Here is a 254,135-nt window from a genome sequence, read left to right as displayed (position 1 = left end):
CTTCCATATATATATACTAAATAATAAATAATAAAATGATAAAATGTCATTTAAAAATCAAATTAAAATATTAATAAACTAATATTTATTTATTTATTTAATCTAAAATATCTCGAACATCATCATTATTTTCTAGATTTCTCTTTCTTCTAATTGACCATTTTTCCCTTTAGATCTTTTAAAATTCCATCCTTGAGTCATCACTTAATTTGATAAAATTACGATTTAGCCCCTCATAATTCTTCTTCTATTCAATTTAGTCCCAATTCATCCATTTTCCTTAGTTTCTAGATTATTCTACCCTTAAAATATTTACACTATTGGTCCTTCAAATTTTTGATATTTACACTTTAACCCCTCAAATTTTGAATATTTACTCTTGGATAACAAAACTTTCTCACTTTGCAATTTAATCTTTTTAATTAATATGTCATAATATGCTTCCCAATGTTGTCATAACTCAAAATTCTTCTTTTGTCACTTTATTTCCTTACTATATCAAAGATAATATCTTACTGTAAAAATTTTCGGGGTATTACATATTAATTTAGACTTTTTAAATAAATTGAGTGCTCAAACATCGAAATTTTCGAACGAAATTTTCACAAAATCATTCGTGAAATTGTAGACCATAAAAATAAAATTTTCCTGGTCGAATTTGTGATCCCGAAACCACTGTTCCGATTAGACCCAAAAATCGAGTTGTTACAAAGCAAGTATAAAGGTTGTTTTCTCAGTCGAATTGTTTGTTAGCCAAAGTTTTTAAGAGTTGTTATTATCCTTTATTTGATTTTATGTTGGAAAAGTAAGCTCTTACCCTTCACTCACCTGGCAAAGTATATGCAGTGCCCTAAATCTGATTGAGGATGGGGTAATTTGTGCGCATCGGGGGCAGAGAAGCTGTGAACATCTGGAACGATCCTTGGGTATCGGGTCCTAGGAATACTAGAGTGTCAGTTAATTCTATTAATCCCTATTGGATAACTGTAAGTCAGTTGATTGATAAAGAAATAGTTACTTGGAAAAAGGCTAAGATTTTAGACATTTTCAGCAGCAATCAGGTTGAACGTATCTTCAAGATCCCTCTCTCTTGTATAAGATTAAATGACATACTGGTCTGGAGGCATGAGGTAATCGGGGAATACACAGTAAAAAGTTGGTACAAAGTCCTAGTTTCAGAACATCTACATTCTGCTAATAAGATATCTACTGCTACACCCCACATTTACAAAGAATTTTACAACTCCCTATGGAAATTACAACTACCAAAAACAATAAAGATACATGTGTGGAGACTGTTTAATGATTTCCTGCCTTATTTTAGCAACCTAGCCAAGTGTAGATTGACCAGAGATGTTTGTATCCACTGTGTAAAGACCCACTAGAGGATGCCAATCATCTGAGTCGAAATTGTCAGGTACTTTAACAATTGTGGAAACACCTGCAGATTTCGAGTACTCAAATGGCGAATTCCTCGAATTATAAAGATTGGTTAGCAGAAACATTTATTGTAATGAATGGAAGATAATAAATGCTATATCTTACTAGGCTATTTGGTTCAGAAGAAACAAGCTGGTTCATGAAGGACAAAAAGGTTCCGTCCAAGATATTATGGGATTTATATAGGGGTACATCCAGGAACTAAATCAGATCCAGAATCCTATTCATTTTACAATACCTATGATGAAGGAACTATGGTGACCTCCAAATAATGATGTTATTAAACTAAACTTTGATGCTTCTTTTAATGCAAATACATACACTTCAGTTGCAGTAGTTCTGGCTCAAAATAACAAAGGTCAGATTATGGGGTCGTGTACTTACCCTTATGATGGAATCCATGATGCTTTTGTGGCAGAAGCTAGGGCTTGTGAGAGAGCCTTACTCTTTGCAGCCAAAATGGGCTTTCTCAAGATTTCTGTTGAAGGAGACTCATTGACAACTTGGTCCTCCGACCGGTGATTCTAAGCATCTGTGACTTAGGAAGAAGGTTCGATGAGATATCTTACCATTTCATTCCAAGATAAGCAAATAAGGCTACCCATGTGTTGGCTAATAAGGGACGCTGGTATCGAGCACCATACTTTTGGGTTGAAGAAGCCCAGATCCAGTTGAGAAGATGACAATTGTGGACTGGAACAACTGGATTCGACAATATTAAGACATTTTCAAAAGCTTGAGGATAGAGAAGTTTTCAATCTAAATCTCCATGGGCTTGTTTCTTTTAAGCTTTCGCCTCTTCTACTATGGTTGATGGATTTTGAGCTTTGTGTGAAGAGGTTTTGGCTAGTATTTCTCTAGTTTCTTTATGGTTGTTTGGGGGAAGGCTTTTTTTTGTTTGTTTTTGGTTTCCTCTTACTTTGGGTTTTGTTTTAGGTGTTTTAATTTCTGGTTGCCTTTTAGTTGTGTGTGGCTGTTTGCTTTTTAGGTTTGAGTGGCTTTCGTGTGATGTTTGGTTTGTTTGATATGTCTTTTCATCTGTTTGTAATGTCTTTAAGGGTGCTAGTCTTTATTGAGCCCCTACAACATTTAATGAATTCCTACTTTACATTCAAAAAGAAAAAAAATAATAACATTGATGATATTAAATGATATGGAACTCAAGACCCCATCCTAGAATTGAACTACATAAAACGGATTTTGGTGTGAACTTGGATTAGATTCGAAAAATAAATTAAAGGGTTGGCCAAAATATTAATAATATAAGATGAAATGCATTAAGGAAAAAAGAAGAAAGAATTTAACTCAATTGAATAAAAATAAATTGGCTGAAATGGAGTTAAAATGATATTCAGCATTTCTGAATTTAATGCGAGTACTTTGACTTGAATATAGGATAGGCTTAATTAAAAAATTATCTTTAAATTATATCCGTGTTTTGAAAATGATATTTATAATTAGGAATCGCCACATAAACATTATTTAACTTTTTTTGTTTTGGAATTTGAAAAAAAACAATATTAATATTAATTAAAAATAATTATAATTATCAACATATTTAAAAAAAATCAATGTCGTAAATTTTAAAATGAAAATTTTTAGCAATTTGAAAAACAACCAATAAATTCTTCTAAGTTTGAAAAAGAGAGTACAACTTTTAGATCTAAATATTTTCAAAACTTAATTTAAAATAAAAAGATATGACAGCTGTGGGATTTGGGACCTTAGACCACTCGGCCGAACTGTCGAGATGTTGTGAAAGTTGAGATTAATAAAAAAGTATTTCTTCTGCCTTGGAGAATATAGTAAATTTGGTTATAAAATGGGCAACCGTTTAGAATTTTCAAGAAGTACTTTTGGGCTGTAGATGGGCTTTCTTATATAGACAAATAAGTATATATGTTTTTTGTTTTATGTTTAAAAGGTTAATAAGACAAATAAATATACTAATGTCATCTTGATCAAAAATAAATAAAGTTCTCGCATCTCCAATTCTACCACATTTCCTCTACAAAAATTAATTCATAAATTTAGTTTTTAAAATTTTCATAAATTTGATCGATAACAAGATTTAGAATTTTAGACAAAACATTTATTTAACAAACTGCGAATTGTTTACCCTCTTTCTGCATGTGATTTAATGTATTTATTATTTAATTAATTTTTTAAATGTTGTATTTTTAATTGTAATAATTAACGTAAAATAATATTTTTATTTAAATTATTGAATATAATTAAAATATATTAATTTAGCTATTCAAATATTATAATTGTAATACCCAATTTTAGCCCGGGCTCACATATGGAAACATAATTTTTGAGAATATGCAATCTTAGATATGATATGCAATCCTAGATATGATATATAATCTTAGATATGATATGCAATCTTAGAATATATGATTTCGTAATCTTAGAGATTTAATTTGTAGATACCCTTTAATCTCAACCGTTGATGTAATTGATCTGTACCGTTGGATTTGGAGAAGCTCAACTATAAATAGAAGCCTCTCCCTTCATTGTAAAAGGAGAAAAAGAGAAAAGGGGGAAGAGGAATAAAAAGAGAACAATTGGCAGTTTTTTAAAGGTTTACTATTTTTTTCTTCCGATTATTATTTTTTACTTATTTACGATTTAAAAATGGGGAGAAGGTGATACCACTGCGAATTTTATTTATTTATTTTATTTAGCCCTTTCGCCTTTTAATGTTTTTGTAATTAAGTTTTTTTATTTTTATTTTTCTTAATTTACCCTTTTATTTATTTTTATTTCAATTGGGTCTAAGTTGAACGGCGTCTTTAGAGGAGAAGGAAATTCCCTTCCAGCCCTCTATGTATTCGCGCATTCAATTAATCCTTTACTTTTATTTATTTGCGAATTTACCCTATTTTTTACTTCCGACCAATTTAGTCCTTTCATATTTTTCTTAAATCAGTATTTTAATTTTTTTATGAAATTTTATTATATGTGTTGACACCATTTTTTTTGATGAAAACGGGGTCGACTTGGATTTAAAAAAAGAATGAAAACGGGAGTCGCCACCAATCCTTTTTTGACGAGGTGTGATCGGGTCACCTCAAAAGTGGTTGTTTTTAATAAATGATTTAATTTTATTAAAACAACGATTTTGGTCTACGAAATTCAGAAAAATGAGTGCGGGAGCCGGTTACGCACGAGGAAGGACTAGCACCCTCGATACGCCCAAAATTGGTACCTAGTTGATTAATTAGTGTTTTAGTGTCGAAAATTGAAAATTTGAAGAGTTTTTAAAAAATGCGATCCTTAAAAGAAAATCTGATATCGTGAATTGAAACATAAGATTCTCTTGTTCCGAAGGAATATCACATCCAGCACGTTAGGACACGATACTCTAAACCATCGAAACCAAGATCACCTTATAGTTTAATGAAACCATACTTTGAAGCTTTAAGAGGATATTTGGCTATTTAGTCAAACGAGAAATCGAAACCCAGCACGTTAGGGCACGTTTTCTCGAGTTTCCAAACGCGAAATATTGCCTTATTTAGAAAAATTTTCCTTTTGGTGTTTAGTGTCAATGCTTGACAAAACAATAACGAATGCGACAAGGTGAGCAAAGTAAAATGAGTAACAACAATGCAATAGGCAAAATGAAATGACGAGGCGATTACATAAACAAAGCATACAAATAAATAAATAGAACTAACATTTTAGAAAAAGCACAAGTGTACATGGATAAATAAACAAACACCAAATAACAATGATGACAATAAATACAATTATGTAAAAAAATGTATATATATATGCATGTATAATTTAAAACCATAAAATAAGAAATATATATAAATTACAGAATATGAAAACATAGATAAGTATGTACATATATATAAAATCGGTAAATATTATAAAAAATGTAAATGTGTATTTATATATTTACAAATCGTGATAATATAAAATATATGTATGTGAATTATAAAATATGTGAAATATACAAAAAGCATTTTTAAGAGTATAAAATATATAAGTATGTATATGATGTAAAATATGCATAAATATATGTAAGTATATAAGAATTATGAAATGTGAAAAAATATATTTAAGTAGGTATAAGTACGTATATCTACATATATATGTAAAAAATATAATATTAAAAAAGGGGTATATATATATGCGTAATATATATAAATACATATATAATATAATATTAAAATATTCACATAATATACATAATAATAATGTTGAAAACATCTATTAATAATAAATATATACTTATATGTATTAAAGATATATTCATAAATACAAAAACATATACTAATAATCACAATAGTAAAGATAAAAATGTATACGTAACATAATGCGAAAATATATAAATGTTGTGATATCTAAAAACATATACATAAAAATGAAAGAAATATATGACGAATAATGCAAAGATATTTGTATGAGATAATGAGAAATATACGAATAGCACGATATTTACAAGTGTATACTTAATATAATTATTTAAAAAAATGATATAAATAAATGAATACATGAAAATAATACCCTATACACAAAAATACCTATACATATATACGTAATGAAATATGTGAACAAATATTAATATTAAAGAATATATAATATATGTATATAATAGTAGAAACGAAACAAAATATATATATAGTTAAATATAATACAATAATAATAAAACAACAATGATAATAATATTATATATATAACAATTAATATTTAAAATTGAATTAAACAGCAAAAATATTATGAAATTTAAGGAAAAAAAATAGATGAAAAAGGGATGAGATTGGATTAAAACCAAATCTTTGGGGCGAATTTTGAAAGAAATTAAAGGAGAATGGACTTATCAGAACGCGCGTTAAACTATGGGGGATCAAATAAGTAATTTATCCAAACACTTGAAACGACACCGTTGGAAGGGGGACTAAATCGCAAAGTGTAATGGATTTCAGGGTCAATTTATAAACAACGAATAACTTGATTGCGAAATATAAAAATGCGGAAGGGCCAATTGCGCAAATAGCCCTTCCGCTCAAAAACACGCGGATCCTGCCCTGGTGCGGGTCGGGTCGACCCGCCCCACTCCGAAACGACGTCGTTTTATCATTAAACAGGGGGGACCAAAACGGTGCGTTTTGGTCCCCTATAAAAGCTAAGTTTTTTTTGAAAAATTCATTTGAGACCAGGTGAGGGAAAAAAAAGAAAGAAAGAGGGAGAGGGAGGGCACGGAGCGATTTCCGGCCAAGGGGGGGTCACCGGACGGCCACCGGAGGCTCGCCGGCGCCGGCGCCGGCCACCGCACGCGGTGGCCGGAAAGGTAAAAATTTTATTTTTTTTGTTGACTCCTTTTTTATAAACTTATGCTATGTAAAGATATATGATAGATGAGTTTTGAATAATAAAAAAAATAAAAGAAACCTTAGATCTGACTGCCTTTTCTGTTTTCGGGTGTTTTTTCTTGCTTGAATCTGCTTTTACTATCGTATTTTTAAGTAATGTTACAATCGAAAATGAAAGGAAAAAATCCCAAAAAATCAAAAATCCCCCTGATACAATTTTTGATTCGGGTTTTTATAACCCCTTTTCATCCTATTTCCTATTGTTTCTGTTCTGTCCCTTTGCATGGGATGGGCACAATGGAGGTGACAGAGGCATGGTGGTACAGAGGAGCAGGTGGCCGACATGGTGGCATGGAGAGCTGGGCGTGGCAGACGAGGAGGCCACGCGAGGCATGCGGCGCTAGGGTTTGGGGCATCTTTCTGCCGAAAATGTTAATGTTGTATGGGCTGGGTTTTTAATTTTTGTTTCGGGCCATAGGCTACATTGGGCTTGTTATTTTCCTTTGTAATTGGACTGTTGTTTATCTTGTTTTAATATTCGGGCCTGGGCATAAAATTGGGCCTTACAGCTGCCCCTCTTTGCTTGTTATCGTGTAACGAGAACAGAGCAAAGACTAAGAAAGGCCAATTTTGCCCGGGCTCGCCGAGTTTTGACTTCTTTTGGTGCTTCCTTTCTTCAAGTAACCTCATTCTAGTCCACTGCGTCTTATGATTCTTCGATCTGCTCTACTGCAACTTCAGATACGCCTTGTAGCTTCAATCTACTCTGCTACGACTCCATGGGGATGAGATTTGTGTTTTTAGTCTGCTCCACTACTATTTAGGGAGATAAGACTGTGGTTTCGTCTGCTCCGCTACTGCTTAGGGAGATAAGATTGTAATCTCCGATCTATTCCACTGTCAAATACAGGGAGATAGAGTTATCAGCTTCAATGTACTCCACTGTAGTCACAGGGAGGTAAAATCTGCCATCTTTGATCTTCAATCTATTCCACTGTCAAATACAGGGAGATAGAGTTATCGGCTTCAATGTACTCCACTGTAGTCAGGGAGGTAAAATCTGCCATCTTCGATCTGCTTCGCTGCCAACTACAGGAAGGCAAGATCTACAATCTTCGATCTACTTCACGCCAATACATGAAGATAAGATCTGCTTTCTTCGATCTACTTCGCCACCAGTATGGGAAGACAAGATCTGCATCGTCGATCCACTTCCTACCAATATAGGAAGACAGGACCTGCTATCTTCGATCTACTTCACGCCAATACATGAAGACAAGATCTGCTTTCTGCGATCTACTTTGCCACCAATATAGGAAGACAAGATCTGCATCTTCGATCCACTTCCTACCAATATAGGAAGATAGGATCTGCTACCTTCGATCTACTTCACGCCAATACATGAAGACAAGATCTGCTTTCTGCGATCTACTTCGCCACCAATATGGGAAGACAAGATCTGCATCTTCATCCACTTCCTACCAATATAGGAAGATAGGATCTGCTACCTTCGATCTACTTCACGCCAATACATGAAGACAAGACTGCTTTCTGCGATCTACTTCGCCACCTATATGGGAAGACAAGATCTGCATCTTTGATCCACTTCCTACCAATATAGGAAGATAGGACCTATTTACGCCTAGTGTTTAGGATGACATGATCAGAATGAATCAAATGCTCCTAACTAGATGTGTATGTATTATATTTGTAGAATGTCATGAGAATGATCCATTTTTAATGCTTAGGTTGTCATTCCTCATTGTTCATCAAGGTTCTATCACTGATGCCTTCTTGTTCAGCCAGTACCTTTGACAGAAAACCTAAAGAAATAGATGCAATTTAGACTATTCTTCCTCCAATGCTTCTAACCCTTAAGTTTGGTCAGCTCTAAACAATAGTCCTGTTTCAGGTCCTCGTGTTATTTAGAAACTTTCAGAGTAATATGCAGAACTCCTTCTGCATGTGTATTGTCAATCCATTAATCGTTATTTCAAAGAAAAATGCTTGAAAGATTATCAAAATGGACAAAATAAAATTTTGCTGAGAGCAAAGCTCGAAATGAATAAATCAATCAAGATAGCAAACTTTGCTGAGATATGATGAAAAAGATTATCACAATGAATAAGATGGAATTTTATTGAGAGCAGAGCTCTAAATGAACAAATAGCAAATTTTGCTAAGATGTAAATAAGATAAAAAACAGGTGCCCCAGATATCGCAGCATGAGCTTCTCTGCACAAACTCTGTGTTTAGAAATCCTAAAAGACTTTGTTGATGCCCCAAGATGTAGCATCTCTCCTTCTTGTTAATTCGGAGAAGACAAAACTACTCTATGCCTCACTTTGATCGAAATTCGAATTGCCCATTCCTGGGTTTTCAATTCAAAGCCCCTTTGGTCTCAAGGTGCCCTTTGCGGGTTTTCGCCTTGGCCTCTCCCTTTTTTTTTTTTTTAGGCAAAGTACCTCTTCACTGAATCCGAATTCACAGGATTGGGCAAGCTTTTGCCATCCATCCCAGTTAAAATTAATGCCCCTCCTGAAAAGGCCTTTTTTACTACATAAGGTCCCTCCCAGTTTGGCATCCATTTCCTCTGAAGTCCTTTTGTATGGGAAGGATCTTCTTCAGTACCAAGTCCCCTTCATGGAAGTTTCTAGGACGAACTTTCTTATTGTAAGCTCGCATCATTCGTTTCTGGTACATTTGACCATGACGGATAGCTTTAACCTCCTTTCTTCAATCAAGTTCAGCTGATCATATCGGGCTTGGACCCATTCTGCTTCGTCTAACTTTAGTTCTGAAAAAACTCGGAGAGAGGGAATTTCAACCTCAATTGGTAGCACTGCCTCCATTCCATAAACCAAAGAGAATGGTGTTGCCCCGGTAGAAGTCCTGACGGACGTTCGATAAGCATAGAGGGCGAATGGCAACTTCTCGTGCCAATCTCTATAGGTCTCATCATTTTCCCCACAATCTTTTGATATTTTTATTGGCTACCTCCACCGCACCATTCATCTTCGGACGATATGGCGATGAGTTGTGGTGCTTGATCTTGAATTGATTACAAACCTCTGCTATCGTGCTATTATTCAAATTTAATGCGTTGTCTGATATGATCCTTTCAGGCATTCCATACCGACATATGATTTCCTTCTTTAAAAACTTGCTGACAGCTGTCTTTGTGACGTTGGCGTAAGAAGTAGCCTCTACCCACTTAGTAAAGTAGTCAATCACTACAAAAATGAAACGATGTCCGTTTGAAGCCTTTGGCGATATCGGCCCAATGACGTCCATGCCCCACATGGAGAAAGGCCATGGGGAAGTCATGACGTGAAGAGGTGATGGAGGCACATGAATTTTGTCTCCGTAAATCTGGCATTTATGGCACTTCTTAGCATACTTGATGCAGTCTCCTTCCATGGTAGACCAATAATATCCAAATCTCATGATCTGTCTGGCCATTGTGAAACCGTTAGCGTGTGTTCCACAAATACCATCATGGACTTCTTCCAAGATCTGCTTGGCCTCCACAGGTCTACACATCTTAACAGCACCTGATCTTTTCCTCTTTTGTACAGGATTTCCCATCTAAGACGTAACCACTGGCCAGCCTCCTCAACATTCTCTTGTCATTCTCAGTTGCTTGGTTGGGTATTCACAATTTTTCACGTATCGCAATATGTCCTGATACCAAGGGTTGTCGTCCTTTTCTTCTTCCTCATCAATATTACAACAGTGGGCTGGAGCATCATAAATGCTCATTTGGATAGGCTTCACATCCTCTGGTCTATTTACTTTGATCATGGAAGCCAATGTAGCTAAAGCATCGGCCATCTGATTCTCGTCTCGTGGGAGATAACAAAAAGTGATGTCGTCAAACTCCTCAATCAATTCTAGGACTATCCTTCGGTAACTAATCAATTTAGGGTCTCTTGTTTCCCATTCGCCTTTGAGCTGATAAATTACCAATGCCGAATCCCCATATACCTCAAGTACCTTGATTTTGCGTTCCATAGCCGCGCGGATTCCCATGATACATGCTTCATATTCCGCCATGTTATTTGTGCAATCAAAATCTAGTTTACTGGTGAAAGGATAATGATTACCGTTTGGAGATACCAAGACTGCCCCAATCCCGTTGCCCATGGCATTTGAGGCTCCGTCAAAATTTAATTTCCAAGTATTGCCTTCTTGTGTGCTCGCTTCAGTAGTTGCCACATACATCAGATCCTCATTTGGGAAGTCAAAGTTCAAAGGCTCATAATCGTCCAGGGCTCTACTTGCTAGAAAATCTGCTATCGCGCTCCCTTTTACAGCCTTTTGATTCACATAGGTTATGTCAAATTCAGATAGTAGAATTTGCCATCGGGCCATCCTTCCGTTTAGAGCAGTTGACTCCATCATGTATTTCAGAGGGTCTAACTTTGAGATTAACCAAGTCGTATGGTACAACATGTATTGTCTCAATCTCCGAGTAGTCCAAACCAATGCGCAACATAATTTTTCAATTGGCGAATATCTCGTTTCGCATTCAGTGAACTTCTTACTGAGATAATAGATCGCTCTTTCTTTTCGTCCTGACTCATCATGTTGGCCGAGCACGCACCCCATGGAATTCTCAAATACTGCCAAGTATAGTATCAGTGGTTTGTCAGGGCAAGGTGGCATCAGTACTGGGGCGTTGGACAAGTAATGTTTAACTCTTTCGAAAGTTTCCTGGCACTTCTCATCCCATACACCTGGATTGTGTTTCCTAAGAAGACGGAATATGGGGTCACATTTCTCAGTTAATTGTGAAATGAATCGAGCGATGTAATTTAGTCTTCCTAGGAAACCCCGAACTTCTTTTTGAGTACTTGGCGGAGGTAATTCTTGTATGGCCTTAACTTTGTCTGGGTCAATTTCAATTCCCTTTTCGCTGACTAAGAATCCTAGCAGTTTTCCTGATCTAGCCCCGAAAGTACACTTGGCTGGGTTAAGTTTTAGCTGGAACTTCCTTAACCTCAGAAACAGTTTTCTCAGAACTTGCACGTGTTCCCTTTCTGTTCTGGATTTTGCGATCATGTCATCAACATAAACTTCTATCTCTTTATGCATCATATCATGGAATAATGCTACCATGGCTCTCTGATACGTTGCTCCCGCATTTTTCAATCCAAAAGGCATCACTTTATAACAAAACGTCCCCCACATCGTTATGAATGTGGTCTTCTCCCTGTTTCAGAAAGCATCTTAATTTGGTTGTACCCGGAGAAACCATCCATGAAAGAGAACAGTGAGTATCCGGCCGTGTTGTCTACCAAGGTATCGATATGAGGCAGTGGGAAATTATCTTTTGGGCTGGCTTTGTTCAAGTCTCTGTAGTCCACACACATTCGCACCTTCCCATCTTTCTTAGGAACAGGGACTATATTGGCTACCCATTCTGAGTACTTGACCACCTGTAAGAAACCAGCATCAAATTGCTTCTTGACTTCTTCCTTTATTTTTAGCAAGACATCAGGCCTCATCCTTCGAAGCTTTTGTTGGACTGGTTTGCATTCTTCCTTTATAGGCAATCGGTGTACCACGATATCAGTACTTAAACCTGGCATATCTTGGTAGGACCATGCGAAGACATCTTTAAACTCTTGAAGCAACTCAACAAGGTCTCGCCTTGTTTCCTTGGCAATGCAAGCGCCAACTTTTACCTCTCTGCCCTCTTCTAAGATCACAACTTCTACTGATTCCTTATAGGGTAGAATTTGTTTTTCTTCTTCTTCCATCATTCTTAACAAATCCGGAGATAAAACGCTGTCTTGGTCACCTTCAAAATCTTGAGGATTATCTATACTCATGTCTTGCTCAAATAGAGACTCTGAATTAGTAACAGAGTCGCTCATCTCGTTGATATCTGAAGACCTGTTATTGGAACAAATGGAGGCCCAAATAAAAGAATCTAAGAATACTTGTATGCATACTATGATTATAAAGGGAATGAAAAGAATAAAGAATATTTGCTCAAGATGAAACTGAATGATAAGTTTTCACTGAAATTAGATTTTGGACATGTGCCTTTTACAAAAGATTCTTATCACCCCCAGGCTTAGGGCAACAAGTGTTCTGAATATTACTCTGAATTAGTTCTAAATGTTACAGGGATCTCTTCTGCAGTCCAGTTATTCAAAACACTTCCAGGTTCGTAAGGACGAATGCCCGATAAATTCCTTTCCACCCTTTTTCCGCGGATATGGCATTGATGTCCAACCTCTCAATCCTTCCTTCTGTAACCTCATCCTTCTCTTCAGGGTGGACAATTCCCCTTGAAACAAAAGTCTTAGATATATGGGGAAAGGTTATCGGTCCCCACTTGACTTCTATCCCGCCCAAATGTGCTCTTCTCTTTCTTGCTTTTTCTCCATCTCTTTCCTCTTTCCCTCGCATTAGGCTTATATCCCAAACCATAACGGTCCTGTTTGTTAACTAGGATCGGTACTCCAACCCTTCCCTGGAGGTATTTTCCCAATCCTCTTCCAGGCAATGCTCCCTTTCCCATCGTTAGCTGTAAGCTCATTGACGTAGCTTTGGATATCTTAGGCTCTGGGATTTTGCTCATCTCGATGACAAATGTGGCATTTACGAATTCCAATGATCGGAATGAACATTCTATCGCTTCACTATCAGCCTCTATGTATGGCATATCATCGGTGACTGATGCAATGATGTCTTCTTCTGCACCTATAGTCACCAATCGACCCTCTATCACCAATTTTAACTTTTGGTGAAGTGACGATGGTACAGCTCCTGCAGAATGGATCCAAGGCCTCCCCAATAGGCAATTGTAAGATGGTTTAATATCCATTACCAAAAAGTCCACCTCGTATGTATTTGGACCAATCAATAGAGGTATCTCGATTCTCCCCATCACTTTTCTCTCAGTGCCATCAAATGCTCTCACTATATTTTGGCATGATTTCATGTGAGAACTATCCACAGGTAGCCTGTTTAAGTGGACAGGGGTAAAACATTCAGGGCCGATCCATTGTCCACGAGTACCGCCGGTAGTATACACCCCTTGCAACGGGCAGTGATGTGCAAGGCCTTGGTAGATCCCATACCACCTGGCGGGATCTCATCATCGTTGAAGAAGATGAAGTTATCGGCATTTATATTGTTAACCAGGCGATCCAATTTGTTCACTGAGATATCTTTAGCGACATAAGTCTCATTTAGCACTTTTACCAACGCATTACGATGTATCTCTGAACTTAGAAGTAACTCGAGCACTGAGATGCGAGCGGGTTGCTTATGCAATTGTTCCACCACGCTATACTCGCTATGCTTCAAGAATTTTAGGAATTCTCTAGCCTCATTTTCAGTCACCGGTGTGTTAATATGCGGTTCAATTCCGGTCGTCTTCGTTTTATCTTGTTCAACCGCCAAGGCTTTTCCTTTTATAGGCTCCCTTTTTGTATTTCCCAGGTCGTAACGTTTTCCACTACGCGTATAGAAGCCTGCGTCATTACCCTCTTCTGAAGCATTTATCGGGTTCTCCTCTCCCGTGATCATCACATTGCAGTCGTAATTCCAAGGAACCTTTTTGCTATCCTTGTAAGGAAAGGCTACAGGTTTTTGGATTATGACCCTTGGCGCCAGTTGTATTCCAGATCCTGTACTCGTTGGCCTTGAAATAATCACCACTGGGTGATTTGGGGCCTTTCCCGTAGGCCCCTCCTCCGAGGCATAACTTCTCCATTTTCAAGTCCTTTGATCTCTTCATAAAATTCTAGCTCTTTGTTGTTCATCAGATTTTGCACCATGGCCTTGAATTCAGTGCAGTTTTGAATGTCATGGTCTTCTTCAGCATGAAACTCGCAGTACGTCTTCGTTCCTTCGGGCCTTTCTTTTGAATCTTGTTTGATGAGACCTCCTTCTATCATTTGTCTCCAGACCCAACTCAATGGGGTTTTTATCTCTGCAATGTCGGTTTTGATTCTCTTTTTCTCACCTTCGATTATTGCGTTTACCCCTTTATCAGCATGGTTGGGTAACGGATTCGCTGCTACGTTGGGTCCTAATGGTTGTCAAACTTCACAATCCCCATCTTAATGAACCTTTCCACCGCCTTTTTAAACCCAGTGCAGTTCTCAATTGAGTGTCCTGGTATCCCTGCATGGTATTCACATTGGGCATTCGTGTCATACCATTTGGGATATGGAGGTTGCATGGGCTCGAGATAAAATGGAGATACTATGTGTGCATCAAATAACTTCTGATACAGTTCCCCGTATGTTATTGGAATGGCGTGAATTGAAGTCTCTCTGGTTAGTCCTTGTGTTGGGCTTGTTGGTTCTGCCTTGAGGGGGCTTGGTGACTAGTGGTTATCATTTTTGGAGGGCCAACAGTAATCGGTTTTGAATGGCTCTTGCTATATGTGCTTACGTTGTTTACTTGCCCTCTTTTTTCCTTGGGACTGGTCTTTTGAAGTTTTCCCCCGTGTCAATCTTACCGCTCCTTACCGCGTTCTCAATCATTTCACCGGACATTACCATATCCGAGAAGCTCTTGGTAGCACTCCCCAACATGTGGTTGATGAACGGGGCTTTCAAAGTGTTGATAAACAACATGGTGACCTCTTTTTCCAAAAGGGGTGGCTGGACTTGTGTTGCCACTTCTCTCCATCGTTGGGCGTACTGCCTGAAATTCTCGCTAGGCTTTTTCTCCATGTTTTGTAACGTAATTCGATCGGGTGTTATATCCGTTACATGACTGTATTGCTTCATAAAAGCTTGCGCCAAGTCTCTCCATGAACTAACTTTAGCACGACTCAGTTGGTTGTACCATTTGGCTGCAGATCCGATCAAACTGTCCTGGAAGCAGTGGATTAACAGCTGATCGTTGTTGACGTATCCTGTCATTCTTCGACAGAACATAGTTATATGAGCTTCAGGACAACTAGTCCCATTATATTTTTCAATTCCGGCATTTTGAACTTAGGTGGGAGTACTAAATCAGGGACCAAACTCAGATCCTTGGCGTCAACCCCGCGATGATAGTCGATGTTCTCCATGACTCTAAATTTTTCCTCTAACCATCTACATCGGTCCTCTAGTTGTTTTGGCAGGTTCATTCTTGTTTTTTCTGTTTCTGCCACATCATCGAGGTCCGGGACCACAGGATTAGTGGGATTATCCCCGGGATTAGAACCCGAGCCCATTTGAAAATGCAATGGTACCGAGGCACCAGCCAGATATTGAGGTCTAATGGTAACCGGTACCCTCTGTGGGTACACCTCTGGTTGTGCTTGGATGTTAGTTGGGGTGAAACCTGGAGGATAAACAGGGTCATCGTGATCTTCCCCAGCATCGACTACGGGGTCTTTTCCTTTGTTATTTCCTCCAGCCAATAACTGCTTTAATTGGTTCATCACAGTGTTCTGGGATTCTAACATGTCCTGCTGGATTTTTTCCAGTCGTTCATGCATCTGATCTTGCATCTCTCGTTGCAACTGTTCCAATCTTTCCAACCTTTGATCCATTGCTTTTGTTTGGCACGAGTACCGTAGTGATATTTGATTAGATTTTTGTTGGTTTCCAGGGTAACTGTCATAATTTAATTTTATTAGGGTCATTTTATGAGATGTAATGCAAATGTATGAGATGAATGCAAAAAAAAAGAGGCATTGATTCGAATTCAATTTCATTAGAAAACTCAACTAGAAAGCAAATTTCTTTACATAAAATAAATTACATATACGGCTTCGCCTTTATACCCAAGCCTTAACCTTCCTAAGAAGCCAAGCTAAATCTCGACCTCGGCTTGATTCTGACTCATATTTTAAACTCAATACATCGGCCTGAACTGCTAATGTTTGCAGATGATCAGCCACTTCCCGCACTTGAGTCACAGCTTCGCCCATAACGTAATCTCTATCTCTAATCTGCCTTTGAGAATGATGGAATTGCTCTTGCCATTGATCATTACTCCTCTCAAGAAGCTCCATTCGTAGCTCAGAATTGTGTAATGCGTCCTCAAGCTCCTCTACCTTTCCTTTCAGTTCTTCGATCTTATTTAAGCTTGCTCTTAATTCGATCATGGAGTTACGACTACGGTACGAGTGAAGTGACTTTTCTAGCTCTGCCACCTTGGCCTTTAATCCTGCCTTCTCATTTCGGCACTCTAACAAACTCCTTTCCAAAGCGTTTTCTCGAGCTCGAGCATCTTGAAATTTCTTTTCCCACTGATCGGCCCTATTCTTTTCCTCATTGATCTCTTGTCGCCACTGCTCTGACGTTTTACCTAGACCGACAGTTCTCATCGACAATCGCAGCTTCTTGTAATCTGCTTTTAGACTATCCAAATCCTCTTCAGCTTTGTTCTTTCCCTTCCTTAATTTCTCGGCTTCTAGCTTGTGGATATCGATGTCTAATCCCAAATGCACTCTTTCTTCTTCTAACTGTTCTATCCTCTTTCCCAACTCAGAATTTCTTTTCTCAAAGTCTCGTTTGATGATCTCTAATTCTGACGGAACTACTTGTAGATGCTCCTCTATAGACTGAACGCAATCTTCCCTCGGCTTAGGGATGTTGTCATTGACTCTTTTACTCCACCACCCATAATATTCTGAAGTTGCCATCGCTCCTACGGTAAATCTTTTCATTCGGTGAACCTGTTTCCAAGCGTTAGATATTTCTCGAGTTTTTCTCTTGTAGTTTTCATCCTTATAAGAAAACTCACATTGAGCCAACCCTTGTGTTGCTGGTATGAACTGTCTCGATCTATATTGTCTTAATACGAGTAAAGGGGCATAACCGACAGCTCCCCAAATTCCGAGTAAAGGGACCCAGTCGAAATCCCTACATCGATACAGGATCTCATCGGGTACCATCCAAGGAGCTTTCCATTCAACGTCATCCTCCTGAAGATTTTGGAGAATCGTCATCCACTTTCTTCCGTGATGTCGTCTCGTCTTGGTGTAGCAACTTGTTCCTTCAATGGAGAATAGTCTTCTGAGAAGACTCGATAGGAGACATTTTCCACCTTCCAAAAGTGACTATGGAACCACACCAATAGTAGCTGCGCGCATCCGATGAACCTTCCCTCCCCTGCTCTTCGACATGCGCTTAGAGATCTGAAGGTTTCTGCTAAGATTGACGGGATGGGCGTGACTCCTTTACTAAGCCGATCGAACAAATCAGAGACGGCCTCATCTACGTGCCCTAAAGCTCTAGGGAAAATTACCAATCCATAGATACCTAGAGCGAAGACATCCACTCTTTTCTTCACATCAGGGTGTGCTAATACTAAATCTCGCAAGCTTTTCCAAGGAACGCATTTACTGTCTCCTTTCTGTTGGATCCGGGCAGTTACCCACTGTTCGCTCATCCCTGTAATGCTCATCAATTTTTTAATAATGTCGGGACACTAGCAGCTCTAGAATAGGCTTTGTCAATTTGAATCTTTGGACACCGAAGCAGGTCGTATATTCTTCCATGGTGGGAACCAAGTCCACTTTTCCAAAAGTGAAACAACTGTAAGCAAGATTCCAAAACTGGGCTAGGGCTCGGAATAAATGCTTGTCCACTTTGATACCAAGTAGGTAAGGCAAGTCCCCGTAATCACAGTAAAACATCTGCTTGGTCCCGTCGTCCCATTGATCCCATATTTCCTTCATTTCTCGAAGATCATTTTGGATTACGCTGATACGGGTGAAGTCCCATAACTCTGATACGTACCCTTCTGCAAGACTATCGCCTTTCTCTCTCCATATCGTCTCAGCCCATAATCGTACAGCTGCATTGTCTTCTACTTTATCAAGAAACCTCTTTTCCATGATAAGCTTTCTATCTATACTGAACGTGAATCGACACCTCTTTTGAAATGAAAATGCCATGCAATCACAAACAAAGCAAATTAGAGCTAGGATTTAAAGTAAACAGTAATAAATAAAGCATCTATTCGGTAAACACTAGGGTCTGGAATAGCTCTATCTCGGTGGGTTCTTATAGCTCGCTATGTGTGGTTTGGTTCTAAAGTAAGGGTACCTGAACCAGCAGATTCCTCGATCCTCACCCATTATAGGCTCATATGGACCGAGTTCAGTTCAGGGGAATACATTTCCCTATGACCATGCGGAGATGAAAATCTCACGAAGACATAGGTACGGATGTATCCCGGAAGCGATTCACTATCCCATGCGGAGGTGAAAACCTCACGAAGGCGTAGTTTCTCACTTCCCACTTAAAAGGTGTGACCAACGGTCATGCAATGGAATGTGCAGAAGTATACACCTAAACTCTAAACAAAGCAGTAATTATAAACAAATAATAAAAGCCAAAATAAAGGCAAAAAGCAATTTTTCAATTTTGACACAAAGACAAAAAGTAATCCACTCGTGGCTTGACTCTCTTATTTAAACATCCCCAGTGGAGTCGTCAAGCTGTTGACACCATTTTTTGATGAAAACGGGGTCGACTTGGATTTAAAAAAAGAATGAAAACGGGAGTCGCCACCAATCCTTTTTTGACGAGGTGTGATCGGGTCACCTCAAAAAGTGGTTGTTTTTAATAAATGATTTGATTTTATTAAAACAACGATTTTGGTCTACGAAATTCAGAAAAATGAGTTCGGGAGCCGGTTACGCACGAGGAAGGATTAGCACACTCGATACGCCCAAAATTGGTACCTAGTTGATTAACTAGTGTCTTAGTGTCGAAAATTGAAAATTTAAAGAGTTTTAAAAAATACGATCCTCAAAAGAAAATCTGATATCGTGAATTGAAACATAAGATTCTCTTGTTCCGAAGGAATATCACATCCAGCACGTTAGGACACGATACTCTAAAAATCGAAACCAAGATCACCTTATAGTTTAATGAAACCATACTTTGAAGCTTTAAGAGGATATTTGGCTATTTAGTCAAACGAGAAATCGAAACCCAGCACGTTAGGGCACGTTTTCTCGAGTTTCCAAACGCGAAATATTGCCTTATTTAGAAAAATTTTCCTTTTGGTGTTTAGTGTCAATGCTTGACAAAACAATAACGAATACGACAAGGTGAGCAAAGTAAAATGAGTAACAACAATGCAATAGGCAAAATGAAATGACGAGGCGATTACATAAACAAAGCATACAAATGAATAAATAGAACTAACATTTTAGAAAAAGCACAAGTGTACATGGATAAATAAACAAACACCAAATAACAATGATGACAATAAATACAATTATGTAAAAAATATATATATATGCATGTATAATTTAAAGCCATAAAATAAGAAATATATATAAATTACAGAATATGAAAACATAGATAAGTATGTACATATATATAAAATCGGTAAGTATTATAAAAAATGTAAATGTGTATTTATATATTTACAAATCGTGATAATATAAAATATATGTATATGAATTATGAAATATGTGAAATATACAAAAGGCATTTTTAAGAATATAAAGAATATATATAAGTATGTATATGATATAAAATATGCATAAATATATGTAAGTATATAAGAATTAAGAAATATGAAAAATATATTTAAGTATGTATAAGTACGTATATCTACATATATATGTAAAAAATATAATATTAAAAAAGGGGTATATATATATGCGTAATATATATAAATACATATATAATATAATGTTAAAATATTCGCATAATATACATAATAATAATGTTGAAAACATCTATTAATAATAAATATATACTTATATGTATTAAAGATATATTCATAAATACAAAAACATATACTAATAATCACAATAGTAAAGATAAAAAATGTATACGTGACATAATGCAAAATATATAAATGTTGTGATATCTAAAAACATATACATAAAAATGAAAGAAATATATGACGAATAATGCAAAGATATTTGTATGAGATAATGGGAAATATACGAATAGCACGATATTTACAAGTGTATACTTAATATAATTATTTAAAAAAATGATATAAATAAATGAATACATGAAAATAATACCATATACACAAAAATACCTATATATATATATGCGTAATGAAATATGTGAACAAATATTAATATTAAAGAATATATAATATATGTATATAATAGTAGAAACGAAACGAAAAATATATATATAGTTAAATATAATACAATAATAATAAAACAACAATGATAATAATATTATATATATAACAATTAATATTTAAAATTGAATTAAACAGCAAAAATATTATGAAATTTAAGGTAAAAAAAATAGATGAAAAAGGGATGAGATTGGATTAAAACCAAATCTTTGGGGCGAATTTTGAAAGAAATTAAAGGAGAATGGACTTATCAGAACGCGCGTTAAACTATGGGGGATCAAATAAGTAATTTATCCAAACACTTGAAACGACACCGTTGGAAGGGGGACTAAATCGCAAAGTGTAATGGATTTCGGGGTCAATTTATAAACAACGAATAACTTGATTGCGAAATATAAAAATGCGGAAGGGCCAATTGCGCAAATAGCCCTTCCGCTCAAAAACACGCGGATCCTGCCCTGGTGCGGGTCGGGTCGACCCGCCCCACGTCCGAAACGACGTCGTTTTATCATTAAACAGGGGGACCAAAACGGTGTGTTTTGGTCCCCTATAAAAGCTAAGTTTTTTTTGAAAAATTCATTTGAGACCAGGTGAGGGAAAAAAAAAGAAAGAAAGAGGGAGAGGGAGGGCACGGAGCGATTTCCGGCCAAGGGGGGGTCACCGGACGGCCACCGGATATGTATATAGATTTTAGGTTTATATTAATAAAAAAAGGTATAGATATGTATATAGAAATCGAAAGAAAATGTATAAAAAAAGGTAACCTTTTCCGTTTGCCTTTCCTTTTTTCCCGAATGCTTGCTATCTCAGTACTGAGATCTATGTATTTTTTTTAAATTCTAGCTTCTGTTTTTTTAAAATGCCAGAAAACAAACAAAAAAGAAAAAAAAAACCCCCCCGGATACAATTTTTGATTCGGGTTTTTATAACCCCTTTTCATCCTATTTCCTATTGTTTCTGTTCTGTCTCTTTGCATGGGATGGGCACAATGGAGGTGACAGAGGCATGGTGGTACAGAGGAGCAGGTGGCCGACATGGTGGCATGGAGAGCTGGGCGTGGCAGACGAGGAGGCCACGCGAGGCATGCGGCGCCAGGGTTTGGGGGCATCTTTCTGCCGAAAATGTTAATGTTGTCTGGGCTGGGTTTTTAATTTTTGTTTCGGGCCATGGGCTACATTGGGCTTGTTATTTTCCTTTGTAATTGGACTGTTGTTTATCTTGTTTTAATATTCGGGCCTGGGCATAAAATTGGGCCTTACAGCTGCCCCTCTTTGCTTGTTATCGTGTAACGAGAACAGAGCAAGACTAAGAAAGGCCAATTTTGCCCGGGCTCGCCGAGTTTTGACTTCTTTTGGTGCTTCCTTTCTTCAAGTAACCTCATTCTAGTCCACTGCGTCTTATGATTCTTCGATCTGCTCTACTGCAACTTCAGATACGCCTTGTAGCTTCAATCTACTCTGCTACGACTCCATGGGGATGAGATTTGTGTTTTTAGTCTGCTCCACTACTATTTAGGGAGATAAGACTGTGGTTTCGTCCGCTCCGCTACTGCTTAGGGAGATAAGACTGTAATCTCCGATCTATTCCACTGTCAAATACAGGGAGATAGAGTTATCAGCTTCAATGTACTCCACTGTAGTCACAGGGAGGTAAAATCTGCCATATTTGATCTTCAATCTATTCCACTGCCAAATACAGGGAGATAGAGTTATCGGCTTCAATGTACTCCACTGTAGTCAGGGAGGTAAAATCTGTGGTTTCGTCTGCTCCACTACTGCTTAGGGAGATAAGACTTGATGCGATCTGCTCCACTATTACTTAGGGAGATAAGATCTGTAATCTTCGATCTATTCCACTGTCAAATACAGGGAGATAGAATTATCGGCTTCAATGTACTCCACTGTAGACAGGGAGGTAAAATCTGCCATCTTTGATCTGCTTCGCTGCCAAATACAGGAAGGCAAGATCTGCAATCTTCAATCTATTCCACTGCCAAATACAATTTTTGATTCGGGTTTTTATAACCCCTTTTCATCCTATTTCCTATTGTTTCTGTTCTGTCTCTTTGCATGGGATGGGCACAATGGAGGTGACAGAGGCATGGTGGTACAGAGGAGCAGGTGGCCGACATGGTGGCATGGAGAGCTGGGCGTGGCAGACGAGGAGGCCACGCGAGGCATGCGGCACCAGGGTTTGGGGGCATCTTTCTGCCGAAAATGTTAATGTTGTCTGGGCTGGGTTTTTAATTTTTGTTTCGGGCCATGGGCTACATTGGGCTTGTTATTTTCCTTTGTAATTGGACTGTTGTTTATCTTGTTTTAATATTCGGGCCTGGGCATAAAATTGGGCCTTACAAGTTCATCCCAACCAATCTTTCTCTCTTAGTTTTCTCTCTTCTCCCATTTGAGAATTCTTAAGGAATTCTATTTGTTTGTAATATTTTGGAGATAGTAAAGTTATCATCTGGTGTTAGTGCCTGAGGACGTAGGTATAATTTACCGAACCTCGTTAAAACTCTTATGTTCTTTTTGTCCTATTTTTCTTTCAATATTTGAGGGTATAATAGTAGTATTTAATTGTGCTATTAAATTACTATAGAAGGGATATTCTGACTAAGGAAAGACTTGGTATTTAAGAGATCCATGTGATCCACCTCTCTTCCCTGGGAATTGAACTTTGTGTGATTTTTTAGTACAATAATTTACACGCTTCCGACCCTATTGGAACAACAGTTATATTGTTCATGTTCATAACAACTGTGGTAGCCACTAGCTGGTCGAAAGGGATTTCTGTCCCAATTGCATTCTTAGTATTAAACAATATAATTGCAGGTTCTTCAGCCACGGCGAAAAATATATTTTCGTCCGAGTATCGTAGGAGGCACTCGTCGTACCAAACCACCGCTGCTATTTCAACAGTACAACGTCGGGAAATGTCTGTAGAGGCGAAGGTGGCACACGCTTGACAAACACTGGTAGAAAGATCCCTACGGCAGAGGAAAAGACCGTAAACCGTGTCGGGGTTTCTGCCTGAAGTTGTGTTGTAGAAACCATTACCACGACTGCCATTAGACGATAGAGAAGTTAAGAGGGTATCACGGTTGGCTTGGTAAGTGCTATTTATGAGGAAAGTGGTGGTGTTAGGACAAACGTGGTAGCGATAAGTGGGTGGCTGAGCTTCAGTTACAGGGCTAAGCACGGAAAAGACTATTAATAACAGCCACAGGGTTATGAAAACTGTGGAGCTCTGCATTTCTTTTTTTTGGCTTTACCTCATTGTTTGGATCATAAGACGAGAGAGCTCAGCTATATTATGAAATTTATGATATGGGTGCTTTTAGTAAGGGATAAAGTTTTGGTCCATCGTAGAAGATTATCTGATCCTTAATAAAAAATATGAGTCAAGTCAATAGATTTTTGGATTGTTTGCGTATATGATTTAGGCTTAGTTTGGATGGGCGGTGTATTTAGCTCCGGTGAGGTTAAAAACAGCGATGGCAGTGAGATTAATTACTGTAGCGGTGAGATTGGATGCTGTAGCGATGAAATTAGAAACAATGGTAGAGTGTGTGTTTAGATTCAAACGCACTGTAGCGGTGAGTTGAGGATAAGAAATGGCTATTAAAGACATCATATTAGAATTGATATATAATAGAAGTTTTTAAAATTATTTTACTTTTTTTTAAATTATTAAAATATGTGAATTTATAAATTCATTTAATAAAATATTGAAATATATCTTCTAATATTTTAATAAATTATATAATTAATTTAAATTATTTATTAATATTTTTCGAAAAAGTTATTTTTACATACTCCTTGTATGTAATTACTGGCAAGGTGTTCTTTTCTCCCAAACATCTCATACTTCAAGTGTTCAAGCAGTGGTTTCAATTCCAATTTAGGTGTTTTAATAATAAAAAGGAACCATTTTAGTTATGGTTGGAATTACCTGTTTTGGATATTCTTTACTTTTACACCACCAGTCAAGTTGAAAGGCTAGCTCGTTATTCTCTTCTTCTGCATTATTCATACTTTCCTCCTCTGGTTCATCTTTATTAGGCTCAACAAAATCTAATGTTCCTAATTCCAGGTTATAAGATGTTTACTTTTGGAGTGTACATTCTGCTAGGTTAGCGTTTTATATCTCTTGGTTTATGCCCCATGTAAGCTCATTCTTGCTGACATTTTCCAATATATCGATTATTTATCTTCCTATTTTTAACCAAATACTCCCTCTAGCTATAAAATCAAATTGTCGCTTGTTCTGTCCATCCAACCCATCATAGAAATGTTGTAGTTGTATTGCAAAGTTAACACCTCTATCATCTTCATCTATCATCTTCTTCAGGTTTCTGTCTGTTAGGATCGTCCCGATTAAGCAACAAAAAAGTACAAATAGCAGAAGAAATTGAGAAGATGAACACACAAATTTAACGTGGAAAAACCCCTCCAAAGAGGATAAAAAACCACGGGCAAAGATAATTTTACTATAATGGAAAAAGAATGAAGAGTACAAAAGATGGAGATAAAAACTAAACCCGAAAATCCGAAAAACAAAGAACCCGAAAACGTAAACACAAAATTCTCTGAATGTGTTATGAGTTCTAATCTAATGGGTGTGTCTCATTTCTAAGATTGTAAAAGAGCCTATTTATAGGCTAAATTAGTAAGTCAAATAAACTATACTAATAAATGCTAAATATATTATACTAATAAATACTAAATCTTCTAGAAAGAAAATATATTTTTGTTTAACTTGACTTGCAAGCAATCTCTTAGAATTTGGGTCACACAATTCTAACACTGTCCATCTATCATCTTGTTCTGTCCATCTATTATATCGATTATATATCTCTTGTTCTATCCATCTATCATCTTCTTCAAGTTTCCGGTGCACCTTTGTTACAGAGAAATGGCATAAGTTGCAGAAGATCGGTAGTGGCAGAAGTTGAAAATGGTTGAAAAGTCCACAAAAGTCCACTACCACAACCACAACCAAACATGGTTGAAAATGGCAGAAGTTGCAGCAGCAGAAGTTGCAGCAGCAGATGAATGACTTACCTGTAGCTTTGTGAAGTGAACTGGTTGCACAAATTGAAGAAGGAGAAGCATGGTAGGAGGAGGGAAGATATGGAGAGTTAAAGTAAGGGTATTTTTGGAGAGTTAAAGTACCAATAGCTCACTGCACCTTCATTGCTGCTGAAATCACCAGCTGATTTTCAGCTGAGCAGTGTGGTGGAGATGCAATCTCACTGCATTGACTTGCTGAACCAAACAGCATAGCAGTGAGATTGGCACCATTTTTTCTCCCCAACTGCACCTCACTGGCTGTAAAAGCCAAACCAAAGGGAGCCTTAGGCTCCTTTTGGATACAAAAAATCTCCCGTTTCAGTGCGTTTAGACCATTTTCTTGAAATCAATCGCACTGATATTGGTGTTCGGATTTTACCCATTGCCGCACTGGAGTCTTCTCATCATGTTGTAGTATCAGTGGCGCCACTGGAGGTTCTACATGCAGTGAGAATTTGCAACTCCATTTGAAAGATGGAAAGTACCTTTTCATCCATGCTTTTTACTTTTTCTTTTATCCTTTTACATCTAATTTTCTATTTAAGAATTTCAAATAATATTATTAATTTAATATATACAATCTTCATATTAAATTTAATAAGTATTTTTTTATAATTAAAAATTAAAAATTATTTATTATTTTAAATTATTTATAATTAAAAATTTCTAGTAATAATGAAACTTGTTATGTCTTATGTTATTATATATTTTTAATTAAAAATCATCTATTTAGATACTTCAAAATTTGATCTAAGTATAATGTTACTATTTATGAAAATAATATTTATCATTGTTATAAAAAATATTTAACTTTAAAAAATTAAAAATAATTATCATTTTATCTAATAAAAATTTTAAATTAATTATATAATTCATTAAAATATTGGAAGATACATTTTAATATTTTATTAATTTAATTTATAAATTCACATATTTTAATAATTTTAAAAAAGTAAAATAATTTAAAAACTTCTATTATATATCAATTCTAATCTGATGTCCTTAATAGTCATTTTTTATTCTTATCTCACCGCTACAGCTGCGTTTGAATCCAAACACACACTCCACCATTGTTTCTAATCTCACCGCTACAATATCCAATCTCACCGCTACAGTAACTAATCTCACCGCCACCGCTGTTTTTAACCTCACCAGAGGTAAACACACCGCCCATCCAAACTAAGCCTTAGTCTACAAAGATGACGAGTTTGGGTCCAGATGAGGATGGAAGTGAAATACTATTCAATGTGGCAGTTGGCTACATCTACGTCCAAGACAGTGAAAGAACTCCATTGTCACAGATTACCTAAAACATCTGACATATATATATATAAGGACTGTAGTATGCAAGACTGCAAGTAATAATCTAATTTGTCTCACTTTGAAATGAGTTTTACTTTGAGGTAGATCTGTCAGGTTCTGTTGCTTCCAGTTAAAAATTTTAAATTATTTGTTTAGGATTAATTTTGGATTTCATTAATATGGGTTCGGATCATTTTAGGTTTATTCCTTGAGATTTTAGTATTTTTAAGTTACTCATTGGAGTCATATTGAGTTTAAGTTGTTTAAGGTTTGAGTAGGTTTGATTCACATAAATTCAACTTCGAGATAAATATATTCTAATCACTTCTATTGTTTTCTTTTTAAATATTTTTATCTGAAGAGTAACTTTTGTTTAGAATAATCACCACTCAAATCAACCGTTGCTCTAGAATAACTATTATGTTCACAACTGTTGATGCCTATAGTAGTAATTGTTTGAGAATAGCTCTTGTTAAGAATAATTAATATTTAAAACAACTCTTATTTAGAATAATTGAAATTTAAGAATAATTATATTCAAAACACCTATTGTTAGGAACAACCTGTCAATAATAATTAATTGAGAAAATTCATGATCAGAATATATTAGAACAATTCTTATTTGAAAACAACCTTATTTAAGAACAAATCTTTTACAAAAACAACTCATGTTCTAAGAGATGATATGCAAAAAATGTTTCACATTATACTACTTAATTAAAATAGTTATGAAAATAACATTAGAATTGTTATACATTGGTGATCATCAACTTGAGTCCTAGATAGGATCTGGGTCACCTACCTGTGACCCGGATAGGTCCCACCAAAAGATTGGGTGCGAAGCGAGCCACGAGAGGATAGCAAGGCGAGTTAGCTCACCCTGCTCGCAGAACGAGCTCGTGAACTCAACTCGCAAGGCAAAGCCAAGGACCCATCTTGTAACGCAAGGCCACAGATCCAACTCGCGAGGACTCAGGGAGCTCGCAGAAAGGGCCGTGTGCTCCGTAGGCCACCTAGGCACGAGTCCAGTAGGTGCGGAGCCCGCCTAGAATGTTAGTCCCAGGAACAGAAAGGATCGTGTGCTCCATAGACACGTGCCCAACAAACCTGGAGCTTACAAAGAATGTCAGTACTAGGGATAGAAAGTATCAGTACTAGAGGCAGTGGAGTCAAGTTAAAATAGTGGGGCCCTATCATGAGCTGTAATAGCTTTTGTAACAACATGTATAAATACTCGAACACTCTTATCAATAAGACATGATAAAATATTACTCGACAAGAATATGATAAGATTCTTCGATTATCTTTACCATTTTGAAATTTTGGAGAACTTAGGTTGGTGTAATAAGTCAATCCATCTATCTTCAACAAAGAAACTTAAAGCACAAGAACTTCTATCAATAGTTAAATGTTACATGTTAACCTTTTCTTGTAACATTAAATACATCTTCCATTTTTTTAAAAAAAATGGATTATTCACTATTATACAAGACTTAAATTCTTTATTAGTAAAAATGCCTCTTATTACTCCTATTTAATGTGCAACTTTATTACCCTTGTACCTACAGCCACACTTAGTAATTTTTCTCCACCTTATAAGCTATCATCTATGTTATGAAATATCTATTCTAATCTTCCTTTTCATCGTCTTTTGTTGCATTCCGTTTCACTTATAAAATTCCTTTTTTTCCATAAAAAATCCTCTACAGAAATTAGAATATGAGGATACAAAACATGCAAGTTGGAATTGTATTAGACAAACAAGGTTGTTTTTTCTGGTACAGCTAATAACGACAAGTTTATAAGACTTGGCCTTTGGGTTCCTTGATGTTTTTGTCTGTAATTGATGGATCTCTCATAAAATGGCGATGCAAGTTGTGGAAAAATATACTGGTAGAATTTAAACACATTTTGAAAGGACATGATAGGAACGTGTCTCATTTTTCTTGGTTATCTTTAGTGCATATATACCCAATTATCAGACTGCCTATTTATGGTGTAGGACTTGGCTTGATTTCTTCAAAGTCAAGTTAATTTGGTTTCTTTGATTAGAATAGATTTTAAAACTGAAATGCAATGTTCAATTCGGTGGTAGAGAAATTATTCATTATTGGATCCATTATCAAATAAATTTTTAGATTTTATAATTTAGATTAACCCTTTTTAGAGTATATTTATAATAAAAAAAAACATGTAACTTTTTGAATTTTTACTTAGTATAAAATTTGAACTCTTCCTTACTACTATATGTTTTCTAATTGCCACGTAAATAAGGAAGAAGGTTCAATCGAATGGAGTGAAAAAGTTCCGAGTTAATTAATCAGGTTGATAGGTCCTATTTTATCATCTTAATTTGATTTGAAATTTTTTCGAATCGAGTCGCGTGAAATGAAATTTAAGTCGAGTCAAATCGAGTGAAATTGTTCGAGCTGAATTAAAAAATTAATCATGTCAAATTAAAATATTATTACAATATAACTAATTTCATGTTTGAGCACGTAAATTTGAAACTGTATATATTTAAAAAAAATTAAAGAAAAAAAGAAAAAAGAAAAGATATTTTACTATGATAAACTTGAAAAATTAATTAAATTATTTAAGTCCCTAAAATTATTATTTTAGAAAATTTTAAAATTGTACCTTTCTTTATATATTATTTAGAATTTTTTTTACAAAATTTTTTACAATTCTTTAAAGAAATATAAAGTTTGAAATTTTTATAAATGTTTTTAATTTTAAAAATTATTTTTAATTATTTTATAATTTTTGTTAAGAGAGAGACTGATTTGCTCATTTTTAAACTTGACGGGGACTAAAGGAGCAGTTATACCAAAATGTTATTAAATTATTCTAGTTATTCGAATTATAAAATTCAACTCGACTTGAACTTGAAACTCAAACTACTTATTTAAGTTGACTCAAAAAAATTGAATAACTCGAATAACTCGATTCGATTAATTCGAAATTTGAAATTTTTTTATTTTTTCAAATTAAATCAAGTTTTGCTCATCCCTAATACAAGTCCAGCAGAGCGGATTGAAAGAAGAAAGGGTAGCTAAAATTTGTATATTTTTGGGAGTATAATTTGATGCAAGTTTGAACTTTGTTTACTAATTAAGGTGCTTCCACACATTAAAAATAATATTCATAAATTGATTAGTTATCGGCTTTATACTAATTTTTACATTCAAATATATAATCTTAAAATTAAAATAGTGATCAAATCAGCGAGGTGAAAAATTTTAATAATAATAAAAAAATTCATCATTTGAAATGTGTTTGATTGATTCCGCAATGATATGCCCAAAAAGGATGTTGGTTTAATTGCACGAGAAAGTTTTACGGTATCGGTTGCCAACATGACAATAAGAGATGATTTGATTAGACTGAGTAGCAGATTTTCTTGCATGTACAATAACCCAAAATGCATTTAAGCACCTCAAAAATTACACTCGACGGAGTAAGGAACTTATCTATTAGCTCTATTCAGATAAGAGCTTCCATACCTAAAATTGTAGCTTAGAAGGGAAAAAAAGAAGGAAAAAAGCACATGATTTCATTTTTGAACTCAACAAGCTTTTGATCGGAGGTTCTTGATAGCCTTTTAACTGCAGTTGTTTACCATCCGCTAGTGTTCCCCGAAAGAATTCATTTATTAATTATACCTAACGTTACAAACTTGATTCTCACATATCAATTCTTCCCTCTACCAAGTCAAGTAATTGAATTTCTCTGTACTCTGTATCTGAAATTAATAAAAGAAGAAAGTAAGAAAGTGATCAATATAACAATACAAAACAAATTTGTAATGTTTGCCATTGCATACCTTGATTGTTTCTCCTCTTCCAGATTAAGAAACCTGAGATAGAAACCACAGCTACCCCAAATATCACTGATAAACTTGCAACTAGTACTGGAGTCCTTTTTGATTTGTTTGGTTCCTCTTCTAATTAAATAAGGGCAGAATCAGATTTTCTCGATTCAACAAGAGTGATAGACTAATATAGTGCCTCCAAATTGAAACTGTGCTAACAGGTGGTTGGAAGAAGTGACAGTGGAAGGAAAATTGTCGTACCTTCTTTTTGCCGATCGCCCGAGGGTGACGGGGGTGGTGGAAACTCCACTCCGGCTTCAACAAAGGGATATGTTTCGAACCTCAAGTTACAGCTAGGACTAAGAACCCGGCATCCCCTCTGCTTAAGGCAACACCGCAGAATCCCGTTGGTTGCCGCCTTATCAAGACAATGATTGCAGTCTCCCTCAGACAAATCAGGAGTGCACTGCACTAGAGCGTATAACCTTTCCGAAGCCCTGAGCGACGAGTTACCTGCTGCATATTTAAGAAGAGCACCCCCTGATGCTGCTTTATTACGCAGGTCACTCAACAATTCTCCGAGTCTGAGCTGAAAGTACTCATCAGCCGTAGATCCTGTATTATATAGACAGGTTTGAGGATTAATTTCCAACTTCTCGGAGAGGTTTGTGTTCGAGTACCGTAACGTGCAATCCGCAGACCATCCGATGGCTTCTTTGTTGTTAGGACAATCCAGCTTGACCCTTGATATAGTTTCACTTAAACAACCAGTGCAAACATCTAGCTTAACATCTGCTCTGCAAAGTGCCATGGCGCTGACTTCGCCGACTTTGTTGCTGTAAAATCCATAATTCGATTTTGTAATAGAGGTGATTTGTTTGAAGATGGTATTGAGGTCACGCTCGTAAGCACTATTGGCGGTGTAGTTTCCGATGTTGTTTGCACAAGAATGCAGGAAATAAGGGTCAAAGGAAATGGCAAAAGTAGCGAGGAATGTAAATGTTAAACCTGAAAACAAGAAGTGAAACAGTACTGTTCTTGAAATTTCCGTTGCCATTTTCTCTAGGGAATTCACTTACAAATTAAACGTTTAATTGTTGAAGGTGGCTGTATTTTGTTGACTGGTTCTAACAATACGAAGATGATAAAGCAGTTTTGTTGTGTAAATTGGTCTACAAGGAGAGCTGGGTCCGCAATGAATCGATGGAACGGAAGTAAATGATAAATAATTATTCAATGTGGCAGTTAGTTACATGACCATGTTCGGGTCAATGAAAGCACTCCATTGACTTGGTTACCAATAAATGACATGTATTCAATGACTGTAATAAGCAAGCCTGCACGTAGTCTAATTTTAAAAATTTTAGATTATTTCAATTAGAATTAATTAGGATTTTGAATTATTTAGGGTTGAGGTATTAGCCTTTTAAATTTGTCATTATAAATTTGGATCGAGTTTTGATCTTTTTAGACTTTAGTAATTTTAAATGATTTGTTTGAGTCATTTTAAGTTTAAATCTATTCCATGTGTCAATTCAAGTTTAAAATAATTAGACTTGAATTGTTAACTTTTTTTTTAATAATAATTAGATATTTTCGTTTAAACAACTAGAGCAAACATCTAGCTTAACATCTGCTCTGCAAAGTGCCATGGCGTTGACTTCGCCGACCTTGTTGCTGTAAAACCCATAATTGGATTTTGTTATAGAGGTGATCTCCTCGAAGATGCTATTCAGGTCACGCTCGTAGGCACTATTGGCGGTGTAGTTGCCGATGATGTTCGCCCAATAACGCTGGAAATAAGGGTCGAAGGAAATGGAGAGAATAACGAGGTATGTAAATGCTCTTTTCCCTTGGTACATTGGTTCAAATCTTGTTGGTAATAATTTTGAATCTTTTTTTGTACTTGTTGCTATTGAACCAAGATACCAAGGGAAAAGAGCAAGCATATTAACCAACTAAGTTAAACTAATTAATTGAAATATTATAGAAATACTGTTATTATCTTAATTATATTACTTACGTTCTAATGATTTATCGGACCTATTCCATACACGTGTCAAATCAGAAAAAATAATACAACAATTCTGTAAAAAAATCCGGTGTTTACTTCAAATAAATAAGGAAAATAATGATTTGAATGTTTCAAAATTCAATTTTAAACCGAAAAAATCGAAATTTAGGGGCAAAAAAGGATCTTTTTCGACGAAAACATATCCAAGTCAGCAAATCGCGTCCTCGTAGGTGCGATTTGTGTCCACGTAAGCAAATCGCGCTGACGTGGATGCGATGTCCTGACACGTATTCTGAAATCGCGCTGACGTGGACGCGATTTCGCGGAAAATGGCCCATTCCGGTAAATAATCAAAAAATCGGTCCATTTCGGTAAATTTTGAAAAAAAATGGCTTTTATTGGTAATTTGCCCCAACTTGCCAATGCTTTGTTAATGAAAAATCCAGCTTGTTCTTTCATTCATATACTCTCCAATTTCTCCTTTTGCTTTAATTCTGTTTCTACCAAGGCAAATTCTACTTTTGTTTCTTCCCCAAGTCACGAGGCTTGCTGATCAAGCAAAGCAAAATCAGCTTGCTCACTGCCTTTGACACCAACACTTTGTCAATATGACTAAAAACATTCATTTACGCATGTTGACCTAATCTTGCTTTATTTTGTTTAGGGCTTCCCAATGAATGGATGGGGCAGAAGTGAACAAAAAATAATATTCAATGTGGCAGTTGGCTACATGACCATGTCCGGGACAGTGAAAGCATTCCATTGACTTGCTAACTGATATTACTAAATATAACCCTTTATTTCCTGATTCACGGGTTCGAGCAATGAAATATCATATTGTTGTCGGGGTAACATAAGCCATACAAATTTGGATTTTTGTCAAACAACAGTTATAATTTTCCATATAATTTGAATTAATCTAAACTGAGCATACGAGAAACTTGCACAAAGTAGCGACACTTTGCACAAGGTAACACGTACCCAAACTCTTAATTTCTAGATGCAAGACTAGTCTTTGGAAGTTAATTGGATTCTTTTTTTGGAAATGAATTCCAGATTAAGTGTAAACTAATGAAATAAATTATTGCAACTCCTTTATCATTACAAGAGTATAAAAATCACACTCTTCCCTGCTCTATGTCTGTTTCCTTATGCAAATCGCAAAGAGTAGCTAAATTATATATACTTTAGAAAGTATTAATCCATATAATTTTCAACTTTCTTAGGTGCTTCAATACATTAAAAAATTTGAGTAAAAAATTAATATTCTTAAATTGATTTATCACCAACTTCATACTCAATTTAAAATTCAAATATATGTATATATAGTTTCAGGTTCAAGTTCTTAAAAATCATGGCTTTAGTATTCATAGCGTTGTTAATTCAGACTGGGAAATAAAATGAAATTTTTTTGATAAACTAGTATTGTTAGTACAACAATCAAATTAGCGAGCTGAGAAATTTGAAATTGTGACTTCATTAACCGAAAAGACTCCATCATCTGAAATAGGTTCAGTTGGCTTTGCAATTGCACGCCCAACGGAAAATGCTGGTTCAGATGGACAAAGAAGTGTTATGGTACTATTACTTGCCAACATGAAAATCACAGATGACATGGTTGGTCTGTCTGCCGGGTCTTCTTCAACACATAATAGCCCAATATGAATGCATTTAAGCACCTCAGAAGCCACACATGAAGGAACAAGGACCTGATCTATTAGCTCCATTCCTTCGCCCTTGGACCATAATTTCCATGCCTACAATTGTAGCTTAAAATTATTCGTAGAATGGTTAGAACATTTAATCTATAGTTTGAGGACAAAAGGGAGGATAAAGAACATACAAAAGTCAACAAGCTTTCACCATGCTCTAAATGATGAAAACCATTGTTCTTTTTTCCACTAACAATCTCCAACAAAAGGACTCCAAAACTGAAAACATCAGATTGTTGATAAGTTAAAAATAATTTACACGCTTCCGACCCTATTGGAACAACACAGATTTGATAGAAAAGAGTCCTTCCATAGCATATTCTGGTGCCATATATCCACTATTTTAATTCATAAGAAACAAAGAGACAATTTATTAAAATAAAATTAGATGATACCATAGAAAATTTTATAAACAAAGAAAATAATTAAATAACAATATTCCCATAAGCCTCGCACTGTAAAGGAATGTGTTATGAAAATATGCATACTTACTATGTTCCGACGACTCTATTGGTATTTGCTTCGTTTTTATCTTCAAAAATTCTTGCCATACCAAAATCGGAAATTTTCGGATTCATCTCATTATCGAGTAGAACATTACTTACTTTAAGGTCCCTGTGTATAATTTTTAGACGAGAATCTTCATGTAGATATAAAATACCTCGAGCAATTCCTTTAATAATGTTGAATCGTTTCTGCCAATCCAGTTGAGCAGCTAATTTCGAATCTGATATAAATGTGGAAAAAAAGAACAAAACAAATGAGTACATTTTCATTAATTGTTTCATGTTTTTTTTCTTATTAGTTAAAGGTTCAAGAATCAAACCGAATAGGAAAACGTCCAGGCTTTTGTTGGGCATGAATTCATATACAAGCAACTTCTCATTTTTCTCTAAGCAACATCCTAAGAGCCTCACAAGATTTCTATGTTGTAGTTTAGCAATTAACATGATTTCATTCTTGAATTCAACAAGCCCTTGACTGGAAGTTTCTGACAGCCTTTTAACTGCAATTTCTTTACCGTCTGCTAATGTTCCCTGGAAGAATTCATTCATTTACATAGCATATCAAAATTCAAATGCAGGAGTATTCACATACTTAATTCGCATACATCAGTTCTAAAGCCAACTCAGATAAAAGTTTCAAGTTATATAATTACTTTGTATACAGGACCAAATCCACCCTGTCCCAGCTTATTTTCATCAGAAAAGTGATTTGTCGCTGCATGTAAAACATCCAACTGTATAGAAGGAAACTCCTGAGATCTCTCCCCATTTTCTCCGTTAAAAGTTTCCCTTGAGTGCTCATTTACCAAGTCAAGTAATTGAACTTCTTGGCTGTTTTCTTCGTCTGTAATAAAATCATAATATGCTCAGCATAAGAATACAAAAAGAAGTTATAATACTTGCCAGAAAGATCACTCCGATGTGTACCTCGACTGTTTCTCCTCCTCCAGATGAAGAAACCAGAGATAAAAACCACAGCCAGCCCAAAAATTGCTGATAAACTTGCAACAAGTACTGGAATCTGGTTTGATTTGTTTTGTTTCTCTTCTTCTGATTAAATAAGAGCATAATTAGATATTCTCAATTCAGTTTATTGTAATCCTCAAGAAAACAGGGGCTTGTTCTTTACCTATATATTAATTTACAAATTACCGACCAAAAAGAAAAAAGAAAAGAGAATGTAGTGAATCTTGTTTTCTTTTTTTCGTGAACTATAAAAAAGGAAAAAGGAAAGAATCAAATTTATCAATTAACGGTGAGGATAAAGCTGGTGCTAGAGGAGGTTGAGGTGAAACTGCCGTTAGATTATAGAAGGGGTAAATTTCATATCTGACGTTGCAGCTAGGACTCAACACTCTTCCGCCTTGCCATCCAGTTGGAAGACTTTCTAGTGCTCATTGCAGACATCTACTGCAAGCACTGCCTGATAAGTCCGGTATACACTGGGCGAGCATGTACAGTATTCGAAAACTTGAAATTTGGTCTCTCTTGTCGCAAATTTTTTAGAACCTGCGGGTTTATTTTCCGTTTGGGTTGTTATATCGTCCATGTTCATAACAACTGTGGCAGCCACTAGCTGGTCGAAAGGGATTTCTGTCCCAGTTGCATTCTGAGTGTTACGCAATCTAACTGCAGGTTCTTCTGCCACAACGGAAAAGATATTTCGATTCGAGTACCGTAGGGCTCCTGCCTGCGGTTGTGTTATAGAAACCATCACCATGGGTGCTATTAGACGACAGAGATGATAAGACGGTATTGCGGTTGGCTTGGTAAGTGTTGCTTATGGTGAAAGTGCTGTTGTTTGGACAATCGTGGTACCAATAAATCGGCTTCTTGTTGAAAGGTGGCAACACAGCAGCAGCATGCAAGTGACCAAGTAACACAACAGCATCATCCAAATGTCCATGGTGTAATTCGGTTGTAGAGCTTTTGTAATAGTTGACTTTTTCTAGATTGGTTGTAATCCTTTTTGTGTTTGTTCAGCTAAGGATTAATCATGTACTTGGCTGATTTAGTAGTCATTTAGGTTGTCTTTAAGCTGATTTAACAGCTTGGATACTTGCACAAGCAAGTTTTTTTTTTACCAATGTAATTGAACTACTTATGTATATGGCTTTTTTTCTTATTCAAGTAATGAAGTTGATCTTTTCTTCATCATCCAACATTCGGATTTTGCTTCTGTTTTCTTCTTTCAAACACAAATTTTTGTTTTTGATCTTTAGTTATTGATTTAAACTCAACAAATGGTATCAAGAGCCTGTCATCTTTGAGGGCCTTTGTTGTGTGTTGGTTTGTGTTGATTCTTTGAATGATTCGTGTTTGAAAGAAAAACAATAGAAGCTATCTTTGTTGTCTTGTTTAGTTGCTGCAAAAGGATGAGTTTTTCACCACCACCACCACCACTTGTCTTTGCTGGTGAAAACTACAACATTTGGGCTGTGAAAATGAAGACATATTTGTAGGCTCATGATCTGTGGAGTGTTGTTCTAACTGACATAGAGCCACCACCTCTAAGAGCTAATCCAATTATAGCTCAAATCAGGCAGCACAATGAGGACTATGGCAAAAATTATAAGGCTATGTCATGCCTTCAAAATGGAGTTTCAGATGTGATCTTCACTAGAATAATGACTAGTGACACTCCAAAGCAGGCCTGGGGCAGACTCAAGGAAGAGTTTCAGGGGTTAGACAAGACCAGGCAGCAGCAACTGATCAACTTGAGAAGTGACTTCGAGAATCTGAGGATGAAGGAGTCTGAAACCATCAAGCAGTATGATGACAGGATTATGGCCACAGTCAAATTATAAGACTACTTCGAGATGAGTTTAGTGACAAGAGGATAGTTGAAAAGGTCATTACTACTCTACCAAATAAGTATGAGTCAAAAATCTCTTTTTTGGAAGACTCGAGGGACCAATTAGCTATGCCCTTGACAGAGCTGATAAATGCTCTCTATGCATAAGAGCAGAGAAAAGCAAACAGAATGGAAATGTATTATGAAGGAGCTTTTCAGGCTAGGAGTAGAGAAAGCTCAAGTTAGAGCTTAAGCTATAAAGGCAAGAAGCCTTGGAAAGAAAAGAAAGAAAAAGGGAAGAAGGATGTTGCTAAAAAGAAGTTCCCACCATGCACTCATTGCAAAAAGACCAATCACTTGGAAAAATATTGCTGGTACAGGCCTGACATTCAATATAGAAGCTGCAAGCAACTAGGCCACATTGAAAAGGTTTGCAAGAACAAGGCAAAAACACAACCACAACAATAGAATCAAGCTCAAGCTGTTGAGGATGTGCAATCTCAGGAGGAACATGTCTTTACTGCCTATTGATTTGCAAGTTCGAGCAAAGTCAGGAAAAATTAGCTGATTGACAGTGGTTGCACTCATCACATGGCTTCAGATGAAAGTATGTTTAAAGAGCTAGACACCAGCTTTGTCTCCAAAGTCAGAATTGGGAATGGTGAGTTCATCGAGGCCAAAGACAAAGGCAAGGCTGTGATTTGTACTCAGTCAGGTAACAAAACCATCTCAGAAGTTCTTTTTGTACCTGACATTGATCAGAATTTGCTTAGTGTTGGTCAATTGTTGGAAAATGGTTACTCTCTTATTTTAGAAGGAAAGGCTTGTGTGATCAAGGGCTTTTTTGATCATGTGCTGGTGATAGTAGCTGTGCATGATAGATCCTTTATTTTGAATGTGAATCAGTTAGAAGCAAAGGCATATACAGCTTTAGCTGATGAATCATGTTTGTGGCACAAGAGGTTGGGGCATATGAACTATAAGTCACTTGGCTTACTGCATAAGATGAGTCTAGTTGAAGACATATCCAAGATCGAGCCTAGGAATGATGTTTGTGAAGTTTGTCAACTTGGCAAGCAGAAAAAACTGCATTTTCCTGTTAATAAAGCTTGGAGAGCTCAAGAAAGACTCCAACTGGTTCATACTGACATTTGTGGACCCAAGAAAACTTCTTCCTTGAATGATAGCATGTATTTTTCATTATTCATTGATGATTGCACCAGATTTTGTTAGGTGAGCTTTTTGAAACAAAAGTTAGATGTGGCTGACTTCTTCTGCAAGTTCAAGGCATTGGCTGAGAATCAAGCCAGTTACAAGTTAAAGGTTTTGAGGTCAGATAATGGGACTGAGTATGTGTCTCAAAAGTTCCAGAAGATTTGTGATGAAGCTGGAATTTAACACCAATTAACCACCATCTACACACCACATCAGAATGGTGTTTGTGAAAGAAGGAACATGACTGTTCTCGATATGGCCAGGTGTCTGTTGTTTGAAGGCAAAATGTTAAACATTTTTTAGGCTGAGGTGGTAAATACCTCTGTGCATTTGCTAAACAGGCTGCCAACTAATGTAGTCAAAGGCAAAACACCATTTGAAGCTTGATTTGGACACAAGCCAACTGTCTCACACTTGAAAGTGTTTGGCTGCATATGCACTGGTGCCAGTTGAGAAGAAAACTAAGCTAGAGAAGAAGTCCATGCCTGGAGTCTTTGTTGGCTACAGCAGTGTGAAAAAAGGGTATAGGGTCTTTGATCCATCTATTAAGAGGATCGTTGTGAGCAGAGATGTGAAATTCAATGAAGGGAGCTGTTAAAAATGGGATAGAAATGATGCAAGCTTGTCTGAGCAAGACCAGCATGATTTTGACTTACAACATGCTAAGATTGAAGCTGATGCAAAGGATGATTATAATGATGCACTTGTCAGAGGCACTAGAACCTTAATGAACATCTATGAAAGATGTGGTATGACCATTGTCGAGCCTTCCTGCTTTGATGAGGCTGCAAAGGAGGGCTGCTAGAAAGAAGCAACGGAAACTGAAATGAAGATGATCCACAAAAATGGCACATAAGAGCTAGTTGATAGCCCAACAAACAGGAAAGTTATTGGTGTAAAATGGGTGTTCAGGACCATGAACAACGTAGATGGGTCACTGAATAAGCACAAAGCTAGGCTGGTTGTAAAGGGGTACAGTCAGCAGCATGGCATCAATTACTCTGAATCCTTTGCACCAGTTGCAAGGTTAGATACCATAAGGCTGTTGTTTGCCTTAGCTACTCAGAAGCAGTGGAAAGTGCACCAGCTGGACGTTAAATCAGCTTTTCTAAATGGATTTCTCAAGGAAGAGATCTTTGTTGAGCAACTCAATGGATTCAAGGTTCCTGGTGAAGAACACAAGGTCTACAAGCTCAAGAAGGCCTTGTATGGTCTAAAACAGGCTCCAAGGGCCTAGTATGACAGGATTGATGCCTACTTGTCAAGGCTGGGGTTCGAGAAGAGCATCAGTAAGCCTACACTCTATGTGAAGAAGGCTGAGAAAGAAACCTTGCTGATTGTGTCTTCGTATGTAGATGATCTATTGGTTACTGGTTGTAGGGGTAAGTTGATTGAAGAATTCAAGAAAAGGATGCAAGATGCTTTCGAGATGACTGATTTAGGGTTGATGACCTACTTCCTTGGTATGGAAGCCAGCAAGCTTTTACATTGAAGGTTCTAAGCAAGTTTCGCATGACAAATTGCAAGCTTTCTAGCACTCCTACGGCACTAGGAGAAAAACTCTCAAGCAACAGAAGTCTGGTTGGTTGCCTACTTTACCTGCCAACAACAAGGCTAGACATCATGTATGCAGTTAGCCTTCTATCGAGGTTCATGCATTGCTGCAATGTAGCTCGTCTTAAAGCTGCTAAAAGAGTCTTGAGGTATGTCAAAGGGACCTTAAGCTATGGAGTGAAGTTTGAGAGAACTAAGGAGCTGAAGCTGGTTGGCTATTCAGACAGTGACTGGGCTGGCTCAGCTGATGATATAAAGAACACACCGAGCTACTTCTTCACTCTAGGTTCAGGATATTTTTGTTGGAGCTTTAAGAAACAACAAACAGTGGCTCAATCCATTGCAGATATAGAGTATATTGCAGCTGCTACTGCTGTTAATCAAGCCATTTTGTGTTGGGAAGCTTTTGTGTAACTTGAATGCTGATCAAGAGGAAGCAACAGAGACAAAGTGGATAATCAATCAACTATTGCTATTGCCAAGAATCCTGTTTTTCATGGCAAAACCAAGCATTTCAAGATTAAGTATCATTTTGTAAGGGAAGCAAAATTGTCAAAGGAAGTCGACTTAATTCATTGCTGCTCGGAGGTTCAGCTTGCAGACATTCTGACCAAGCCACTAGCTGCTACAAGATTCAAGTATTTGAAGAAGAAAATTGGAGTCTGCTGCTTGTAGCCAAGGAGGAGTGTTGAAAGGTGGCAACACAGTAGCGGCATGCAAGTGACCAAGCAACACAACAACAGCATCCAAATGTCCATGGTGTAATTCGGTTGTAGAGCTTTTGTAATAGTTGACTTTTGCTAGTTTGGTAGTAATCCTTTTTTTGTTTGTTCGGCTAAGGATTAATCATCTACTTAGCTGATTTAGTGGTCATTTAGGTTGTCTTTAAGCTGATTTAATAGCTTGGATACTTGCACAAGCAAGTTTTGTTTTTTACTAATGTAATTGAACTACTTATGTATATAGCTTTTTTGCTTATTCAAGTAATGAAGTTGATCTTTTCTTCATCATCCAACATCCGGATTTTGCTTCTGTTTTCATCTTTCAAACACAAATTTTTGTTTTTGATCTTTAGTTATTGATTTAAACTCAACACTTCTGAGTTTCAATTGCAGGGATAAGCAAGGAAAGAACTATTACTAACAACATGTTTATGGAAACTGTGGAGATTTGCATAATCTTTGTTCTAATTAAAGCTATCTCCTTTTGATCATAAGACAAGAGAGATCAACCATGTAAATCTGTGCAAACAGGTGGTTGGAAGAAGTGACAGTGAAAGGAAAATTGTCGTACCTTCTTTTTGCCGATCGACCGAGGGTAATGGGGGTGGTGGAAACTCAGCTCCGGCTTCAAAAAAGGGATCTGTTTCGAACCTCAAGTTACAGCTAGGACTAAGAACCCGGCATCCCCTCTGCTTAAGGCAACACTGCCGAATCCCGTCAGTTGCCGCCTTATCAAGACAATGATTGCAGTCTCCCTCAGACAAATCAGGAGTGCACTGCACTAGAGCGTATAATGTTTCCGAAGCGCTGAGCGACAAGTTACCTGCTGCGTATTTAAGAAGAGCACCCCCTGCTGCTGCTTTATTACGCAGGTCACTCAACAACTGTCCAAGTATGAGCTGAAAGTACTCATTAGCCGTAGATTGTATATTAAGTAGACATAATTGAGGATTAATTTCCAACTTCTCGGAGAGGTTTGTGTTCGAGTACCGTAACGTGCAATTCTCAGACCATCCGATGGCTTCTTTGTTGTTAGGACAATCCAGCTTGACCCTTGATATAGTTTCTTTTAAACAACCAGTGCAAACATCTAGCTTAACATCTGCTCTGCAAAGTGCCATGGCGTTGACTTCGCCAACTTTCTTGCTGTAAAATCCGTAATTCGATTTCGTAATAGAGGTGATCTGTTTGAAGATGGTATTGAGGTTACGCTCGTAATCACTATTGGCGGTGTAGTTGCCGATGTTGTTTGCACAAGAATGCAGGAAATAAGGGTCGAAGGAAATGGCAAGAGTAACGAGGAATGTAAATGTTAAACCTGAAAACAAGAAGTGAAACAGTACTGTTCTTGAAATTTTCTTTGCCATTTTCTCTAGGGAATTCACTTACAAATTAAACGTTTAATTGGTCTACTGTTGCCATTTTCTCTAGGGAATTCACTATTGCCATTTTCTTTTGTAACAGTACTGTTGTTGAAGGTGACTGTATTTTGTTGTCTGGTTCTAACAATACGAAGATGATAAAGGAGTTTTGTTGTGTAAATTGGTCTACAAGGAGAGTTGGGTCCGCAATGAATGGATGGGACGGACGAGACCATGTTAAGGTCAATGAAAGCAGGCCATTGACTTGGTTGCCTGGTTACCTAATACATGACATGTATCCAAGGACTGTAATATGCAAGTCTGCAAGTAATCTAGTTTTAAAGCTTTTACATGATTTCAATTGGGATTAAATTAGGATTTTGAATTATTTGGGTTTGAGGTACTGGCATTTTAGGTTAGGTTACTATGAGTTCGGATTATTTTGAGTTTTGATCTCTTTAGATTCTCGTAAATTTAAATTACTTGTTCGAATCATTTTAAGTTTGAATCGATTTGATATGTGTCGTTCAAAATAATTTAATCTAAATTGTTAACTTTTTTTTAAGTAATAAAACCGGATTAAGTTAGATTAGAAGATAGAATTATAATGGGTGGACACTAAATAATATTCAATGTGACAGTTGGCCACATGACATGTATATAGGGACTGTATGCAAGCCTGCAAAGTAATCTAATTCGCACTTGAATTGAGTTTTACTAGAGGATCTGTCAGGTTCAATTCCGTCGAGATGGTTTGAAGTCAGATAAATTTGCATCGTGTGAATTTGAGTTCTATAAATTGTAGATTATTTCGATTAGCATCAATTTACGAATGTTTAGGTCACTTTGTGATTGAGTTATTAGAGTTTAAAGTTTCCTTTTTAAATTTAGATAACTTCAAGTTTTGATGTTTTAGGTTATTGGAATATTTAGTTCAGCAAAATCTAATTCAATTGTGAAAGTATTTGAAATTTTGTCAGTTGATACAATATTTAGAATTATCCATAAGAGGATAAGTGTGTTTTAGCACGCTCAAATCCACGTCCTCCTGCACTGACAACAATGCCAATTGAGCTAAGACTTAATCATATTGTCATAATGTTATACCATGTCATTTTATTATTTCCACATATTACTCATTAAAAATCTTGTTATAATGTATTAACAACAAGGGGTGTAGCTAGGAATTCTTTTAGGGGCTGGAATTATATTTTAATTTTTAATAGTCTATATCTTTATATTTTTTAAGGATTAAATTAAAATTTTATCATTTTTAGGTGGACAAAGTGTAATTTTACCTTTACTAGTTTAAAATTTTAAAATTTTTTAAAATGCATAAATAGACAATTTTTCATTTTAAGGGAGGGTCGGGGTATGCCAGCCATCCTAGATACGCCACTGTTAACAACCATAATTTGGGTTAGGATTGAAATTTTAAAGTTTAAAAAGTATATGGCCAATTGGAAAATATGAATCAAATCTACAACTATACACATAGTACAAGATTATTAATTGAATTTAACAAAATGTATTTAACTGCTATAATTTGAGCTAGAAATAAAATTTTAAAATTCAAAAATATAGAAACTAAAATTAATTAATTTGAACCATATAAATCACATCTATAATTTTTACATTTTTAGTCTTCAAGGCTTAAATTATTTAGTAATAAAAATATGTTTTGCAAATGAAAAAATCCCTCTTATTACTCCTGTTTAATGTGCGACTTTTTTACTCTTATGCCTACATTTTTATTTATAATAGTAGTCTACAAGGAAGAAGTGTTGGGTACGCAATGAATGGATAGGATGAAAGTGAAAGATAAAATAATATTCGAGGTGGCAGTTGGCTACATGGCTGCGTCCGGGATGGTAAAAGCACTGCACTCTGCATTTTGACTTTGATTTTTGAACATGTATACAAGACTGTAGTATACACATGTAATCTAATCATTTAATATTTGAATTCCATCTGACTTTGATTTGAGTGGTTTAATATTTAAATCATTTAATATTTAATAATTATAGCTTCAGACCCTTAAAATCTAAAATTACTCCTTACAAATTTTAAATTAATAAAGGTAAATTTGTATTTTGACCTCCTTAAAATTATAAAAATTCAATTTAATCTTTTAAAAGTTATAAAGATATAGACTATAAAAAAATTAAAATTTCATCCGGCTTCCCTGACTTCAGATTAAGTAAATTTAAGTTAGATTTCAAAAGTAGTTTGAGTTTGAATTAATTTGAATTCATGTTGATATAAATTTAAATTATTCATTTTAATGATCAAATGCGATATTTATATTTTGAAATAAATTACTTAAAATTTTGAATTTGAGTAAAACACAAACAAGATATAAACGTGTGTTAGACGATTTTAAAAGTCTTGGTCTTAGGGGAGGGGGTGTTTTTATTTTAAGTAAATTGTCGAGTTTTGTCATTCAATTTTTACTATATTTTCATTTTGGTAGGTCAGTCACATTATATTTACACTTTTATTTTATTCACTCAACTTTTAAATAGTTTTTATTTTGGTTACCTAAAATAATATTTTTTTAAAGTAATTGATCGGAGTAAAAAATAAAATAAAAATTAAAGTGAAAAAAGAAGGTATAAATTAAAATAATATATATTTATACTGTACTGTCTAAATTTCTTCTCTTTTTTTAATATTAAAAATTCAAATTTCAAAACATCAAAATCAATTATATAAATTATTGCCTATAAAATTTAAAATTTTATTTTATATTTTCAAATTAAAATAAAATCAAATAACTCAGGTTTAATAATTGTCTATGAAACTTAAATTTCTTTTAATTATATGATATTGAATAATATTCTATGCTAAGCTAAAAGTAGAGAAAAATCCTTAAAATTAATTAAATTATTAAATATGAGTTAAGTATTTTTCTTTACTTTTAGTTTAGTAGGAAAGATTTTAAATTATACAATTAAAAAAATTAAGTTTCGTAGACAATTATTAAATATGAGTTATTTGAGTTGATTTCGTTAAGGATAATTTAAAAATATAAAATAAAATTTTAAAATTTAGAAGGATATTATATTAATTAATTTCAATATTATAGTAACAAATCAATTGATATTATTATATTTTAAAATTTAAAATTTAAAATTTCAAGATTGAAAAAGAATATATTTTTTGGAAATAGGATAAACATTTATTGTATTATTTTAGTTTTTACCACCTTTTTACTTTAATCCTTAATTTTTCTACCTATATCAAGAATTAAAATTTATTTTTAGTGACCAAAATGAAAGTGACTTAGAAATTATGTGACCAAGATAAAAGTGTAAACATAATATGAACATGATTTAGCATGTACAGTCAATTACCATTAAAAATTTAACGTGACTAAAATGAAAATGTAAACTAAAAATCGAGTAATCATCTAAGTAATAAACCATTTTACTTTTTGTTATTAATTGATGCAGATGCCAATCAAGTTTGTGGAAAATAAAAAGATGGGTAGAATGTTGGTTTTTGGCGTGTTTGTCCCACATGGAAAAGCGGACTCAACTCCCCTATATAAAAAGGCATTAAGCCTTTAATCATCTCAAGCTTTGTTCTTCAATCTCTTTTGTATACTTGGAAAAGATTTTAATTAATGTTTTCATTATCTTATAATTTATTTTTGCGATAATTAACTTCGTAAATTAACTCAATAGTTATCTGTTGGGTAAAATGGCTATAATTTTAATTTAGTAATGTTCATATATATTTTTTGGTTGAAAAATGGATTTAGTACATGAAACAACCTACTTGCATTGAACTGTCAATATCCTCCTTCAGAAGCTTTTGTACAGTGAGGGTGGATTAACGAGTACAATTGATTGATTCATTTTACCTCCTGTTATTTTTACCAAGTAATTAGCAACTTTATTACTTTTCCTCAAGATATGTTTGAAGCTTAACTTACCGGTTTCTATTAAATTAGTCAGACTTCTATCATATTAGTGTTTGTTGCAAAACCATTCTTAATAATATTAATAATAGAGTATTATTATTTTCCACCTCAACCTGTCTGAAACGCTCATAATTTGATATTTATGTTTAGCATTGAAGTTGTAGCTGTGCGGGAAATTAGTCGGTACAGCTAATTACAGGATACAAAACATTTTAGAATTGTAGCTTGTAGACAAAACGCTCTTGTTGTTCCTGGTACGGCTAATATCAAGTTTATAAGACTTGGTCTTTGGGTTCTTTTCTTTTCATTAATTGATGGAAAAATCTGAGGGTAGAATTTAAAGACATTTAAAAGGATGAGATATGAATGTGTGTCATTTTTCTTGGTTACCTTTATTGCATATCCAATTTATCAGACTGGCTTGATTTATGGTTCATGACAAATATTGTACTTGATTTGATTTTTAGGTGTTTATTATTCTTTGAAAGTCAAGTTGATTGGTTTCTTTTTATTGGAACCCACCATTGTTTGAAAAGTCAAATGGGGTGGGCACCGAAAGTAGAAAGTAATATTGGTTGGCAAGTTAGGTTAAAAGTTGGCATGGGATAATTGCAATTTTGGTCCCTAATTGTATAGGGACATTGCAAGTTGATCCTTGAACCTCAACTATAAATAGGCCTAACCATTGCTTACTTTCTTCATCCCATAATTGTCATTCTCTACTTAAGGCATTATTCTCTCTCTCTATTTGTAAATTTCACTTGTAATTTTTGGAGTGAAATATATTTGGTAGTGCCCGAGGACGTAGGCAAAATTTGCTGAACCTCGTTAAAATTCTGGTGTTCTTTATTATTTGTTTTGCATATTTTGTGAATGTGATTGTAGTGATTTATTGTGCTATTAAATTACGATAGAGGGATATTCTGGCTAGGAAAGACTTGGTATTTAAGTGATCTTCGTGATCTACCTCTCTTTCCTGAGAATTGAACTTAGTATGATTTTTCAGTACAATAATTTTACTCTTTCACACGCTTCCGCGCAACAATTGGTACCAGAGCCAGGTTCGTACTTGGGGAATACGACCGTTTACGGTACTATTCACGTATACGGCACTATTTATGTATACAGTACTATTTACGTATACGGCACTATTCACGTATACGGTACTGTTCACGTATACAGTAGTTGGGATTGAGGAGAAAAATGGCAGCAGCATCGTCATCAGCAAGGACTACTGTGACAAATGCAAAATTTGAAGTAGAGAAATTTGACGGTACTAATAATTTTGGTATGTGGCAATGTGAGATCCTGGATGTCTTATGTCAGCAAGAGCTAGATATAGCCCTTGAAGAAAAACCTGACAAGATGGATGACAAGGAGTGGGCCAAGATCAATAGACAGGCGTGTGGTACAATCCGCCTATGTTTGGCCAAAGAGCAGAAGTACTCTGTCATGAGGGAGACATCAGCGAAGAAGTTATGGGATACACTGGAAGAAAAGTTTCTAACGAAAAGTCTTGAAAATAGGCTTTATATGAAAAAGAAACTTTATCGATTCACGTATGCACCCGGTATGTCGATGAATGACCATGTGAACTCATTCAATAAAATTTTAGCAGACTTGCTAAATTTGGATGAGAAATTTGAAGATGAAGACAAGGCATTATTGTTGTTGAATTCCCTTCCTGATGAATATGATCATCTTACCACCACATTGCTTCATGGGAAGGACACGATCACATTTGATGCAATCTGTAGTGCGTTGTATAGATCTGAGACTCGAAAGAAAGATAAAAGAGATCACAGAGATACAACCGCAGAAGTCTTAACAGTAAGAGGTCATTCACACAGTAGCAAATCTGGTAGAAGGGGAAAGTCCAAAGGGAGACCCGCCAAAGATGAATATGCCTTTTGCCGTGAAAAAGGGTATTGGAAAAAGAATTGTCCTAAGCTACAAAAGGGCAAGGCTATTTCTAATGCATGTGTAGCGGAGCATGATGAGGAGTCAGACTTTAGCTTGGTTGGCATGGCAATGGCATGTCAAACGGATGAGTGGATTTTGGATTCAGGATGTACTTACCATATGTGTCCTAATAAGGACTGGTTTTCTAGTCTTAAAGAGCTAGAAGGTGGAATTGTTCTTATGGGCAATGATAGTGCTTGTAAGACAATGGGAGTGGGTACAGTCCAATTGAAGAATCACGACGGCTCAATCCAAGTCTTGACAGACGTTCGCTACGTACCTAGCCTGAAGAAAAATCTCATCTCATTAGGTGCCCTAGAATCTAAAGGGCTCACAATTACTTTGAGAGATGGATTACTAAAAGTAGTAGCTGGGCAACTGACGGTGATGAAAGGCACAAGAAGAAATAACTTGTATTTTTTAAATGGAAGTACAGTTATTGGATCAACATCAACAGTTTCTACAAAAGATGTAGATTCAGAGGCTACCAGATTATGGCATATGCGATTGGGACATGCTGGTGAAAAAGCTTTGCAGACATTGGTGAAGCAAGGCTTATTGAAAGGTGCAAATTCTTGCAAAATGGAATTCTGTGAACATTGTGTTCTGGGCAAGCAGAAGAGGGTAAAATTTGGTCCAGCAATTCACAATACGAAAGGAATTCTAGACTACGTTCACAGTGATGTGTGGGGACCTACCAAAGTAGCTTCTTTGGGAGGTATGCACTATTTTGTTACTTTTGTCGATGATTATTCAAGAAAAGTATGGGTGTATCTAATGAAAAGAAAAAGTGAAGTTTTGGATGCATTTCTGAAATGAAAGAAGATGGTGGAGACTCAGACTGGTCGAATGGTCAAACGGCTTCGATCAGATAATGGTACTGAGTACAAAAACGATCCATTTCTACAAGTATGCCAAGATGAGGGCATTGTGCGACACTTCACTGTTCGGGATACACCACAGCAAAATGGGGTGGCAGAACGAATGAATCGAACTATACTGGAGAAAGTTCGATGTATGTTGTCCAATGCTGGATTGGGCAAAGAATTTTGGGCTGAGGCAGTTACATATGCGTGCCATCTAATTAACCGTTTGCCATCAGCTGCAATAAATGGAAAAACTCCTATAGAGATGTGGACTGGTAAATCTGCTACTGATTATGATTCTTTGCATGTATTTGGTTCCACTGCATATTATCATGTAAAAGAATCTAAGTTAGACCCAAGAGCAAAGAAAGCATTATTCTTGGGTATAACTGATGGAGTAAAAGGATATCGTCTCTGGTGTCCTGATGCAAGGAAGATTGTTTTCAGTAGAGATGTGACTTTTGATGAATCAACCATGTTGAAGTACAAGGATTCACAAAAGGATGACAAAACCAGTAGTACTTTGCAGCAGGTGGAGCTTGAAAAGGTTAACGATGATCCAGCTAATATTGAAGGGACAAATGATGAAGAGGTTCCTACCCAAGAACCTCTACAGCAACAAGATTCAATTGCATATAGAAGGCCAAGAAGAGAGATTCGTAAGCCTGCTCGCTTTGATGATATAGTGGCCTATGCACTTCCAATTACAGATGATGATGTTCCTTCTACTTACACAGAAGTAATAAGTAACCCTGATGGTGTAAAGTGGAAGCAAGCAATGAATGAAGAAATGCAGTCTCTTCATAAAAATAAGACCTGGGAGTTGGTGACACTACCCAAGGGAAAGAAGGCAATTGGATGCAAATGGGTATATGCAAAGAAGGAAGGATTTCCTGATAAAAATGAAATTCGATACAAGGCTAGATTAGTAGCAAAGGGTTACGCTCAGAAAGAAGGAATAGACTACAATGAAGTGTTTTCTCCAGTTGTGAAGCATTCGTCTATTCGGATTTTGCTAGCCTTGGTTGCGCAATATGATCTTGAACTAGTTCAGCTTGATGTGAAGACCGCGTTTTTACACGGTGATTTGGAAGAGGAAATCTATATGACTCAGCCAGATGGATTCAAGGTTGCTGGAAAAGAAAATTGGGTTTGCAAACTGAAAAAGTCGCTTTATGGATTGAAGCAATCTCCGAGGCAGTGGTACAAGCGATTTGATCAGTTCATGAAAGGGCAAAGGTACACAAGAAGTAAATTTGATCATTGCGTGTATTTTCAGAAGCTACAAGAAGGAACTTTCATATACTTGCTCTTATATGTTGATGATATGCTAATAGCATCTAAGAGCAAAGTTGAGATTGAAAGATTGAAGACTCAACTCAATCTCGAGTTTGAGATGAAAGATCTAGGAGAAGCTAAAAGATTCTCGGCATGGAAATATGGAGAGATAGAGCTCATGATAGAGTTAGCTTGTCTCAGAAGCAGTATTTGAAAAAGGTACTACAGCAGTTTGGCATGAACGAGCAGACAAAACCTGTAAGTACCCCGTTGGCTTCTCATTTCAAGCTTTCTGCACAACTATCTCCTTCGACGAATACGGAACGAGAATACATGTTGCAAGTTCCGTATTCTAATGCAGTGGGTAGCTTGATGTATGCAATGGTGTGTACAAGACCCGACATTTCACAGGCAGTTAGTATAGTGAGCAGGTATATGCATAATCCTGGAAAAGGACATTGGCAAGCTGTGAAATGGATTCTACGGTATATTCAGAAGACCCTGGATGTTGGATTACTGTTCAAGCAGGATAATACACTTGGTAAAGGTGTTATTGGGTACGTTAATTCTGACTATGCCGGTGATTTGGACAAGCGAAGATCAACCACCGGTTATGTGTTTACACTTGCTGGAGGACCAATAAGTTGGAAGTCTACACTACAGTCTATAGTTGCATTGTCAACCACAGAAGCCGAGTACATGGCTGTAACAGAGGCTGTAAAGGAGGCTGTTTGGTTACAAGGTATGGCTAAAACCTTGGGGTTGGTTCAGGAGCATATTAATGTGTATTGTGATAGTCAAAGTGCTATTCATTTAGCAAAGAATCAAGTCTATCATGCACGTACAAAACATATCGACGTACGATTCCATTTTGTGCGGGAAATTATTGAAGAGGGGAAAATTTGTCTTCAGAAGATCAAGACTGCAGATAATCCCGCAGATATGATGACCAAGGTGGTAACAGCAACCAAGTTCGAACATTGTTTGAACTTGATTAATATCCTGCAAGTTTAACAGTTGAAGAAGGCACTATCAAGTATTGTTGTCAAAAACAGAAAGAATTGTGTGAAGATAAGATTATCGTAATCAAATCTTCAAGGTGGAGATTATTGGAACCCACCATTGTTTGAAAAGTCAAATGGGGTGGGCACCGAAAGTAGAAAGTAATATTGGTTGGCAAGTTGGGTTAAAAGTTGGCATGGGATAATTGCAATTTTGGTCCCTAATTGTATAGGGACATTGCAAGTTGATCCTTGAACCTCAACTATAAATAGGCCTAACCATTGCTTACTTTCTTCATCCCATAATTGCCATTCTCTACTTAAGGCATTATTCTCTCTCTCTATTTGTAAATTTCACTTGTAATTTTTGGAGTGAAATATATTTGGTAGTGCCCGAGGACGTAGGCAAAATTTGCTGAACCTCGTTAAAATTCTGGTGTTCTTTATTATTTGTTTTGCATATTTTGTGAATGTGATTGTAGTGATTTATTGTGCTATTAAATTACGATAGAGGGATATTCTGGCTAGGAAAGACTTGGTATTTAAGTGATCTTCGTGATCTACCTCTCTTTCCTGGGAATTGAACTTAGTGTGATTTTTCAGTACAATAATTTTACTCTTTCACACGCTTCCGCGCAACACTTTTAGTAGAATAAACTTTTCCAATTGTTAGAATATTTTCAAATATTGTGGAAATTACTAACAGCAACAAGTTTATGGAAACTGTGGAGATTTGCATAATCTTTGTTCTAATTAAAGTTATCTCCTTTCGATCATAAGACAAGAGAGATCAACCATGTAAATCTGGGTTCTTGTCTTGAAATTATGATATGGGTGATTTTTCTTCCATTGCAGAAGCTTCTTTGATCCTTACTATGAAAATTTTTGGTTAAATTTTACTATTAGTCCTTGACCATATTGTCATAATGTTATGCCATGTCATTTTTATTATTTCCACATATTACTCATTAAAAACCTTGTTATAATGTATTAACAACAAGGGGTGAAGCTAGGAATTTTTTTAGGGGGCTAGAATTATATTTTAATTTTTAATAGGCTATATCTTTATATTTTTTTAAAGCTTAAATTAAATTTTTATCATTTTTAAGGGGGTAAAGTACAATTTTACCTTTACTAATTTAAAATTTTAAAATTTTAAAATTTTTTAAAAGGCATATATAGACAATTTTTCTTTTTAAGGGAGGGTTGGGGCTTGCCAGTCATCCTAGATACGCCACTATTAACAACCATAATTTGGGTTCAGATTGAAATTTCAAAGTTTTAAAAGTATAGGACCAATTGGAGAAAATGAATCAAATCTACAACTGTACACATAGTACAAAATTAGTAATTGAATTTAACAAAATGTATTTAACTGCTATAATTTGGGATAGAAATAAAATTTCAAAATTCAAAAAATAGAAACTAAAATTAATTAATTTGAACCATATAAATACTAAAATTAATTAAATTAAAGTATAAGTATCACATCTATAATTTTTACATTTTTAGTCTTCAAGGCTTAAATTATTTAGTAATAAAAAAATCCCTCTTATTACTCCTGTTTAATGCGCAACTTTTTTACTGTTATACCTACACGTATTATCTATCATCTATTGTTACACTTATTAATCTAATCTTCCTTTTCATTGTCTTTTGTTACAGAAATGAGAAAATGAGGATACAAAACATGTTAGAATTGTAGTAAACAAACAATGTTGACGACGACAAGTTTATAAGGCTTGGTCTTCGGGTACTGTTTGTTATTTGTCAGTAATTGATGGCAATCAAGCTGTGGAAAAATACATTGGTGGAATTTAAATACATTTAGAAAGGACGTGATATGAACGTGTCTCATTTTTCTTGGTTACCTTTGCCTTGATTTTATTTCTAGGTGTTTACCATTCTTCCAAAGTCAAGTTAATTTGGTTTTCTTTTTTTTTTTTTTCCAATAAAACTTAAATGTCAACTATTCATTATTGTATCCATTATCAAATAATATTTTATATTTTATAATTTAGATTAGTCGATTTCAGTGTATGTTTCAAAAAATAAATAACACATGTAACTTTTTAAAATTTTATTTTTAGTACAATATGTTTGTGATTGCAATATAAGTAAGGGTGAGCATTCGATCGAATGGAGTGAACAAATTTCGAGTTAATTGAGCTAATGGATCCTATTTTATCATCTTAACTTGATTTGATTTTTTTTTAAATTGAGTCGGGTGAAATGAAATTCAAGTCGAGTCAAGTGAAATTGTTCGAGTTAAATTAAATAATTAATCATGTCAAATTAAAATATTATTACAGTATAATTAATTTGATCTTTGAGCACATAAATTTAAAACTATATATATATTTGAAAACTTTTTCAAAGCAAAATAAGGAAAAAGAAGAAGATATTTTACTATGATAAACTTGAATAATTAATTAACTTATTTAAGTCCCTGCAACTATTATTTTAGAAATTTGTATTTTAAAATTTTAACTTTCTTTATATATTATTTAATTTTTTCTTTACTAAATCTTTTATAATTCTTTAAAAAAATATAAATTTTGAAATTTTTATAAACATATTTTGAATTTTTATTTTTGTAATTTTTGTTAAGAGAGAGACCAATTTGCTCATTTTTAAAATTGACTGGGACTAAAGGGGTATTTATACCAAAATGTTATTCAAATTATAAAATTCAACTTGACTTGAACTCGAAAATAGAATTACTCGTCCGAGTTGACTCGAGAAAATTGAATAACTCGATTTGATTAACATGAAATTTGAAAATTTTCAATTTTTTCAAATCGAACCGAATTTTACTCATCCCTGATATAAGTTTGCAGGCAGATTGAAAGAAGAAAGGGTAGCTAAATTTTGTATATTTTTGGGAGTATAATTTGATGCTGAACTTTCTTTACTAATTAAGGTGCTTCGAACTCATTAAAAATAATATTCATAAATTGATTAGTTATCAGCTTTATTCAAATATATAATCTTAAAATTAAAATAGTGATCAAATCAGCGAGGTGAAAAATTTTAATAAAAAAAATCATCATTTGAAATGTGTTTGATTGATTCTGCAATGATATGCCCACAAAAGATGTTGGTATAATTGCACAAGAAAGCTTCACCGTATCGGTTGCCAACATGACAAATAGAGATGAGTTGATTAGTCTGAGTAGCAGAATTTCTTGCATGTAAATGCATTTAAGCACCTCAAAAATTACACTCGACGGAATAAGGAACTTATCTATTAGCTCTATTCAGATAAGAGTTTCCATACCTAAAATTGTAGCTTAGTATATAATATATAAATGTAGGGAAAAAAAAGGAAAAAAGCATATGATTTCATTTTTGAACTCAACAAGCTTTTGATCGGAAGTTCCTGATAGCCTTTTAACTGCAGTTGTTTACCATCCGCTAGTGTGCCCCGAAAGAATCCATTTATTTATACCTAACATTACAAACTTGATTCTCACATATCAATTCTTCCCTCTACCAAGTCAAGTAATTGAATTTCTCTGTACTCTGTATCTGAAATTAATAAAAGAAGAAAGAAAGTGACCAATATAACAATACAAAACAAATTTGTAATGCTTGCCATTGCATACCTTGATTGTTTCTCCTCTTCCAGATTAAGAAACCTGAGATAGAAACCACAGCTACCCCAAAAATCACTGATAAACTTGCAACAAGTACTGGAGTCCTTTTTGATTTGTTTGGTTCCTCTTCTAATTAAATAAGGGCAGAATCAGATTTTCTCGATTCAACAAGAGTGATAGACTAATATAGTGCCTCCAAATTGAAACTGTGCTAACAGGTGGTTGGAAGAAGTGACAGTGGAAGGAAAATTGTCGTACCTTCTTTTTGCCGATCGCCCGAGGGTGACGGGGGTGGTGGAAACTCAGCTCCGGCTTCAACAAAGGGATATGTTTCAAACCTCAAGTTACAGCTAGGACTAAGAACCCGGCATCCCCTCTGCTTAAGGCAACACCGCCGAATCCCGTCAGTTGCCGCCTTATCAAGACAATGATTGCAGTCTCCCTCAGACAAATCAGGAGTGCACTGCACTAGAGCGTATAACCTTTCCGAAGCCCTGAGCGACGAGTTACCTGCTGCGTATTTAAGAAGAGCACCCCCTGCTGCTGCTTTATTACGCAGGTCACTCAACAACTCTCCGAGTCTGAGCTGAAAGTACTCATCAGCCGTAGATCCTGTATTATATAGACAGGTTTGAGGATTAATTTCCAACTTCTCGGAGAGGTTTGTGTTCGAGTACCGTAACGTGCAATCCGCAGACCATCCGATGGCTTCTTTGTTGTTAGGACAATCCAGCTTGACCCTTGATATAGTTTCACTTAAACAACCAGTGCAAACATCTAGCTTAACATCTGCTCTGCAAAGTGCCATGGCGCTGACTTCGCCGACTTTCTTGCTGTAAAATCCATAATTCGATTTTGTAATAGAGGTGATCTGTTTGAAGATGGTATTGAGGTCACGCTCGTAAGCACTATTGGCGGTGTAGTTTCCGATGTTGTTTGCACAAGAATGCAGGAAATAAGGGTCAAAGGAAATGGCAAAAGTAGCGAGGAATGTAAATGTTAAACCTGAAAACAAGAAGTGAAACAGTACTGTTCTTGAAATTTCTGTTGCCATTTTCTCTAGGGAATTCACTTACAAATTAAACGTTTAATTGTTGAAGGTGGCTGTATTTTGTTGACTGGTTCTAACAATACGAAGATGATAAAGCAGTTTTGTTGTGTAAATTGGTCTACAAGGAGAGCTGGGTCCGCAATGAATCGATGGAACGGAAGTAAATGATAAATAATTATTCAATGTGGCAGTTAGTTACATGACCATGTTCGGGTCAATGAAAGCACTCCATTGACTTGGTTACCAATAAATGACATGTATTCAATGACTGTAATAAGCAAGCCTGCACGTAGTCTAATTTTAAAAATTTTAGATTATTTCAATTAGAATTAATTAGGATTTTGAATTATTTAGGGTTGAGGTATTAGCCTTTTAAATTTGTCATTATAAATTTGGATCGAGTTTTGATCTTTTTAGACTTTAGTAATTTTAAATGATTTGTTTGAGTCATTTTAAGTTTAAATCTATTCCATGTGTCAATTCAAGTTCAAAATAATTAGACTTGAATTGTTAACTTTTTTTTTTAATAATAATTAGATATTTTCGTATAAACAACTAGAGCAAACATCTAGCTTAACATCTGCTCTGCAAAGTGCCATGGCGTTGACTTCGCCGACCTTGTTGCTGTAAAACCCATAATTGGATTTTGTTATAGAGGTGATCTCCTTGAAGATGCTATCCAGGTCAAGCTCGTAGGCACTATTGGCGGTGTAGTTGCCGATGATGTTCGCCCAATAACGCTGGAAATAAGGGTCGAAGGAAATGGTGAGAATAACGAGGTATGTAAATGTTAAACCAGAAAAAACGAAGTGAAACAATATTGTTCTTGAAATTTCCGTTGCCTGTTTCTTTAAGGAATTCACTTACAAATTAAAAGTTCAATTGTCGAAGGTGGCTGTATTTTGTTGACCCGTTCTCACAAGATGAAGATGATAAAGCAGCTTATGTTCGAGGAAGCTACACAAGTCAGTCAATTCTTTGTCAATATGACTAAAAACATTAAATTACGCATGTTGAACTATTCTTGCTGTATTTTGTTTAGGGCCTCCCAATGAATGGATGGGGCAGAAGTGAACAAAAAATAATATTCAATGTGGCAGTTGGCTACATGACCATGTTAGGGACAGTGAAAGCATTCCATTGACTTGGTTACTGATATTACTAAATGTAATAATTTAAATTAATCTAAACTGAGCATATGAGAAACTTGCACAAAGTAGCGACACTTTGCACAAGGTAACACGTATCCAAACTCTTAATTTCTAGATGCAAGACTAGTCTTTGGAAGTTAATTGGATCCTTTTATTGGAGTTGAATTCCAGATCAAGTGTAAACTAATGAAATAAATTATTGCAACTCCTTCATCATTACAAGAGTATAAAAATTACACTCTTCCCTGCTATATGTTTGTTTCCTTGTGCAAATCGCAAAGAGTAGCTAAATTATATATGCTTTAGAAAGTATAAATCCATATAATTTTCAACTTTCTTAGGTGCTTCGATACATTAAAAAATTTGAGTAAAAAATTAATATTCTTAAATTGATTTATCACCAACTTCATACTCAATTTGAAATTCATATATATGTATATCTAGTTTCATCTTCAAGTTCTTAAAAATCATGGCTTTAGTATTCATAGTTGTTAATTCAGACTGGAAAATAAAAATGAAAGGTTTTTGATAAACTAGTATTGTTAGTACAACAATCAAATTAGCGAGGTGAGAAATTTGAAATTGTGACCTCATTAACCGAAAAGATTCCATCATCTGAAATAGGTTCAGTTGGCTTTGCAATTGCACGCCCAACGAAAAATGCTGGTTCAGATGGACAAAGAAGTGTTATGGTACTATCACTTGCCAACATGAAAATCACAGATGACATGGTTAGTCTGTCTGCCGGGTCTTCTTGCACACATAATAGCCCAATATGAATGCATTTAAGCACCTCAGAAGCCACACATGAAGGAACAAGGACCTGATCTATTAGCTCCATTCCTTCGCCCTTGGACCATAATTTCCATGCCTACAATTGTAGCTTAAAATTATTAGTAGAATAGTTAAAACATTTAATCTATAGTTTGAGAACAAAATGTTTAAAAGGTGGCAACGACAGCAGCAAAGTTTAAGAATCCATGCAAAACCTACGTTGCATGCATGAAACCAGAAACTCGGCTGAAGCATGTTAAAATCCATTGTGCAATTCGACAAGCCTTGTTTGTTTAGTTGACTTTTGTTAGTCTATGGTGTAATCATTATTTGCTTTGATCAGCTAAGGTTAAAATGTGTGCTTAGCTGATTTAGTAGTCAAATTAGGTTGTCATTTTGTTGATGTAAACCTTTAGTTACTTGCACAAGCAAGCTTTGTTTTCTTTCTATGTAGTTTTTGTTCTATTTATGTATGTAACCATGCACTTATTCGGGTAATGAGAAAAACACTTTGCTCATTCATCTTTTTGCTTGTTCTTGCTCCTGTTTTAATCTTTCAAACATCTAAAACATTCATCTAAGTTGTTTTTAAACTTTGTTTGCTAAGTTAGAAACCAACAAATGGTATCGAGAGCCGGTTGTCTTTGAGGGCCTCTTGTTGTGTGCTGTGTGTTTGAAAGAAAAGAAGCAGGAACTATCTTTGTTGCTCAGAGTTTTGGAAGCTGCGTGAAGATGAGCTTCTCACCACCACCTCCACCCGTGTTTGCTGGTGAAAGCTACAATATATGGGCTGTCAAAATGAAAACATATCTACAGGCACATGACCTGTGGAATGTTGTCCAAAATGACACAGAACCACCACCCTTAAGAGCTAATCCCACGATAGCTCAGATAAGGCAGTATAATGAAGACTGTGCAAAGAAGTACAAGGCCATGTCATACCTTCAAAGTGGAGTTTTAGATGCTATCTTCACAAGGATAATGGCCTGCGACACACCAAAGGAGGCCTGGGACAAACTCAAGGAAGAGTTTCAAGGCTCAGACAAAACCAGGCAGTAACAACTCATCAACTTGAGAAGGGACTTTGAGAATCTAAGAATGAAAGACTCAGAAACCATCAAGCAGTATGCTGACAGAATTATGTCTACTGTCAACAACATAAGACTGCTTGGAGATGACTTTAGTGATCAGAGGGTAGTGGAGAAAGTCATAACAACCTTGCCAGAGAAGTATGAATCCAAGATTTCTTCCCTGGAGGATTCGAGGGACTTATCTGCCATTCCCTTGACAGAACTGATAAATGCTCTCTATGCTCAAGAGCAAAGAAGAGCAAACAGAATGGAGGAGTATTCTGAGGGAGCTTTTTAAGCTAGGAGTAGAGAGAGCTCAAGCTTCAGCTCGAATCACAAAGGCAAGAAGCCTTGGTCAGAAAAGAAAGAAAGAGGAAAGAAGGAAGCTGCCAAGAAGAAGTTTCCACCCTGTGTTCATTGCAAAAGAACAACTCACCTTGAGAAATATTGCTGGTACAGGCCTGACATTCAGTGTAGAGGCTGCAAATAGCTTGGTCACATTGAGAAAGTGTGTAAGAACAAACCAAAAGCTCAGTCACAGAATCATAATCAAGCTCAAGTAGCTGAAGACATCGAGGCACAGGAAGAACATGTCTTCACAGCCTCCTGCTTTGCAAGCTCGAGCAAAGTCAGCAAAATTTGGCTGATCGAAAGTGGATGCACTCATCATATGGCCTCAGAGGAAAGCATTTCAAGGAGCTTGACACCTCATTTGAATCCAATGTCAGAATTGGAAATGGTGAGCTTCTCAAGGCTAAAGGCAAAGGCAAAGCAGTGATTTGCACCAAGTCAGGTATTAAAACCATTTCAGAAGTTCTTTATGTACCTGACATTGACCAAAATTTGTTAAGTGTTGGTCAGCTACTGGAGAAAGGGTACTCTCTCCTGTTTGAAGGCAAAATCTGTACAATCAAAGATGCTACTGACCAGGTGTTGGCAAAAGTAGCTATGCAAGATAGAACCTTCAATGTGGATGTAAATCAGTTGCAAGCAAGAGCATATGCAGCTCAGACTGATGAGGCAAGTTTGTGGCACAAAAGAATGGGGCATGTGAACTACAACTCACTCGGGCAAATGCAAAAACTGAATTTGGTTGAAGATATGGCTAAGTTCGAGCCAAACAAAGAGGTGTGTGAAGTCTGTCAGCTTGACAAGCAAACCAGACTGCCCTTTCCAGTCAACAAGGCATGGAGAGCCCAAGAGAAACTTCAGTTGGTTCACACTGACATCTGTGGACCTATGAAGACCAGCTCACTAAATGGCTGCAAGTATTTTGCCTTGTTCATTAATGACTGCACCAGGTTTTGTTGGGTAACCTTCTTGAAACAAAAGTCAGATGTCACTGACTTCTTTTGCAAGTTCAAGGCTTTGGCTGAAAACCAAGCCAACAGCAAACTCAAGAGCCTAAGGTCAGACAATGGAGCCGAGTATGTGTCTCAGAGGTTCCAGAAGATTTGTGATGATGCTGGCATCCTACACCAACTGACCACTGTCTACACACCACAGCAAAATGGTGTTTGTGAGAGGAGAAACAGGACTGTTCTTGATATGGCCAGATGCCTACTGTTTGAGGCCAAAATGCCAAACAACTTCTGGGCTGAGGCAGTAAACACATCTGTCTACTTACTAAATAGACTACCAACTAAAGCAGTCAAAGGTAAAACACCCTTTGAGGTCTGGTTCGGGCAGAAACCAATCGTGTCACACTTGAAAGTGTTTGGATGCTTATGCTATGCACTTGTGCCAGCAGAGAAGAGAACCAAGCTGGAAAGAAAGTCTGTGCCAGGGGTATTTGTAGGCTACAGCAGTGTGAAGAAGGGTTATAGGATCTTTGATCCATCAACAAAAAAGGTTATTGTAAGCAGAGATGTCAAGTTCAATGAAGGAAGCTGTTGGAAGTGGAATGGGACAGATGCAAGCTTAGCTGAAGAAGACTTGCAGGACCTTGATCACCAACATGCTGAAGTTGAAAATGAAGCTATGGATGATTTTGATGATATGCCTGTTAGGGGCACCAGAACATTGGCAGACATCTATGAAAGATGTGCTGTGACCATGGTTGAGCCATCCTGCTATGCTGAAGCCTCGAAAGAGAAATGCTGGCAAGAGGCTATGGAAGCTGAACTAAGGATGATCCAAAAGAATGAAACCTGGGAGCTGGTTGATAGACCAGAAGGTAGGAAGATCATTGGAGTTAAATGGGTGTTCAGGATCAAAAATAATGCAGATGGATCACTGAACAGACACAAAGCTAGATTAGTTGTGAAAGGGTATAGCCAACAGCAGGGAGTCGATTTCTTTGAAACCTTTGCTCCTGTTGCAAGGCTGGACACTATAAGAATGTTGTTTGCCTTAGCAGCCCAGAAACAGTGGCAGGTGCATCAACTGGATGTCAAATTAGCCTTTTTAAATGGATTTCTCATGGAGGAAATCTTCATAGATCAACCTGAAGGCTTTGAAGTTCAAGGAGAAGAAGAGAAGGTCTACAAGCTCAAAAAGGCCCTGTATGGTCTCAAGCAAGCTCCAAGGGCCTGGTACGATCGAATGGATACCTACCTGACAAGGCTCGGGTTCATAAAGAGCACCAGTGAGCCTACTCTCTATGTTAAGAAGGAAGGTAATGAAACTTTGCTAATTGTTTCATTGTATGTTGATGATTTACTGGTCACTGGCTGCAAAAGGGAGGAAATTGAAACCTTTAAGAAGCAAATGCAAACTGTGTTTGAGATTACTGACCTTGGATTAATGACATACTTCCTTGGCATGGAAGTGAAACTGTAACACCCCGTACTCGAGACCGTTGCCGGAGTCGGACACGAGGGGTTCACAGACTAAATTCGCTTAATATTGCAGTCCATTTTAAAATTTTTCCAGGCAGTTGGCTAACTGCGTCACTGTTACCTTAAAAATCATATCTTGAGTTTCACAACTCGAAAATCAGTTTCATGATTTTTCCCTGAAACTAGACTCATATGCCCATCTACATATTTTTTTATAGAATTTTTGGTCGGGCCAATTAATACAGTTTATTAGTCAAAGTCTCCCATGTTACAGGGATCGACTACACTGACCTATGCGCATTACGACTTGGATATCTCCCTCCGCAGAGCTTCAATACTGATGCCGGTTGTTTCTATAGAAACTAGACTCAGATAGGAATCTATACATATATGGCATGACTCCTAATTATCTCTGGTTAATTTGTAATGAATTTCCAAAATAGGAACAGGGAGTCCAGAAACCGTTCTGGCCCTGTCTCACGAGAACCTAAATATCTCTTAACATACTGTCCATATGATCGTTTTGTTACTTTCCTATGAAAATAGATTCATTAAGGTTCGTTTACATAATTTATTCATTATTTAATTCCAATCCTACTATTTTTAGTGATTTTCCAAATCTACATCACTGCTGCTGCCAGCATCTGCCTTTAAGGTAGACTTTACCTACTTCATAGTTTACATGATTCAACTAGCCATTTTAGCGTAAATAGCACAAATTATGATAGTGATTAACCATTCCATACCAAATGATTATAACATTATGCTCAAACATATATAAGCCATTTTCGCATGGCTATATACATTAACCAAAATATTCCTCCGCCGCTAGTCTATTTTATACATGCCATAAGATAATCCAAAACATAGCAGTACCAAACAGTGGATAGTGATAGTGTGACTAGTTGCTGACGATCCCCGAGCCTATAGCTTCGCAATGAGATCTATAAAACAGAGGAAACAGAGTAAACGGAGTAAGCATTACAATGCTTAGTAAGTTTTAAGCAGTGTCAACAGATAACAATCAAATTATAACATAGTTGTTCGTATTTTTATTTCACTCTTCCTTCGGGCATACCATCCCTTTACCGAATACGCACATCTCATCATATACAATAGGCAGATAAACTTTCACATAAAAGTGAGCTCATGTGACATAGATATATCGTATGATTTCACATCACCCCTCACACTGATCCGATGTCACATAATCATAGGAATAGTCTCATAGATTGCTCTCGTATGCATCACATAACTACCTTATGATTTAGTGCAAATCAAGCTCACATATAAACTTGGAGTACATACCTGTTTAACCTTTCGCATTGAATATATTTATAAGCAATTCTTATTACGAAGTCTTACCCGGACATAATCTCCACACGAAGTTATCGGGTCTTACCCGGACAAAATCCCCACACGTAGTCATCGGGTCTTTAGAGCTCGGTTATAGTACGAGCACGAAGCTTACGGACATTAATCAGTGATAATATTCTCGCATAAAGCCTGCGGGGTTTTAACCCGGATATAGTACTGACACAAATGCCCTTCGGGACTTATCACATTTATACACTTTCACATCCATCACGTTGGCCACTCGGCCCTGTCACATATATACACTTTCACATTCATCACATCGGCCATTAGGCCTTATCACATATATACACTTTCACATTCATCACATCGGCCATTAGGCCCTATTACATATATATACACTTTCACATTCATCACATCGGCCATTAGGCCTTATCTCATATATACACTTTCACATTCATCACATCGGCCATTAGGCCTTATCACGTATATACACTTTCACATTCATCACATCGGCCATTAGGCCTTATCACATATATATATATACACTTTCACATTCATCACATCGGCCATTAGGCCCTATCACATATATATACACTTTCACATTCATCACATCGGCCATTAGGCCTTATCACATATATATATACACTTTCACATTCATCACATCGGCCATTAGGCCTTACTATCATTTCATATTCGAATACTCATAAACTTACAATACCACGATTTAGAATTCAAGTATGGGTTTAATCAATAGATTATGAGCAACTAAAACAAGTTTATCAAGGTTCACAACATAATCTCAAATTCAGCACAAGCTGTTTTTCCTGAGCAATAGTCACTAAATTATTTATAACTGGAGCTAAAAAACTCCAAATCACTTTCCATTAATTTTTCCTGAATATAGACTCGTATATCTTCCATCCATAAAATTTCCAGAATTTTAGGTTTGGCCAATCAATACCAGATTTTTCTTAAAGTTTCCCCTGTTTCACTGTTTGACTAATCTGACCACTCTTCACTACGAATCAAATTTCTCATTTTACAGAATTCAAAATGTGTTGTATTTGATTTCATTTGAAACTAGACTCATTAAGGAGTCTAAGAATATAAATTTTATATTATAACCATTTTTGTACAATTTATAATGATTTTCTAAAAACAGAAAAGAGGATTACAGTGTCATTCTGCGCTGTCTCACACAACTTTAAGTATCTCATTATCGGAAATTCCTTTGCTTACACGGTTTCTTTTATAAGAAACTAGACTCATTAAGCTTTAATTTCATGTCTCATTCAGCCTCTAATTCAAGTCCATGAATTTATGGTGATTTTCTAAAGTCACGTTACTGCTGCTGTCCGAAGCAGACTATTTCAAATTACCCTTAAATTCCCAAGCTCAAACACTTAAGAACTTACCATTTGAGCTTAGAACATATCATGGCCACATCTTATCTTATTAAATCAACTCATCATGTCCTATTATAATTGAATTTACTCAACGTTTAAACACTTAAAACTTACCTCGGATGTTGTCGAACGATTCCGATGGCTATTCGACCACTTTTTCCTTCCCTTTATCGGATTTAGTTCCCCTTTGCTCTTGAGCTTAATTAAACAAATAAATTGATTTAATCATTTGAGCATCGAAAAGAGGAACACAAGGCACTTAGCCCATATTTATACATTAGACATTAAAGTCACATACATGTGAAATCATGCATCAACTCAACATATTAGCCAATATTCATCTTAGCCGGATTTTCTAAGTCAAGATAAAGCCATCAATATGTTTACCTATGGCCGAACATACACATCAACCTATGTACTCATTCATGTGGTCGAGTATACATATTCCAATATGATTTCATTTCCATTTCGTTTAACACTTAACTTTTACCACATATCAAATAACCCATTTCTTTACTCATGTGGCCAATTATATTCGGTCATGCATACACACATAAAATCAATTTGGAGACTCTATCAATCCAACATACATTCGGCAATAGTCCATAATTCTCTCTCTCGGCCACTCATTTCCCACTTAACAAAGCTTCCATTCGAACTCATTTGTGAGTATCAATTAACTTAAGCTATCTTTTAAACCTTTATTTATCACTTCATGCCAAACCAAAGACCACATTCGGCACTTTCATCCACCATTCTACCAAGCATGTAATATTCAACCACAACCAACTCACAATCGGCCCTAGTTCATAACAAGGTAGCCGAATTCTTTTTATGGTTCAAACACTCATCTATCATCATTCACCTAACTTTAACATGAAACAACAAAACTCACCATTATTAGCTACCATAGTCGAAAACCTTACTCAATCCAAAAATCAAAATTTCATCATGGGTTACAAAAAAAATAACTTGATATCTCACTCAAGATCAATTAAAATTTCAAGAACTAATATGAACACCTTACCTTAATATTGACCTAAGATGACCGATGGCTTCACTCTCTTCTTCCTCCTTTCAATTCGGCCAAGAAGAACCAAAGAACACAACTTGTTTTCATCACCAAATGCTCTTGTTCCCTTTTTTTTTTCTTTAGATTCGGCTAGGAAGAAACATGTATGATGATCTCTTTTTTTTTTCTTTCATCATTTTCCTTTTTCCATTTCTTTATTACTAACTTTTTATTTTGTTATTCCTCCCATGATGCACCAACATAACATGTCTATGACATGTTTTGCCCATCACACCTTGTCCACCCTATTTGTCATGGCCGGCCACTACTAAATGGGGGGGGAATTTACATGCAAGTCCCCCCTTTTTCTTACATGCACTAATAGATCCTTATGCTTTGACCTATCACATTTCAAAATTTTCTCACATAAGTCCTATTTACTAAAATTCACCTACAATTAAACAAAATTCAAATATGAAATTTTCACACATGCATATATACATATAATAAGCATCAAATATGACAGCTAATTATTTTTATGACTCGGTTTAGCGGTCCCGAAACCACTTCCCGACTAGGGTCAATTTTGGGCTGTCACAACTCTCCCCCACTTAAGAAATTTTCGTCCCCGAAAATTTCTACCGATGCATAGTTTAGGATAACGTCCTCTTATTGAATTATATCCATATAAACATTAGCTCATCGATAGCAATTGTAATTCATTACTGATTTCGCATCGATCCATAAAATCATTTTCTTATCCTAAGACAAATACATAAACATTTCTACAAGTATGCACATATATCTCATTTTCTTGATTTCATAAGCAATAATCACTTAATTTAATTCACAAATGCATTTCAAACACATATTAAGCACATATTAACATGTATAATTCACATCATCAACCCACATATTTGTAACCCACATTTTCATTCATGTATAAGCTGTAATCTGACCAAAAGTACACATATACTCAAACTTCCCAATAAATATCCTTAATAACTCCATCATATCTCACTATTCAACTTATTTCATTTCCAAAAGAAAAGTCAACTTTCACGTACCTGAACATTTAGTTCATTTAGCACATTCAATCATAGTTAACGTTACCCGTATACAGTCGAATAGGCATAAAGCCTAATATAATACTCTGGCATGAGATTTATTCTAGCGCATAACTCGTATATCCAAAATTATCAACATTCATCAAAATTTCTTTCAAACTTTCGAATGTCGAACTTAATCAAAATAATTTCTTGAACAAGATTAACAAAATAGTGTCCATTCAGCAATAGCACATATAGCTCTTACAATGCCATATCCTAGATATGGTCTTACATATTCTCACATATCGAGTCGATGCCATGTCCCAGACATGGTCTTACACACTATCTCAAATCAATGCCTTCGTCCCAAACGAGGTCTTACATGAATTCCACTTCACACACTTAGTGCCCACTGACCGATCTCGCACTCATAGTGCTCGGTTAAAGGAATTCGCACACACACAGTGCCTCTAATTATTCACATACATAGTGCTCTTATTCATTCGTTAATACACATTGATATGACTTAACCAAGTCTATAAACATCATGTATGTACACTTTTAAACATATCATCTCATTTAAATTTGAATTCGTATAGTAATGAATACTTAAACTTTGCTCAAATTACCGGCACGAAGCCTACTAGGCACGAAGGCCCGAATACACGTCACCAGCATGATTGCTCTTCGGGACCTAGCCCGGATATAACACCAGCACGAATGCTCTTCGGGGTTTAGCACGGATATATCACTAGCACGAATGCTCTTCGGAACTTAGCCCGGATACATCACTAGCATGAATGCTCTTCGGAACTTAGCCCGGATACATCACTAGCATGAATGCTCTTCGGAACTTAGCCCGGATACATCACTAGCATGAATGCTCTTCGGGACTTAGCCCGGATACATCACTAGCATGAATGCTCTTCGGGACTTAGCCCGGATTTAGTATCTCGCACAAATGCCTTCGGATCTTAGTCCGAATATGGTCACTTAGCACAAAGCCTTCGGGACTTAGCCCGGACATCATTCGAATAACCATGCACATTTAACAATAAATCATGACACATTCGTATTTCATTTTCATTAGCAAAACTCAAACACAAGACACTTATCATTCTTGCAATTTCGGCTCAATAGCCACACACAAAGAGCATGATTTTGATTTGCTTAAAACATGATCTAATCAAATCATAATTTAAGTTCTATTACTCAAGGACTTACCCCTTTCCGCTGTCCGAAATCGACTCGGTAAGGTCGCACCCTTAATATAAATAATTGATAGAAAATATATATATAGTGGGTTCGCACACATAGTGCTTAATAATCAACCACGCACACTTAGTGCCATGTACTTTAAACTCGTACACTTAGTGCCATGCATTTCAAGCCCGCACACTTAGTGCCAATCTCACAACCGTGAACACTTATTGCCCGCACACTTAGTGCCAATCTCACAACCGTGAACACTTATTGCCCGCACACTTAGTGCTGAAAACCAACCACTCTATACGCTTCACTGCCTTTTTACATTCGACAATTTCGTCTCTACATACATATACACATATAGCAATACACATTAGTATATCATTTACATTACTTGAATACGAACACAACATGCTTATCGACCATTCAACTTCCAGTTCCATAGCCACATACAAAAATCACATTTATAGTCATAACACTCTTTCAAAATTGCATCACTTATACCCTTATAATTCAATCCAAATCGAAATTCAAATACGAGTACATGATACGTACCTGATCAACTTAATAATTTAGGCATATCTAAGTGAATTTATATCGCATATTCTCATAGTCAGAAGCTTGCTACAGCTCGATCGGGATCAAGATTCATTGCAATACAGCAAACACATTTTAATAGCCAAAAATCATCACACTATCATTTTATCACTTTATGGCATGTATAAATAGACTCACGCGTGCTACGTTAGTCCTAGAATCGACTAAACCGTAGCTCTGATACCAATAAAATTGTAACACCCCGTACCCGAGACCGTTGCCGGAGTCGGACACGAGGGGTTCACAGACTAAATTCGCTTACTATTGCAGTCCATTTTAAAATTTTTCCAGGCAGTTGACTAACTGCGTCACTGTCACCTTAAAAATCATATCTTGAGTTTCACAACTCGAAAATCAGTTTCGTGATTTTTCCCTGAAACTAGACTCATATGCCCATCTACATATTTTTTTATAGAATTTTTGGTCGGGCCAATTAATACAGTTTATTAGTCAAAATCTCCCATGTTACAGGGATCGACTACACTGACCTATGCGCATTACGACTTGGATATCTCCCTGCACAGAGCTTCAATACTGATGCCGTTTGTTTCTATAGAAACTAGACTCAGAGAGGAATCTATACATATATGGCATGACTCCTAATTATCTCTGGTTAATTTGTAATGAATTTCCAAAATCGGAATAGGGAGTCCAGAAACCGTTCTGGCCCTGTCTCACGAGAACCTGAATATCTCTTAACACTGTCCATATGATCATTTCGTTACTTTCCTATGAAAATAGATTCATTAAGGTTCGTTTACATAATTTATTCATTATTTAATTCCAATCCTACTATTTTTAGTGATTTTCCAAATCTACATCACTGCTGCTGCCAGCATCTGCCTTTAAGGTAGACTTTACCTACTTCATAGTTTACATGATTCAACTAGCCATTTTAGCGTAAATAGCACAAATTATGATAGTGATTAACCATTCCATACCAAATGATTATAACATTATGCTCAAACATATATAAGCCATTTTCGCATGGCTATATACATTAACCAAAATATTCCTCCGCCGCTAGTCTATTTTATACATGCCATAAGATAATCCAAAACATAGCAGTACCAAACAGTGGATAGTGATAGTGTGACTAGTTGCTGACGATCCCCGAGCCTATAGCTTCGCAATGAGATCTATAAAACAGAGGAAATAGAGTAAACGGAGTAAGCATTACAATGCTTAGTAAGTTTTAAGCAGTGTCAACAGATAACAATCAAATTATAACATAGTTGTTCGTATTTTTATTTCACTCTTCCTTCGGGCATACCATCCCTTTACCGAATACGCACATCTCATCATATACAATAGGCAGATAAACTTTCACATAAAAGTGAGCTCATGTGACATAGATATATCGTATGATTTCACATCACCCCTCACACTGATCCGATGTCACATAATCATAGGAATAGTCTCATAGATTGCTCTCGTATGCATCACATAACTACCTTATGATTTAGTGCAAATCAAGCTCACATATAAACTTGGAGTACATACCTGTTTAACCTTTCGCATTGAATATATTTATAAGCAATTCTTATTACGAAGTCTTACCCGGACATAATCTCCACACGAAGTTATCGGGTCTTACCCGGACAAAATCCCCACACGTAGTCATCGGGTCTTTAGAGCTCGGTTATAGTACGAGCACGAAGCTTACGGACATTAATCAGTGATAATATTCTCGCATAAAGCTTGCGGGGTTTTAACCCGGATATAGTACTGACACAAATGCCCTTCGGGACTTATCACATTTATACACTTTCACATCCATCACGTTGGCCACTCGGCCCTGTCACATATATACACTTTCACATTCATCACATCGGCCATTAGGCCTTATCACATATATACACTTTCACATTCATCACATTGGCCATTAGGCCCTATTACATATATATACACTTTCACATTCATCACATCGGCCATTAGGCCTTATCTCATATATACACTTTCACATTCATCACATCGGCCATTAGGCCTTATCACGTATATACACTTTCACATTCATCACATCGGCCATTAGGCCTTATCACATATATATATACACTTTCACATTCATCACATCGGCCATTAGGCCCTATCACATATATATACACTTTCACATTCATCACATCGGCCATTAGGCCTTATCACATATATATATACACTTTCACATTCATCACATCGGCCATTAGGCCTTACTATCATTTCATATTCGAATACTCATAAACTTACAATACCACGATTTAGAATTCAAGTATGGGTTTAATCAATAGCTTATGAGCAACTAAAACAAGTTTATCAAGGTTCACAACATAATCTCAAATTCAGCACAAGCTGTTTTTCCTGAGCAATAGTCACTAAATTATTTATAACTGGAGCTAAAAAACTCCAAATCACTTTCCGTTAATTTTTCCTGAATATAGACTCGTATATCTTCCATCCATAAAATTTCCAGAATTTTAGGTTTGGCCAATCAATACCATATTTTTCTTAAAGTTTCCCCTGTTTCACTATTTGACTAATCTGACCACTCTTCACTACGAATCAAATTTCTCATTTTACAGAATTCAAAATGTGTTGTATTTGATTTCATTTGAAACTAGACTCATTAAGGAGTCTAAGAATATAAATTTTATATTATAACCATTTTTTTAAAATTTATAATGATTTTCTAAATACAGAACAGAGGATTACAGTGTCATTCTGCGCTGTCTCACACAACTTTAAGTATCTCATTATCGGAAATTCCTTTGCTTACACGGTTTCTTTTATAAGAAACTAGACTCATTAAGCTTTAATTTCATGTCTCATTAAGCCTCTAATTCAAGTCCATGAATTTATGGTGATTTTCTAAAGTCACGTTACTGCTGCTGTCCGAAGCAGACTATTTCAAATTACCCTTAAATTCCCAAGCTCAAACACTTAAGAACTTACCATTTGAGCTTAGAACATATCATGGCCACATCTTATCTTATTAAATCAACTCATCATGTCCTATTATAATTGAATTTACTCAACGTTTAAACACTTAAAACTTACCTCGGATGTTGTCGAACGATTCCGATGGCTATTCGACCACTTTTTCCTTCCCTTTATCGGATTTAGTTCCCCTTTGCTCTTGAGCTTAATTAAACAAATAAATTGATTTAATCATTTGAGCATCGAAAAGAGGAACACAAGGCACTTAGCCCATATTTATACATTAGACATTAAAGTCACATACATGTGAAATCATGCATCAACTCAACATATTAGCCAATATTCATCTTAGCCGGATTTTCTAAGTCAAGATAAAGCCATCAATATGTTTACCTATGGCCGAACATACACATCAACCTATGTACTCATTCATGTGGTCGAGTATACATATTCCAATATGATTTCATTTCCATTTCGTTTAACACTTAACTTTTACCACATATCAAATAACCCATTTCTTTACTCATGTGGCCAATTATATTCGGTCATGCATACACACATAAAATCAATTTGGAGACTCTATCAATCCAACATACATTCGGCAATAGTCCATAATTCTCTCTCTCGGCCACTCATTTCCCACTTAACAAAGCTTCCATTCGAACTCATTTGTGAGTATCAATTAACTTAAGCTATCTTTTAAACCTTTATTTATCACTTCATGCCAAACCAAAGACCACATTCGGCACTTTCATCCACCATTCTACCAAGCATGTAATATTCAACCACAACCAACTCACAATCGGCCCTAGTTCATAACAAGGTAGCCGAATTCTTTTTATGGTTCAAACACTCATCTATCATCATTCACCTAACTTTAACATGAAACAACAAAACTCACCATTATTAGCTACCATAGTCGAAAACCTTACTCAATCCAAAAATCAAAATTTCATCATGGGTTACAAAAAAAATAACTTGATATCTCACTCAAGATCAATTAAAATTTCAAGAACTAATATGAACACCTTACCTTAATATTGACCTAAGATGACCGATGGCTTCACTCTCTTCTTCCTCCTTTCAATTCGGCCAAGAAGAACCAAAGAACACAACTTGTTTTCATCACCAAATGCTCTTGTTCCCTTTTTTTTTCTTTAGATTCGGCTAGGAAGAAACATGTATGATGATCTCTTTTTTTTTCTTTCATCATTTTCCTTTTTCCATTTCTTTATTACTAACTTTTTATTTTGTTATTCCTCCCATGATGCACCAACATAACATGTCTATGACATGTTTTGCCCATCACACCTTGTCCACCCTATTTGTCATGGCCGGCCACTACTAAATGGGGGGGGAATTTACATGCAAGTCCCCCCTTTTTCTTACATGCACTAATAGATCCTTATGCTTTGACCTATCACATTTCAAAATTTTCTCACATAAGTCCTATTTACTAAAATTCACCTACAATTAAACAAAATTCAAATATGAAATTTTCACACATGCATATATACATATAATAAGCATCAAATATGACAGCTAATTATTTTTATGACTCGGTTTAGCGGTCCCGAAACCACTTCCCGACTAGGGTCAATTTTGGGCTGTCACAGAAACAAAATGAACAAGGTATTTTCATAGGCCAGAAGGCATTCGCGTCGAAGGTTTTGAGCAGGTTTTGCATGACAAACTGCAAGCCTGCTAGCACTCCTGTGGCTTTAGGAGAAAAACTCACTAGCCTAGGAGATGAAGATCGAGTGGATGAAAAGAATTACAGAAGCTTGGTTGGCTGCCTGCTCTATTTGACTACAACTAGACCAGACATCATGCATGCTGTTGGTCTTCTATCGAGATTCATGCATTGCTGCACAGTTGCACATTTTAAAGCAGCAAAAAGGGTCCTAAGGTATGTCAAAGGGACTCTGAGTTGTGGAGTGAAGTTTGAAAGGGCTGAGGAGCTGAGACTAGTGGGATATTCAGACAGTGATTGGGCTGGTTCTGCTGATGACATGAAGAGCACATCAGGCTACTTCTTCACCCTTGGCTCAAGTGTCTTCTGCTGGAGCTCGAAGAAGCAACAGACAGTGGCTCAATCCACTGCTGAGGCAGAATACATCGCAGCTGCTTCTGCTGTAAATCAAGCCATTTGGCTGAGGAAAATATTGTGTGATCTGAATGCTGATCCAAAGGAGGCCACTGTGATTAAGGTTGACAACCAATCGGCTGTAGCCATTGCCAAAAATCCGGTTTTTCATGGTAAGACCAAGCATTTTAAAATTAGATATCATTTTGTGAGAGAAGCTGAAATGTCCAAGGAGATAAGCTTAGTTCACTGCTGCTCAAGAGATCAACTTGCTGATCTATTAACCAAACCATTGGCTGCTTCAAGGTTTGAATATTTGAAGAAAAAAATCGGAGTTTGCTGCTTTGTAGCCAAGGAGGAGTGTTTAAAAGGTGGCATCGACAGCAGCAAAGTTTAAGAATCCATGCAAAACCTACGTTGCATGCATGAAACCAGAAACTCGGCTGAAGCATGTTAAAATCCATTGTGCAATTCGACAAGCCTTGTTTGTTTAGTTGACTTTTGTTAGTCTATGGTGTAATCATTATTTGCTTTGATCAGCTAAGGTTAAAATGTGTGCTTAGCTGATTTAGTAGTCAAATTAGGTTGTCATTTTGTTGATGTAAACCTTTAGTTACTTGCACAAGCAAGCTTTGTTTTCTTTCTATGTAGTTTTTGTTCTATTTATGTATGTAACCATGCACTTATTCGGGTAATGAGAAAAACACTTTGCTCATTCAACTTTTTGCTTGTTCTTGCTCCTGTTTTAATCTTTCAAACATCTAAAACATTCATCTAAGTTGTTTTTAAACTTTGTTTGCTAAGTTAGAAACCAACACAAAAGGGAGGGTAAAGAACATACAAAAGTCAACAAGCTTTCACCATGCTCTAAATGATGAAAACCATTGTTCTTTTTTCCACTAATAATCTCCAATAAAAGGACTCCAAAGCTGAAAACATCATATTTGATAGAAAAGAGTCCTTCCATAGCATATTCCGGTGCCATATATCCACTATTTTAATTCATAAGAAACAAAGAGACAATTTATTAAAATAAAATTGTATGATATCATAAAAAATTTTATAAAGAAAGAAAATAATTAAATAACAATATTCCCATAAGCCTCGCACTGTAAAGGAATGTGTCATGAAAATATGCATACTTACTATGTTCCAACGACTCTATTGGTATTTGCTTCGTTTTGATCTTCAAAAATTCTTGCCATACCAAAATTAAAAATTTTCGGATTCATCTCATGATCGAGTAGAACATTACTTGCTTTAAGATCCCTGTGTATAATTTTTAGACTAGAATCTTCGTGTAGATACAAAATACCTCGAGCAATTCCTTTAATAATATTGAATCGTTTCTGCCAATCCAGTTGAGCAGCTAATTTCGAATCTGATATAAATGTGGAAAAAAAGGAAAAAAAAAAACAAATGAGCACATTTTCATTAATTGTTTCATGTTTTTTTTTCTTATTAGTTAAAGGTTCAAGAATCAAACCGAATAGGAAAACGTCCAGGCTTTTGTTGGGCATGAATTCATATACAAGCAACTTCTCACTTTTCTCTAAGCAACATCCTAAGAGCCTCACAAGATTTCTATGTTGTAGTTTAGCAATTAACATGATTTCATTCTTGACTTCAACAAGCCCTTGACTGGAAGTTTCTGACAGCCTTTTAACTGCAATTTCTTTACCATTTGCTAATGTTCCCTGGAAGAATTCATTCATTTACATAGCATATCAAAATTCAAATGCAGGAGTATTCACATACTTAATTCGCATACATCAGTTCTAAAGCCAACTCACATAAAAGTTTCAAGTTATATAATTACTTTGTATACAGGACCAAATCCACCCTGTCCCAGCTTATTTTCATCAGAAAAGTGATTTGTCGCTGCATGTAAAACATCCAACTGTATAGAAGGAAACTCCTGAGATCTCTCCCCATTTTCTCCGTTAAAAGTTTCCCTTGAGTGCTCATTTACCAAGTCAAGTAATTGAACTTCTTGGCTGTTTTCTTCGTCTGTAATAAAATCATAATATGATCAGCATAAGAATATAAAAAGAAGTTACAATACTTGCCAGAAAGATCACTCCGATATGTACCTCGACTGTTTCTCCTCCTCCGGATGAAGAAACCAGAGATAAAAACCACAGCCAGCCCAAAAATTGCTGATAAACTTGCAACAAGTACTGGAATCCGGTTTGATTTGTTTTGTTTCTCTTCTTCTGATTAAATAAGAGCAGAATTAGATATCCTCAATTCAGTTCATTATAATCCTTATGAAAACAGGGGATTGTTCTTTACCTATATATTAATTTACAAATTACCGACCAGAAAAAAGAAAAGAGAATGTAGTGAATCTTGTTTTCTTTTTGTCGAGAACTATAAAAAAGGAAAAAGGAAAGGATCAAATTTATCAATTAACAGTGAGGATAAACCTGCTGCAGGAGGAGGTTGAGGCGAAACTATCGTTGGATTATAGAAGGGGTAAATTTCATATCTGACGTTGCAGCTAGGACTCAACAATCTTCCGCCTAGCCATCCAGTTGGAAGAAGTTCTAGTGCTCCTTGCAGACATATACTGCAGTCACTGCCTGATAAGTCCGGTGTACACTGGGCGAGCGTGTACAGTGTTCAAGAACTTGAAAGTTTGGTCTCTCTTGTCGCAAATTTTTTAGAACCTGCGGGTTTATTTTCCGTTTGGGTTGTTATATCGTTCATGTTCATAACAACTGTGGCGGCCACTAGCTGGTCGAAAGGGATTTCTGTCCCAGTTGCATTCCGATAGTTACTCAATCTAACTGCGGGTCGGTCTTCGACAACGGAGAAGATATTTCGATTCGAGTACCGTAGGAGGCACTCGTCGTACCAAGCCACCGCCGTTGTTTGGTTGGGACAACGTTGGGAAATATCGGTGGTGGCAAAGGTGACACACGCTTGGCAGTCGCTGGTAGAAAGATCCCCACGGCAATGGAAAAGCCCGTATACCATGTCAGGGCTCCTGCCTGCGGTTGTGTTGTAGAAACCATCAGCACGGGTAGGGGTGTGCATAATTCGGGTAAAACCGAAAAAATTCGGTTAACCGACCGAATTCGGTTAATCGGCCGGTTAACCGAATTTTTTCGGTCGGGGGTCGGTTAATTTTTTTATGATTTTTCGATTAACGGTTAATTCGGTTCGAAATCGGTCGGTTAACCGAAATTTTTCGGTTAACCGAAAAAATTAATAAATAAAATTATCCAACCCAGCCCAAACTCAATTACCCAACCCAATTACCCAACCCAATAAAACTAAAACTAAAGTTTACTCAATTACCCAATCCAATAAAACTAAAACTAAAAGACAACCCAATTTACTAAAGTCTAAAACCCAATTTACTTTAATAATTTATAAATTTTTTAAATTTTAAAAATAAAAAATAAAAAATTTTGGGTAATTCGGGTATTTTTCGGTAATTCGGTTAATTCGGGTAATTCGGGTAATTTTTAACCAAAAATAAAAAATACATAATTTTCGGTTAATTCGGTTAACCGACCTTATTAACCGAAAAAATTTCGATTCGGTTAATTTTTTTTTAAAAAAATCGGTTCGGTTAACGGTTAAAATTTTTGGAAGGTCGGTTAATTCGGTTATAGTAATTTCGGGTCGGTTAACCGGTCGGTTAACCGAATGAACACCCCTAACCACGGGTGCTATTAGACAACAGCGATGATAAGACGGTATTGCGGTTGGCTTGGTAAGTGCTGATTACGGTGAAAGTGGTGGTGTTTGGACAATCGTGGTACAGATAAGTAGGCTGCTGAGCTTCAATTGCAGGGGTAAGCAAGGAAAGTACTATTCCTAACAGCAACAAGTTTATAAAAGTCATCACCTTGTTTTAGCTTGGATTATAAGACAAGAGATACCAGATTTATAAATTATAATATGGGTTGTTGTATAAAGGGAAATACTATTCGCCATTACAGAAAATTCGTTGATCCTTTACTGAAAAATTTGAGTCGAATTTTTGGATTGTATTAGTCTACAAGGAAGACTAGAAATCTCAATCAAATTGGAAGCTAAGAACTTAAAAGAGTAGGGTCAAAAACGAATACTCAATGAGCCAGTTGGCCATGAATCTCGGTGGGTCGAAACACTCGAGTAATCCGATTGCAGTAGTACTGAGTAATCTAATTTGTTCCACTTGAAGGGGTTTTTGGTTTGTAGTAGGCAAGCACTTTCAGTGTGTTTTTTCTCGTGCATACGTGTAATAACAGAGAGTTTTACGTCATGGTCTTGGTTTTTTTTTTTTTTAAATTTTCTATATCGTCTTCTGTTATTAATTGATCGAAATATCATAAATATGATAAAGCAGTTTATGGTCCAGGAAACTACACTAGTCAGCCACAACTTTGCAACACGACTATGGACAGTAATTTTGACAAAAAAAAAAAAAAGAAGAATATTTCTTCATTGTTTTTTTTCTTGATAAGCAAAACTTTCCACTTTGTCATGAAAACAAAAATGAACATGTGTATTCTTCGGTTTTTGAATGCAAAAGAAGATTTCTATAAGAAATTACATTTTTCCATAGAAATAAGTTTGGTCATAAAGACTAATAAATGAGAAGATTAATTGCAGAGAAAATAGAAAACGATTCGTTTTCACATACATAAGAATTACATAAAAATCCAAATGAGGCCAGTGACCTAGGTTGGGTCATGACACTCCTTTTTACATTATCGACACCATATCCTAATAATATTATATTATATTATATTATATTATTCTAGCTAAGGAAATAATCATCCATGTTTACATTATAATTTTATAAAATTGATTTTAAATAAATTATCACTTTATTTAAAATTTTACTTGTTGATCAACGTCGGTAGATAGCTATCTACCTTGAGGTTGAGGATGATGATGCATCCATTAGCTCACATTACCGAGGGTATAATTCCGTAATAGATACCTCATTGATAGACGACGGCATTGATTGAGTAGTAGATTGGTCCGATTCAAGCCCCTTGTCTGGCATCCTCCCATCTGTTCTACTATCAAGGACAAATGCTGGTTGTTTAGGCATTGGTAGTTTGGCAGAGTGCCTATTAAGCTTTAGAACAATGGTAGCCATCGTTGGCCGGTCAGCTGGATCTTCCTGAACACATAATAATCCGAGTTGGATGCATTTGGTGACTTCATTTCTCGAGTAATCATTCCTCAGAACAGGGTTCAACAATTCTAAGGGTCTTTCATCCTTCCATAGTTTCCAAGCCTGCATTGGTTCATCAAAGATTCAATAAGTTCTATATAAAGGATATTTGAACAAAAAAGGCCAAAAGAATTATACGCACGTAGCTAATGAGGTCCTCAGCACCATCTGTTTCATAGAAATCTCTGTTCCTTAGGCCACTTATGATTTCTAGAACTAAAACACCAAAGCTATACACATCCGATTTCATCGAAAATTGCCCATGCATTGCATATTCTGGAGACATATAGCCGCTGTCGAACCAATAACAATTTCAAGGTAATGGAGGTATTAGAACATTCAACAATTAGGCTGAACAAAGTCAGGGCTTACTAGGTTCCAACAATCTTTCTAGTGGTTCCTTGAGTTTGATCAATTCCAAAAATTCTTGCCATGCCAAAATCCGATATTTGGGGGGTCATGTCTCCATCTAATAATATATTGCTGGCCTTGAGATCACGGTGAATGATTCTAAGTCTAGAATCCTCGTGCAAATAAAGAATTCCACGAGCAATTCTTCCAATTATCTTGTATCGTCTCGACCAATCCAATTGTCCTTCCTCCGCACGATCTAAACAAAAACAAAAAATTGTGTTTAAAAACCAACCTTAAAGCAAATGCAAATTCTCAAAAAGGTCATTGCAAAGTATGTGAAAAATACCAAAAATAAAATAGTCAAGGCTCTTGTTGGGAACATATTCGTAGACAAGTATCTTTTCACCTCTTTCCAGGCAAAAGCCCAATACGCTGACTAGATTTCTGTGTTGAAGCTTGGCTATCAATACGACCTCATTTTCAAATTCCTCAGTGCCTTGTCCTGAACCTCTTGATAACCTCTTAACAGCTATTTCTTGTTTGTTGGGTAGGATACCCTAAGCATATACAAATTAATAACCAGTCATTAAAATGCGTATTTAGACCAAGTTTTTTATCAAATTGATTGGACTCTGTATGAACAAAATGACCAAGTACCTTGTAAACCTCACCAAAACCTCCTTTGCCTAGCTTGTTGGCATCTGAAAACTTGTCTGTTGCAGCTTCAATTGTGGTAAAATCATACTTCAATGATTCTATAGTGGTTATGTCATATCCTGCTAAACAATCAAATGGCGAAGGGGTGACAAATTTTTTTGTGAAAGACAAGGAAATAAAATGGCTCAAAAGAAGCACAAGCTTAATCATTCCCTTTACCGTTTTCTCCGTGGGTAGCATTGTACTTCCTTGTTCCCCTCTTTAACAGCCAACAAGTCAGTATGAAAAGCAAAATGAAGGCAGCAATTGGAGCAACAATGGCAATAATTATTGACCATGATCTTCGGCCATTCCCTTCTGAAGCCATGATATATACCGTTAATAGAGTCAAAAAGGGTGTCTAGGTGGTAGACTATTAGATTAAAAATCTATTTCCTCTAGCTTTATCTTTTTAATGATCTAACCCAAAATTATGAATGAATAGTAAGGATAAACCTGGAACTAGAGGAGGTGGAGGAGATGCAACTGCTGTTTGATTTAGATTATAGAACAAGTAAACTTCATATCTGACGTTGCAGCTAGGACTCAACACTCTTCCTCTTTGGCTTCCTCTTGGAAGGTTTCCAGTTACGTATCGCAGGCATCTGTCGCAATCGGAGGTTGGCAAATCCGGTGTACACTGAGCAAGGGCATATAGTGTTCGAAAACTCGATGTAAAATTGGCATCTGCCTCTCTAGTCGCGAATTTTTTAGCACCTGGTGCTGCGTTTGCGGCTTGGGTTGCTGTACCACTCATCACTTCTTGAACTTGGCTGTCGAAACGGACTTGGTCACTGATGTTCTGAGTGTTGAACAAGATAATTGCAGGTTCTTCAGCCACGGCGGAAAATATATTTTCGTCCGAGTATCGTAGGAGGCACTCGTCGTACCAAACCACCGCTGCTATTTCAACAGGACAACGTCGGGAAATGTCAGTAGAGGCGAAGGTGACACACGCTTGACAAACGCTGGTAGAAAGATCCCCACGGCAGAGGAAAAGACCGTAAACCGTGTCAGGGTTTCTGCCTGCGGTTGTGTTATAGAAACCATTACCACGGCTGCCATTAGACGATAGCGAAGTTAAGAGGGTATCACGGTTGGCTTGGTAGGTGCTGTTTCTGGGGAAAGTGGTGGTGTTAGGACAAACGTGCCAGAGATAAGTAGGCGGCCGAGCTTCAGTTATAAGGCTAAGTACGGAAAGGACTATTACTAACAGCCACAGGGTTATTAAAATTGTGGAGCTCTGCATTTTATTTTTAATTTTTTGCGTTATCTCCTTGTTTGGATCTAAGACGAGAGAGCTCAGCTATATAAAATAATTTATGACATGGCTGCTTTTACTAAGAAAAAACCCAGTCAAGCCTCTTGGTTGTGTATAATTATTTTACAAGAACGAAAAGATGGTTCAATGTGGAAATTGGCTACATTACTTCGGCCGGGACGATGAAAGCAATCCATCGACATAGATTACCGAAAACATGACATGTATATAAGGATTGTCGTATGCAAGACGGTAAGTCATCTCATCTCTCAGATGCCATTCCATCCAATTGGTTTGAGGTTGGATAAATTTGGTTGAATGAATCTGGTGTCATAGTTTGCGCAAAAATTTGGGTGTATAGCTTTCTTTGTGATTGTAAATTTCTTGGGAAGAAATGGGTACCTATGATCAAGTTGATCAATCCCTATCGATAAAGAAAATACTTTCTTCAAAATACTCTATTTTTCCATAGAAATAAATAAGTTCTACAATCACTTTAAATGTTATTGATAATAAATGAGAATATATATGGAAAGGGCGTATCCAGATGGAAATTATTGGGGAAGGGTAGTGATATTGTTTTGATTTATTTTTTCATTCTTTTTCTTTAAATATATATGGATACAGTATTTTTAAAGATGAATTTAGGGTTTTTTTTTTTTAGATTTTGGTTTTCGTATATTATGATTTCAAACATTTTTTTAAATTATAATGATATGATATGCAGTATAAGTTGTAACATATGCTAACTATTACGATATTGTTTTTGAAAATTTTAGGTTAATGATTTTAAATTTTGGTTATATAGGGTTTTATTTTTATTATATGTAGAATCAATCACAGATTAAGGTGGTACCATTTAGATAATTTTATTTTTAGTTTTTTCGGATCTGTAGAGCAATTTAAAATTTTTATTTTGACTTTTGACTGTTATGAAATTTTAAATTTAAATATCGATATATTAATATATATTATAAAATAACTTAGTTGAAACAATAAGTTGTCAAAGTGACCTTTGTTGTTGAAATTATTTTGTTTTAAAATATAAAAGTTTGTATGCATGTAACCTAAGCTACGTTAATACTGATCGGTCCAAAAGAAGGTTAATATTTAATAAAATTACATGTGCAACTGTGGTAATAAACATGTGATGATTATTCGGTTTTACATATGAGTAATAATCAGTCCAAAGAAAAAATTATTATTCGACATATTTTTATTGTTAGTGTTTGATTACTACAACAAGATATCACTTACAAGTTAATATTTTTGTCCAAAGATAAAATATTAATGGAGTGTCTGGTATTCTGAGATGGGGTTTACCTTTATTTAAATTATTCTGGTTTAAATTTAAAGCGTGAGCTTGTTTTGTTTGATTCAGCTATTATTACACCTTCTAACATCACAACCAGCATTAACTTGATTCTTATGTTAAATGGCACCAACTTTAAATCATGGCAAGAGAATCTTATGATTGTTCTCAAGAGTCATGGATCTCGACCTTGCGTTAAAGACTCATTCTTCTCCACCACTTACAAATGAGAGTACCTCTGATAAAAAAAAGTGAGATGGAAAGGTGGGAGAGATCAAATTGTGTGTGTATAGTGATCATAAAGAAGGTCATACCAGAAACATTCAAGGGCACTATTTCTGATAAGATTACCACGGCTAAGGAATTCTTGACCGGCATTGAAAAGAGATTTGTCAATAATGAAAAGGTTGAAATTGGTATACTCTTGGCAAAGTTAATTTTGATGAGGTATAAAGGGAAAAGGAATATCAGAGAGTACATTATAGAAATGTCTCATCTTGCTTCAAAGTTGAAAGCATTTAAAGCTAGAACTCTCTAAGGACTTGCTAGTGTATTTTGTTTTAATGTCTCTTCCACCACAATTTAGTTAGTTTAAGGTGAGCTAAAACTGTCAAAAAGAGACTTGGTCTTTTAATGAGTTCATCTCACATTGTGTTCAAGAAGATGAAAGGATGAAGCAAGAAATGACAGAAAGTGCTCATTTAGCCACAACCTTGAAGGATAAGATGGATAAAAAGAGAAAGAAAATTAAGGAACCTACGGATACAACACCAGAAAAGAAACAACAAAATGAACCAATTAAGGATGGTTGTTTCGTCTGTGTTGCGAAAGGTCATCAAAAGAAGAATTGTACCAATTATCATGTTTGGCGTGTTAAAAAATGTACACTTTTTAATTTTGTTTGTTTTGAGGTTAATTTGACTTTGGTACTTTGACGCACATGGTGGATAGATTTCAGTGATATAACTCACCTCAGTGTGTCTATGCAAGGTTGTTAGAATTGCCAAAAGCTAAATGATGGTGAAAGATACATCTACATTGGAAATGGTCATTCGGTAGAAATTGAAGCAATAGAAACTTTAGATTATTTAGAATTGAATTTTATTTGGATTTAATTAAGAAATTTTATTGTACTTCCTTTTAGGTACGTACTGGATTTTGATTTCTATTTTAGCACTGGAAAAATTTTTCTATTTTCATTTTTGAAATAGAATTTTTAGTTTTCAAAACTTAAATTTGGTTGGCTTCGATTCTTTATCAAGTTATGCTAATATATTTTACTTAATACTATTGCTTCATTTAATTAATTCTTGCATACTACCGTAACAGGTAAAAGACACAAATTAACCATTAGGAATTTAGCTTTATTGTGACACAAGAGATTAGTTTATATCTCCAAAAGGAAAATTGAGAGGCTTGTGTCCAGTGATATTTTTGATCACTTTGATTTTTTGGATAGTCCGAAAGATCTAAAGATTAAAAATTTTATAATCTCACTACTAAGATTATTTTAAGACGGATAATATTTGTTCTTTAAGGATGTTGAGTTTGTAGGAGGGAGGAGAGAATTAAGGGCATTGTCTTTGAAAAAGAGTATGTTGATATTCCTCAACACATTCTTTTGATTATTATTAATAAATATTAGGAACAATTTATTATATCTAATATTGTTCAAATAGCAACTCTGGATCAAGACAATGTCGTAGAACCTTATAGTCAAGTAACAAACTCTATAACCTCAAGAATCAATGCCATAAGAAGGTCCACTAGAGAAAGAGTTATAATGGCTTTAGTGACATATTTTGACCTTAAGCTACATTAGATGGATGCTAAGACTATGTTTCTCAATGGTAACATTGATGAGACGATTTATATGGTGCAACTAGAAAACTTTGTATTTAGTGATGCAAAGTTAATGGTTTTCAAATTAAAGAAATCCATCTATGAGCTTATGTAGGCCTCTCATCAGCGGTATTAGAATATTCACCAAATGATTATGTCATTCGATTTCGAGATGGCTTTGGTTAATGATTATATATATCACAAGATCAATAGGAGTAAAAATAGTCTCGATCAATGCCCCAAGAATGATTTTGAAATTAAAGAAACGTGTATATTGTTGGGATGTTGTGCAGACATTTAAGCAATTCGAGTATGGATCATTAGAAAGCAGCTAAATGATTCATACATTATCTTTAGAAAAAAAATTTGCATGCTCACATATCGGAGGCCTAATAAGTTAGAGATTGTTACGTATATAGGCTTCGGTTTTAATGGAATATGAATGCAAAATTTTGTCACTAAGATGCAAATTGTGACAATAAATTGCAATATTTTATTCCAATAACAATTGGAGCACATCAAAATCAAAACACATAGACTTTAAATTCTTCGTTGTTAAAAAGTAAGAGTTCAAAGTGGTCACGTATCTATAAAGTATATTGAGACAAGCTACATGATTGCGGATTCGCTTACTAAGGGACTACCACCGAAGGTTTTTATTAGCACACTACTCATATTGGTGTAATGTTATTTCAAGATATTTAGTTTTAGTGAGAGTTTGCAATTTTAAATGCTTTTCTGTTATAGATACATTTTCAGTTATTTCAGTTTAAAGATATTAAGTATATTTTATATAGAAATAAAGTTTATTTGGTTTATTCACACTGATTTTGGTAAAATTTGATCTCACTAAGGTTTGAGGGGAACCAGTTGGAAATAAATATGTTTGGATCACATTGCACGTTATTTTCATGCTACACATTTATAGTTGATCTATATCATTTGGTTATGCTAATATATGTGATCGGGGATGGATTTAGTTACTATATATGTAACGAAAGTCATTTTGGTTCTATGTTAACATAATTAATGGACTAGATTATTTGAAATACTTTTTGGATATAATAGTAAAGTTTTGAGCTCATAAGGTTATATATGACATGTAATTATAGAGTAATTGTGTATATATATATGTGTGTGGTCCAAGTGAGAGATTGTTGAAAAAATATGGACATTACATATATAATAAGAATAATTATATATTATATATTATTTACTATTATAAAATGTTAGCCCAAACTAAAAGTGATCTAATTTAATCAAGACTTATTTAGCTTCAGTTATTAAATAAAGTATGAGCCAAATATATGTAAATACTCTATAACTAATTTTTAATTGATGATGGACTGATTAGAAATTTTAAAGTTAATGTGCAAAAGTTATATATATTAGGGTTATGGTGCCCAAATTACATATGCATAACTTTTCTGACATCGTTTCTTCTAAAATACTTGTGTGTAAATTTGAAAGATCAAAACCAGTTTGAAAATTCAAATATATAGTAATGATAAGAAACTTTCAATAGTAATAACTTTCAAATGCATTGCATCAATTGGATTTAGATTTGCTGGTTTAGACAAGAAAGTAACAACGAAAAACTTTTACATAACCTTGAATGTTTAAAACAACGATCAAATCAGCGAGGTAAGAAATTTGAAACTGTAATCTCATTAACTGAAAAGACTTCCTCACTTGAAATGGGTTCAATTGATTTTGTAACAACACGTCCAACAGAAAATGCTGGTTCAGTTGGACGAGGAAGCTTTATGGAACCATCGCTTGCCAACATGAAAATCACAGATGACATGGTTGGCCTGTCTGCTGGGTCTTCCTGCACGCACAATAACCCAATATGAATGCATTTAAGCACTTCAAAAGCCACACATGAGGGGACAAGGAGTTGATCTATTAGTTCCATTCCTTCACCCTTAGACCATAGTTTCCACGCCTACAATTGTAGCTTAAAATTGTTAGTATAATCCGTACATTAAATATATAAATTGTTTGAAGACAAAAGAAAGGATGAAAACATACAAAAGTTAGCAAGCTTTCGCCACGCTTTGCAAGATGAAAACCATTGTTCTTTTTTCCACTTATAATCTCCAACAAAAGTACTCCAAAACTAAAAACATCGGATTTGATAGAAAAGAGTCCTTCCATAGCATATTCAGGTGCCATGTAACCACTTTAAATTCATAAGAGATAACAAAAAAATTAAAAGTAAATTAGGTTATATCGTAGAAAATTTTAGAAACAGAAAATTATTAAATAACAATATTATAATATTAATAATGACCTCATCAACCCGTCAAGCAATGAGTATATATGTACTTACTATGTTCCGACTACTCTATTGGTGTTTGCTTGGTTTATATCTTCACAAAATATTCTTGCCATGCCAAAGTCTGAGATTTTCGGATTCATTTTATGATCTAGTAAAATATTACTAGCTTTAAGGTCTCTGTGTATAATTCTGAGGCGAGAATCTTCATGTAGATACATAATACCTCGGACAATTCCTTTAATAATATTAAACCGTTTCTGCCAATCCAATTGTGTAGCCAAATTTGAATCTGATATAAATGTGAAAAAAAGAAGGAAAAAACAAGTGATTACATTTTCATTACTTCATTTACTTGTCAAGGTTGTTGATTAGTTAAAGGTTTAGGGAGCAAACCGAACAGGAAGACGTCTAGGCTTCTGTTGGGCATGAATTCATATACAAGCAACTTTTCATTTTTCTCTAAGCAGCAACCTAAGAGTCTCACAAGATTTTTATGTTGTAATCTAGCAATTAACAGGACTTCATTCTTGAATTCAACAAGCCCTTGACCCGAAGTTCTTGACAGCCTTTTAACTGCAATTTCTTTACCATTTGCTAGTGTACCCTGCAAGAATTGTTTCAATTATATAACTTCTCTGGAATACTTACATACTTATTGATTCACACAGATCATCTCTAAAGCTACCATATAGAGATAACTGTAATTACCTTGTATACAGGACCAAATCCACCCTCTCCGAGCTTATTTTCATCAGAAAAATGATTTGTCGCTGCATGTAGAATATCCAATTGTATAGAAGGAAACTCTTGAGACCGCTCCCAATTTTCTCCACTAGAAGTTTCCTTTGAGTGCTCATTTTCCAAGTCTAGCAATTGAACTTCGTGGATGTTTTCTTTGTCTGTAATAAAAATCAAAATCTGATCGGCATAAGAATATAAAACGAATTTGTAATGCTTATCATGAAGTTACTCCATTGCATACCTTGACTGTTTCTCCTCCTCCATATAAAGAAGCCAGAGATAAAAACCACAGCTACCCCAAATATCACCGATAAACTTGTAATGAGTATTCGAATTCGGTTTAATTTGATATGTTTCTCTCCTCCTAAATAAGAGCAGAAGTTCTCAATTCAGTTCATTGTAATTCTTATGAACACAGGGGATTTTTCTCTTTTCTTAACATTGATAGGTTCAAATGCACTTTCCACAGCCAAACTACACACATCCATCCTATAACAGACTCTTGATTACAAGGCAATCGTGATGATAAATGTGCACTTTTGATATGCAAAATGCTCGGGAATTATACATAATTAATTACAAACCAAACACAACACAACACAACATTGCCTCCTAATAAAAATAACAATGCTATTGATATTATGGATGTGTCAAACTCAACTGATATGAAATCAAATTTATACTAATCAACCAAATGTCGAATCCTAAATATCTCAAAATTTTAAAGGCACGAATTAGGTTAACCTAAATTAGCTCCACCCGAATTCAATCAAACCCTTCAATTAATAGTTCTAAACTGATTTATTCATGAATTGGTCTACCTGCTCAAGTTTAAAGACTTGTCCGAAATATAAAAAGTTTAAAAAAAATATAAGGCTCAAAAAATGGGTTATATACCATTTTGTATTTGAACTTGGCATTCTTTTTTAATTCGGTATCTAAACTCTTTTTTTTTTGCCCAATTTGGTACTTGAACTTGATACTTTTCCTAATTTGGTACCTAAACCCTTTTTGGACCCAATTTGGTACATGAACTTGACATTTTTTCCTAATTTAGTGCCTAAATTTTATATCTAAATTTATTAAATGTTATACAAATTAAGCAAAACACTAATGGTGTTATTTTTATTTTTTTTTTGTTATGCTACAAAAATTTTGTCAATGTTAAAAGAAGTTCATGTAAAAAAATAGGTATTGAGCTATGATTCGATAATAATATTAAATAAGAAAAAAAAGAGTTTTAAAAACCCAAATTAAAATAAATTCAATATTTTTTATTAATAAAATAATTAACTAAATAAATAAAACTAAAAGTAATTCAACATATAAAATACAAAAAAAATCATATCATCTGTAACATTTCGATCATACATTGATGCTACCTCATAAAAAAAATAACGTTGTTAGTAAATGGAGTAATTTATAAATGTTTGAAAAGTTTAAGTACCAAATCGAACAAAAAAACAAGATTAGGTACCAAATTAGGAAAAAAAGTCAAGTTCAGGTATCAAATTGGACCCCAAAAAGATTAAGTAACAATTTAAGAGAAAGTGTCAAGATTAGTACCAAAATAAGAAAAAGTGTCAAGTTTAGGTACCAAATTAAACAAAAAAAATTAATAATCAAATGAGGAAAAAAATGTCCGATATTGAATGTTACATTAAGCCTAAAATTAAATATGTAATAATATAGTAGTATGTAAAAATTAAAAATTATGCTAAGTTATCTAAATTTAATCTAAAACATTAAATTAAAAATAATATATTTTAAAAAATTAATATGAATAGAAAGTATTAATAAATTTCAACAAAAAATTAAACCTATATTCAAGCACAGCTTGGCCTGGGTAAACATAAATTGCAGTCAATGTTATGGTAATTCCTGGTCCGACTAATTCGATCATTTGGTGTAATTTTATTAAATAAATTTATAAAAATAGAAAATAAAAAACCTCGATTCCTAGTTGAGTTTTTTTTTTATTTTTTGGGCTAAAATCAATAGTAAAAAAAAAAAGGGAGAACAAAAAATTTGGGTGAGAGAAACCTTTAGCTGGAAGAGCTGCAACCGCGGTTAGATTAAAGAAGGGGTTAAATTCATATCTGACGCTACAGCTTGGATTAAAAGCTCTTCCACCTTGCCGTCCAGCCGGAATATATGCTCTGGCTCGTCGCAAACATCTACCGCAATCCGCACCTAATAAGTCCGGTGTACAATCGACCCTGATGTACAGTGTTTGAAAACTAGATATATTCTCAACTCTAGTCACGTATTTTGAAACACCTGCCGGTCTACTTTCCGCCATGGCTATAGTTTCATTGATCACCTTCAGAACAAACTGCTCGAAACGGTCTTCCTCGGAGATAGTCACAACCGAAGACCTACCGCTCAAGAAGTAAATTGTAGGGGTTTCAGTCACAACCGAAAAGATGTTTCGGTTCGAGTAGCGTAGGAAGCATTCTTCGTACCAAACCACTGCCGTCTTGTCGAGGGGACAACGTCGGGAAATGTGGGTGGCGGCGTAGGTGACACACGCTTGGCAGGTGCTGGTAGAAATATCCCCACGGCAGAGGAACAGACCGTATACCATGTCAGGGCTCTTCCCTGCGGTTGTGTTGTAGAAAAAAACACCACGGGTAACATTAGACGATAGCGAAGACAAGAGGGTATCACGGTTGGCTTGGTAAGTGCTGTTTATGGTGAAAGTGGTGGTGTTTGGACAGGATGGGATTCCAAATCTATGCTGTTGAGCTTCAGTTGCAGGGCTAAGCAAGGAAAGGACTGTTAGTAACAGCACCAGGTTTATGAAATTGGTGGAGATCTGCCTACGTTTTGTAATAGAAGGCATATCCTTATTTTACCTTTGCAGTTTGCACCATAATACTGAGAGACCAACTTTATACATCTGGATGTCTAACCTGTCAGCCATAAATTATAAAGTTAATTCACTTTTGGGGACTATTGGAATCTCTCTAGTTGACCTATTGGTTAAGCGCTTTTACTCTTGGAGTTGTAAGAAATATCCACATATGATGTGCATGCATGTGTATTGATGGTGATTTACTTTTGTCATTAGTGTACGAGATTTGTAAAAAAAACAAATGGACTACTAAAAGTTGTTATGAAAATATGTTTCTAAAGTATTTATCTAATTTTTTTTATAAACTAAAGATTGTTTTAAAATATATTATTAAACATTTGGTGAATCACAAGTTAACAACATAAAAAAAGCTTTTACTGTGTAAATTAAAATAAAAATGATATATTATGATAAAGTAAACAAGTATATAACCCAATCGAAGCACATCGATTATTTAATACTAATTTAAGAATGAAAGGATACAAATATGAATATTATATCCAACACACATGAATAAGATAAGAAGTGAAGTTGATAATTGAGACCCAGCATCCTAAATGTGAGTGCTTAATTATTGGACCCCAATAATGTTATGTAATGATGATGATTTAGTAATTGACCCAATCCTTTTCTTATTGGACGAATATTTTAAGAAATTATATTTAATACATGGGTAAATTCTAAACGATGTTTCGATGATCGGTTCGATGAAACGGTACTCATCGAATAGAAAAATATACCTTAGATCTAAATTAATTTAATAGTCAATATTAAAAAAGTATTTGAATTTTAATATAACATCATGTTGAAATGTATTTGAAAAAGTCGCATAATAATTAGCGCAATCTTCATCCTTTCTTAAAAATAGAAAAATATAATTAGTGACTCAGTTTTCATTCAATTCAATAGGTCCACTAATACATTATAATATAATACGTACATATGAAAGAAGGCATTGTAGTATTTGAAATACAAAAGGGATAGTCCACTTTCAAGTATTACTATCATGAGTTCACATTAGTGATTCTACAAAATTAAAACTCGTGTGCATTTCTATTTCTTTATTATAATCCAAACTTTTAGTAAACTATATGTATTTATAAGATGTGGAAAGTTTTCACTCATCCGCCATTGTTGAATTCTCATTCAATGAATTCATTTGCCCCTGCATTTACGATGGCAGGATAGAGGTGCATTGTATTTATTATCCTTTTCTAGTTCATTGGGTTCAAAATCGGATCAAGTTGATTGCATTAATTGCATCAAGAATCAACTGAAATATTGATTCGGAATAAGAGGTTGAACCAGTTGACTCACGAATAGAAGTATTGGAACCCACCCATTGTTTGAAAAGTCAAAAAGGGTGGGCACCGAAAGTAGAAAGTAAAATTGGTTGGCAAGTTGGGTTAAAAGTTGGCATGGGATAATTGCAATTTTGGTCCCTAATTGTATAGAGACATTGCAAGTTGATCCTTGAACCTCAACTATAAATAGGCCTAACCATTTCTTACTTTCTTCATCCCACACTTGCCATTCTCTACTTAAGGCAATTGTTCTCTCTCCCTATTTGTAAACTTTCACTTGTATTTTTGGAGTGAAATATATTTGGTAGTGCCCGAGGACGTAGGCAAAATTTGCTGAACCTCGTTAAAATTCTAGTGTTCTTTATTTTTTGTTCTGCATATTTTGCAAGTGTCATTGTAGTGATTTATTGTGCTATTAAATTACGATAGAGGGATATTCTGGCTAGGAAAGATCTGGTATGTAAGCGATCCTCGTGATCCACCTCTCTTTCCTGGGAATTGAACTTAGTGTGATTTTTCAGTACAATAATTTTACTCTTTCACACGCTTCCGCGCAACAATTGGTATCAGAGCCAGGTTCGTACTTAGGGAATACGACCGTTTACGGTACTATTCACGTATACGGCACTATTTACGTATACAGTACTATTCACATATACGGCACTATTCACGTATACGGTACTGTTCACGTATACAGTAGTTGGGATTGAGGAGAAAAATGGCAGCAGCATCGTCATCAGCAAGGACTACTGTGACAAATGCAAAATTTGAAGTAGAGAAATTTGACGGTACCAATAATTTTGGTATGTGGCAGTGTGAGATCCTGGATGTCTTATGTCAGCAAGAGCTGGATATAGCCCTTGAAGAAAAACCTGACAAGATGGATGACAAGGAGTGGGCCAAGATCAATAGACAGGCGTGTGGTACAATCCGCCTATGCTTGGCCAAAGAGCAGAAGTACTCCGTCATTAGGGAGACATCAGCGAAGAAGCTGTGGGATACATTGGAAGAAAAGTTTCTAACGAAAAGTCTTGAAAATAGGCTTTATATGAAAAAGAAACTTTTTCGGTTCACGTATGCACCCGGTATGTCGATGAATGACCATGTGAACTCATTCAATAAAATTTTAGCAGACTTGCTAAATTTGGATGAGAAATTTGAAGATGAAGACAAGGCATTATTGTTGTTGAATTCCCTTCCTGATGAATATGATCATCTTACCACCACATTGCTTCATGGGAAAGATTCAATCACATTTGATGCAGTCTGTAGTGCGTTGTATAGATCTGAGACTCGAAAGAAAGATAAAAGAGATCACAGAGATACAACTGCAGAAGTCTTAACAGTAAGAGGTCGTTCACACAGCAGCAAACCTGGTAGAAGGGGTAAGTCCAAAGGGAGACCCGCCAAAGATGAATGTGCCTTTTGTCGTGAGAAAGGGCATTGGAAAAAGAATTGTCCTAAGTTACAAAAGGGCAAGTCTATTTCTAATGCATGTGTAGCGGAGCATGATGAGGAGTCAGACTTTAGCTTGGTTGGCATGGCAATGGCATGTCAAACGGATGAGTGGATATTGGATTCGGGATGTACTTACCATATGTGTCCTAATAAGGACTGGTTTTCTAGTCTTGAAGAACTAGAAGGTGGAGTTGTTTTTATGGGCAATGATAGTGCCTGTAAGACAATGGGTGTAGGTACAATCAAATTGAAGAACCATGACGGCTCAATCCAAGTTCTGACAGATGTTCGCTATGTACCCAGCTTGAAGAAAAATCTCATCTCATTAGGGGCCCTAGAATCTAAAGGGCTCACAATCACTTTGAGAGATGGATTACTAAAGGTAGTAGCTGGGGTATTGACGGTGATGAAAGGCACTAGAAGAAATAACTTGTACTATTTAAATGGAAGTACAGTTATTGGATCAACATCAACAGCTTCTGCGAAAGATGCAGATTCAGAGGCTACCAGGTTATGGCATAGGCGATTGGGACATGCTGGTGAAAAAGCTTTGCAGACTTTGGCGAAGCAAGGCTTGTTGAAAGGTGCAAATTCTTGCAAATTGGAATTCTGTGAACATTGTGTTCTGGGCAAGCAGACGAGGGTAAAATTTGGTTCAGCAATTCACAATACGAAAGGAATTCTGGACTATGTTCACAGTGATGTGTGGGGACCTACCAAAGTGGCTTCTTTGGGAGGTATGCACTATTTTGTCACTTTTCTTGATGATTATTCAAGAAAAGTATGGGTGTATCTAATGAAAAGAAAAAATAAAGTTTTGTATGCATTTCTGAAGTGGAAGAAGATGGTGGAGACTCAGACAAGTCGAAAGGTCAAACGACTTCGATCAGATAATGGTACTGAGTACAAAAATGATCCATTTCTACAAGTATGTCAAGATGAGGGCATTGTGCGACACTTCACTGTTCGAGATACACCACAGCAGAATGGGGTGGCAGAACGCATGAATCGGACTATACTGGAGAAAGTTCGATGTATGTTGTCCAATGCTGGATTGGGCAAGGAATTTTGGGCTGAGGCAGTTACATATGCGTGCCATCTAATTAACCGATTGCCATCAACTGCAATAAATGGAAAAACTCCTATGGAGATGTGGACTGGTAAACCTGCTACTGATTATGATTCTTTACATGTTTTTGGTTCCACTACATATTATCATGTAAAAGAATCTAAGTTAGACCCAAGAGCAAAGAAAGCATTATTCATGGGTATAACTGGTGGTGTAAAAGGATACCGTCTCTGGTGTCCTGATACAAGGAAGATTGTTTTCAGTAGAGATGTAACTTTTGATGAATCAACCATGATGAAGAACGAGGATTCACAAAAGGATGACAAAACCAGTAGTACTTTGCAGCAGGTGGAGTTTGAAAAGGTTAATGATGATCCAGCTAATATTGAAAGAACAAATGATGAAGAAGTTTCGACCCAAGAACTTCTACAGCAACAAGATTCAATTGCATATAGGAGGCCAAGAAGAGAGATTCGTAAGCCTACTCGCTTTGATGATATGGTGGCCTATGCACTTCCAATTGCAGATGATGATGTTCCTTCCACTTACACAGAAGCAATAAGTAACTCCGATGGTGTAAAGTGGAAGCAAGCTATGAATGAAGAAATGCAGTCTCTTCATAAAAATAGGACTTGGGAGTTGGTGAGACTGCCCAAGGGAAAGAAGGCAATTGGATGCAAATGGGTATATGCAAAGAAGGAAGGATTTCCTGGTAAAAATGAAATTCGATACAAGGCTAGATTGGTAGCAAAGGGTTACGCTCAGAAAGAAGGAATAGACTACAATGAAGTGTTTTCTCCAGTTGTGAAGCATTCGTCTATTCGAATTTTGCTAGCCTTGGTTGCGCAATACGATCTTGAACTAGTTCAGCTTGATGTGAAGACAGCATTTTTACACGGTGATTTGGAAGAGGAAATCTATATGACTCAGCCTGATGGATTCAATGTTGCTGATAAAGAAAATTGGGTTTGCAAACTGACAAAGTCGCTTTATGGATTGAAACAATCTCCGAGGCAGTGGTACAAGCGATTTGATCAGTTCATGAAAGGGCAAAGGTACACAAGAAGTAAATTTGATCATTGCGTATATTTTCAGAAGCTACAAGAAGGAACTTTCATATACTTGCTCTTATATGTTGATGATATGCTGATAGCATCTAAGAGCAAAGTTGAGATTGAGAGATTGAAAACTCAACTCAATCTCGAGTTTGAGATGAAAGATCTAGGTGAAGCTAAGAAGATTCTTGGCATGGAAATATGTAGAGATAGAGCTCATGGCAGAGTTAGCTTGTCTCAGAAGCAGTATTTGAAGAAAGTACTACAGCAGTTTGGCATGAACGAGAAGACCAAACCTGTAAGTACCCCGTTGGCTTCTCATTTCAAGCTTTCTGCACAACTATCTCCTTCGACGAATACGGAACGAGAATACATGTTGCAAGTTCCGTATTCTAATGCAGTGGGTAGCTTGATGTATGCAATGGTGTGTACAAGACCCGACATTTCACAGGCAGTTAGTATAGTGAGCAGGTATATGCATAATCCTGGAAAAGGACATTGGCAAGCTGTGAAATGGATTCTACGGTATATTCAGAAGACCGTGGATGTTGGATTACTGTTCAAGCAGGATAATACACTTGGTAAAGGTGTTATTGGGTACGTTGATTCTGACTATGCCGGTGATTTGGACAAGCGAAGATCAACCACCAGTTATGTGTTTACACTTGCTGGAGGACCAATAAGTTGGAAGTCTACACTACAGTCTACAGTTGCATTGTCAACCACAGAAGCCGAGTACATGGCTGTAACAGAGGCTGTAAAGGAGGCTATTTGGTTACAAGGTATGGCTAAAACCTTGGGGTTGGTTCAGGAGCATATTAACGTGTATTGTGATAGTCAAAGTGCTATTCATTTAGCAAAGAATCAAGTCTATCATGCACGTACAAAACATATCGACGTACGATTCCATTTTGTGCGGGAAATTATTGAAGAGGGGAAAATTTGTCTTCAGAAGATCAAGACTGCAAATAATCCCGCAGATATGATGACCAAGGTGGTAACAGCAACCAAGTTCGAACATTGTTTGAACTTGATTATTATCCTGCAAGTTTAACAGTTGAAGAAGGCACTATCAAGTATTGTTGTCAAAGGCAGAAAGAATTGTGTGAAGATAAGATTATCCTAATCAAATCTTCAAGGTGGAGATTATTGGAACCCACCCATTGTTTGAAAAGTCAAAAAGGGTGGGCACCGAAAGTAGAAAGTAAAATTGGTTGGCAAGTTGGGTTAAAAGTTGGCATGGGATAATTGCAATTTTGGTCCCTAATTGTATAGGGACATTGCAAGTTGATCCTTGAACCTCAACTATAAATAGGCCTAACCATTTCTTACTTTCTTCATCCCACACTTGCCATTCTCTACTTAAGGCAATTGTTCTCTCTCCCTATTTGTAAACTTTCACTTGTATTTTTGGAGTGAAATATATTTGGTAGTGCCCGAGGACGTAGGCAAAATTTGCTGAACCTCGTTAAAATTCTAGTGTTCTTTATTTTTTGTTCTGCATATTTTGCAAGTGTCATTGTAGTGATTTATTGTGCTATTAAATTACGATAGAGGGATATTCTGGCTAGGAAAGATCTGGTATGTAAGCGATCCTCGTGATCCACCTCTCTTTCCTGGGAATTGAACTTAGTGTGATTTTTCAGTACAATAATTTTACTCTTTCACACGCTTCCGCGCAACAAGAAGTGTTCATGGGTCAACTCGAGTCGGGTTCAGGTTCGTGTCAAGCCTAAGCATGATATTCATTTTTTATGCTTGCCAAGCTCGGCCTAGCATGAAACATGGGTCTAAAATTTTGTCCAAATCCGCCCATATTCACAAAAGATTAACCTAAACCCATTTTAGGCCCACTTATATTTTTTTAAAATAATTATTTGTATTATTTTAATTTAATATTTTTTATTTATTAAATTTTTTTATAAAGTCATCTTAACATTATTTTAATGTTTACATTAGAGTAGTATTATATATTTAGTATAAGTTTATTTTTTTAATGTGTTATAGATTACATAATACAAAGTGATATAAACTTAAAAACGGGTCAGGCCAAGCTCAGGCCTTGAATGTTCAAGCCCGAGCCTAACTCATATTTTAAATGGGCCTAATTTTTTTTACCAAACCCATTTTCGGGCTTAATATTTTTATTCAAACCCTCCCAAATTTCAAACGGGCCTTCAGATAGCCTGACCCATCACAAACCAATTGAATTGATTGACCGAATCAATTGAACCAATATTTTTATTTTTTATTTTTTATTTTTTAAACTTTTTTAAATAATTTATCCAATTGAACCAGATAAACCGATCAAACCAAAATTTGGTGGTCTAACCAGTTCGATCACTGATTCGATTTTAAAAACCTTAGTTAGTTCTCAAATTTTACGAGAACCTTAAAATTTGAAAATTTCTCCAAAACTAAAATTTATCAACATTTTATTTGAATCTAAAGAAAGAAATATTAAATTATTAACTTATATTATCATACTAGTTTTTTTTTGTCTGGTGCTATGCATAAATTTTGTTGTTTATATCAACTTTTAATATTTGGTATTTATTTAATATTTATTATAAAATTTGTATCGCTTCAATAATACTATGATTGAGAATGTAAAAATACAAATGTTTGATTTTTAGAATTATACAGTTTGTATTATATATGATGAATATAAATTAGGAATGGAAAATTTTAATATTTAAAATAAATTTGAATTAATTACTAATATTCATCGAAATAAAAGAAATTGTAACGATTCGATTTAATCTATGTCGAAAAATACAATTTTAGAATTTAATTTCATAAATCGAGTCTGTGATATATTTTGTATGAAAATATATTAGTGGATAGTTAAATAATTAAATCGAGAAAGTTATTACTTATAATATAGAGATTAAATTGTAATGTACCATCGCTATTAAGTTTTAATTTATAATTGCTTGAGGGCTTAATTATTAATTAACCAAAGGACTTAATGGTTATTTAACCATTATTAAATTGAACTTAGTGGGATGGCTGATCATGATCATCCATTTCCACTAACTTTGTCATGATTAACTATAAGCCATTAAATTAGAATCAATTAAGGTAAACTAGTGTCTTAATGACATGTATACAAATATGAAGTGGGAGAGAGAATGTAAATATATATATATATTTAAGGTAAACATACTTTTCTTTTGAATTTTTTATGAAATCATGGTCTTGTAAACTAGACTTAGCAGACCCATGTGTTTAGAAATTTGAATTGGTTAATGTTTACCAAATTACCATGTTGAACCTTAGTGAAATTTGAGTTGATTATGATGAATTATAAAAAATATGTATAGATTTCGTTAATATTATATTAGAAAGGCAGTGAAATTAGCTTAGAATTAAATGTTTAGATAATATAGTTAATTTTGATATTAGGGATTAAATTGAATAAAATGAAAGTTGTTAGAAAAATTTGTCATAGATTAAAAGCTTTAGGTCCCTAATGAAAGAATATGAAATTTGATTTTGATTCAATACTAGATATCGAAAAATATGAGCATTTCAGATATAAGGACTAAAATGAATAAAATGTAAACTATGTTTAATTGATGTGTTGTTCATGTGATTGCGTGAAAACTAATATTATTTCTATAATCGAATTATCGTGCGTAGCTAAAGACGACATCGGGCCGTCTCGAGATAAATAAAAGGTAAAGCCCATAGACAAGGAGCCTATTTCAGTTTGTGCTTTCATGACTGGTTTTAGTTCATAGTTTAACTAAGTATTAAATTAAGGAAAGTTAAGTTTTACGTACCTATGACTTACTGTTTAATTGTAATTGTTATTTGATGAAAGATGGTGTGATAACATAAATGATGACATGAATATACTGATTTGATATAAATATGTGAAAAATATAGTTAAGATATAAATGAAGTAATAGAAATTGAAAGTATGAACTCATATGTAAATAAAATGTAGAGACATGGAATTTGATTTGTATGTGATATGTGAGATTTTCGTATATATTGTTCATGAAATTGAGACATAGTAATGATATCTAATGTTAAACAAATGGTTGTAATGGCTTATAATATGTGGATCTTATATATTTTGAAACATTGAATATTTTATTAACGATCTTGGATAAAGTTGAGTATAACTGACATATTATAAGATGAATGTACGGAATTTTACTTCGATTTATATCGATGAGGCGTAAAGCGCATATTGTACTTCAAACGTATCAATGAGGTGCTCCTTCAAGAATTTAGAAGACATGAATATGAGTTTAATAAATAAAAAATTTCCATATGCATCCTATGAGTTGTTTACGGGACAAGAATGAAACGTGGAAACTTTCCATATATTGTAATTATTAACTTTTAATTTCAAGGTTATTATGAACAAATATTTTTAGTCAAAAATACCATGAATTGAATCCATAAGTGTTCGTTTATATAATAATTATAACTTGTAATTTTAAAACTGTTGAAATATACAGGCTTTCAAAATAATAATCATAAAGAGTGATGAATTGAAGTAGGTGTCCAAGATACTAGTTGATTGGATTTTGTCTATGCTGTTGGTTTTAGCTCTCAAGGTTCCAATGAGCTCACCAAGCGTTGCTAGTTGACTTTGTTCTCATGAGTTGTAAGTATAACAAAATAATTAAAAGGAAAAGTTTATTATGTCTCAATTATTTCATCGGTTTAGCTTTACCTTTTGCTCCTTTAAAAATTCTATTTGATGTATTAAAATTTATGTTTTGAGATACATTTCGATGTTTAAGTCAATAAAGAATAACAAAGCTAGAGAGATCAAAGGTAGAAAAAGTAGATTGGTGGAGTAACCATCATACTTAGAGATTTATACCAAATGTTTAAGGTGTTTAGACGACTGTCTATGGCCCCTGATAACCCGCGTGGCTACGCTAGTGCTATGCTTCATGTTAGATCTTCAAGTACATATAGAATTCCCCTAGCAATTCCATTAGTAACGTTAATACCTTTGCTTCAATTTAATTGTCTAAGTTTCTTTGAATCTGATGCAAAAAACAAATTTTTAGTAAAGAATTTGAGCAATTTCCTTATATTAATTAGACTCAATGGATCAAATTAAACATCTGAAAGCAAATATAGTGTTAAGAATAGACTAAACAGGACTAAATCTATAATTACATTGATTTAATCATGCCTATTCACAAAAACTGTTGGTGCAAGGGGCAGCAACAGACTGTTTTGAATCTTACTTGTATAGCAAGCCTCGAGCCTTGCTGAAGAAACAAACTCAGAAGCAAGAACAGAAACAAATGCGAATGGAAAAACAAAAGAAATTGAGAGAGAGTATTTTGAATGAAAAGAGCTGATATTTCCATTAACAACTCAGGAAGGCATAATGCCATTACATATATTAGATAACAACAACAAAATGAACAAGTCTTTACCTAATGACATACCTAACACCACTAAATTTACATTGGAAATTGTTAATCAGCTTGCTTAAGTTTCTTTGCTGATTTTTTCAGTCAATCAATCAAAACATCATAAGGTTTACCAACTTAGTTCAACATGAACTAGATTACAAAATGATAATTAAAAAATACAATCAAAACATAACAAGTAGTTAGGCAACTTCAAGCTCCAGTTTCTGCACTTCATAGCTCGACTGCTTGCTGCCACTTCTCCTTGCATGGCCACCTTTGTATGTCTTGCATGGGAACTAAATTCAACACTCCTCCTTAGTTTCCATGCTAGTGACACCTAATTGCCTTCTTAATTTAACAAATTTAGACACATTGAGTGCCTTTGTAAAGATATCAGCAATTTGCTCTTCTGAATTGCAATGAACTAGCTCGATTTCATGAGCTTGCTCCATCTCCCTTATGACATGTAGCTTGATGTTGAAGTGCTTTGTTCTACCATGAAAGATAGGATTCTTTGCAATTGCAACAGCAGATTTGTTGTCACAGTAAATCTCTGTTGCCTTTCCTTGATTTTGATTTAAATCAGCTAGGATTTTTCTAAGCCATATGGCTTGATTTACAGCAGATGCAGCAGCAACATATTCAGCTTCTGCTGTTGACTGTGCTACCAGACTTTGCTTTTTAGAACTCTAGCAAAACATGCCTGAGCCAAGACTAAAGGCATATCCAGATGTGCTTCTCATGTCATCACAAGATCCAGCCCAGTCACTATCAACATAGCCTATCAGCTTCATGTTTTCAGCCCTTTTGAACAATACACCATGATCAATGGTGCCTTTGATGTATCTAAGCACTCTTTTAGCTGCTTGAAAGTGCTGATCATTGCAGCAATTCATGTATCTGGATAGCACACTAACAGCAAACATGATATCGGGTCTTGTTGCAGTCAAATACAACAGACTACCAATGAGACTTTTGTACATAGTCTCACAAATTGGTTCACCACTCCCTTGCCTCGAAAGCTTCACTCCAACAGCCATTGGTGTGCTTGTTGGCTTACAGTTCTTCATAGAAAACTTATCCAGGATCTTCATAGTAAAAGAACTCTGACTAAGAAAGATTCCCTTTGCTGTTTGCTTCACTTCCATTCCAAGGAAGTAGTTCATTCTGCCTAAATCAGACATTTCAAACATTTCCATCATTTTTCCTTTGAAATCTTCCAGCATTCTTCTATCTCCTCCAGTTACCAATAAATCATCAACATAGAGTGATAGGATAAGCTGAGTTTCAGCTTGGTTCTTCTTCACATACAGTGTTGGTTCACTGAGACTTCTCTCGAATTCTAAACTGAGCAAGTAAGAATCAATTCGAGCATACCAGGCTCGAGGAGCCTGTTTCAGGCCATACAAAGCCTTTTTTAGTCTGTACACCTTGTGTTCTTTGCCAGCGACCACAAATCCTTGAGGCTGTTCGATGTAGATCTCTTCTTCCAGGAAACCATTGAGAAATGTAGACTTAACATCAAGCTGATGAATGGTCCACTGATGTTGAGCAGCCAAGGCAACTATCATTCTAACTGTGTCAAGCCTGGCTACTGGTGCAAATGTCTCCAGATACTCCAGACCATACCTTTGGCTAAAACCTTTGACAACAAGCCTGGCTTTTAGCTTGTTCAGACTGCCATTTGCATTCTTTTTTGCTCGATAGACCCATTTTACTCCAATGGTCTTCTTTCCAGTAGGTTTATCAACTAGCTCCCATGTCTGGTTCTTCTCAATCATGTTGATTTCATCGACCATAGCTAGTTTCCAGCCTTCATCTGCCTCAGCCTCTTCAAAACTGCTAGGTTCTGCTATTGCAACCTGTGCCCTTTCATAAATATCATCTAGGGGCCTTGTGCCTCTCACAGGCACATCATCAACATCCATTTCAGGTCCTAGCTGCTCAAGTTCAGCTTGATTAGGCACCAGGTCTTCTGAAGCAGCTTCTGGTTCATTCTTTTTCCAATTCCAGCAAGCCTTCTCATCGAAGATGACATCTCTGCTTACTTGAACTATGTTTGTCAAAGGATCCAACACCCTGTAGCCCTTCTTAACTGAGCTATAGCCTACTAGAACACCTGGTTGAGCCCTTTCAGAGAGCTTGTCTCTCTTTGCTGCTGGTATTTGTGCATAACACAGGCAACCAAACACCTTCAGATGTGCCAAGGAAGGCTTGAAACCGGACCAAGCCTCGAAAGGTGTTTTGGATGCAAAAGCTTTGGTAGGAAGCCTATTTTGAAGGTAGACAGCAGTGTTTACTGCCTCAGCCCACATGGTCTTGGGCAGTTTCTTCTCAAACAGCAGGCACCTGGCCATATCCATCAAGCTTCTGTTCTTTCTTTCTGATACCCCATTCTGCTGAGGTGTGTAGACATTTGTAAGCTGGTGTTTGATACCAGTATCATTGCAAATGGCTTGAAACTGAGCTGAAGTGTACTCAGTGCCATTGTCTGACCTTATCGATTTCAGCTTGCAACATGTTTCTGTCTCTACAGCAGTTTTAAACTTCACAAACACTTGAGCTACCTCAAACTTGTGTTTTAAGAAGAAAATCCAGCAAAACCTTGTAAAATCATCAATGAAGAGGATGAAATACCTATTTTTGCTGAGTGATTCAGTCCTCATCGGGCCACATACATCAGAGTGCACCAGCTACAGTTTTTCAGTAGCTTTCCAAGCTGAATTTGTAGGAAATGGCAGTCTTGCCTGTTTCCCCATCTGGCAAACTTCACACACATCATCATGCTCCACTGAGCTAGTAAAGTTCTCTGCCAAGCCTTCTTTGGCCATTCGAGCCAATGATCTGAAGTTGGCATGCCCAAGCCTTTGATGCCAAAGCTTAGAATCATCAACAGAGGCTATATATGCAGACTTTGAGTCATTTGGCCAGTGTACCTCAAAGCATTTGTCAGTCATTGTGACTGTCATAAGGCTTGATCCACTTGGATCAGCAATGTGGCACTGTTTGTTCTTGAACACAACAGAATAACCTTTCTCGAGCAATTGAGCTATGCTGAGAAGGTTTCTGTCGATTTCTGGCACTAACAGCACATTTGGAATGATCTTGTTGCCTGTGGGGGTACATATCAGCACCTCTCCTCTTCCTTCAGCCCTTATGAACTGACCATTTCCAACCTTGACCTTGGTTTTGCAACTTCTATCCAAGGTTTTAAACAAGGAGGCATCTGGTGACATGTGGTTAGTGCAACCACTGTCCAATAACCAGCCTTTTGAGCATTTCTTCTCAGCAGCTAAGCAGGACACAGCAAAGACCTGCTCTTCTTGGTCACTACTGTCCTCAGCTACCTGAGCTTCAACCTTTGGTTGTTGAAATTGGCTCTGCCTTGGCTTGGTTCTATTTTTGCAAACCCTTTCAACATGGCCTTTCTTCTTGCAGTATTGGCATACTGCATCTGGCCTGAACCAGCATCTGCCTTCTGGATGACCTGGCTTTTTGCAATATCTGCAGGGCTGGTCATTGCTCCTTGCAGCATCAGGCTTAGGTCTGCTTTTCCAAGGCTTTTTCCCTCTAGGAGCATTGATGCTCGAGGCTTCTCTGGCCTTGACATTGAATGCACCTTCCTGGTTGTCTTCAGTTCTGCTAGCTCTCCTTTGTTCCTGAGCATAGAAGGTGTTGATTAGCTCAGTCAAAGAGATGGTAGCTAGATCTCTTGAGTCCTCTAGAGAGGATATCTTGGCTTCATATCTCTCAGGCAAAGTGGAGAGGACTTTCTCCACTATCCCTGCCTCATCAAAGTGCTCACCTAGGAGCCTTATATTGTTAACCACTGCCATGATTCTGTCTGCATACTGCTTCACTGTTTCTTCTTCCTTCATTTTCAGGTTCTCGAAATCCCTTCTCAAATTCAACAGCTGCTGTTGCCTTGTTCTCTCAGTGCCTTGAAACTCCTCCTTAAGCTTATCCCAGGCCTGTTTTGGAGTCTCACAGGCCATGATTCTGGTGAAGATGACATCTGACACACAGTTCTGGATGCAGGACATGGCTTTGTGCCTTTTGGTCCTTTCATCAGCATGTTGCCTGATCTGAGCTACTGTGGGATTAGCCCTCAGTGGTGCTGGCTCAGCATCTGTGTTGACAACTTCCCACAGATCGAAGGCCTGTAGGTAAGTCTTCATCTTGACCAGCCATATGTGAAAGCCTTCTCCATTGAAGACTGGTGGGGCTGCTGGTGAAAATCCTGAAGAAGCCATCAGGTTCCTTGGTTTGAAGCAACAGGTCCACTAAGACAAGGGCTCTAGATACCAATTGTTGGTGCAAGGGGCAGCAACAGACTGTTTTAAATCTTACTTGTATAGCAAGCCTCGAGCCTTGCTGAAGAAACAAACTCAGAAGCAAGAACAGAAACACATGCGAATGGAAAAACAAAAGAAATTGAGAGAGAGTATTTTGAATGAAAAGAGCTGATATTTTCATTAACAACTCAGGAAGGCATAATGCCATTACATATATTAGATAACAACAACAAAATGAACAAGTCTTTACCTAATGACATACCTAACACCACTAAATTTACATTGGAAATTGTTAATCAGCTTGCTTAAGTTTCTTTGCTGATTTTTTCAGTCAATCAATCAAAACATCATAAGGTTTACCAACTTAGTTCAACATGAACTAGATTACAAAATGATAATTAAAAAATACAATCAAAACATAACAAGTAGTTAGGCAACTTCAAGCTCCAGTTTCTGCACTTCATAGCTCGACTGCTTGCTGCCACTTCTCCTTGCATGGCCACCTTTGTATGTCTTGCATGGGAACTAAATTCAACAAAAACAACCACATCAACATTCCTGTTATATCATTTGAACAAATGGGAATTTGAAATTTCGGACATCGAATCCTACAGTAGTTAGGTTAAATTCTATTTTCACTTGGAGCCAATTTTTTCAGCGGGCCGAGATATTAGACATTGTCATCTGGTTCATCGACGGATCTATTATTGAAGACTGATAGTTCGTAATCATTCTTCCGACCGAAAATGCAGGTCTTTTGGGTGGGCGAAGCGTAATCTTGTCACTTTCTAAGACAACTACTACATCGGACATGGTTGGTCTATCTGTCGGATCTTCCTGCACGCATAGAAGCCCGACATGTATGCACCTCCTTATTTCGGGTATCGAGCATGATTCCAGTAAACAATGGTCTATTAATTCCAATTCTTTCCCTTCTTTCCATAACCCCCAAGCCTGCAAAACCCCAATGCATTCATTTAATCAATATTCTAGACATCAATGATCACAATGTTACAGCTATACTTACATATGCAAGCAGTGTTTGGGCATGTTTGGTTTGGTAGAAACCGCTGTTTTTTTTCCCGGAAAGAATCTCTAGCACTATCACGCCGAAGCTAAAAACATCGGATTTCACCGAGAATAATCCTTCCATTGCATACTCCGGAGCCATATATCCACTGTTTCACCACAATGTTTTCTACTTTTAGTAATTAAATATCGAAATTAAAATTACAAAGCAAAGCATATTTAGCTACTCACTATGTTCCCACAACTCTTTTAGTGTTGCCTGCGTTCTGGTTTTCACAAAAGATCCTTGCCATCCCAAAATCTGATATTTTGGCAACCATGTATTGATCCAACAACACATTGCTGGGTTTTAAATCTCTGTGAATGATTTTAAGCCGAGAATCTTCGTGAAGATAAAGAAGTCCTCTGGAAATTCCAGTAATGATGTCGAACCATGTTTTCCAATCAATTTGTGAGCGTTTCTCAGGATCTGAAATTGAAAAATTAAAGATCAATTAATAAACAAAATTAAAGGGTTAATTTCACTCGATGTCCCCAATTATCGCCCAGAGTCTAAATTGGTCTCTAACTTTAGAACATTGTAATTGAGTCATTAAAGTATCAATCAAGTCCTTTTATCAATCTACCTTGAATATGACATGTAGCATATTTAAAACACATAGATCAATCTGAAAACATGTCTGTACTTGTTAATAATTTGGTTTTGGCATGTTTAAAAAAGAAATAATCCTCCTTTTATTAGCACGGTCTTTTTTTTGTCCTAATTTGGTACTTGAGTATCAAATTGAAAAACTCAAGTGTTAAATTGAGCATTGAAGCCAAAATTAAGTGCTTAATTAGGACAAAAAAACTCGAGTATATTAAATTGAAAAAAATTCAGATACTAAATTGAATATTCAAGGCAAATTAAGGCACCAAATTACGACAAAAAAAATTTTAAGTATCAAATTGAACAATAAAGTTAAACTTAGGTGCCAAATAGTATATTAACCCTTTACAATTTGATCTACACCAAAGTCAAATTGCTTCTAAGGTCCTTGAAAAATTATAAAATTATAAATTAGTATAATGATAAAATTACCTTTTGGCCTTCCAAAAATTTTTAATTAAATTCCAACCCCCTAATTTTTCCTTCTACCGTCACCCCTGGTCTACACGTTTCGAATATGCTATACATCTTATTCAAACTAGCATTGAATACCTAATTTCACAAGTAGGTTGATAAAAGTACTTGATTAAAACATTTTGAAATTTAGGAAGTAATCTAGAGTCGGCACTATAGTTTTGGGACTTTTAGTGGAATTAACCCAAAAACATGTGAATAATTTCTAAGCTTCTACCCTAAAGAGAAAGAACAAAAAAAGGGTACCTACCAAAGATGAAGAAATCAAGGCTTTTGTTAGGCATAAGCTCATATATAAGCAACTTTTCATCACCTTCAATCCCACATCCCAATAGCCTTACAAGGTTTCTATGTTGAAGCTTTGCAATCAAAATAACTTCATTCTTCAATTCTTCCAAGCCTTGCCATGATTTCCTTGATAACCTTTTAATTGCCACTTCCTTCCCATTTGGTAACACACCCTTAAATCATTGAATTCAATTCACAATTTCAGACACCATGAACCAAAATGACAAAAAATTAGACCATAACAACACTCAAGTACCTTATAAACCGTACCGAATCCGCCTTGTCCGAGCTTGTTTGAATCCGAAAAATCATCCGTAGCTACCCTTATTGTAGCTAAATCTAGGAAAGGAAATTCTTGAGCAGTCACCAATTCGCCTTCTTGTGTTATGATCACTTCTTTGGGACTTGCCAATTCATATAGCAATATTGTCTGGCTTCTTTCCGCATCTGCAAATACATTTCATAATTTGATCATTTAATACAATATCAAAGACGGTTTTAAATTTCTTTTGTGATTTTACCCTTTTGTTTCAGTTTCTTCAATCGGGTGTATACGAACCCCGAAACAGCTACAAGTGCAACAACCAGTACGGCGGCACATACGACTGCGATAATCATCCCAAAGCTCCATTTAGACCCTGTTTGGAGACCAAACATGTAAGATAAAATGTTTCGAGGAAAGAAACAAATTAAATGATGTTGATATACCTGTTTTGGATTCAGGGTATATTAATGGAGAATTCATGACATCATAAAATTTATATATTTGGAACCTCACGTTACAGTTCCTACTAAGAACACTTCCCCCTGTCCTAGACCGGCAACAGCCATTAAGATCTTTAAGTGCTGAATCTAAACAGCTACGACATGAATCACCAACAATGTCCCTTGTACATTGAACTAACCCATATAATGTTTCCTTCTTATTAACCTTCACTTCTCCGGTTTTGAACATCAACTCCGAATCATACGCTGCATCGTTCGATACATTGTTCATTAAAAACGTCAATACATCATCAAACCGACCGGGATTCGATATGTTTTTCTCTTTGTTGTTCGAATCTGGGTATTTTCCGGTATATACCATCAACGAACTGTTTTGAAATGAGTACTGAACTTGACAATCATCATACCATACGATTCCTTCTAATGTCTTGCAATCGGAAAGGACGTCTCGGCTAGCGTTTTTAACGCAATTTCGACATAACGTAGCGTTCACGTCTCCCCGGCAAAGCGCTCGCGCGTAGACGCGATCGACGCCTTCTCCGATCAAGGTACTATAGAAACCTGTACCCGAAGTATTGGATGGTAATGAGTCTAGTACCCATTTAAGGTTGTTCTCGAATGTGCTGTTACTTGTGTAATTGCCTGTATTGTCTGAACAAAAAGTATAAAGAGGATTTGAAGAAACTTTAATGGAGAAAACGAACATGATCAACAAAAGCATAGCTGAAAATGCAGAATTGTCCATTTTTTTGAAAAAAAAATTGGAATATGTTTTCATTGGATTAATTTTTTGTCTTAATAACCGTAAATATTGAAGTCGAGTTTGATTACTATATTCAAAATTTTAATATGGTCAAGCTAATGAACGTCACGGTGAAATTTACACTACTGTAGTGAAGCTGGAAATTCAGGCTGCATTATAGAAAAACTCAGACCAGACCTGATTAAGTCAATCCTGTAATTATTATTTTTTGGTCTTTTAGTACCTTTACTATACTCAAATTTGGGATATGGTCTTTGTATTTTATTTTACTTTTAACATAATTTGGTTCTTCTATTTTTATAATATCAAAATATTTATAAATATATTCTATATAAAAAAATTTTAAATATTTTTAAATTTATTTTTTTAAAAAATTTTATCAAATAATATTCAAAAGACATACAATAGTTATTTTTTTCATTGTCAAAATAAGTTCAAAAACCCAAAACTAGTATGAAAAAATTGACAACTGAACCAAATTATAGAAGACAGCTCATGAAATTTAAAAAACTTAACCGAATCGAATCAAACTTACCCTTAATGTCATTGGCTAGTTCAGATAACTACCATTATTAACTATTTCAATTAAAATCATGACCTGAACTTTTCTCAAAAACATATTTTTTTAATAAAAAAATCCATGTCAATACAAAGGATATTTAAAAGAAAAATCAACATTAACAATTCAACCATTGAAATTAACTAATAACATTAATTAAAATAAAGAGACTAAATTGTTTCAAATTAAAATATAAAAAATAAATACCAAATTTCAGCATAAGAAAAGGACCAAAATCAAAATTTCACCCTTTTTGTTTAGTTAAACGTGATTCATAACGGCTGATAAAAGAATAGGACGTCTCAAACTTATCCGATGGAATTTTCTAATTAAACTTCTCTCTCAAATACTGATTAAAATACAGTTGTAATGATACAATCAAGGGACTAAAATGGATGGTTGAATTTCTATTTTAGAGATTCCAGGGGCAATTGTTTTTGTTTACAAGAGACGAAAGCTCATAGTTAGTACTGCACCTATGGGTGTTTTATATAAATTTTATCAACATTGAAATTGATGAATTTAAATTCGAATTAAATTTACGGAAAAAACAACTCGAAAAATAAATAAATTTTTATTTTTCTTAAATAAATGTGATTGTTGTGAAATCAAAATTCTAATATCAGAGAATTAATAGTCAAGAAAGGCAACCGAAGAAAGACTAGCTTATGATAGCTCTAGGTTATGAGGAATAAAATATGTGTACTAATTGTGTAATTGTCATCGTTGTATGGTCAACTTTTGACTATTATTTGCTAAGGCAACCAAATTTTTAAGGTCAAATTATAATTTCGGTCTTTTATTATACTTAAATTTACGATTTAATCTCTCTAAGTAGCTAGATTAGAATACTGCTTTTTTTATTATATAATGTATAGTACTACCCAAAGCCCCTCTTCAACCCATGAATAAGAGGATAGTGTGCTTCAGCGCACACGAACTCACGTCCTCATGTATTGACAACAATGTCTATGCCAATCGAACTAAGACTCAATTAGTTTTTTAAGATATTAATATTTTATGTGTGATAGTAATTGTATATAAGATATTAATATTTTATTTGACCTTTTCAATGTATTGAATGAATAAATTATATATTTATAGTCAATGCTTCAAATTCTACATCAGCACTTAGTTGTTGGTTATGATCAAAACTAAAGGTATGTATGTATGTATGTATGTATGTATGCATTATTTTCATATTAAGCAATTGAGTTAAAAAATATCTCAGAATTTCATACTCATCAAATGTGTGTTAAGAAACTACTTTGAAAATAAAATTTTGATAATCATTTAATTTCATTTGTTGGAATTAAAAATTCAACTATTGTTTTATGAAATTGAGAAAAATGGGTGGATTGATATAAAGTCAAATATTGATCCTAATTAACTTGTTTATCCCGTAAGAATAATAAATTAGAAATTTCAAATGAAAATAAAAATAGTCTTTTAAATTTTTAATGATTTTTTTAACACAATAATTCAAGTTGTTTATATGATTTAATTATGTTAGCAATTAAGCTGATGGAAGAACGTGAATAATATAATATTAAAATTTTAAAGATTTATTTAAAATATTTTAAATTTGTATAGAAAATTTTAAATTTTGCTTCATAATTTAAGGATATCGTGTAAATTAACCCCAAACAATAATGTATAAGAAAAATTAGAGATTGAAATTGGACCTTCTGTAATACAAATAACTATTGGGCCCGTTAATCTCATATTTGGACCATTGCTTAAAAGGCCCACTTAAAATTGGAGTTAATTTGAGTTCAAGTTACTAAAAATGGAACATCTTAGTTTAATGTCTCTAAAAATGATAAAATTGCACGTTAACCTTTCTAAATATAAAAAAAATCTATTTAGTCCCTTTAAAAATGACATTATAAAATAATATATAGTAAAATTATATTTGGATCTTTTAAAAGTTTTATAATTCAATTCCACACCCCTTGAAAAGTTTCTGGCTTGGACCCTTGATTTAAATAATTTCAAGTTCAAAATTTTGAGCTTTTCAAGTTGGGTCATTACAAGATTCAAATCATTTCGGATGCCGATCACTTTATGTTTAGGTCATTTTAACTCCTTGATCCAAGTCATTTGAGACTTAAGTTGTTTCAAGCTCATGCCATTACCGGATTTAGATTTGGATTTTTGGTCTAATAAACAAATTGTTTCATTTCATCGTATGAAATTACATGTAGATCCCTTAATCCCTAAATCCGTGATGGATGAAAAAGAAATTCTCTCTTCTTAAACCAGTCAACAAAATACAAAACCAAGATTAAGAAAAAAAACATAATATTACAACAATAAACATACATAAAGAACCTCAAAAAGCAAATCAAGCGCCAACAATGCTTCATAATTTCCATTTTTTCGATGCATGTCGAAGTTTAACTTCCTTATTGTTCAATAGCATCCCATCTTTACCAATACGTATCTTCCCTTCCCTATTAATCCCATGTTGCTTACTCTTTATGCCCCACGTATAGTACACGATCTTTGTCGACAAATCAACCCTTAATTCAGCTGATGCATTCATTATTGCTTTACGAAGATCGGTCCAAAGACGAGTCTCAACATCCATTTGATCACTCAATCGATGAATTTCACTCTTCTCTCGGTTTTTCCCTTGGTAAAAGCAAGGGATAGTTTTGTTCCCCACTTTATCTTCTCCATAATAGAACGTGAGGAAGGTATCGTCGTACAAGATACAAGAGTCTCTGTTCGGATTTTTGATATCGAGCTCGTACTCTATTCTTCCATGACTAGACCCGTTGTTGTGATTCGTCAACGGGACTGAAAATTTGATGATAGTGTAATCGGGGCTTCTAGGATGTACGGCTAGCCATAGACAAAAACCAAGAAGGCCTAATATGTAAACAAGTTGGACAAGCCACAAGCAGAGGTTTTTGGTTTCACACATTATTGCTGCAAAGAGAAATGAAAAGCAAAGGAGGTTTCCATGAAGGATTTACTGGAATTTTGCCAATTTGGTTTTAATTGTGTGAGGGTAGAGAAAAAAAAAAGTGATGGTTTGAGTGAGAATAAAGTCTAAGAATATTAAGAATTTCATTCATTGATGGATATGGGAAGTTTAGCAACAACTTTTATCAGTGTTTTTGGCCTTTGTGGGGGTGAATGAAGAACTACATTCTTTTCTTTTAGAGTGTTATTTTGCTTTTATGTGATTCAAGCTTTCAATAACTAGCTATTAAATGAAAATTGATCTTTTCAAAATTTGTGGTAGTGCATCCTAATAATAATATTGTCTCAAATATTTGAATTTAATTTTTTTTCTATATAAGTATAATATACCCCACCATTGCGTTCAATATTTGTTAATTTCTATAATTTTATTTTTAGGAATTTAGTTTATCTATTTTTCAGATTTCAAAATTCAAATCTAATTGTTGATACGTTTAATTTTTTTTAAAATTTATTGGTGCGACATTTTGAAGTTAAAAAAAAATTTATTGGTAGCCATGTAACTAAAAAAAGACTGAAATTGTAATAAATTTAAATTTAACAAAATAATTTTTTAATAGTATTAGTAACTGGATCTGAATTTTGAAACCTGAAAAAGTAAATTAACTAAATTTCTAAAAATAAAAATATATAAACTAAATTTAAATTTTATAAAAAGTATAATCACTTAGTACATATTTTAACTTTTATTTTGCTGTGTCATACTCTATGTTAACCTGAGATGCCAAGATTTAAAAATGAAAAAAATATATTAAAATTAAGGATTTTATATGTTGACTTGGAATATATATATATATATATAAATAAAAGTAATTTTTTTTCAACACTACTAAGTAATAAATAAAAAAGAAAATCAAGACAATTTGATCTTTGACGAATTTGAAAGTGAGCAAGTAAGAATAATTATTCACGACATTGATGTCTTCCATCAATTCTAAATAAATTTTATTAATATAATAACAAATTTAGCTTTTAATTTTTACATATTTTGTCAATTTTGTCTCAATTTTAAAAAATTCAACAAATTTAGCCTCAACATTTACACATGTTGCAAGCTAGATTTGGCAAATCAAGACCAAATTGACAGAATCTAAACTTTAAGAACTAAATTTATTATTATATCAATCAACATTATATACAATTAACGAAAAAAATATTCACACTATGATCAATTATCTTTAATTACTCATTTTCGAAATTTGCATACATTTTTCGTACCAAACAAAACAATAATACATAGCATTGTTTCATTGCATGTATTGCATTTAGAAGCCTAAATCATTCATCCATAAAGGGTTTTTTTTTTTTTGTCTTCACAAACTAATTAACATATACAACTCCAAAGAGAAAAAAACTGGTAATTACGATAACAAATATATAAACAAGATCAAAAGTAAATCAAGTACTTAAGAGAAACCGAGTACTTCGTTGTTTCCATTTTTTTGATGCATGTCGAAGCTTAACCTTCTTCTTCTTGTTCGATATCTTACCATCTTTACCAATAGGTATCTTCCCTTCCCTATTGATCCCATGTTGCTTACTCTTTATGCCCCACGTATTGTACCTAATCTTTGTCGACAAATCGACCCTTAATTCAGCCGTTGCATTCATTATTGCTTTACGAAGAACAGTCCAAAAACGGGTCTCAACATCCACTTGATCAATCACTTGACGAGTTTTATCCTTCCCTTGATAAAACGAATGTATAGTTTTTCTCCCAACTTTATCTTCCCCATGATAGAACATAAGGAAGATATCATCGTAGTATATACCGGAATCTTGGTTTGGGTTTTCGATATCGAGTTCGTATTGTATGGAACCGTGATCGGATTCGTTGCTTGTATTTGCCCCCGGGATTGAAAAGTTGACGATGGTGTAGTTGGGGCTTTTAGGACGCATGGCTAGCCATAGACAAAGAGCAAGAATGCCTAACAAGCCAATGACTTGGAGAAGCCACAAGTAGAAGCTTTTGGTTTCACACATTGCTGCAAAGAGAAATGAAAACACAAAGGAGGTTTGAATGGGATTTTGCCAATTTGGTTTAATTGGGAGGGGTAGAAAAAAGTGATGGTTTGAGTGAGAATAAAGTTTAAGAATCTTAAGAATTTCATTGGTTGAAGGATATGGAAGTTTAGCAACAGCTTTTATTAGTGCTTTTTGGCCTTTCTTGGGGGGTAAATGACACACTAAATTCTTTTCTTTGGGATGTTATTTTGCTCTATGGGGCACATGCTTTCAAGGACTAGCTACTAAATATTCCAAGTCAACATGAAATATCAAATAGTTTAAAATTCGACATATTATTGCTTCAATTAAAACCAAAAGCTTTCATAGGTAAAATCATATTATTTAGAAATTAAAAAGAATGTAGTAGTTTTAAGGATTTTTTTTTAATATATTAGCCAAAAAGGGGAAATTTTTCCCCTTATAGCACTTCAATGATAGGAGGATTGGAATAAAATTAAAAAAATTTGAGGGACAAAACTAAAAAGTTTTGTATTAAAAATTAATTAAATTGTAGTTTTAACTTTTGATTGTGGCTTAAAAAAATAAAATTATAATTTTTTATCTAAAAAAGCTAAAAAAAATTAAATTAAATAATCAGAGAGGGTAAAAATACAATTAAACTATACAGTCAATGGTGTCAAAGCCCCTGTTTCTCAATCCTTAAATATTATTTATATATGCTTGTTGATACAACATAAATGGAAAGATAGAAAGGGAAATGAAAAGGTGAGAAGAAGTGCCGAAACAAAAAGATGAGTAGGATCCTTCATGGGATCTGAAGTTTGACTCTCGGATTTGGCTCAAAGTCGAGTTATTATATAATAAAATATAAATTATTATCATCATAAAACAATGCTAAATACATATAAAAATAATTTAAAAAGTGCCTATCAATCATATAACATTACAAGTCAAATAAAAACTGCAAGAATCAACTGAAATAGACAGAACATTTCCTGTTCTTCCAAGCCGGCAATATCAACCCATCTGAATCAACAGCAACATCACAATTTACATGCATTTTTTGGTGCACACTCTTCCATGTCGAAACCTTAAATCTAATCACCGACATTATACCTAATCGAAAATGCACAGTCCCATGTTGCCTATCATTCACAAACTCCTTCCACCGCCTGCTGTTCACAGCAAGCGTAGCTGTACCAATACCGAACTGACCGTACACAACCGTAGTTGTCTTCGGTTCTTGGAAAAACGGGTGCAACAATGGGGTTGACCCGATTTGTTTATCTTTGTAATAAACGAAACCCTCCATTGAGTCGTAATAGATTCCAATATGCTGGTTGGAGTTTCTGGCTGTGACATTGAACGTTATGACAGCATTGTCCAGCCCTGGTTTTTGAGCCAAACCAGGAACCGTGAAATCTATCATATGGAACCTTGGACGATGAGGGCGTAAACTAAGCCATACAATGAAGAAAACAATTAGAGCAACTAAAAGGAATGACAAGAAAATGGCGCATAGTACTTTGGTGACTCTAGTGGTGAAGCTTTCACGAACACGCTGCGCGTAGTAGCGAGCAGAGTGGTGGTGTTTGACGGGCTGTGGCTGCGGCCGGGTGTCTTGGATCGGTAACCTGTCGGAACTGGACATTGTTTTTCGATGAATCGGAGAAGGGTTTTTCCGAGGAAGGTTTGGTGAATGAAAGGGAAGTATTTGTAGGGAAGGGTGCATGTTGAAGAAATTGGAGTCTTTTCTTTTCTTTTGCATGGCTATGGTGGAAGAAAGGAATCAAATCAAATAGCCATTTTGTTTACTCAATTAATGGGTTATGGATACCTTAAATTATGGTATGATCTTTATATTCTATTGCATCAACTTTTTAGTTTGTGTGTTGGATTATGTGCTGCAAAATCAGAATATATGCTCAAGACCTAATTATAAATATATATATTTAAAGTTAAATTCATTAATTTATTTAATGAAAAAAAATAGTAAATACTCTTTGTAGATGGTGAACGACAAATCCTATCAACACAATAAATGCTTTAGTGTCAGCATCAATAGAATATTATGACACGTTGACAATTAGTTTTGTCACAACTCAAACACGACATATCTGGAGTGATTGCAAGCACTTAATACGATAGTGAAATCAACCCCGAATGGTCCAAAGCAGCAAGCAAAAATCGACAAAATAATTTAAATCAAATTTTTATGGGGGAACAAAGTGTAATTTTACATTTACTCTTAATGATCTAATTGGACAATTTTTCATTTTAGGGGAGGCCGGGGACCTTGCCAGCCCCCCTAACTACGCCCTTACCAATAACAACAAGTAAATTAAACAAATACTCATATATATTATAAAAATTTGATTTAATTTTTTTAAAAATTATAAAGATATAAACTATTAAAAATTATAATTTAATTTTGACCTCTGAACAAACTTTTTAATATAATAGCTAATAGTCCCTAAAAAATATATAATAGCTAATAATTTGTGTTTGAGGTTGAATGACAGTGGATATGAATTTTTTAAGTATATAGAAGAATATCAAACTTTAAAGAAAAGGATAAAGAAGAGTTTAAGAAATGTTAAAAGCTGTTAAGATATAAAGGTTTCTTGCAATCTATGGGCAATGGCATGAGGGAGCTGAAAAGTTAGTATATATTTTAGGAGAAAGAATATTATTTTTAAATTATTTAAAATATAATCCAAGTCTTTATATTTTTATATTTGAAATTTAATTCCTTTCTTTTTATTTCAAAAATTTTATCTTTTTCCAACTTATTAACATCTTTAAAATTATTAATTAATTTTTTTCTTTTAAATTTAAGTTTAATACAATTTTTTTTTGTTATATGGTTATTAAATAAGTAATTTTTTTTTCAAAATATTATACTAGAAAATTTAATTAAAAAATTTTAATTGATTAACAATTAAACTTAAAATTTAAAAATAAAAAAATAAAAATTTTAAAATAAAAATAAAAGGATTAAATTTCGAATTTTGATGTTACAAAGTAAATGATTGATGTTTGGATTAGATTTAGTGGTTTAGATTTTTCATAGAAGGATAATTTATTTCAATTTTTTAATAAAATAAAATTAACTTAATATTTTTTTATATCAAGTGATAATGGTTATCTACTTACTTATCTTATTCAACACATTTTCGTTGAAAATTTTAATTTAAGTAAAAAATTAAAATGATTATCAAACACATTCTATATTAATATAGAAACGAAAATGGATAAATATTAAGACTATACAAGAATATTGATTGAATGTGCAATATCATACATAAATTTTGATTTTATGCGACTTTATACATTAAATTTTGAATTGATTCATTTTTCACAAATTACTAACAATGTTCTTGAATTAGTACCATTTACGTTGATATATTGTATACGCAAATAATTATATTAATCTGAGATAAAAATAAATGTACATTTTCATTTCTTGAAATGTAACTCGTTTAACTAGATTTCGAAATTGACCCGGACCAAAAATAACATGCATTTAAAATAGTTTGATATGAAAGGCTTAACTTACAAACTAAAATAATTAAAACTCAAAATTGATCTAAATACGAAATAACTCGAAACCTTAAATGATAAGAATAAAAGGATTTAAAATATGAAGTGTTAAACCCGAAATAAACAGGTAATTTGCAGATATGTGTTAGGCATTGAAATGGATGTTAACCGCATACATAATATATGGAACATCCATCACTTAAAACAAAAAAAAATTATAACCATGCTGACAAAAACATATTGCATTCGACAAAATTCCTATCTGTTTCATACATTGTCCATTTCCTTCAAACACCTTTGTCTTACATTCAGTTTGTATATATATATATCCATGCCGGCCCATGATGGAACTGTTTTGTCTTCTTTGCTGTTGCTACTATAGCCTTGGTTAATGCTGTTAAAAAATTATTACACAAGATAAGCTAAGTTGGTGCTTTGTGTTTTTTTTCTATGATGGCATTCATGAAAGTTGCAGGCATAGTGTTTTGTGGTTGTAGTGGTAGCCAACATGTGTATGATTATGGTATTGATTATCTGCATCAATTATGGTTGATAATTATTGGTTGTGATTAGGGTTAAAGGGACAAGTATTACCATATGATTATCAAACTATGTAAATATTCATCATTATTTAGCCTACCACCAAATCTAAGTGGAAGCTGCAATCATTCTTCTCTTCCTTAATCTCCTAACTTCCATCACCTAACACTTAAGAAAATTATAAGCAAAGTAAAGAGAATATCTATTATATATTTGAAGATAAGGAAGGGGTGGTACGTGGTATTAAGGTCTCAAACGATTTATCCTAATTTGAATGGAGTGGTTGTTAAAATTTTGTTAGAGGCATTTGTTTGACACGTATTTAAATCGTGTGACCTTCATCTCCACTCTTAATATTGTATTAAAAAAAGTCTTGAAGAGGATTAATGAAAATTTTCAAAATATTACGAGAGTTTAATGATGATTTTAAAAATTTTAAGTGGACATTTTAGAAAAATCCAAAAGCTTAGGGAAAATTTTATAAATTTTTGGATGGTAGCGCTTTTTTTTTTTTTTTGGTGTGGGAGGATGGGTGGGTGAGAAAAAATTGGAGATAAAGGAAAGATAAAAAGAAGAAAAATTGGAAAAACAAAAGATTCTTTTTTGTTTTGTGTTATTTAATTATTTGTTTAAAATGTTTTAGATTTATTTTTTTATGTATTAATAAATTATATATTTTTACGGGTAATCATTTGATACATTATTTCTCAAGTTTTTTTTTGTTTTGTTTTATAAACGGATTGGGAGTACAATAAGTGTCATTACACTCATTTTATATGTAGCTATAGATATTTAATCTTTTATTTTTTTCAATTTTTCTCAACTTGATCCTTAAATTTTTTGTGTCCACGTTAATTCTAAAATTTGACAATGTACTTTTAATTTGATCCCTAAATTTAGATTTCATTAAATTGTGCCATGTCGACTATTTTTTTTTATTTTTAATAGATTGAATGTCTTATCATATCTTAATTTCATTTCAATGTCAATTTAACTTATATTTTACATCCTTCATTATTATTCAAATTTAATGTTAAATAGTTTTAAAAAAACAAAAATATTTAAATAACTTTTATCTAATATTATTAAAATTAATTATTTGAATCCCGGTGTAGCAAGAATATAAATCTAATATCAATAAAGACTTAAACAACAACACCCATAATTTGCAATTACACAAGTATTTAATTGATTTATATTATATTATATTTTCTCCAAATATATATATATATATATATAAATTTATTAGGTGGTCGAAACCTGAAGGAATACCAGCAAGCAGACATTATCAAAATTGTAATCCAAAAGGGAAAAAACATAAAATTTCCAATTGAAAGAGATAATTAATGAACCGATGATTGGCACATTAAGTTTTGGTAGGGCCTTCAAATATAAATTTTTCCCTTTTATATTCATACCCACCCATCTAACCATTATATAACTCACCCAACGAGTATTAATTCGATTGGTATCGACCTTCTTAATTATGGTTTAATTATATATTTAATAATGTTCTACTAGTAAATTAGCTCGTGAATTATACCTCAATTCATTATATATATTGTCTCATTTTAGTTAATTTAGTATCCAATAAAAATATATCATGTGTCATGTTCTTATTAATTGGTTTTTTTTATACTTCTTATTAGCTGGTATTAATATTTTAGTTAATTTACAAATAAATTCTTTTAGTAAAATATAAGAAAATAAAAAGATAAATATAAATATAAAAGGTATAATCTTCAAATTGATTTTTTTTTATTTACTTCCTTTCATAGAATGTAACATCACCATTTCTAGTATTTGTTTTCTGATATAATACCTAGAACTATTCATAGTCACTCCTTAACCTTTAAACAAGAGAATCATATATTTTAACACACTCAAACTCATGTCCTCTTGCACTAACAACAATACGAACATCAGCTCAATTAAGTTTTCAAATAATAATAAACAAGATTTATGGATTAATCTAATATAAATTTTTCCAAATAACTATGTGGCAACAAAAGGACGTCACATTCACCATTCTTTTAAGGAAACTTGACTTATTATAATATTAATTAATACTACATAAAGTCGAATATCAACTCTTATTTCTTCACTTTATATAACATAATTTTTATATATTTGAAGTTTCTAATTATTTCTGTTATTTTTGATACAATGTTTAAATTTATCTATAGTCCCTCCCCAACCTATAAATAGGAAAATAATGCGCTTCAGCACATTTAAACCAACACCCTCTTACATTAACAACAATACATATATCAATTAAGTTAAGATTGAATCCACAACATATCCCAAAAACCCATCTTAAACAATTTCTTTATATAAAAAGATATGACATTGCTTCAACAAGTAAAACATTTTTTTATCTTTTAATAGAAGTAATAATCTAAAGGGTATATGAGCAATTATTATATACCAAACTCCACATGATCATCTGCCCACTCTGTATATTATACTTACTACAAATAAATTTTTTTATTATAAAGTACATAAATGTTCCAATGCAATCCAATCAGTGCCATACCACCAACTCATCCCATTTTATATATTCCAAATTTTCTTTTATTCTTTTATTTGCATGCTTCAATTACATCACCATCATCGTCGTCTTCTTCTTCTAAACCAAAATTCCCGATTCGTTTTCTTTAACAAAAAACTGAAACAAAATCTCTCTCTTTCGTAGCTTCAGCAAACTCAGTTCATTTGACACCATATATGTCAGTTAAACTACCTGTCTTTTTTTTCAACAAAGAACAAGAGTTGGTTTTTTTTTTTTTTGTCTTCGTTAAACAGGTTTGGTTGATTCATATATTCATATACATATATACATGCATATATATGTGTGTGTGTGTGTTCAAAGTTTTTTTTTAATTCTTATTTTATATTTCAACCAGGTGTTAATTAAGTCTCCCCATTGGAAAACGCAATAGAATCTCTCTTCTATTATTATATTTTATTATTAATTTCCCTTCATTTTCCCGAGAATATTATGGCCATGACGGAAAATCCAAAGTTGGTAAGCACAATATCTCTCTCTGGGATTTCAGTTTTCTGCAAATGTTTTCCTGACGGAAAATTCAATTCCATTAATTTCTGATTTTGATTTAGGATTTCGTATCTTCCTACGACGGTGGTGGGTCGGAAGAAAGGATATCCACACAAAAGAATTCGGGTTCGGATCATATCAATGGAGATAATAAACCCGATAGTTTTGTTATTGATATTGAAAGTTTCTCTCATGGAGGATCCAATATTAAAGAAGCCAACCCACATTCAAGAATCACAGTAAGTTTTCCCTTTTTAATTTATTTTCTGGGAAAATCTCAAATATGCTATTTCGCTTCCCAGTTTTATTTTTCATTTGGTCATCTCAATATAATAATATATAATTAAAATGTCATTCTCAAGAATTATATTTTGTGTTTCTTTTTTCTTTTTGTTAATTGCAGAGAAGCCTTTCTCGCAAAGGGTCTCAGAGAGGTGATAGAGATTCTTTTGTTTCCAACTCTTCTTCTTCATCAGGAGGTACAAAATTTAAATCATCCCATACTGTTACTTTGTTTGTTCTTGAGAAAATTTTCCCGGAAAATAATGGACGGAATTTACCAGTTTTCCCAAGCTTATAATGGTTTAATTTTCTCGACCTGTATTGAATATTGGTCCGTTGCTTCTTAATTTGCATATGCTGAACAATTAGTAGACAATAGTGACATGTTTGTTGTTTCACGTAATGTAGATTTTAGTAGTTCAACACACGCCCGAGTTTAAAAATATTTTAATTGAATTTTTCCATGAAATATCAACTCAAATATCATTATATGGGATCGAATTATAAACACGTTTATCTATCACGTCTGTTTTTGTGTTGTTTGGTTTGAAGTATAGATTCTCTTGGACGCATGTTCTTTGTATGCGCATATTGTTGTGAAATTTATGTTCAAAATTAACTGTTAATTTGCATATATTTTTTATTTCTGAGATTGGGGATGGAATTATTAAATGTTGAACTAAAACATGATAGGGTCGCCGGAAAAGCTAATGGCGGTGGCGGAAGAGTTCACCGATCATTTAAGCAATCCACAAGTCCATCATCAGCTCATTAGTATGACATCTGGTAATAATATCACAGCAGCAACTGAAAGTAGATCCAACTTAAGGAGAAATAGTATCAGGCGATCTCCTCCACCATGGCTATTTGATCCCAAGAGGATTCTCATGTTCTTTGCCACCTTGTAAGTTTTTTTCACCTAAACTATTATGATCTTCAAGTCACATCCAATCAAATCATCCATGAAAGTATGTTTCGTTAGGGCTTGTGTGCAAGATCCCTAGGCCTCCTTTGATCACTCACTTAAGACCTCATCAATACAAATATCTGCTTGTCTGCAAGTCACATTCATTACAACTGAAAACACTCACTTTCCACCACCAGTTTCCTTTGTCTAACTCGTACAATCCAATCAAATCATCCATAAAAGGACTTACCGTCAAGAGCTGATCAATACAAATGTCTGCTCATCTAGGGGATTTCTAACTCGTACTATCCAGTCAAATCATCCATACGTGTGCAGATCCCTAGTTCTCTTTTGGCCTATAAAACGAACTTCCATCCCTTCTTTGGGGTATGTCTATGATATGATTAACTTTCTTAGCAGTTTTCGGCACCTAAAACTACAACGTGAACCGCCTTTAACAGTCAACCCTAGATTCTGCAACAACAATATGTTATATTGAAAATGAAAATTTTCTTCTTCTTTTTTTAATGGCAGGTCGAGCATGGGTACAATTTTGCTGATATACTTCACATTGACAATTAGCCGAACAAATGCAGATGAGAATGCTTTAGATTAAGTGCGTAGTTAGGAACCATACTCTCTCGCCAACCTATTAGGCTGATTAAAATGTATGTTGCTATATGTAGCACACACATGGGAGTTTAGTTCATGCCCGACAAATATAAATGGGTGCAAGTGGTTGATTGTGAGTGTTTTCTTCCTTTCTTTATTAAGAAATATGTTTGCTGTTGATGAGAATTATATACCACCGGTTAGTGAAGGAAAATTTCCAAAGTTTTAGAAAAAAAAAATTGCATTCAAATTTAGAAATTTCAACTTGGATCAATTCCAACTTAAACTCGATCGTATTACTTAAATCCAAATAGACCCAAAACAATCTAAATGGAAAATAATTTATACAAGTATCCAAAATAAAATGATTAAAAGTTAAAATAACTTTGCCTCAAACTTTAATCTAAAATAAACCTCAAATTAACTTAAAGCAAACATGAACCCTAAATCATTTGAATATAAACAACTCAAATTTAAAACGATTCAAAAAATTTGATTTAATTCAAATTAACTTAGACACAAAATTAACCCTACTTTTCAACTTAATAGGTTTTGAAGCTTCTTACATTTTCTTACCAAAAATTGGTCTTGAGGATTAAAGGGTGTAGTTACAAGATTGTTTTTCAAATTAATGATGTTTTAAATTTTTGATAAAATCATTAATTCTCAGTTCAATCGTGAATCCAACAACAATTGAAAAATTAATTAAAAATAAATCAATTCAATGGTTGGTTGTTGTATTTTTGGTCTCTATTTCTGATATTTTATTGATTTCGAGCAGTTCACTCAATGTTCAATTTAAACATTTAGACCAATATACTAATTGATTCTCAATCAAACCGATTTATTCGATCGACTCCAACACCATGACAAATTACTGCTTTGTACCTAAAACAACAGTGGAAACTTACTAACAGATCAATTTAGTAGCCCAAAAGTTAAATTGGGCTGAAAAGATTATATTGCAAATTTCTTGGGCAATGGGCAACCATTTAAAAGGGCTGGTTTTGCTTAATTAATGTTAGCCTAATAGCACAACATCAACATCAGCAGACTAGGACAAATCTTTAGTGGAATCCGATAGTTAAAAATTTAAAAAATAGAAAAATTAAAAAAAATAGAAAAATTAAATTTTAAATTTACGAAGAATAATACAAAGACTTATAGGATAATTTAACTTATAAATACTAACTTAACTTCTAGTGGTGCAAAACTCGATGTGTCTTTAACAAAAGTCTCGAGTTTGAGGAAAATAATATCGAGTAAGCTTTATCTGATCTTATTTACTCGGCAAATATTTATTTTTATACAAGAAACCTTGGAAGCCCTATTTTATAACCATAATTTTGAACATCTTCTTGTACTTGTTGTCTATATTCCTTAAAGCTAAACCTTCTATAAACCGAAGGCTTATCGCCACTACAACTCTCAATCACGGTGTCATACGATGGACAAAAGAAATAAGCAACCGAGAACCTTTCTTTCGTCGGATTAGTAACCGCACAATGTTGTACACTTTTATAACAATCATTGCTCCATGCTTGAAATAAATCTCCAATGTTTATAAACAAAGCTTCAGGGTTTGGTTTAACTGCAACCCATTTCCCATCTTTCACTAATTGTAACCCTCCAACTTGGTCTTGGTACAGTACAGTGAGGAAATCACTGTCTGTGTGTGGCATTAGACCGAACAAAGGGATTGGACATGGAGGGTATCTGTTCAACCGGAGATAACAAGTGCTCGGTAATGAATTTTCTTGGAAGAACGTTGATTTTTTACCTGATTTCTCTGCTAAAATTTCGGCTAGTTTTTGAGCAAGACTGGCAACTTCTGTCGCGAACTGGTGTAGGGATGATGAACTGGTTTAACACATTAAAAAAAGAACAAACTAAATGAGTAAAATAATAATAGTTTGAGACTTATTATTATTGCTTTTATTTGTGAAGAGTTGGGTCCAAAGTAAAACAGTAATACTGTATTGACAGGAGCCTCATGCAAAGGTAAAAAATGCCAGAGAGATGATGGAAATGAGCAGTTCACCCGTTCATCGGTGTACTAGTTTTATAAAAATTAAAAAAATTTATTGAACTGGTATCAATTCCGCATCTAACTGGTTTAAAATCATTTAACCTTTTGTTTGATTCCAATTTTTTTTTAAAATTATTATGCAAATATGCCATAAACTATTTTTAATTTAGTGTTTGTACTTTTATTTCTAAGAATTTAGTTCATCAATTTTTTAGATTTCAAAATTTAGGTATAACTATTAACATTATTAATTTTTTTATTAAATCTATTGTTGTTATATTTTGAAATAAAAACAAATTCTCACTTAATAGCTATGTAATTAAAAAATAATAGTATAATTAACCTTAATTTAAGGCACACAAAATAATATTATGGATGAATAGTTAGACCTGAATTTTAAAATATAAAAAATATATAAATTAAATTTCTAAAAACAAAAATATAGAAACTAAAATCCTCATTTTTCCGAAAAATATTACAATATTTTAATCAAGAGCTTTTTAACTAGCAATAGACTTGGTACGTGGGAAGGGTGCCGATGCTGCTGGCTGATGCATGCAAGAGAGGAATAGAACATATGCATGCAATTGCAAGGCAAGGAAATTCTCATGACACGTTGAATGGTTTTATGGTAATAAGTTTTAGGTTAAATTCTGTCATTAGCCCTTGTACCATGCATAAGTTCTGAATTTAATCATTGTATTTTAATTTGGTCAAAATTAAAATATGCCATAAGTCCTTTTTTCTGTAAAAAAAAATATATTTTTATTTCCAAGAATTTAGTCCCTCTACTTTTAAGATTCCAAAAATTTAAGTCCAATTGTTAACACTGTTAAATTTTTGTTAAATTTGTTGATGTGAGATTTTGGAATTAAAAAAAAAACTTACTTGGTAGCCATTTAAGTAAAAAAAATGACATAATTAACCTGAATTTAACAACAAAAAACACTTAACTATGTTACCAGTTAGACTTGAATTTTAAAATCTGAAAAGTAAAGAGACTAAATTCTTAAAAATAAAAAATTTAGGGACTAAATTTTAAATATTTGAAGAGCACGGAAACTTGTAGCATACTTTAACTTTGTGGTCATGAAAATCCTTATACTTTTAAAATTTAAAAATTTTAGTCGTGATCAAATGGTAGCTATTAAATTTGATGACAAATATATTATTGTAATATAATGCCATGTCAACTTGCTATATTATAAATGATTTTGCTCCCTATATTTAGTTCATATACTTTAATTTGAGTTAATTTGACCCTACTACTATTATAAATGTTATGACTTAATCCAAATAGTTTACATTACAATAAAAACATTCATTAGTCAAAGGTTTAGTGAATTTTTTAATGGTTAAATGTTCAAAGTGAAGCCCAACCTTTTAGGGGTTGCTCACATAATGATCAGACCTTTCAAACATATATAGCCATATAAGGATTTAACCTTTAAAAAAATACTCAAGTGAAGAACAAATCTTTCAAAATGGTCAAATAAGGATCAAACATTTTCATACATATGTGCTCTAATAAGGGCTTCTCAAATTCGTATATTACGTTTCAAATTGTGTTTTTATTTTATTTTATTTTATTTTTAAGTAATATCTTATTCATCTGTCATGTAAAAGTTAGACCCTCATATGACCATTTTAAAAGGTTTGACGCATATGTAAGTAAGCTCTAAAATGTTAGATCTTAATTTAAGTATTTACCCTTTTTTTTAAATCACAAATTATTATTTTTTTCATGTTAAATTGAAAAAAAAAAAAGAACCATATGCAAAGTTCAATATAAATGCATGCAAAGTTTCAAGATTGTAAAGAAAAAAAAAAGAGAGAAGGGTTTCATTCATAAATACCTGAAAATAGAAGTATCACCAAGGCTAGAGATATCGGTCATGGGGATATGAAAAGCTTCAGACCACGACAGTTGCCTTAAACAAGTAGCCGTCGGCGTTCCCCACCTGTAACTACCGGCCGACACATTCATGAACTTGTCTTCCCTACACTTATGTTGAAACGGTTGCTTAAACACTTTGACTTGCTCATCTCTCATCTTCTCCAATACATCCCTCGAAATCCCATGGTTCACCACTTGAAAAAAACCCCACTCATTAGCAGCCCTAGCTATATCATTCTTACACCTCTCCTTCTCCGGCGACTCGAGGCTTAACCAGGTCAGATCAATCGAGGGAAGCTCAAGTTCCTCCACCGCCATCACCGCCGCGAGCCAGTCGTTGTTTAAAGGCTTAGTGACGGCAAAAAGGGTCTTGTAGGTTTCATGGAATGGTGGGTCCGAATCCATGCCTAAGGACTGATGACGATTTCAATAAAGATAAAATATTATGCTTATAAAAATAGAATGTGGGTAGTAATAATATATAGTAAAGAAAAGAGAAATAAAAAATAAAGAACACACAGATTTTTATGTGGAAACTCTTTCGGGAAAAAACCGGTAAAGGAGAAGAAAATTTACTATGTCGAATTCGAATAATTACAAGAGGAGTAGATTATGTCTATTTCTAAGCTTGTAAAACCATATTCTAATAGGAGTGTAGTAAGATTGAAACACCTTATTCTAATCAATATCAAATAGATGGAGCTTAATAAGGTTTAAAAAATCTTATTCTACAATAAAACAAAAGAAGTGTAGTTCTATAGGGATTTTATTTTTATTTTATTTTACCACTGTATTTTATTTAAATAATTATTCGGGTACCTTAATTCTAACAATCTCCACCTTGACACGAATTCTCAATGAACAAGTTCTTCATCGTGAACTCTCAACAAACAAGTTCTTCACTTTTTCCATAAAATTCCTTAAGGGTTTAACTTCGACGATGAACACCAATCAAGTCTAAGCAATGCTCAAACTTGGTTATAGGAAGTGATTTAGTCATCAGATGTGCAGGATTTTCATGAGTACTAATTTTGCTCACAACAATATCACCACAAGCAATAATATCATGAACAAAATGATACCGAACATCAACGTGTTTTGTTCTCTCATGAAATATTTGATTTTTTGTAAGGAAGATGACACTCTGACTGTTACAAAATACTGCATTGATTTGAAAATTTTCATTGAGTTTACTAAAGATCCCTTCAACCAAATAGCTTCTTTACAAGCCTCAATAATAGTCAAATAATAGATACCTTCAAACCAAATATAATGGTTGAATATATATTTTTGGTATAAAGATATAGACATATACTAATTTTATACTCGCAATGCACGGATTCAACCTATCATGCAAAATATTTTTATACTAATATTATAGCTTTGTAATATATATATATATTCACTACATGTATATTACACCGAATTAATATTGGTAATTATGCTACTTTCCTATATGTCTATTATAAAACTTTTAACTAAATTAATATCATGGGTTAATCGAATATCTATTAAATTAAAAAAATGAAAATACCCTCATTTTTTCAAAGTAATTTATATTTTAAGGTATTTTATCATTTAATATCTTTTATATAAAAAATAGAAAAATATACACAAAATATAATTTGAACCCATACCTCTTTAATTTTTCACATTTATACTTTACTATTTAACCAAAGACTTAATTATTATTTATAAATACATTTGTTACATAATTTTATTTTTCACCCATATCATGGATATGTATTAAAATGATGAAATTCGAAATTTCATTCATTTACTTTACGAAAATTAATAAGTTTTATTAAAAGTAAAATTAAGAATTTAGTGTTTTCATTTTATTTTATTTTATTAAATTTGTTTCTCATATTTAGAAAATTTTAAAACATTAATCCGAGTGGGTAATATCGTTAAACCTTATCATTAAATAATTAAAAAATTAACTCTTCACAAAACAATTTATAAACAACAAATTAGAAAAAAAATCAACAAAAATCAAGAGTCAAATAACTTTTTTATTTTTTCTAAAATAAATCAATCAACAGAGGCGAATCTAAGGGGGCTGGCAGGGCTCCGACCCCCCTAAAATATGAAATTGTTATTTAAGCCATTAAATTAAAAAAATTAAATTAGTAAAGATAAAATTACACTTTGGCCTCCTCTAAAATTATAAAAATTTGATTTAATCTTTTAAAAATTATAAAAATAAATTATAAAAAATTGAAATTTCATTCGACTCCTAAAAGATTGTTTTCACTTCGCCCTGCCAATGAAACTCAGAATTAAACTATTTCCAAAAACAAAATTTTTTTTATCAAAATTTAGATAAATTTGAACTTTAAATTAAAATGCATATGGAGGGGATGTAAAGTAATAATAAATGGCAGTGAATTTGACAGGTACAAGAGAAGAGACCCATGCTATCTATTATACATATAAAGATCATAAAAGACAGTTTATTAAAATTATCCGTATCCAACAATAAAGTACATGTAAATATAACAATTTAATAAATTTTCCTTCTAAAATAAGATAATTTAATTAAAATTTAAAAACTAAAGGCCAAAATAATAAAATAAATAAACATAGGGACTAAATTATCATTATATCTTTTACTATATTTGGAAGTTGGTAAATTTCTTTATGACCAACAAGCTTTGTTTTTTAGCATAGATTGATGGATGGCGATTTGGGTCATTTCAATGTTCCATTTTTTGGGCACACTCACATCACGTGGATTTGCAACGGGAAAGTGGCACAAATCTTCCTATTGGATTCTTATGCAGGGATACAGCACCAATCATAACTTGCGTTTTTTTTTCAATTTAGTCTTTAAATTTTTTATTGTTCATATTAGTCTAAAACTTAATAATTTTCCTTGATTTTAGTCCATGTGTTCACAAGGATCAAAATTAGAAAAAATTTGTCAAGTTTCAAAACTAATATAAATTTTTAAAAAATCAGAATCAAATTGGAAAAAAAAACCAAATTCAGAAACTAAAAATTACATTATTCATTTTATATAAAAGAATATAATTTTGACTTTTAGTTGGAAAAAGAATATTTAGGTGATGTCACACCACTTTTTGAAATATATATCTCCGTATTTTGATTAATTATTGAGTAAAAAATTTTTAAATAAAAGAAAAATGCGCTTCAATGTAATTAAATTTACGTTCTCCTACGTTGGCACTAAATAAATATATAGTATCACTATTTTACTATACTATAAACGTTTGACAAATAAATATGTAAAAGATTAATTTTCCTGAAATTTTAACCAGCCATGCATTTATATTATTTTCCTGTTTTAAGAGCTTGCCAGGTTGGAGAAACGCATTCTATCCTTTTAACTTTGTAAAAATGACACGTGACATGTCATGTACACTTCATAAAGATTAATTTTTAATAAAAAGACCCAGATTAATTTAACCATTTTTCAAGTAAAAGGGCAAAATATAATCCCACTCTTAATAATTTTACCCATATAATCTCATCTAACCTGGTTAATATTTGTCATAAGGTTATGAGTCTCCACCATGTTGTTGAAAACGTGCTGAGCTATAATATAATATTTACCTGTATGAACATAAAACAAACAAACAAAAATGGAAAATTAAAAGACGAAATTTGAAGTCAAGTATCAGATAACAACTAGAACGTCACTGTACGTAAATGTCTACATCTATCAATACATTATCAGCTTATCTATATATCCTTACTGAAAATTACAACTATACTTACAAGGAAAACGATGCTAATGCTGATATATATACAAATATAAAGTAGTCATATACACCTCTATATATAGGTGAAGGGGAGACACTGTGTGAATGCTTTAAATTGTGTTGTTGAGGAAGACTGAAGGACAGATATTTCTATATAGTAAAGATATCAATCATTATAATTATTGATGTAAATTATTGGGTTAGGCAAAAACAGTGGTTTGTGATCGTTCTTATGTGATTATCGGAGAAAATGCAAATGGCTGCACTGTCATGTTGTCCCAAACATATACATATATATATTTATATATAGTTTGAAATGGGAGTGAAAGATAAAGGGGAGACTTGGAAGAAGGAGAACCAAATGAATTTTTTCATGTAATATTTGTGAATGAAAATTTTGGTATACGTTTATACATACTTGGCTGAATCTACACCAATTGAATCCAATCATAAAAAAAAACCCATGGTCTCTGAGATATAAAAAGTAGCATGTCGGTAATATACGTAGCACAAACCAGACTCACATGCAGGTTATGAATATTTTTATTATATATATATGTGTGATTTTTACAGAGAAATTCTTTGTAGGAGGGCTTCCATGTGCAATGCTTTGATATAAAACGACATCAGGATCCCTAGTGAAGGATTTATTGCTTAAAATACTTGAAGCAATGGGACTTACCAAGATATATCCCTTTCCCTCACTGTTATTCAATGGACACAGTGACTTTTGTGTTGTTAAGAAGATACCAAAGGTTGCAATTAAAGCAACATGGCTTACGGGGCTGGATATAAACAGGCTTTGGTTTTTAATTCAGGTGTGTCCACAATACATATATATATATGGAAACTTCAACTCCAATGTTATGAACAATAACTTTATTTATCACTTCAACTGTAATTTTTTATCGGTGAGTCCTAATGGATCATTAGCACAGGGTATGAACAGGCTTTGGTTGTTGATCGTTACCTAACATAAGTCAACTTGCATCTATGGAAATATATGTTGGACTCATAGTGATGCCATATTGTTCGAGTCACTGAGTTGAGGGGACTGGTGGAGAGGATAAGGGCACTCAGTTTCCTAGATCAGCTTCTCGAACCTCACCTTACCACCTGCTATATAATGGTGATGCACACTATAAAACTATATTTGAATGGGTTTAATAAAAATATTAAACGTGAAAAATAAATTCAGGTAAAAAAAAGTAAGTATATTTAAAATATAGGTTAAGTTTAGATTTCAACATATATTATATAAAAGTTGAATAATATAATACTATAATGTAAGTATTGAAAAAAAAATCAAGTTGTTTATCTTTAATTTAACATTTTTTATATAAATAATTAGGAATATTTTGGGTAAGCTTAAAATAAATTTTGATGTTTATATTCTGGGTGGGTAAAATTTAGGACAACTGTGTAGGTTTTCTTATAAAAATAATATTAAAAAATAATTAATTATAAAAATAGATTTGAAAAAAATTAATTAAGAAAATGGGTTGTTTTGAACAGTATCGTCCGGTGCAGCTTGACACACTAACGGCACAATTCATTTTCTTTTTAATCATCACTCAATATTATATTCAAAAAAAGATTTGTGTCGCTACTATGTCAAGCGACACCAGTATACATATATTTTTTTTTCAAAATGTCCGAAAAATAAGAGTATACTAGTAAAAATTATTTTTTAACGGTACCGTCAATGCATTAGATAACATCAATCAAAATAATAAAAAAATTAACCTTATAAAAGAAAAGGCTGAAAAATAAAATAAAATGGGGGAGCCATGACCGAACATTATATCTTCCTTTTTCAATTTTTTTTTTCTATTTCACATGTTTTTCTCTTTCCATATAAAGGGGGGTTTGGTCCCCCGACCCCATCATCCACTGGTGGGAAAGAAAGTGTGTTAGTTTTATTTGTGTGTGTGTGTGTTTAGTGTTAGAATTTTTGGGAGGAAGTTTATTTGTAGTGGAATTTTAGGAAAAAAGTGTTATAATTATTAAGATACGTTTTTATTTATTTTTTATAATATTTTTTATAAAAGATATATGTTTATATTTTAGATTATTGTTAATTTTTAAATATAACTTTTAAGATTATATTTTTGTCTTAAAGATCAAATCTTGTGTTTAAGATATATGGATAAATTAAGATAGTTTTAGTGTATGTTTTTTTTTAAAATTTTGTAATAATAATTTGTATATTATAATATTTAGATTTAGTGTTTAAGATAATAAAAATAATATAAAAACTTAAATAATTACGAAATTGGGATGGGAAAAAACTTGGATGAATTTTTAAACTATCTACTTGGAAATTATATTTAATTAACTTGGGAAAGAAATAAAGCTATGGTAAAATTTGTACTCAATCCACCGAAAATGATAGTATGAAACAGGGGTGTCATATTATTTTGTATCATTTTCTAATTATTTAATAACATTTCAACAAATTTTCTATGTCATTGATACATAATTTTAGCAATTTTTTTTACTCTAAACTCCGAACCTCAAACCTTAAACCCTAAACTATAAACCTAGAACTCTAAATTATAAATCATAAATCCAAGCCCTGAACCTTTGAACCAATTTTAGAGTTAAGGTTAGTTTTTAGGGTTGTGATTTAGGATTTAAGATTTTTTATTTGGGGTTTTGAGTTTAAATTAAAAATTAAGGGTAAAAAAATATCAAAATTATATATCAATAACATAAAAAATTGTTGAATAAATAATTAAAAAAATATAGGATGACATGTGTCTCTGTTTCATACAATTTTTATTCACTGAACTTAAAAAGCTCTAAAAGTTTCAGCTAAACTCAACACACTCGTGTTTATCCAGACACCAAATTGTTGCCAGATTGAATGGGAAAATATCCAAACAGATCTCACTAATGCCTACTTGCATGCCTTAGTGCTACTAGATATTTTATCATAGCTCATACACAAATTATATGCATATGCTATTTTAAAAAGTTGTTTCCCTTTAACCTTGACTCGATCACAGCCGACAGTGAAATAGTGGAGGATCAGTGTCGATAATTCCCAGCTAGCCGCCCAGTGTGGTTGACCAGCCACCATCCAGGAAGAGCAGCACAGTTATAGTTTCTTACAAATGGGCCATCAAAAAGTTTCACGTCCTGTCAATACCAATGAGCTAACCAGCCAGCCTGAAACACGTAGAAATTTATTAGGAAGTGGATCTTTTTCCAAAAGACCAAAACGAAAAAATCTGCAACCAATTAAACACACTGTCGGGGAGAAAAAAAGAGCAGGTGACTTTGTTGCCTCCATTATTATCCACATGGAGGATTGACGAGTCTAGTAGGTTCAATGATTGAGTGGTGGGATAGTGCCCACTGTTGGTCCCTATTTTTATTCATTGTATTCCCACTTAATCATTAAGAGTCCCTCTCTAAATCCTTTTGAATTTTAATATTTCCAGCACGCGGTTGTTTGGCCATTCACCCATGCCGACCTGCTCAACATCTCATGTGCATTTGCCTCCATTTGGGATCCCAATTAAAACTATTCAAAATCGGAATTATTTAAGGGTTAAACATAAATAATTTGACTCAAAATAATATAAATCTGAAATTGATTTGATCTAAAAAGATAAAAAGAATCTAAAACCCAAACTCAATTGATGCAAAATTTGTTGATTTAGGTACATAAACAAAATTAAAGTTGGAGAAAATGGCCTAATGAATGTAGTGTCTATACAAAATAGACTCTCATATTTAGAAAAAATGAAAATATGTGGAAACAAAGTAAAAAATTTATTGTGATTGAGAAACATGATAAACGTCTAAAAAGCTCAAACACTAATGATTAACTCATCAATGCTAAGTTTCGGTAAAGGGTTTTTTTACCTAAATAATATTAATATATATACTGAACTGAGATGTTCCAAAAATTATGTACCAAAATGGTACATTCAAAGGGGTGGAGGGTGGTGCATAGGCAGCACCACCCTGGATTCTGACATAATGGGGTATGGTGCCTATCTGATAGGTGGCACCAGTGACCCCTATTTGATAGGTGGCACACCTAGTATTTTCCCCCATCCTCACTCCCCCATTCGGCTCAATTTTAAAGTATCAATTCTGTCTCTCTTGTTCTGTTTTTTTTAATGATACTTTAAAATTGAGCCAAATGGGGGAGTGGGGGGAGAAATGCTAGGTGTGCCGCCTATCAGATAGGCACCATCAGTGTCGCCTATCAGATAGGGGTCACTGGTGTTGCCTATCACTTTGGCACCACTACTAAAATATTATATATATATATTAAACTAAATTATGTCAGAATCCAGGATGGTGCCGCCTAAGCACCACTCTCTACCCCTTTCAATGTGCCATTTTAGTACATAATTTTTGGAATATGCTATTTCAATATATTTTTTTAAATATTATTTAGGTTAAAAACCCTTCGGTAAACTTTGTCCTATTATCATGCGCAAAGCTAGCGGGCAATCCCGATATAGCCTGCCTTTGACCACTATTTCTTCAAAATTTCCATAATATTTTTTATTTAAAAATAGTTTTAGTCTATTCAAAAATCTATAATTTGAATTTTTATCCTATTTTCCAACTTAGAAAAAAAAAACTCCATCCTAACACAATTTTACTTAAATTAAAAAACTCAATTCAATTAATTTAAATTTAAACTTCAACAATCCATACTTAAATAAAAATAATTCAAAGTCAAAAGAATTTAAATTTGAAATGGCTTAACTAAAAATCGATTGACAAATCCTAATAAATCGAATCTTAAATTATTTAAACTTGAAACAACACAAACTCTAAATGCGATGCTCACTATACATCCACGAAACAACAATATTATGCCTTTTAAAATAAAAGATATTACGTACTTAAGCGTGTTTAAATAACCGTCCTTCAAATTTTATTATAATAATACCAATACTAATTAAACTAAAATTAAATTTATGAATTAAACCATATTTATTCAAAGTAATTTCATGCTTATATCATTCTATAGTATAGTTTAGTCCTTTGGAAAGAAAAAAAAAGTTTCAATAATATTGGAAAGGACAAAAAAGTATAAATTAACGTTTTAGTTGAATCTTCGACGTATTAATATAATATTAATTAGGCCCTTTTGTTAGCTTACATGTTAATTTTGGCATTAAATGGTAATTTAAATACAACGTGGAATATATTTAAAACATGTAAATCAAATTGTACATACATGTATTTATCGTAAGGACAATTTAGATCTATCACGTTTGGCAAAAAAAGAAAGAAAGAATCCTCTTAAGCTTTTCTAACACAATTTTTTTTAAATACGCATTATTTAAGTTGTTCATGTGGTAAATACACACAAATTTATAATTTTATCAATTTGTTTTAAATATGCTCATTTCTAATTCAAACTTGCATTTAAGTTATTTATATGATAAGTATATATATATTTATAATTTTATCCATGTTTTTTTCCTCAAAAAAAAAAGGCTAGGCTGGTGAAAGGACATGATTGGTACAACATTGATATGTTGATTTCTTAATTAAAACATTTTTCAGTCTAGGAACAAATTTAAAATTGGGCTATAGTTCAAGGACCTTTGATGGAATTAACCCTCAAAAGAAAAGTGGGCTCATGTTAAAAAAAAGATACGAACTATGAGAAGGCCCGGTGAATTAAGCCTACTCATGTAAACCATGAGAAGGCCCAGCATCTGATGGACATCCAGCCCAGCCCGAAGTTTGAATCAGTAAATACGTTGACTTTTGTAGTCAAATAGATCAAGCGGTGTATATTTTTAAGTTACAGCAAAAGAAACCTGATTCCATCTATACAACAACAACAACAACCGAAGCCATTTCGAAGGAAAACCATAGAAGGGAAAATCAAAGATGGCGCCACCGGCAACTATACGGTGGTGCGCGCTCGTATTGACGCTCTTTTTATCTCTCTATATCTCACCGTCGATTGCCATTTACTGCGACGAAGACGATTGTTATGATCTCCTAGGGTCAGCTCCCTCACTTCGAATTGATCTCTCTCCGTTCATTTTTTCTTTTATTTTAACTTTGAGTTTATATTTTACAGGGTTTCTCAATCTGCTAATGCCTCGGAGATCAAGAAAGCTTATTATAAGCTCTCCTTGAAATAGTGAGTTTTTTTTCTTCTTTCCTTTTTCAAAAATCTTCGATCTCTTTCTTGATTTAATTGTATCTTAAACTAGAATTTTTATTAATTTTTCTTTTAGTCATCCGGATAAGAATCCAGATCCGGAATCTAGAAAGCTGTTTGTGAAAATTGCCAATGCGTATGAGGTAAATTACATTCCCTTGTCTTTCAATTTGTGCATTACATTGAATTTGAGATTTTTCTTATCAGTACTGTGAAAGCTAGTGATTAAAAGTAATGATTTTTTGGTTGCAGATTCTGAAAGATGAAGCCACAAGGGAGCAGTATGATTATGCAATTGCACATCCAGAGGAGGTGAATTTTAAGTTTTTGTTTTAAGGCATTTTATGAAATATATTATGATATGTAATATGTAAACTATGTTTTCGTTTAGCTCTGTCACTGTTGTTACTATCATGGATCATTTGATTTCAATACAGTTGACCTTGTACATTACTCTGTATAATTAATCATCTAATTTCTGTTCGTTTTAGGTGTTTTACAATACAGCTCGTTACTATCGTGCATATTATGGTCACAAAACGGTGAGGATTATTTTATTATATCTGTGATTACTAAATATTCTTTCTGGTTTGGAGTAGGGGTTTTGGATTTACTTGTTTGTTACAATTCTATATGCATGCTTTCTAGGATACTCGTGCTGTCCTTGTTGGTGTTCTGCTGATTCTTTCGGTGTTTCAATATTTCAATCGGTTGACAAGGTATAATCAGGTGAGTTACCGTCGAGTATTATCTAAATATTGGCATTTCTGAATGTCAATCGTAATTGGTCGACTTTGGACGTGCTTAATATTGGTAGATAGACTTATAAGATTGAACTTTTCACACTGTAACGTCTCAGTAGTTAACATGTTACACATTTGACCCCCTTTTTTTTTCCCCTGCTTTCCCTTTTCTGGATTCAGGCTGTAGATATGGTGAAGAAGACACCTGCTTACAAAAACAGACTGCGGGCGTTAGAACTTGAACGCAGTGGAGGAACTACAAATAAGAAGAAGAGTAACAGGCAAATTGTCAAGTATATATCATTAGGCACATATACAGTAGTGTGGTTTTGTTTACATTAATCATATATAGAGTGATGTGGTTTTGTTTACATTAAAAACACATTGAGCAACGGCATATAACACTTTGTTTTGTTTTTTAATAGAAATTACCATATTTTCATTGTAGGAAAAAGGAGGAAGATCTCAGCAATGAACTTGAGCTGGACATTAAGGGAGCTGAAAAGCCATCCATCTGGGAATTAGTTGGTGTCCGTTTCATTCTCCTCCCTTACACTATTGGCAAGGTTAGGATAACGGCTATTAAGCTAAAATAGCTGCAATTTTGGGTTAAGATTAGTAATTTTGTGAATACCAAATATGTTGGTTATAGCTGAGTGTTTGGTCTCGCTGTTCTTATATTAGCTAAAAACTTCAACCCTAGTTTTTAAACTGAAATTGGTTACTGGCTAAATTTCTGTCTCTCCAGCTATTGTTGTGGTATGGCTGTTGGTTCTGGAGATACAAAGTCAAACAAGCTCCATATTCTTGGGAAGACGCAGCTTACCTGACGAGAAACTCCCTCAGAGTGCCTCTTGATGCGTGGCTAAACATTGGTAATTATGCTTAAGTTCCTCCATTTTCCATAAAGGCAACACACCCTTTTAGGCATTTAAACGAGGTTTGAGAGATGATAGAACCGTAGAATTAGTGAATGACTTATCAAGGTAGTCATATACTCGTACAGTCATATGTGCTGATCAACATAGTGATTAGTAATTTTTTACTCTTATACTAATTAGATGAATGCGGGTTTCATCCATTCCCCTTAAACTCGTATTTTAATCAAATCTTATTATTTGTGTTTATTAGATGAATCAACAAAGGAGGACCTTCTCCAGAGACGGTTATGGATAAAGTCCAACTTAGATAGCTACTTATCAGAAATGCGGAAAGAGCATAAACGCAGAAGATAGGAAAGCTCTATCACATTGCTTGCTCGAGATTGTTCACGGAAACTTCTACATTCAAGGAAAAAAAAAAACCCTTTTTACTCATAAGGTGATTTTGATTTTATTTATACTAGAAAGAAGAGAAGACAGTTATTGCTGATCACCAAATTTTGATGAGGAAAGCATCCGAATCTAATTCTTCTAGCAAGGGTACTCTAGCATAATCTTTTATATTTCTAAATACGAAGTTATAGTTTTAGATAGCTGTGTTGATGTTCTAGTAATTGCTGATCAGCTATATTCATATATGAAATCATGCTAACTCGTATCACTGATGATAAATTGTTTGAGTTACTCGTTTGTGATACTGATTTCTTTTTCTAGAGATGAAAATCGATGAGTTTAGAAAGTTGTCACGTTCATGCTAAAGTTGAAAAATGTTTGGACATCCGAGTTTGATCTTCGAAGAGTGGGAATGTTCTGATGCTTAAGTTAGTAAATGACTCGAGGTCTTTAATCACTTATTTGAACTTAATCATTCATTGTCACTGCCCATTTATATTGTCGGACTGCAGCTCGGCAGTTGTGGCAGGTTACAGAACTAAATGTGCGTTTGTCCAATCATGCATATTGGGTGCAATAATAAAACACATTGTACTCATAAGAAAAGAACACAGTTTTGAGTGCTAGAGACAACATTGTTAAGAAGAGATAGTCACAAACTTTAAACATAAACCATGAACCATAAAACAAACATGAAAGGTAAAAAGAAAATAAAAGTTTTTCACATATATGATTTCTTCAATTGTATTTAAGATTATGTACTTATGCGATATTTAATGTTACTAACAATTATAATCGAAATGAAAAAATAGAAATGAAAAAAATACTAAGAAAAAGTACAACTTACTTTATTTTTAAATCCAAATTAATTTGGTGAATAACTCAATCGAGCAAAGCAATTGAAATGGAAAAACATTTTTTTCTTCGAATCCTAACTCGGTTTAAGTTGTTAATTTAAGTTATTAAGTTAGATCATTGTTCACTATTGATTTTCATTCACCGTTTTACCTTAAATCGTGAAATTCTTTTTTTCAAATTATTTCAAATTATCATCGATCTATCGCTGATCTCAAACACCATCGATCTTCTGAATTGGAACCCTCCATCAACCAGAACGCCCCTGCCGTATGCTATTGTATTTGTGGATTGTTCGTGGTAATATATGATTGTAGATCATTTACATCATTTTATATACTATATGTGATCCAAATATACACGATACACGATTATAATTGTGGATTATTTATATTATTTAGCATAATGAATATAGTGTAGATGTGTAATGTATGATTGCAGCTTCTGTATTAGAAATTGGTTAAATTTTGTCTTTTTTATTTATTTAAAATAAGTAAATTAATTTATGCATGTTAAATTAAAGAGTAAATTAATTATTTCATTAAAAATTTTATCTATTTCTCCCATTAAATTTTGATCTTTCTATACTAATATATTTTCTTTACTATCGTAAATAGATTAATTTATATTTTTTAAATAAAATATAATCTAACTCTTAACATAAAAATATATTATTATTAATATGTAAATATTGGATGGGCAATACATTTACCTGTGACGGTAAAATTAAATACTATAATAATATCATAACCTGAAACAAAAATCAAACTAAATACACCGCTCTCAATCCACCACCTAAATCCAACCTAAATCAATTTACATGCACGGCACCGCAGTCCCTGCTTCAAAATTTAATTTATTTAAAACTCAAATAAATCCCAAAAGGCGAAACCATACCACCCTCCCTCTCCAAAATACTGCGTCTGTTTCTCTGTTTACCTTCTTTTCCACTTTCATGCACCAAACGCCACTTCTTCACCCATGCCTCGATCTCAGGTCAATTCCCTTTGAAATGATTCTGTCTTTTCCCTCTTTTTTTTTCAAAATTTTCTTTCAAATTTCATGGTTAATTTTTTTTGTTTAACAGATTGGATACTTGGTTGCTGTAAATAAGAATCTCGAAGAGGTGGCTTCACTCCCTAAGCTCCCCCTCTTTCACGGCCCTAATTTCATCGGCCGGAACGATGTTTCCGTTCCCGATAAGAGACTCAGCCGCAAACACATTGCTTTAACCACCTTCCCTGACGGCTCCGCCGATTTACTCGTCGTAAAAACTCCGTTATCTTAACTAATTTATTCCTCTTTTTCCTTCTCACTCTCTGTTTTTCATCAATTAGTGGGATTTTTGTAGGAAGGGACTAACCCAGTGATCATTAGGTCCGGCGAGGTGAGGAAGAAGCTCGTTTCCCGCGAGAAAACAGCTATTAACAATGGTGATATCATAGAGCTGATTCCAGGTAATCACTTGTTCAAATATGTATCAGCTTCAACTGGTGAAAAAAAGAGAAATTTTAATGAAGCTAATAGCAATGAACAAAGCCCGAAACTTTCTGGAAAGAAAATACGAAATCAAGGTCCCAAAAATGAAGAAACTTCAGCTGACAAATTGAAGGTATTAATTAAATTTGAAAGTTTTTTGCTTATTTTTTTCTTTAAAAGCTTTAATTTTTATGGTTTTTACTTGACAGGCAGAGGACAAAGACAGTAATAAAGAGCAAAACTGTGTCGAGGCGATTCGGGGTTTTCACGTTTCAAATGATAAGTTACCGCATACATTTCGATTATTGAAAGTTCAAGGCTTGCCAACATGGGCAAATACTAATTCTGTTTCTATAGGGGATGCGATTGAGGTTGTGTAATATTAGTGATTCATGTTATGCATAGCCTATTTTAACTTCATATGTTGCTGCTTGATTGTTTATTACATTGTTAGGGTGATGTTCTACTCGCGGTCCTCTCAAATTATATGGTAGATATTGATTGGTTAATATCAGGTGAATTCGACTTTGGTGTAGTTCTTGTTTGAATATGAGCCTTTTTTTCTTTTTTTTTTTAGCTTATCTGTTTTATACGGCTTTCATGTCGTCCTTTTGTAGCATGTCCGAAACTTGCAAAAATTCCCAATGTATTGGTTATTCATGGAGAAGGTGATAGCAGGCTGGATCTTATGAAGGTCAGCTAAGGGTCTAAATATATTATTTTAGCTCGAGTTATACGGCTTGTGGATTTTCATGTTATTTGCTGCCCCTTATATAGAGAAGCAAGCCTACCAATTGGATTCTGCACAAGCCCCCGATACCTATTTCATTTGGGACACACCATTCGAAGGCAATTCTCCTTGTGTATCCTCAAGGAGTGAGAGTTATTGTTCATACAGCGAACTTAATATACGTTGACTGGAATAATAAAAGTCAAGGTTTATGGATGCAAGATTTCCCTTGGAAAGATCAAAGTAACTCTACGAAAGGATGTGGATTTGAAAATGACTTGGTTGACTATCTCAGCACATTGAAGGTACCAAATTTTCGTACAATATGTGGATCTAAATACGATTTTGCGTTACTAATCAAGTTTGAGTAGATTGGTAGGCAGTTGTCAGGGTATTATCATATAATAATGCCTTTCTTTTCTCGAATTTTCATAGTGGCCCGAGTTCACTGCTAATTTACCATCTCTGGGAAACTTCAACATCAATTCCGCCTTCTTCAAGAAGTTTGATTACAGTGAGTCAAAGGTATAATTTTGTCTGTTCAACTAATTCCGTTACATATATAACCAATTTTGTTTCCATCTCATAATTACATGGGACCATATAAACTCTTTTATAATTTTTTAGGTTCGATTAATTGCATCTGTCCCTGGATATCATACGGGTTCCAATCTGAAAAAATGGGGCCATATGAAGCTGCGAACTGTTCTCCAAGACTGTGTTTTTGATAAAGAGTTTCGGAGATCTCCTCTAGTTTATCAGGTATTGTTGTTGGAGTTCTGTTATGTCGAGTCATGCAGTGGTTTCGGGTGAATTAATTTTCTATATGTCCTCTCGTGTGTGTGGGTTCTTCACCATATAGATTAAGAGAAGAACTAGTCGTATATATTTTGCTTTCGTTGATAATATTTTTTTCTTGTTCGACATACTGCAGTTCTCCTCCCTCGGTTCATTGGACGAGAAATGGATGGCTGAGCTAGCATCGTCAATGTCATCAGGCTATTCAGAAGATAAAACACCCCTCGGTTTAGGGGAGTCATTAATAATATGGCCCACCGTTGAAGATGTCAGATGCTCCTTAGAGGTACTATCAAGTCTGTTTTTCCTATTAGCCATTTATATACGGAAGTGCATGGTCTTCCACCAACTATTGTTAGTTCTAAACATAAGCTAAAACTACTCGCTTTTTAAAAGCATATTATTAATTTGGTGTTGAACCAATTCACTCTGGCTTGATTTTGGTACTATTTCTCATCGGGTTTCTGTTATATTTTGTTATTCTACCTTGTTTTCTAGGGCTATGCAGCTGGAAATGCAATTCCGAGTCCACTTAAGAATGTCGAAAAAGGATTCTTGAAGAAGTATTGGGCAAAGTGGAAGGCAAGCCATACCGGGCGCTGGTATGCCTATTTCATCCTTTGCGAAAGATTAAGCTATAAATACGAGTTCTTAGAGTTGATTCTTAAGATCCTATTTTTCTTGGTGTTTCAGTCGTGCAATGCCGCATATCAAGACATATACACGCTACAAGGGACAAAATCTGGCGTAAGAATTCATTCAAGCCCTACCTATCATGCTTGTAAAAGCATTTATTTTTCAAGATTCGTATTTCCTCTGCTACACCTTTTAACCACAAAAAAAAAGAAGAGAAAAGAAAACTGGGATGTAGCTCCCTTTTCTCATCCGGATTTCTGAAACTTTCTTCATGCATGCAGTTGGTTCTTACTAACTTCAGCAAATCTTAGCAAAGCTGCCTGGGGAGCCTTACAGAAGAACAATTCTCAGTTGATGATCCGTTCTTACGAGGTGCATACATCTGACCGAATGTCTATAATCTTCTCATAATTTGAACCCTCCACTCGTTTGTGCTGACAGTATTGACACTATGTTTTCTGTAAATATCCATCTAGCTGGGTGTGCTATTTTTACCATCTCGTATCAAAGTAGACGGTCCCAGTCGTGAATTTTCCTGCACTGATAAGGGAGGTTCATCAAAGGTAAAAATACCTAAATTTCACCAGGAACATCATGCGATAAACAAAATGGCTTTTAACCATTACCATTGTTATCTAAATCAGGGTACCGGTAAATCAAACTCACCCGGAAATCCCGTACCAGCAATGACCAAGCTAGTTACACTTGCTTGGCAAGGAACCAAGACATCCGAAGTAATTCAATTGCCTGTACCATACGAACTCCCTCCTGAACCATATTCATCCCAAGGTTCCTACAGTTTTTATCTCATGCCACCATCACCTTCAATCTTTATAAACTGCATTTTGTAGTTTATTTAACTTGTATATATATGGACATTTACTGTGCAGATATTCCATGGTCATGGGACCGGCGATACAGTAAGAAGGATGTTTATGGTCAAGTTTGGCCTCGATAAGTTCAACTGTAGTGCTGTTCAAATGAATCATTATCTTCATTGTTGATTTCTTTTAGATTTTTGCACATATGGATTTTGTATGGTGTAGGGCTAAACAAAAACCAAGAAAATTGAAAACTGTAGTTTCATTTGGTTTTGGTTCGGTTAGTTGGGTTTTTATTTACAAATTAAAAATTGTAATTATTTAATTAAGTCGAATTTTATTTTTAAATTTTTTTATAATATAAAGCATATAACGTTTAAATTAGTGAAATTACCTTTAAAATATTATATAAAAATGAAATTTCAAAAACATATAATATTATATAAAATATTCTTGTTTATCAAAATTTACAATTTGTAAGATATGGCCTAAAAGTTTCTTGATTATTTCTCTTGAAAGCAAATGCTTTTCTTTAAAGTAAAAACAAATGATTATATATAGTATTCCTAATAAAATTCATTTTTGTAAAATTTATGGTCGATGACAAATTATTATAGATCATCCTTTTTTCTAATAAAATAAATAAATAAAGGGTAAAAATGTTGATAAATTGAGTTAAAAATAAAGATATATCAATAAAATTTAGAATCCAATTTCTCATTCTTTTCAATTTTATTCACAAATATACTCCATGAGTTGGCGGAAATTTGAAGATTCAATTAAATGACTTTAAAGTTGAGGACCCAATTATAATATAAAGCATAGTTTAAGGACGTTTAACAGAATTAACCCTAACTCTTACAAAACCAGTGAAAGGAATAAAAAACAAAAAAACTCCGCCAATTGTAAATGCATGCATGCATCATGAACTTACAAGAACAAAATCCGAACCTTTTAAAGAGCATTTATATCACATAAATTCCACCCTCAAAATCTTCAAAAAAAGAAAGAAATCCAGAGCAGAAGAAGAAAATAAAAACAAAAAATCTGCAGCAAAATCGGCCTCACAGTTGCAATATATCGGATATTAGCTGTTAACAAACACCACATTACTCGCATTTTACAATCAACTTTCTCTCTAAATCCACTCTCACCGCCAAACCATTCTTTTCTTCAATCTTTTCAAATGGATGTCATCTTTGAAACCCAAAAAGGCAAACCATTTTCCATTGAAGTTGGTTTCTTTGATACTGTTCTTGAAATCAAAGAAAAGATTCATAAATACCATGGTATCCCTATCCCTCACCAAACCCTAATCTTTAATGGCCATGTCCTTCAAGATGATCGTGACGTTGAGTACTGTGAAATCCTTCAAAATTCCCGTATCCAACTCTTGGTTTCTTCTGATTCCGATACAAGTAACAGTACTAAACAACCCCAACCCAATGCCGCCGCCGCCGACCATCAACTTCCTTCGCCGGCCAAGAAGATACAGCTTAACAGCAATACCCCTTCGTCGAATACCGTTGTTCCTTCAGAAACGGACGTAAACGACAACCCTTTACGATTAAAAGAGAAGATCCATGGCCAAATGGACCCGGTTCCCGTTGACAGCCTATCGTCACGGGAATGTGAACTGGCGGAGAATAGTGATGTTGATGTTAATATAAAGCCATCCCCGACCGGGTCCGGTACCGGGTCTGCGGGTACAGCGGCGGGGACTCCGACGGCGGCGAAGAAACTGAAGCTGTTGGTTTTGCCAAAGTGTGGGACGAAGAAGATACCGGTGGAAGTGAATGCGACAGATAATGTGAGTGAACTGAGAAAAGAACTGCAAAAGTTGCACCAGAGACTCCATTTTCAATTACCACAAGAAGGGTATTTCTTTATTTATAAACAAAATGTTATGGACGATGATCGGTCGTTTAGGTGGCATCAAGTTGGACAAGGTGACACCATTGAAATCTTTAATGGTAGTGTTACTGGTGGATCATGAAATGTTTTTTTTTTCTTTCTTTTTCTTTTTCCAGTGTTAATTTTAAACTAGTTTAGTGATAATTAGGATGATTTTGAAAAGATGATAATACTTGGGTTTTCTTTACAAAATTTTATATTTTTGTTATCAATAGTTTTACCCCTTTATTTTGGCTTTTTTTTTTTTAAATTTGTAAAAGGAAACCATATGATTTTTGTTATGAAGCAATATATATATACAAAATTAAAGATATAAGGTGGATGATTAGGGTTTTATCCAATTGGGATTATGATGAGAAAGGTAAAGATAAATTTACCTTTTAAAGAAAGGACGAATAGAATCTAAATATTATATTATATAGGATTAATATATAATTTCGACATTTTTTTAATGCGGTATTTAGGTTATTTTTTTGTCCAATCTGATACTTGTATTTGATAATCGTGATATATTTTGGTATTCAAATGTAACTGTGTTAACTTTTTAGTGTTTAATAGTTGGGTTTTAAGATTTGATAAACATTGATTGTTAATACTATTAGGTTTGAATTTTTTATGATTTTGTTAATAGAATAAATTTAGTGCTAATTGTAAATTTGTTTAATTTTGTGTTTAATTTATCAAATACAATTCGATAGACCTGAATTAATTTAGGTTTGAGGGTAAATTTGATGAAAATCAAATGCTAATATTATTAGTTAATTAATATAAATTTTCATCAAATTAACTCTAAAATCAGAATTAAGCATTACTATCTTCCTGTACCAAAATTCATGAAGAACTTTTGTCAAATATAGGTACCACATTAGTCCAAAAACTAACACGAGTATTATATTACAAAAAAAGTGTCAAATTTAGATACCAAATTAGGAAAAATGATCCTACACCATCTTCCGCTTATGAATAGTCGGATACTCATATATACACGATAACTAAAATTTATGAATACTATCGTATACATACATAAAGACGTTGATTTTGTGTGATTTTATAAATGAAATTTTGATTTTACTCAATTTTCAGAAATCACTAAATCATGTGTATGATTACACTAAATCAAAATTCATGTATCAAATTACACATTAATATAAAATTTGATGTTTATCCCAAAAAAACATATAAAATTTAATTTTTTTCATTTCAATCCTCCCCTGATCTTATTTTAAAGCACAACCCATTAGCAACAAGAAATGGGCATCGTCTACCTCAGAATCACCATTCGCCCATTTCAATTAGCTTCATGAGCCCATTCAAGAAAAAGCCCCAAAATTACCATTTATTATTTCAAATATTAAAAATTTATTTATTATTTCCATAAAAAAACTTCTTGGAAGCATGGTAAAGTCAGTCCACCACCAAGCACCAACCCCGCAACTTGCAGAGAAAATTAAATCCATGTGGGCCGAATGACAAAGACACATGGGCCCACTTTACTTTAACGAGCAACTTTCCGTCAATGACGACGTCTCCTTCCCTTTTCTTTCTTTCACTTTAATTTTTTAAACCAAACACCTTTAAACGGAATAACTAACGGCAGTGAGACCCACCACCTAACCTTATCATTATTAGATTCCTATTCCCTATGCCCAATGGATTAAGTAACCGTTACCGTGTCCAATAACATCAAACGTCACCCCTCCTTACGTGTCAAATTTTTATTCGTTTGTCATTTTCGAAGTTTTCCTATAAAGGAAGCCCACCGCTTGCCTAATTTTCCATCTCAAGCAATTTGTTTGCTTTGTATATTGAAGTTTCCTTTCTCGATTTTCTATTTAGCCAAACAAGATGCAGATCTTCGTTAAGACTCTAACCGGCAAGACGATCACTCTCGAGGTCGAGAGCTCCGATACGATCGACAACGTGAAGGCCAAAATCCAAGATAAGGAAGGCATCCCTCCAGACCAGCAGCGTCTGATCTTCGCCGGAAAACAGCTCGAAGACGGCCGGACCTTGGCCGATTACAACATCCAAAAGGAGTCAACTCTCCACCTCGTCCTCCGTCTGCGCGGTGGGATGCAAATCTTCGTGAAAACCTTGACTGGCAAGACAATCACTCTCGAGGTCGAGAGCTCCGACACGATCGACAACGTTAAAGCGAAGATCCAAGACAAGGAAGGCATCCCCCCAGACCAGCAACGTCTCATCTTTGCCGGAAAACAACTCGAAGACGGCCGTACCTTGGCCGACTACAACATCCAGAAGGAGTCAACTCTCCACCTTGTCCTTCGTTTGCGCGGCGGGATGCAAATCTTCGTTAAGACGCTTACCGGAAAGACGATCACTCTCGAGGTCGAGAGCTCTGACACGATCGACAACGTGAAAGCCAAAATCCAAGACAAGGAAGGCATCCCGCCAGACCAGCAACGTCTCATCTTCGCCGGAAAGCAACTCGAGGACGGGCGGACTTTAGCCGATTACAATATCCAGAAGGAATCGACTCTTCATCTGGTTCTACGTCTTCGAGGTGGGATGCAGATCTTCGTCAAGACTTTGACCGGTAAGACCATTACTTTAGAAGTGGAGAGCTCGGATACGATTGATAACGTGAAAGCGAAGATTCAGGACAAAGAAGGAATTCCACCAGATCAGCAAAGGTTGATTTTTGCTGGGAAACAGCTGGAAGATGGAAGGACTTTGGCTGATTACAATATTCAAAAGGAGTCCACTCTTCACCTTGTTCTTCGTCTTCGTGGTGGGTTCTAAGCCTTAAGGTCTTCCTTAATGTGGGTTTTCTGGTTTTACGTGAAGGATTGTGCCCTTTGATGGCCTTTTAAATAATTTCTAGTCTTTGTTTACCGGTTGCATCTATGTATGGTTTCTCTTTGAATGGAATTTGCATATTTACCTATATTCTCTGTTCTTCGTAAACTATTTTTCTTGGATGTGAAAGATTTCCAATAATCTGTAATTAAGAAAGTTTTTAAGCTCAAAGAAAAATAAATCAGAGAATATAGTATAAACACTTGTCATCGAGAAAATCAGAGAAATATAAGCTATTTCAAGAAAATCGCCAAATCCTTGGAATAAATGTGCGTGGGAACAGTTCTAACACGGATTCAAATCAAATCGAAGCTTCTGCTCTTGACTGGTGCCTAGTATCCGAATCAATTAGGCCTCAAAAAAGCCAGATCACAAGTTTGGACATGATTATTTGAATTGCTAATTCAAAATAACTAGAGTAAAATTAATCTTGAAATTATTTCAACTTAGAAATTAAGAAATATAAATTTATTATCAATTATACTTAAAATGCCAATCAATTGATTAATCCAAAATTGATTATGTGACGTACGTGTTATGTTAATGAATTTTTATAACTGCATTAATTGGCTCTAATATATTATTAGTAATTATTTTTTGTTACAGATCACGTTAACCCAAGTTAGATGTTAACTAGCCATAGTAGAAACTTAATTTAAGAATCCTAGATGTTGGAAGAAACATAAGAGAAGAAATGGAGATACCCACTATTGATTTAAATTTTCTCTTTCATTTTCTCGGTTGATTTTTCCGGCATTCAATCAATAGAGAGTTTAGCCCTCCATTGCTTTTTCATCACCGCTGCCACCACCACTCCTTTCTAACTTAATCCCAATGTTTCTCTCCATTTCCGCTATAAACCTATATCCAAATTGTTCACGTCGTCTATTTTCCTGTCATCTTTCTCATTCATTGCCCTTTGATTCCCTTTCAATTCTCTCTTTTTTCCCCCTCTTCTCAAGCAAAGAAACCCTTTACTTTTCCTTACTCGTGTTACTTCTCAAAATGACAACCCACCACCTCAAATGACACCTTCTCCTCCTCCGCCGCCGCAAGGAGCTAAACTCCTCCCTTTCCTCATCTCAATTTTAATAGGCAATAGCAGTAGGGGAAGAATGATAAGAGCAATGAAAGAGCAAGAACTTGAGACAACCCTTTGGTGCTTCAATGGAAACAAAAGCAGAGGAAAGATGACCGTCGCTGCCATGGATGATGTTTTCAACAGCTTGAACAATCTTCTAGAACCCTTTCCCAAATTTCAATATTCCCTTACTTTTTGTTTCTGCTTGTCTCTTACCCGTCACCTGTCCCGTTAATAACATAAAATGCTAATGAGTGATTAATTTTTTAATATTTGTTTTATTATTTTTTTAAAGTTTAATGACTGTTTGTTATTTTATTAAAGTTGATGACGGTTGGTAATGTATTACTACCAAAAAATTGACTAATATATATATATTATTAATTATAAAAAATTATTAATTAATTAATTCAGAATAAATTATATTCAAGGTCATTAAACTATTAATAAGTTTACATTTTGGCTACTTAACTTCAAAAAATTATAAAATGATCATTGAACTATTTAAAAGCGAAAATTTTTATTTAAGTCATTGGACTATTAAATTCTTTTAAATAGTCTAACTAGTGAGCTTCAAACAACAATTCGACTTTCGGTACGATGATTCAGTATTTATCTACAAGTAGAAGAATATATCTTATATCCAAGTTGATCTATTGGTCAATGTCCGAGATAAAAAAAAAAAGAAAATTATTTAGATTTTGGTTCGCAGATTCATGACGTTCAAAATTGTTTCATGTAAAAGAAAACTGAACTATAGAAGAGAAGCAAAAGAAGAGCTTTTGATTGGTATAGACAGTTCGAATATAGGTTATACAATAGTGATTTTAACAACTCAATGACTTAAATAAAAATTTTCAAATAATTCAATAACTATTTTGTAACTTTTTGAAGTTAAGTGACCAAAATGTAAATTTACCAATAATTTAATGATTTTGAATGTAATTTATCAATTAATTTAACTCATCAAACAAAGTAAACTTGTACTCCTACCTCTTTTAAATTGAAACACTTAAACTTTATGTCTTGTTTGTTGCTATAATAAAGAAGTATCAACTAACTTAAGGCTCAATTCACCTTTGGTTAATATTTATATTTATTAATTAATTAATTATTATTTAAAAAATTCTATCTATTTTTACAGTTAAAAATGAATGGTTAATATTTATGTTTATTAATTAATTAATTATTATTTAAAAAATTCTATCTATTTTTACAGTTAAAAATGGATTGATATTCGTTAGAATTAAATGTAATATATAAAAATCAAGCAGCCCAAATATGCAAACCTCTCAGTTCTCATTTCATAAGAGTAAATAAATAATAATTACATTATTTAACTCCATTTCGAAAATAAATAAATAAAATACCCAAAAAAAAATCTCACCTGATGATAGCTCCTTAAAAATCCTAACCCCAAGGACTCAACGAACACTCCACAGGCAATTTAGGGTACCGATCAGTATCCTTACAATAATCATAAATCACAAGGTTTCTTTGTACCCAAGCAAAATCCATCTTTTGAGAATCAGTTAAATGCCAAGCCTGATATTGATCCCACCATTTCTTAGTAGTAGTCGATACACAAGCAGGGTACGGGTCTTCCCATTGGCACCCATCGACGCTAAAATCCTTGTAAGATGAAACGAACGGAGCTTTTTTCCAGTCGGTTTTCTCGAGCCCACCTCTAGTCGCCCAGTCATCAGCGTTCCATATACTGGAGAATAAGTACATCGGCTTCTCGTTGGGGAAGAAATCGTTTTTCTCGCCGTTGTTTTTGAATACTCTGATCGGAACTCTATCTACGAAGAATCTGTGTTTTCAATGATTGAGTTTTCACTTTCAGATTTGAATAACAATGTACTTGGGTAGTACTTATTTGAAAATGACTGATTTTATTTGGTCGAATTTTGGTTTTGGTCCTTTTACTATGCAAAAAATTGCAATTTAGTCACTATTATTTTCTTGGTTTATTTATGCTCTCTGTTTCTATATTCTCTAGAAGTTAAAATTTAATTGATAATATATAATCAAATGTTAATAATTGAACATCAAAATGTCACATATTCCGTTTTATCAATTGAATTTTAATTTTCAAATCAAACAAATAAAGGAATTAAATCTCTAAAATTAAAAATAAAGAGACTAAATTTCTAAAATTTGAAGAATACAAGGAATGAAAGTATAATTAATCCTAATATCAGTGTTTAACCATCCCCCTAAATTATGACCTAAAATTTTTCTTAAAAATATCCAATTCATCATAGTGACATAATTAACTGTCATATTTAGATTGGGTAAAATTATTATAAGCGCTATTGGAATAGGAATCAGATTGCTTTTTGTCTGTTTACTCATAAAATGTGTAAGCTAATCTTTATACGCTAGATCAAAGAATAAATCAGTCATTTTTATTAAAAACTTAAACAAAATTGTTATGCCATGTATACCTTATGTTGAGATACAAAGACCAATTTTTAATAATAAAAAATAGATAACATTTTTAACAGAATAACCAATTTGCTTTTTGATCTAATATAGAGATTAATTTACTAATTTTTTAATTAAAAAAATAAAATGCAATCTAAATTCTAATACAACGACCTCTATGGTACTTTTCTCATTAGACCAAATTGAAGTAGTAAGATATTTTCCAAATTCAAGCATAATAATAGAGGGACCAAATCAAAATTTGACCAATTTAGGGACTTACACAATTTGGTGGTCATTCCACAAAATGGAATAAGAATGAAACTCTTCAGTAGGATCAAACCAAAGCATATGCCTCATTTCACGACCACCGACCCCATTTTTATACACGTTTGTCTGAATTAAATACGGCTGTCCTGTCCTATTCCCCAAGAACTCAAAATCCAGTTCATCTCGTTCTGGTCCTGCCCCATTTTCAGAACACATCTGTAACACCACCACCCTTTTAGAACTTCACTGATGGAAAAAAAAATCATAATATAAAAAATTATCATAAAAAAACACATACATAGTAAGCTGTAACAACGCCAGCAGAATCACCTCCGACTAACTTCAGTTTCATACTGAACCACCCAAATCTATATCTTTGCTTGGTTTGAAATCCACACCCTGAAAAATTGGTAAATCAATCAATCAAATTCAATAATGGAACCAAATTCTATGAAGAGACGAAGTTTAATGACATACCTGTTTCTTTGTCTAAGGAGAGGAACCAGGTGTTACCATCTTCAGAGGTTTTGAAATGATTTTCGGACCACATTATACTGAAGTTGTCTTCAAATGGAGATTGTGAACTAGCTGCTGCTTCAGATGCTGAATGAAAAGCGGCTGCTAAAGCTGAAATGAAGAAGAGAGAAGCCATTGGAGAGACCCTTTTCTTCATTTTGTTAGATTTAATGAGATTGATGGATCTCTGAGGGGGCCGGAATGGGGATTGAATGCTGAGTATTTGACGATGGGCGAGTTCATACATGAAAGGGGTAGAATGGTATTTGTGTCTATTAATGATTTTGATAATGATTTGAATGTTCAAAATTGCCCTGCAATGAGGAATGATGCTTCTTATTTAACAATGTGTCTATTAATAAAAAGATGAAATAATTTTTTCAATATTGAAATTAGAGAGATGAAAAGTTTTTTTTATATATTTTAAATATCAAAATTATCGAACATATTAAAATTGACTCAAAGATGATTTAATAGACAATATTAGAATATTATTTGTAATTTAATTTAGAAGGGATGAGGGTATTTTAGGAATTTAAAGAAAATGAAAAGCCAGGCTGCAGTCCGATTGGAATTTACAAGTTATAGAAATGGAGAGTGGGGTCCATTTCTTACATGTCATAACATGACTGTTTTTATTTTGTCTTCATAAATAAATAAATAATCAGAAAGTTCTTGGATTTGACAACTGGATTTGGGTGTCTGAATTTCGAGACCGACACTGCTTACATCGCTGTTTACTGTCACCGGAGCAGACGACTTGTCTGAAAATAGAATATATCAATACATTAGATTCAAAATTAATCTTTTTACCATTTTTCTTTTAATATATTTTTTATATGTTTATAAAAACTAAACTCTTTAGGGTGAGTTTGGATAGGCGGTATGTTTACCTGCGGTTAGTGTAAAAACAGCAGTGGCGGTGAGATTAGATACTGTAGCGATACTGTAGCGTGAGACAAAAAGTAAGCTAAACGCACCGCACCGCACCCAATCGCCTATCCAAACCCACCCTTAATGAAAAATGGCACTCTGGTGTACGTAAGTGACCATCAACCTGTGTCCTGGATAGAATTCGGGTCGCCTACTCAAGATTTAGATAGGTTGTACTAATTGATTGAGTGAGATGCGAATCGTGAGAGGACAATAAGGGGTGTTCGTGGACTCAGCTTGCATAGTAGGCTTGTACATTTAACTCGCACGAATCAAGAGAAGGTCACAATCTTAACTTGCATGTGTTAAAAGTGCTCACAGAAAGGGGACCATATGCTCCGCAAGCAACCCAGAGAAAAATATGTGTTCATCAGACCTGAAGCCTGCATGAAATGTCAGTACTAGGAACAAAAAGGACAGCATGCTCCGCAAGCAACTCAGAGTAAAACATATGTTTAGCAGACTTGAAGTCCGCATGGAATGTCAGTGTTAAGAACAGCAGAGTCAAGACAAAACAGTGAGGTCTTATCGTGAACTGCCATAACATGTATAAATACCTAAATATTTCATTAATAAGATACTAAATAAATTACTCAACACATTAAAAAATATGATTTTTTTTTCTCATTGATATATTTTATCCTCCAATAACCTCTCAAATGCATGACACTCATTTTGTATTAAAATTTAGTCTTTTTTTTTTATCCATTAATTTAGTCTCTCTCTTTTTTTCATCTCATAGAAACTACTCAAAATATTTTATTGCAACTTGAGAGATTAATAATAGTTAAAACACTTCTTCACATGATAGGGAATTGACACATGCTCATAATGTGGCACTCACATGCACCATATTTATAATCCTTGGGGATCACATGCAATAATGTAATCAGAAACATGGGTTGTTAACTGTCAAACATACCCTTTAGTCCATGTCCGAGTTTGTAATACATATACATACACACATTCAACTAGATTTATTGATGCATATTGCTTGGTTCTTGTTGTCTGCCTTCATTTGGTTTTGGTTCAAAGAGGACTAGGTAGGTAAAGGAAACATATCTTCGTATCCAGATTCAATTCAATTTCATCATAATTCGTCAATCTAAATCTAAATCTTTAATGATTTAATTCAAAAAACTCAAATTCTTAAAATTAAACTGAATCCAAAATGATTCAAATTATAAATTAAAATAAATTTAAAAAATTTAAAACTTAAATTAACTTCTTAACTAAAAACCAACTCCACGATAAGACTATTTGTTAAGCGGAGACCTGGTATTTAATAATAATCTAGAAATAATCAGAAAAAAATGTAAATAAATTTCTTTTCTAGACATTTAAACTAAATTCGAGTCATGAAATCGTTATTATTAGAAGGGTTTTATTTAAATATGATTAATCTGATGACCCTCTTTCATCATGATAATAGCATCCATCTAAAGTGGATTATGTGAAAAAGGATATATTCCTTACTTTCGTCCCACCTACAAGTTCCTCACTTTTTTAACCTTTTGGCTTTTAATATGTTTTTATATTTTTATTTTTAGAATTTAATTCTTTTATTTTTTAATTTTTAATATTTAAGTCTAAATATTAATATTGTTAAAATTTTTATTAAATTAGTTGGTATGACATTTTAAATTAAAAAATTATATTTTGTTGCTATGTAAATAAAAAAATAATTTTATAAAGAACCTGAATTTAACAAAAATAAAAATAAAAATATTAACAATTGGACCTGAATTTTGAAATATGAAAAATAAAAATATAAAGACTAAATTTTAAATTTACAAAGAATATAGTGACTTATGGCATATTTTACCTTTTTTTCCTCACTTGAGCTGATATGGCTTTTAAACATTCATCACAAAAAGGGCTACGAATTATAGTGAACTCTTTATACTATAATTTCAATCCACCTCGCAAACATTGCGTATCAATGCAGCAGCGTCGATTCCCCCATCTTCCAAATTACCCTTTAGCTTTGCTTTACCTACAAGCTATGTTCTTTTATGGCAGATTCATTTTCCTTATATTTTCAATATGCCATGGTGAGGAACCCTTCTTGCTTGCGTATTGAGTGATATAGGTAATATGGAAGAACAGATCGATTCGGTGGGGAAAGCTTTCGTCGATCACTACTACCATCTTTTCGATAACGATCGGCCGGCGATGTCTTCCCTCTACCAGCCGACTTCCATGTTGACGTTCGAGGGACAGAAATTACAAGGGGTTGAGGACATCGTTACTAAGCTTACGCAGTTGCCATTCGATCAATGCCGACATGTGATCAGCACCGTCGACTCGCAACCGGCTTCGGTTACCGGTGGCATTGTTGTTTTCGTCAGTGGTAGTCTACAATTGCCCGGCGAAAACCATCCTCTACAGTTCAGCCAGGTACGTTGCTATTTCTTTGCTCAAATGTTTTGGTGTAATCATGTTTACAGTCCCTGTTTCCTTCTTCTTTTAATTTCAGCAATTTAATTTTGATTTAATAATTAAAATCTAATTGATTGGGTTGTAAAAGTATTTTGATTAAATTGGATTATGTATCAAATTTAAAATTTTAAAAAAATTGTTGTCACGACGGATTTAAAACCAAATGAAAGCCATAGAAGCAATATATATATATATATATATATCGATTTTTACTCTATTTTTCTGAAATAGTGTTGAAGAACCTTACAATCTCAAATTCAAAATTGAAAACCTTCGAAATCTATATCCAACATTTTTATTTACTTATTTGGCCTTCCACATGTATAATATTAGCAATGTACTAGTAAATTTCTTTTATTTTAAAAATATCACATAATTAAATAGTAGAGGAACTAAAATCATTGATTAAAAATAACTCAAATGTACAAAGAGTACAAGGACTGGAAGCACAATTACACCCAAGTGTTTTACTTTGCACATTCAGGTAAGCTATAAGATATTGTACATAAAATATTTTAAAAGATTAAATATAATATTAAATTATATTTAAAATTTTAATATAATAATGCATAAATTATAAATCAATCTAATTTCCATATACTTTTAAATAGTTAATATAAATAAGAGTGTTTTGATAATTTTTGCTTAAAAAGGCAAAAATAAAAAACACTGAAATCCACTGTAATTTTGACCCCAAAAGTCAGTTATTCTTCATTGCTTCTGCTATAGAAAAGTACCAATGAAAGACGAGATGTTACTTAATTTCAATTATATGTATTGCAGATGTTTCATTTAAGTCCCACTCCTCAAGGAAACTTCTTCGTGCTGAATGATATATTCCGCCTTAATTATTAATGTTGATATTACATATGGATCACTCATCTATGCTGTAAACTTATGTTTGTTTTTATTTCTTGAATAAAATAAAAGCTGAAGTTGCCTTGCCTTGCATTTCCTTTATTTATATAAATTTTGATACATTTGTTGTGTAATTCGACTACCGAACTCTCATAATCTTCATTCATGGCATTATCAATCATTTCGCATATTTTATCCCCTTTATTGCTTTACTTGCTCTTTACTGGCTCCGTGGTGGACATATGGCCCAAGGTAGATGGGCCACAATTGTAGTAAACTCATATTTGGACCCGTAGTCAATAGGCAAGTGAAATGGACTCTTAAATCGGGAGTGATTTTTTTATTATTAAAGACATATTATTTTGAAATTTTTAGTTGGACATCGAATTTTTTATCACTCAACTCAACAGACGTTGATAGAATTGTAAATGAGATATTAATGTTCATAAACTATTTAAGTTCGACTCAAAGAAAACTCAAATTCAATTTGGTAATTATTAAGTTGAGCTCAAACCATTTACTAAGTTAAATTGGAGCACCATAACGCGAGCCTAATAAACTCTTCATTTTTATATATTTTTACATTATGAGCTACCATTTTACCCTTATCATGCAAAAGAAAATCTTAAGTATGAACGAACTAATTGAGTTTATATTCGGGTAGTTCGATTAAATCTCAAGTCAAGCTCAAACTTAAAGTTGAATAATAATAAAAGTTGTGTTTGATTGAAAGAGACAGCTGCCCTTAACGTGGCTGCAACAATCAACAATTCTCACCATAACTAACCTAATCAGCTATTAATTTCCAAATAGCTGTATTGGATTGCAATATGATTTGGTCACAATCAATTTATGATATTATAAAAAAAAACCCCAAAAGAATTTCATAAGCAATATACAACTTCAAATTGGTCCATAGTTGATGAAAATTATATATATATGTTAATTACCAAATAATATGAAATGATTTTTGACTTTTTTGATACTTTCTTTCCTCTATAGGGACCATCCTTGAAATTTTACCATATTTGTGTTAGGTGAAAAACCAACACATTTCTATCTTTACTCTTTTTTTTTTTTATATTTTGTAGGATGGATTTTAAATTAATCCTCAAAGCATGATTATTTGTATAATTAGGTTTTCTTTGTCACATTAAATGTGAGGTCAAATTATTTGATTTGAAGTATACTTAAAAACACTTGGTCAAATTGTAAATATATATCCACCTACTACATAAATGATTTGGATTTAATATACTAAATAACTAATACTCTTATATTTTAATGACATTGTATTTTCTTTTTTAAAAAATAAATTAGATTTGAGTTTTCCATATAGTAGGTACACATGTATTTACAATTTAACGTACGTATTTAAAAAATGTTCCATATCAATAGGGGCGAAAGACAAGAATTGTGTGATGAGGGGTCAAGATAGAAGTAAAAAAATTGTAGGGGCAAAAATATAAATTTTCATTTCACAAAGAAACTAGATTTAAATTGAATTATTAATACTTGGGAGGGGTTAAGGTTGGAATTATACCATCAACCAAGGGAGGACCAAAGTAGGGATAAGCTGGTGCTTGCAAGCTACTCAAATTCAACTCGAAAATACTCAAACTCGATTAGTAATTATTAAGCTAAGCTTGAGCAGTTTGAGATATTAATCAAGTCGAATTTAAATTTAATAGTACTTAATTCAAATGATTCGTGAACCTTATCAAATTTTTTGTTTTAATATATATATTTTAAATATTTTTATATTATTAAATTACGTTATTTACCTTAATATACTTTGTTATTCTCAAGTTTGAAGCTTGAATACATATAAACTTATAGCTCAATTATGTCTCAAGCCAATCTTGAGCTTAAAAATAGATGTATGATTGGGCTTGAGTTAAGTATCAAGCTCCAAAAATTCGAGTTGAGACCAAATTCGAGCTCGCCAATATTCGAGTTCGGCTCGATTATACCCTTATACCTAATCCCGTGCCTACCTTTGTATGTAGGATTCGATCCTAAACTGACAAAAACATATCATTAATATAACACTAATATTTTGATGATTTAATTAAAAAAATATATTTTTAAATTTAAAGATGAATTTAAAATGTATAATTAATTCACAAAAATACGTCATAGTTAACAAGAAATATTCAAAACTGCAACAGTTGTGTATGAACTGTGGTAAAATATACTTCTTTTTTCTCTCTCTCCGATATCTGCAGCTATTTTTGCCCGCATTTAACGAGGTAGTATTTTGCATTTGTCTTTTCATTGTTGCCTTAAAAACACATAATCAAAAACCTGAGTTCCGCATTTTACTCGATTCTCTGTTGTTTTTAATCTCTTGTCTTTCAAATCCCAATTATCTCACCTTTCACACCTTCTCATTCTTCTTCATTTCATGGTCATCATTCATTTCCTTCCATTTTCTTTTAAAAAAGCATCATTGGTCTCTATCTGTTTGATTTTTTTCCTCTTAGACCTTCCCTTCTTTGCATCTTTTTGCCCATTCATCAATACCATTAGTAAACAACATGAACAATGGAACCTTGCATCAATGCTTGGAGGAGATTAAGGAATAGTTGCTTCTCTCTTGAATCTTATAGCTATCATCAACGTGCTCTATAGGTAAATTCTTATATCACTCGATAAATACCAAGCTTTGTTTCACGGGCAATAATAATATAGTTCCCTCAGTCACATGTATTTTACTCCTTTGATATGCAGCAACTTTTTGTCCTTTTTCTATTGTTTTTTAAGTGTTTTTGGTGATCTAAATTACAACTATTTTTCCACCAGGCAAAAACATAATCTCTCTCACATTTATTTGAAAACAGCTGTTCCATTGTGTTCTTAGTCCATTATCATGTCTACCAAGTCCAAGATCAAAGGGATCTACAAAAGTTTCAAATACATTTCTCAACTCTTTGGTAACTCCCTTTTCATATACACTTCTGTATGCATATATTTGAGCATGTTTTCTGGTATTATTGCTTTGCAACTAAGGTAGGAAAAGGGTTTTTTTTTTCCTTTTTTCTTTTTTGCTGTAGTTGTGAAGGAGAGAGAGATGGAAATTGGGTACCCCACAGATGTTAAACATGTAGCACATATTGGCTGGGATGGCCCTCCTGGCAGTGGCACTGCACCAAGTTGGGTATGTTTTTTCTAAATATTTTGCATTACTTTTACATACATTTGGATATTCAAATGCTACTATCATTGTAGGCCAAAGTGGTGTGTGTTGTGTTTTATCTCTTAATTTATTGCCTTGGCCTGGATCCCTTGATTGCAGATGAATGAATTCAAGACAGTCCCTGATTTCACAACAACATCAATAGGTATAAGTTTCCTGTTTCAACATGGTTCAATTTACCTTATTTTTTTGTGTGTAGAGTTATATGTGTGCACGTTGCTAACAAGATATTGGTCCAGTTAGAATAATTTAAGTGTGTTCAAGTTTGTGTTTGTTTTCTGTGCGTAATCTCTTTCCCCTTGAAACGAAAACGAAAAGTGAAATTTGTAGTAAACTTAAGAGGTAAAGGTCTTTCACCCTACACTCAAATATAATTAATATATATATATGGATGCACGTTTAGATGTAAATAAATAATAGAAAAGAATATTAAAATACAGAGAATAGTAGGCAAAAAGTCAAGGTTATATCATGTGCGTAGTTTCATAATGAGACAATGGTAAAAACAAAGACCTTTTTTCAAATATCATGGGATTTTTTTTAATGTCTCAATTTGTTGATGCTAAGTTTGAATGATATGAAGAACGTTTTTTAGATTATTTGCTCCCAACAGGAAGAGTTTTGGGTCTTTTGTCACGAGACAAAACTTTCATCTCAAGGGGAATCTATATAGGTTTACCTTGTCCTAATCATAGATCATTTCTCTAGTCCCTTGCAATAACTTCACTCTTGTTTTCCATAAGTCGAATTTTGGTTTTGATCCCTTTACTATGATCAAATGTGGGATTGAGTCCTTATACTTTAATTTAACTATTCCAGTTACAATAGTCACTTGGATATTTCTTAAAAACACCTTTTCCAATACAAAAGAAATTCATGTCAGCATGATGACTAAATCCAAATTTGAGCATAGTAGAGAGATCAAAACCATAAGTTGACCCTTTTTTGTCGTATTCCTCTTCTTTTAACTATGATCTCAATATGTCGTGACAGATTTTGGACAATCCATGGGATCCCAACCTGCAACAGAGATCATAAGGAACCTGTCAGCCAAGGACATGCCAAATGTTCCCAAGAAACAAAAATGGAAAAAGAAGAGCAGTTCATCAAAATCTTCACTAAAGGCTACTTACACTCAACTGGGTTCATCAACAGACTTTGAAGCTTAGAAAATCAACATCATGAAACATTGTGGATTTTGATTTTCAAACAACTGATTCAAGGTATATTCATGGAGATAACAAAGTAAGTTGTAGGAACTTAAAAAGCAAATGCTTGTGTAAATTAGATTTTCATATGTTAATTTTATGAACATAAGGAATGACTATGGTCCAAAAAGGGTATGAAGATATTTTGGCTTAGGGAATAAAATTTTATTAATATCAAAATTTTTTGTTTGTTATTCCTCAGCTGATAATAGCAGAGAAGAGTTTGGGCCTAGAGCCAGTTCCTGGTGGAAACCCAATAATAAAAGAGGCTTTTTAAAGCCCATTTTTATTGGTGGCATGCATTCATGACTAATAAAATGAGTGAAATTTTTATGAAAGTCCATGATTTTTTAAGTAAAGTTTGTGAATTGAGCAAATATTGTTGAGAGAATTTGTCCTGAAGTGAAGTTAGGAAGAGTGTAATGAAACCCTAGATCAAATAAAAGTTTTTGGACATTTAAGCTTATTTATTTAATAAATAAGTATTATTGGGATTCGATTAAATTATTATTATTTAAATATTATATGATTTTTTTTTTGGGTTTTCATTGTTTTTTGATTTTTTTAAAACGGATCAATTTACTCATTTCTAAAATTGATTAGGACCCAAAGATACTATTTATATCAATTTATTACTTAATTTTTCAGACATCTGTATTGTAAAAATTCAATTTAACTCGAATTTGAATAACTAAACTATTTATTTAAATTAATCCAAAAATAACTCTATTCATTTAACTTGAAATTTAAAACAAAAATTTCACGAGTAACCTATAATTAAAAAGAAAGAAAGAAAAAACTACTGGCCAAAAAAGTCTATTGTGTTCTATAATTGTTATGTAATGTCACTTCTTGCATGCCCAAAAATGAATGTTAAATAATTACAAATCCTGTTTCCATTTTTTCCCCAAAATAAACAAAAAAAACTCAACTAAATAAACAAAAGAAGAAAAGAAAAAGTTAGTATATATTAGATATTGAAGGAATGAAAGGACATTTTAGTTAATAATTTGGTTGGAATGTTTTAAACCTATCATTAATGATGATTAACAATATTATAACCAAACACCCTCTTTATTTGCTCTCTTCTACATCTCCCTATTATGTGCATCTCTTTCTCCTTTTTCAACCAATATTCATTTTGTATAATTAATATATTTTCATCAATATTTCTTTGTTTGAAAAGATTGATAGCTCGATTTAAAATTAAATTCTAATTTTATCTATTTCGAATTTAATCCGAGAAATTATAATTATACTCGATTAGATTTTGACTCGATGTGTCATCATTTTTAAATTTTTATTAAATTAAAATAATCATTTATTATTTTTAATGATACTATTAATTTTCTTTAGTTAAAAATATTATCAAATCTTTTAAAAATAAAAAAAAATCAACTTAAAAGGATATATATATTTTAATAATTTTTTAGACTAAACTCGACTCCGACTTGAACTTGACACATCATTTTTATTTTGGACAACTTCATGTACACTACATTAAATAGATGATTTGATAGGAATGGCTAAGAGAAAATGTAGTTAAGGTCACTTCGGAAAATATATACATGAAAGAGGATAATATTTAGCCATATTGTACATAAGTTGGTGGGTTACATAATAACATAAAGTTAGTCACATACTAAAAGCAATAAAGTGTATTTATTACAGTCGGTTGAGTTTTAGTTCGACCGGCATTGATATTGTTATTAATGCAGAAAGACGTGGTTTCGACTGTGTTAAAGCGCATTATCCTCTTATTTAAGAGTTATTAATGAGTGGCTATGGGTAGTTTTAGACATTGTATCAAAAAGAAAAAATATAATAAGAACTGATAATGAGATTAATGTTCCAAAAAAAATCAATTAAGTGTATTTAAAAAAAATTAAATACAAAATGCTCCAAAATTTTATAATTTAATTTTTTAAAAATATTTCATCGAGACTACTTAAGAAAACATATTTTAAAATATGATGTCATGTTAAAGGTTTGGATTATTCGTCAAAATTTGAAGGATTTAATAATTACGAGGGTTTGAATAAAAATATTAAATCTGAAACATAAATTTTACAAAAAAAAATCTATTTAAAATTTGAGTCTGACCTTATCCATCATTTATCATGCAATTCTTTTAAGAAAAAAAATCACTTCATTAAAATTTCTCAAATACTTTTAAATAAATTTCAAAATCATACATGAGCTTGATTTAATATGCAATTTGATATATAAATTTTGATTTAGAGCAATTACACACGTAAAACTTTGACTGCAGTTCAAAAGTAAACATGAAATATTAATTTTGAATCACTTGTATACATTCAAATAAATACATCTATTTACTTTTATAATATATAAATAAAATTATTTGTGTACCCAATATGTAAACTTAAAACAGTGTTACACTGACAACTGTGTTAGTAATTTATAAAAATCGAACCATATCAAAATTTAATATATAAAACTGCACAAAATTAAAGTCCATATATAATATATATTACATATTGGACCAAAGTTCGAGTGTAAGATTTATCTTAATATTTTTTTATTTTCGCCCACAGAATGACTAATATTGGTCTTAATTTGGTAAGCAGTTATAATAATCTAAGTTTATATTTCTAATAATCTCATTATTTTGGTAAGAAAATCATTAAATTTATGCAAATTTGGTAAAATTTTTTTATTTAAGACGTATTGTTTAGATATAGGATATGCTTTCTATATGTGTATGGGGCCTTTAGATAATTAAAGAAACAAGTGATTAATTATTATGGATATGCAGAAGTAGTTAATTTTTACCTAATTAATTCTTTTGGTAAATATATTTAATTTTGTGAAACATTTATGCATTTATTAATGAAAAAAAAAAGCAAGTGGACCTAAAATTTTAGATTATTAAATTGCCAATCTAATATATTTATTCTGCTAATTATGAAAAAGAAAAACTATCAATGTTGAAGAATTGTCAGTGAAAGTAGGTGAAAGCGATGGAGTGAAAGAACCATCATTCTTTTTTTTTTTTTTAATTTTGGTTCAGTCTTTTTTTCACAAATTAAAAAAGATTAAATTTTAATTTTTATTTAGTTATTACATATATTCTATACTTAAATTAGTGAAAATATTATGTTGTAAGAAATAGACAAATGGTTGGACTAATCTGATTTTCTTAAAGAGAAAATAAAAACAAATAATAATAGAAACATCAACATTTATTTTATAAATTAAAAAAAACAAAATTAAATATTTAAATTAATTTTAATTCTAACGGCTTTTAATCACTTCCATCAATTTTTTTATCGATTAATTTTTTTATTTTATTTTATAAAATTGACTAAATTCATTAAATAATTTCTTTTCAATTCAGCCGATTAATTCGGTTTTATTTTGATAACCATATCAAAAGAATATATATAATTTTTATATTCGATTTAGTTTTAGTTAGAGTTGAAAAATAAATCGAATTACAATTAAATACTGTTTTGAAAAAAATATATTAAATTGAATTTTTAATTTTTAATAATTTATTTAATCCGATAACACTCTTACAAGTGAAATTTAAACAAAGAAAGGGGGAAAAAGCTGCCCCCCTTCCCTCTCTCTCGCAATTACACTTCACTCACACACTCCATAAATGCCATTGCACCCTCTGCAATAACTCTAATAGCTACCGCATACACCCTTTTCTCTCCTCTTCCCTGCATTTCCCCCCTTTCTTACCCTTCCTTTGTTTTTGCCTTTCTTTTTCTTTACCTTTTTAGTTCATCTCCTCCATACTTAACCCTCCAATAGCTGGTTTCTCAGGTGATCCTAAACTTAAAAACCCGCCATTCTAAACAAACCTCAAAAAACACCAATATTGATGCATCTTCTCCAGATATGCCAGCAACTTGTTTTTTTTTGTCTTTTTTCAAAGAAATTTATCCGTTATTCTAGTACAAAAATGGGGTTTCGATACAGTACATATTGGCATAAGCTTTAGTTGAGCGTTACAAAGTTGGAGTATCGTAGGTATTCTCAAAATTCGTGCTTTCAACACTGTGTGAACTCAGTTGCTTTAGTCGAGTCATATCTGCACGTAGTAAAATCCAAAGATTTGTTTTTGGTTACACAGAAACCTCCACGGTCCTTTCATTTCTGTTGCAACTTGTAACAATCCCATTGGCTTTACTCGCATATAAATTGATGGGCACTTCACAAGCAAAGCAAGAGAATTCCATTTGCTAAATGTTCTTTTTCAGTCATCTCCTTGTCTAAAGGTAATGTTCTTTACTGTTTTTCACTGCTTTTCTCTTTATCTTTGACTTAAGATTTGATTATATATATATCCATGGTGTTTAAGTTTATGTTTCTCTTGTAGAACAGAAAAGAAAGAAACCGATAGCTTTGGTGGTTGGCTATATTTGTAGCCATGTTCAACTCGGACTTATATGAAAATCTCAACATGTTCGATATGTTCCAAAGGCCGTCTGATAGTGACCAGACGGAAAGGAACGGGGACGATGATAATAACGATACAAAATCAGGTACTGAAGTAGATGCACCATCTGCTGATGATGATAATCAAGGTCCTGCTTCTAGTGGACCTAGCCGTCGTCGTGCAAAAAGGAAGCGTTACCACCGTCATACTCAGCGACAAATCCAAGAAATGGAAGCGTATGTCTCTTCTTCTTCTTCTTCTTCTTTTTTTTTATGCCTTGTTGTTTAATTGGACATGAAAGTGATAAGATTCTTATGTTTTTTTTTGTCAGATTGTTCAAAGAGTGTCCTCATCCAGATGATAAGCAAAGGAAACAACTCAGTCGTGAGTTAGGGTTAGACCCACTGCAAGTCAAGTTTTGGTTCCAAAACAAGCGTACCCAACTCAAGGTATATATACATACATAAGATAGATAGATTTCTCATACATATGTGCTTACATATGTTTATATGCAAAATGACAGGCCCAAACTGAACGCCATGAAAATGGTTTGTTAAAGGCTGAGAATGAAAAGCTTCGTGCTGAGAACCATAGGTACAAGGAAGCTCTTAACAATATTTCATGCCCCACCTGTGGTGGACCTGCTGCTCTCGGAGAGATGTCATTTGAAGAACAACATTTGAGACTCGAAAATGCTCGGTTAAGAGAAGAGGTTCTTGAAAAAAAAAAAACGTTAAAATTAAATAACACTTGTAATTGTAATCTATTGTTATTACTTTGATGCTATATATATATATATTTGTTGCAGATTGAAAGGATATCTGGAGTGACAGCAAAATATGTTGGCAAGCCAATAGGCCCTTCGTTTTCTCGCTTTGCTGATAGAGCGCCTATCAGTTTTGGAACCCAACCAGAGTTTCTAGGAGAGTATGGTGGTCCTGGTGGTGGTGGTGGTCTTGGTGAGGTTCTAAGGCCGGTCTCTGTGACTAATGAAGCTGATAAGCCTTTGATTGTTGAGCTCGCAGTTACAGCAATGGAGGAACTAATTAGAATGGCTCAATCTGGTGAACCATTGTGGGTTACTGATGAGAATTCAATTGATGTGTTGAATGAAAATGAATACTTGAGAATTTTCCCTAGGGGTATTGGATCAAAACCATTTGCGAATTTGGGGTTCAGATCTGAAGCTTCAAGGGAAGCTGCTGTTATTATTATGAACCCTGTTAACCTAGTTGAGATTCTCATGGATGTGGTATGGTTTTTTCTTTTTTTCTTTATTGATACAAAATATTTAGCTAATTTTGATCACCCCCATAATTATTTTTCTGATTTTTTGGTTTTCCTTTTCCAGAATCAATGGTCTAGGGTGTTTTGTGGTATTGTTTCAAGGGCTATGACTTTAGATGTTCTATCAACTGGTATTGCAGGAAACTACAATGGAGCCTTGCAAGTGGTAACTCTTAATTATATACTACACATTCAATGATAATAATTGTACCATTTCAACTCTATCTTGTCATGTCGTGTCATGACATAAAATGATTAATCAATTAATTTTTATTCTACGCATATATCGATTGTGATATAAAATGATTAATAAATTAATATTTATTCTACGTGTATTAATTTGTGTGTGACGGCATAAGTCCTCACATACATCGATCCTGTTATGTCGTGTTGTGATATAAAATACTTAGGGTGGGTTTAGACGAGCAGTGCGTTTACCTGCAGTTAGTGTAAAAACAGCGGTGGTGATGAGATTAGATACTGTAACGATAGTGTAGCGTGAGACAAAAAGTAAGCTAAACGCACCGCACCGCACCCAATCGCCCATCCAAATCCAGCCTTAGTCAATTAATATTTACTCTAAGCACATATATTTGTGTATGATGACGTAAGTCTTCACATATATGGTCTAACACCGTACATTTTTCAGATGACAGCTGAGTTTCAACTCCCTTCACCACTCGTACCTACTCGGGAGAACTATTTCGCTAGGTACTGTAAGCGACACCATGACGGAATTTGGGCGGTGGTCGATGTTTCATTGGATAATTTACGCCATGCTCCATTCACCAGATGTAGAAGACGACCCTCGGGTTGTTTGATCCAAGAATTACCAAATGGATACTCGAAGGTATAATAAGTTTAACTCTTTAATTTCACATTAATCCCTGTATACACCAAACAAAATCTATTCATTCAATGATATATATATGTATATACTTACAGGTTATATGGGTGGAAAATGTTGAAGTGGATGATAGAGGTGTCAGTGACATATACAAAACATTAGTGATTACTAGTTTAGCTTTTGGGGCTAAACGATGGGTGGCTACATTAGATCGACAATGTGAACGTCTTGCAAGTGCAATGGCTAATAACATTCCAGCTGGGGATCTAGGCGGTAATATATAAATAAAATTAATGCCATTGTAGTAGCATACTTCATGTTCTTTGTTAATTGTTATTATGTATTACCATTTCAATTATTGTTCTGCCAGTTTTAAATAGCTCTGATGGAAGGAAAAGTATCCTGAAATTGGCTGAAAGGATGGTGAATAGCTTTTGTACCGGAGTCGGAGCTTCGACCGCTCATGCTTGGACGACTTTAACGGGATCCGATGAAATTAGGGTCATGACCAGGAAGAGTATTGACGATCCGGGCAGACCTCCTGGTATTGTTCTAAGTGCTGCAACTTCCTTCTGGGTCGCTGTTCCGCCAAGGAAAGCATTCAATATCCTTAGGTCCGAGAAATTTCGAAGCGAGGTAGTTAAAAAGAAGATAAACCTAAATCCAAAACCCTAAATATACAGTAACTTTTTTATTAACACTTTGAGTTTTACAGTGGGATATCCTTTCAAATGGTGGTGTTGTTGATGAAATGGCTCATATAGCTAATGGACGTGATCCAGGCAACTGTGTCTCCTTACTTAGGGTTAATGTACGTTCTAATACAACGAAGTCACATTTTTTTATTTAATTTCGATATCAATATTCTAACATTTCCAATTTTGTAGAGTGCAAACGCAAGCCAAAGCAACATGTTAATCCTACAAGAGAGCAGCAATGATGCTACAGGGTCCTATGTGATTTATGCCCCGGTCGATTTCGCCGCTATGAACATAGTCTTAACCGGCGGAGACCCTGATTACGTCTCGCTTTTACCTTCTGGTTTCGCGATACTTCCCGACTGTGAAGGACCTAACAGAGGAATAGAGATCACGGAAATCGGCTCCGGCGGGTCACTCGTTACCCTTGCGTTCCAAATCTTAGTTGATTCGGCTCCGAATTCGAAAATCTCTGTGGGATCAGTGGCTACTGTGAATAGCCTAATCAAATGCACTCTTGAAAGGATCAGAACTGCGGTCATGTGTAATGACGCTTGACCGAGCAAACAAAAAATGGTGACTAGCTCAACAGTAATAATGAAAGTCAAGAACGCACCTTCCATGTTCCTTGCAAGGAGAATTAGTTTGGTTCGGGTATTGACTTTCTCGGGGGAAAAAGACAATGAGAGCTTTCATCGTTTCTTTTCTTTTATGTTTTTGTGTTTTGAAGTATTATTGGGACTCACAGTCCACAGTAGCCATCGGCAAACATTTGGTTTCTGGTTTTATGTTTTTGGTATCTTTGAAAATTAATGAATAGCTTTTTTCTTATATTTTCTTTTTCTTCCCCAGTTACAAAAATTTTCTATCTATCCAAACAATAATGCATGAAAATCAAGTAGGAATTTTCTTGCCTAGAATCAATCATGGGGCCATGAAGTATATAATTGGTAAAATATTATTGGGAATTTGATGGCTTTAGCAGTTGTATCACTGAATTTTGCTAACATGAAATAGTGGCTGCTATGATTTTTGTGGGGTACAAGGAATGCGAAAAACTAATTTAATCTATCCTCTAATCCGATTTAATAAAAAAAGAAGAGTGTACGAATTTGAAAGTATTGTGTTAATCTTAGGAGATAACATTCATTTCCGATTATATCAATCAAGGCGAAATTATTTTTAAGATAATAGTTCTCCGTGACGCACTATTTATTTATTTATATTTCCTTTATTATTTGTATGTTAACGTTTTTATTTTACAGTAATAAACTTATATAGCACTGCCTTAATTAAACAGCTAAGAAGGATATTGCTATGAAAGAAAAACAAATTAAGTACACACGTTGGTTTGAGAAGATGGAGGCCTGAGTAGCCGCCGAGTTTGGATCTCGTGCTATGGTGCACCAGTTCATGCTTGGTGTATTGGAGCTTTTCAAAACTTATGAATTAAATTTTAAATTTTACTAGTCTATATATTTATAATTTTTAAAAAATCAAATCAACATATTTATCTTTTTAAAATTTTAAAAAATATATAATACATCTAAAAATACTAAAAACGTTAAAATAAAATTTTTCCAACAAATTAAAAATAATTTAAAAACAAATATGTATACTGAAATAACGTTAAGATAAAATAGTAGCAAAATTAATAATAAAACAAGAGTTATACAATATTCAAACGATAACAACAAAATAATAGTAACATAATAGTGAAATGGTAGCAAAATAGTAAAAAAAGAAAACAACAACAAAGTAGTAAAAGAAAACAACATTTTTTTTTTTGCATGTTCGGGCTAGGCTCAGGCCAAAAATGGCCCGACCCATTTTCTAAACGAGTCTTATTTTTTTTATCTAAACCTATTTTTTGTGCCTATATTTTTATCCAAACCTTCTCACTCCATGGACAAGTCTAGTCATGTATATATTTATTATTGGTATAATAATAAATTTAGCTCTCAAAGTTTACACATTCTGTCAATTAGTCTTGATTTAATAAATCTAATCTGCAATATTTACACAGTCAGCTAACATTTACTTAGAATATATAAACATCAATGACTAAATTTATTATTATACCAATCAAAATTATTTACAATCGGCGGAAAATATTAACACCATAATTAATTGTTCTCATTTACTTAATTTCGAAAATGATAGCGATTATTTTAGGAATAACCAATTTATTTAATATTGTAATTGAAAGGGACTTGAAAATAAATTTTACCTTAAAAAGATGAAAGAGGACAGCCTTGATGCAGTGCACGGCATTCCGATTAATTAGTAGATTTTACTTCTTTCTTGTTTTCTTTGCCGAATTTTGCAAATTGCAAAAGAAATTAGATTTGTTTTGAAAAATATTCGGTACACTGATAATGGAGTCTTTAAACTCGCTCAAATTTGAGTCATGATTTACTTATGATGCAGAAAAACCATTGAATTAGTAAGAGGGATGGTCAAAATTTTGGATAAGGTAGGTTCTAACTCGACTCGATTTATAGGGTTAGGACTTTTTTTGAAATCGAATTTTGGGGTGGGTTTAATTCTTCAATTAGTTGAATTGGTTTAGAGTCCAATTTAGGAAAAGACTATCTCATTTGATATAATTATCAAAATACCCTTTTATGTATAATATTGGTTCAAAATATATGATAACAAAGTTTATATTAACATTTTCTATAGATAATTATATTTATACCTAAAAACCAATTAATAACATCATTAAAAATAAAAAAAAATATTTTATTTTCATAAAAAAAATTTAAAAAATTAAAAATTGCGGCATATTGAATCAAGTCATAATCGAGTATACTGTTGATATTTCAAATCAAATTCGAAATGAATAAATTAATATTTAATTTCAAGTAGAGCATGTGGGAAGTGCCAAACCAGTCCTAACCATGAAAGAGTCTTTACAAATTCTCCTAGCTAAGGAGATTTGCTCTCTCATCTTTCCTTCATGTCGTTTTATTTCTCTTATTGTCTTCTTAGAACATAATATCGATAAATTCTTTTTCACCTTTTGTTTCCATAACAATATACCTAATTTATTAGGTCAATTTCAATTTAAATCAATTCGAATTTTAAAATTTTCGGGTTATTTCAATTCCGCATAGAATTTATATAAATATGTTAAGTAATAGTATAACATACAAACAGCATCTTTGTAATATAGCCATGGATGTGTCATTGAAGCTCTACGTTGGTTTCTTTCTCTTACACATGTTGTCTTTGGAACAAAGCTTGGCTAATAATTCATCTTCATTTCCTTCCAATTTTTTCTTTGGAACAAGCTCTTCTGCTTATCAGGTTTCGATTTGATCAGCTACTTCATCATTTGCTATCTAAACAAACCCTTAATTCGTTTTAAACAATAACCAATGTTAGATGTAGTACTAAAATGCTTTTCTTTGAACTTTGATAGTATGAAGGTGCTTATTTGGCTAATGGTAAAGGTTTAAACAATTGGGATGTCTATTCCCACAAACCAGGTCAAATTCCCAAATTGATCCTCAATGTTCTACAAAAAATGGAAATGATGATAATAAGATTGGTGTGTTTGCAGGAAATTTGATTGTTGATGGAAGCAATGCAGACATAGCAGTGGACCATTATCATAGGTATTTGGTATGTGCCTACCTACTTCCATACCATACTCCCTCATGATTTTCACCGTCTGATGCAAAATCATAAGCATATGATGTTTTGTGATATAGGAAGACATTGATCTCATGCATTCCCTTGGTGTTAATAGCTATAGGTTCTCCATTTCTTGGGCCAGAATTTTACCAAGTAAGTCCCTTTGAAAACACCCATTTGTGATCTGTTGAAGCTTTAAGTATTTGTATCTAATATTGTATATATGTATGTATATATATAACAGAAGGGAGATTTGGTGAAATCAATGAAGCTGGTATCAAGTTCTACAATAACTTAATTGATGGTCTCCTACTTAAAGGTTTATTTGCCTTTCTTGAATCACTGTTTTTAAGCTTTCTACAGATCGGTCCTATGATGTTTTTTTACACTATCTGCAGGGATTGAACCATTTGTAACATTGACCCACATGGATTTCCCTCAAGAACTCGAAGACCGATACGGAAGTTGGCTAAGTCCAGAGTCGCAGTTAACTATCTTGTTCATGTTTTAGCTCTTTCATGGGGCTTAAAATGGCCATTTGACACTAATGGCTTTATTTTCTTGTTTCCAATCACAGGGAGGATTTTGCATACTATGCAGATATATGTTTTAAGTCCTTTGGAGACAGGGTAAAGTATTGGGTCACGTTCAATGAGCCCAGTTTCCAAGTCAAGTTTGGGTACCAAGCCGGTACGTTTCCACCGTCGCGTTGCTCCAAGCCGTTCGGTAATTGTACCTACGGTGATTCGGAGAAGGAGCCTTTTATAACAGCCCATAATATCATCCTAGCACATATAGCAGCTGTTCATATTTATAGAACCAAATACCAGGTACTAATTATTCACATTGTCATTCATGTTAAAGCCTAGTTAAAAACAGATCGGAGTTAAAACCATTTTAAACCGTAGGCGACGCAAGGCGGTAGCATTGGTATTGTCTTGCATTGCTTTTGGTACGAACCAATCAGCAACTCGGTAGCTGATAAGCTTGCAGCCGAAAGAGCACAATCTTTCTCTATCAATTGGTATGTTCCTTTCACCATTCTCTTCTTCATTTTCTATACGAACGAGGCCGTAGTTTACGAATTAGAGACAGTACTACAGGTTCCTAGACCCGATCATATTCGGAAGATATCCTCAAGAAATGCAAGACATATTAGGATCTATTTTACCCGAATTTTCTACAACCGAGAAGCAGAAGCTGAACAAAGGGCTCGATTTCATCGGAATCAATCACTACACAAGTTACTACGTCCAGGATTGCATGTTCTCTGCGTGTGAACCAGGACCAGGAACCTCGAAAATGGAAGGATATTGCGCACAGAGCTCACAGAAAAACGGCACACCTATAGGAGAACCTGTAAGTAACATCAATACATGATATCAACAACTATATATGCTGAATCTTAACACTAACAGCTGATTCTTTTCGATTTTTTATTACACAGACCGAGTTAGCCGGGAGGAATGTTTATCCCCAAGGAATGGAGAAGATTGTAACTTATCTTAAGGACCGATACCATAACGTACCGATGATCATTACCGAAAACGGTAGGCGAGACCAACGATGTCATTTAAACACATACATTTACATAACATGCTCATATAAGTGTTCTCATGTAGGATATGGTGATATGAATAAACCAAATTCCACCACTGAATCACTTTTACACGATGTCGAACGAATCAAGTACTTGGCCGGATATTTGGATGCACTATCAACAGCAATCAGGTGAGATTCTATAATTAACCATTAACCGGTTCATGACAAGAACCTGAACAACTTATTGTTTTGTTCCATTGAATGTTACTATCAGGAAAGGAGCAGATGTAAGGGGTTACTTTGTTTGGTCTCTGCTAGACAACTTTGAATGGAATAGTGGATATACGATCCGATTCGGACTTCACCATGTCGATTACGAGACGCTTCGGAGAACTCCGAAATCTTCAGCAACTTGGTACAGAAACTTCATCTCGCAGCATATAGCAAAAGACTGTAAAAAACATCACATGTTCTGTAATAATGTTGTGGATTAGACAAGATTATGTTATAGGTTTAATTGTAATAAATAAAACCAGGGACTAAATGATCCTGTCTGGTTATGATATATGGTTCAATTCTGGTATATCAGAAGGATATATTTCAATCCTATTGCTTTCTTGCTGTATATCCTAGCAGATTCCTGATTGAGCTGTCAAAGATAAAATCAGGTTATTTAATCCCTGGTCCTTGTATATTTCTTTATTATTATTAGAATATGTGATAAATATCATAATTATACATGAACTTTGATATAATGTGCAATTTGATACATGAACTTTGATTTTGTGCAATTATACACCTTAAATTTTGATTTTGGTTCAAATGTATATATAAAACTTTTATTCTGATCCAATTGTACACGTTTAAAGAAATGAATGCATCAATTTATTTTTTATATTGAATAAATATAAAAATTTTTGTGTGTAATATGTAACATAAAATGGTGTTTTATTGATAATGATGTTAGTTGTTTATGAAAATTGCACAAATCAAAGTTCATGTATAATTTTGAAATTTATCCCTTAAAATATTCAATAACATGCAGTTTTATTTTAACTAATATTAAATTCCTAGCTGAGCAAGTGTCATAAATTAACAGAACACTAACTCAATTGGTAAAAAACAAAAAAGAAAAATACAGCTAAAGATATTGATGTAATTTACTTAAATATAAACTTTCTTTTTTTTTTTTTAAGAAAAACTTCCTTAAAAAATATAATAAAAATTAGGGATATTAAAATGCAATAGAAATATTAAAGAAAACTAATTAATGGAACATGCAACATAGATGAAGTTCAAAATATTTTAGTAGGAATTAATTTTATATTATTTTGATTTACTAATATGCTATAACTTTTTTTTATACTATTTATAACATAAATATAACTAATATTAAATGTTAACGTACTAAAAATTATTGTTACAGTAATTAATCAAACCTTTATAGTTATTTTTAATTTCGTAATAATCAATCTTGTTGTCCATTTGAAATGATATTAAGACTATCTCAAGACACGTAAATTTGAAATCCTAAAAATTGTTTGAAATCTCCAAGAAAAATCTCAAAGAGGAATGTTTGATATGTGAAGTTTTTTCTAGTGTTTTACGAATAATATATATTTATATTGTTATTTTAATGTTTTAATTAAACTGATGTCACGAGTTAATTATATATTAATTTATTAAGAAATTATCGAAGAATTAAACTTTTAAAAGAAAAGTTATATACTAAAAGGTTATATAGGTAATTTAATCTATTTAAGAAAATGGCATAATGATAAATTTAGTCTTCAATATTTTTTATTTTTTATTAATTTGACCCCCTTTTTTTAAAACTAAATTTGGCCATCAACCTTTCAAAATAGTAAAATTGCTTTTCTTTAACGAAAATATTTACTAAAATATTAAATTTTTAATGATATTGGCAAGACAATCTATGTGTATCTTATGTTGACATGGCATGGTTTGTTTTATATGTCATGTCAATAAATAAATTAAAAATATTCAAAAAAAATATAAAATATAAAAAATTATAAATAGCTCATAAATATTCAAAAAATTAGCATGACGTACACGTAGATTGTCATGCAGGCTACCATATCTAAAAACTTAACGTTTTAGTTAGTAGTTTAGTTAAAAAATTAATTTAACTCTTTTTAAAATATTAATGGTTAAATTCGACTCTTTTAAAAGATTAATGGCAAATTTTAATTAAAAAAATAAAAGTCAAAATCTAAAAAGGTTTGAATTTAAATGATTTAAGTTTTAAAAATTCAACATTATCAATATAATCAAAATCTAATTCATAATTATTTATGTTTTTTTATTACTTTACCAATATTATTATTTTTAAATTTTTTTATTTCATTCACCACGCTTATTGAATGTACAATAGTACTAATATTTTTGATTAATTTGCAGCTTGGTAATGTAATAAAATGTTACGTAATAGTAAGTGGTATTACATTTTAAAAAGGAAAATGTAAATTGAAATCTTTGGTTGAGTTATAGACTTATTTATGGGTCGGGTTATCAGGTCTGGTCCGAAAGGCTACTCGAAATGTGAGAGGATTTGGGCAAACATATAGGTTCGAAAAATGAGATTAGACAAAAAAATAAGGCTCGTTTAAAAAATAGGCCAGGCCTCGGGTAAAGCATTTTTGGCCCGGGCCCGGCCCAACCCGAATTCACTAAAGGACAAAAACTATTTTTTTTTGTTTTTTTAATATTGTTTTCTCACTATTTTACTACAATTTGACTATTATGCTGCTACTATTTTGTTATTATTGTTTGCATATTGTATAAAAGTTATTTTATTGTTAATTTTGTTATTATTTTAAAGACATTTGTTAATTTTGTTATTATTTTAGAGGCATTTGCTTGTTAAGTTGCATCTATCTTAGTGTAATTTAAGTATACATATTTTTAAAATTTATTTTTAATTTGTTGGGAAATATTTATTTTGATGTTTTTAGTATTTTTGATGTATTATATATATTTAAAATTATATAAAAAATAATATAAAAATTAATATGGGCGGACTGGGCCGATCCTGAGTTTTAACATTTTTATCTCGATTAGACTTGAACAAAATTTTAGGTCTATTTTTTGGGCCAAGTTCAGGCATAACAAACGACCCTAAAATTTTAGTTGTGCCCGACCGGGCCTATGCACATCTCTAGTTGAGTGAAGTGATAAAAATACCCATTTAAAATTTGAAGTTAACTTAGACCAATGCTTTTAAAAAAAGAACATCCAACCAATTTTTAACTGATTCAATTGATATTTTAGTCGTTTAGCCGATTTTTACCTTCTCAGTCTACCTGGTTCAAAACCATCTTTCGGATCAATTTCCTAATCAATTTTTAATCTAACCGACAGCTGATCCGTGGCGAGGACAAGTCTTTCACCAAAACTACAACGAAAGTGCCGAGCATTTTCCCTATTCAAAACATTTTCTGATATTTTTCTCGTCTAGTCTCCTTTCAACTCCTGCTCTCTGTTTTCTTATTGATTTTCCAAAACTAACAACAAACATCAATGGTGAATATATCCCTTCCATTAATATAAATACAATAACCAAACGTCACTGTTTCCGTCACAAGTTGCGGGCGGCAGGAAAAAAAAGTAGTAGGTAAGTTTCATCCTTACCCTTAGGTCTATAAAAAGTAAATTAGTTTAAAATATCTCTGTCCATGCTTTGATCAATGCTTGTGCTGAATAGCCATGGATATCTCCATGAACAAGCTTTACATTGGTTTCTTCTTTCTCTTACAAATATTCTTCTTACCTCACTCTATTTCATCCGACCAGCTAATTCTTAGACAAAGCTTGAAGAGGAAGAACCTGTCTGCATTTCCTTCCAACTTTCTCTTTGGAACAGCCTCTTCTGCTTACCAGGTTTGTGTCTCAATCTGTTAATACCCCGGCAAACCCTTTTTTTTCTATCTTTTTTTTATTATATTAATTCTGGGTTTTGGGGCAGTACGAAGGTGGGTACTTGGCTGATGGTAAAGGGTTGAACAATTGGGATGTTTATTCTCATAAACCAGGTACTTGTTGCTTTTGCTTTGTGATTATGGTGTATGAATCTGTTTAGTTCTTGATTTGTTCTAAGCTTCCTAATCCTTTGACTTTTCATGAAAAAGTTTTTGGACAAGAGGGAAAAAGAATATATTCTTGAGTACCACGAGATTCCCATAATAAATGATTGGTTGATATCTTAGGAAATAATATTGTTGATGGAAGCAATGGAGACATAGCAGTGGACTATTATCATAGGTATTTGGTATGTGCCAACCTACTTCCATACCATACTCCCTCATGATTTTCACCATCTGATCCAAAATCATAAGCATATGATGTTTTGTGATATAGGAAGACATTGATCTCATGCATTCCCTTGGTGTCAATAGCTATAGGTTCTCCATTTCTTGGGCCAGAATTTTACCAAGTAAGTCCCTTTGAAAACACCCATTTATGATCTGTTGAAGCTTAAGTATTTGTATCTAATATTGTATATATGTATATGTATAACAGAAGGGAGATTTGGTGAAATCAATGAAGCTGGTATCAAGTTCTACAATAACTTAATTGATGGTCTCCTACTTAAAGGTTTATTTGCCTTTCTTGAATCACTGTTTTTAAGCTTTCTACATATTGGTCCTATGATTTTTTTTACACTATCTGCAGGGATTGAACCATTTATAACATTGACCCACATCGATTTTCCTCAAGAACTCGAAGACCGATATGGAAGTTGGCTAAGTCCGGAGTCGCAGTTAACTATCTTGTTCAATTTTAGCTCTGCCATGGGGCTTTAAATGGCCATTTGACACTAATGGCTTTATTTTCTCGTTTTCAATCACAGGGAGGATTTTGAATATTATGCAGATATCTGTTTTAAGTCCTTTGGAGACAGGGTAAAGTATTGGGTCACCTTCAACCAGCCTGATTCCCAAGTCAAATTCGGTTACCTTACGGGTATATTCCCACCATCACATTGTTCCAAGCCATTCGGCAATTGTACCTACGGTGACTCGGAGAAGGAACCTTTTATAGCAGCCCACAATATCATCCTAGCACATATAGCAGCTGTTCATGTTTATAGAACCAAATACCAGGTACCAATCAATGCACTAAACATCATGCAATGTAAGCTTTAATCAATAACATTTCTGGTTTAAACTATAGGAAACACAAGGTGGTAGCATTGGAATTGTCTTGAATGGCGCTTGGTATGAACCGATCAGCAACTCTTTGGTTGACAAACTAGCAGCCGAACGAGCTCGATCCTTCACTATCAATTGGTAATTTTATTCACCATTCAAACCGAATGCTACCTTGTAAGGGTGGCAACATGAACCTACAGGGGTATATGAACCTTACTGAACTTACATATAGGTTCCTAGAGCCAATCTTACACGGAAGATATCCTCGTCAAATGCAAAACATTCTTGGATCCATTTTACCCGAATTTTCAACAACCGAGAAGCAGAAGCTGAAACAAGGGCTCGATTTCATCGGAATCAATCACTACACAAGTTACTACGTCCAGGATTGCATGTTCTCTGCGTGTGAACCAGGACCAGGAACCTCGAAAATGGAAGGATATTGCGCACAGAGCTCACAGAAAAACGGCACACCTATAGGAGAACCTGTAAGTAACATCAATACATGATATCAACAACTATATATGCTGAATCTTAACACTAACAGCTGATTCTTTTCGATTATACAGACCGAGTTAGCCGGGAAGAATGTTTATCCCGAAGGAATAGAGAAGATTGTAACTTATCTTAAGAACAGATACCATAACATACCGATGATCATTACTGAAAATGGTAGGGAAGACCGAACAATGTCATTTAAACGCATACATTTACGTAACATGCTCATGTAAGTGTTCCTATGTAGGATATGGTGATCTGAACAAACCAAATTCCACTGCTGAAGCACGTCTACACGATGAAAAACGAGTCGAGTATTTTGCCAGATACTTGGATGCACTGTCAACAGCAATCAGGTAAGGTTCTCTATTGAATGCTCGATATTTAAGTTGCCGTGACATCGAAGATAAGCTATTATTGTTTGTTTTGTTGAATGCCATTAGGAAAGGAGCAGATGTAAGGGGTTACTTTATATGGTCATTGCTTGATAACTTCGAGTGGAACAAAGGATATACTGTTCGATATGGACTTCACCATGTCGATTACGAGACGCTTAAGAGAACTCCGAAATCTTCTGCAACTTGGTACAAAAATTTCATATCACAGCACATAGTAAAAGAACCAAAAGTAGAACATTCTTAGAATCCCCCTTTACTAAATCTTATCTGTTATACTATTTTGAGTACACAAGACTATGTATATAGGGTCATTTGTGATAAAACCAGGGGTTAAATGGATCCTTTATGGTTTGTGCATTATGCTGTATTTTTTGAAATTACGCTATTAGTCCCTATACTTTAATTTGGTATTTTTAGTCCCTATATTTTTCAAAATTTAAAATTTCAATCCTCATCAACAATAACTGTTAAATTCATTAAGTTAAGTTTTATTATTTTCAAAATCTGGTGGGACAAACATATTATTTATGTCTAATGCCATGTTAGCTTTTTATTTGCACATAGGACTCACTAAAAATCCAATTAATGGATTAACGATTGTCATTTGCATTAAGATTAAATTTTAAAAAAAATAGGGACTTAGAATAACCTGGTTGAAAAATCTATACTAAATCTACAAGTGCACGCATAACACATAACTAGCAATTGATTTTAATCAAACAAATTTAACCATTATTGTTTGGATTAGCACTAAAATTTCAAAATTCAAAAAGTATATGATTGAATTAAAATAACTTTGCTTTAAGTACTATGTAAATTACCAACATGATGTAGGGGGTACAGGTGCTCATGGGCCGGGCCCGGGCAGAAATATGGGCCTAAAATTTTATCCGGGCCCGGCCCGAGAAAAAATTCCTAAACCCAAGCCCGGCCGGGCCCATTTTTTAATAAACACTAAAAATTTATTTTAAAAATAAAAAAGTATTTTAAAAGTATTTTAAAATAAAAATTATTTATTTATTATATTTGGGTCGGGCCTGGGTCAAAAAAGTTATGCCCGAGGCCCGGCCCGTTTTTTAAACAGGCCTCGTATTTTTACCCGAAACCTCCCATATTTCGGGCGAGCCGGGCCGCCCGGCCCATGAGCACCTCTAGTAGGGGGCCAACACTCTTTCAAAATCTGATGAAAAAATTCTCATCAAGCCAGCCTCCTTATCAATCGCACAAGCATCCCCTCAATTTGTTATCCCCTCAACATCCACATCCTTTGCTACTTCCTTAATACCTGAACCATCTTAGCTTATAGTCTCATTAAGACTTGCACAACCATCCTCATCAAGTCATTGGCCTGCTTGAAAGAGACAATCCGTTAGTTAGATTGCAGTTGTGAATTACTCAAATTTGAAGATTTCTGGTGTTATGTTCTCTTTGTATTATTGAAAAACATCAATGTCAACATGTCAAATTTTGAGATTTTTGATATTATATTATCTTTATATGGAATGTTATTTACATCTACAAGAGGGCTACTGTTAAATATTTTGGCAACTACATCAGTCATACTTGATCACTACTTGTGATGGATTAATGAATGATTTGCAATTGGTTTTACATCAATTGTTAATAATTGTTAAACTAGCTTTATTTGATAAATTATTTTGATATAACAAATAAAAATATTTTTAAATAAAATTTATTTTTGAACAAAGAAATTATGAAGTTCAAAACATAAAAATCATTTCAAAACTTCCCAACATCTTAGAAAATAGTTTAAACTTTTTTAAATCGATTGAAACATATTTTTATTGTTTCACCAAAATTTTAAAAGGCCAATTTTAACCCCTCCCTCTCTTGGCAAATTTTGGGCTGTTTAATCGAGCTAACAATAATTGGAAGTGCAATTCTAAAGTCTTGTTTTTATTGTTTCCCAATAAAAGGGGATGCCAAATTTATATAATCCGACATAAATATGCTCATAAACATATTTTTAAAAGCTAAACCATCTCATTACATTTCATAAGTCCGGTACCTTCCATTCCAAAGTCAATAAATAATGCAAATGCATTACAAATAATTATTGTACTCACTAGACCACAAATTTAAAGATAACAAAATCTATCCATGATGCAATGAAACCAACCTTATAGAAGTACACATTATTCTTAGTTTTTGCAACCAATAATTTATACCCTCTTAATTTCTCCTTTTGCTTTGCAATCTTCCTCACTAACTTTTCTATTTCATCAACCTTCACCATTTTATTCAATTCGGTATTCCTGATCCTAATGTCTCTATTTTCAATCAATAGCATTTGGATCTACCCTTTCAATTCATCAAGATTCCCATTGCCATTATGTTTTGCAACCCATTCAAAGAAACCACAACCACTCTACACCATTCGAATATACAAATCAATTTAATTCAAAAATCAAATATCTCATTTTAACTAAATAGCATCATTAAACTAAACTTCATATCAAACAAAATTCATTAAAAAAATCAACCCTATAATAGTGACTGTAAACATTCCTTAACCAATTTTTAGTACATCTCAAATTTAGAACAAAACTAAATTTCTATCAAATTAAGCCTTCAACATAAAAACTCATAGATATATACAACTACCCAACATTTATTTACACCAAATATGGTATGGAACAAAAACAAAACAAAACAAATTAAAATACTTCTTATACTTTGAACAACCATAGAATTTCTTCCCTTTGCTCCAAGGGGTATTTGAAGTACAAATCGTTGCTTTTAATCCAGAGGAACAATGAACAACCCTCAACCCACCATGAATTTTTGAACTTGAAGTCGACATCTACTACACCCAGCCAAGTAAGAAAGAAAGAACTCTAAGTTTTTGTTCTACACCAAAAAAAGCTTTTCAGTCAAAAAAGGGTTTCAATAAAAAAAATGGTTCTTCAAACTTACCCTGTAACACCCCTTACCCATATTCGACACTGGAATAGGGTACGAGGCATTACCGGAGTTTACTAATTAATTTTCAGACATTTCATTTTTATCTAACGTTCATATTTATAACCAATCAAAATCAAAACATTAATGAGCTAACGTTAACCAAATTAACTTATACACGCCATAATAACCAGAATTAAGTCATCCAAAATTACCGATAGAACCAATGGATAATGTGATATATCTCCCACAAGCTTCCGATAATCATTTCAAAACATCTAATAACCATAAAAATTCTATAAATTGTTAAACTTTCAGATTATTAACATGCTTTTATAATTCTTCACAATATAAATAATGTAACATTTCCTACCAACCACAATCAAGCTTCCGATAATCATCTCACTGCATCTAATAATTGTACATATTACCAATAATAATTCAATTTCAATATTAAAACACATATCCATATAATATTCATCATAAAATAATATTCACTTTAATTAAAATTATACAGAATATAATTCATACGAACTTACCAGGCTGATATGCAGAAATACCAAGATACAAGGGCATTTTAGTAATTTTCCATTTTCTCGATTTTCTACCCGATCTTGATCTAAATTAAATTTTCAGTTAATAAAACAACTCATTTCATTCAATTTGGTCATTTTTGACATTTTTCCAAAATTACCCCTAAAGTTTTACTTTTATTCAATTTAGTCCCAGAGCCCAAATCATGCAAATTAACCATTTATAATGCAAACCCATACTAGCAGAATATCCATACATTTATTTTCCTCCTCCTCCTCTCCATTCCACATCCTTAATATATATAACATGCTTATATGTAACATTATCTATAATTTCACATTTATTTGTATTCATTCAAAGCTGTCTACTTGAGTCATAGTCACTAAATTATTTATATCTTGAGCTACAGAACTCCAAATTGAGATCCGTTAATTTTCTCTGAAACTAGACTTACATATCTTCTTACCATAAAATTTTAAGAATTTTTAGTTTAGCCAATAAGTACAGTTTATTCTTTAAAGTCATCCCTGTTCTGCTGTCTGACAGTTTCGACCCTTCTTCACTAAAAATTAATTATCTCATCGTACGGGATTCGGATGATGTTACCGTTTATTTATATTAAAAGTAGACTAAGTAAGGATTTAAACATATAAATTTAAGCCACTAATTATTTTTCTCCAATTTTTTATGATTTTCCAAAGTCTGTACAGGGGAACCCGAAATCATTCTGACCTTATCTCACAAAACCTATTATATCTCATAATTTACAATTCCATTGCTTACACCGTTTCTTTTATGAGAAACTAGACTCAATAAGCTTTAATTTCATATTTTTTTCATCCTCTAATTCAATTTATATGATTTTTGGTAGATTTTCAAAGTCAGACTACTGCTGCTGTTTCAAAACTATTTTAGTGTAAAATGTTGATAACTAAATTTATAACACTTTCCTTTCCTTTCTCTTCAATATATTCCATCACTTTCTCTTTTTCCCTTTACTAACATAACAAGAATATAGAACCTTATATAATGAAACTTTACCTTAACATTAATTTCCTACTTTTTCAATAATATCAAACTCAAAAGTATATAAAAATCTTGATGTTCTTACCTTATGCCATTGATTTCAATCTTTAACTTGATTTTCTCCCTCCTCCAGCTTCTATTTCTTGAATCTAACTTGATATTCTAGCTCCCCATAGTCTCCTTGCCATCTTTCTCTCTTGATGGATATGGAAATTCTTTTGATTTCTAAGTGAAAATGGTAGATTTTTGGTGAAAGGACCAAATTCTCTTCTTCTCACGTTAATGCATGCAAAAATGGTGGGAATGGATGGATACTTTTCATCCTTCTTTCCACATATATATATACTAAATAAATTAATAATAATAAAATAATATCATTAAAAAATCAAATTAAAATATTAATAAACTAATATTTATTTATTTATTAATCTAAAATATCTCCAACATCATCATTATCTTCTAGATTTCTCTCTCTTCTAATTGACCATTTTGCCCTTTATGATCTTTTAAAATTCCACCCTTGAGTCATCACTTAATTTGGTAAAATTGTGATTTAGTCCCTCAAACTTCTTCACCTTTTTCAATTTGGTCCTAATCCATCCATTTTTCTTAGTTTTTAGATTATTCCTCCCTTAAAATATTTACACTATTGGTCCTTCATCTTTTTTATATTTACACTTTAACCCCTCAAGTTTTGAGTATTTACTCTTGGGCAACAAAACTTTTCTCACTTTTGCAATTTAATCCTTTCTTGGATTAATATGTCATAAATATACTTTCCAATGTTGACATAACTCAATTACCCTTTTTATCACTATATTCTCTTATTTTACCATATCAGTATTTTCATGCAACATTCCTATCATAATACAACCCATGTCATAATTTTAAAATAAATTTTTTTTTCCTCATCGAATTTGTGGTCCCGAAACCACTGTTCCATCTAGCCCCAAAATCGGGCTGTTACATACCCTCCTATCAATTCTACAAAGGATTGGAGGTTCTAAGAAGACGATTGAATGGGTTGATCAATTTTTTGCAGCAAAGAGAGTTGTTGAAATTTTTTGAACTGAATAAGATTGTGAAATTTTTTAAGGATATATTTAATGAGTAAAATTTTACTTATTGTTTAAAAATATTTTAATTTTTTTAACTATTTTTAAATGCATTTATAAATTTTACTTACATTTAAAAAAATAGATATCTATGTGGCAAGTTACGATTGACTATTTTTTTTAACAGAACTAACCGTTGAGATAAAATGAGTAACGGTTTAATAGGTTAAGTACCAATTTTAACCAAAAACATTTTCAAGTATCAATTTAAAAAAACTGATATAATTTAAGTACCATTTTATTATTTAAACCTAATTTAAAAATAAATCTATTTTCTTGTACACATTTTTTTTCTCTTTCAAGTGCAACAAAAAGGTAGGTTTAAAATAATTGATTATGTCATCAATCATCAAATCTTTTTCTTGAAAATTTGGAGATTGGATTGTTAATTAAGAAATGTTCAACTTGTTAACTCATTTGTTGCCATTATCAGGATTAATTAAAACAACAAGTCTTACTCACTAATAAAAAAATATTCATTGTCATGTCTCTCCCCACCTAAGGTAGCTTGCCTTTCATCTTTATCCTTTTTTTAGTAAGTCTTTTTTCCTCTTATTGGTTGTTTTCAAACCATATGGATAATCCTTTTTTGATTTCTTTTATATTTGTAGTAGTAAATTACTCGAGTTTGATTCGAATAAAATTAAATTTTAATTTAGTAATTATTGAGTAGAGCTTAAACTAAATTCAAGCTTAATAATACTTAACATTAAAAACTCATGAGACTTATCGAGTTTTTCATTTTTATTATATATTTATTATTATTAAATTACATTTTTGCTCCTAATATATATTTATTAACTCTAAACTTAATTATCAAGTTGAACTTGAATACACATGATTTTAATCAAGCTTCAGTATAAAAATTGATACACAAACTTAATTGAGCTCAAACACGAGTAGCTAGTGACGGAGCCAAGGGGGGCTGGCAGGGGCCCTGGCCCCCTAAAATAGAAAATTTTTCATTTAGGCCCTTTATAAATTATAAAATTTTAAATTAATAATGATAAAATTGTACTTGGGCACCCAAAAATAATCATTTTGATTTAATCCTTTAAAAATTATAAAAATATAAATTATTAAAATGGTAAAATTTTACCCCAAAAAATGATTTTTTAACTCTGGTATTGAGAGTAGCTCAATTATATTTTGATTAAACTCAAGCTTAAAAATAAATATTTGATTGAGTTTAAGCTCGAGTTTGTTAGTATTCAAACTCAGCTCAATTCAATTACACCCTTACCTCAACCAAGCAATTTTTCATCATTAAAGATTAGTGACAAGATTATTGGAATAGGAGCGGACCAATCCAAAGAAAGAGGTTGAACCAATTCATTTCGACATAATTTAGACGGGCAAAAAAAAGATTGAAATAATTTTTTATTTTTTATTTTCTAATTATCCCATTGCATTAAAATATAATAGGATGACCAAAAATGTGACAATTTCAGTCACATCATTACGGTAGGCAGATAAGTATGGTAGGTCCATTTCTTCCATACTCTGACCTTTATAAAATTAAATATGTATATATATACGTCAAAATAATAGCCGAAAAACAGGCTTTGTTTGTGAATCAGCCATGGATATCTCCATGAAAAAGCTTAACATTAGTTTCTTCATTCTCTTACAGATATTGTTCTTCTTCTTACTCAACTTCATTTCATGTGAGCTGCTAGTTATTAGAGAAAGCTTGAAGAAGAACAACCTGTCCGCAGTTCCTTCAAATTTTCTCTTTGGAACAGCCTCTTCTGCTTACCAGGTTCAAATTAAAACACTTTTTCTTTCCCTTTTTGTTGTTGTTGTTGTAGTATTAATTCTGGGTTTTTGGACAGTATGAAGGTGGCTTCTTAGCTGATGGTAAAGGATTGAACAATTGGGATGTTTATTCCCATAAACCAGGTAACTTACATTTCCAAGTTACCTGTGCTCTTTCAATTATTGTTCTTAGGGGGTAGTTGGGTTATTTTTTTAGTTATTTTGATGTTATCTGTTTGGTTCTTGACTTTATTTTGTTGTTGCTGTTAACGTCAAATTCTATTATTAGTCCCTATAGTATGCATAAGTTATGAATTTAGTTCTTGTGCTCTAATTTGATATTTTTAGTTTCATATTTTTCAAGTTTTTGAATTTTAGTCTTGACCCAAACAGTAAAAATTTGCTATTTCCTAAATTTTATGTTGTAAATATTTTATCACATGTATAACGTAATCAAGGTTGAAGCTAGAAATTTTGTTTAATAAGATTATAAAATTTGGGAGACCAAACTTAAAAGTTTTGTATTAAAAAAAGCTTAAATTGAATTATTAATTTTTTAAAAAAATACTAAAATTATATTTTTTTTTATCTAATCAAATGTTAAAAGAGATCAAAATTAAATCTGATTGGTAATAAGATTGGAAATGATGATAATAAGATTGGTGTATTTGCAGGAAATTTGATTGTTGATGGAAGCAATGCAGACATAGCTGTGGACCATTATCATAGGTATTTGGTATGTGCCTACCTACTTCCTTACCATATTCCCTCATGATTTTCACCATCTGATCCAAAATCATAAGCATATGATGTTTTGTGATATAGGAAGACATTGATCTCATGCATTCCCTTGGTGTTAATAGCTATAGGTTCTCCATTTCTTGGGCCAGAATTTTACCTAGTAAGTCCCTTTGAAAACACCCATTTATGATCTGTATGTATGTATGTATGTATGTAATTCAATTTCTTAACAGAAGGGAGATTTGGAGAAATCAATGAAGCTGGTATCAAGTTCTACAACAACCTTATTGATGGTCTCCTCCTTAAAGGTTTATTTGCCTTTCTTGAATCACTGTTTTTAAGCTTTCTACATATTGGTCCTATGATGTTTTTTTTACACTATCTGTAGGGATTGAACCATTTGTAACATTGACCCACGTCGATTTTCCTCAAGAACTCGAAGACAGATACGGAAGTTGGCTAAGTCCGGAGTCGCAGTAAACTATCTAGTTTGAGTTTTTAGCTCTTTCATGGGGATTAAAATCGCCATTTGACACTAATGGTTCTATTTCTTGTTTTCAATCACAGGGAGGATTTTGCATACTTTGCAGATATCTGTTTTAAGTCCTTTGGAGACAGGGTGAAGTATTGGGTTACGTTCAACGAGCCCGATTTCCAAGTCAAGTTTGGTTACCGTTTAGGTATATTCCCACCGTTGCGATGTTCTAGGCCGTTCGGAAATTGTACCTATGGTGATTCGGAGAAGGAGCCGTTTATAGCAGCCCATAATATTATCTTAGCACATATAGCAGCTGTTCATGTTTATAGAACCAAATACCAGGTACCAATCAATGAACTAAACATGCAATTTCGAATCGATGCATTATAAGCTTAATCGAAACAACATTTCCAACAAGAACTCTAGGAATCACAAAGAGGTAGCATCGGAATCGTGTTGCATTGCATGTGGTATGAACCGATCAGCAACTCTGTAGCCGACAAGCTAGCAGCCGAACGAGCTCAATCCTTCTCTATCAATTGGTAGGTTCCTTCACCAGTAAGGCCGCTCGGTTTTCAGATTAGGGAAGGTAATGCAGGTGTGGAGATTCGAGTTTTTAAGTGTCTAATACGAAAATTGCATATAGGTTTCTAGAGCCAATCATATACGGACGATATCCTCGCGAAATGCAAAACATTCTCGGATCCATTTTACCCGAATTCACAACAACCGAGAAGCAGAAACTAAACCAAGGGCTTGATTTCATCGGAGTCAACCACTATACAAGTTTCTATGTCAAGGATTGCATGTTCTCCGCGTGTGAACCAGGACCAGGGACCTCGAAAACCGAAGGATTTTGGGCTCAAAGCTCACAGAAAAATGGCATCCCTATAGGAGAACCTGTAAGTAACCTGAATTTTCGAAATCACAACTAGGCTGCATAGCAGGTTAAGCTAACAACCGAAGCTTTTCAATTATGCAGACCGAGATAAGTTGGCTGAACGTATATCCCCAAGGAATGGACAAGATCGTAACATATCTTAAACACAAATACCATAACATACCAATGATCATTACCGAAAACGGTAGGCGAAAAACCGAAGCTCTCATGCACAAAGAAACTTACCTATACACTCATAATGTTTCCTGTTTCTATATAGGATACGGTGATGTAATCAAAGCAGATTCCACCATTGATGAACTTTTACACGATGAAAAACGAATAGACTTCATGGATAGACACTTAGATGCACTGTCAACAGCAATCAAGTAAGAACACACACTAAAAACCTGTCTGGTTTATTGAAGACAAGGGATTAATGTTGTTCTGTTGAATGCTATTAGGAAAGGAGCAAATGTAAAGGGTTACTTTGCCTGGTCATTGCTAGACAACTTTGAATGGAACTCTGGTTATACAGCTAGGTTCGGTCTTCACCATGTTGATAACAAGACACTGATGAGAAGACCAAAAATGTCAGCAACTTGGTACAAAAACTTTATTGCAGAGCATCGAAAATGGAAAGGACCAGACCAGCAGCAACTAGAAGATGCTAACGACAGCCCTTTCTACTATTAAGTTTGGTCCTATATATTTGCTCCAACGAATTATTGGGTGTAGCCGTGTAGGCAAAAACCATATCCAGAGTTATTTGATGAACCCATATTCATATAGTTTGTAAAGTTTTCAGCTTTGGGTTTTGAGGGTTTAAGATTATGAGGATAAAACTTGGGTTGGAAATTGGGTCCATTTATCTTTAATCAATCTGGATATTTTAGGCCCAATTCCACTTATCTCTCTTTCATGTTAATCATTAATTACCCTCCTTTTATTAGATTTGCCTTGGGTCAAGTTAATCTGCATTGATTTTGTTCAAATTTCAAAAGCTTTCAATAATTTCAATTTAAGTTATTTTAAATTTGAGTCAATTTTAGATTTGAATAGTTTTGGTTCGAGTTATTTTATGTTTGAATCATTTAAGTTTGAGACTCAAGTTTTTTAAATTTAGTTTTAGCTTAACTTCAAGTCATTTTGAGTATTTTTTTTAAGAAGTTATTTAAGTTATTTTGGTTTAGATTATTATTTTCAAGTTTGTATTGTTTTGGGCCAAATTAATTTAGGCCCAAGTTCATCTACTATTAAAAAGAATCAAATAAATTCAAATCGGGATAAACTTAATATTTACTATTTTTAAAAAATATCATTTATGGTCTAACAGAATTAATATTTTCGAAGTTTTTATGATTCTGTAAATAAAATCTTTTAATTGCAATTGGAAAAAAATTCAAGATATTTTTTAAACAATAAATGTTAATCCTATTACTATTTGGGCTTATTTGATTCTTTTTAATAGTATAAGGATTAAATTGATTTATTTAATAATAAAAAGACTAATTTAATCTAATCTTTATAATATAAGGACCTCCAAAATATTTTAACCTAAAAAGGTTACATGATGTAGGATTTATGTAAGCAAGAATCCTATTGCCAAACTTTTTTTAAAATACATGATAATAAACTCAAAGTATTTTACAAATAATTATAAGAGAGACGTGATGTAATGATTGTTCATCTTATTTCTTAATTATAAATTAAAATTTTAATTTCTACTCATAAATATAAAACATATTTCATTACTAATATTCAGTATGAGTGAATTAATCACGATAATCTACGCATAAAAGTGATGTAAGCCTTGCATTAAATAAGAGTAGGAAAATTTAAAACGACTGGGGTTTGTTTTTTTATTGGAGACATGAAATTCGTGAATTTCAACGCAACTCATAAATTTTCCTGCCAAATGCATGCCATTGTCAACCCAATTTGTTGCTTAAAGAACTCATTAATGATGAACAGGGTAAAATTGGAAGAATATTTTTTTAGGGGATAATGAAATTTTACTTTTTTATAGTGAATAATTTTTAAAATATTAAATTAAATTTTGTAATTGTAGATGGGTTAAAATGTAATTTTTATCTTTATTAATTTAAAATTTTAAAATTTTTTAAAGAGTCTAAATAGTAATTTTTTATTTTAGGGATGGTCGGGCTCCCTGGCCAGCCTCTCTAGATTCGCCTTTGATGATGAATTAATATTGGAAATGGAGAGACTCAAACCGGATCCTCCTAAAATGGAAAATTTTTCATTTAAGTTTTTTAAAATTTTAAATTAATAAAATTAAAATTACACTTGGCCCCTTAAAAATGATAAAAATTTGATTAAGTCTTTTAAAAATTATAAAAATATAAGGTATTTAAATAATAAAATTCTTAATAATTGACTAATAATTCATTATATAAAAATTTGTTAAAGTAATAATATAAAATAACATAAACATTTAATTGTTAATGATAATATTTTTAAAAGAATTATGTAGGTTAAAAATAATTAATATTATTTTAACAAATTATGTTGTCGATACAACAATACAGTAAGGAGGGAGTATAGAGAAGAGATTGGTAGATGCTATGGAATTCAATTCACCCAGTAGGGGTGAAAAGTCAGAGGCTAAGGAGAACTAGGGTGGAGAGAATGCCGAAGATAAGAGCTTCGAAGAATATTGGCAGAATATAGGCTTAATATTCTCAAGAGTGGATCTCCTCTCCCTCGCTTTTTGGGTATTTATGGGTAGGGGTCTTGTATAATATGGTGTTAACGTGTTGGACTTGCCAGCTAACTATTATTATAGAGTGCATGAAAAAGACGCTTTTGATGGGACAAGAATGTATTTTGTTTGAATTCATGTCAATTGTGTGATTATTATTTAGTTTCAAATCATATATTTTATTATTTATTATATATTATTTTAAAAGTACAAATCTATGTTCTAAATAAATAAATTTCTCGTACATACTCATCGATAAAATTTCTAATTTTATAAAAGATACTTGGTTTAATGTTATTTGTGACCTTCAACATCTTTTTTTTTTTAATAATTAACTTTTCTCAGAAAAAAAGTACTCATACTTTTTTTTTCTAAATTATTTATAAAAAAAACTATATAGGATTATTTTTCATAAATTGACCCAGACATTATTTGCCAATTGCTACTACTCGTATGATCTGTACACATAGAGTCAATGTATCTGGTGAAAGAAATTAACAGATACGGATAGCTGGTGGATCAAATTCATTTAATTCCCTCTTCTTCACCTTCTATAAAGCCTACCACAAAAATTTTCACTACATTGTGGTATCCTCTCAAAACAAATGAAAATGATGTTGATTGACATTTTCGTTATTGGTTTAGCACTTATCTTCATCCGTTTCTGGTGGCGCTACTGGTCAGTCACCGGCGGCGGACCAAAGAACCTCCCACCTGGACCACCTGGTTTGCCACTTGTCGGAAACTTAATCCAAGTCATCCTCCAACGTCGACATTTCATCTTCATAATACGTGAGTTACGTAAAAAATATGGTCCGATTTTCACCATGCAAATGGGGCAACGCACGATGGTGATCGTCACGGATTCCAAGCTCATTCATGAAGCGTTAGTTCAAAGAGGGCCGGACTTCGCTTCCCGGCCGCCGGACTCTCCGATTCGGCTCTTGTTCAGCGTCGGGAAATGTGCCATCAACTCGGCTGAGTACGGACCGCTCTGGCGAACCTTGAGGAAGAACTTCGTCACTGAGCTGATAACACCGACGAGGGTAAAACAGTGCAGTTGGATACGAAAATGGGCGATTGAAAATCATATGAAAAGGATCAAAAGAGAAGCGTTTGAGAATGGGTTTTTGGAAGTGATGAGTAATTGCAGACTCACTGTATGTAGTATTTTAATTTGTTTATGTTTTGGTGCTAAAATCTCTGAAGAAAGGATTAAAACAATTGAAAGTATACTTAAAGATGTAATGATGATAACATCGCCACAGTTGCCGGATTTCTTGCCGGTACTTACACCGTTGTTTCGCCGGCAAATGAAAGAAGCTAAAGCTTTAAGGAAGAAACAATTAGAGTGCTTGGTTCCATTGATAAAGAACCGAAGAGCTTTTGTGGAGAAAGGTGAAAACCCTAACCAAGAAATGGTGAGTCCAATCGGTGCTGCATATGTAGACTCACTCTTTGGACTCGAGCCACCGACCCGAGGTCCGTTAGGTGATGAAGAGTACGTGACTCTTTGTTCGGAGGCGATCAGTGCCGGTACCGATACTAGCGCCACGACCGTTGAATGGGCTATGCTTCACTTGGTAATGAATCAAGAAATTCAAGAACAACTGTACCAAGAAATCATTGATTGCGTAGGTAAAGATGGAGAAATCAAAGAAGAAGACGTGGAGAAAATGCCGTATCTCGAAGCTATCGTTAAAGAAACTTTCCGGCGACACCCACCAGGTCATTTCCTTCTATCTCATGCAGCTACAAAAGATACTGAGCTCGCCGGTTACACGATTCCGGCAGGTGTTTACGTGGAGATTTACACTGCATGGATTACTGAGGATCCGGATATTTGGTCGGACCCGAGCGAGTTCCGCCCCGAGAGGTTCTTGCATGGCGATGGGGTCGGCGTGGACGTGACTGGTACTCGGGCGGTGAAGATGCTGCCGTTCGGAGCGGGGAGACGGATTTGTCCAGCTTGGAACTTAGGCATTTTGCACATAAATTTGTTGATTGCAAAGATGGTTCAAGCTTTCAAGTGGTTGCCGGTACCGGATGCTCCGCCGGACCCTGCCGAGACTTATGCATTCACCGTCGTGATGAAGAACCCTCTCAGGGCCGTCATCTTGCCCCGAGTATAAATCCCTTAAATGGAGAAATGGCATTTAAGTCCTTTTAAAAATTAAAAATTAAAAATTAGTCTAATAATAAAATTTCCTTTTGGCCCCTGAAATTATAGATCACTTGATTTGATGTAGCGTCATGAAAAGATGTAATTTTTGGTTGATTTAAATCCTCTTCAATGCTCTTTTCATCTTTCCTTTTTTGTTATAATTTTATATGTATGGTATTAATGGTTAACCACTTAATTTCATGAGCTGCTTTCACTTTCGTGGACTGTGAATGATTTACAGATAAAGTCTTTAGCTTTTTTCTTAATTGGAATATTTAAGTGCCAGTCCAAATGGGTTCATAAAAGGAGAGATCCACCATCAATATAGCTAAAAACACAAAAGAAGCTTTAGTACTTTTGTTTTTTGCTTGTATTAAATGGATTAAATTGAAATTTTAACTTTTAAGAGGAATCGAAATACAAAATTTTCATTTAATAAAGAGACCAAAAGGAGCTAAAAGTTACAGACTATCTTTTGACTAATGATGCTTTTAAACTTACTTAAACGACCAGACATCACATTACTTTAATTTTGCAATACATAATGTGACATAGAATATTATTTTATCCTCAAATCCTTTCACTTTGACCAGACCTGCCATTTGGAGGATAAGGATGGTTTTAAGTTAGTTGAACTTGTATCTAAGTTTATTTAGTAAAAGTATTACGAAGGAACTTGGATTAAAAATAATCATATATTTTTATTGTTAAAATTAGGGTGACTAACAAAAAAAATTAAATAACTATATGTAACGTGTTATATTTATCTTATTTTGATATACTAGAATCAATTTTAACAATAGAAATAAATAAAAAAAATTAATAAAAAGACCAAACTATTACTCTTTAATTTAATGTTTAAGAACTAATTTATTATTTTTAAGTAAAATAATAAAATATATAATTTTACTTCTAATACAATATTCTCCATTCCGATGCCTTTAGAATGCGGAAAAGGGTGAACCTTTTAGCCTTAGCATTGCTGTTACAGTGTCATTGGTTCATTGAACCTAATTGATGGGAAGTTTATTATTATGATTATACCACGACACCGATCTCGCCATGTTTCTCATTCCATAAACGAAAGGGAAAAAGATAGTGTAATGGAGTTTGTCTCTATCTGTTTCGTTCAATTTGGAACTTAAAGACAGCGCCCACCTGTTTCAGGGCCAATAAAATCGCTACCAAGCAACTTCACTTTCTCTTAAATGCCAGTAGTAGGTGAACATTTATGACATCGGCATTGGGCAAACTGGCCGAGATTTATTGGCCATAACACAAAGATTTTGCTTCACTAAATGATGCAACTCATTCATCATGTGTATGTGTATTCTTTGTATGAATAATTATTCTATGCACAGGTATTTCACAAGTGCTGTTATGCAGCAGCCTGTTTTAGCATTATGTTTTGGGTAATTAAAATTTTAAGAGGTTTGATGATTAAAAAAAAAAAGAGTATCTAACTAAAATTTTCAAAAATTTAAAAGCTAAAAAACTTTTGTTGAGCTTAAGTGGAAGGTTCAAAATTTTTCAATGATATGATGAAAATATTCAGATCCATTAATATTCTCTTGGATATACTATACCTAGACTCATTAAATTATTAATAAGTTTACATTTTGGTCATTTAATTTTAAAAAATTACAAACTAGCCACTAAACTATTTGAAAGTTTTCATCATTTAAGTCACCGGGTTGTTAAGTTTTTTTTTTAATTCGGCTAGCAAGTTCAAGCGAGGTTCGACGACCGCTACGGTGGATCAATACCCATCAACGGGTAGAAGAATATACCTTAGATCAGACCTAGATTTGAGGATGTTTGAGAGTGTAGCCGCCCAGGGCCCAAATTTTTTTTTCAGCTTTTAATGTGGGAAAAAATATCAAACTAAAATAAATTAACTAAATGCTTAAGGCTTTCAATTTTTTACCATATATAAATGCTTCATCTCTTAGGGAAACAAAAACTTTTTAACTTTTATTGTATTACATTTTATAATTTTCTTTAAAAAGGACCCAATTTATTATTTCGCTTAGGGTCCCAAAAATGTCAAGAACATGCCTGCTTTAGATCCAAGCCAATCAGATAGTTTGTGTCAAAGATCAGAAAATAAAGTTACTTGAATTTTTGCTCGTAGAGTTATTTCATAAAAAAAATTAAATTGTAGAATAGTAGGAAAATGAGAGCTTTTGATTGGTTCAAATAGTGTAAATAGATTAAGGCATACAACAACAATTTAACAAACCTAGTGACTTAAATGAAAATTTTCAAATAGTTTAACGATCATTTTGTAACTTTTTATAATTAAGTAACCAAAACATAAATTTACCAATAATTTAGTGACCGTAGGTGCAATTTACCCATTCTGTTTCTGAAATGATAGGGTAGATGTTGGCAGTTAATGTTGGCACAGAATCCGAAACGAAAATGTGACAATTACAAGTCTACCTATCAATGAATGCCATTGTAAAATTCAACAGCCAACTGTTAACTCCCAGCTGGTCTGTTCCAGCCACTAAATCAAAGCAAATATGTACATTGTTTCTTGACCAAGAGTGGAGCTTCACACTTCCTTTTTTTTTTTTTTTTTGCAGTGTCTAAAACTCAGTCCAACTAGCTTAAAACATGTGATATTAAACCTTTTTTTTAAATGTTAAACTTAATTCGAATATTTTAAGGGTAAACTAAATAAATGGGCACTCACTCTTAGAAATTTTCTTATTAGGTTACTTAACTTTAAAAAATTATAAAATAATTATTCAACTTACATTTTATTTTTTAAGTTCAAAATCGTTAAATATTTAACAGTTGGTCAATGTGACTGTTAAATTAATGACTCTTTTTTACATTTATTTTTAATACACATTATTTTCATCATTTTTTAATTTTTTAAAGTCGGGTGACTTAATAAGAAAAATTCTAATAGTCAAATGATCATTTATTTAGTTTACTCATATTTTAATATACTATAGAGATCTTTGTATTAGAAGTTAAGTTGCATTTTATCCACTTACCTCGAAAATGAGTAAATTAATATTTGTTGGATTAAAGAGCAAATTGGCTATTTGTGTCAAAAATATTATCCATTTCTGTTATTAAAAACTAGCATGGCTGACAAAATAATCAAAAAGTTACATGTGGCGTATCACGTGTACCTTATGTTGGCATACAATAACTAGTTTTTAATTGTAAAAATGAATGAAATTTTTAACAGGACCAATTTGCTCATTAATCTAACGTATAATGACTAATTTGCCTATGTTTTGAGTAGATGAAGTAAAATGCAATCTGACTCTTACTATAAGGACTCCCATGGTACTTTACCTAAATTTAGCCTTTTATGTTGACATTCTTTTTGAATTTGGCTCTTATTCTTTTCTTGAGTTAAATTTGTTCTCAACTTTTTAAAAATGGTTAAATTTAACAATCAACATTTCAAATAGAGTTGAATTGATTTTTTGTAATGAAATTAATGATTAGAGCGTTAAAATTTTAAATATGGTAGCGCCTCCATGGTAATTCACATGTATTTCATATTATATTTTTTTAATATTTTATGAATTTTTTTATAATATTTTTTGAATTTTGAATTTTTAAATATTTTTATAAATTTTAAATTATTTGTTGACGTGACATAAAAGAGAAATAGTATTATATTAGTATGAAGTACATGTAAATTGCAATGTGAATTTTCACTCCGGTATCATTAAAAATTAATATTTTAATCAATATTTTCATTTGTAAAACGATTTAATTCTTTTTGAAAGGCTCAAATTAACGTCGCCTATTTTTAAGATAAATTATTTTATGAAATCCTGCTTACCATATTATCTATGGTCCCTACCAATTAAAAATAAACACATTATATTTTTTTTCCACATCATATGTACAGTTGACAACGAGAAATCATGAATGCTGTGAAAAAAATATAATATATTTATTTTTAATTACTAGGAACCATAAATAATGTGATAAATCCATTTTTAAAGCACGTATGAGCCTCTCAAGTATAGGGCTTGTTTTTTCTAGCTGGCCATATCTAAAATTCAAGCTATTGGGCGTTTCCCCCACTAGTTCATGTTATGGTTGGTTTGGTGACACTATTTTGGGCCTTTGGCATGTCAATACTATTATAGTAAAGTAATGCAATTTTATATTCACTCTCTTTTAAACTCGAAAACTCAACTTTACTATAAATTCAAATTAATTATATTTTAAACATACTTGAATTTAAATGATTCAAACTTAAAATCATCTTAAATGAACTAAGTTCAAGTGATTAAAACTCGAAGTGATTCAAAATTTATAATGATCTAATTAAAAAATCTAAACATTAAACCCGAAACAATGGAATTGACTTCAACTAAAATAAACCCTAAAATTAAAAAGTTGAATTGATCTTAATTGACAAATGTGTACCTTACAATTAAGGGTGAGTATTCGATCGAGTCGAGTTAAATCAAGTCAAAAAAATTTGAGTTAGTCGAGTTGACGAATCCTATTTTAGCAACCGAACTGGATTTGAATTTTTTTTTGAATCGAATCGAGTCAAAAAATTTTGAGTCAAGTTGAATCGAGTTAACGAATCATATTATTTATACTCAATGTTGCATTTACATGGATCGATTATTTAACTAGTAGACGAAGAACAAGATTATTTAACTACATAAACAATATAATTACTTTATCTTTTAACTTAATGAGTAAACATTTATCAAAATGACATTATTTTGCCTTTTCTTATTTAAATTTTTGGATAACTCGAATTGTGTAAATCATATTCGAGTTAAACCGAAAAACTTAATTTTTTATTTGAGTTGATCCGAATAACTTAATTAACTCAAATAACTCGAACTAGTTAATTCAAAATTTGAATTTTTTATCAAGTATTTTGAATCAAATCAGATTTTGCTCACCCCTACTTAGGATGTGTTCTTCAATGCTTCTCAGATGAGCTTTTCTATTAAAAAATGTTTTCCCCTAAAAAGCAATAAAGAACAGACCTCAATGTAGAAAATTTTTTAACTTATTTTAAGTGCTTTTTCACAGATGAAAAAGCAGAAATTTTTAGCTATTTTCAGCCCAAAAGTGCTTTTGGCTGGTATTTTACTTTTTTAACCTTACTATTTTTTCTTCCAAATAGACATTAGAAGACTTTTTTAAAATAAAAAAATACAAATGTGTTAAAAGCATTAATTAAAAATAAAAAATATTTTTTAAAATAATACAATTGTGTCAATATCTAATTACAAATATTTAATTATTATATTTAAATATTTAAATATGATTTATATATTCTAATTAATTTTAATAAATAATTAATATTAATTACTTAGAAATATTTAAAATTAATATTATATATTAAAATATTAACAATAAGTTATAATAAATTATTTTTTATATTTTTGCTAAACTATCATAATATTAACTAATTTGAACATTATTTAACTACATATTTATTAGCTTATAATATCATGTCTAAAATGAACATTTTATTTCTCAAAAATAATTTTTGACAGCAATACCAAACATTTAAATTTTAAAAAGCACTTTTGAAAAGCATTTTTCTAGGTCACTTTTCAAAAATATTGCTAAACTAGCCTTACAATGACCATTGTCACTCACCATGGAAAAGAAAACTGAGCTTTGAAACGGGGTCGTTGCATCCAAATTCCAACGAACCAAGCTAGTTGAGCTGCGTTTGGAATTGTTCAACCAAGTCGTTCGGTGTATCTCCCTTAACTATAATAAAGACCCCGACAGCGGGAAATAACAAAATGAAAAAAAAAATGTCAGAGACAGAGTTCGTAGATTTCACATAATCATTGGATGATAATCAGATTGTATTCCAGCTGCTATATGATAATGGGATTGAATCTCGATTAAATTTGGAGGGAAGAAAATCAAATGTAAAATATAATAGTATTATCAACCGTTGGATCGTGATAAACAACCTTCTCCCGCGCATTTTAACCGTCGGGTCACTATGTCTTGGGGATTAGGATGGAAACGACCGTCGGAGATCTTCCGTTTATCGCTATATTACGGGTACGAAGAATCCCGGGAAGATCTTGACCGTACATCATCGCAATTGATAGGTTCATGTTCTTCCTCGTCGGCATCGTTAACTCCTCCACAAGATCAGCAAGAACCGGGGTTTAAGATTGATCTGGATTGGGTATCGGGAGATGACGTGGACCAGGTAGCGCTCCGGCTTCAATCTCAGTTAATGTTGGCACTCCCTTCGTCACAGGATACGGTGGCGATTGAATTGAAAGAGACGGAAGAGAATGTGGTGCGGGTGGAGATGTATGTTGAGAAGAGGAGGGAACCGTTACGGGCGGTTACGGTGGTTAAGGCAACCGGGTCGAGTCAGCAGAGTGATGGAGTCGGAGTTTTGCTTCGGTTGTTACGGTCGAATTTGGTTCCTTCTGTTGACGCGGATCCGGTTGCGAATGATGATCATTGGAAAGGCATCACTTCGCTTAGCCTTTGCGGTTGCGGTTTAACGGTAAGGCTTAGCTTAACCTAATTTTTAACCAGTAACTGATTCTTTTTTTTAGTTAGAGAATGAAAATTTTCAAAACAAATGTTTTGAATTTCTGAACTGAGCTCAATGAAGAAACTTAGGCACTCGTTGTTTACATTTTGATACAGACACTGCCTGTTGAGTTAACTCAGTTGCCAATTCTTGAGAAATTATACCTTGATTACAACAAGCTATCACAGTTACCACCTGAGCTTGGTGATGTAAAAAACTTAAAAGTACTTAGGGCTGATTGCAACATGCTTCTTTCAGTGCCTGGTAAGAATGATCTTGTTTTTTACATCTAAATTTTTGTTCATATGTCGAGTGATTTTGAAGGTCAGACCATTGGTGTTACTTCCCATTTGCCTATTGACTGCATTTTTTGTTGGTAATTTATGAGCAGTGGAACTGAAACAGTGTATTGGGTTGGTGGAATTATCATTAGAGCATAATAAAATTGTTCGGCTTCTTCTCGACTTCAGGTCACTTTATTGACAATGAAATCAATGTTTAAGCTTGAAAATGTATGGTACTTTTCTCTTGTCTAATGTTTTTCTCCAGTTGGATGGCAGGGCTACGATTGAGTTAGAAATTCTTAGATTGTTTGGTAATCCACTTGAATTCCTTCCTGAGATCTTGCCTTTACGCAAGCTAAGTCAGTTGTCCCTTGCAAATATCAGGATTGTGGCTGATGAAAATCTAAGATCGGTGACCGTGCAAATAGAGGTACAGGTCGACAGATATTAGCTGTTTGTATGCTCATGCTCATGAGTTTACATGAGCATCTATGAATGAAATTGTTTTCACTTTGTTGATTTTACAGATGGAGAACAGTTCTTATTTTGGCACATCTAAACACAAGCTGAGTGCCTTTTTCTCTCTCATATTCCGTTTTTCCTCTTGTCATCACCCGTTGATAGCGTCTGCACTGACGAAGATAATAATGCAAGACCAAGGGAACTGTGTACTTATTGGTAAAGATGAGAATGCACTGCGGCAGCTCATTAGCATGATAAGTAGTGACAACCGCCATGTGGTACACTGGATATACTTTCCTTTTTATGCAGTGACATCAGACATGTTGTCTTTTTAGTTCCCCTTCCTATTGTGCACTATTGTTCTGGTTTGTGTCAGGTCAGCCAAGCCTGCTCTGCTCTATCAACTCTTGCTGGAGATGTTTCTGTGGCCATGGAATTGATGAAATGTGACATCATGAAACCCATTGAATTTGTTATGAAGTCTATTGCCCCAGAAGAACAGGTTTCTGTGCTACAAGTTGTGGGCACTTTGGCCTTTGGATCTGATATTGTAGCTCAGAAGATGCTATCAAGGGATGTTTTGAGATCATTAAAAATACTGTGCGCCAATAAAAATCCAGAGGTAACTTTCTGATTTTAAATTATTCTTATATTGAACTGTATTTAAACCCTTACATATAATTAGGTGCAAAGGCTTGCTTTGCTAGCTGTTGGAAATTTGGCCTTCTGTCTGGAGAATCGCTTCATTCTTGTCACCTCGGAAAGCTTGAGGGAACTTCTCATGCGGCTGACTTTTACATCTGAACCACGTGTGAATAAAGCTGCAGCTCGTGCTTTGGCAATTCTTGGTATATTTCTCCCATTTGATCCTTTTGACTTTCTTTAAGAACTTTTGGAATTTGGATCATAGAGTCATCAGATAATGTTCTTTCGTAGGAGAGAATGAGAACCTTCGACGTGCTATTAGAGGGAGACAGGTACCAAAACGAGGCCTACGCATACTCTCAATGGATGGAGGTGGCATGAAAGGTCTTGCAACTGTGCAGATGCTTAAAGAAATTGAGAAGGGAACTGGAAAGCGAATACATGAGTTATTTGACCTTGTATGCGGAACATCAACTGGTGGCATGCTCGCTGTTGCCCTTGGCATTAAGTTGATGACCTTGGATCAATGTGAAGAAATATACAAAAAACTTGGTCAGTATGCTGCATAAAGATTCTGTTTGACAACACTTGTAGTCCAATTTGTTTATTCTTGCCCTATATTGGCGTTGTAGGAAAACTTGTTTTCACTGAACCTGTGCCAAAGGATGAAGCTGCAACATGGAGAGAAAAGTTTGATCAGCTTTATAAAAGTTCATCACAGAGTATCAGAGTTGCTGTACATGGATCTAAAGTATGGATTTCTTTTGTATGTAGATGAATTTGTGTTTCATTCTTCATTGCTTCTAAAATTGCTTTCTCTTGTTTTCCTTGAAAATGTGTCTATGAATTTGCATGAATTTCTCTTGCTTTCCTTGAATGCATGTCGCATGTCTTGAATGCATGAAGAGGCGTTGAACATTGTGAAAGCATAACTCAGACTAATAAGAACCTTCTTGTGGTTCTAAAGGATATTTCCAGAGTTTTGCTTTCAACAAGACACAATAACATGTAGTGTTGCAGCACAGTGCAGATCAGTTTGAAAGGTTGCTGAAGGAAATGTGTGCTGATGAGGATGGTGACCTACTAATCGATTCTGCTGTAAAAAACATTCCAAAAGTTTTTGTTGTGTCGACATTGGTGAGCGTTATGCCAGCTCAGCCTTTTTTATTCCGCAATTATCAGGTTTGAGGTCAAGAGTTTCTTTTTCTATAATGTTATCTGAACTCTAATTGGATTCAAGTATAACGTTGTTCATATAGATATATGTGGACTGTTTTATTATCCATTATGGTAATTTCTTGGCACCTCAATGAGTTTGTTTATAAATCTATTTCTTAATGTGCAGTACCCTGTTGGAACACCAGAGGTGCCTCTTGCAATACTCGAAGGTTCAGTAACCACTGTTCAAGGTGCTCAATTTGGTTACAAGCGAAATGCTTTTATTGGAAGTTGTAAACACCATGTATGGAAAGCTATAAGAGCATCTTCTGCTGCCCCATATTATCTTGATGACTTCTCGGATGGTATTTTTCTTCAGCTTGCTTAAATTAACTCTTTTTTAAAGGATGTTTGAACTTCTTAACCTTTATTATATTTTATTTTACCTTATATAGATGTAAACCGCTGGCAAGATGGTGCTATAGTGGCAAATAATCCAACTTTATTTTCCATACGAGAAGCACAACTTTTATGGCCTGATACAAAAATTGACTGTTTAGTTTCAATTGGCAGTGGTTCTGTGCCTACGAAGGTAACTGCTTTGTTTTTGTGTAGTTGCAATCACCCTTTTATAAGGATATTCATGCAGAATAACAGGAAACTACATATATGTGCTTTTATTTATATTCCAAAATACCGTTTTAAGCAGTTTTGATATTTTGACTGATTGGAGAATAAAAAATCAAGAGATTCAAATCTCTATCTACCTTTTCGTTACTGATCATATTGAGATTTAATATTCATCACTTCATTCCCTGCATTCATGTGCATCTCTTTTGTTCTAGGCACGAAAAGGAGGTTGGCGTTACCTGGATACTGGACAAGTGCTGATTGAGAGTTCATGCTCTGTGGAGCGAGCTGAGGAAGCATTGAGTGCAATGTTAACTATGCTCCCTGAGATCCAATACTTTCGGTTTAATCCAGGTATTACTTGGTTCCTTGTGGCTATCGTAGATGAGAGTTTTATGTCCTTTTTACCTTGGCTGATGTCTCCATAATTAGCATCCAACCAGTTTTTATTTTGATATCCAAATTTAATCCTTGTGCGGTAGCTGCTTAGCAAAATAACTCAATTTATATGGTTGCCTTGCAGTTGATGAACGTTGTGACATGGAGCTAGATGAGACTGATCCAACAGTTTGGCTCAAGTTGGAAGCTTCTGTAAAGGACTACATCCAAAACAATTCAGATGCCTTCAAGAATGCATGTGAAAGACTTCTTGTACCCTTTGCACATGATGAGAAGTGGACAGAAAAATTGAAATCTCAACATTTTGCTAGGGCTAAAGCATCAAATGCAGGTATTTGACCCTCGTTTTTGATAGTTGTCATATGTTATAACTTTCAGGATGCTCTGCTGAACCTTTTATATTCTTTTCTCTTGGGTAGTACTAGATGAGAATACCCCTTCATTAGGTTGGAGGCGAAATGTACTACTTGTTGAAGCTTTGTCTAGTCCTGATTCAGGAAGAATAGTGCACCATGCTCAGGCACTCGAGTCATTTTGTGTACAAAATGGAATCAGATTAACTCTTTTGCATGACATATCTGGAGTTTCAAAGACAGTACCGACAACAACATTTCCGACACCATTTACCTCTCCTCTTCTCGCTGGAAGTTTCCCCTCAAACTCTCTTTCCTTCATTCCTATTGACCTGCAAAGGCTTGGCCAAATTGACAAGATCTCACCTTTTAGCTTAGATGGATTACTATCTGGAAAGAAGACAACATCTCAGCCAAAGTCTCCTACTGGACCCAGGGAACTATCTTTACCTGTACAGTCATTACATGAAAAGTTACAGAATCTACCACAAGTTGGCATTATACATTTAGCCCTTCAAAATGACTCAGTTGGCTCAATATTAAGGTACAAAATCCTTGCTTTTCGAGGCATTACTTTTACCGTAGCTTTGCCCCAATCCTTACATGCTAACTGCTTATTTTCTCTAGTTGGCAAAACGAGGTGTTTGTTGTAGCTGAACCTGGAGAACTGGCTGATAGGTTTCTACAAAGTGTCAAGGTTAGCATGTTGTCAATGATGCGGAGCCGGGACCGTAAGGGTGCATCACCTTTTGCACAAGTAACAACTATTGCTGATTTGATTCGTTGTAGACCATACTTCCAAGTTGGAAACATTGGCCATAGATATATTGGACGCCAAACCCAAGTGTGCATGCTTTTCAAATGATTCCATTCTTTTAAAATTGTTAGTTTAATGTTATCAAAACTAATGAACTTTTTCTTGAAGGTTACGGAAGATGATCAAGAAATCGGGGCATACATGTTCCGCCGCACGGTCCCTTCTTTGCACATAAAACCTGATGATGTTCGTTGGATGGTAAGCATATTACTCTCATTTGATTTTTTTCCCACCAATGCTCAGTATACCTGATGCTGTAATCCAATGATTCGTGTTCTCCATAGATCATGAACTGTGGTGCCCCGAATTTAGCATTTTATGTGTCTGATACTTTGTTGAACAATGCTAGGTTGGAGCTTGGAGGGACAGGATCATAATCTTCACTGGAACTTATGGCCCCTCTGCAAATTTAATTAAAGCCTTCCTAGACTCTGGTGCTAAAGCTGTTTTATGCCCCACAGCTGAGCCTCAGGATGTGTTGATCAATGACTTAGGAGAGTACAACGTTTTGGGAAAGGGAAGGTTCGAGATCGGTGACGAAGATCCAGAAGACGAAGACTCCGAAACCGAAACCGAAACCGAAACTGAATCCGAACTAGAAACTATCAGTCCGTCAAGCGACTGGGATGATCATGACATGGAGAAGAACACGGACCATGGTACCAGCTTTTGGGATAAAGAAGAAGATGAACTATCAAGGTTTGTCTGCAAATTATATGACTCAATATTTCGTGAAGGTGCAACAGTGGATGTTGCCCTAAAAAATTCTCTTGCTTGCCATAGGAAGCTGAGGTATACATGTCATCTTCCCTATCTTAAATAGCTAGTAAAATATATTAAGTGCATGAATAAGAGGCAGCATTCATTTTTGTAGCTTTATAAGTAAATATTTGTTTCCAATCATTCATTTTTTTAGCTTTATAAGTAAATATATGGGAATTTAAATTTTTATAATGTTGCATGTATTAGCAGCCTCTAGTTTTGGTCATTCCTAGTTTATATATTGTGGAACAAACAGTGCTTTTTCCCACCTTTCAAGCTCAGTACATCATAATTTGTTTCATGACCCGATCTGTCAAGTCATGTGTCAGATTTCGGGATTGTCTTTTTTGTTTGAACCCAGAATGCTCTCCTTTCTGTGTGAGGTTGTGAATTCAATTACATAGATTACTAACATTCGATTTGATGGGTCAGGTAGAGACAGTTTAGGTAAGCTTTTGCACTCTTCTTTTTTATACAATGTAAGTTCTTACTACTGCCTATAATCTTCAAAGCCCTTTACATACAAAAATAATAGATACTTAAGTCATTAATGTTTAAATTGAATTGGATTGAATTGATTAGGATGTTAGTTTAGAGAATGACATTGAATCGTTTAAAATATCAATCTAAAAAATGATATTGAATCAACAAATTGGTGGCTAGACCAGTTCAATCAGCGGTTCGATTCTAAAATATTTTTTTGAATGCACTCATACCCACGTCCTCCTTATTGTTGCAAGAACAACTATACCAACTAAATTAAAACTCAACCGATAGCTTTTGCTTTTTAAAACCAAATTTGGTCTTTGTTTTGGTGCTTCTATTAGACTGTAAAACCCCTTTACCCGAGCAATGAATACTACAAATACTTTATTCTAGAACCAAATTTATTATTCAAGTGCTTCTCATCTTTTATACCTTTTTAAAGACATTTTAGATTTTATTGACAATTTCTAGGTTTTCTTTAAAGTTTTATTGCATTCAGGATTCATTCGGGACTCTTTCGGATAAAAAAGAACAAGACAAAGGAAATAGGGCTAGTGTCGCGATATCATCGGGCTAGTATCGCGACACTAGATTCTTTAATGCTCATGTTGCGACATTCACAACCTGAATCCTCTTTCCATAAAGACTAAAAGGACTAGTAGTTATCGTATTTCTATTATTTAGTCGAACAATTCAAGTGATTTGTCAAAAACTAAAATTAACTAAATTAATTATTAACAAACACGGCAAAAAACAACATAGGAAAATAACTGATTAACAAAATAGGAAAATTAACTAAATTAACCCTTCTCTGTCAAAAAATATTTATCTTTCAGTACAGGATTCATATAATATTGTTGTTTGTTTCTCTTGAAAATAGACTTATTAAATTATTAAACATATAAATTTCATCTCCTAAATATATATATTTTTAATTTTAATAATTTTTCAAAGTCAGAATAGGAAACTTGAAATCAATTTGACCTTATCTCACTTAGATTTATTTAGCTTATCATCTACAATTCTATTGCTTACACCTTTTTTTTATACAAAACTAGACTTAATAGGATTTAATTTCATATTGGTTCAACCTCTAATTTTCAAAGTTGAGCTATTGTTCCCGTCTAAAAACTGTTTTAGTGTTTTTTCAAAAAAAAAAAAGAAGAAGAAAGAATTGTTTTAGTGAAAACATTTACTTTTCCATGATTCTTTGCATTAACTTTCAATTGGATGTATATAGTTATTATACTTTACTCATATAAATTCATATGTTAGAAGCATATTCATTTTCTTTACCTTAACAATTCTCATGATACAAATCATCTATTTTTTTTTTCATAAAAACGTAATATCTTTATATATCATTCATTCTAAAAGTACTTTCTAATTCTACTATTTTGATTAAATTAACATATCATACATTTCAATCACAACATATTTAACTCAATTCTTTGAAATACAAATAAAGTTAATATGAAAACTTTCCTCCCATTTGCTTCTCTTCCCTTTTCTTCTTCAACTTCATGACTATCAATTTATCCTCTTCTTTTCGTCTAATTTTCTTTACTTCCATCTACTAATTTCTTACTTTTAAATTGATGAACATACTTTAGAGTCTCTACTTAATCTTTTCTCCCTTTGGTGCCTATGAAAATTTCTAAGAAATTTAGAAGAAATAGTGGAATTACATAATAATGGACCAAATTGTAAGAAAAGCAAAGTTTTCTTTCGCGGTGATGTTTGGATAAAGAAACATGAAGAAAATCCTTCATTTTTCTATAAAAACATACTTATCAATTAAATAATAAAATATTCTAACCAATCATATTTGGACACTATTTTCACTAATTATTATCATTATGATTATCCTATTGAGAAATAATCACATTTCCCTTATAATTTTTATCTTGACCTATGATTTTTGAATATTTACAGTAAAACCACAACACTTTTCACATTTTTATAATTTAGTTCCTACCCTAAATTATCCACCATGTCATACTTCTTATATCTTATTCCACTAAAAATCTATCACATATTATTTACAGCCAACCGTGTTTTTGGATGTTACATAGACTTCTCTCCATAAAATCACAATCCATTGTGTTTTTTTCTTAGAGACACATTCATGTTGAACAGTGACATACAAACATGAAGATTTTCCTCACAAGGTTTCATTATGTACTAAATCTGAGTTGCACATGCTTACATACCAAATCTCAAATATTACAATTTAGTTCTATGTTTGACACTATTGTCTCTCCCATGTATTTGAACACGAGAATAACAATACGATCATCCAAAATATATGAAAACCTTAAAAAAGATTATGCATACTTATATCTAAACACATACTTGTATTTTGCACTTAAAGATAAGCTACTTAAACAATTACACACATAAAAGAACTCACAATTATCTACACAAACAACATGCTAACATAGTGTGAGCAACTTGTAGCTTGAAAACCAAGTACCAGTTTCAGTTGGTTTTCAGTTCTGCAATTTCTTCAAGTTTCAAGATTGTTCACCTCAGCTACAGTAGCTACAAATCACGGTCTCGTTTCGAACTTCGTTCTTTCACGGACTTAACATGGAAGCTGCTGTTTCTTTGTGACTCTGCTGTAACTTGGCCGTCAACTTTTGGCCTAGCAAGAAACTCAACCGCAGTTAAAACATCACCGATCAATGGCCGGCTATTAGCATCCTCTTGAAGACACATTGCTGCTATAGCAAGAGCTTGATAAAGACCCTTTACGGGGTAATTCTCTTTGAGCAACGGATCTATGATCTTCGTGAACTTCTGCCTGTCTTTGAGTAATGGCTCTGCCTGCAATATGTGGACGATAATCGATGATAAACTTAAATTTACAAACTTAAAACAGAGCTTAAAACAAGTGATTTTGGATTCCATGAACATACCCAAAGAACCAGATTCTGTTCTTCAGCCGGTCTTTCGAGATCAATAGCTCTCATCCCCGAGATAAGCTCCAGAAACACTACACCGAAGCTGTAAACATCGGATTTTGTCGTCAGCTGGCCTGTCATTGCATATTCAGCAGCACAATAACCATAGGTCCCCATGACCCTAGTTGATACATGGTCTTTCCCTTCAGTAGGACCTAACTTTGCAAGTCCGAAATCCGAGAGTTTGGGATTGAAGTTCTCATCTAGTAATATGTTTGAAGCTTTAAAGTCGCGATAAATTATCGGCGGATCAGCAAAATCGTGTAAATATTCTAGTCCTTTAGCCACTCCTTCAGCTACTTTCATCCTGGTATTCCAATCCAATGGCTCCTTACCAGGGGGCAAATCTAAATACACATCAAACAAAATGAATTAATAGTATATAAATTGGTACTAAACAAGTTTCAATGTGTCATTTTTAACACACCAAGAAGATGATGTTCCAAAGATCCATTTGCCATGTATTCATAAACTAAAATCCTTTGATCCCCATCTGCACAATAGCCGATTAGATTCACGAGGTTCTGATGGTTAACCAGACTTAGCATCAATACCTCTGAGAAGAATTCTCGACTTCCTTGAGTTCCATTCCGATCAAGCCGCTTTACGGCCACAATCTAAGGTAAACCAAGCACAAAAGTTATCAACTTTCAGGGTCATACAAGTTACATGCATGAAACAATTCTAGAGAAAAAAGATATATATCTGTATGTAAACATATTTATATATACTTGATCAAGGTTCTCAATGTATCCTTTATAGACCCTGCCAAAGCCACCTTCCCCTATCAGACAATCAGGATTGAAGTTGTCTGTAGCAACTGCTAGTTCTCTAAATGTGAAAATATGAGCTGAAACTTTTACTTTGCCAACTTTTTGTATTTCTTCAGCTATTTTTTGCTTGTTGGCACCTGCACATTGATTCAAATGGTCAAATAAAAGGTACCCAGAATTAGGAACGTAAGTATCGTTTATAGATCGGATCGAGAGATGTTCTTCAAGGACGGTGAAATCAACTCGGATGCTTGCTTACGACTTTAAGCTATTTTTTCTCCATTACAATGATGTTGTATGTATTCGAAAGCGTCTCGAATCACAAGTTTTATCTACCCCTGTTGAGGGGAGGTCGGTCTTGGACCCTCAAACAGTGGAAATTGTGCTCGAGGCATCTATATTTGATTTTAGCCTCAAGTTTTGTCTCTCAAGCCTAACAGATTCACGAAGTTTGGGGAGAAATGTTAAAAATTTTGGCCTTGATAAGATTCCAACCCATGCCTTTAGTGGAGTTCTTACCCACTAATGCCATATAAAAAACATGGGTTCAAACTCCACCAAAGCCAAATGCTCATATTTCCTTAGTCGTGAGGTACTCCCCAAACTCTGTAAACCCGTTGGGCTTTCCTCAGAATCAAGAGACAACCTAGAACTAAAATTGAACTTAGACACTCCGGTCAAAATTTCTCCACCGTTTGAAGATCCGAGACCGAACTCCCCTCAAAAACACCTAAGCTTTTGTTCTTCTTATAAAAACCCGAAATTATCGGAACCCATGTCACCTTTCTCGAAAAATATCAACCAATAAAAACAAACATAAACAAGGATAAATATGATCTTTTCATTTACCTCTGGAACAAGCCCCAATGAGGCATTTTAACATAGACAAGCACTACACTTCCAATCTTTTATCTGAATTTCATTTACATAAAAAAATAAACAATAGATTAATACCTGCTTTTCTTGACAAATTATTCACCAAAGCCCTCAATGACTTGCCATTGTTGTTGCTATTGCCACCAAGGCCACCAGTACGGTGCTGCACCTCCACCAAGAGAAGCAGCTCATTTTTTGAAAAATGGGGAGCAAAGAAACAATGGGTGTGTTTTGAAATATTAGAAAAAAGAACTAATAACTTCGTCTTTTATTCATTAAAAGTAAGGATTAACTATAAAGTTAACTCCATTTATATTAATTTTCTAAATATAGGAGCTTTTCAATTAGATTGTGGATGGAAAGAAGATGAGATCAACACTGAGAAACTATAAAGAAGAAAAAAAAATGAGTTAAAATCGTTTGAATAAAGTTTGGTAGAACAGAAGAACGAAACGCGTTTCACTTTAAATTCCATTTAAACAAATTTGAATAAGTTTCCCAACAACTTCTCTTTTTTCCCATTATGTAACTTGGGTATTCATGGCATGCAGTACATAGGAAGATGATGATACGTGTTTATATAAAGTAAGCTATTCCAATTCACAGGGAAGTTAAAAATTTTATATAAGAAAACCTAGATAAAAACATAAAATTTCCGTTACAATGCTTAAATTACATTATTCATATTTTAAAGGAACTGGAAATTAAAAATTTTCATTTATTCAAAACTAAAATACTTGAATGATTTATATTTTGAGAGAAGTTAAAAGACGGAAAATTTATCTTTTCGATACAATACCTAAAATTACATACTCAAACTTACGTTCTTTTATATTGACAATAATACCGATACTAATCGAACTAATACTCAATCAACACTTTTATAATATTATTAATAGGTCTTAACTGATAAAAATTAATTCAAGACATTAAAGTTATTGTAACATGTAAATTCATTATTGGTTGTACATTATTAATTGGATATTCATGTGATTTTAACCATATTTGATTAATAGTATATAAAACCAAGTCATCACTTTAACATGAGAAACTAATATTATTATAATTTGAATAAACTAATAACTTGATAAAAGGAGATGAATCAAATTATGTAAAATCAAAATAAAAAGACTAAATCCAAAATTTCAACATAATAGAGGGACTAAAATCCAAGTTTTAGATTTATTGGTTTTTGCAGTGATTAATTAAGTTAAATGAAAGATGAAAGGTGAATGTAAATAAAATGTATGGTTTTGCATTTCTGGGATTGTCTATATCTGGTGCTGGGTATGGATGACACTGTAAGGCTGGTTTAACTTTCAAATTGAAAAGTGTTGTGAAAAAAATTAAATTGAGCTCAATCATGGTTTTTGGAACCAAATCGGTAGTCAAGCCGATCAAATCATCGGTTTTCAGTTTGATTATCAATCTGGTTTCAATTAAATAAATTATTAAAAAATATTTAAAATATAAAATCTGGTTTAATCTGTTCGTATCAGTTCATGAGTCAACCAGTTCTTTCCCTTACTCCGTAGTCCGTACCATGTACCAGCTGGTTCTTGAACCAGTCGGCTAGTCCTGTCCGGTTTCAACATCATTGAACTCAATTTATGGCATTCCATTGGCAAAAGACAACTACAGAATGCAAAAAGATCCCAAATGCTGCAGCTTGGAAAGGCTGCAGAGTACAAACTGGATGTAGAATCAAAGGAGCATATTGGTTGCTTGGTGAATTCCCTGTACCCATCTTCTAACAAAACTGTAAAACCTTTGTTTTTAAGAAATTCTTTTGATTTATGTCATGTCTCTCAATCTAGCAATGTTTTGAACACTTATTGCCAAGAGTGACTTCAAACAGAAATCCATAACTTTCGGTTCCAATAATCAAGTCTAGAAACAAAGGTTCATTCATATCAGGAGATATATCATTCACAAAGCATCACCTAATTGGATAAAAACTTAATTCATACGAGATTTCTAATCTCATTGCCTTAGTAAATCAAAGCACAACCTGAACATGCAAGAATTTTCAGTTGGGACTTAGGGCTACAATAGGCAAAAAGCATGCGGCACTCGGTTCGTTTATAAACCTTTAAGGTTATGTGCCGGTATATGCACCACAATTTTACCTAATAGCGTGAGAATGTGGGGTAACACATGGTGTTTAGCTAATTCTACAAATACACATAACTGAATACGATAGAGTAGCTTACAAGGCATGACACAAAAGTTCGATATATTGTCTCAAATCAACCTTACCTGTATACTGCATAGGATATCCAATGAACTGAACTGCTTCCCACCTCACTGACCTCAAATATGAAGAACTTTCACTAGACTGAAATCAATGTAAAGTTTTATCAGTAAGCAGAGCCGAACCAGCAGCTTCAATTCTATTATAAATATCAACTTGATAACAGGATTTCATTCAGAAAGACATTACCGTTTAAAAGTGGTGGATTCCACTGCTAAATAACCCAAGTTCAGAAAAGACAAGCTTTTCACTAATTAACAAACAGAAGGAAAAAAGATCCGTCCCTATGATGAAAAACTGTCCAATTCATTTTCATTTCCATATAAAATGGCTAAGACCAGACCTAACTAGCTCTAATAGTTCATAATCATTATTTAAAGAACAGTCTATGCCATTGTCACCCTAGTTACAACAAACCCTTCTCGATTTCATCCCACAAATCCGCATTTTTCGAGAACTTCTTCTTAACATTCTTGATAAGTTCTTTAGCTTCCTCAACCTTAGATATGCTAACGAGTCCATTCACGAGTGATTTCATAGTCGAAAATTTCGGAACCCATTTTTTCTCCATACTGTCCTTACAAATTTTCAAGGCAGCCTCAAAATCCCCACCTTGACACAAGAAATGAACCATATTGAAATAACAATTACTATCAGGCTCCAAGCCTCTATTCACCATGCTATTAAACAAGCTCTTAGCTTCCTCCAAATTCCCTTCCTTACAAAACCCATGAATCAAATGGTTATAGGTAACCGAGTTCGGGTTTATCCCTTTCGATAGCATCCCATGAAGTAAGGTCTTAGCCTCATTAGATTTCTTCAATATACACAAGGTTTGAATCCTTATGTTATATGTATTAACCCCAACAGGAATCCCATATTCCTTCATCAAATTCAACACTTTCCCAACATCTTCATACTTTTCTTCTACATAAAACCCAGCTAACAAAGTCCCAAACGTTGTCGCATTGGGTTTAACCCCTCCTTTTTTCATATCAACCAAAATTGAATACACTGAATTCGAAGACCCAGATTCACAAAAAGCTTTAATAGCATTATTATAAGTTTCTAAATCGGGATCAATCTTATACCTTTGTGGAAACTCCATGAAAATTCTCTTCACTTCTTCATAATCCTTTGCTATCAACCCTGCAACGAGCAAAGCATTTAATGATTTCGTTGAACGGCAAAAACCCTTGTTATAGAATTCGTCAAAGACCGTCACGGCGCGGTTTAGCATCTTGGCTTGACCGTAGAGGATTAAAGAATGGGAAACGAAACGATTATTTTGTAAGTCGGGACGGGAACGGAGTTCTTGGAGGAAAGTGTCGATGGATTGGAAATGATTGCCTTCGGAGAGTTTGGAGATAGCAACGGATAAAGCGATTCGGTCGATATGGGAGGATGGGGTGAGGCGGGCGGCGCGGCAGATTTCGAGGATGCTATCGGGGTCTTGCTCGGATTTTAGGCGGGAGAGGGCGGCGCGTGAGTTTTGGTGGGTGGTGAGAGAGGTGGAGGAGTTTGGGGAGACGGTTGAAAAGTGGCGGAAGCGGAAAGCTGTGGTGGCCGGTGTACGGACGCGGGAGAATAAGGCCATTTTTTTTTTTTTGCAGAGTAGATTAGTGATCACTGAGAAAGGAGTGTTATTTTACTGAAAAAGAAAAAAAGCGAGGGAAGGAAGCATAAAATTTATATGGACTAAATTCCGCATTTTCATAAAGTACATAGATATTAACCAAAAATGGATCCAATTGGACCGGGATTCTGAACCCGACGTGAATCGAACACGCAACCTTCTGATCTGGAGTCAGACGCGCTACCATTGCGCCACGGATCCGTTGGTGATATTATCTAAAGAAAAATGCTAAAAGACGTAAGAATGCTGAAAAGTGTAGGGATGAAATGAAAATGAAAAGGAGGAAATAAATTAATTTTTTATATGCACAAAGAAAATTTATATTTTACATCCTACCATTTTCTTCTCACTGTACCAAGCAAGGCCCAAAAGTTTTTATTCATGTAGAAACAAACTTATATTCGAAATTATAAGAATCTGAAAATAATTCAAATTCATAATAAGTTAACCAAAACAATCGAACTCAAGATGATTCAAAATCAAAATGGAACAAATACTAAATTATATAAGTTCAGTTTTTATCCAAACCTCAAAATCAAGCTTATTTAACTTGAAATTACTTCAAAATTTTAAACTTTCAATTATCTAATTCAAATTAATCAAATCTAATCCGTCTAATTCTTTTGCTAACATTACTCCACCTTTACATGGCCGAAGCAAACAATCCCATAAAGTCCTCTTCTAGGGGTGAGTTTGGTTCGATAAACTAATCATTATAATTCAATTCAGATGTTATATTTTCCACACTAATTTTGATATTTGAATTTTTGAACTTATTTTAACCATATAAATTTTATTTTATGGTTTTTAAATATTATTATTAAAGATTCAAAGTTTTTTAAATAAACATTTCTAAAAAATTATTTTTTATATAAACAAAAAATAGTTAATAAATTTTATATAATATTTTTTTATTACGAAACTTTAAAATAATTTAGTAATTTATGTATAATTTAAATTATATTTTAATTATAAAATTTTAAAAATTTACAATGTAATCACTAATACTGCTGATTTATTAGGTTATTGATCACTAAATCATTACCATAGTCAACGGTGTGACATTAATCTAAGGTGATTATAAAAATATAAAATTACCGTGAGGTGTACCCATGGATTCCACATATTTTTCGATTACTCGATTTAATTAAAAAAAACCAAACTTGTAATGACTGAAATCTTAATTTCAAATCGAAATAATCTTAGGAAAGAAAAAACTGAAAATTGACGGCAGTTGTGGTGGTAGCCATCGTAACAGTTGCATCTGCTTCTGCTACTGCTACTTCATCATTTCATGGCCGGAACAGAGAATCCCATATGGAAGACAAAAATTTTTGTTTGCATTTTGAGTTGGAAAATGGGGACAAAATACACTTAAACATTAGATAAGGATTAAAAAGATTGATTGATCCTACAATTAATGCCACCAACCAAAATCTAAAATTTAAAAAAAAAAAATCCTTACTTTTGACACATTCTATAATCAAAACAATGTTGCAAATTGCAACCAAACACCACATTTCATCGATGAACTCTGTTGAAGCTTAGGTTGGACTTTAGTGAACCCAACATAAGGAAAAGCGCATAATAAAGGCTTCATAACTTCATCATCATCCCTTTCGGCTTGGACCCATTGTTAGACTTAAATACAAAACCCTTTCTTCTTCTTTTTTCTCTTTCCAAGTTGTAGTCTTTCTGGGTATTCTGTTTGGGTTCTGGGGATTTTGACTTTCCCGGGAAAGTTCGGGAAAAATAAGAGAGATGGTTAGAATAAGGAAAATACCACTGGACTTAACGCTTACTGAGTTTCCAGCTCTGGTTTCTAGCTGGTGGGACGAAGTCAATGAATCGACTCACTGGCAAGATGGCATCTTTTACACACTTTGCGCCGCTTATGCCTTAGTTTCCTCCATTGCTCTGGTCAATTTTCTCAATTTTTCCACTGTTTGTGCGTTTTTATTTCATTCACTCGACTGTTTTATTTCGTTTTGCTCGGATCAGAGTTGTTATTTATTTTCATTTTAATGATTTCCAGTATTTTAGGAATCCAACTGATTTGGTTTGCTTATTTACTGAGTTATATTAGTACGATTGAAGCATAAACGTCTGTGTGAAATTAAAGCTTTAAACTGTCAATATCATTGTTAATGATTTCAACTTCCAGAAGCTATATTAGTTTGCTTGTAACAATTAGGGGTTTATGATTTTGCAGATACAATTAATAAGGATCGAATTGAGAGTACCCGAATACGGTTGGACTACGCAAAAGGTTTTCCATCTTATGAATGTCATTGTGAATGGAGGTGATATATGATATCCTATGTCCTGTATTGCCTTGTAATGAGGATTGAGGATGTAACTTTCAGTATCTGAATACGAGTTTTCTCATTGTTGCAGTGCGTGCCATCGTGTTCGGGTTTCACAAACAAGTATTTTTATTGCATCCCAAGGTTAGTCTCCTATGTAATTCGGAGATATCTGTTCGGTTTCGTATACGAAAAGTTCTTAAGTTTGCATTGGCTTATGTATGCAATAGGTTCTTCAAGAACACTTTTCAATTGCAGCAACAATACTAAAACTAGCCTTAACAACAAGGGTTTTATATTGACACGAGCCGTTTCTTCTTTAACTAGGTACTTATATTCGTACTCTTGGATCTTCCAAGCCTTCTGTTTTTCTCCACGTATACGTTACTAGCCCTATTTTGGGCAGAGATTTATCACCAGGCAAGTGATTTCTCGTTCTGTTAAACGATGTATGCCTTGTCCTTGATCAATAAACCGAGTTAGAACCTTGTGCACTCGGTTCTTTCTTGTAATGTTGCGAGAAACTTTGACGTTTTACCTTGTCATTATGAACAGGCAAGAAGCTTACCAACGGATAAACTCAGAATTTCTTATGCGGCAATCAATGGTGTTATTTACGTCATACAGGTGAGCCGTTTACTGAGTTTCCTACTACAACTAGCTTTGATACATGATACTGAAGTGAAGTTAAAATGAAGTTTTGACATTTGACTTCAGGTCTGCATTTGGTTGTATCTTTGGATAGACGACAACAGCGTGGTGGAATTCATCGGAAAAGTATTTATTGCCGGTAAGCATAATAATGAACCATCAAAACAAGTTATTTATCTCGGGATATTATGCACGTTAAATGTTGCTTCTTCTGTTTAACTGTGCCGCGTATTTTCCATATTCTTTTCTCCAGCGGTCTCATTTATAGCTGCATTAGGATTCTTGTTGTATGGAGGAAGGTAATCGTTGTTTGTTAACGCGATTTTAATGGCTATTGTGCTTAGAGTTAAAATTTCTAATGATACCAATTCCACAAACTCAAATCCTCTCAGATTATTTTTCATGCTAAAACGTTTCCCCATCGAGTCAAAAGGAAGAAGGAAGAAGCTTAACGAGGTATTTTCGTCCCTATATAGTTCACCTAGCTACACTGCATAGTTAATCATTCTTGGCGTGACTATTTCATACTTGATGTCCTTCTTGTAGGTTGGATCAGTTACTGCCATTTGTTTCACCTGCTTCCTTATTAGATGCTCTGTGGTAAGTTTTTCTTTTTCCGACCAAACCCAAGTGTATCTTCTTTCGAGTCCTCTTCCTAGGTTGGGTTTAAGATTATCTTCGCAAAGACATTTTGGTTAAGATTATCCGGCGCTTGTAAAATGGTAAAAGTACACAAATTCCCTTATACTAAGAATTAGATTGCATTTGCCCTTGTACTTAAAAAATAAGAAAGTTCCCTGTATATTAGATCAAAGAGCACTGATCATTCTATTAAAAATTTTATCTATTTTTACTGTTAAAAATTAATTTTGTCTTAGAATGAGGCACATGTGGCAAGCCACGTGTAATTGTTTGTTACTGTCGCTAGTTTTTAATAGTAGAAATAAATAAAAATTTTAATAAAAATAGTTAGTTTACTTTTTTATCTTAGGTAAATGAAAAAATTGCTATTTTTTAATAAAAGAGGCAAATGACTCTTAGTACAAGGGCTTCTATAGTACTTTTACCCTCGTAAAATGCGTTATAACAATCATACATTATGATGCTGCTTTCTTCATTTGGTTGCGAAATCTTCCGATTTCTCGATGTGCAGGTAGTTTTATCGGCCTTTGATTCAGATGCATCGCTTGATGTTTTAGACCATCCAGTTTTGAACTTGATCTATTACATGGTATTTTAAGAACCCCTTTTTTTATAGGTAAACTACAACTAAGGTCACTAAACTACTGATAAATTTATGTTTTGGTCACTCAATTTTAAAAAGTTACAAAATGGTCATTGAATTATTCAAAACTTTTTATTTAAGTCACTACGTTGTTAATGGGTTTTTTTTAAGTATGGCTAGCAAGCTTCAAATGAATGACTTAAATGAAAACTTTCAAATAATTCAATGACTATTTTAGAATTTTTTCAAGTTAATTGATCAAATGTGAATTTAGTAATAATTTAGTGGCTTTTGGTGTATTTTGCTTCTTTTTTATTTGCAGCATCCTATTTATATGTTCCTAAGCATGTAAATTTCTATATTTCATCAAATTACAGCTTGTTGAGATCCTACCTTCAGCTCTAGTATTGTACATCCTTCGTAAGTTGCCTCCGAAGAGAATATCCGCCCAATATCACCCGATCCTTTAGTCGGGATGCGTCTTTGTTCATTGGATTGTTCCAGTCGAGTGAGGGAAGCAAACCTCGAAAACCATCCAGACGTAGAACTCAGCCTAGTCAAGATGCGGACAAAATCTTTTAAGGGAAACCATTGTTGATTTCTTCATCGGTTACGTGATCGAATAGTCGGTTTATCGACACTCTCCTCATTATTGGTCGACAACAAGTAGAAGGAAAATATCTTCCTTGTAGATTCAATTTTGTACTTGTTTGCTTGCATCAGTTTGTTCTTACAAATACTTGGTCCAACTGATATCAGTTTTCTTAACCCATGCATTTGATAATATTACTAAGGGATAACTTGGCTTTAAGTTATTGTTTATATTCTTAAATTGGTCCTTCAAGTAGACTTCAAAACATTGTAATCGAGCCTTTAAAGTATCAATATTTTATCTATTAGGTTCTTCCATCAATGTAATTATCAATTTAGACGATAAATGAGGTTTAGATTTGATGTAGAGTGTATTTAAAACACCGGCATTAAATTATAAATATGTGTATGCTTACAATATCGATAGTTTAGATTTGATGTGTTAAAAAAATAAAAATAAAATTTAAAGGAATTTTTTTAACACATCATATTCAAGTTGTCTATGCAGTAGGTATATATATTTACATATAAAACGTGTTTTAAATATAATTCACTTTCCAATTGAGATGGCATATAATACTATTGTAAATTCAAACTAGTTCAATATTACAAAAAAACTCAGGTTTTCTTCTGTTTTCCGACTTATTATACTTAATCACCTTGTATGGTATAACAACATAATGAGAATTCTCATGTTTTCTTACGTGGGTCATCAACACATCACATCAGAGTTCGACTTTTCTTATCATATTTTTTATTCTAATACTTTACGTTGATTCTATAAATCATAATTAGATCACATCTTATTACATCTTAGTAAAGCACTCTATAATTCTATTGATAGCACTTCATGCACACGACAAAACAACTATCGAAAAGGACTTTTGTAAAGCTCACAACTTTACCCCGAATATCCTCACAACTTTCTAGACTCTTTTAATTAAACTTTGTCCAAATTGTTGACACAAAATATTATATCAACAAGACTACCTCGTAAGAAAGTTTTAATATGAATTTCATTACATTTACTTTTCTGCTAGGAAAGAATCTTCTGGTATTAATCTTTGTATTTTTGGAATGATATTCATCATAAATGTTTAGATGTCAAATACTATGTAGCTTTTGGAGCTATTAATTTGACATTTTTATAAAATTCAATTAGCAAGAGCCTCTAATTTGACGATATAAAATAAACTTATATGTAGCGTGAAGCAACTTATCGAAAATGCATAAAAGAAAAATGGCATTCACTAATGTTCATGTTGGAAAGGCACCCAAATGCTGAAGGACAATAAACAGTAGGTTTAAAACAAGAAATAGAATAACACCACCCAGAAAAATTAATTATAAAAACTCTCTATTTTTAGAGTTTAATTGCAGTTTTAGTCCTTTTACTTTGTTAAAATTTGAGATTCAATTCTTTTTAATTTAATTTATCATAATTTATTCATTCTACTTTTATAATAAACCTAAACTAGTAACACTGTTAATGTTCTTCCTTTTAAGAATATAAAACTTACATGTTAAAAGAACTAATATCTCAAATTCCAACAAAATAAGGACTAAAATTAGAATTAGATCGAAGAAACCAATGCTTTTTAAAACGGACGGTCAAATCACTCAGACCAGTTCAATTAAAAAAATTAAAAACCCGATTTAACTGGTTCATACCAGTTTTCAACTTAACCAGTTCAAAATCACTCTCTAGACTATATTCAATCAGTTCTCAACCCGGCCGACTGGTCTGATCCGATTCAAATAACATTGCGAATAACTATCAATCATATATATATAGTGACTGACAAAAATGGATAAAGTAACATTTAGTCCCTGATTTTGATAACTTTTCCCACACTAGTCTCCAAACTTTTTATTAATTCATATTAATCTCGAACTTGTATCTCCTTAAAATAGTCATCACTTAAATTATTTAAAAAAAATAAAGAAATTATAAAAAAAAATTCAAGTGATGATACGACATGACACAATATTATATTAAAATATCAAGTTATCATATTTTATCTAAATTTGAAGACCAAATGGGAAAACTAGTTGTCAAGTTTCGGAATTAATGTAGACTAATAAAAAGATAAAAAAAAGTTACCAAAGGGACAATATTAATTTATTCTTGACAAAGATACCACAACTTTTTCCTACAAATAGAACAACCATCTTCAATCCCCTCACATCACACTTTCGGTTTCAACTTTCAATTACAATGGATCTTACAAACTGTTTCATCTTCTTCCTTTTACTCACTTCTCTTTACTTTGCCTTAACAAGAAAAACACCACCCAAAAAGCATCCACCAGGTTCCATGGGGTTTCCCCTCATAGGCCAAACCCTTAGTTTCCTACATGCAATGCGAACCAACAGCATCGAGCAATGGCTTCTACAAAGAACAAGCAAATACGGTCCCGTTTCTAAACTCAGCCTCTTCGGTACCCCGACGGTTTTCGTACACGGGCAGAGTGCTAACAAGTTCATCTTCACTTGCGACGGTAACGTACTCGGAAACCACCAACCGCCGTCGTTTAAAAGGATCTGTGGAGAGAGAAATATGACCGCGTTGATCGGCGATGATCACAAGCGTGTGAGGGGAGCCCTTGTTTCGTTTTTGAAGCCTGAAATGTTGAAACAATATGTTGGGAAGATGGATGAAGAAGTTAGAAATCATGTAGAGATGCATTGGCATGGGAATCAAAAGGTTATGGTAAGTTCTGATACAATTGGTCAAATTTTAGTTTTTCTCCTTAAATTTGAACTTTAATTTATTGAGATAGATTTCGACTCATGATGCTGATATGGGTTATTTTTGTGTGTGTGTGTTGGAATGGGTATTATTAATAGATTTATATCGATATTTTAATCAAAATAATAATGGTATTGGCTATTTAAATTAATTAATGGCATATAAGAAGATAATACGCTTCAACACACTCGAACTCGTAGCAATATCAATCTCAATCAAACTGAGACTCAATCAGTAACCCTCTTATCAATTTAAATTTACTAATCATTATAAAAGTAGAGAGATTAAAATATTCAAAATGAAATTAGGGAGATTAAATTCAAAATTTTAGCAATGTAGAGAGACTAAATCCATAGTCAGACATTGTCCCCTTTCTTATAACTACCTACGTAAAGGGGCGTAGATAAAAGGGTAGGTAGTGGAATTACAAATTGATAACAGTAGAATTTATGATTTAATCCTTTTAGAATTTATGGAATTACAAATTAGTATAACAGTAGAATTTCACTTTGCCTTCCAAAAAATTTATATTTCATCTTTTGCTCCCTTAAAGCAATTTTGTGGCTCGGTGTTCCTGATAGGTAATGCCATTGATGAAGACTCTCACTTTCAACATGATGAGCTCACTCATATTTGGCATTGGAAAAGGAGAAACAAGAAACAATCTTATAGAGCTTCTTCAACATATGATGAACGGCTTAATGTCATTACCAATAAACCTTCCCTTCACACGGTTCAACCGTAGCCTTAAAGCTAGTGCACAACTCAGAGCATTCATCAAGAATCTTATTAGTGAAAGGAAGGCTGCATTGGAGCAAAGGGTTGCTGATACTCGAAAAGATCTCATCGCTTGCTTGCTCGGTATCGGAAAAACTGAGCCTTCGATCCGTATGTCCGATGAAGAAATCGTGGACAACGTAATAAGTGTGATGATAGCGGGGTATGATACATCCTCCGTTCTCATTACTTTCTTGGTCAGGCTTTTGGGTATGGATCGATCCGTTTATGATAAAATCGTGCAAGGTAAGCGAATGATTCAAGTTCGAAACATGTTTGATTACAGGAAGATGGGCGAATTATGATTTTGGCCCTTCTACTATGCTCAAATCTGGGATTTGATATGGTTCTTATATTTTTATTATATAATTAGCTAATCTAAATAATTAACACCGTTTTCAACCCATTATGTAAAATGGATTTTCTTTTCTGTGGGAGGGATGCTTTTTAAGAAAAATTCACATTCACATTTTAATTGGATTAAGTAATGGTGTTAATTATTTGAGTTAACTAATAACGTTATAAAAATAGTGAGATTAAATTATGCCAAAAATTACAAGTATTAATCCCAAAATTGAGCATAGTAGAGGACCAAATTAAAGAAACCGTGATCGAATTTGTTAGACTACTAATCTCTGGTTCAACCATTGTAAAAAAAATCTAAAAAAATCATTAAAATTTGAAAAAAAAAACACAAATAAATAATGCTAGAAACATAAACATCATTTTATAAATTATAAAAAACAAAATTAAATATTTAAATTAACTTAAATCTGATTCAAACAGTTTTTAATTAAATTTTATCTGATTTGATTTTTTTGACCAATTTAATTTTCTTTCAATTTTATGGTACCATTGAATTGATTGTATCATCTATTTTTAATTCAACCAACTGATTCTATTAACCATGTTTAAAGTATTTCTAATTAAGCTTGAAATTATAGAACAAGAAAAGATAGCCAAGACCAAAACTTCGGAGCTTTTATCGTGGGATGACCTTGCCAAGATGAAATACACATGGAGAGTAGCAATGGAGACTTTAAGGATGAACCCTCCATTGTTAGGTTCTCTTAGGAAAGTCCTCAAAGACTTTGAATATGAAGGATACACTATCCCCAAAGGATGGCAAGTAAGAATTTATATCGTTTAATACAGTAGTGGCACGTAGCATTAAGTTCTAAGGAGTTTAATTAAAATTTTTGAAGGGTCTAATTAAAATTTTAAAAATTTTGAAAAAAATAATAAAAAAATTGAGAAAGTTTTAGAGGGTTTAATTTAAAATTTTAAAACTTTTTGTAGAGCTTGATTAGAATTTTAAAAAAAATTGGAGAAATTTTAAGTAAAAATTTCAAAAATTTTGGATGCTAAAGGCCCTTTGGCTCCCTTTTATGTTGGTCCTTAGTTTAATAGTTTGGTTTAGTATCATAATTATCTCTGAACCGAATATGCAATCTTTTGAGAATTTTAGGTGATTTGGGCTGCAAACATGACACACATGGATGAGAGAATTTTCTCGGACCCGTCGAAGTTTGATCCAGCGCGGTTCGAGAAACAAGCGTCGATCCCGCCATATTGCTTTGTGGCATTTGGAGGTGGAGCGCGGATTTGCCCCGGGAACGAGTTTGCGAGGATCGAAACGTTGGTTACAATTCATTACTTGGTGACTCGATTTAAATGGAAGCTTTGTTGCTTGGACAATTCATTTTCGAGAAACCCTTTTCCAGTTTTCAGTGATGGAATGCTGATAGAAATTGAGCCTAAGGACTGTTAGAATCCATTAAAACTTAAAGCACCTTGTAGCATTATAATGTAATTGTGTTGCTGAATAATTGATGTATAATACCTATCTTTATATGTAATCTCTTTCGACTTCTAAATCGGATGAAATACAAGCTTAGTCACACTCAAGCTTATATATTATTGATTGTTGCAATAACTATAGTTTTAACCGAGTTAAAACTTAATTGATAATAATAGGTGTAACTTTGACTCAGGAAAAAATGGTTAGAATTACATTATTAATTGTGGCCCATATGTGTTCGTAGAATTAAAGCCAGGGACGAATCTAAAATCTTTTTGGGGCGGAATTGAATTATAAATTTTTGAGAGATCAAAAGATAATTTTATAATGTATTACTTTATTATTTCTATCATTTTTGAAGAGATTAAACATGATTTTATCCAATTTTTTGGAGTCAATATGTAATTTTACCATAAAATAATTTTAATTTAATTATTTTATAAGGAACTTAAATAACAAATTCTATTTGAGGGACCTGCTGCACAGTGTTGCAGCTCCGATGCTAACTAGATCATTCATTAACTTGGAGAAAGAGAAAGTGAAGGAGTTGATAACTATGGGATCAAACCTAAAATGGGTGGTGCTAGAAGCAAAATAGTTAGTATTGTATTAATGGATGTATCATTTTTCTACCGGTACTTACACATAGTGGTATCGATTCATTTGGGTGTACCATTTTAGATTTATTGCTATTTTTGAAAAACATTTGATATATGTATATAAAAGTTATTTACAAATATCAAATAATAAAATTAAATAAATCTCAAATACAAAATACTTATAAAAAATAAATTTTTGTTGAAGTGGTAAGGAAAATATTTTAAAAATGTAGATGATATAAGTTCAAATCTCACCACGTGTAAAATTTAAGATATATAAAAAAAAAACACTCATCAATTATATAAAATATTGTTTAGTAAGCTACACAAAAACAAACAAAAATATTATTTCATAAATTAAACAATAAGATCATCTCATACTATGCATATAACAATTCATAATTCAATAAATTAAAAATAAATAATAAAAAATTAAATTAATTTTTAAAATGTTTTAAAATTATTATTGTTACAAATAAATAATAAAAAAACTTATATTTAAAATATATTTAAAATTTAATTTTTTTGGTTCCAACTAAAATACCATATTCTGATTGATACGGGTAAAAATAACCAATAAGCATTAATACGATCGAAATTTGCATTAAAACGTAACTTAAGGTTTATTGTTCCGATTTACCACTAGAACATCGGTACGAGCGATACTAGAATGGTACCGGCTACCATGACTAGAAGAAGATGTGGCTCAAGTGACTTTGTATTTAACTACTACGTCACGAAAGGAAGAGGGATTCTAGATGTGATGAACAAATGTGAAAAGAGAAAAAAAAGATGCATAAGTCTAATTATAGAAAAGTCCTTAAGTTTAGTAAAAAACAATAAGGAATGTCACAAATCTTTTAGTGAAAAATGAATCGGAAACCTATTTTAGAATGTAAATTTTTTTAAAATTTTTTAAAGACATGTAAACACGTGTGAAATCTTTTATCGGACTCCATCACGTGCCTGAGCACCCGGCTTCATCATGTCAATCGTATCACTTCGCGCTCCAAATTTCAAATTCAAAATAACAAGTACTAAATTTCCCCTTCTTCTCCCTCTCAATTTACTTTCTTCTCTAATTTGCTCAAAAAAAAAAAAACTCCATCAAAGATACCAGCACCAGCTGAACTGTGTGTAAGTCACCGATCAAATTAAACCAAAAAAAAAAGAGGAAAAAAATGGAGGAAGAAGAGCGTTTTCCTCCATTATCTTCTTCTTTCGTTCTTAAAGACATCTCCAATTTCAAAACCCCAAAACGCATTCCTAAGAATCCTCAATTCTTCACCGCTTGTAATGAAACTCCGAGGTCATCCTCGTCATTTCGTTACCGTTCTCAGCCTTCCCTTGTCCCTTCCTCTTCCCGCTCCAAAGCCAAAGCCAAGCTCAAAGCCTTCCAGTTGGAGCGATCTCAGTCCGCTTGCAAAGAGCAACTCAAGAAGGACCGATCGCTAAAGTCTTTGGCTAAATCTCTCACTGCTTGGCTCAATTTCCTCTTTCAGAATCCGGAGCTTTGCGGCTGTGATTTGTCAATTAATGGATGCAATGAGAGTAATGTTGTGCGAGTGGACAGTGCCTGGAGAAGCCCGAAAAGGATGAGAGAGTTGTGGTGGAGAGGGGAGGAATCTGAAAATGTTGTTGCGGATGTTTCAAGTTTGAAGTACTCGAGTTTGAGGTCTTCGTTGAAGGAAGTATGTAGTTTTGATGAATTGAAGCAGCGGATGCAGGTTTATTTGAGTTTGGTGAGCTGCAAAGAGGTTTTCAATATCATGACTCAAGCAGCTAAGGTTGAATTCTCTAAATTTTTGGGAACGCGAATTGATTTCATTTGCTGTATAAACTATGAGAATGAAATGCGTGGTTTGTCAAATTCATAAATTCCGTAGGAATTTCAAATTCAATAATAAGTAGGCATCCAAAAAAATTATGGATTTGAGAAATAATTATGAGTATCATATTTGTATGTATTTTTAAAATTCAAATCCAAAATCTGAAATTCAAGTACCCAAACACTACCTTTTTAACTTTTTGTCTGTAGGAATGATGGCTTTTGCTACAGATTTTAAGTATTCTTGTTGGTTATAATTTGTTAATGGTATAACATTGAAGTTTATTTTTGTTTCTGGTTAATTGGCAGAATATAGATGGAGGGAGGTTAAAGATGAAAGCAAATTGTCCTATAGTTACAGATGTTGGAGTTAAGGAAAAGGCTACTAAAATTCTAATGTCCTATAACCCAATTTGGCTTCGAATTGGGTTGTATATTATTTTTGGTGGTGATTCCCTGATATCACCCGAGGGAGATTTTAGTTCTGTGAAAGATATTTCATTTTTGAAGATGATAATAGAAAAACAATTCTTCTCGCACACTGGACTTGCAAAGGCTTATGCCTATAACAAGAAGGTGGAAGGTTTGTACAGACCAGGATACTACGAGAATCTGGGGAATATTATATTGAAGAGAACTTTATTGCTTGTTCTTATCCTTGACCGAGCTAAATCTCAGACCAGTCTTCCTCTTAATTACGGTATTGATGGAGTGGATGGAGGTTCTCCTCTTCTGTTCACAGTTTCGTCTGGTATAAAATCAAGTCGTCAGGTCCTTCATAGTAATTCTCCAACTTCTTACTTCAATGTTTTTATTGCTTAGTTTTCACCTACACGTGCTGTGTTTGTATGGGCTAACGTTGTCATCTTTTTATGATATGAAACTAGATTTCTTATCATCTGATGTTATGCATGGAGAAGGTGATCTTCTTGCACATCTAGTGATTGTAGGGTATAAAGTTTCTCATCAGCAGGTATGTTGGTTACATTTTAATCCATGTACAGTGCTTAACACTATTCTTATATGCTAGCAACTTAATTTTTAGGCATTGTTCCTATGGTTATACATCAAATTTATTTACCTTCCCTGAAGTATGAAATTTAAAATTTCTTTTTTCTTCTTTTTACCGTCCAAATATTTACTTGGTACAGTCTGCCCTTGTGGAGTTTGATTTCCAAGTATCAGATTTATTCTTGGATCTTCAAGATGGTGTGCGGCTCTGTAGAGTTATTCAGCTTCTGCGACATGATTCCTCTATCCTCATGGTTGCTATTTTTCTCTTATCGTCTTGAAGTTTACACAACAGGATCAACTGATAACAATTAAGCAGTGCATGGAATGTAGTTTTAACCTAATAGCTTGTTGCATGAGCAGAAAATAGTAGTTCCTTCAGACACCCATAAAAAGAATTTGGCCAATTGTGGTGTTGCCCTGCAATATTTGAGAGAGGCTGGTGTCATGCTATGTGATGAAGATGGATTGAAGATTACAAGAGATGATGTTGCTGACAGAGATACGGAACTCACCCTATCCTTGCTCTGGAATATATTTGTTCGTTTACAGGTCTGCTAATCTCCTCTTTGTTTGAATTTTTCAGATGTTTATAAGAGTACTTTCCATTGTTAGTCCTTTAGCTGTGACTTATGTTTTCATTGATCTTGCAGTTGCCACTTCTGATTGACAGGACAACCATTGCTAGTGAAATATCCAAAATACGTGGCTTTAATATGGTATGCTTCATATTTTCCTCGAGTTCTTGTGAACGATGGATAACTGTTTAGTTTTTCTATTCATTACAGAATAAAGAAGTGCATGAAGTTTTAGCAACCAGTTATATATTTAAATACTAGAAAACTTAGCTAAGTTCTTTTTATATTCCTTTCTGTTGTTTATTAAGATTTCCTGATGTTCATAAAAAAAATTTCATTTTTACCAATTATGACAGGATAAGTTGAATGTAATTAATTCCACGAATTTGGGAATGCTTTTAAACTGGATCCAGGTATTCTGTTATATCATCACCACCCTAGTTTTTCCTCTTCTCCACTTTTAGATAACTTTTGTCTGGTATATTTGTTTGTGTTTTTCTTACATTTTATGCATGTTCACTCTTAAATTTGCATCTTTATGATTTTACTGCTGTTAATAAGTTGAATGAATATTTGTAGGCAATTTGTGAAAATTATGGACTTAAGGTTGACAGCTTTTCTTCACTGGTTAATAGAAAAGCCATATGGTGCTTGCTTGATTATTACTTCCGCAGAGAGCTTTCTTGTTCTAACAAGGTGGTACACATATTTTCCTGTCCCAGTGTTTTGCTTCTTTTTCTGTTGTGATTTGTATTAATCTCTTATTGTTGTCTTAACAGGACTCTCATGAAACAAGAGATGAGAAATCAATCATGTCCACTACTGATTACACAGATGCAGTTCACAATTTTGTATTATCACAGAAACTAACAGCAATATTGGGAAAGTTTCCTGAGGTAATGTTTAGTTTAATGCCATTGATTGAATATGTGCTATAAACAGTGAGGTTTGAGAGAAGCTGCTAATTCTATAAAAGCTTATGGGGGTTTTGAGGTACAACGGTGTTCATGATACATTGTGATTGTGATTGTCATAATTGAAAAGTGAAGTTTTAACATATCTTTATTTCTCAATACGATATTATTGTATGTCTTACTCTTTGCCTATGTTGTTGTATAGGTTCTGCAAATAAGTGACTTACTTGAGCATAATGGTGCAGTTAGTGACAAGAGTGTGGTAGTTTTGCTGACTTTCCTTCTATCCCAGCTTATCGTCAAGAAAAATGTGGTAATGCCTGATAGCGGAATTATTTTTGAACCACTTGATTGTGCCATAGTTATGCAACTACTTCAAGAACTCTTCTAACTTTTGCCAGGATCAGTTGAATTTCCATGAATTGTTGGGTTGCAATTGCCAAACCCTAGAGAGGAGGAGACATTCATTTACTCGAAGGCGGTCAGCAAGTTCTGAAGCAATTGTGCTAAAGGACAGAGACTTAGATATCACTGAAGGTCTTTCTTTATTTAATGATAATACTCATTTTAGTGAGTTATGTATGTCTTTTCTCATGCAGCTAAATGTTGTTGACAGTGCACTTTAAATTCTGAAAATGATCACATGATACGTAAATGCATGAAATTGGGACTGCATATGAATTGATCTCATCGAACCTAGCTTCCTGGGGTTAAAAAGCCAGAAAAAAAGTTGGTATTGGCTGGCAGAGAACAATTTAATAGACCTGGGGCTTTGATACCATGTTAAGTGTCCAACCTAAAACCAATTGGCATTTTCTAGTTTACTGTATGTTCAAGCCCTTAGATTGAGCACTAAAATCTAATCTTTGTTTGCTCCCTCTTCCATTTCATTTATGCAGATGCTACTAAAAAGTTTATGATCATTCAGGCTTGGTGGCGAGATATGACAGAACGAAACTACAAAAATGTTGTAAGACCTGCTGCTTCTACTTCATCTTGCTTTCCAGCTCAGAAGACAAGCATTGACATTTTAAGAGGTTATTGTGAACCTTCTCTAGTTAGCTTTTTGTAGTAGTTTTACTTTTACTTTTCTTTGTCCTTTGTCTGTTTTGTTATAGTTTGATGCATTTTCAATACTGACTAGGAGTTCTATACCTTTTGCTCTAAATTTTTCTCCTTATTAATTAGTTGATGTTTCTTCTTAAGAAATTTATTTTTGATATTTTTGGTTTTATTGATACAAGAAATACATGAGGGAGGAAGAAGTGGTGGGGTTAGAATAGTTCACCTATGTATGGCGGAGAGCCATCAATGGTGGAAATGAGAGGGAGAAGCAATGGAGAGTCTAGGGGTGTAAATGAGACACTGATGCTTGCAAGTTGCTTGAGTTCGACTCGAAAAAATTTGAATTTGATTCGGTAATTATCGAGCGGAATTCGAGCATAGTAATACTTGGCTTGAACAGCTTGCGAGTCTTATTGAGCTTTTCATATTTTTATATTATTAAATTACATTATTGCCCTTAATATATATTATTAACCCTAAGATTAATTATTGAGTTGAGCTTGAGTACAAAAATGACGAAACGAGCTTAATTGAGCTTAAGTAGCTCAATTATATCTTGAGCTGAGTATTGAGCTCCGAATTTTGAGTCAAGCTTGAGCTTGGCAGTATTCAGACTTGGCTCAATTTTACATTCAACTCCTTTTCGATCTCAATCTTGGGAACCTGCGTTTCCTTGCTTCTAAGTGCATGTTTGTAATGACGGTAAATGTTGAGCAATACCGTATAACAAAAGTACAATGATGGTTATTATCTCATTCTAGAATATTGGTACATCGAATAAAGCACCGGATTGTTACCCCACTTATTCCACCAACCCAATAATTTACCATATATTTTCAGAGTTAGTTAAAACGTGCTGGTGAATCACACTTTATCTAAATTTAAGATCATATTGGAATTGGAAAATTCACTTGACAAATTATACATTTCCTCTAAGGTTGTATGGATTTTTGGCTTTCTCACTTTTAGCTTAATATGGCATCTTTGACCTTTATGGCCTTCTATTGCATCTCTGTGGTAAGTAATTTTTTTCTTCTAACCTTGCACTCCCTGCATAATGCTTCAGAAAAGGCCGCAATAGTCATACAGTCTCATTTAAGGCGATTCATAGAGCGTCATAATTTTCTTAAGATGACAAAAGCTATTGGCTTAATCCAAGCTGTTGCGCGTGCATGGTTGACTGTGAAGAAAAATTCAGAGCTCAATAAATTCAGTTTTGCCGGAGTTCCGGAAGTTCCATCTGGTGTTTACGTTTATCTGAGTATTTTGGTTATACGCATATTTCATTTTACCTGTTTCTCACTTCACTTGTTTGATCTTTGCTTCACAAGAACTTGGGAGACTTGTCAATTTTATCGGTGAGAGACACAGTTTTGTTAATTTAAGAAGATCAGTGTTACTCATACAGCATGTTGCAAGGATTTGGGTAGCTCAAAGACGTGATGCATCCTATCCAATCCTCATCAAGGCTGCCATTGTAATTCAGAAATGTTTTCGTGGTTGGGTGGTAAGATCACTTCACATGATTGAGAATGCTTCTCGTAAATGCCAGCAGAAGGGTCTAAGTAATAGTGAAATAGAAGCAGCAACCGGGATTCAGATTGCATGGAAGAATTTTGTTAGCAGATCTCTGCACAAACACACTTTTGCTGCAACAAAAATTCAGAGTCATTTCCGTGGCTGGCAGTTAAAAAGGAGTTTTATGAAGCAGAAGCAAGCAATAATCACAATTCAAAATAATTTTCGACAGTTCAAATGTTCGAGTACTTTTCAACAGTACAAAACTGCTCGTATTGAGAATGCTTCGTTCAAGTACGAAGAGAAGAGTCTAAGTATTGGTGAAACAGAAGCAGCAAGCAGGATTCAGATTGCATGGAAGAACTTTGTTTGCAGATATCTACATAAACAGACTTATGCTGCAACTAAAATTCAAAGCCATTACCGAGCTTGGCATTTGAAGAGAAGTTTTATAAAGCAGAAGCAAGAAATAATAATAATTCAAAGTAATTTTCGACGGCTGAAGTGTTGGCGGGCCTTTCAGATTGCTCAGAAGGAATTTGTCTGTAGATCTCTTCAAAATCAGACATTTGCTGCAACAAATATTCAAAGTCATTTCCGTGGTTGGCAGTTAAGAAGGAGTTTTGTCAAGCAGAAGCAAGCAATAATAGCAATTCAAAGCAAATTACGACAGCTAAAATGTTCAAATGCTTTTCAGCAATATAAGATGGCTGCCAGATCAGCAATCATCATTCAATCTTGTGTTCGTAGATGGATAGCTCAGAGAAGAGCTTTGAGATGTAGGTATCTTACTGTTGCAATCCAAGTAAGTTGTCTCTTCCATTGCTGATTAGATCATAGTGCTTCCTTATGTTTTCTTCATTGCCATGATATCATGGTCCATTTGATATCTTGACATTTTAGATAATAATCACCTCTATTTCAAATCTATTTCCATTCTTTAGCATATATTCTTATTAGATGTTTACTTTCAGCAATACATAACCACTTATCTTTTTCCTTAAAAATCAGAGACATTGCCGCGGTTGGCTTGCAAGGAAGGATCTTTTGAAGCGAAGGGATGCTGTAATAAAGATCCAAAGAGCAATACGGTGTGTAATATGTCAGAAGGCGTTTCATCTTCAGAAATTGGCAGCTATTGAGATTCAAAGGGCTATCAGAGGGCAAATTTCTCGAAATAAGCTTTTAGGTACTTAGTTTTCTCCTGAAAATTCACTTATTTGATTACAAAAAGTTCTCATTTGTATGCTTCAGTTGCGGTTCCATCTGAGAATTACAAAGAATATGGTTTGAGAAATTGCAGGAGCATCTTCCTTTTGTGCGGCTAGTGCTTCCAGTTACGGTTGTAATATGTCAAAGGGCTTCTTCCAGACTTTTGAACTAAAATTAGTGATTACTTCAGTTTTGAAACTGCAAAGGTGGTGGAGAAGTGTTCTGTTACTTAAATTAAGAACGAAATCAGCAATCATTATTCAGAGTCATTCACGGGGATGGATTGCTAAGCAAAAAGCATATATAGAGATGCATTGTATTGTTTTAATACAAGTAAGATATTTCCATACTGAGCTACGCTTTATATAGTTGAATTAAATGATGCAACGACTAAACTTGCATAAGGTGTCCACTTGCTGCAATACATAAATCACTGATTTTTTTTTTTTTAACATATCAGAGACATTGTCGTGGTTGGCTCGTAAGGAAGGAGTTTTCGTTGAAAAGGGATTCTGTAATAAAGATCCAAAGAGCAATACGGTGCCTAATATGTCAGAAGGCATTTCATTTACAGAAATTGGCAGCTATTAATATTCAAAGGGTTATCAGGGGTCAACTTTCTCGAAGTAGGCTTTTAGGTACTTGGTTCTTTCCTCGATATCCACTTATTTGTTTTCTAGCAGTTCCCATTTGTATGCTTAAGTTGTGGTTCCTTCTCAAAATAGCATATGGTTTGAGCAATTGCAGGAGCATCTTCCTTTCATGCAGCTACTGCTGGCAGTTACAATTGTAAGATGTCAAAAGGCTTCTTCCAGAGTTTTGAACTAAAATTAGTGATTACTTCAGTTCTGAAACTGCAAAGGTGGTGGAGATGTGTTATGTTACTTGAATTAAGAACAAAATCAGCAATAATTATTCAGAGTCATGCACGGGGATGGATTGCTAAGCGAGAAACTTACAGACAGAAGCATTGTATTGTTGTAATACAAGTAAGATATCTCCATATTGAGCTATGCTTTATATAGTTGCATTAAATGATGCCTTTCTGATTCTTAGTATCCACTTGGCCTTATAAGTCATACCCGTTGGCATTCTTCAGCATGTATTTCCATAAGGTGTGTACTTGCAGCAATACATAGATCATTGACCCTTTTTTCTTACAAATCAGAGACAGAGCCGTGGTTGGCTTGTAAGGAAGGATGTTTTGTTGAGAAGGGATGCTGTAATAAAGATCCAAAGAGCAATAAGGAGCCTAATATGTCAGAAGGCCTTTCATTTACAGAAACTGGCAGCTATAGATATTCAAATGGGCCAAACTGCTCGAAGTAGGCTTTTAGGTACTTAGTTTTCCCTTGAATATCCACTTATTTTATTTCTAGAAGTTATTTGTTTGCTTCAGTTGTGGTTCCATCTGAGAATTTACAAAAATATATGGCTTTGAGCAATTGCAGGGGCAACTTCTGCTCAGGCAGCTGGTGGTGGTGCCTGCAATTGTAACATGTCAGGAGGCTTCGTCCGGCGTTTTGAATTAACATTAGTGATTATTTCAGTTCTGAAACTGCAAAGGTGGTGGAGAGGTGTTCTGTTACTTAAATCAAGAGCAAGGTCAGTTATCATTATCCAGACTCACGCACGGGGGTGGATTGCTAGGCAAAAAGCGTATAGAAAGAGGACTTGTATTGTTGTAGTACAAGTAAGATGTCTCCACATTGAGCTATGCTTTATATAATTGCATTTTTTTTGTTCAATTTACATGATTGCATTTGATGACGCCTTTTACAAACATCTAGAGTTACAATTTTTTTTGCTTCATAGAATCTGCTTACACTAATATCAACTTAATTTTGAATTGGAATCATGACTAGGGGTGAGCATTCGATCGAATCGAATTGAATCGAAAATTTTCGAGTTAATCGAATTTTCGAATCTCATTTTACCATCCTAACTTTATTTGAAGTTTTCTCGAATCGAGTCGAGTGAGATGGAATTCGAATCGAATTGAATATATTTATTCGAGTTAAATTTTAAAAAATAATTTTGGGTCCTTGTAATCATTGTCGCACCCATCGTAATAAAATTTGTCCACCTTAATCAAATTTTTTATTAACTTTCATAATCTTATAATTTATTTATTAATTTTTTATATACTGGTTAGCTTCTTTGCTTGCTTAGTTGTTTCAATTATGTTCAGTTTATTGTCATTATGTATTTTGGAATTAAAAAATATATTAAATGTAAAAATATGATTTTTTAATAAAAGTTATTTTAAAAATAAAATGTGAAATTGATACCAATATAAAATTTTAACACGAATATTTTATGGCATAATTAATAATTCAATTTTAATATAAATATTCAATATAATTAAACAATTTAATAATATAAATAATATAAAATGTGAAATTTAATTTAATAATATAAATAGTAGATATAAATAAAAGTATTACTATTTATGTTTAGTGATTTTTTTTTGGATAATTTTGATTTTTTTTTTAAGAGTAAAGGGTAGGAGAAAAATAAAAAGTTTTGGGGAATAAAAGTTTGAGGGAAAGTAAATTGGGGGAGTAAAATTTTGGAGGGAAAATATTAAAAAAAATTGGAGGGGGGAGAGTTTGGGATGGATGGGAGGTGGGATGGGAAAGAAATAAAAGTTTTAGGGGAAAAGTGAAAAGGAGTAAAAATTTTGGAGGAAAATAAAATGTTTTGAGGGTTTTTGGGAGTAAAATTTTGAGAAAAAGTAAATGAGAGAGTAAAATTTTGATGGGAATTGAATTTTGGATAGATTGGGGGGTTGGGAGGGGAGGGGAGAGGAGTAAAAGTTTTGAGGAGAAAGTGGGAAGGAGTAAATGTTTTGAGAGAAAAGTAAAAAAGTTTGGGAGTTTAGAGTAAAAATGTAAAATATTATAGTTTGATATTTGAATTATTCGAATTATTCGAGTTATTCGAATTTAAAAACTCAATTCGATTCAAACTCGAAATTTGAAAAAAAAAAATTCTAGTTGATTCGAATAACTCGAATAACTCGATTCGTTTAATTCGAAATTTAATTTTTTTTTATTTTTTTGAGTTGAATTGAGTTTTGCTCACCCCAATCATGACTGTTGAGGGTCCAAAATCCTCAATAAAGTTAGCTCAAATGGTAGTAGTTTTACCCATTAATGTCCTATAAGTTACAGAGCACTGGTTTAAGACTAACCATGCGTAACAAGCATGGTTTGCCTTTCTTAGGCACCTGATGAGATGCTTCCACTTTGAACCCTTCCCCTTCTGACTTTTAGAACACATAATGCCAATAGCTTATAGGGCTAGGGCGTTAATGGGTGAGAATGCTACCACTTGAGCTAGCAGTTTTTTTGTTGAGGATTTCTAAGTCTCAACGACCCCAATGAGCATCTAAAGAGGCTACAAGTTCAGGGTTGGAGTGCTTTGTCAGGTAACTGAACAGGAAAATCATGCGCATTGAACTCATTTATGGGTGAGAATGCTATCGCTTGGGCTAGCGCTATAAGCTATAGGGCATCACCGATTCTAGTTGCGCATGGTTCACCTTCTCATGCACTTGACGAGATACTCCCGCTATGTGAACTCGTTGTCTCTTCAGACATTTGAGCTCTTAGGAGACAAAAACCCTAGTGAAGACAATACCTGACGTGTTGAGGGTCCGACCCATACCACATTTGGTTAATATTGCTCACTGATCAGTCCTTATCCTTTTGCTAGTTGTCTTAATACATATTTTGAATGACGAACTTGCGTATCCAACTCAATTTTAAATTCTAAGTATTTTGTCCTAATTTCCTTTTTCTTATGGATTTGGTAGTCATATTGGAAAGGTTATGTTGCTCGGAAAGAATCAAGAGAGCAGCTATTGAATTTGCGCTTGAGAATGCAAAAGTCTGCTATGAATGTTGATGATAGCAGACGTCTTATTAACCGCCTTTTGTCAGCACTTTCGGAACTACTGAGCATGAAAAGCATCCGTGGCATTCTTCACAACTGTGAGACCTTAGGTGAGCATGCTATGTTCTACATCAGTCATACTTTCTTCGTATTCTCATGCCTCAGAAAAGTTGACCCTTGCTTTATTTATTACTAATCTTATATTTTCTGATTTTCTTTTCTGTCTATTTAGTTAATGAAATTAAAATGTTTGGGTAACCTTACTTGTGTTAGGGAATAGTGCATTGGCATAATATGGTCCCCATAAAAAGGAAACCTAAGTACTGAGCATAGTCTAATTTGATGAGCTAAAATGACAATGAATCTACATTACAAGCTTGTAAAAAACACTTCGATTGCAGATATGGCTACAGCTCATTCTCTGAAATGCTGCGAAGAACTTGTGGCTGCCGGTGCAATCACCATTCTACTAAAGCTGATTCGTGCCGCCAGTCGTAGCATACCCGACCAACAGGTTCTAAAGCATGCACTCTCAACACTTCGAAACCTCGCACGTTATCCGCATTTGACACAATTGTTAATCGACACTCCTGCATCTGTAGAGACAATCTTATGGGAGTTGCACAGGTTTTAACATTTTCTACTGTATTACAGTCAAGATAAATGGCACATCATATGTTATTTCTTACTTGTTTCATATTTTGTCAATAACTCATTCCAGGAACAAGGAAGAAGGATATTTTATTGCTTCACAAATCCTGAAGAAGATATGTTCAAATGAGAATGGTGTGATAACTGTACACAAGTTTCCTGCTCTTTTGAAGAGACTATACAATCTTGTTGAAGAACTCACAAGGAAAGCATACAATGAAAAAAGGTTAGGCTTCGGTTACTAAATCTTGGGGAGACCAATCGGTCGGTTCGGTTGGTGCAATTAAAAAATATTTTAAAAAAATTGATTTAACTAACCAATTTCATAATTTAATCAACTAATAGGTTAAGGTAGGCCTTAATCAATATAATTTAATTAATTTAGTCTTCAAGCTGGCAATTAGGTCTATTTTGTTATCTATATATATTTTAGTTTATTTTAGTATTGAATTTGATAATTAGGTTTATTTTAGTCCTTGAATTCGACAAATGTAAAAGTTTGATTTTAGTTTATTTTAGTATTGAATTTGATAATTAAGTTTATTTTGGTCCTTGAATTCGATAAATGTAAAAGTTTGATGACGTGATACAATTTCAGAATGTCACATCATGTAAATCAAGTTCAAGGATTAAAATGAACTTCACAGAAAAAAAATACAAATATTAAAAGTTAATTAACTTAATAAATTTAATTATGAAAATTCATAACCGATAAATAAAGAAGATAACCTAATTTTAATCCTTACAAAACCGCTCTAATCACTCACAACTGATTTGACTGAACCAAAAATCAACTGTTAAATCAATTTTAATTGACTTTTACTCACTCTCATCATCGTAATTTTGTTACCCCACAAATTATGTTGCCTTTCAGGAATCCCCGTGCTGTTGCTGTAAGAGACAACACAGATAGAAGAAGACTGAAGGAGGCCGTGGAACTTCTTAAACTAATAACAAATGGTTATAAATCCAGCAAATTGCCAATCGCTTTTGCGATGTGAAAGAAGTTTTATTTACGCTTTAGTAAGGATCTAACTAACTCCCTAGATTTTCCATATATAGTGTGCCAGACTGCCATTGATGCGTTTAAATTGGTGGTGCATGATCCGTACTCAATTGTGCATGTTTTAACATAGGCAATTTTGTTGCCTGTCATTTTGCCAGTTTGATCTTTTTAGTTTAAGCAACTGTAGAGATGAAAATGTAGTGTCAATCTGTAGTTGAATATTAGAAACAGAAATCATTTAACTATCCCCAACTTAAAAGATAGAAGGTTAAAACTAATTTGACTCGGTTAAAAAATATTACTCTATTTTGTAAAGGTCAAATTATGGTTTTAGTCCCTTTATTTAGTTCAAATTTGAAATTTAGGTCTTATATTTTAATTTGAGATAAGTTTTTTGATACAATGATGATTCAAACTCAGGTTATTCCTAAAGAGTGAATACTATTATTATTAAATTTAAATAGTTAATATTTTTAATTATTTAGGTTAAAATGTCAATGTAATTTTTTTTATAAAATACTCCTAATACAAAAAAAAATCATGTTAGTATTATAAGTGTTAGGATGGGTTGGTATTACTTAACAATTGGATCTCAATTCAATTAGGAAATTATAAAAAAAATTATCTTTTATAAAGTAATAAATATTATTATATGTTTGTTATTAACTTATTGTTTTTTATATAAAATATAAATATATATACTCGTGATAGAAATTGGATTTAAAGTAATATAATTTAATATTTTAATTGTATCATTTAAAGCAAAGTTTTATTTATTTTTATATGATAAATATATTTGTTAAATATAATTTTTTTAACCATAAATCAAATTATACCAAATATGGGGATTTTTTGCCACAAAAGTGAGGGACTAAATCTAAATATTAACATAATAAAGAGACCAAAACCATAATTTAACATTTTATAAAATATATTTGTGTTTTTCCATGAAATTTTGAAACTCTTTTTGTCCAAAACCGAATTAACTCTTTTTTTAGCTCGACAAAATCATCAAAATATCCCTCACCTTTACTCGTTCAAACAGCTAAGAGCGAAGCCCATTTTAGTCATTTCAACAAACCAGCTTTCAAGCCCATTGCTTTAAGAGCTTTTCCTTTTCCCAACAATTGCTTCCCCTCTTTCATATTTCCCAAACCTTACCTTATCTAGGGTTAGGGTTTTGCTCCTTCTGAGTTTCTCTCTCAATACCAAAAATATCTCCAAATTGAAGATGATGCAACAACCAGCACAAGCTATGGTACCACCACCAATGGCTCCACCACCTTCTATGGCGGGTGCTCCACAGACCCAACAACAGTACCAATATCAGCAACCACCTCCGGCTCCGGTTCCTCAGACACAACCACCTTACATGATGATGAACATGATGCAGCCGCCTCAGAGTCATCCTCCACCTATGTGGCCCCCACAACAAGGTTCGGCTGGGGTACCAGCTCAACAACAGCCAGCGGGTCAACCGGCTAACGCAGATGAGGTTCGGACTTTGTGGATCGGAGATTTGCAGTATTATATGGATGAGAATTATCTCTTGAGCTGTTTTGCCCAAACTGGAGAGGTATTCAACGGTTTTAATTTGATATTATTTTGAGATTTTTTTTATGCGATGTTTTATTTGGCGGGGTTTATTTTGATGTAATGATTTAATCTCTAATTGCTTTTTTGTTTTGTTTTTTTCAGATTGATATATTGTATGCATAAAAAATAAGATATTGGTAGTAGATTTGCTTTTCTTACAAGGTTTTATATTATTATTTTTACAAGTGTTTTGATGTAGATGTGACATGTTCTGGGTCTAAGATGTCAAGTTCTGTTTTTTATTGCGTATAAGGGCCTAATTAGAGTACTGTTCTGTGCTAAGACTATCAAGCATTGTGATTTGAGATGTGTCATTGTTACTAAAGCTTTTAATTTGTTTATGTTAGAGGATGTGTAAATTTCATCTCTTTTTGATGTATGTGTGAGTGATTCAATTGTTGGTTATCTTACAGGTTGCTTCTGTAAAAGTTATCCGCAACAAGCAAACCGGTCAAGTGGAGGGCTATGGGTTTATTGAGTTTGTTTCAAGAGCTGCTGCTGAGAGAGTTTTACAAACATACAATGGTACACCTATGCCAAATGGTGAGAGCAACTATAGGCTGAACTGGGCATCCTTTAGTTCAGGTGATAGGCGAGATGAGACCCCTGAGTTCACAATCTTTGTTGGAGACTTGGCTGCTGATGTTACAGATTACATGCTTCAAGAGACCTTCAGGGCACACTTTCCTTCGGTGAAGGGTGCAAAGGTTGTGATTGATAGGATCACTGGGCGCACAAAAGGTTATGGGTTTGTCAGGTTTGGCGATGAAACTGAATATAATCGTGCCATGACTGAGATGAATGGTGCTTTTTGTTCAACTAGGCCTATGCGCATAGGGCCGGCTACTAACAAGAAGACTGGTGCTGCACAGCAATATCCAGCAGGTATGCTTGCTGGTGGTTGTTTGTTTTACCCAAGTCCTTTGGGGATACTTTGATTCATCTTAGCTGCATATTTGAATTTGACTACATTGTATCTTCTGGTGCTCTTTGATGTCTGTTTTTCATTTCTTTCAGTGCACGTAATGTGAATGTTGGTGTCCTTCAAAATTGATAGTTATATTTTTTATTTCCCTTTTCGAAGGGTAAGGCAGGTTAGGCAAGTTTCCAATTATTACTTTCTGTGAAGTGCTTAATATCATTTTAAAGTTCCGATTCTTTCAGTTAATTCTAGAAGTTGAGCAGCAGTTTCCACTAGTCATTTCCTGCCTGTACTTTCCTTTAACATTTGGGCACCGTAATTCTAATCAAATCTTGAAACTTGCAAAAACTTATGAACTCCTGTTGTATCAGAGCAGGGCGCCAGGAGGCTCTATCATCTTGGGGCCTGGAACTGATTTCAGCTGAAATGGTTACCCCCTTAGTCCGTGCCCTCGCTTAGGTCAGTTTTGTGTTTATGTCGGTCAGCTTACTACATTTACGAAGTTCATTTCAGTTCTATTGATTGAGCTGTCAGTCAACTTACTCTTCTCTGGTTAGTAAGCGCTTTCAGTCGGGTTATATTTCAGTTTACCATTAGAGCCTTCATTTCAGTTTTACATAATGACATTGGTGATTTGTTATGTGCTTTTTCCTTTTGCCTTTTACTTTTCATCTTGATGTTATTGCTTAGGCCTGCTGCTCCTGATGTCTATTTCTGGTCATTGTCCCTAGAGTTTTAGGTCATGGTTCTTCAAGATTCCAGTCAAGTGAGAGCTCAGAGTGCGTGCTGTATCTCCGTCAAAAGCATGAATATCAATATTTATTTTACTTTTGTTGTTTGTGCTTGCTCGGCACTTTGTATCTTTTTTTTCTTGTCGTGTTTCCTTTTACCCCATGGGAGTTGTTGATCTTACATTTATTTTGTGCTTTATGTGCTTCTCCAATCATATTTCTGTGAATCGAGGGACGTTGGTCTTTTACATATTATTCGAACAGGTCACACTTTTTCCAGGCTATATATTTCTTAACTTTCAAGTGACAGCCCCTGGAGGTGTGAAGTAAAAGTTCCATGGAAAGAATCTTGTCTATGCATTGTCCATGTTTTCTCATTGTTTCTTTATGGAAATGCTATTTCCTTTTTATTTTCCTTTTGTTACACATTTATTTTTTGTATGCAGCTTCATCTCAAGGGACTCAGAACGAGAATGATCCAAATAATACAACTGTGGGTACTTTGTCACTTTAACTGAGAAACATGGTGGTTTCTTGTTATTTGTTTTTGATTCACATATTTCCATGCAGATATTTGTTGGTAATTTGGATTCTAACGTGACTGAAGACCATTTGAGAGAGGTCTTCAGCCCATATGGTCAGTTGGTGCATGTGAAGATTCCACAAAACAAGCGTTGTGGATTTGTTCAATTTGCTGATAGGTAAAGATACATTGCTCAGTATTTCTGAATAGATCTATTTAAGAGGGATATATTTCATGTTAATTTTCTGTTGTGCTTGTGCAATGCATCAGGAGTTGTGCCGAAGAATCTCTCCGAATATTGAACGGGACTCAGTTGGGTGGACAAAGTATTCGGCTTTCATGGGGTCGTAGCACATCAAACAAGCAGGTTAGTTAGGATTTCGATGACAAACAGGTTGCTTCTTCTTGGTATTCAACATATAGACTCTGAAAGCCTTTGGCATGTTTTGCATTTCAGGCCCAAGCAGATCCAAACCAGTGGAACGCTGGATATTATGGATACAGCCAAGGATATGGTTACGGCTATGGCGCTGCCCCACAAGACCCCAACATGTACTATGGAGGGTATCCTGGGTACGGAAATTATCAACAGCCGCAGCAACAGCAACAAGTCGGATATAGCTAAGTGCTGATATTAACTGTCTTTCGTCGCTGCTGTTCTCTCTTTACCAGTATTATGAACTTGTGCTACTTGATTTCTCCTTTGTTTCGCTATAGGGGGATATAAACTTAAGGCTGTGTTATTCACTTGTTAAATAGCATATGCACTGTATAAACCTCCTTTTATTACAAAAATTTTGTACTATTCTTGGTGTTCAGATTTTATCATATGGTTTGCTTTTTGTGATGCATGCAAATGATGAAATCATAATGCGCCTATAGACGACTCAGGTGTAAAAACTTGGACCTTGTAATCCAATAGCAATCCTGGATGGTTTGGGCCGGGCCAATTGTCGAAGGAGTCGGATCCAAGTCAAGGGATTTTGGACCTTTGGTTTTTCTTTCATTTTATCTGCACCATAGCTCTCTTTTGTGTTTTGTTTTAACAATTGGTGATTTAGTATAAAAATAAAATGTGTATTCATAATAATATTTTTTAGGTATAATTATTAATTTGATCTTTACTAAAATTGAAAAGATGGTACTTTTATGAAATTATTTAATATTTTTCGATTAAGTCCAAAACATAATTTAGCTATCAGCTAGAGGGTAAAATATGTAACTACTTTTGAAAACAAACACAACCTGTCACTTGTTTTAGTTTTTTTTTATTGTTTTTATTCCATTATCACGTTAGTCTCTTGGCCGTTTTCGTTTTCTTTTAATAAAAAAATCCTGTGTTTATGTGTTTGCCTTCTGACAATAGGCTCCTTATATTAGAGTGTAATTCTCATTTTGACGTTTTTACTATTGTCTATGTGACACTCGTACCCGAGATGTTACGGTATAAAATAGAATAGTTATAAACAATTAATTTCTTTAATCAATTTAATTATAAAAATATAATTTAAAATTTTTCTCAAGTCTTATATGAGAGTTGACCAAACAAGGATTAAATTGTAACATTTTTAAAAGTTGAAGATAATCATGTAAAACAGGAATCACACGATTGCATGTTCAGACCGTGTAACTCACTGAAGTTATGTGGATCAAAATGTAAAATTCCATAAAAATTTCATAAAGATCTCTACACTTTTCTTTTATATCATGCAATGATAATGGTCTATATAAACCCTAAATGTATGACCATAATAATCCATTGACATAGATCCATACAAATTTCAATGAAATGCTTGAAAACAGGCACATAATGCTGTAAAAGAGACTGCAATAAATCTTCAGCATAATGCAAAAGCATGGGGATGCACTTGAAATGAAGTCAGAATGTAAAGGTACACTTCAAAGAGTACCCATTACAAATAATTCAAATTGGAGACAAATTACCTATCTTAAGTATTTACCTTCGTTCAAGCCTCGACTTGTAAGACTCGTTTCTATTCTGGCGAAACTAGAAAACTAAGACTGTGCTGGTGGAATGGCATCTTTAGCATTAGATTCCACGCTGTTGGTGTTAATGGCCATTGAAGAACTACTAACTTCAGGAACTACCATTCTTGGAAGAACAGATTCTTCGGCGGCGGGCTTGTGGGCAGACGGGATAGTTTCGGCCCCGAATATCATTATTGGTAGGCTGGTCATTGATACAGAACATGGAGGTGTCACAGTAGTAGTTGTAGTAGCACCACTTACAAAAAGTCCATCCATGTGAGCCGTGTTGGTTCCGGTCATAATCTTCCTAGCAAGCTCCAATTGAGTATCTTCAGAAATATCTATATCTTGCCTAGATGAAGCCTGTTTACCGAACATGTTGAGTCCAGTAGGTTCACAAGGTATGGCTTGGTGTTCCGGTTCAAGAAACTTAGAAGCTTGTTTCCCAAACATGTTGAGTCCAGTGGGTTCACAAGGTATAGTTTGAGGTTCAGGTTCAGGAAATTTAGAAGCTTGTTTCCCGAAAATGTTGATTCTGGTAGGTTCGCAAGACATGGTTCGAAGTTCAGGTTCGGGAAATTTAGAAGCCTGCTTCCCGAAATTGCTGATTCCAGTGGATTCACAAGGCATGGCTTGAGGGTCAGGAAATTTAGATGGCTGCTTTCCGAACATGTTGATTCCTGTTGGTCCACAAGGCATAGCTTGAGGTTCGGGTTCAGGAAATTTAGTAGCCTGTTTCCCGAAAATGTTGATTCCAGTTGGTTCACAGTGCATGGGTTGAGTTTCAGGTTCAGGAAATTTAGAAGCCTGCTTTCCAAACATGTTGATTCCAGTTGGTTCACAGTGAATGGGTTGAGTTTCAGGTTCAGGAAATTTAGAAGCATGCTTTCCAAACATGTTGATTCCAGCAGGTTCACAGTACATGGCTAGAGGTTCAGGTTCGGGAAATTTAGAAGCCTGTTTTCCAAACACATCGATTCCAATGGGTTCACAAGGTATGGCTCGAGGTTCAGGTTCAGCAAATTTAGAAGCCTGCTTCCCGAACATGTGGATTTCAGCAGGTTCACAAGGCATGCCTTGTGGTTCAGGTTCAGCAAATTTAGAAGCCTGCTTCCCGAACATGTGGATTTCAGCAGGTTCACAAGGCATGCCTTGAGGTTCAGGTTCAGCAAATTTAGAAGCCTGTTTCCCGAACATGTTGATTCCAGTAGGTTCACAAGTCATCGGTTGAGTTTCAGGTTCAGGAAACTTAGAAGGCCGCTTACCAAACATGTTGATTCCACCAGGTTCACAAGGCATCACTTGAGGTTCAGGCTCGGGAAATTTAGAAGCCTGTTTACCAAAAACGTCAATTGCAGTGGGTTCACAAGATATAGCTTGGGGTTCAGGTTCGGGAAATTTAGGTGTTTGGTTGTTAACAAGGTCAAGGCTCTTACCATCACCGAACAATTCTTGTGGCTTAAGATCAAAACTCACAGCCTGGTGTTCAACTTGAGGCTTCAAATTTACAGTCTCGGAAACTGGCAACGTACCGGTAAATGTTGCCGACATTGGTGCAGATGCTTTAGGTGCCTCTGCGTTAATATTCGGTCCTTTCATCAGTTTGAACGCTTCAAATCCCTGCAATGACTGATCTTGTCCAACACCAACAGCTTTATTGTTCTGCAATCCGATATCTGCAATTAGGTCTTGTAGGACCTTTTGTCCCAAGGGAAGACCAGTGTCATTCATCGGCAAGTTACTAGCCGGAGGAATTAGAATAGAGGCAGATTGGCTCTCACTAACAGGCGTAGCACCAGACTGAATCCCTATATGTAGACCTTGGTCTAGAACTTTAGGTGTGTCGTTTTTATGCTCAATGGGCTTCTCACTTTTCCCCGATGGACTCGTAGCATCAAGATGACCCTGAGGGCTAACAAACGGGAAAGGAATCTCTTTTCTTTTGTACATCTTAGCATTCGGAGCCACATCATTTGCAGCAGTAATCGGAGTGAATCGGCCCGGTAGAAATACAACACCTCTAAGATGCGTGTTGGTATCACCTACTTTAACGTTAAGAAGATATCCAGCATCAAATGAACCTTCGATAACACCAGACACCATCTGACCTACCATGTCTTCAGATGCAGGGTCACTCATGTCCACACTCTGCTTGTTTTTATTCAGATTGTCACAAACAGGTGTCACAGGCGAGTTGTCCCCTTGAACAGTCTCGTCCTTCCGTGGACGCCCACGTTTCCGCCTCATAGGAGGGTCTGCCGGTGAAGATAAACTAACCCCTTGGTTCTGGCTGCTCATCCTGCACGAAATAGATGCACAACCACCTTCCTACTATCTTTTTACAACTTGATTTTGCAATAGTTTTCCCAAGTTTACCTGCAATCGGTAAGCAATTAAAACTTTTGTCATTAATATGACCATAAAATAACCAGGCGAATTAGAAATGTGGTACAAAACTGTATTCAATCAACAATATACTAATACTACTTTCACCATGCTAGTAAACCATATTTCACAACGGAGTATACCAAACTATATAACATCGGGAAATCCGCTGGATGAGTAGGCTCAGATTCTGGTTTCAAATTTTGATATTGATAAGTGCTCAAATTTTGAACAGCTAATATCACCTAATGAATGAAAGAGCTATCGATGATGAGCTATGGAATACATGCCAAGATGGTTATGTAAGTAATAATCAGATTCAAGAACAAGCCATTGTGATGTCTTTGCATTCATACTTCCTGAAATTTCGGAACCGAGTGAATTAGAAAAGCGGTACAAAACCGTATTCATTCAATGACACACTAATACTACTTTCACCGATAGGAGTATACTAGACTATATAACATAAGGAAATCCTCTGGATGATTATTACCATAAGATTGCCTATAGCTCTGGTCTTGAACTTTGATATCGATAAGTGCTCAAAGCCATAAAGATATAGATAAGTACTCAAATTTTGAACAGCTAATATCACCTAATGAATGAAGGAGCTATCAATGATGAAACTACGAAATGCATGCCTAGATGGTTATGTATGTAATAACCAGATTCAAGAACAAGCCATTGTGATGTCTTTACATTCATAATTCCCGAAATTTCGGAATCTATGCAAACAATATACATTCATAACAGTATGTTGCTATGTTTCAATGAATAAAGTGACAATATACAGCAATGTACTGGCTTAGCCTATCTGCCATTGAAATGATAAGTAAATCCCCATTTCAAACCATGATATTTTAGCCCCAAATCTCACATTATCAACTAAATAAAGGTAAAAAAAAAACATTTCAGAGACAAAAAAAAATTATGGGGGGAAAATTACAAATAGCAACAGAAGATGAAAGAGACAGTTCAAATACACGTACACCAACAAACATAAAAAAAACCCTGAAAACACCATTCAATGAAAACAATGTGGGACTAAATTGATATTGGATCAAAATTACACCCTAAAAATATAAACAAAATTTAACCCTTTTTAATTATAACCCCAATTCAACCAAAGATTAAACCATAAACACCCTTTTTAACACATTTTCAAAATATTTCATAGATTTAAAAGTGGAAAAAGTCACAATGGGTACAATTTCTTTTTCCTTTTTTTTTTTAAAGTTACCACCTTTTTTGAACTACCCACAATCCCAAACAAAAATCTCTTACTGATTCCTTTATCCGAAAATAATATATATATATATAACTTACTAATCAGTTCTTGTTTATTTTCAGGTTTTTCCATTAAACAAAGAAAAATATTAACGTAATGATAACATAAAAAAGTACATAAACTACAGTTTTTAATTTTTTTTTTAAAAACAATTACATACCTGTCTTCGTCTTGTAGGAGAGATTCCAAAATCACCTGAGTGAAAAAAAAATGGGGGTGGGGGTGAGATAATCAATAAACAAATCCAAAATTTCCAGATTTAATTAGTCATAATTATATTATTTTTCCCTTTTTTTCTATCTGATTATTTATTTATTATTTTTAGTTTTTGGTTTATTAATTGTTTTATTTTTTGAAGTTGCTGTGTTGTTCGCGGGACAGTGTAATTAACCGAAACACGAGGAAACCAGGAAACAGTGTAAATTATATGGGCTGCTTATTAATTGGGCTTAAGACATTGGGCCATATGGGCCGATAAGTGCACGTGTTACCCACGTGACAACCTCTAGCCAAGAAAAAGCAAATTTCAAATAATGAAAAATAATCAAATTTATTTTTTATATTTTGTTGAAGTTATCCATTTGGATTTTTCAGGTTTTAACTATTTCGTATTTAAATTTTTTTGGATTATTTGTTTAAGTTTTTTTTTGAGTTTTGATTCTTTTAAGTTTGAATATTTTGGATTCACTTGTTTTTTGTTTTGGGTTTAGATTAATTTTAAGTTGGAGTTAATTTGGGTTCAAATGATTTTAAGTTTTAGCTGCTTCGGGTTCTGACAATTACAAATTCAGATTATTTTGGGTTTTAATCACTTCAGTCTTAGACCATTTTAAGTTACTTGTTCAAGTTATTTTGTATTCTGGTTGTTAAAGGTTGAAGTTATTTCGGGTTCTGTTCAGTCCAATTTAGGTTTCTAATCACTTCGAGTTTGGACCATTATAGGTTCATATTATTTTGGTTACTTAATCAAGTTATTTTGAATTTTGATTGTTTAATTATTTTCAAGTTCGAATCAATTTAAGTTCAATTATTTTAGATTCCAATCAACTCAAGTTTAAATTATATTTTCAAGTAATTTCAAATTTAAATCGTATTAAATTCTGATTAAAATTCAAAAAAAAACCACCAATTTTTTTTTTCTTTCCCATTCTTGTCACTTACAGTTTCTCAAAAACCATAGGAAGAATTTTCTATTTCTTCTTCTAATAATTTAATATTTACGTTTCATTTAATGCAATTCAACAATCAAAATCTATATATTTATTTAGCGTAAAATTTAAAATTTTGAAAATTTTCAAAACCTATTCCACAATACATTCCATCATTGATAGGCTTCTTTTTTTATTAAGAAAGCAATTGTTTAACCGCTCCAGTATATGGCGGTTTGGCAGTTAGGCAATGGCCTCCACTATTTTCAATGTCGAAAGTAGCGGAATTAAATATCGTAAAAACATAATTTTAATAATTTATATCTTATATTTTAAAATTTTAAATTTTTTTATCATTTTTGAAATTAAAATATCATTAATTAAAAATTTTATAAATTATAAAATACTCAAATGAAAAATTTTTCGCCTGAGACTCCCAGCCTCCCCTGTCCCGGCCAAACATATCCTGCTTAAATTAGTAATATGTTTCCTTTTCAACTATGCTGCATGCCGGTGGAAATTTGGTCCCTCTACGTATCTTATAAATAGCTGCCCCATTGACTTTAATAGCTAACCTCATTGTGTCTTTGGCTCCCTTTTAATTAATGCTGTCTTTCTTACACTCTGATGCTCTGCTTTTTACTTCCATGCTCTGCTCTCATTCTCATACCTCACAATTTGTTGGATCATATGCAGTGACGTATGCTCAATTCAACCACAACGAATTTTTTTTATATATATGGCTGGGAAGAGGCCGACTTTGTCATTAAAAATCTTTAAAGTACCATTTTTCGAAAACTTATAAACTTTCAACGAGTCGTTATCATTTTCGATCTCAATTCTAATAAGAGTTTGAATACTTGAAATGATGAGTCTAGTGAGATGGGAACGCTTTGTCAAGAACAACGAAACTTTTTATAAATGGAATGGAACGATGAAGTAATAGATAATTATCAAAATTCAGTATCGATACTTGATGATAATAAGGTGACAACCAATAAACACAATACCTGATCTATTTACTTTTATATTTCAAAATTCAGGTCTAACTATTAGCATCATTTAAACTATTTTGTTAAATTCAGATTCGTTATAATTTTTTTTAGTTACAATGTCAGACCAATAAATTTAATAGTACTAATAATTAGATCTGAATTTTAAAATTTTAAAAATAAAAAAGCTAAATTACAACACAACCGCGATGTAAGTGAAAAACAAATAGATTTATAAAAATAGATATAAGTGAGAAATTAGGCTTTAATTAAAATAGAAAAATATAAATATTTAAAACTACAGAGGTTTAAGTTGAATTATTATTTTGTGTATATATTCTTTATATAAAAAATATAAAATAATAAAATAGACCTTCAAAATAATATAAAATAAATATATATTTGTCAATGAGATGGTGTTTAATTGATTGCTGACTTTGACATAATATATATATATAAGCATGTATAGGTTACGTCAGTACCTTCGACCTACTTCATGCTAGCCTGCTGCATTCATTTTATTTATTCATTAAAAAGGACAAATTTAATTTGATAAAAACCTGAATAAATATTAATATGAAGGAAAATTCAGTGGTTGTGTATAAGCGTGCTGTTTTTAAACAAAGCAGGTCAGTTTTCAAGCTGATGAAAGGCCAGGCCAGCTATTTTCTTTCTTTTCTCTTTTTATATTATTATTATTATTATTATTATTATTATTATTAGGATAAACTATACAAATGGTCCTCCAATTATACCAGTATTCTTGTTTTGGTCACATTTAGACACTAAATTTGAATTCGTTTTTGTTTTGGTCATCCACAGTTAAATTGATAATTGAAAGCCTTTTTCTAACTGGTATAATAACATATTTAATCCTCAATACTTACATATTCTATCAATTTCATCTTAATTCTAAATAGTTTAATAAATTTAACCCTTCTTATTTAAAAATTCTATCAATTTGACCCTCAAACTTCTTAATCAAAGCTTTTAGCTTTTAATACAGAGGTTTTCTACATCTATAAATTTGTAAAACATAAAATAGAAAAAAAATTCTCTCGATTAATGAGTTATTTTCCGAGTCAATTCCTGATACCAATGAGTTCATCTTGAAACTTTCTTTCATTTTATTTCTTTCATTAGTTTTTTTCTAAATATGATATTTTATAATCATTTGGCTGATAAAATTTTGGCTAAAGAAATTAGAAAAACCTTAAGAAAAGCACTTTAGATTTACTCTTATTAACAATATGATATTTTATTCAAAGAACATAGAAATAGTCTTCAAAGTCGGTCCTTGAAATTGGAAATTAAATCCAGAGTTAAAAAGTATGACTTTGAAAATCCAATTGTTTAATCAATAATTATATAAGAAAAATTATGAACATTAAAATTTTCGTAAGAAAAAAAAAGTGAAAGAATTAATTGAATTTCTTTTTGTTACATTGATAATGATTTTTTTAATTTTATAAATTGATTAAGAGATTATTATGTGTTCTATTTATTTTTAATTTTTAAATCCATAATAAGCAGTATGTATCACTAATAATCCGATTTAGTGTCAAATTATTTACGAAATTAATTAAAAGCTAAAATTATGCTAGTCAAAGTGAAAAATTATTTTTTAAGAATACTAACTTATTTATATTCCTTCTAAAAAATATTATTTATATAATTTTATTATATATTATATATTATATATTATATATTATATATTGTAGTTTATATTATTTTTAATGGTATTTAGTTAATTTTTTAACACTTCTTAAAAATATAAATAAAAAGGGTTATGTGTCAAATTAGATAATTTCAACCATATATAAAACAATTAATAGATGTAGAATGCCCCTGTTTTAAAAGCGGAAAGCATTGGTTAGGAAGTTTGAGGATTAAATTGATAGAATTTGTAAATGTGAAGGTTAAATTTATTTAATTATTTAGAATTAGGATCAAATTGATAGAGTAAGCAAATATTAAGGGTTAAATGTGTTATTATATGGATTAGGAAAAAGCTTCTTGTCATCAATTCAAGGGCGAGTGACCAAAACAGCAACGA

The 254,135-nt window shown here is 33.7% G+C and overlaps 30 protein-coding genes and 1 non-coding gene across 58 annotated transcripts in view; 17 read left to right on the top strand and 14 right to left on the bottom strand.

Moving 5' to 3' along the window:
• The window catches only part of LOC107935352 (cysteine-rich receptor-like protein kinase 10), a 94,215-nt gene extending 18,336 nt beyond the window's left edge, over nucleotides 1-75,879 (bottom strand). Inside the window, exons 1-7 of one of the 5 annotated variants that reach the window (XM_016867932.2) lie at nucleotides 42,087-43,021; nucleotides 36,158-36,280; nucleotides 35,884-36,074; nucleotides 35,551-35,761; nucleotides 35,217-35,451; nucleotides 34,856-34,943; nucleotides 34,409-34,769 (exon numbers count right to left, since the gene is read on the bottom strand). In XM_016867932.2, the coding sequence (XP_016723421.2) occupies nucleotides 34,458-34,769; nucleotides 34,856-34,943; nucleotides 35,217-35,451; nucleotides 35,551-35,761; nucleotides 35,884-36,074; nucleotides 36,158-36,280; nucleotides 42,087-42,882 (1,956 nt within the window). In that variant the 5' untranslated portion in view covers nucleotides 42,883-43,021 and the 3' untranslated portion in view covers nucleotides 34,409-34,457. Of the gene's footprint in view, nucleotides 1-34,408; nucleotides 34,770-34,855; nucleotides 35,063-35,216; nucleotides 35,452-35,550; nucleotides 35,762-35,883; nucleotides 36,075-36,157; nucleotides 36,281-42,086; nucleotides 43,023-75,065; nucleotides 75,301-75,405 lie in introns of those variants that run through there. The other 4 variants (XR_001694199.2, XM_041102669.1, XM_041102671.1 and 1 more) reach the window with 4 other exon arrangements.
• Nucleotides 30,545-32,332, bottom strand: LOC107935356 (cysteine-rich repeat secretory protein 38). 2 transcript variants are annotated; one of them, XM_016867942.2, is made up of 3 exons: nucleotides 31,260-32,332; nucleotides 31,011-31,127; nucleotides 30,545-30,929 (listed from the first exon to the last, which is right to left on the bottom strand). In XM_016867942.2, exons 1-3 carry the CDS (start codon nucleotides 32,053-32,055, stop codon nucleotides 30,871-30,873), a joined length of 972 nt encoding a protein of 323 aa, XP_016723431.2. In that variant the 5' UTR covers nucleotides 32,056-32,332; the 3' UTR covers nucleotides 30,545-30,870. The 2 variants fall into 2 exon arrangements, with proteins under 2 accessions (XP_016723431.2, XP_016723430.2); XM_016867941.2 differs by having other exon boundaries at nucleotides 31,011-31,130; nucleotides 31,260-32,328.
• On the bottom strand, nucleotides 55,087-56,834 carry LOC107935353 (cysteine-rich repeat secretory protein 38). Of its 6 annotated transcripts, none has more exons than XM_016867939.2 (3): nucleotides 55,769-56,834; nucleotides 55,520-55,636; nucleotides 55,087-55,362 (listed from the first exon to the last, which is right to left on the bottom strand). In XM_016867939.2, exons 1-3 carry the CDS (start codon nucleotides 56,562-56,564, stop codon nucleotides 55,319-55,321), a joined length of 957 nt encoding a protein of 318 aa, XP_016723428.2. In that variant the 5' UTR covers nucleotides 56,565-56,834; the 3' UTR covers nucleotides 55,087-55,318. The 6 variants fall into 6 exon arrangements, with proteins under 6 accessions (XP_016723428.2, XP_016723427.2, XP_016723426.2 ...); XM_016867938.2 differs by having other exon boundaries at nucleotides 55,520-55,639; nucleotides 55,769-56,828; XM_016867937.2 differs by having other exon boundaries at nucleotides 55,087-55,442; nucleotides 55,769-56,827.
• On the bottom strand, nucleotides 75,727-76,961 carry LOC107935361 (cysteine-rich receptor-like protein kinase 10). Its single transcript, XM_016867950.2, has 4 exons — nucleotides 76,592-76,961; nucleotides 76,349-76,504; nucleotides 76,013-76,135; nucleotides 75,727-75,929 (listed from the first exon to the last, which is right to left on the bottom strand). The coding sequence occupies exons 1-4, from the start codon at nucleotides 76,959-76,961 to the stop codon at nucleotides 75,727-75,729; spliced, it is 852 nt and encodes a 283-aa protein (XP_016723439.2).
• Nucleotides 76,962-78,524: 1,563 nt separating this feature from the next.
• Nucleotides 78,525-81,693, bottom strand: LOC107952829 (cysteine-rich receptor-like protein kinase 10). Of its 3 annotated transcripts, none has more exons than XM_041102674.1 (7): nucleotides 80,611-81,693; nucleotides 80,335-80,472; nucleotides 80,116-80,237; nucleotides 79,805-80,015; nucleotides 79,477-79,714; nucleotides 79,247-79,397; nucleotides 78,525-79,167 (listed from the first exon to the last, which is right to left on the bottom strand). In XM_041102674.1, exons 1-7 carry the CDS (start codon nucleotides 81,401-81,403, stop codon nucleotides 78,835-78,837), a joined length of 1,986 nt encoding a protein of 661 aa, XP_040958608.1. In that variant the 5' UTR covers nucleotides 81,404-81,693; the 3' UTR covers nucleotides 78,525-78,834. The 3 variants fall into 3 exon arrangements, with proteins under 3 accessions (XP_040958608.1, XP_040958610.1, XP_040958609.1); XM_041102676.1 differs by having other exon boundaries at nucleotides 79,865-80,015; XM_041102675.1 differs by having other exon boundaries at nucleotides 80,116-80,234.
• Nucleotides 81,694-86,117: 4,424 nt separating this feature from the next.
• Nucleotides 86,118-90,488, bottom strand: LOC107935358 (cysteine-rich receptor-like protein kinase 15). The gene is made up of 7 exons (XM_016867946.2): nucleotides 89,638-90,488; nucleotides 87,836-87,958; nucleotides 87,562-87,752; nucleotides 87,247-87,457; nucleotides 86,905-87,142; nucleotides 86,604-86,754; nucleotides 86,118-86,517 (listed from the first exon to the last, which is right to left on the bottom strand). Exons 1-7 carry the CDS (start codon nucleotides 90,437-90,439, stop codon nucleotides 86,206-86,208), a joined length of 2,028 nt encoding a protein of 675 aa, XP_016723435.2. The 5' UTR covers nucleotides 90,440-90,488; the 3' UTR covers nucleotides 86,118-86,205.
• A 14,764-nt stretch (nucleotides 90,489-105,252) lies between these two features.
• Nucleotides 105,253-108,951, bottom strand: LOC107935357 (putative receptor-like protein kinase At4g00960). The gene is made up of 8 exons (XM_016867945.2): nucleotides 108,180-108,951; nucleotides 107,993-108,109; nucleotides 107,728-107,918; nucleotides 107,434-107,644; nucleotides 106,292-106,529; nucleotides 106,059-106,209; nucleotides 105,644-105,985; nucleotides 105,253-105,556 (listed from the first exon to the last, which is right to left on the bottom strand). Exons 1-7 carry the CDS (start codon nucleotides 108,940-108,942, stop codon nucleotides 105,686-105,688), a joined length of 1,971 nt encoding a protein of 656 aa, XP_016723434.1. The 5' UTR covers nucleotides 108,943-108,951; the 3' UTR covers nucleotides 105,253-105,556; nucleotides 105,644-105,685.
• A 6,315-nt stretch (nucleotides 108,952-115,266) lies between these two features.
• LOC107935372 (NDR1/HIN1-like protein 12) lies at nucleotides 115,267-116,288 on the bottom strand. Its single transcript, XM_016867960.2, has one exon. It carries the CDS (start codon nucleotides 116,247-116,249, stop codon nucleotides 115,452-115,454), a length of 798 nt encoding a protein of 265 aa, XP_016723449.1. The 5' UTR covers nucleotides 116,250-116,288; the 3' UTR covers nucleotides 115,267-115,451.
• Nucleotides 116,289-121,101: 4,813 nt separating this feature from the next.
• Nucleotides 121,102-123,658, top strand: LOC107935369 (uncharacterized). Of its 2 annotated transcripts, XM_041102668.1 has the most exons (6): nucleotides 121,102-121,369; nucleotides 121,471-121,592; nucleotides 121,685-121,861; nucleotides 122,026-122,101; nucleotides 122,598-122,808; nucleotides 123,346-123,646. In XM_041102668.1, exons 2-6 carry the CDS (start codon nucleotides 121,566-121,568, stop codon nucleotides 123,425-123,427), a joined length of 573 nt encoding a protein of 190 aa, XP_040958602.1. In that variant the 5' UTR covers nucleotides 121,102-121,369; nucleotides 121,471-121,565; the 3' UTR covers nucleotides 123,428-123,646. The 2 variants fall into 2 exon arrangements, with proteins under 2 accessions (XP_040958602.1, XP_016723446.1); XM_016867957.2 differs by having other exon boundaries at nucleotides 121,105-121,592; nucleotides 123,346-123,658.
• A 950-nt stretch (nucleotides 123,659-124,608) lies between these two features.
• LOC107935382 (gibberellin 2-beta-dioxygenase 8) lies at nucleotides 124,609-127,886 on the bottom strand. Its single transcript, XM_016867976.2, has 2 exons — nucleotides 127,309-127,886; nucleotides 124,609-125,283 (listed from the first exon to the last, which is right to left on the bottom strand). Exons 1-2 carry the CDS (start codon nucleotides 127,752-127,754, stop codon nucleotides 124,728-124,730), a joined length of 1,002 nt encoding a protein of 333 aa, XP_016723465.1. The 5' UTR covers nucleotides 127,755-127,886; the 3' UTR covers nucleotides 124,609-124,727.
• An 8,984-nt stretch (nucleotides 127,887-136,870) lies between these two features.
• On the top strand, nucleotides 136,871-139,611 carry LOC107935342 (chaperone protein dnaJ 50). Its single transcript, XM_016867917.2, has 10 exons — nucleotides 136,871-137,076; nucleotides 137,154-137,216; nucleotides 137,314-137,380; nucleotides 137,490-137,549; nucleotides 137,729-137,779; nucleotides 137,886-137,966; nucleotides 138,161-138,273; nucleotides 138,429-138,546; nucleotides 138,729-138,855; nucleotides 139,112-139,611. The coding sequence occupies exons 1-10, from the start codon at nucleotides 136,958-136,960 to the stop codon at nucleotides 139,213-139,215; spliced, it is 903 nt and encodes a 300-aa protein (XP_016723406.1). The 5' UTR covers nucleotides 136,871-136,957; the 3' UTR covers nucleotides 139,216-139,611.
• A 1,376-nt stretch (nucleotides 139,612-140,987) lies between these two features.
• On the top strand, nucleotides 140,988-144,921 carry LOC107935343 (tyrosyl-DNA phosphodiesterase 1). Its single transcript, XM_016867918.2, has 16 exons — nucleotides 140,988-141,105; nucleotides 141,197-141,376; nucleotides 141,461-141,721; nucleotides 141,798-141,959; nucleotides 142,043-142,103; nucleotides 142,206-142,282; nucleotides 142,366-142,623; nucleotides 142,754-142,843; nucleotides 142,946-143,080; nucleotides 143,253-143,402; nucleotides 143,615-143,718; nucleotides 143,810-143,863; nucleotides 144,034-144,124; nucleotides 144,229-144,315; nucleotides 144,397-144,541; nucleotides 144,643-144,921. The coding sequence occupies exons 1-16, from the start codon at nucleotides 141,091-141,093 to the stop codon at nucleotides 144,708-144,710; spliced, it is 1,938 nt and encodes a 645-aa protein (XP_016723407.2). The 5' UTR covers nucleotides 140,988-141,090; the 3' UTR covers nucleotides 144,711-144,921.
• A 566-nt stretch (nucleotides 144,922-145,487) lies between these two features.
• LOC107935381 (ubiquitin domain-containing protein 7SL RNA1) lies at nucleotides 145,488-146,684 on the top strand. Its single transcript, XM_016867975.2, has one exon. The coding sequence runs from the start codon at nucleotides 145,760-145,762 to the stop codon at nucleotides 146,567-146,569; it is 810 nt and encodes a 269-aa protein (XP_016723464.1). The 5' UTR covers nucleotides 145,488-145,759; the 3' UTR covers nucleotides 146,570-146,684.
• Nucleotides 146,685-148,255: 1,571 nt separating this feature from the next.
• On the top strand, nucleotides 148,256-149,395 carry LOC107935373 (polyubiquitin). The gene has a single exon (XM_016867963.2). It carries the CDS (start codon nucleotides 148,333-148,335, stop codon nucleotides 149,248-149,250), a length of 918 nt encoding a protein of 305 aa, XP_016723452.2. The 5' UTR covers nucleotides 148,256-148,332; the 3' UTR covers nucleotides 149,251-149,395.
• A 2,273-nt stretch (nucleotides 149,396-151,668) lies between these two features.
• LOC107935374 (probable xyloglucan endotransglucosylase/hydrolase protein 8) lies at nucleotides 151,669-153,846 on the bottom strand. Its single transcript, XM_016867964.2, has 4 exons — nucleotides 153,566-153,846; nucleotides 153,387-153,487; nucleotides 153,102-153,304; nucleotides 151,669-152,201 (listed from the first exon to the last, which is right to left on the bottom strand). The coding sequence occupies exons 1-4, from the start codon at nucleotides 153,759-153,761 to the stop codon at nucleotides 151,799-151,801; spliced, it is 903 nt and encodes a 300-aa protein (XP_016723453.1). The 5' UTR covers nucleotides 153,762-153,846; the 3' UTR covers nucleotides 151,669-151,798.
• A 2,587-nt stretch (nucleotides 153,847-156,433) lies between these two features.
• On the top strand, nucleotides 156,434-157,930 carry LOC107935380 (nuclear transport factor 2B). Its single transcript, XM_016867973.2, has 2 exons — nucleotides 156,434-156,937; nucleotides 157,763-157,930. Exons 1-2 carry the CDS (start codon nucleotides 156,635-156,637, stop codon nucleotides 157,832-157,834), a joined length of 375 nt encoding a protein of 124 aa, XP_016723462.1. The 5' UTR covers nucleotides 156,434-156,634; the 3' UTR covers nucleotides 157,835-157,930.
• A 2,042-nt stretch (nucleotides 157,931-159,972) lies between these two features.
• LOC107935379 (CRIB domain-containing protein RIC10) lies at nucleotides 159,973-162,623 on the top strand. 2 transcript variants are annotated; one of them, XM_016867971.2, is made up of 5 exons: nucleotides 159,973-160,471; nucleotides 160,643-160,773; nucleotides 160,894-160,997; nucleotides 161,136-161,181; nucleotides 162,030-162,623. In XM_016867971.2, the coding sequence occupies exons 2-5, from the start codon at nucleotides 160,710-160,712 to the stop codon at nucleotides 162,203-162,205; spliced, it is 390 nt and encodes a 129-aa protein (XP_016723460.2). In that variant the 5' UTR covers nucleotides 159,973-160,471; nucleotides 160,643-160,709; the 3' UTR covers nucleotides 162,206-162,623. The 2 variants fall into 2 exon arrangements, with proteins under 2 accessions (XP_016723460.2, XP_016723461.2); XM_016867972.2 differs by having other exon boundaries at nucleotides 160,024-160,471; nucleotides 160,681-160,773; nucleotides 162,030-162,622.
• A 3,277-nt stretch (nucleotides 162,624-165,900) lies between these two features.
• Nucleotides 165,901-170,321, top strand: LOC107935375 (homeobox-leucine zipper protein PROTODERMAL FACTOR 2). 2 transcript variants are annotated; one of them, XM_016867965.2, is made up of 11 exons: nucleotides 165,901-166,497; nucleotides 166,604-166,894; nucleotides 166,990-167,107; nucleotides 167,182-167,370; nucleotides 167,467-167,910; nucleotides 168,010-168,111; nucleotides 168,595-168,795; nucleotides 168,891-169,065; nucleotides 169,163-169,428; nucleotides 169,508-169,603; nucleotides 169,680-170,321. In XM_016867965.2, the coding sequence occupies exons 2-11, from the start codon at nucleotides 166,650-166,652 to the stop codon at nucleotides 170,046-170,048; spliced, it is 2,205 nt and encodes a 734-aa protein (XP_016723454.1). In that variant the 5' UTR covers nucleotides 165,901-166,497; nucleotides 166,604-166,649; the 3' UTR covers nucleotides 170,049-170,321. The 2 variants fall into 2 exon arrangements, with proteins under 2 accessions (XP_016723454.1, XP_040958600.1); XM_041102666.1 differs by having other exon boundaries at nucleotides 166,599-166,894.
• Nucleotides 170,322-172,642: 2,321 nt separating this feature from the next.
• LOC107935377 (beta-glucosidase 46) lies at nucleotides 172,643-175,418 on the top strand. Its single transcript, XM_041102667.1, has 12 exons — nucleotides 172,643-172,802; nucleotides 172,918-172,984; nucleotides 173,059-173,120; nucleotides 173,210-173,285; nucleotides 173,377-173,451; nucleotides 173,531-173,618; nucleotides 173,710-173,962; nucleotides 174,041-174,156; nucleotides 174,236-174,491; nucleotides 174,580-174,682; nucleotides 174,755-174,863; nucleotides 174,949-175,418. The coding sequence occupies exons 1-12, from the start codon at nucleotides 172,671-172,673 to the stop codon at nucleotides 175,166-175,168; spliced, it is 1,557 nt and encodes a 518-aa protein (XP_040958601.1). The 5' UTR covers nucleotides 172,643-172,670; the 3' UTR covers nucleotides 175,169-175,418.
• Nucleotides 175,419-178,068: 2,650 nt separating this feature from the next.
• Nucleotides 178,069-181,098, top strand: LOC107935376 (beta-glucosidase 46). Of its 3 annotated transcripts, none has more exons than XM_041102665.1 (13): nucleotides 178,069-178,308; nucleotides 178,488-178,574; nucleotides 178,660-178,726; nucleotides 178,901-178,955; nucleotides 179,052-179,127; nucleotides 179,214-179,288; nucleotides 179,367-179,454; nucleotides 179,545-179,797; nucleotides 179,868-179,983; nucleotides 180,078-180,333; nucleotides 180,415-180,517; nucleotides 180,591-180,699; nucleotides 180,787-181,098. In XM_041102665.1, exons 5-13 carry the CDS (start codon nucleotides 179,067-179,069, stop codon nucleotides 180,983-180,985), a joined length of 1,260 nt encoding a protein of 419 aa, XP_040958599.1. In that variant the 5' UTR covers nucleotides 178,069-178,308; nucleotides 178,488-178,574; nucleotides 178,660-178,726; nucleotides 178,901-178,955; nucleotides 179,052-179,066; the 3' UTR covers nucleotides 180,986-181,098. The 3 variants fall into 3 exon arrangements, with proteins under 3 accessions (XP_040958599.1, XP_040958598.1, XP_016723458.1); XM_041102664.1 differs by having other exon boundaries at nucleotides 178,901-178,962; XM_016867969.2 differs by lacking the exon at nucleotides 178,069-178,308 and having other exon boundaries at nucleotides 178,330-178,574; nucleotides 178,901-178,962.
• Nucleotides 181,099-187,884: 6,786 nt separating this feature from the next.
• LOC121203088 (beta-glucosidase 46) lies at nucleotides 187,885-191,147 on the top strand. Its single transcript, XM_016867967.2, has 12 exons — nucleotides 187,885-188,100; nucleotides 188,174-188,240; nucleotides 188,771-188,832; nucleotides 188,922-188,997; nucleotides 189,071-189,145; nucleotides 189,226-189,313; nucleotides 189,405-189,657; nucleotides 189,742-189,857; nucleotides 189,962-190,217; nucleotides 190,298-190,400; nucleotides 190,476-190,584; nucleotides 190,660-191,147. Exons 1-12 carry the CDS (start codon nucleotides 187,921-187,923, stop codon nucleotides 190,889-190,891), a joined length of 1,617 nt encoding a protein of 538 aa, XP_016723456.2. The 5' UTR covers nucleotides 187,885-187,920; the 3' UTR covers nucleotides 190,892-191,147.
• A 2,252-nt stretch (nucleotides 191,148-193,399) lies between these two features.
• LOC107935351 (cytochrome P450 77A4) lies at nucleotides 193,400-195,282 on the top strand. The gene has a single exon (XM_016867930.2). It carries the CDS (start codon nucleotides 193,523-193,525, stop codon nucleotides 195,047-195,049), a length of 1,527 nt encoding a protein of 508 aa, XP_016723419.2. The 5' UTR covers nucleotides 193,400-193,522; the 3' UTR covers nucleotides 195,050-195,282.
• Nucleotides 195,283-200,831: 5,549 nt separating this feature from the next.
• On the top strand, nucleotides 200,832-207,553 carry LOC107935411 (phospholipase A I). 2 transcript variants are annotated; one of them, XM_041102663.1, is made up of 18 exons: nucleotides 200,832-201,589; nucleotides 201,736-201,883; nucleotides 202,011-202,089; nucleotides 202,180-202,333; nucleotides 202,431-202,643; nucleotides 202,742-202,987; nucleotides 203,051-203,213; nucleotides 203,302-203,562; nucleotides 203,643-203,761; nucleotides 204,031-204,147; nucleotides 204,356-204,533; nucleotides 204,624-204,760; nucleotides 205,014-205,152; nucleotides 205,322-205,528; nucleotides 205,617-206,094; nucleotides 206,178-206,394; nucleotides 206,476-206,565; nucleotides 206,717-207,553. In XM_041102663.1, exons 1-18 carry the CDS (start codon nucleotides 201,065-201,067, stop codon nucleotides 207,188-207,190), a joined length of 3,945 nt encoding a protein of 1,314 aa, XP_040958597.1. In that variant the 5' UTR covers nucleotides 200,832-201,064; the 3' UTR covers nucleotides 207,191-207,553. The 2 variants fall into 2 exon arrangements, with proteins under 2 accessions (XP_040958597.1, XP_040958596.1); XM_041102662.1 differs by having other exon boundaries at nucleotides 200,834-201,589; nucleotides 204,031-204,192.
• Nucleotides 207,554-209,759: 2,206 nt separating this feature from the next.
• LOC107935363 (probable serine/threonine-protein kinase PBL23) lies at nucleotides 209,760-214,658 on the bottom strand. Its single transcript, XM_041103196.1, has 7 exons — nucleotides 214,610-214,658; nucleotides 214,490-214,533; nucleotides 212,309-212,399; nucleotides 211,313-211,491; nucleotides 211,009-211,198; nucleotides 210,537-210,928; nucleotides 209,760-210,444 (listed from the first exon to the last, which is right to left on the bottom strand). The coding sequence occupies exons 1-7, from the start codon at nucleotides 214,656-214,658 to the stop codon at nucleotides 210,160-210,162; spliced, it is 1,230 nt and encodes a 409-aa protein (XP_040959130.1). The 3' UTR covers nucleotides 209,760-210,159.
• LOC107935401 (pentatricopeptide repeat-containing protein At1g61870, mitochondrial) lies at nucleotides 214,122-216,274 on the bottom strand. Its single transcript, XM_016868001.2, has 2 exons — nucleotides 214,674-216,274; nucleotides 214,122-214,568 (listed from the first exon to the last, which is right to left on the bottom strand). Exon 1 carries the CDS (start codon nucleotides 216,079-216,081, stop codon nucleotides 214,891-214,893), a length of 1,191 nt encoding a protein of 396 aa, XP_016723490.2. The 5' UTR covers nucleotides 216,082-216,274; the 3' UTR covers nucleotides 214,122-214,568; nucleotides 214,674-214,890.
• Nucleotides 216,250-216,321, bottom strand: TRNAW-CCA (transfer RNA tryptophan (anticodon CCA)). The gene has a single exon. It is a non-coding gene; the product is annotated as a tRNA-Trp (tRNA).
• Nucleotides 216,322-217,615: 1,294 nt separating this feature from the next.
• LOC107935340 (tobamovirus multiplication protein 1) lies at nucleotides 217,616-221,211 on the top strand. Its single transcript, XM_016867915.2, has 11 exons — nucleotides 217,616-218,040; nucleotides 218,333-218,423; nucleotides 218,518-218,570; nucleotides 218,754-218,846; nucleotides 218,982-219,053; nucleotides 219,144-219,216; nucleotides 219,331-219,376; nucleotides 219,470-219,533; nucleotides 219,624-219,677; nucleotides 220,231-220,308; nucleotides 220,680-221,211. The coding sequence occupies exons 1-11, from the start codon at nucleotides 217,882-217,884 to the stop codon at nucleotides 220,770-220,772; spliced, it is 876 nt and encodes a 291-aa protein (XP_016723404.2). The 5' UTR covers nucleotides 217,616-217,881; the 3' UTR covers nucleotides 220,773-221,211.
• A 1,821-nt stretch (nucleotides 221,212-223,032) lies between these two features.
• LOC107935371 (cytochrome P450 716B1) lies at nucleotides 223,033-226,318 on the top strand. The gene is made up of 4 exons (XM_016867959.2): nucleotides 223,033-223,606; nucleotides 224,227-224,668; nucleotides 225,367-225,551; nucleotides 225,891-226,318. The coding sequence occupies exons 1-4, from the start codon at nucleotides 223,112-223,114 to the stop codon at nucleotides 226,191-226,193; spliced, it is 1,425 nt and encodes a 474-aa protein (XP_016723448.2). The 5' UTR covers nucleotides 223,033-223,111; the 3' UTR covers nucleotides 226,194-226,318.
• Nucleotides 226,319-227,838: 1,520 nt separating this feature from the next.
• LOC107935408 (abnormal spindle-like microcephaly-associated protein homolog) lies at nucleotides 227,839-240,750 on the top strand. 5 transcript variants are annotated; one of them, XM_016868009.2, is made up of 24 exons: nucleotides 227,839-228,609; nucleotides 228,960-229,431; nucleotides 229,538-229,623; nucleotides 229,802-229,915; nucleotides 230,025-230,213; nucleotides 230,315-230,380; nucleotides 230,596-230,652; nucleotides 230,819-230,935; nucleotides 231,019-231,135; nucleotides 231,359-231,466; nucleotides 231,555-231,690; nucleotides 232,053-232,190; nucleotides 233,285-233,461; nucleotides 233,550-234,541; nucleotides 234,748-234,925; nucleotides 235,040-235,281; nucleotides 235,409-235,586; nucleotides 235,696-235,937; nucleotides 236,117-236,285; nucleotides 236,400-236,641; nucleotides 238,769-238,958; nucleotides 239,250-239,475; nucleotides 239,570-239,725; nucleotides 240,374-240,750. In XM_016868009.2, exons 1-24 carry the CDS (start codon nucleotides 228,004-228,006, stop codon nucleotides 240,498-240,500), a joined length of 5,325 nt encoding a protein of 1,774 aa, XP_016723498.2. In that variant the 5' UTR covers nucleotides 227,839-228,003; the 3' UTR covers nucleotides 240,501-240,750. The 5 variants fall into 5 exon arrangements, with proteins under 5 accessions (XP_016723498.2, XP_016723499.2, XP_016723501.2 ...); XM_016868010.2 differs by having other exon boundaries at nucleotides 227,852-228,609; nucleotides 231,561-231,690; XM_016868012.2 differs by having other exon boundaries at nucleotides 227,852-228,609; nucleotides 236,499-236,641.
• A 494-nt stretch (nucleotides 240,751-241,244) lies between these two features.
• On the top strand, nucleotides 241,245-245,082 carry LOC107935388 (polyadenylate-binding protein RBP45B). Of its 6 annotated transcripts, XM_016867982.2 has the most exons (6): nucleotides 241,245-242,081; nucleotides 242,515-242,986; nucleotides 244,201-244,247; nucleotides 244,325-244,455; nucleotides 244,548-244,644; nucleotides 244,735-245,082. In XM_016867982.2, exons 1-6 carry the CDS (start codon nucleotides 241,737-241,739, stop codon nucleotides 244,900-244,902), a joined length of 1,260 nt encoding a protein of 419 aa, XP_016723471.1. In that variant the 5' UTR covers nucleotides 241,245-241,736; the 3' UTR covers nucleotides 244,903-245,082. The 6 variants fall into 6 exon arrangements, 5 of the variants coding, with proteins under 5 accessions (XP_016723471.1, XP_040958595.1, XP_016723472.1 ...); XR_001694206.2 differs by lacking the exons at nucleotides 244,548-244,644; nucleotides 244,735-245,082 and adding an exon at nucleotides 243,395-243,482 and having other exon boundaries at nucleotides 241,609-242,081; nucleotides 244,325-244,431; XM_041102661.1 differs by lacking the exons at nucleotides 244,548-244,644; nucleotides 244,735-245,082 and adding an exon at nucleotides 243,400-243,482 and having other exon boundaries at nucleotides 241,609-242,081; nucleotides 244,325-244,431.
• A 1,006-nt stretch (nucleotides 245,083-246,088) lies between these two features.
• Nucleotides 246,089-250,292, bottom strand: LOC107935355 (uncharacterized). The gene is made up of 2 exons (XM_016867940.2): nucleotides 250,100-250,292; nucleotides 246,089-248,642 (listed from the first exon to the last, which is right to left on the bottom strand). Exon 2 carries the CDS (start codon nucleotides 248,562-248,564, stop codon nucleotides 246,294-246,296), a length of 2,271 nt encoding a protein of 756 aa, XP_016723429.2. The 5' UTR covers nucleotides 248,565-248,642; nucleotides 250,100-250,292; the 3' UTR covers nucleotides 246,089-246,293.
• Between the last annotated feature and the right edge of the window lie 3,843 nt (nucleotides 250,293-254,135).

Source organism: Gossypium hirsutum, chromosome D10, assembly GCF_007990345.1.
Source record: "Gossypium hirsutum isolate 1008001.06 chromosome D10, Gossypium_hirsutum_v2.1, whole genome shotgun sequence".
Lineage (NCBI taxonomy): Eukaryota > Viridiplantae > Streptophyta > Magnoliopsida > Malvales > Malvaceae > Gossypium > Gossypium hirsutum.
This window is presented reverse-complemented; position numbering and strand designations above follow the sequence as displayed.

Bases quoted from the DNA above. Each gene is read 5' to 3' on its own strand.
- LOC107935356 (XM_016867941.2), bottom strand. From the start codon at position 32,055: ATGGCAACGGAAATTTCAAGAACAGTACTGTTTCACTTCTTGTTTTCA. The intron at 31,131-31,259 runs GTACGACAATTT...TTATTTAATTAG, and splicing joins GGGCGATCGGCAAAAAGAAG to AAGAGGAACCAAACAAATCA. The intron at 30,930-31,010 runs GTATGCAATGGC...TATTAATTTCAG, and splicing joins GAAGAGGAGAAACAATCAAG to ATACAGAGTACAGAGAAATT.
- LOC107935353 (XM_016867934.2), bottom strand. From the start codon at position 56,564: ATGGCAACAGAAATTTCAAGAACAGTACTGTTTCACTTCTTGTTTTCA. The intron at 55,640-55,768 runs GTACGACAATTT...TTATTTAATTAG, and splicing joins GGGCGATCGGCAAAAAGAAG to AAGAGGAACCAAACAAATCA.
- LOC107935361 (XM_016867950.2), bottom strand. From the start codon at position 76,961: ATGCACACCCCTACCCGTGCTGATGGTTTCTACAACACAACCGCAGGC. The intron at 76,505-76,591 runs GTTCTAAAAAAT...CGGACTTATCAG, and splicing joins AACGGAAAATAAACCCGCAG to GCAGTGACTGCAGTATATGT. The intron at 75,930-76,012 runs GTACATATCGGA...ATTTTATTACAG, and splicing joins GAGGAGGAGAAACAGTCGAG to ACGAAGAAAACAGCCAAGAA.
- LOC107952829 (XM_041102674.1), bottom strand. From the start codon at position 81,403: ATGCAGAGCTCCACAATTTTAATAACCCTGTGGCTGTTAGTAATAGTC. The intron at 80,016-80,115 runs GTACTTGGTCAT...GTATATGCTTAG, and splicing joins GTTTTGGTGAGGTTTACAAG to GGTATCCTACCCAACAAACA. The intron at 79,168-79,246 runs GTGCGTATAATT...GAACCAATGCAG, and splicing joins CTGAGGACCTCATTAGCTAC to GCTTGGAAACTATGGAAGGA.
- LOC107935358 (XM_016867946.2), bottom strand. From the start codon at position 90,439: ATGCCTTCTATTACAAAACGTAGGCAGATCTCCACCAATTTCATAAAC. The intron at 87,458-87,561 runs GTAATTACAGTT...CAATTCTTGCAG, and splicing joins GATTTGGTCCTGTATACAAG to GGTACACTAGCAAATGGTAA. The intron at 86,518-86,603 runs GTATGTTTTCAT...CTACAATTGTAG, and splicing joins GCGAAAGCTTGCTAACTTTT to GCGTGGAAACTATGGTCTAA.
- LOC107935357 (XM_016867945.2), bottom strand. From the start codon at position 108,942: ATGGACAATTCTGCATTTTCAGCTATGCTTTTGTTGATCATGTTCGTT. The intron at 108,110-108,179 runs GTATATCAACAT...GTCTCCAAACAG, and splicing joins ATACCCTGAATCCAAAACAG to GGTCTAAATGGAGCTTTGGG. The intron at 107,919-107,992 runs GTAAAATCACAA...ATGTATTTGCAG, and splicing joins GAAGAAACTGAAACAAAAGG to ATGCGGAAAGAAGCCAGACA.
- LOC107935372 (XM_016867960.2), bottom strand. From the start codon at position 116,249: ATGCAAAAGAAAAGAAAAGACTCCAATTTCTTCAACATGCACCCTTCC.
- LOC107935369 (XM_016867957.2), top strand. From the start codon at position 121,566: ATGGCCATGACGGAAAATCCAAAGTTG. The intron at 121,862-122,025 runs GTAAGTTTTCCC...TGTTAATTGCAG, and splicing joins ACCCACATTCAAGAATCACA to AGAAGCCTTTCTCGCAAAGG. The intron at 122,102-122,597 runs GTACAAAATTTA...AAAACATGATAG, and splicing joins CTCTTCTTCTTCATCAGGAG to GGTCGCCGGAAAAGCTAATG.
- LOC107935382 (XM_016867976.2), bottom strand. From the start codon at position 127,754: ATGGATTCGGACCCACCATTCCATGAAACCTACAAGACCCTTTTTGCC. The intron at 125,284-127,308 runs GTATTTATGAAT...GTGTTAAACCAG, and splicing joins GGTGATACTTCTATTTTCAG to TTCATCATCCCTACACCAGT.
- LOC107935342 (XM_016867917.2), top strand. From the start codon at position 136,958: ATGGCGCCACCGGCAACTATACGGTGGTGCGCGCTCGTATTGACGCTC. The intron at 137,967-138,160 runs GTGAGTTACCGT...TTCTGGATTCAG, and splicing joins GGTTGACAAGGTATAATCAG to GCTGTAGATATGGTGAAGAA. The intron at 138,856-139,111 runs GTAATTATGCTT...TGTGTTTATTAG, and splicing joins TGATGCGTGGCTAAACATTG to ATGAATCAACAAAGGAGGAC.
- LOC107935343 (XM_016867918.2), top strand. The intron at 142,624-142,753 runs GTACCAAATTTT...GAATTTTCATAG, and splicing joins ACTATCTCAGCACATTGAAG to TGGCCCGAGTTCACTGCTAA. The intron at 143,719-143,809 runs GTATGCCTATTT...TTGGTGTTTCAG, and splicing joins GCAAGCCATACCGGGCGCTG to TCGTGCAATGCCGCATATCA.
- LOC107935381 (XM_016867975.2), top strand. From the start codon at position 145,760: ATGGATGTCATCTTTGAAACCCAAAAAGGCAAACCATTTTCCATTGAA.
- LOC107935373 (XM_016867963.2), top strand. From the start codon at position 148,333: ATGCAGATCTTCGTTAAGACTCTAACCGGCAAGACGATCACTCTCGAG.
- LOC107935374 (XM_016867964.2), bottom strand. From the start codon at position 153,761: ATGAAGAAAAGGGTCTCTCCAATGGCTTCTCTCTTCTTCATTTCAGCT. The intron at 153,488-153,565 runs GTATGTCATTAA...CCAATTTTTCAG, and splicing joins CTCCTTAGACAAAGAAACAG to GGTGTGGATTTCAAACCAAG. The intron at 152,202-153,101 runs GTAAGTCCCTAA...TTGAAAACACAG, and splicing joins TGGAATGACCACCAAATTGT to ATTCTTCGTAGATAGAGTTC.
- LOC107935380 (XM_016867973.2), top strand. From the start codon at position 156,635: ATGGAAGAACAGATCGATTCGGTGGGGAAAGCTTTCGTCGATCACTAC. The intron at 156,938-157,762 runs GTACGTTGCTAT...TATGTATTGCAG, and splicing joins ATCCTCTACAGTTCAGCCAG to ATGTTTCATTTAAGTCCCAC.
- LOC107935379 (XM_016867971.2), top strand. From the start codon at position 160,710: ATGTCTACCAAGTCCAAGATCAAAGGGATCTACAAAAGTTTCAAATAC. The intron at 160,774-160,893 runs GTAACTCCCTTT...TTTTTGCTGTAG, and splicing joins ATACATTTCTCAACTCTTTG to TTGTGAAGGAGAGAGAGATG. The intron at 161,182-162,029 runs GTATAAGTTTCC...ATGTCGTGACAG, and splicing joins TTTCACAACAACATCAATAG to ATTTTGGACAATCCATGGGA.
- LOC107935375 (XM_016867965.2), top strand. From the start codon at position 166,650: ATGTTCAACTCGGACTTATATGAAAATCTCAACATGTTCGATATGTTC. The intron at 169,066-169,162 runs GTAATATATAAA...TTGTTCTGCCAG, and splicing joins TCCAGCTGGGGATCTAGGCG to TTTTAAATAGCTCTGATGGA. The intron at 169,429-169,507 runs GTAGTTAAAAAG...TGAGTTTTACAG, and splicing joins CCGAGAAATTTCGAAGCGAG to TGGGATATCCTTTCAAATGG.
- LOC107935377 (XM_041102667.1), top strand. From the start codon at position 172,671: ATGGATGTGTCATTGAAGCTCTACGTTGGTTTCTTTCTCTTACACATG. The intron at 173,619-173,709 runs GTTAACTATCTT...TTCCAATCACAG, and splicing joins TGGCTAAGTCCAGAGTCGCA to GGAGGATTTTGCATACTATG. The intron at 174,864-174,948 runs GTGAGATTCTAT...TGTTACTATCAG, and splicing joins GCACTATCAACAGCAATCAG to GAAAGGAGCAGATGTAAGGG.
- LOC107935376 (XM_016867969.2), top strand. From the start codon at position 178,401: ATGGATATCTCCATGAACAAGCTTTACATTGGTTTCTTCTTTCTCTTA. The intron at 180,334-180,414 runs GTAAGTAACATC...TCGATTATACAG, and splicing joins GCACACCTATAGGAGAACCT to ACCGAGTTAGCCGGGAAGAA. The intron at 180,518-180,590 runs GTAGGGAAGACC...GTTCCTATGTAG, and splicing joins GATGATCATTACTGAAAATG to GATATGGTGATCTGAACAAA.
- LOC121203088 (XM_016867967.2), top strand. From the start codon at position 187,921: ATGGATATCTCCATGAAAAAGCTTAACATTAGTTTCTTCATTCTCTTA. The intron at 189,314-189,404 runs GTAAACTATCTA...TTTCAATCACAG, and splicing joins TGGCTAAGTCCGGAGTCGCA to GGAGGATTTTGCATACTTTG. The intron at 189,658-189,741 runs GTACCAATCAAT...CAAGAACTCTAG, and splicing joins TTTATAGAACCAAATACCAG to GAATCACAAAGAGGTAGCAT.
- LOC107935351 (XM_016867930.2), top strand. From the start codon at position 193,523: ATGAAAATGATGTTGATTGACATTTTCGTTATTGGTTTAGCACTTATC.
- LOC107935411 (XM_041102662.1), top strand. From the start codon at position 201,065: ATGTCTTGGGGATTAGGATGGAAACGACCGTCGGAGATCTTCCGTTTA. The intron at 202,988-203,050 runs GTAACTTTCTGA...ACATATAATTAG, and splicing joins GCGCCAATAAAAATCCAGAG to GTGCAAAGGCTTGCTTTGCT. The intron at 205,529-205,616 runs GTATTTGACCCT...TCTCTTGGGTAG, and splicing joins GGCTAAAGCATCAAATGCAG to TACTAGATGAGAATACCCCT.
- LOC107935363 (XM_041103196.1), bottom strand. From the start codon at position 214,658: ATGAAATCCTGTTATCAAGTTGATATTTATAATAGAATTGAAGCTGCT. The intron at 212,400-214,489 runs GTAAGGTTGATT...CTCTTGGTGGAG, and splicing joins ATATCCTATGCAGTATACAG to GTGCAGCACCGTACTGGTGG. The intron at 211,492-212,308 runs GTATTAATCTAT...ATCAATGTGCAG, and splicing joins TAATTTGTCAAGAAAAGCAG to GTGCCAACAAGCAAAAAATA.
- LOC107935401 (XM_016868001.2), bottom strand. From the start codon at position 216,081: ATGGCCTTATTCTCCCGCGTCCGTACACCGGCCACCACAGCTTTCCGC.
- LOC107935340 (XM_016867915.2), top strand. From the start codon at position 217,882: ATGGTTAGAATAAGGAAAATACCACTGGACTTAACGCTTACTGAGTTT. The intron at 218,571-218,753 runs GTTAGTCTCCTA...TTCTTTAACTAG, and splicing joins TATTTTTATTGCATCCCAAG to GTACTTATATTCGTACTCTT. The intron at 219,217-219,330 runs GTAAGCATAATA...TCTTTTCTCCAG, and splicing joins CGGAAAAGTATTTATTGCCG to CGGTCTCATTTATAGCTGCA.
- LOC107935371 (XM_016867959.2), top strand. From the start codon at position 223,112: ATGGATCTTACAAACTGTTTCATCTTCTTCCTTTTACTCACTTCTCTT. The intron at 224,669-225,366 runs GTAAGCGAATGA...TTGAAATTATAG, and splicing joins TTATGATAAAATCGTGCAAG to AACAAGAAAAGATAGCCAAG. The intron at 225,552-225,890 runs GTAAGAATTTAT...TGAGAATTTTAG, and splicing joins CTATCCCCAAAGGATGGCAA to GTGATTTGGGCTGCAAACAT.
- LOC107935408 (XM_016868009.2), top strand. From the start codon at position 228,004: ATGGAGGAAGAAGAGCGTTTTCCTCCATTATCTTCTTCTTTCGTTCTT. The intron at 230,214-230,314 runs GTCTGCTAATCT...TTGATCTTGCAG, and splicing joins ATATATTTGTTCGTTTACAG to TTGCCACTTCTGATTGACAG. The intron at 234,542-234,747 runs GTAAGTTGTCTC...CTTAAAAATCAG, and splicing joins ATCTTACTGTTGCAATCCAA to AGACATTGCCGCGGTTGGCT.
- LOC107935388 (XM_016867982.2), top strand. From the start codon at position 241,737: ATGATGCAACAACCAGCACAAGCTATGGTACCACCACCAATGGCTCCA. The intron at 242,082-242,514 runs GTATTCAACGGT...GTTATCTTACAG, and splicing joins GTTTTGCCCAAACTGGAGAG to GTTGCTTCTGTAAAAGTTAT. The intron at 242,987-244,200 runs GTATGCTTGCTG...TTTTGTATGCAG, and splicing joins TGCACAGCAATATCCAGCAG to CTTCATCTCAAGGGACTCAG.
- LOC107935355 (XM_016867940.2), bottom strand. From the start codon at position 248,564: ATGAGCAGCCAGAACCAAGGGGTTAGTTTATCTTCACCGGCAGACCCT.